Raw genomic sequence first — 243,632 nt, forward strand, 5'->3', positions numbered from 1 at the left:
AATATTCCCTGTGAGCTTCATAACAAAGTATCTGATACAAATGGTCGTTTTATTATTGTCTCTCGGAAATTGTATAATACTATGCTAGTCTTGGCTAACCTGTACAGTCCCAATTCGGATGATGTGGAGTTTTTTGATCATTTTTTCTCTTTATTGCCTGACTTGAGTTTATATTCTCTTACATTGGGCGATTTTTTTTTGTAATTTAATTTTTATTGGATTTCATCATCAAACAAGCATTTCCATAAGATGTATTTCAGATACTGTACATATATCATATTTGTCACAAATCTCCACATAATATTTGAAGTATATACTTATAGAAAGGAGAGGGAAGAAAGAACAATTGAAAGAAGAAAATTATGTACAGAGTAGGGAGTGATCTTTTTTTACAACATATTCATTGACTTGTGAGAATAAAATCAGGCCCATGAGGTGTTAAGTAGTTAAACCATTTTTCCCAGCATGAATAAAATTGTTCCAACTTATGATTAACAGATGCTGTTATCTTCTCCATTTTGTAAATGTCTGTTGCAATTTCCATCCATACATTTAGAGTTGGGCTCTCCTGTGATCATTTCCTGGTAAGGGTCCCTTTACCAGCCACCAGCAGTACATTCATTAAATATTTATCTCTTTTCAACCATTCTTGAGGTATATACCCAAAGTATATGGTCTTATTCTCTAAGGATATTTCACATTTAAAGATGTCTTGTAGTGCATTATGTATCCCACTCCAATAGTCTTTGATAATGGGGCATTCCCAGAAAATATGATAATGGTTTGCATTTTGATTTCCACAATTTCTCCAGCAAATGGGGGTTGTTATCCTAATGGAATTTCTGAGAGGGTGTAATAAAATACCTTATCAAGTTTTTCCACCTGAACTCCCTCCATTTTTGTGAACCGGTACACTTCCATTGATACCTCCATATTATTGTCCAGTCTTCCTCAGATATTATTATCCCTCCTTCCTTCTACTTTGTTTTAATGTATGAAGTTGAATGTGTTTTAAGATTTGACAAACCCTTATACACACTTGAAATGATCTTACTATCGTTGTCTGTATTATATGCTTTTCTAAACAGCTCTATCAGACATGCACTAGCCTTGGTTACATTTTTAACCGTCCTATTAACATACTGTCGCATCTGTAAGTACCGATAAAAGTCTTGTTTTTCTAACAAGTGTTTCTCTTTGAGCATTTCAAAACTGAACAGTGTTCCTTCTTTCATTATATTGCAAATAGCTGTTATTCCTTTAGCTGTCCAGTCCTTAAGTCTAGCATCCAGTTTATTCGGCATAAAATCCGAGTCATATGCACACCATTTAAGAATTGCAATGTCTCTCTCCAGTTTATATTCTTTTATAATAGTTTTCCATATCTTAAGAGTCCATTTCACCCACGGGTTGTCAATATTATTTATGTAACTTTTTAAGTTATCAGCCAAAATTACCTGTATGGGGATGGAAAGGATCCTCTCCTCACATAAAAGTTGCTGGTGAACGCAGCAGGCCAGGCAGCATCTCTAAGAAGAGGTACAGTCGACGTTTCGGGCCGAGACCCTTTGTCAGGATGAAGGGTCTCGGCCCGAAACGTCGACTGTACCTCTTCCTAGAGATGCTGCCTGTCCTGCTGCATTCACCAGCAACTTTTGAGTGTTACTTGAAACTCCAGCATCTGCAGATTTCCTCGTGTTTGAGTATCCTCTCCTCAATGTTTTTCCATTGATGGGCAGTGATTTTAACTGTTAGATCCAGTTTTGGATCAATCGTCTTCTGTTCCTAGGCTACCAAGTAAATCTGCTTTATCATTTCAGTCCTTCCTTTCTAATTATGGTATCTCTGATGTATGTTGTTTTTTCCATCCAAGTGAGAGAGATTATTCTTCTACATGTCCATCATACTTTTACTAGAATTGATAATTTTTTAATCGATAACCTGCTGATTCCATCTGTTCATTCTTGTTATTATCAGAGTATATTGATTTCAGATCATGCCCCAGTTACCCTGTCTATAATTCTTTCTGGTTTCCCCCATATGAATAAATATTGGTGTTTTAATCCGACCCTGTTGTCGGATAATGATTTTGTAAAATTTATGAAGGCCCAGATAACTTTTTTAAATACTAACATGTCATCTGAAATCTCAACTCAGGTTATCTGGGATGCCATGAAAGCATATCTGAGGGGTCAAATAATTTCACATACTGCGAATTTGAAAAGAAAGACCTATACCGAGCGATTAGATTTGGTTAGTCAAATTAAAGCAACAGACCAATTATATGCCCAGACCAAAAATCCGGAACTGTACAAGACGTGAGTGGAACTTCAAACTAAGTTTGACATTATTTCCACTCACCCAATTGAACGTCAACTTCTCGAAAGTAAGAGCCGGTTTTATATTCATGGTGATAAATCCGGTAAACTTTTAGTCAACCAACTAAGATGCTCTAAAGCTAAACAGCAAATTCCAAAAATTCAAATGGGAAATGGAAACATATCCTTGAATCATTCTGATATTAATGATACATTTAAGAATTATTATTCTCAACTCCACACCTCTGAATCTTTAAATGATAGCATTTCTGTCGAGCATTTCTTAAATAGTTTAAATATTCCTTCGCTTTCTCCTGGTCTCAAAGTAAAACTTAATGAGCCACTATCACTAGAGGAAATATCCTTAGCCATTTTTGCACTGCAGTCTGGTAAATCTGGACCTGATGGGTTCTCTGCGGAATTTTATAAATCATATTCCTCACTGGTCTTGCCTCAGTTAATCTTAGTTTTATCCGATTCATTTAAACATGGTAAATTACCAGCATCATTTAATGAGGCAAGTATTATTCTTTTAGCAAAAAATGGTAAAGACCCAACAGAGTGTTCTTCGTATAGGCCGACTTCTTTGTTAAATGTTGATGTCAAAATTTTGGCTAAAGTTTTGGCTCGTAGATTGGAGAACATTGTACTCTCAATTATCTCTGGTTTTATTAAAAATCGCCTCCCTTTTTTTAATATACTGAATCTATTTAATATCTTATGTTCACCTTCATCTGGGACTCCTGAATGTGTCATCTCTCTTGACGTGGAGAAAGCGTTTGATCATGTGGAGTGGACCTATCTTTTTGCGGTTTTAGAAAAATTTGATTTTGGACAAAATTTTATTACATGGATTAAATTGTTATATTCATGCCACATTGCTTCTGTTTTGACCAACTCTCAGCAATCCCAACCCGTTAACCTTAAATGTGGCACCCGACAAGGGTGCCCTTTAAGTTCCTTACTTTCTGATCTGGCCATAGAGCCATTGGCGATTGTGTTTCGTAGCTGTGCTGAATTGACGGGGATTGGGGGGGTGTTGAGCATAGAGTTTCTCTTTATGCTGATGATCCTTTACTTTTTATATCAAATCAACCTACCTCCTTACCCCCAATATTTTCACTTCTTAATAAATTTAACCAGCTTTCCAGATACAAACTTAAATTACATAAGAGCAAACTTCTCCCAATTAACAGAAGCACAAATATTATAATTTCATAACCTCCCTTTTAAAGTAGTAAATAATTAATCTACTTACCTTGTTATTACAGTAACAAGGAACTTTAAGCGTCTTTTTTGAGAAAATTTCACTAATCTTTTAAATCATACAAAACAGAGTTTGACACAGTGGTCACCCCATCCATGTCTCTGGTAGGTTGATTTAATGTTGTTAAAATGTATATCCTTCCTAAATTTTTACACTTAATTCAATCTACCAATTTCTATTTCTAAAGCATTTTTTGATTCGTTAGATTCTACTATTTCGTCCTATCTATAGAAGGGCAAACGTTCTAGACTTGATAAAGTTCACCTTCAAAAACCTAAAAAGGAAGGTGGTATGGCCTTGCCTAATTTTCGTTTATATTACTGGGCAGCCAATATACGCTGTCTCACTTTTTGGTCTTCCTTTTATAATCAGTCTGACTGCCCAAAATGTGTGGCAATGGAGTTGAACTTTAATAAGGATTTCTCCATTTCCGCATTTCTTGGATCTGCATTTCCTTGTCATTTGCCTAAACTAATTGTTAATCCTCTCATTAGATAATCTGAGAATATGGGCTCTGTTCAGAAAATATATTGGTCTTCACGGTTTCTCTCTCTCTAGTCCTATTTTACATAACCATCTTTTCCGACCTTCTATGCAAGACTTAACATTTCATGTCTGGTACATAAAGGGCATTAGGCACTTTGAAGATCTTTTCATAGATAATCGTTTTGCAACTTTTGAACAACTGTCTGCAAAGTTTAGCCTACCTAATACTCATTTTTTAGATATCTTCAAATTAGACATTTTATTAACCCTTTAATACCAAACTTTCCTGAGATGCCGAAAGAAAACGTTGTGGGCTTGTTTCTTTGTATAAATCCTATGGGTAAAGCTTTAACATCTACTATTCGCGATAAGTTAGCAACCTTGAGTCATGCCCCCTTTGATAAAATTAGAACTGCCTGGGAATATGATTTAAATATTTCTGTCCAATGAGGTTTGGGATTCAATTCTTAAGTCAGTTAACTCAACCTCTTTATGTGCTCACCATTGTCTTTTGCAGTTCAAGGTTGTACATAGGGCTCATATGTCTAAAACTAAATTATCGCGGTTCTATCCTGATATTAGTCCCTGTTGTGACAAGTGTATAGTGGGCAAGGCTTCTTTTATCCATATGTATTGGGCTTGTCCTAGTTTGGAGAAATTTTGGAGAGAAGTCTTTTTAACTTTATCCCATATTATTAATTGCCACGTAGAACCTAACCTTTTGATTGCTCTTTTTGGCACCTCGGGTGAAGGTGACATGCATTTGAGTCCGACTAAATGTCAAACATTATCTTTTGCCCCTCTTTTGGCTAGACGTTTAGTTCTTAGGTAGAGAGGTGTTGCCCCACCCACTCAAGCTCAATGGCTTAGAGACATTATGTCTTGCTTAAACCATGAAAAGATTCATTATTCACTTCTTAATTCGGACATAAAGTTCCATAAGGTCTGGGGACCTTTTCTTGAGTATTTTCATAATTCCTCTTTAGATTCAAGGTTTATCTTTTTTTTTTGTATTTTATTCCCTTACTTTCAGCTTTTTTGTCTGGTTAAGTTTTACAGTTTTTTCATGTGGAAGTATATTACAGTTTAGGTAGTAGGCAATATTAAGTGGAGGGGAGGAGAAGATGGCAGCGTGACACAGTGCACGCGGCCACACCGAAGTGATATCGTATTTGTAAGTAGGTACCGTGCACAATCCTGATTTGATGGAGACAGACGTAAGAAGCCCGGAGGAACATCTGGAGAAACTGCTGAAATGCCTGCTTCACTGCTGCTGCTACTGTGCAATCAAGAATCTTTGGCAGGGAAGGCCCCAAATCCTTGGCTTTGCCTACTGCCTGTTGCTGGGGCTGGGGTTGAAGCGCTCGGCAGGGATGGTGCTTGGTGCTCAGTGTCGAAGGGGTGGTCGGAGGCTCGAAGTTTTCGGGTGTACTCAAGAGTCGGCTGTGGTCAGGTGCTTCCAGGATGCTGCATCGGCAAGTTTGCGGTGCTGGAAGCTCATGGCAGGGAGAGTTTCTCCCTTCTACCGTCTGCATAAGATGATGGAACTTTTGAGAGACTTTGATACTTTTTTTTTTTACCATGCCCATGGTCTGTTCTTTATCAAATTACTGTATTGCTTTGCATTGTTGTAACTATATGTTATAGTTATGTGGTTTTTGTCAGTTTTTTTAGTCTTGGTTTGTCTTGTGTTCATCCTGGAGGAACATTGTATCATTTCTTAATGCATGCATTACTAAATGACAATAAAAGAGGACTGCGTGTCCTCATAATCTAATCTAATATACTTTTATATTTACAGCTCTGGTGACAAAAGCTTTATTTGATTTTACATCAAAATGGTTGGCTTGGAATTGCATAGTGGGAGAGTGGGGAGGATACTAACTTTATATGATTTTATTTTGGGTGCTTTTTCTTTCCTGTTATGAATTGTATATTAGACATGTTTGTTTTGCACTGTATAGATCTCTTTTTTGCTGGTGGGTTTTTTTCTCTGTTGTATTGTAGAAACTCATTTTAAAAAAAAAAAAAAAAATCAACTAAAACATTTTTTTTAAAAACATCCACCATTGTCCCTGTAGCTAAAAAGACTGGCATCCTGTCACACTCACCTCAATAATGAGTAAATGCTTTGAAAGGGTGATCAAGGATTACATCTGCAGCTTGCTACCAGCCAAACTGGACCCCTGCAGTTCACTGACCGACACAACTGATCAACCCACGACGCAATAGTCACTGCTCTACACACCGTCCTTACACATCTGGAGAAGAAGGATGCTTATGTGAGAATGCTGTTCTTGGAAGACAGATCAGCATTCAACCCCATAATTCCCTCAAGGATTGACAAGAAACTCAGAGACCTCGACCTTCACCCTGTCTTGTGCAGCTGGACCCTGGACTTCCTGTCAGATCACTGGCAGGTGGTAAGAGTGGGCTCCCTCACCTCTACCCCTCTGACCCTCAACACAGGAGCTGGTTATGGATGACAGGAGGAATAGAAACAGGTTAACCCCTATTCACGTCAATGGATCTGGGGTTGAGAGGGTGAACAGCTTTAAGTTCCTCAGCCTACACATCACTGAGGGTTTCATATGGTCTGTACGTACTCGCTGTGTGGTGAAAAAAGCACAACAGCGCCTCTTTCACCTCAGACAGTTGAAGAAGTTTGGTATGGGTCCTCAAATCTTAAGGACTTTCTACAGGGGCACAATTGAGAGCATCCTGATTGGCTGCATCACTGCCTAGTATGGGAACTGTACTTCCCTCAATCGCAGGACACTATAGAGAGTGGTGTGGACAGCCCAGCGCATCTGTAGATGTGAACTTCCCACTATTCAGGACATTTACAGTGACAAGTGCGTAAAAGAGGCCCAAAGGATCATTGGGGACCCAAGTCACCCCAACAGCAAACTGTTCTGGCTGCTACCAGCTGGGAAACAGTACCATAGCATTAAAGCCAGTACCAACAGACTCTAGGACAGCTTCTTCCACCAAGCCATCAGACTGATTAACTCATGCTGATACAATTGTATTTCTAAGCTATATTGTCTGTTCTCTTGTATATCTTACTGTACACACTATTTATTTCACATTACTATAATTTGTGCATTGCACATTTAGATGGAGATTTTTAGATGGCAAGCATATAATTGGCTCTTGCTAATTGATTCCCAAACACTGGTCGGTTGCTGGTCAAAGCTCGTTTTCATTGCCACAATCCACTGCTGCCTTTTATCCTCCAGCAGTGGACCTGATTGAAATTCCCTCCTCTCCAAGTTTCCAATGATTGGGTGCTGGTCAAAGTTCTAAACTATCCACAACGCAACAACTTTGATGTGACATGAAAACTTACTAACCCACCCTTCTACTTTCTCATCCAAGTCATTTATAAAAATCACAAAGATTAGGAATCCCAGAGCAGATCTCTGCAGAACACCGCTGGTCACCAACTGCCAGGCAGGATACATTCCATCTACCTTCACCCTCTGCCTTCTGTGGGCAAGCCAGTTCTCAGTCCATGTAGCCAAGTTTCTCTGGATCCTATCTCTCTTGACTTTCTGAATGAGCCACCATGGGGAACGATAAGACCATAGCCAAATGCCTTACTAAAATCCATATTCACCACATCCATTGCTCTACCTACATCAATTTGTTTTGTCACTTCCTCAAGGAATTCAATCAGTCTCACGAGACATGACCTGCCCCTAACAAAGCCATTCTGACTATTCCCTAATCACACAATGCTTCTCCAAATGCTCATAAATCCTGTCTCTAGGAATTCTCTCCAATAGTTACTCACCACAGACATAAGACTCATTGGTCATTAATTCCCAGCATTACCCCTTTTATATTACTTGAACAAAGGGATGACATCTGACGCCCTCTAGTCTTCTGGTACTCTTCCTGTGGCCAGTGAGGACGCCAAAATCATTTCAAAAGGTGCAGCAATCTTTTTCCTCACTTCCCATGGTAACTTGGATTATACTCCATTCAGCTCCAGGGACTTTTCTATCCTAATGTTTTTACATTTCCAGCACACCCACTTTCTTAATTTTGACATATTCTAGCATATCAGTTTATTTTATGCTGTCCTCACAAACATCAAGGTCCTTCTCACTGGCGAATACTGAAGCAAAGTATTCATTCAGAACCTCCCTTATCTCTTCTGACTCCAGGCACGTGTTTCCTCTTTTATCCCTAATGGATCCTAGCCTCACTGTTGTCATCTTTCTGTTCTTCACGTATGTGTGGAACTTTTTTTTTAATTTTATTTTTATTTGGATAAAGAATTCACAAATATCATGTACTTTTTTCACACATATAACCTTTTCCATTTTTTTATATGTATAAAACTACAATTATTTATACATTCTTAAGTACACATTGAGATGATATAAAAGGAAAATAAACATTTAAGTAGATAATTATGTACTGGGGTAAATCTAACCTATTAGGCTAAGTAATGGAATTAGTTGTTAAGAAAAATAGTAATAATAGTTTCCATATAACCCTTCTGGACCACTTCCACTGGTCCAAAATGTTGTATATAAGCCTATGTATCAACACCTTGTGGAACTTCTTATAGCCTTCCTTAATCCTATTCTCCATGGCCTTCTTATTTCCTCTTCTAGCTCTTGTAAATCATTCTTAATCTCCTTTCTGACTATCTCAAATTTCTTTAGAGCCCTATCCTTGCTCCCTAAACTCCTTGCCTCTCTCTTCTTTTTGACTAGATGATCCACATTTCTTGCAAGCCATGGTTCCTCCACCCTATTCCTGCCTCAGTGGGACAAACCTACCCAGAGCTCCATATAACTGCTTCCTAAACAACTTCTACACTTCTGTTGTGCTTCCTCCCCCCCCCCCGAGAACATCCATTCCCAATTTATACTCCCAAGTTCCTGTCTAATAGCATCATAATTCACCCTCGCCCAATTAAATACTTTCCCATACAGTCTGCTCCTACCCCTCTCCAAGGCTATGGTAAAGGTCAGAGTTGTGGTCACTGTCTCCAAAATGTTCACCTACTGAGAGACCTGCCACTGAACCAGGTTCGTTACCTAACACCAGATCCAGTATGGCCTCTCCTCTAGTCGGTCTGTCTACATATTATGTCAGGAATCCTATTGTGTTAGGACACACCTAACAAATTCTGCCCCACCTAAGCCTTTTACCCTAAGGAGGTGCCAATCAATATTGTGAAGTTAAAGTCATCTATGATAACAATTCTGTGAATTTTGCACCTTTCCAAAATCTTCCCTTCCTGTTTTTGACATCCACCCGTACTGACTCAATGGTCAATCCCTCCAGATGTCCTCCCTTTCTGCAGCTGTGATTCTATCCCAGTTAGAAATCCCACTCCCTCACATCTTTACCATTTTTCCTGTCCCTTTTGAAACAAACAAATCTCAGAACATCCAGCAGCCACTCCTGCCACTGCTATAGCCAAATCTCTGTAATGGTCACAACGTCATAGTTCCATGTACTGACCCATGCTTTAAGTTCACAGCTTTGTTCCTGAATACTCCTTGCATTAAAATTGAGACACTTTAACCTATTCAACAGACTGCATTTATGCCCTGTCAAGTACCTGTCCTTCCTTACTGTCACTCTACACATTACAGCTACCTGTACACCAATTGCCTATCCTCTGACCCATGATCCTCTGACTCCAGTTCCATCCCACTGCTAAATGAGTTTAAGGCCTCCCCAACAGCTCTAGCAAATCTACCTGCAAGGATATTGGTCCCTTTCAAGTTCTGGATTATCCCATCCCTTTTTATACGGGTCATACTTTCCCCAGAAGAGATCCCAATGACCCACAAATCTGCAAGAGTGCCTCCTGCACCATTTCTTCAGCCATGCATCCAACTACCATATCATCCTATTCTTACCCTTCCCAGATGGTGGCACAGGAAGAAGTCAAGAGATTACTACCCTTGATATGCTGCATTTCAGCTTCCTACCTAGTTCTCTATACTTTCTCCTCAATCTTTCTATGTCACTTGTGACTTCTGACTGCTCACCCTCCCCTTAAGAATGCTACAGACCTGATCTGAGATGTCCCTGACCCTGACACCAGGGAGACAACATACCACCTGACAGTCTCTGTTATGTCCACAGAATCTCCTGCTTGCTCCTCTAATTATTGAATCCCCTGTCACCACTGCTCTCCTCATCTCCCCCTGCCCTTCTGTGTCACTGATTTAAACTCACAAACTTGAGCAACTAAATTTATTTCTAAAATAATGAAATATGTGGAAAACACCCTTCACACAGGAGCTTATAAAGTTTTATTATTCAACTGGAAATGCCTCTTGTAATGACACTGTGCCCGCACATGTTAATAAATAATCTTTACAACATGAACAACCATAAAGAACATTGTGCATTGAAACAGACTTGAACCCAACATATTTCAAAAGTGTTAAAAGCATAGAGACTTGCACTTAAGCATAGCCAGCCTTGCTTCTTCGTTGGTTTTTCCTTGAGGTACTTGTCCTGCTTCATTGATCAAGGTAATATCTTCAGTTTGTTATGATGTATACTGAAATTGCTTCAAATTTCAAAGGGGAAATTAAGCTGCATGCTTATTAAAGCAAATGGAATTAGTATTTGGTGGCCAGACAAAATCTATTGAATTGGAAATGAAACGATGAGTATATTAGGGGATGCTTGTTTACTGATCTACAAAGTTGTAGAATTTCAATGGTTTCTGTTGGTCATTCCAGGTAAGTAATGGGCAAAACCACCAGACAGGATTCAATCAAAAATGCACTTTATGTCAGGAAGCAATTGCAGCTTTACTTGGTGTTTAAATCATTTGAAGCACCTCTACAAATTTGGAAAGTTGTCCCAATTCTAACACTGTGTTATGAGCATAGAAGTAAATAATTATGCTGGCTTTGTGTACATTGCGGAACAATGGTTGGGTTAGCTAATAAACTGACAAACGCAAGGAAAACAATAGAAATGTTAACATACGGAGAGCAATTTCACAAATTACCGGCTTCAAAAATTTCTTGGGAGTTCATGTCTGTTCATAGGTTGCTACATCTGGGATAGGCACATCCCACTGTTTGGAGTGAGATGTATCATAGCACATAAAATTTACATTGTGAAGGCAGAATAATTGAGCTGTTTTTCTTCTGGTAAGGGTGGCTTATTCCACAGAAGGATCCGAAAGATGCTGTCTTAATTGAATTTCAAATGCAGCATTAAAATTGTGTAATGATTGACCTCAAACACTTATACTGGACATTCCACAAAATTGACTGCAGAACTTTCCAACAACCTATGAAGTCCCATTAATGGAGGGCAGTAAGTCTGGGACAATGAAGGCTGAAAGTCTGACACCTGGTACGTTGCCTATTTTGCCTTTTGCAAGGAAGTTTCCAGCCATCTGTTTTAAGTCTCCTGCAGCCTCAGTGGTCTGTCCTGAGCTGTCTTTGTTATTACAGGCCAGCAGCCTGGACTCAACCCCAATGAACCCCTTCAACACAGATGATGAATAATTTGACCAAATGTAGTGCTGGGAGTTCTGTTTGCTCTGAATTTGCATTTCAATGCTAATCCTGGGAACTCCATCATCCAACTCTCCCCAACTTCCCTGATCCCTGTTAACTGTTCATCCATCTCCTGGTAGGATATATTTCCAGCCTTGCCTAATTGTTTAATCTTCTCCCTTCCTCCATCCTGAAAACTCTGACCTCTCCCCTGGATATGACTCCATTTCTTCTGCAAGACCTCTCCTTCTAACCAATCTCTCTTCCTTGGACCTCTCTTCTACCCTATCAAAATGTCCAAGCTCCCATCAATTCTGGTTTTCGTATTTAATCTCTCTCCCCAATTCCTTCCTGGTTCTGAGAGAATCAGAATGGGATTTATTATCTAAAACATGACATGGCATTTGTTGTTTTGCAGCAGCAGTACAGTGCAGGGACACAAAAATCTATAAATTATAAAAGTAAATGAATAATACAAAGAAGGAATAATGAGGAATACTTAAAGATAAAGGAATACTGGGAGGAAAATGTGGAAGTCCTAGTCCACATATTGACTCGTTCTCCCACACTGTGAAAGGGTTAGGTGGCATGGAGTTTGTCAAATGTGTTCAGGAAAGTTTTCTAAATCAATATATAGAGAGACCAATGAGAGAGGATGCAATACTTGATCTCCTATTAGGGAACCAGACAGGTCAGGTGACGGAAGTATGTATAGGTGAACATTTTGGGTCCAGTGACAATAATGTCATTAGTTTCAAGTTAATTATGGATAAGGATAGGTCTGGTCCTCGAGTTAAGGTTCTAAATTGGAGAAAGGCCAAAGTTCAGGAAATGAGAAAGGATCTAGGAGGAGTGTATTGGGATAAGTTGTTTTCTAGCAAAGATGTGTTCAGTATGTGGAAGGCATTCAAAGGAGAAATTTTGAGAGCGCAGAGTTTGCATGTTCTTGCCAGGATTAAAGGCAAAGTTAACAGGCATAGAGAACCTTGGCTTTCAAGGGATATTGGCCATCTGGTTAAGAAAAAGAGAGAGGTGTATAGCAACAAGGAAAAAAATGAGGTACTTGAAGAGTATAGGAAATGTAAGAAAATACTAAAGAAAGAAATCAGGAGGGCAAAAAGACGACATGAGGTTGCTTTGGCAGGTAATGTGAAGGTAAACCCGAAGGGTTTCTGCAAGTATATTAAGAGTAAAAGGGTAGTAAGGGAGAAAATTCGTCCCCTAGAAGATCAAAGTGGTCGTCTATGTGTGGAGCCTCACAAGATGGGAGAGATTTTAAACAATTTTCTTGCATCAGTATTTACTCAGGAAACTAGCATAGCATATATGGAAGGAAGGGAAACAAGCAGCAGTGTCATGGAACATATAGAGATTAAAGAAGGGGAGGTGCTTGCTGCCTTACGGCGAATAAAGGTAGATAAATCCCCTGGTCCTGACATGACATTTCCTTGGACCTTGAGAGAGACTAGTGTAGAAATTGCAGGGGCCCTGGCAGAAATACTTAAAATGTCCTTAGCCATGGGTATGGTGCCGGAGGATTGGAGGGTACCTCATGTCGTTCCGTTGTTTAAAAAAAGGCTCCAAAAGTAAACCAAGTAAATACAGGCCGGTGAGCCTGACATCAGTAGTAGGTAAATTATTGGAAGGTGTTCTGAGAGATCGGATATACAAGTATTTGCACAGCCAAGGGCTGATTAAGCATGGCTTTGTGCGTGGTAGATCGTGTTTAACGAATCTTATAGAGTTTTTTGAGGAGGTTACCAAGAAAGTAGACGAAGGAAAGGCTGTGGATGTTGTCTACATGGCCTTTAGTAAGGCCTTTGACAAGGTCCCACATGGGAGGTTAGTTCAGAAGGTTCAGACACTAGGAGAGGTTGTAAACTGGATTCGAAATTGGCTGTGTGGGAGAAGACAGAGTGGTAGTGGATGATTGCTTATCAGACTGCAGGCCTGTGACTAGTGGTGTGCCTCAAGGATCTGTGCTGGGACCATTGTCGTTTGTTGTCTATATCAATGATCTAGATAATAATGTGGTAAATTGGATTAGCAAGTTTGCTGATGACACTAAGATTGGAGGCGTTGAGGACAGTGAGGAAGGCTTTCAAAGCTTGCAGAGGGATCTGGACCAACTGGAAAAATGGGCCAGAAAATGGCAGATGGAATTTAAAGCAGACAAGTATGAGGTGCTGCATTTTGGAAGGACAAATCAAGGTAGGACATACACAGTAAATGGGAGGGCACTGAGGAGTGCGGAGGAACAAAGAGATCTGGGAGTTCAGATACAAAATTCCCTGAAAGTAGCGTCACAGGTAGACAGGGTTGTAAAGAAGGCTGTTGGCATCCTGCCATTCATAAATCAAAGTATTGAGTATAGGAGTTGGGATGTTATGGGGAGGTTGTATTAGACATTGGTGAGGCCAAATTTAGAGTATTGTGTACAGTTCTGGTCACCTAACTATAGGAAGGATATCAATAAGATTGAAAGAATGCAGAGAAGATTTTCTAGGATGTTGCTGGTTCTTCAGGAGCTGAGTTACAGGGAAAGATTGAACAGGTTAGGACTTTATTCCTTGGAGCATAGAAGAATGAGGGGAGATTTGATAGAGGTTTACAAAATTATGAGGGGCATAGACAGAATAAATGTGAACAGGCTCTTTCCACTTAGATTAGGGGAGATAAATACGAGAGGACATGGCTTTAGGGTGAAAGGGGAAAGGTTTAGGGGGAACTTCTTCACTCAGAGAGTTGTGGGAGTGCGGAACGAACTGCCATCTGACGTGGTAAATGCAGGCTCACTCTTATGTTTTAAGAACAAATTGGATAGGTACATGGATGAGAGAGGTCTGGAGGGTTATGGACTGGATGATGGTCAATGGGACTAGTGGAATACTGTTTTGGCACAGACTGGAAGGGCCGAATGGCCTGTTTTCTGTGCTGTAGTGTTCTATGATTTTATGGTTCTAACACTGACATCTACCTTGGTGGCAACTCTCAAACATCCCTCATACCTATCCCTCTAGGAGAACTCCACTCCACACTATCAGAAAACTGTGGTGAACACCATCACTGACCTTATCCCATATCCAGTTCCCTTACCCAGCACTGCTCGCTTCTACCTCCTGCCCAAGATCCACAAACTGCACTGTCTGGGTAGAAACATAGAAAACCTACAGCACAATACAGGCCCTTCAGCCCACGATGCTGTGCCGAACATGTACTTACTTCAGAAATTACCTAGGGTTATCCATAGCCCTCTATTTTTCTAAGCTCCATGTACCTATCCAGGGGTCTCTTAAAAGACCCTATCGTATCTGTCTCCACCACCGTCACTGGCAGCCCATTCCACGCGGTCACCACTTTCTGCGTAAAAAACTTACCCCTGACATCTCCTCTGTATGTGCTTCCAAGCACCTTAAAACTATGCCCTCTCATGTTAGCCATTTCAGCCCTGGGAAAAAGACTCTGAGTATCCACACAAGCAATTTGCCTCTCATCATCTTATACACCTCTATCAGGTCACCTCTCATCCTCCGTCGCTCCAAGGAGAAAAGGCCGAGTTCACTCAACCTATTCTCATAAGGCATGCACCCCAATCCAGGTAACATCTCCTCTGCACCTCTCTATAGTTTCCACATCCTTCCTGTAGTGAGGCGACCAGAACTGAGCACAGTACTCCAAGTAGGGTATGACCAGGGTTCTATATAGCTGCAACATTACCTCTCGGCTCATGAACTCAATCCCATGATTGATGAAGACCAATACACCGTCTGCCATCTTAACCACAGAGTCAACCTGCGCAGCTACTTAGAGCGTCCTATGGACTCAGACCCCAAAATCCCTCTGATCCTCCACTCTGCCAAGAGTTTTACCATTAATACACAGCCAATTGTCTCTGCCTGCTCCTGTCCTACTGAACTCGTGTCTTCACATCTCAATTCCACTCTATCCCCCTTGGTTCAGTCCCTTCCCACCCACATCTCACTTCTCATGCCCTTGATCTCCTCAGTGACTTTCAATTCCCCGGCCCTGACTGCCTCATCTTCACCACAAATGTTCAGTCCCTATACACTTCTATCTCCTATCAAGAGGGCCTCAAAGCTCTCCGATTCTTTCTTGACAAAGATCCAACCAATCCCCCTCCATAACCAACTCCTCCATCTGGCAGAATTGGTCCTCACCCTGAACAATTTTTCCTTCAGCTCCTTCCAATCTCTCCAAACCCAAGGGATAGCCATGGGCATTCACTTGGCCCCCAGCTCTGTCATTTGTAGAACAGTCTATGTCCAAAGCCTTCCCCGTTTATACTCCCTAACTCTTCCTCTGCTATGCTACCAACTGCTTTAGCGCTGCTTCATGCACCCTCTCTAAGGTTGTCAATTTTATCAATTTCCACCCCACCCTTCAATTCACTTCGTCTATCTCCGTCACCTCCTTGCCCTTACTCAATCACTCTTTCTCCATCTCTGGAGACAAACTGTCAACCGACATCTTTTATAAACCCTCATCAACAAATGCTTGCGTCAGATGTTGGGGCTAACATGGACAGATTATGTGTGTAGCCCCCCCCCCGGCCACCCTCAGGGTCGCTGGGCTCGCTGTCGTCTAGGGAAACAGCCTCAGCCCCGCCAAACTGGATAATTCGTTTGTGTGGATGCTGTGTGAGGTACCCCACCCCGCCCAAATAACAGACAATACACCAGATGCAATTAAATGATTTACAGTTTATAGATATTACTGGAACTATATAATTAAAAGAGAATAAAATATGAAAGGAAAATAAAAGGCACCACACTTATCAAAGTTCAATCTCTTCGTACACAAAAACCGTTGGAGCTCAAGGACCTTCTTCTTCACCCTGCGACCCCCTCGGACCACTTCGACCGGCCGCCTGGGACCAACAACGGTGGTCGACCAGATGCTCCACACGAGTCCGTCTCCGTCTCCTCGCCAAACGTCCCGCTCGGGGTCCGACCCTGTTAGCGGACTCACAGCACCTCGTCCATCCTCTGTCTCGCTCTCCCGCCTTCTCCCCCAAAACCCCGCGCATACAGTATCTTCAAATACACCAAAACCATAACAACTATCCCAATTGGTTAATAGCACTCTCTTATCACACACTAAAGCAAAAACAAACTGTTAGCGCAAACTTTCTCAGCGTTTAACACAACAAAGCCGCACTCCCCAGATTAACATAACAAAGACGCCATTTTAATTAGCCTCCGCAGTAACATAAAAGTCGAAACCCCCTTACATGTGAACAATACAGAATTATGGCAAAGGGCCAACCAGACACCAATTGAGGCAGAGATCAAGAGAAGGGAGTGGTGCTGGATAGGACACACGTTGAGGAAGCTCCCGAATAGTGTCACCAGACAAGCTCTCACATGGAATCCTCAAGGCAAGCGAAATTGAGGTAGGCCCAAGTCCACATGGAGGAGGGAAGTGCTAACCGACGCGGAGAGTGGGAATGACATGGTCACAGCTGGAGAGATATGCACAAGACAGGTTGATCTGGAAAGAGGTTGTTGGTGGCCTATGCTCACTAGTGAGTTGAAAGGCAGAAGAAGAAGAAGAATTTCCATGGTTATCTTGACAATGCCCTTCCCACTTGTAAAAATGCTATTCCCTTTTCTCAGTTTCTTTGCCTCCATCACATCTGTTTCCAGAACATGGCTTTCTGTTCCAGGACATAAGAGATGTCCTCTTTCTTTAAAGGACAGGGTATCCCTCCCTCTACTATTGATGCTGCCCTCACCTTCATCTGTTCCATTTCCCAGATAACTGAACTCACCCCACCTTCCTGCCACCTTAATAGTGATACAGTCCCTCTTGTCCTCACCTACCATCCCATCAGCCTCTACAACACATTATCCTCCGCAACTACTGCCATCTCCAAAGGGATCCTACCATGAAATATATCTTTACCTCTTGTCCCCCCCCCAGCTTACTGCAGGAATTACTCCTTCTGCGATCCCCTTATCCATTCATCCCTCCCCACTAATCTCACACCAGGTACGTATCCCTGCAAACTGCCCAAGTACTATACCTGCCCATACATCTCCTCCCTCACCTCCATTTGAGGCCTCAAACAGTCCTTCCAGGTGAAGCAACACTGCAAATCTGCTGGAGTCATCTATTGTGACTGGTACTCCTGATGCAGCCCCCTCTACATTAGTGACACCGTCATAAGTTCATGGACCACGTCATCGAACTCCTCCACATCATCCACCACAACTGGGACTTCCTGATGGCCAAACATTTTCATTCCTTTTCCCATTCCCATTCCGCCGTGTCAACCTGTGGCCTCCTCTTGTGCTAAGACAAGGCCTCAGGGAAGGGGAGTAACACTTTCCACTGGGTATCCTCCAACCTGATGGCATGAATATTGATTTCTCCTTCCAATAAACAAATTCCACCACACCCCACCCCTTCCTCTATTCCCCACTCTGACCTTTTACTTCTTTGCACCTACTTCCCCCTGGGTCCCCTCCTCCTTCCCTTTTTCTTATGGTCCACCCTCCTCTCCTATCAAATTATTTCTTCTCCAGCCCTTGAGTTTTCCCACCCACATGGCTTCAGTTATTACCTTCTAGCTGGCCTCTTTCCCCTCCCATGCCTTTTTATTCTGGCATCTTCCCCCTTCCTTCTCAGTCCGAAGAAGGGTCTTGGCCCAAAAGGTCAACTGTTCATTCTTTTTTTGTGTGTGTTCCCAAGGAATAATGAGATAGTGTTCATGGGTTCATGGATCATTCAGAAATCCAATGATGGAGGGGAAGAAAATGTTCTTGAATTATTCACTCTGGGGCTTCAAGCTCCTTTACCTTCGTCCTGATGGTAGTAGTGAGGAGAGTTCATGTCCCAAATGGTGAGGCACTCGAATACCTGATATCCCCCCAGGCCTAGGAGTGGCAGAAGCTGTGTTTCAGTCTGATTACTTGAGACTTCAAGATTAACAAGGGTTGTGGCAGAGGCCCAGAGCTAGGTATCGATTGCATGAAAGAGGCTTCCTCACAGTACTGCCTGAGACAGGGTTAACCAAAATTCTGTGGCTGTTTAGGAAGCTGTGGGATTCATGCATGCAGTTTCTCTGCTTCAAACGTTCATCCACTTACCTAGTAGAAATGCACGTATCTGCTCAGTCACCACATGAACACAGTAAATGGAACTCCAACAAGTCCCAAAGTAAAACAATTTCTGAAAATGTGTCATTTCAATTCCAAATTATTCTTTTATGTGTCCATTTCATACTCACCTTTTACTCTAATCTTTTTCTTTTACACACTATCTCAAGTTTTTGCAATAAAATATTTCCATGTCAATGAACCACAGATGAAACACGTTATCATTTGGTACATGGGAGACAAACTTCCAACATGTCAGTCAAGTTACTGAATACTATCTTTCATATATGATTGCCTGTCCAGGTCCTGATTCATTTCCCAGAGATAACAAGTTAAGGAACAAGTCAATTATCTTACCTCCATGTTTCCCAAAGAGCTTGACATTGAGAATAATCAATTAGTGGGAGCTTCACTAGAGCAGTTAAAAATAATCAAAATGGATGGACAACAACAGGAACTTTAGGGTCTTCCTGGATGGATCAATTAAAATGGTTTTAAGGTAGAATATTCTGGCTTCAATAAAGAAAAAAGAAAATTGAACACAAGAGAAAATGCAGATGCTGGATATTTGGAGCAACATACAAATGCACCAGAAGAAAGTGCTAGATGTTTAGGGAGCATCTATGGAGGGAAATGGACAGTCGACGTTTCAAGTTGAGACCATTATCTGGACTGTAAGGAAGTAAGGAGACATCCCATGCGGGAAAGTGAAGCAAGGAGGGTGGGGCAGTACGTAGGTAGGTAAGAAGTGGTTTCAGCTGAGGAGGGTGATAGGTCGATGAGATAGGGAGAGAGCTGGAAGGTGACAGGTGGATGTGACAAAGGGCTGAAGAAGATGGAATCTGATAGAAGAGGACAGTGGAGCATGGAATAAAGGGAAGGAGATGGGGAGGGAACCAGTGTGTATGGGTGATGGCAGTTGGAAAGGGTGGAGGAGAGGAAAGAGATAGAGTGACCGGGGCAATTGGACCAGGAGGAAAGAGAAAAGGAAAATACCAAAACAAAGAATGAAGGGCAGCAGTTGTCAGGAATTCAAGAATTTGATGTTCATGCCATCAGGTGGGAAAATCAGACATTTTGATGGCTAACCTAATCCTTCCAGCTTTATGTTTCTGTTCCCTTTAAACCTGTGCTGTCATTTTGGGTATACATTGTTGACTGTGCTAGCAATCCAGGTTCAATTCCCATGGCTGTCGGTAAAGAGTTTGTACGTTCTCCCTGTGACAATGTTGATTTCCTCTGGGTGCTCTAGTTCCCTCCTACATTACAAAGACATACAGTTAGGATTAGTGAGTTGTGGGCATACTGTTTTGGCACTGGAAACATATTGATACTTGCAGGCTAATCTCAGTACATCTTTGGACTTTATTGGTTGTTGACACAAAAATGACACATTTCATTGTATGCTTTGATGCTTCAATGTACATGTGACAAATAGAGCTAAACGTTCTTTGTAAGGGAATATCGTCAGTTTATATTATGGATTTGAATGTTACAGATGCATTTAAAAAGTGCTGGCACAACTTCTCCACCAGAGGAAGATATTCAGACAATGAGCCCATGCATTTCTATCTTCTAAATTACAAGGATACTCACAGTGTAAATATTTTTTAAAAGTGGATAATTGGTGAGAACTGATTCCCCAACATTATGGAGGAAGGTAAGTATAAAAAGTTTTTTGCATTAAACTAAAATAGTCATAGTCATACTTTATTGATCCCGGGGGAAATTGGTTAACCTAAGTTAAAAACTTAAGTTAAAGCAGAGAAGCAAGAGTTTGCAACAACATACATCTATGAGATGTAGTCCTTGCAACAACTTGTATGAAATCAGACTTTTTTGTTCTAATGGTTTTCTTTCTTTTAAATATTGTGTATAACTTATGCTTATGTTGTGAATGCTGCTCATTCTCTCAACGGCTACTTTATCAAGTTCACCTGTACACCTAGCCATTAACGCAATTATCTAATCAGCCAATAGTGTGGCAGCAACTCAATGTTTAAAAGCATGCAGGCATGATCAAGATGTACAGTTGTTGTTCAGACCAAACATCAGAACAGGGAAGAAATGTGATCCAAGTGACTTTGACCGTGAAATGATTGTTGGTGCCAGACAGTTTCCTACCTCTGAAACCGCTGATCTCCTGCGATTTTCATGCATAACAGTCTCTAACAGTTTACAGAGAATGATCCAAAAAAACAGAAAAATATCCAGCGAGTGACAGCTCTGTGGGTGATAAAGCTTTGTTAGTAAGAGAGGTTAGAGAAGAATGGCCAGACTGGTTTAAGCTGACAGGAAGGCGGCAGTAACTGAAATAACCAGTGGCGTGCAGAAGAGCAATTCTGAATACAGAACATGTCAAATCTTGAAATGAATATTACAGTAGCAGCAGAAGACCCTGAACATTCACTCAATGACTACTTTATTAGGTACCTCCAAAGTTCAAAATAAATTCATTAGCAAAGTACATATATGTCACCATATAAGACCCTGAGATTCATTTTCCTGTGGGCAATCACAGTAAATACAAGAAACACAATAGAATCGACGAAAGACTGCATCCAACAGAAACAGACAACAACCAATGGGCAAAAAAAAACTGTGCAAATACAAAAAGAAAGAGAAAAAAAGAAAAAATATATAATAAATAAATAAATATTGAGAAAATGAGATGAAGAGTGTTTGAAATCTTCAACCCTCCCCAATATCAAGGACATCTCAGTGTCTCAAGGAGCAGTATTCATCACTAAGGACCCTCACCTTGGGGGTCATGCCCTCTAATCATTACCACCATTGGGACTGAGGGACAGGAGCCTGCAGATCTACACTCAATGATCCAGGAGCAGCTTCTTCCCTTCAACCATCAAATTTAGCTACAAATCCAACTTCATATAAGACAGTGCCAATAAACCTCATTCTTATTCTGACATCCCAGCTTCTCTCTCTCTCTCCCAATATCATCTGCCTGCTGAGTGCTTCTAGCAAATTCTGTTTTCGTTTCAGCTATTTTCATCTGCAATATTCTACTTTGGCTTTAATTGATTGCTATGATTACTTGGACAGTTTCTTTAAACACACGATGTTTAGTTTAATCGTTAGGCTATGAAGTTCAGTGTTTCATGGTATTTATTAAAGAAGATCAATGTGCTTTAGCAATTTCTTCTGAAGATTCAGTGAATGACTTTCCAGGTAGTCACTTGGATTTGAATGACAATGTGACATCTAGGGGTAAGAATAGCATGTCATGAATGGATATCATATTCCTGACAATTGTTCTTAAGGGAGAGAGGAAATTATAATGATGACAATGCCATTGATCAGTACTTGAATTCTCAAGTACAGAAAGCCAAAGATACCACATCTGAAGTTGCCTATCTCAGTCAAAGAACCTATAACAAATCATAGCTAATAACCATGACCTTCATTAAATTTCCTGTTCTCTTTATGGTGCAACTTGGTGTGTTTATTTTCAGCTGCTTTTTTTTATTTTCAGCTGCTTTAAAAATGCAAATGAAGTCTCACTTCAGGAACCACCAGCCATTGTAGCTGATTTTTCTTTTAGATAATTGATCAGCGGTATTTCAAAACATTTTTACAGGGCTAAGTTATATTTATGCTTCTTCCAAAATAGAATTTCCTCTGCTGTAAAGTATAGCTTGGATGAATCGCTGGAAATAGGTTTAAAGTTGTATAGTTAGCATTCACTTTGAGGGGACTGGAATATAAAGGCAAGGTTGTAATTGAACGTAGAAATCTTCAGCACATTACAGGCTCTTCTGCCCAAAATGTTGTGCTGACCATGTAACCTACTCTGGAAATTGCCAAGAATTTCCCTACCACATAACCCTCTATTGCTCTAAGCTCTAAGAGTCCCTTGAAAGACTCTATTATATCCGCCTCTACCACCATCGCTGGCAGTGCATTCCACTCACCCACCACTCAGTGTAGAAAAACTTACCTCTGACATCCCCCTTGTACCTACTTCCAAGCACCTTAAAACTATGCCCCTTCGTGCTAGCCATTTCAGCCCTGGGAAAAAGCCTCTGGCTCTCCATGCAATCAATGCCTCTCATCATTTTATACTCCTCTGTCAAGTCACCTCTCGCCCTCCATTGCTCCAAGGAGGAAAGGTGCAGAATCTTTATGGGTTGAGCTAAGAAATTGCAGGGGTAAAAGGACCCTGATGGCAGTTATATACAGGCCTCTTAACAGCTGCAGTGATGTGGACTACAAATTACAACAGGAAATAGAAAAGGCTTGTCAGAAGGGCAGTGTTATGATAATTGTGGGGGATTTTAACATGCGAGTGGATTGGGAAAATTAGGTCAGCACTGGATCTCAAGAGAGAGAATTTGTAGAATGTCTGCGAGATGGCTTTTTAGAACAGCTTGTTGTTGAGCCCACCAGGGGATCGGCTGTACTAGATTGGGTATTGTGTAATGAACAGGAGGTGATTAGAGAGATTGAGGTGAAGGAACCCTTAGGAGGCAGTGATCATAACATGATTGAGTTCACTGTGACATTTGAGAAAGAGAAGACGAAATCTGATGTGTCGGTATTTCAGTGGAGTAAAGGAAATTACAGTGGCGTGAGAGAGGAACTGGCCAAAGTTGACTGGAAAGGGACACTTGTGGGAAGGACAGCAGAGCAGCAGTGGCTGGAGTTTATGCAAGAAGTGAGGAAGGTGCAAGATAGATATATTCCAAAAAAGAAGAAATTTTCGAATGGAAAAAGGATGCCACCGTGACTGACAAGAGAAGTCAAAGTCAAAGTTAAAACAAAGAAGAGGGCATACAAGGAAGCAAAAATTAATGGGAAGACAGAGGATTGGGAAGCTTTTAAAAGCTTACAAAAGGAAACTAAGAAGGTCATTAAGAGGGAATAGATGAACTATGAAAGGAAGCTAGCAAATAATATCAAAGAGGATACTATAAGCTTTTTCAAGTATATAAAGAGTAAAAGACAGATGAGAGTAGATATACGACTGATAGAAAATGATGCTGGAGAAATTGTAATGGGAGATAAGGAGATGACAGAGGAACCGTATGAGTATTTTGCTTCAGTCTTCACTGAGGAAGACATCAGCAGTATACTGGACACTCAAGGATGTCAGGGAAGAGAAGTGAGCGCAGTCACAATTATGACAGAGAAAGTACTCAGGAAGCTGAATAGTCTAAAGGTAGATAAATCTCCCGGACCAAATGGAATGCACCGTCATGTTCTGAAGGAAGTAGCTGTGGAGATTGCGGAGGCATTAGCAATGATCTTTCAAAAGTCGATAGATTCTGGCATGGTTCTGGAGAACTGGAAGATAGCAAATGTCACTCCACTATTTAAGAAGGAGGCAAGGAAGCAAAAAGGAAATTATAGACCTGTTAGCTTGAAATCAGTGGTTGGGAAGTTGTTGGAGTCAATTGTCAAGGATGAGGTTACAGCGTACCTGGAGGCATATGACAAGATAGGCAGAACTCAGCATGGTTTCCTTAAAGGAAAATCCTGCCTAACAAACCTATTACAATTTTTTGAGGAAATTACAAGTAGGCTAGACAAGGGAGATGCAGTGGATGTTGTATATTTGGATTTTCAAAAGGCCTTTGACAAGGTGCCACACATGAGGCTGCTTAGCGAGATAAGAGCCCATGGAATTATGGGAAAGTTACATACATGGATAGAGCATTGGCTGATTGGCAGGAAACACAGGGTGGGAATAAAGGGATCCTATTCTGGTTGGCTGCCGGTTGCCAGTGGTTTTCCACAGGGGTCCGTGTTGGGGCTGCTTCTTTTTATGTTGTACATCAACGATTTGGATTATGGAATAGATGGCTTTGTGGCTAAGTTTGCTGATGATACAAAGATAGGTGGAGGGGCCAGTAGTGCTGAGGAAACAGAGAGTCTGCAGAGAGACTTGGATAGATTGGGAGAATGGGCAAAGAAGTGGCAAATGAAATACAATGTTGGAAAGTGTATGATTATGCACTTTGGCAGAAGAAATAAACAGGCAGACTATTATTTAAATGGAGAGAATTCAAAGTTCTGAGATGCAATGGAACTTGGGAGTCCTCGTGCAGGATACCCTTAAGGTTAACCTCCAGGCTGAGTCGGTGGTGAAGAAGGCAAATGCAATGTTGGCATTCATTTCTAGAGGAATAGAGTATAGGAGCAGGGATGTGATGTTGAGGCTCTATAAGGCACTGGTAAGACCTCCCTTGGAGTACTGTGGGCAGTTTTGGTCTCCTTATTTAAGAAAGGATGTGCTGACGTTGGCAAGGGTTCAGAGAAGATTCACTGGAATGATTCCAGGAATGAGAGGGTTAACATATGAGGAACGTTTGTCCACTCTTGGACTGTATTCCTTGGAGTTTAGAAGAATGAGGGGAGACCTTATAGAAACATTTCGAATGTTGAAAGGCATGGACTGAGTGGATGTGGCAAAATTGTTTCCCATGGTGGGGGAATCTAATATGAAAGGGCATGACTTAAGGATTGAAAGGCGCCCATTCAGAACAGAGATGCAAAGAAATTTTTTTAGCCAGAGGGTGGTGAATCTATGGAACTTGTTGCCATGGGCAGCAGTGGAGGCCAAGTCATTGGATGTATTTAAGGCAGAGATTGATAGGTATCTGAGTAACCAGGGCATCAAAGGTTATGGTGAGAAGGCGGGGGAGTTTGACTAAATAGGAGAATGGATCAGCTCATGATAAAATGGCGGAGCAGACTCGATGGGCCGAATGGCCGACTTCTGCTCCTTTGTCTTATGGTCTTATGGAAAGTCCAAGTTAACTCAACCTATTCTCATAAGGCATGTTCTTCAATCCAGTCAATATCCTTGTAAGTCTCCTCTGCACCCTCTCTATAGTATAATATAAAGGCATTATAAGGCCTTGGCAGACTGCACTGGGAACATGGTGCAACACACACAAAAGGCTAAAGGAACAGCATCTATGGAAAAGAGTAAGCGGTTGAATTTTCGCAGTGAGGCCCCTCATTAGGGTTGATCAGGACATGACTCTCCATCGACCCAAAACATCGACTGTACTCTTTTCTGTAGATGCTGCCTGACCTGATGAGCTCCTCCAGCATTTTGTGTGTGTTGCTCGGATTTCCAGTATCTGCAGATTCTTTTGTCTCTAGGAATATGGTGAGCAGTTTTGGGTCCTTTATCTATAAAAGGGTATCCTGAGGAGGTTCACAAGAATAATCCTTTGTATGTATGAGGAGTGTTTGATAGCTCTGGTCCTGTTTTCGCTGGAGTTTAGAAGAATGGGTGGGGGGGGGGAGATCTCATTTAAACCTATCAAATATTGAAAGGCCTAACTAGCGTGGATGGAGTGGATGTGGAGAGGATGTTTCCTATAGTAGGAGAGTCTAGGACCAGAGGGCACAGCCTCAGGATACACGGTAGTCTCTTTAGAACACAGATGAGGAGGAATTTCTTCAGCCAGAAGGTGGTGAATGTGTGGAATTCCTTGCCATGGATGATGGTGGACGCTACTATATTCAACCACCAACTTTGCAAATTTGCATTTCTTTTTGTTCAGAGTGATTCTGGCCTGTTTCAGTTTCTTCAAGTTGTACCTGAATTCCGCCTGTTGCTGATGAACATTCTCATTTTGCCTGACCATAGTAATAGCTTTCTCTGATGTGAGATTTGCCTGCAACCATTTGGTGTCCAGTAGCCCAGCAACAATTTTATCTCTAAAGAGCTCAGCTCTCAGATTTCCATATGCACAGTTGTCTGACTGGCCATACAATGCTGAGATGAAGTCATTTACAATTTCCTCTGGCTCCTGTTTTCTGGATTTGAATGTTACCATTTCATATATCACATTTCACCTTCCTATGAAATATTCTTTGAATTTGTCCTGCGCTGTTTTATGCTCCTTTTTCTGACCACCTGTCAATTCTAGTCCACCTGTGATGTCATCTGCTTTGTCACCCATGCCGTATACCAGTGTGCTTACTTGATGCTCTTCTGAAGCCTGAATGCCCTGATTTAGAGAAATCAAATGTCTTGGGAGGTTTTTCAAGGCAAGTAGATATAGGTACTGCAGGTATCTGTGTCATTTTCCTGTTTGTTTGTTTATTTATTATTTTATTTATTTGGACTACAAAAGGCTTCTTTTCTCTCCCTGAGAGTTTGACTGACTTTTCTGCTGTGTCTGTGTCTCTGTGCACTTTCACGGGCTAGTTGCCCACAGATTATTACAATGAATCCACTTTTGGGTGTAGCTTGAAGGTGTTGCCTAGCAACCCTGGCCAGTTCTCAGCTCATGCAGTGTATACAATTATCAAATTGGCATAGGCAGATTAGGTTGATAAGTCTTTGGAATATTTTTCATAGCTATATATAAACAAAACAGTCTTACTGTAAATTCTTTCTTGTTGGGGAGATCGGCTGGTTTGTAGCATCAATTCATTAACAATCAACCACTGTAGACACCATAAAAATGCTGGAGGATCTCAGCAGGCCAGGCAGTTCTTCATTAGTTATGTTTGATATTGAGGGATAGTGCAGAACACACCAAGATGCCAGCATGCAGGATGTTCAACTGAACTTTATTGACAACACTGCTTGTACAATATGTGAACTCCGCCCAAGTGGGAGTGGCTTAGTGAGTGACGTCGGAATAACACAATTAGCTACCACAACAGAGGCAAAGTCATTGGGTGTAGTCAAGGTAGAGATTGATAGGTTTTTGATTAGTAATGGTGTCAAAGGTTATGGGAAGAAGGCAGGAGAATGGGTTGGGGGGGTGGTTAACACATTAGTCATGAGGGAATGGTAGAGCAGACTCGTTGGGCTGAATTGTATAATTCTGCTCCTACATTTTATGGTCTTAAGATCAATTTCATCTGGCTGATTATTGTAGTACTTTTTAAAATTTTGTTTAAGATAAATGGATACTAAAATTTCAAACTTCAATCACTTAGGGATGCATATATCACAGTGAATATTCACCTGGAATTATTTTCTTCTGCTCCTTCTTTTCATTTTAGAAGATGTTCTTCTGCATCTCAAAACAACTCACATCAAGGTTTTGAAGGAAATGTGTGTGTGCATAAGAGGAGAGTCTGCGTGCAACAAGTTTACAGATCTATGGGTCACTGAAAGCAGTGCACAGTCTCGGCAGCACGAAGGCCCGGAGCACCAATGTATGGATCAGAAGATCAGACCCGACCGCTTCCTTAGATATGCAGAGATTTTAAAACCAGAACCTGAAGGGCATAAGCCTCACAGAACCACCCTTACAAAAGGAATAGCTGGAATTGGCAAAACCGCATGTGTAGAAAAGTTAATTCATGACTGGGCTGCCGGATCTATACTCCCAGAATTTGATTTCATATTCATGTTCCCATTCCGTACACTCAATACGCTGCCACAAATGACACTAAGCCTGATGCAACTTATAGAGTTTTGCTACCCACATATGCAGGATTGCAAAGAGATTTTTTCAAACACATCAATCAAGTGCTTGTATATATTTGATGGACTAGATGAAAGTAGGCAAACTCTAAATTTTGAAAACCAGTTAGCTTGCTATGATGAATGTGAATCAAGGCCACTTGAATCCTTGCTCTCAAACCTTATCAGAGGTAACATTCATCCTTCCTCTTCAGTTTGGATCACCACCCGGCCAGCGGCTATGGGACAGGTACCTCTAAGTTATATTGACAGGCTGACTGCAATACGAGGTCTCAGTGAACATCAGAAGAGGGAGTACTTTCTCAAGAAGTATGAAAATAGGCACCTGGCAGAGAAAATGATTTCAGTTATGAAGAAAGAAAAGAGCCTATCCTTTCTATGTTACCTGCCCATTTTTTGTTCTGTTTTGTCAACCTTTTTGGAAGATGCATTAAAATCATTTCAATGCCAAGGGCTCGGTGATTACGTGCCCATTGCAATCACACCTGTCTTCAACAATTTTTTAGTTCAAATCCTCTCTAATCAACAGCAACGACAGGCAGATTTAGGAAGCGCAGGGGAAACTATTGCTGAATTCATGAAGTCAAAGCAAAGAGACATCATTAATTTGGCAAACTTGGCTTTTGATTTGCTGAGAAGTCAAACATTTATATTCAACAAGAATCGTTTAAGAATGTACAATGCTGACGTCTCCCTGATGGAGAGTGGAATATGTAAGGAACTTACAAAGGGAAATCCCAACAACTTAAAGAACATCTCCTTTGTTCATGGAGCACTGCAAGAATACATGGCTGCTTTGTATGTTTTTCTTTCATTTCACTGCACCAAATCAAATCCTTTAATGACATTGACCAAACCAAAGATGCAACAGCAACATGAAAAACTCAGCTATTTCCACATCCTTAAACAGGCCTGCAAAGAAACCATCAAAAGTCCCAGTGGTCACTCAGATTTATTTCTCAGATTCCTTTGTGGACTAGGGACAACAAGTCACCAAAGTTTGAAAGGGCTGATGACGAGTTGTGAAATTGATCATGATGATATAACAAAGATCACTCAATTTTTGAAGCAAAAATTACAGGAAGATATTCCTCCAGAAAAATGCCTCACTCTAATACAATGTTTAATTGAATTAGGTGATAATTCATTTGTGGTGCAGCTTAACAATAACCTGCCTACTGAGGCTGCCACATATCGGACTCTGTCACCTATGGATTACTCTGCAATGGCCCTGGTTTCGAAAATGTCAGAGGAAAACTGTGAGATGTTCAGTCTATCGGAACACAAAATATCTTCCATCGGTCTTCGGAGATTGGCTCCAGTTCTGTTCACTTTTACAAGTTTAAAGTAAGGATGCTGCTTCCCGTCGAAAATATTTTATCAATAACATTCAATAAGTCATTGCAGATTATGTGAAGCTGACAATAGAAACATTTTCCACCATTCTGTGATCAGTGGGTGATGTTCCCCACTTAATGATCACAAGAGCAAAAATTAGAAAATAAACAGCAGAGAACTCAATTAGAATTTATCTTTCTGCCACATACAATGAACTAACTTTCATTTTCTTTCTACTGAGAATGTGATATTTTGATCTAGGTAAAATTATGCAATCCACAATAAGACATCTGAGAACTTTACGTACATTATTTTTACTTCCATGCTGCCGTCAAAAGCCAACCATTCACTCATTATTCCTGCTCTCATTTTAACTTTTCTACCAATAATTTGGTGGCTACTTATATTCTTACTTGATGTACTTTATACAAAGATAAGCATATATACAGAGTTCTAATAAAATATCAGACACTTGATACATTAACTCTGTTTCTCTCACTATAGATACTGCCCAGCCAGATAGTATTTTCAGCACTTCCTGTTTTTACTGAACACATACAATCATGTTTTTTTTTTTGTGGTGATACCTAAGATCAACATTCGAAATTAGTATGTGTTACTTCAAGTTCCATATAGTTGTAAAATATGATTAGAGTGCATAGTAAGGAAAATTACATCAAAATTATACCATATTTGTGATGTTTACCAGAACTGATGCTGTGTACATACATCTATTGATGCTTCTGGACACATCTTCAGTGATGTTCCTGGAATCATCGGGTGTTTCGGGTCTTTCAACATCATACAACCTCCTCCAGGTGACCCAGCCAGGGCTGATCAGACCCCAGCTTGTGTCCAGATATCTAGCTACTTATGACTCCATGGCTCCCCTCTTTTGAGCCATGCCCAAAATGCTGAAGGCTCTAACTAAAGAACGGGCTACGAATCCCCTACAACCAACCTCCACTGGGAGACACCTCACTCTCCATCCAGCCTGCTGACAGTTGCTGACCAGTCCTGCATACTTGGAGAGCTTCCTTTCAAAGGCCTCTTCCAAGCTATCTTCCCATGGGACTGTCAGCTCCAGCAGCACCACTTGCTTAGTCGACTCAGACACTAGGACAATGTCTGGTCGCAGGGTGGTGGCTACGATATGGTTGGGGAACTTCAGTTGCCCTTTGAGGTCCACCAACAGTTGCCAGTCCCTTGCAGAGGTCAGAATGCCTGCAGATGTTCCTTTGGCAGGTATTGGCTGTTCCCCGGCTCTGACAAAGGCAATGGTCTGCTTGGAGGGTCGGGACCGCCTCGCCCACTCAACTCCTGCGCTGACAGCTTCAGCGATGGTCTTCAGGACCTGATCATGCCTCCACCTGTACCGTCCCTCACCAAGTGCCCTTGCACAGCCACTGAGGATGTGCTCCAGGGTTCAACTATTCAATTCTTAATTTTATATCACCGAATAATTAGCTGTGAATTCTATACCCTGTAGATCCCCAACACATCTTTTTAAGGAAAAATCAAAATTAAATTCTTGATTCTGTGAGAAAATAATAAATTTACAATGAGTACATAAAAAGTAATATTTGCTTTATTTTAATTGAGGAACTAACAGTACCTGGGACTTCCTTCTCAAATGAATGTTGCAGTTTGATGGTAAATTTATTTGTAAATTGTTTCCACTTAGGATGAACGGATCAAATTTAGGAGATTCTGGAGTCAAAATATTAGCTCAAGTGATCAAAAGTCAAGAAGGAAACTTGCAAAATTTAGAGTAAGTTGTGAAAAACCTTAATGCTTCATCCAATTTGTTCCTTATAGAACGTAGTGGTACATCGAATCAGTCTCGTACTCTGAGTTGAAGTTACTTTCTGGGCATTGACTCAAAGTATTTGAGTTATGAAATAAAAAGTACAAATTATTTGAAAATATTTATATTTTCAGGTCGGTAGATTAAAGATATTAGATGATCAGATCCTGTATAATGTTGAAATTTTTTTAATGTCCAAACTGTTTTTGAACTTTCTAGAATCTCTAACAAAGGGAAATATCAATTAATTGTTTTCTTATGTTCATTCATCAAGTAATTAAAGCCTAATCAATATTACTTACATATCAATATCCTATCGACGTATCTGTCCAAATGTTTTAAATGTTGTGACTGCACCTCCTCCCCTAGCAGCTCATTCCATATATATACCGCTCTCATTGTGAAATGTTGCTGCTTAGTACCCTTTTAAAACTTTCCCTGTTCACTTTAAATCTATGCTGCCTAGTTTTGGGCAATACACACAAAATACTGGATGAACTTAGCAGAGCAGGCAGAATCAATGGGAAGGAAATGAGCAGGTGAACTTTCATGCCAGGACCCTTTCAGTCAACTCAAAATGTCAACTGTTCATTTGCCTCCATTGATGGTGCCTGACTTTCTGAGTTCCTCCAGCATTTGGTGTGTGTGTTGCTCAAGATTTCCGGCATCTGTACCACCTCTTGGGCCGCTCTCTAGTTTTGGACTCCCCTACTTGGGAGAGGACACAATGGCGAATCCTTATCTATGCCTCTCATGATATTATAAACCTCAGCCTCCTATGCTTCAAGGAAAAAGTCCCAGACAAAACAGCTTCTCCTTAAAACTTGGTCTCTCTGGTCTTGGGAATATTTTTGCATACTTTCCCACTTATTGATAACCTTTCTATGACAAGGTAAGCAGAACTGTGCACGGTACTCCAAATGCGACTTCACCAATATTTTCTATGGCTATTTATAGTGGTGGCAAAAAACAAGTACATTGGAAATTGCAAACAAGAGAAGATTTAAAGATGTAAAGGTGTTTAAAGTTTAGCCTTATTTGTCACATGTACATCCAAACATCGAAACATAGAGTGAAATGCACCCTTTTTGCATCCACGACAAACACAGTCCAAGGATTGTTCTGGGGGCAGCCCGCAGGTGTTGCCATGCTTCCATCACCAACATGAGATGCCCACGATTCAGTAACCTTAACCATATGTCTTCAAAGTGTGAGAGGAAACCCACATGGTCATGGGGAGAACCCTCAGAGACAGATTCCTTACAAACTCCTTAGAGGGAATGGCATGAATCGAACCCCAGTCAGTGATCACTGGCATTGTAAAGCAATTGCACTAACCACTGTGTTACTATGCCGCCGCCCACCCCCATGTTTCAATAGCCTAAACTTCTCAATATTGCATCAAATGTCATAGAATTTGGAATGAATGTCAATATGCTCAATTTAATGCATATTTATCTTTTTTTTTTCTCTTTTGCACAGGTTGGAAAGAAATGATCTCACACATAAATGTTGTGAAGCCTTAGCCTTCATTCTAAGCAATAACCGCATGCTGAGGAACGTGAACCTGTGTGAGAACCATCTCGGAGATAAAGGAATATGTTTACTGTCTACGGTTCTGAAGCAGCCTCAGTGCAGAATACAGAAACTAAAGTATGTGAAATACTTTGCATGTATCATTTCAAACTCAAATGTTCAATTAGTATTGAGTTTTGGATATAACTAACCTTCTGTTCAAACCTCTAGCAGTTCTTCTTTATATTTTACTTGGACATTCTGCTTTGGGTGACCATTTACAACTTAATTAAATCCATTTAAAGCCCAGCCAGCATCTGGCGACCACTAGACCACCTTTCTGGCCTACACACACAAAATGGTGGGGGAGCTCAGCAGGCCAGGCAGCATTCAGAGAAAAGCATAGATCACTGAGGGGGAGCAGTGAGAGAGGGTTTCACTGAGCTCCCATCGAAGGGAAGATTTAAACTTCTTCAGCATAGGCATCCCTGGAAGAGACTTCACAGTGTAGTAGTCCAATCACAAACAAGAGAAAATCTGAAGGTGCTGGAAATGCAAGCAACATACACAAAAGGCTGGAGGAATTCGGCAGGCCAGGCAGCATCCTTGGAATAGAATAGATTACAGAGGGGAGCAGCGAGAGAGGGTTTCACTGAACTCGCATCGAAGGGAAAATTTCCCTTCTTTCTTTTAAGCTCTCCAATTAGGCCTCCTGAGTCCCAGAACATTGTTGGTATTAGTCAAAATAACCAGTGGTTTTCCTTTGATTGTAACAGTGATTACTTCACTGGTCATTCCACTCTCCTCCATTCCCCATCTCCATCTACAGTTCTACCTAGCCCCACTTTAAATTTGTGCACTGTAACTTCACCATTCACCTGCTCCCCAACATGGCTTGTGGCAATTATTTGCCAACGGTTTAATGCAGAAGGCAGAACCTTCCCACAAACTGACTCTAATCTATACTCTTATCTTTATATGGCTTGTTCTAGTAATAACAATTTCAAATAATAAAGTAATGATTCCAGTCTAACAGATGTCCAGAAAATGGTTATATACGTATGTTTATTGTCTAGGAAAACAAATGGCTACAATTATGTAGTTAAGAACAAAAGTAAAACTTGGCACTGCCTATGAATAGAAAAAAAATCAGATAGCAGACTGTAGTGTTGCCACAAAGGCATTTACACTTTTAAAAGCCTTGCTATCCCATTAATTTTCTGAGAGACAATGAAGCACACACAGTGGGGTAGAGGCTAGGCATGCACCCATACACACACCAGATAAAAATAGTTCTTATCCATTCAAATTTACATGTCTCTTTAAGAGTACTGTTAATCACATTCAAGCATTACAACCCTTCAGATCTACTGCTTTCCTGGTGTATACGACGAATAAACTCTTCTCAGGCTTCCAGTCAGATACAGGTATTGATTATAACCGATATTTTGAAGACAAACTCTGTGACCTTCATCAGGAATGATCATCCCTGAAAATGGCAGAGTTTGTCAACGAAACATCGGTTACAATCGATACCTGTACCCAGCTGAAAGCCTGAGAAGAGTTTATTCATTACAATACTTACTTCATTAGCTCTAAAAATTAATTTTTATGGGAATCGCATTCCTTTAAAATTTTAATCATGGGTAGTGATTTTACAAAACGTATAGGTATGTAGACGCTTACTTTGTGCCACTTCTATGTCTAATAATCCCAGAGTCAATGTCGAATACTATTTACCATTGACTACAAAATCCAAAGGAGAATCTGATATTTATTCAATTTAAGAGCCATGTTTAATATTTAAAATGTTATAAACATGATTTGATTTGCCAAATACTAGATAAATAGTTTAACTTCAGCTTCAAACATGCTAACTGTTATTAATCTCTTCAGTCTGAGCAATAATAATCTCTCAACTGGAAGCTGGGAGGCGTTGGTCTCTGTACTTCTGATAAACCAAACACTGCAGGAACTGAATCTGAGCAACAATAGAGTGGGTGAAGCAGGACTGAAGATATTGTCTGCAGCACTGAAGGATTCACACTGCAAGTTACAAAAGTTGGGGTATGTCCTTATTGTGCATGATCATCACAAACATTCAAATATTACTCTCTGGCAACATTAATTTATGAATTAATTTTGCATGGGAGAGAAAAAATGGGCAAGACAACCTAACGGCAAAATCCATTGCAACACATACAAAATTCGTTGGTCGTAATTCAGTTAGTTGATGGCTGACCTGACAAGTGCATGAATATCAGGGATTCTTGATATTACTTACTTTAATCACCACTCTTGAAGGGACTTACCTCAGTGACTTGGCTACTCTACACTCATTCCCTTTACTCTGAAACCTCAGCTTCAAACTCTGTGCCATACGTAGCTGCTGCTCACTGTTAATTGTCTGTGGTTGTTTGGGGAAAAATAAAATTCCAAACACTGGAAATCTTTTTTAAAAGAAGCACTCAGCTGGTCAGGCAGCATCTGAGAAAAGAGGAACAGAGTTGATATTTTAAGTCAAAGACACTTGGTTAAAACATTTTGAAGGACGAACTTTAGATTATGAGAACACTCAGTCCTCTTTTATTGTCATTTAGAAATGCATACATACATTAAGAAATGATACAATGTTTCTCAGGAGTGATATCACAGAAAACAAGACAGACCAAAGACTAACACTGACAAAACCACATCATTATAACATATAGTTACAACAGTGCAAAGCAATACCATAATTTGATGAAGAACAGTCCATAGGCACAATAAAAAAAAATAGTCTCAAAGTCCCGAGTTGATCAACTCCTGAGTCCCCGATAGCAGGCAGCAAAAGGGAGAAACTCCCTGCCATAAACCTCCAGGCACTGTCAACTTGCCGATACAGGTGTCCCCTGCTTTTCGAACGTTCGCTTTACGAAACCTCACTGTTATGAAAGACCTACATTAGTTACCTGTTTTCGCTAACAGAAGGTATTTTCACTGTTACAAAAAAAGGCAGCGCACGGGAAAAGCAGCAACGATAAAAGGCAGCGCGCACCCCAAATAGCTGCTCTCCCCCGGATTCGGAATGGCATTCTCGCCGGCATTGCTTAAACACGTGCCTGTGAGCAGCCGTTTGCAAGATGAGTTCTAAGGTATCGGAAAAGCCTAAAAGAGCTCATAAGGGTGTTACACTTAGAGTAAAACTAGACATAATTAAGCATTTCGATCATGGTGAACGAAGTAAGGACAAAGTGAGTTTGGCTTGTGGAAGTTGACGAAGATGATGTTGAAGAGGTTTTGGCATCCCATGACCAAGAACTCATAGATGGAGAGCTGATGCAATTGGAAGAGAAAAGGATAACAATCGAAACCGAATGATAATGATAAAGTATGACTTTAATTTTGAAAGGGTACGTCGGTTTAGGGCTTATTTGCAAGATGGTTTGAGCCCTTACAAAGAACTGTATGATAGAAAAATGCGCGAGGCTCAGCAGTCAAGCATACTCTACTGTCGTATTTCAAGCCTTCCACATCAGATGATGAATCTCGACCTTCGACTTCGAGGCGGGCAGTCATAGATGACACCCCCGTGTCCCACCACCCCAACCCCCAGGCCGCGGACAGATACCGATTCGCGGAAAATGCAGCAGTAACCGGGAGGCACTCAGCACATCTTTAAGAAAAAAGCCAAAATAAACATGTTAATTAATTAGGTGCCGCCCAGCACGTAATTGTCTGCCCAGATCAGAGGCGATGCAATCAGCAGTCGCCTCTGATCTGAGCCAACATTTACGTGCCGGGCGGCACCTAATTAATTAGCTTGTTTATTTTGGCTTTTTTCTTAAAGATGTGCTGTGCGCATCCCGGCTTCCGCTGTACCCCTGCATTCTTCGTGGATTGGTATTGGTTCGCGGCCTGGAGGGTGAGGACCACTGCACCACCCCAACCTACGACGACTCAGCCTAACACACCATCATCAGTGTGCTCTGCACTGTCTTCCGGATTCCGTAAATGATACTACACTGTACATACATTATTTCTACTTTATATCGGCTGTGTATCTTTACGTGTTATTTGGTATGATTTGGCAGCTTCATAGCTTAAAGGTTACTGGAGAGCGCTTGCGCCGTGTTTCTGCAGAGAGTGTTTGCATGAGATTTTCGCTACGGAGAACAGTTCAGGCAATGATTGTGGAAAAGTATTTCTACTTTATATAGGTCGTGTATTTATCATATCATTCCTGCTTTTACTATATGTTACTGTTATTTTAGGTTTTATGTGTTATTTGGTATGATTTGGTAGGTTATTTTTGGGTCTGTGAACGCTCACAAAATTTTCCCATATAAATAAATGGTAATAGCTTCTTCACTTTACGACATTCCGGCTTACGAACCGTTTCATAGGAACGCTCTACCTTCAGATGGCGGGGGAAACCTGCACCTTGGAAGCAGCCGACCACAGCCGACCCTGAGTCCATCCGTCCGAAAACTCCGAGCTTCCGAGCAGCCTCTCCGATACAGCCTCCCGAGCGCCTTCGACCTCTCCCCAGCCGCTGAAACACGCAAAGCCGAGGATTTCAGGGCCTTCAGCTCCAGAGATTCTGGTTACCACACAGTAGCAGTGGTAGCAAAGCAGACATTTCAGAAGTTTTCCAGATGTTCCGCTGTACTCTCACATCTGTCTCCATCAAATCAGGACTGTGCACGGTCCCCTACTTGACAAATAACAGATATTCATCACCGAAGTGGCCACGCGCATTGTCGTCGTGCCGCCATCTTCTCCCCCCTCCCGAGAGGATCTTCAACCTGGAATTTTAACCCATCCCTGCCTAGCCTGTCTTTCTCTTTCCTTTCTGAGACAAGTAAATGTAACCATCTAGAGAACAAGGAGCTGAGAGTAGGTAAATCTTGAAAGCACAAGTATTATCATATGATCTTGCACCAAAAATACAATCTTAGTGTACCACAATCTTAGTGATCTGTGCAGATCAACCTGGGTGACGTGGCACTGAAGTGCAGGAATAGTTGAATTTCAAGGGAATATTAGCCAGCTTGGTAGAGATACAGTTAATATCCTAGCCATGTTTCAGTTGGCCCAGATGAAAGATGATACAGTTGTCATCTGAAATAAGTCTGTGCTGTGGAAGTATCTTAGTTGCCAATACAGCTGTTGACAATACTATGTGTACCTTCATAACCATCTGAAACATCGCACTTGTTAAAAGTGCAATCATATTTGTCTGTGAGCTGCCTAGCTCATACCTCTGGTCATTAGCAGGATGGTGATCAGGCCTGAACCAGTAGCAGGTATCCCTGGAATTCATCAGCCAAGTGATGTTCCCATATTTCACACTCCAAAAAATTGGGCTGATTTGAATTTCAAGCTATCGTTTGCTTTGCATAATTGTAATTCTCTGCTTTGTATTCACAGAAAACATTAATTAAGTAAAATAATACAAAAAACAGTAATTAATATCTGCTCCATATTAACTTACTGTACTCAGGCTGAATAGTACTTCTACATTTGATTTTGGAATGATGGGCTCTTATCAAGAGGAGACTGGAGTGGAAGTACTCTGCAATGTGCTAAGAGATCCCAGATGCACTTTGAAAAGTTTGGAGTAAGTTGCAAATATTCATCATTTGTTGACAACTTAATCTTATTTATTCCCACCAAGTAGTTTCAAAAGGAGACTTGTGGCTTAGCTATCATTGTAACCCATTAATATTATTCTGCACATATTTATAACTTCTATCCATTGACATCATATCCATGATGGGGATATCAACACATTAGGAAGAGTTGAATAGCATTTTCAATCAATAACACTTGATCAGATGCACATGCACTAGAAAATATTGTGAATTAAGATAATTTTCTGGAATTCAATTACCAGGAATATTTCAATCATTGTCAATTTACAGTCTGCACTTTAATGTTGTTTGCTGATTTATAACACGATTTCCTTTTCTGATTTACAGGTTGGCCAGCAATTCTTTGTCACAGAAAAACTATAAAGAACTTGCTTCTGCCATCAGAATGAATCACACACTGACCCATCTGGATCTCAGTTCCAACGTTATTCAAGATACAGGCATAAATGCATTATCTGTGGCACTGATGGACCCAAGCTGCTCAATACAATCATTGCAGTAAGTAACAATACAGAAGGCATTAATTTCCATTGTTATAATCATTACAAGCATTAATTACCAATGCTATAGTTAAGACACTAGTCAGGTCGCACTTAGAATATTGTCAACAGTTTTGGGCCCCCTATCTCAGAAAGGATGTGTTATCATTGGAGAGAGTCCAGAGAAGGTACACGAGGACGATTCCAGGAATGAAGGGGTTAACATATAAGGAGTGTTTGGCAGCTTTGGGCCTGTACTCACTGGAATTTAGAAGAACGTCGGGGCATCTCATTGAAACCTACTGAATGTTGAAAGTACGAAATAGGGTGGATGTGGAGAGAATGTTTCCTATGGTGGGGGTATCCAGAACTGAAGGGCACAGCCTCAAAATAGAGGGGCGACCTTTGAGAACAGAGGTAAGGAGGAACTTTTTTTAGCCAGATAGTAGTAAATCTGTGGAATGCTCTGCCACAGACTGTGGTGGAGGCCAAGTCCGTGCGTATATTTAAGGCGGAAATTGATTGTTTCCTGATCGGCCAGGGCATTGAAGGATATGGCGAGAAAGCAGGCATATGGGGTTGAGTGTATGAGGATCAGCCATGATGGAATAGCAGAGCAGACTCAATGGGCTGAATGGCCTAATTCTCCCCTTTTGTCTTATGGTCTCGTGGTTATTTATCACAAATCCTCCCCAGGCTATGGCAGGGCTCTGTTGCTGTGAACTGTTCATAACTGGACAGTTCACAAGTCGGAAATGCAGCAGTGACCCAAGCTCCCTGGTGGCAGATAAATCCTGCAGCCCAACAACAAATGGAAAAATCCATCCTCCTGCTGCCTGAACACTCATTTGTACGTGCAGGCCGTATGCAATTCAGCCCTGCGTAACAGAGGTAGGAGTTGCACTTCACAGGGATTGCAGTGACATCGATGCAGTATGTGCAGCAGCAGAGTCCTAAACAGTATTTTGATGCATTAGCATGGCACTTTGTTGATAATGGACCCAGTGAGGGATGGTTACGTGATAAAGAGCATACAAGAAAAACAGAAGCAGCAATTTTCCATTTTTAATGGTTCTAATATGTCTCACAATAGGGGTTAATGTCAAAGTAAAGTTTATTATCAAAGTATATATCACAAAACACTACTTTGAGATCCATTTTTTGTTGGCATTTACAGGAGAATAACAAAATACAATGGAATTAATTAAAAGCTATATGTAAACCAACAACCAATGAGTGAAAGGAGAACAATGGTGCAAGTAGATGGGTGATAGATAGATTATACTGAGAAGGAGTTGCAGAGTCCTTGAAAGTGAGTTTGTAGGTTGTGGAATCAGTTCAGATATAAGGTGAGTGAGTGATGTACCATAGCTGGGGAGATTGAGCACCCATAATTCTAAAGGAATGTGAAAAGCTTTTTAAAAGAGGAATAAGAAATACTAGTGACCTGAGAAGAAAATCAATTTTTAGAGGCTTGACAATGAGGCAGCTGTAAGGAATATAGCACTGCTATGATAAAGCGATTAAAGACCAGCCTTGCTTGTCACCTGTATAATGAGATCACAATCAAAAGATCAAAACTCAGATCAAACATTGCAACTGGGAAATGGTGTCACACATTGAGTGGATTGGGAAACTTCTCAAAGAAATGTTTTTTTATCGGGTACTTCCTTACTTGATTAATGCCAAAGAGAAATTAGTGCTACCCAGCACACCCAAAAGAAGATGAAAGTTGTATCTCCCTCAGGCAAATTCTTAACTTAAGGATGGAAAAAGTTTCAAATGTAATGTGATGGAAGTTAATGGGAATTCGATAAGAGGGGTTGTAAGTTATTAAGCTGTAAGACAAGTAGGTGTTGGGAATGATCAATAGTTGATGTAGGTTGGTATACGGGTGTGTGCATTATGAACAATTTGAAGATAATGCATAGAAAGGCAAGCATGAATACATAGAGAATAATTGAGTATAGTGACAATAAAATTGTGGATGTGGTTTCAGCAGCAAACTCGGATGAAGGATAAGTAACATTGCACATCTAGTTCATGGCGATGAATAGGGAGTAATGACAGGTGAACAGCAGCAATAGAGCATACAATTATGGATAGGGCGTGTGGCAATGGACAGCGTACTGTTTTGAAGTTGATAGTAAGATAATGGATAGGATTTAGAAGCAGGATATAGAGCAGTGTAACACTCATGCAATGATGGTTATGATGGAGGAATGGATGTACAGCAAAGAAAAAAAACCTGCATTGATGGATGGAGGGTTAAGACAGCATGCATATCAACATATGGGTCAGTGTTGGATTTATGGGAGTAGATGGATAATACTGAATTGGACATGCAATTGTGTGTAGACTGCATGAGTAAGGTACCTACTGTAGCAATGGACAGGGTGTGCAAGACATAGTGCATTGGGATCGGTGTACAATTGGTAGGTTAAGTGTAGGGGTAGGCTGTCTGGTGAAAGATATAATTTAGGATGGTGATGGTTACCAGATTAAGGTGCACATCTGTGAGTTTATTATTCATAGGATATGGGCAGACTGTAAGTCAATAGGAACATATAAGAAGTAGAGATAAGATGTGATGGTAGACATAAGGATTGGATGTACAGAAATAGATGTGTAGGCTATTAAGATGGAGTGGGGTATAAGATTAGCATGTATGACATTAGATAGGGTATTACCATCGAGTGTCTGGTGATGGGCTCAGGGTTTGATACTTGTTCTGAAATTTGTTTCTCCATTCTCTATGGTCAGGTTCTGAATAAATGAATCCCAAACAAAAAAGAGAGAAGAGAGTAGAATTAATAGACCAGTCAACAGAGATGCCTTTTGTTCATCAAATAAATATTAATTATCCATTGCTGATACTACATGTATAAAGCTTGTGTGAATTTGGTATAGACTTCTGCCATTTTTTTCTTGCAGGATTACTAATACAAAACTGACATCTACTTGTTGTGAGAAACTTGCCACGGTGTTAGTCACAAACCAGATGCTCCGAGAACTAGATCTAGGCATGAATAAACTGGGTGATTCAGGTGCTCATGCACTGTCTGCTGCACTGAAGAACCCGCACTGCAAACTGGAAAATCTGGGGTATGTACCTCTCTGTCATTTCAAGCAACTTTTATTTCTATGGATAAAAACATCATTAGAAGCCAATGCATAATTTTGTAAAAGTGCCCTGGAGATGGTTTAGCAGGCAACTGCAAGGTTAGGAAATAACAAGGTTGGTTTTAACTGATCCTTCGCACATCTCAGTTATCTCCACTCTACCCAGTTATGGTTCAGATGGGCAGATAAACTTAAAGCCCTCTTCCGCATCTATAATTGACCTTAAGTCAGAATTAAGCCTATTTGCAAAAGCAAGTTTAACCATGTCATCTTGTTTTGTCTACTGGCCTGCTAATCGCTGTGAAATCTGCCAATCAGCCAATATAGTACATGGATCACTGGGAAGCCACCTTATCTGATATGGTTGGTAAGTTACTTTGCAGCATACATGAGGTTTAGGAAGCAAATATTGACACACGCAGACCATTATTGTTGATGTCATCTAGAAATAGTTGCCTCAAAACTGCACCCCCTAAAAGGTACATAAAAATTACTTTGCACACACCATGTCTGGTGGAGGTTCTTCATATTTTTCATTCACAGAAAAGCACAGATCTAATGCTGCTCCAAATCATCAGCAGGAAGTGTGCTTGATGTTTGGTTCCCTCATTTTGTCTATCAGTAGACTGGCTGTGGAAGCTGAATTACTGCAGTAGGCTTTTGCGGCAGAGATTGCCTCTGAGCTTTGCTTGTATTATGAGGGCATGCCTCGCAGTGACTCAAAGCTGCTTAAAGATGGGAAGGGAGGCCAGTGAAGAATGTGGGTAGTGAAGGATATGTAACCCTTCCTCCACCATATTCTCCCTTCTTTCTCCAGTAGCCTTTTGTATATCTACAGTGACTGCCATGGAGAGAGACTTGAAAGCTAAAACCCATTTCCCGTGATCTCCAGAAGTGAAGATGCATATTGCCCTTTTGTGGGGAACCATACTAACGACTTTATAGAGATAAATTTAAGCAATATAGAGCTCTTATAGAGCTTCCAGGCCGTTTATTATGACTAAACACAACATATATTTAGTCCATCAAAGTGGGTGAAATCTTACCCCATGTTATCCATTTGTTAAAGAGTTTTCAAAGATAACTTGTATTTTCAAATGAGTGTTGGCCAGGACTCAAAGATGGATTTCATTGAGGGATACATATTTTTCTTTCTACTCAGCCTAACAGCCTCAAAGTAACTTGCTTCTTCTAGGCCAGGTGCAGCTGAGCTTAATATAACTGTTAGAAACTTTGGTTTTAAGACCACATAACATAGAAGCAGAATTTAGCTATTTGGCCCATCAAATCTGCTCCGCCATTCAATCATGGTTGACTTATTTTCCCTCTCAACGTCATTCTCTTGACTTTACCCATCAACCATCAACCTGGGCTTTACATATCCAAAGACCTGGCCTCCACAGCCATCTGTGGCAATGAATTCCACAGATACATCATCATCTGGATAAAGAAATTCCTCCTCGTCCCTGGTCTAAAGGGACATCCTCCTATTCTGAGGATGTGCCCTCTAGACCTAGACTCTCCCACGATAGGAAACATACTCTCCACATCCACTCTATCTACGCATTAGATCCCCCCTCCCTCATTCTTATTGCCTCAAATATTATCGATCTGCCCTATTGAAAATGACCTCGACTTTATAAAGTTTAGAACATAAGGCCATATGACGATAAGACATAACAGCAGAATTAGGCCATTCGGCCAACTGAGTCTGCACCACTATTCCATCACAGTTTAGAAAATACTTCTGAAATTTTAAACCAAATAAATTGCTGGAATCAGTTAGTTCACAATACAATTTTACGTAATTAAAAATTATAACTTTTTCTTATAAATATTAAGATATGGTTGGTTGTGATCGTAATCTACTGTAAATCCAAAACAATCACACAATCAGAAAGCTTGTTCATAAAATTTTCTGCTTAGAGTTCTTAAAATGAATTTGACAATAGCAGAGCCGAAGTATAACTCAGTCGATGTGTGTCAACTAAGCTGAACACGCTTTCAGCCCTAACCAGTGATTGAAGGGTATAAACTTGTTACTGATTGATATCTCTTGGATCTGCTTCAGTTCATCAAGCACTTGCACTCCTGGTTTAGCTGAAAAATATAGGAGGCTGAAGGATTTTGGCTTTGAAGTTTCTGCATTTACCAGTTGTTCACAGGCCCAAGTGCATGAGAAGGCACTCCTTTTCAGTTTCCTTTTGCAGTTCTTCCTGGGAGAATAAGAAGGGGGCCTCCAAAGGGGGGCAAACGGGACGAGGAAAGGAGAAGAGCTCTCTACAGAGGGCCATACCATCCAAGTTTATTGAAGAGCATTTCTCCCCACACAAATTTTAGCAAGGAATTAAACATGAGGTGAATGTGCACTGACATATGTTCACAGCTCCGACCAGTTTCAGAGAAAACAAGGGCTACCATACAATTGCATTTTAATAGTCAAGCATTCTCCAGTAGTTCTAGCTTCCCATTTAGAAAGCACCTCTTTAGTTGGATGACTCAAATTTGCCTACATTAAAACCTGTTTGGAAAATTTTTGTCTACTTGTTTAACCTATTCATTTTCTCCATAATTAACTGCTTTAGGACTCACTGCATATAATGATGTTTATCTTTCTTTACTGTCACACTTAGGAACATGGCTTTCTATCTTATTCTCCAAACAACTCATAAGTATGGTGAATGCTTAAGTCCCCACACAACTGGCCACATCTTACCCACTCTTCTCCATTGTTCTTACTCTGTCTCCTGTCATTTGCCCAACTTTCTGGTCAAGTCATGACACCTGCGTGCAGTTCCACGATTCACGAAAGCATAGAGGCAAAGGAGGTTTATAAAACAGGAGAAGGCTGAGTCAAAGAACAAGCTACCCAACCTAAACCCAACCTCCAGCACAAGCAATGTATCCCTGCACATCATGCACGTTCTAGTACAGAGCTTTGCCTCCTGATTTTTCATTCCCCACCAAGGAAATTCCCCATTTATCCTTCATAATATTATGCACCTCAATTAAGATTCCTCTCAGCCTCCTCTGTTTTAAAGAAAGCAGCCCTAGCTTTTTTAGTTTTATCCTCGTAAATGCAACCTTTCAATTCTGGCAACATCCTTGTGAATCTTTTCTGTGTTCTCACCAGTGCAAAGACTTGCTTCCTTTAATGCATTGAACTACACTATCAGGGCCAGACTTTAGGCAGGGCTAGGCTGGGCTGCAGCCCAGGGGCCAGAGCTGCAGAAGGGCCCAAAAATAGGTAGCTATCATCATGGCGGACAAAAAAAAATAAGAGAGTGGAGCACAGAAAAGAAAAAAGAAACAAGACAAAGAGGACCGTGAGAAAGAAGCATTAAAAAAGACATTGAAATTGACAGCAACACACACAAAATGCTGGTGAACGCAGCAGGCCAGGCAGCATCTACAGGAAGAGGTACAGTCGACATTTCGGGCTGAGACCCTTCGTCAGGACTAACTGAAAGAAGAGATAGTAAGAGATTTGAGAGGGGGAGGGGGAGATCCGAAATGATAGGAGAAGACAGGAGGGGAGGGATGGAGCTAAGAGCTGGACAGTTGATTGGCAAAAGAGTTACAAGGCTGGAGAAGGGAGAGGATCATGGGACGGGAGGCCTAGGGAGAAAGAAAGGGGGAGGGGAACCCAGAGGAAGATGGAGCAGGTAAGGAGTTATAGTGAGAGGGACAGAGGAAGAAAAAAGAGAGAGAAAAAAAGGGGAAAAAATTTAAAAAACAATAAATTAATAAATAAGGGATGAGGTACGAAGGGGAGGAGGGGCATTAGCGGAAAAGTTTGAGAAGTCAATGTTCATGCCATCAGGTTGGAGGCTACCCAGACGGAATATAAGGTGTTGTTCCTCCAACCTGAGTGTGGCTTCATCTTTACAGTACAGGAGGCCGTGTATAGGCATATCAGAATGGGAATGGGATGTGGAATTAAAATGTGTGGCCACTGGGAGATCCTGCTTTCTCTGGCGGACAGAGCGTAGGCGTTCAGTGAAACATGCTCCCAGCCTGCGTCGGGTCTCGCCAATATATAGAAGGCCACATCGGGAGCACCGGACGCAGTATATCACCCCAGTCGACTCACAGGTGAAGTGTTGCCTCACCTGGGAGGACTGTCTGGGGCCCTGAATGGTGGTGAGGGAGCAAGTGTAAGGGCATGTGTAGCACTTGTTCTGCTTACAAGGATAAGTGCCGGGAGGGAAATCAGTGGGAAGGGATGGGGGGGAACAAATGGACAAGAGAGTCGCGTAGGGAGCGATCCCTGCAGAATGCAGAAAGGGGGGGGGGAGGGTAAGATGTGATTGGTGGTGGGATCCCGTTAGAGGTGGCGGAAGTTACGGAGAATTATATGTTGGACCCAGAGGCTGGTGGGGTGGTAGTATATGTTGGATCCACAAACCTGCCTGTCCAGGTAGACCCATTGTCTCAGTTTGCTCCTGCCCCACCAAACTCATTTCTGCATACCTCGACACTGTTTTATCCCCCCTTGTTCAATCCCTTTCCACCTATGTTCGTGACACTTCTCATGCTCTGAAATTTTTCAATGATTTTAAGTTCCCTGGCCCCCACCGCTTTATTTTCACCATGGATGTCCAGTCCCTATAAACCTCCATCCCCCATCAGGAAGGTCTCAAAGCTCTCTGCTTCTTTTTGGATTCCAGACCTAACCAGTTTCCCTCTACCACAACTCTCCTCTGTCTAGCAGAATTAGTTCTTACTCTTAATAATTTCTCCTTTGGCTCCTCCCACTTCCTCCAAACTAAAGGTGTAGCCGTGGGCACCTGTATGGGTCCCAGCTATGCCTGCCTTTTTGTTGGCTTTGTGGAACAATCCATATTCCAAGCCTATACTGGTATCTGTCCCCCACTTTTCCTTCACTACATCAGTGACTGCATTGGCGCTGCTTCCTGCATGCATGCTGAGCTCGTTGACTTCATTAACTTTGCCTCCAACTTTCACCCTGCCCTCAAGTTTACCTGGACCATTTCTGACACCTCCCTCCCCTTTCTTGATCTTTCTGTGTCTATCTCTGGAGACAGCTTATCTACTGATGTCTACGATAAGACTACGGACTCTCACAGCTACCTGGACTATTCCTCTTCTCACCCTGTCTCTTGCAAAAATGCCATCCCCTTCTCGCAATTCCTCCGTCTCCGCTGCATCTGCTCTCAGGATAAGGGTTTTCATTTCAGGACAAAGAAGATGTCTTCTTTTTTTTTAAGAAAGGGGCTTTTGAGACCCAAGCTAAACTATGTCTCCAACAGTCTCACAAGTGTACAAAGAAGACACCCAATGACAAAGAAAACGTAAAGCCTTTCTGGGGGAATCCACAACACCTGATGTTGGTTTGTCAGCCAGAGAAAAATTCTCAGCTACTGTTTTTTTGGTCATGATGGATCAATTACTTGCAGAAATTGATTGCAGATTTGCATCATACAATGACCTTAACAACACATTTGGCATCCTAAACAATATCCCTTCTCTCTCTGTACAAGATCTGCACAAGAGAGCATCTGATCTCCAAAGCAGATATTCAGCTGACCTGGAGTTAGACTTTGTGGAGGAGATTGTCTATTTCAGAGAATTTGTAAGTGGCAAAGATATTTCATCCACAACAGAGCTTTTATGCTTCCTCAGAGAAAAAAACTTGCAGGTTATCTTCCCAAATATAAGCATTGCTTTGAGGCTTTACCTGACTCTCCCTGTCACAAGTGCAAGTGGTGAGCGATCTTTCTCCAAGCTCAAGCTAGTGAAGAATAGGCTCAGATCCACAGTGGGACAGGACAAGCTGAATCATCTTACTCTGATGTCACTTGAAAGTGATCTTGTTCGGAAATTGGATCTTAGTGATCTGATCAAGGACTTTGCTGCGAAGAAATCCAGAAGAACTAGGCTTTAATTTTGAAAAACAAGCACCTGACTTTGTAAATATCTAGGCTTGTGTGTCAGTGCTGTTCCTGTTTTTGTGGCAATAGGTTAATAGTCGACTGTTTACAAACCTAGTAAGTAATAAGTGGTCTTTACTCTGCAAGCCACACAGCACAGTAATAGGTTAGTGTGTGCTAGAACTCATTTTTCAAAAAGATTGTTGGAGTATTGTCAAGTTTCCTAGTTTGCCATCGTGCCATCTCTCTTGGCCTTTTTGTCTCCCATTTCCATTTTACTTTCTCAGAACACATGGTTGAGAAAAATACGTAGATAAAAATGCTTCGGCATCGTTTGAGAAATAAGGTCTATGCTATGTGCAGCAATAGCTAAATAAAGATTTAAGACTGGGTACATCATACTTCGTCCCCCTCATAACTTTACTAAGCCAACTAAGCCTAGGTCAATTTTTGAGTGCTTTAGATGCTGTCCTTCAAACTAAGAATCTGCAATACTTTCTGTCCTCCCTCTTAAGGCCTGTAAGTTTATAGCCTACGTGTTGTACTAAACCAAAGTCTTGGTCCACAGCTTTGATATTTAGACCAGTACGACCTTTGCTCTTGTTCTTGCCCTTTTTTTGCTTGGTACAGCAGCGTTTTTACTGTGTCGGCAGGGGCCCATCAGGGCCTCCAGCCCAGGGGCCCTGGCCCCACTAAATCCGGCCCTGCACACTATAATAAAGCTAACTCCTATAACATTTCAACATTACCTACTGCTGTTACATTCTTTGGCATGGGCAATAAAGGAATGGTTTCTATGTTATTTTAATCAAGTTATTGACAGTTTATGAAGCAGTAAACATCTATAGTTATACTGGCAACCTGTAAGAAAATCAGACGATAGTGCTAGACATGTTCTAATAAGTTTTACAGTTTATTTAAACTTCGATGAACTTCGAAATGATGTAATAGTGTGAAATGACCTTTAAATGAAAGAAGCTATTAAATTTTAAATAAGTAAATGAGCTATTTAGCTTATAATAATTAAAAATAAATGAATTAATGTTTTAATGAAATAGTAGATAAAGTAATGTCAAAATTATAATGTGCTCTAGACATTCTTTCAGAATAATGACTGGTCTCTAGTTTCTGTAGGCTGTATAGCTTATATTCAAGAGCAGAGGTATTCAGTTGCTAATTATATAGTAGGGTAACCCAGGGCAGTAACAATTGAAAGCTCTTTATGAACTAGATAGTGAGATGCTGATCTCCCTGCCCTATTTCTCAGTGTGAATAGAAGTGTTGTAGAATCAAAGGAGTACTCAAGGATCATAATTTTCCAGTCAGCCCTAATTTAGGTATCAGCCCAAGTGGGCAGACAGAATTCAAATTAAAAAACATTAGAACCTGGCACATTTTTTGTCAGATTGAGCACTGCTTTCTTAACTTTATAAATCCACCTATAAATCACACCGGGAACATTACAGAAATTTATCACTTACAACTATATTCAAAGAAACACGCACCTGCTCACTTCAAATTGCCAGAAAGTTTAGAAGACAACTTGCTCATATTTCATGGTCATGTTTTGACAAAGAATCTGTGATTTTTCCTGTAATAAACATAAGACAAGACCATAACACATAGGAGCAGAGTGAGGTCATTCGGCCCTTCGAATCTGCTCTGCAATTCCATCATGGCTGATTCATTATCCCTCTGAACTCCATTCTCCTGCCTTCTCCTCTAACCTTTGACACTGCTGACTAATCAAGAACCTATCAACCTCGGCTTTAAATATGCCCAAAGACCTGGCCTCCACAGTCATCTGTGAAATAAATTCCACAGATTCACCAGCTTCTGGCTAAAGAAAGTCCTCTGTTCTAGAGGGACATCCTTCTATTCTGAGGGTGTGCCCTCTGGTCTTGGACTCCCCCACCATAGAAAAATCCTCTCCGTGTCCACTCTATCTAGGCCTTTCAATATTCAATAGGTTTCAATGAGATATCCCTCCCCACCCTCTCATTCTTCTAAACTTCATTCTTCTTAGTTGGAGAATCTTCTAGTAGCCATGTCTTGATGCACTGTTGTATTCTGGAAAAGCTTGGCAGTTCTTGTCAATCCAGTGAGAGAAAGAGCTTTCACTGGTGGGAGGTAACATCAGCAGAAACGGGAGGACCCCAATGTACAGAACCTCAGTTGCAGCAGCTATATAATGTAGCAAAGTGCATGAAATTGGCTGAACAATTTTGAAGCTGACTGCTTGTGAGAAATTTATCCTTTCTGCAAAACAATCAATTGTATTTAGTTGCAAAGCATCACGGCCCTCGGAAAGATGCAAGGAAAGTTTATTAAAACATCTTGAAAATGTGAGAATATGTAAGATGAGACTGTTCTTATCTGGGATCATTCTTAATGGAATATAGTTTGGACAGTTGTTTAATAAAGGTGTTCAGAAATATGTCAGGAGAAACAGTTACCACCGACAGGAGGATCAACAACAAAAGTATAGGCATTTAAGAAAATTAGGAGATAAACTAGAGAAGTAAAAGGAAGCCCATGTAATAATTGTTTTTTTTGGCAAGCACTCCTCAAAAGATGTTTCAGAGGGAAAATGGGTGCAAGCGAAGAGGAAGATTTTACAAGGCAAAGTGAAGGAGTGCAGGAATGGAACTTAATGGATCACACTCTCAGAAAGATGTCAGGCCACAATAAACTAAATAACTTCACTTGGTGCTTCATGGTCTGAGCTTGCAGCCCCCATGAGCAGCACTAAATCCAATAAACAGTGGCATGAGACTGTTGTACACTTGTACAGCAACAGGAAAACAGATTATTATCTGAATGGTGGCCGATTAGGAAAAGGGGAGGTGCAACGAGACCTGGGTGTCATTGTACACCAGTCATTGAAAGTGGGCATGCAGGTACAGCAGGCGGTGAAAAAGGCGAATGGTATGCTGGCATTTATAGCAAGAGGATTCGAGTACAGGAGCAGGGAGGTTCTACTGCAGTTGTACAAGGCCTTGGTGAGACCACACCTGGAGTATTATGTGCGGTTTTTGTCCCCTAATCTGAGGAAAGACATTCTTACCATAGAGGGAGTACAAAGAAGGTTCACCAGATTGATTCCTGGGATGGCAGGACTTTCATATGATGAAAGATTGGATCGACTAGGATTATACTCTCTGGAATTTAGAAGATTGAGGGGGGATCTGATTGAAGTGCATAAAATTCTAAAGGGATTGGACAGGCTAGATGCAAGAAGATTGTTCCCGATGTTGGGGAAATCCAGAACGAGGGGTCACAGTTTGAGGATAAAGGGGAAGCCTTTTAGGACCGAGATGAGGAAAAACTACTTCACACAGAGAGTGGTGAATCTGTGGAATCCTCTGCCACAGGAAACAGTTGAGGCCAGTTCATTGGCTATATTTAAGAGGGAGTTAGATATGGCCCTTGTGGCTAAAGGGATCAGGGGTATGGAGAGAAGGCAGGTACAGGGTTCTGAGTTGGATGATCAGCCATGATCGTACTGAATGGTGGTGCAGGCTCGAAGGGCTGAATGGCCTACTCCTGCACCTATTTTCTATGTTTCTATGTATCTGAAATTCAGTACTAGTGAATTTGATAGAATTAATTTCTGAGGGAGAGTTGAACCTATTATCGCTACTTAGCAAGTTTAGGTCTGCAAAGGAATTTTGTAGTTTTTTTTTGATTCTATGAAGCCTTCATGTCAACTTTAGGCTGATTGGAATTTTCTCCCCTTCCACTAGCAGTGGGTGACATGGTGGAACAGCAGTTATTATGAACACAGTTCACAGCTGTATTAACCCAAGTTCAATCCTGACTTCAGGTGTTGCCTTGGTACAGTCAGCAACTTCTCCCCACGACAATGTGGACTTTTACCAAGAGCTCCAGTTTTATCCCAAATTCCAAAGCTGAAATGGCTCCTTAAATTATCCCTTAGTATAGGAGTGTGGCAGAAGAATCAAAGGGGAGCAAGTGGGCACGTGAAGGAAATTGAGTTGCAGGGAAATAAGTTGGGGGGGGTGGTGTTGGACTGGGGGGAGCTGCTCTTTCAGGAGCCAATAGTGAGCTAAATGGAATCTTTCCAAGCCATAGATCTGGGCACTCTACATGTGTCATTTCTAGTTCACGTGGTTTTTATGGCAGTGGTTTTTACAGAGCTCGTAAATCTGTAGATGTGAGAACTATTTTGCAGTACTGAACAGGGGCATTAACTATGACTGGTACAGCAACAGAATCTGACAGGAATCCCAATCTAATCTCAGAGTGTGATTCACTTGCACAGTTGTATGGGGTGAGGAAATTGAGAAGTGAAGTAGACCAGAGAAAGAAACCACCAACTCCATTATAGTCACCCTTAATAACTTAAATCGGGAAAATAGCCTTGTGCTTCGGCATTTATCCGAACATAAGCTTCAATTCGGTTTTCTTTTGGTTTTTGATCTCTAGGTTAAAGCGAACACTCCTCACTGATGGATGCAGCTACGGGCTAATGGCAGCACTCAGTACAACCCAAAAAATAACTCATCTTGATTTAAGTGAAAACTCATTTACTGATTGTTCCCTAAGCAATATCAGCAGCTTGATTCTGACTTGTAGCAACCTGATGGTCATAAGGTGAGTTTGAAATCTATTTACTACTTCTACTTAATAATTGAAATCAGTTTAAATTTTTAAGATGCTAGACAAAGGAACTTATGCCAATGCACTCAGTTATATTTTTGCATAGTGGAATTTTACTTTTAAAAACTGAAAGTAAATTGATATAAGGCCAGAATTTCTAACACAAAAGGCCGTATCTCGTTGGACACTCTCATCACCAGGGACCACCATCTGTAAGGGACACGCACCAGCATTTATTTGGTTTGGATATGAACAACTTAGTATTCAAACTCCTCAACTTCTTCATCCCCAGTTGACATCTTGATCACAGAAGAAGTCTGTCCCAAATCTCTCTTGAAATAAGGTGAAACAAGGGGTTTAGGCTCGATGTCTGCCATTACTGAATCAGACAGTTTTTGTATACATTCAGTGGCCTCTCAGAGTACTCCTGCACACCTGTTCATTAATGCAATTATCTAAACAGCCAATCATGCGGCAGCAACTCAACGCATAAAAGCATGCAGACAGGGTCAATAGACTAATTTTTTCTTCAGACCAAACATCAGAATGGGAAAGAAATGTGATCTAAGTGACTTTGACCATGGAATGATACTTGGTGCCAGGTGGGGTGGTTTGAGTACAGTATCACAGAAACTGCTGATCTCCTGGGATTTTCACATACAACTGTCTCTAGAGTTTGCAGAAAATGATGCAAAAAAAACCAGAAAACATCTAGTGAGTGGCATTTCTGTGGGCAAAAAAAAAAATGTTCGTTTAATGAGCGAGGTCAGGGTAGAATGGCCAGACTAGTTCAAGCTGACAGGAAGGCAGGAAGAAAGACGAGGAGGGGGGGGACCCAGAGGATGGGCAAGAGGTACATTCAGAGGGACAGAGGGAGAAAAAGGAGAGTGAGAGAAAGAAAGAACGGCCTCCTCTACTGTAAAGATGAAGCCACACTCAGGTTGGAGGAACAACACCTTATATTCCGTCTGGGTAGCCTCCAACCTGATGGCATTAACATCGACTTCTCTAACTTCCGCTAATGCCCCACCTCCCCCTCGTACCCCATCTGTTACTTATTTTATGCACACATTCTTTCTCTCACTCTCCTTTTTCTCCCTCTGTCCCTCTGAATGTACCTCTTGCCCATCCTCTGGGTCCCCCCCCCCGTCTTTCTTCCCGAACCTCCTGTCCCATGATCCTCTCGTATCCCCTTTTGCCTATCACCTGCCCAGCTCTTGGCTCTATCCCTCCCCCTCCTGTCTTCTCCTATCATTTTGGATCTCCCCCTCCCCCTCCAACTTTCAAATCCCTTACTCACTCTTCCTTCAGTTAGTCCTGACGAAGGGTCTCGGCCTGAAACGTTGACTGCACCGCTTCCTACAGATGCTGCCTGGCCTGCTGCGTTCACCAGCAACTTTGATGTGTGTTACTCCATATATGTGTGGTCTGACCATATAACCATATAACAATAACAGCACGGAAATAGGCTATTTCCACCCTTCTAGTCCGTGCAGAACTCTTGCTCTCACCTAGTCCCAATGACCTGCACTCATCCCATAACCCTCCATTCCTTTCCTGTCCATACAGCTATCCAATTTAACTTTAAATGACAACATTGAACCTGCCTCAACCACTCCTGCTGGAAGCTCGTTCCACACAGCTACCACTCTCTGAGTAAAGAAGTTCCCCCTTATGTTACCCCTAAACTTTTGCCCTTTAACTCTCAACTCATGTCCTCTTGTTTGAATCTCCCTCATTCTCAATGGAAAAAGCCTATCCACGTCAACTCTATCTATCCCCCTCATAATTTTAAATACCTCTATCAAGTCCCCCCTCAACTTTCTACGCTCCAAAGAATAAAGACCCAACTTGTTCAACCTTTCTCTGTAACTTAGGTGATGAAACCCAGGTAACATTCTAGTAAATCTTCTCTGTACTCTCTCTATTTTGTTGGCATCTTTCCTATAATTTGGTGACCAGAACTGTACACAATACTCCAAATTTGGGCTTACCAATGCCTTGTGCAATTTCAACATTACATCCCAACTCCTATACTCAATGCTCTGATTTATAAAGGCCAGCATACCAAAAGCTTTCTTCACCACCCTATCCACATGAGATTCCACCTTCAGGGAACTATGCACCATTATTCCTAGATCCCTCTGTTCTACTGCATTCTTCAATGTCCTACCATTTACCATGTATGTCCTATTTTGATTAGTCCTACCAAAATGTAGCACCTCACATTTATCGGCATTAAACTCCATCTGCCATCTTTCAGCCCACCCTTCTAACTGGCCTAAATCTCTCTGCAAGCTTTGAAAACCTACTTCATTATCCACAACTCCACCTATCTTAGTATCATCTGCATACTTACAAATCCAATTTACCACCCCATCATCTAAATCATTAATATATATGACAAACAACATTGGTCCCAGTACAGATCCCTGAGGCACACCACTAGTCACCGGCCTCCAATCTGACAAACAGTTATCCACCACTACTCTCTGGCATCTCCCATCCAGCCACTGTTGAATCCATTTTACTACGTCAATATTAATACCTAATGATTGAACCTTCCTAACTAACCTTCCGTATTGAACCTTGTCAAAGGCCTTACTGAAGTCCATATAGACAACATCCACCGCCTTACCCTTGTCAACTTTCCTAGTAACCTCTTCAAAAAATTCAATAAGATTTGTCAAACATGACTTTTCATGCACAAATCCATGTTGACTGTTCCTAATCAGATCCTGTCTATCCAGATAATTATATATACCATCTCTAAGAATACTTTCCAACAATTTACCCTCTGCTGACATTCAAACTCACAGGCCGATAATTGCTAGGTTTACTCTTAGAACCCTTTTTAAACAATGGAACAACATGAGCAATACCAATGCCTTATAAAGCCTCAGCATGACATCCTTGCTCAAATATTCAAAACGAATACTAACATTGCATTTCTCTTCCTTACCACTGACTCCACCTACAAGTTAACCTTTTGGGAATCCTGCACAAGGACTCCCAAGACCCTTTGCACCTCTGATTTTTTTAATTGTCTCTCTATTTAGAAATTAGCCTACATGTTTTGTCCTTCTACCAAAGTACGTGACAATATATTTCCCTACACTATATTATACATGCCACTTCTTTGCCCATTCCTCCAAACTGTAGGGTGATCTACATCTTATTATGATCACTGCCTCCTTAAGTTCTTTTACCTTAAGCTCCCTAATCATACCCGTTTCGTTACACAGCACCCAATTCAGAATTTCCTTTCCCCTAGTTGACTCAACCACAAACCATCTTGTAGGCAAGTACAAATTCCCTCTCTTGGGATCCAGAACCAACATGATTTTCCCAAGCTTCCTGCATATTGAAATCCCTGATGACTATTGTAATATTGCCATTTTTACATGCCTTTTCTAGATCCTGTTGCAATTTGTATCTCACATCCAGGCTATTGTTCAGGGGCCTGTGTGTAACTCTATTCGGGGTCTTTTTACCATTGCAGCTTCTTAACTCTACCCACAAGAATTCTATATCTCCCAATCCTATATCACCCCTTTCTAAGGATTTGATTTCATTTTTTACTAACAGAGCCACCTCCTCCCTTCTGCCTACCTGCCTGTCCTTTTGAGACAAGGAGTATTCTTGGATGTTAAGTTCCCAACTATGATCATCTTTCAGCCACGTCTCAGTGATGCCCACTACGTTGTACCATCCCATCTCTAACTGTGCCACACAATCATCTATCTTATTCTGTATACTGCATGCATTCAAATATAACATTTTCAGTCCTGCTTTCATCACCATTTTTGATTTTGCCCTCATGATACCCTTCATCTCATCCCACTGACTGCATTTGCCCTATCATCCGGCTGTCCTTCCTCACAATCTCACTACACCCTGCATCTACTTGTATACCCACTGCCCCATCCTCAGCCCTATCACACAGTTTCCCATACCCCTGCCAAATTAGTTTAAACCCTCCCCAACAGCTCCAGCAAATCTGCCAACATGGCCCCTCTCATCTTCAAGTGTAACTTGCCCTTTTTGAGTAAGTCATACCTTCCCCATAAGAGATCCCAATGACCCTGAATTCTGAAACCCTGTATCAAGTCCTCAGCCATGCATTCATTTGTCAGATCATTTTATTCTTACCCTCACTGACGCATGGTACAGGTAGCAACCCAGAGATTACTACCCTGAGGAGAACAATGGGGTACAGTTATAAAGCTGTGTGACCATAATCGTAATGTTGTCCTATTTCTGGGCGTTTTAGTACCCTTGGAGAAAATTGACCTGGGTTTCTGATCAAGCACGAGAGAATCTGCAGATGCGCCAAATCAATGCAACACACACAAAATGCTGGAGGAACTCAGAAGGCCAGGCAGCATTCAAGGAAAAGAGTAAACGGTTGAAGTCTTGGGTCAAGACCCCTCATCAGGGCTCAAAAAAAGAGATGAGAAGTCAGATAAAGGGTCTCCACCCAAAACTTCAACTGTTTACTCTTTTTCAGAGATGGTGCCTGGCCTGCTGAGTTCCACCAGCATTTTGTGTGTGTTGCCAAGTTTTTGTTGATAATTTTGTTTATCCTTCTTACCTTTGCCATTGGCATTTATAATATTGACAATAGTGTAGCAACAATTATTAAAAACAGTGCAACAATGATATTGATAGTAATGCGACAATGATATTTACAATAGTGTAACAATGATTTTAAAATAGTGTAGCAATGATATCGACATTAGTGCAAAAATTATATTGGCATTAGTGCAACAATTATGTTGACAATATTGTAACAATGATATTGACAATAGTGTAACAATGATAGTGACAATACTGTAACAATGATATTGACAATACTGTGACAATGATACTGACAATACTGCAACAATGATATTGACAATTGATAACAGTACGACAATGATCTTAACAATAGTGCAACAAGCAACATTTGTTTTCAGTCACATTGAACCAAAATTTGGTAATCCCTCTTTACACAGAACTCTAAGTTATTTTCAAATTCCCATATTCATTCCGACATGTCTGTCCATGGCCTCCTCTACTGCTGTGATAAGGCCACCCTCAGGTTGGAGGAGCAACACCTTCTATTCTGACTGGGTAGCCTCCAACCTGATGGCATGAACATCAATTCATCATTTCCCATTTCCATTTCCTTCTCTTACCTTATCTCCTTACCTGTCCATCACTCCCCTCTGGTGCTCCTCCCCCTTCCTTCTACCCTCTCCTATCAGATTTCCCCTTCTCCAGTCCTTTATCTCTTTCACCAATCACCTTCCCAGCTCTTTACTTCAACCTTCCCCCTCTCCCGGTTTCACCTATCACCTACTATCTTACACGTCTTCCTCCCCTCCCCCCACCTTCTTACTCTGACTTCTCAACTCTTTTTTTTGAGTCCTGATGAAGGGTCTTGGCCCAAAACGTTAGCTGTTTACTGTTTTCCATAGTTCCTGCCTGGGCTGCTGAATTCCTTCCGCACTTTGCGTGTATTATTTTGATTTCGGCATCTGCAGATTTTCTCTTGTTTGTTCTTCCAGCTCAATTCTCCTGAAGCTGTGAAACTTAAAGGACTAACACAAACTTTGACCTCCTGTGTATCAAACATTGATTCACACATATGCATGAACTGGAAGTCAAAGTCTTGTTTACACTTAACTTCCAGCATCAGTGTATTCCTGGCAGCAGCTGCTATCTCTCCATCATCTCACAGTTTTCTTCATGCAGGTGCACTGCAAGGTTAACCACTCGTTACTCACACAGAGTATGACACAGCCACCTTTCATCCAGTGGTGAGAACAAGTAGAGAAGACATGGGGATATGTGCCCATTGCAACGTGCATGAACTTGCTGGCATGGAAAGTCTGCTCTCCTGTAGTATTAATCTATTTAGAGTCCTCACTAGCATCATGTCCAGATTATCTTCATGTCTCTCCTGCAGGCACTGTTCTTCATCAGTTTCCCTGACCTCTGGGAACAATCTCTTATCCACCTCCTATCATGCAGCACTTATTTGTAAAGTAGCAACTCTCCACTGTAGCTGGAAGAGTGCTACTTGTATTTTAGAACGACACTTAAGAGCTGGCTACAAATGTCACTCAAGAGATAAGAAGCTGAAGACTTGAAAACTGTGCCATTTAGAAATTGACCTGGTGGAGAAACACAGCAATGCTCCTCTGTAACTTTATAATTGAAACTCATGATCTTTATTGAACTTTCACAAACAGCTTTAAGGTCATCCATAATAACATTAAAAGCTAATGAATTCAACTTAATGTTTGTAGATTTAGAGTGGAGTGTAGAATGTAGTCACAAAGAGTAGATGTAATTGTGCTATTTTCTTCCAAAATATACGGCTCATCGGTTTTCTTGCAACATTTCTCTTTGGTGTAGGCTGGAGGAAAACCAGTTCACTACAAATGGACAGCTGGCCATAAAGAAACTGAATCTGAAGAAACCAGATATTGAGATTGTTGTAGGCGGAAATGTAAAACATTTTGGAACATTTCTTTAAGTTATGATATTTTTATATCCTTAGTAATTATTTCAATAATTCCTTTACGTCTGAAAACATCTTAGATATATTTCATGTTACTGACTAGTGCTGAAATATTTGAATGGGACCCATTCCACAGACTGACATGTCTATACAAATTTGATACCAACAATCTCATCGATTTAGAACAGATTTTCGAGTGCCTTGTATATCATCAGCTGAAATAGCAGAGCTGACATTTCAGCATCATTGTGCTATGCTACGTACTTGTGCCACCTCATTTTATGATTAACAATATTTGCTGTTTGCTAGATTTTATGTAAATCATTAACAGATTATATACTGGATATGTATATTTATCATATAAATATCTCATGATTTTAATGAAAGAAAATGAACTTAGAAATTCATTCACACTGGCAATCAGGAGAGGCAAAAGAGCATGAATTGCACTTGTTAATTCACACGTGGAAAATAGAAAAAGTTTAATCTCTCTCTCTCCGTCTTGTTTTACGGCGTTGGCACCCAGCTTAATGGTGCATTACTGCCACCTTCTGTTCCAGAGTGTGCAATAGACTTACATTCTAAATCCCTTCACCCAATCACACACCTACACATCCCCTAACCTACACTTTATCCTCCCATCCTTGGCCATCCTAGTACCCTATTCCTGTTTATCCATCATATCCTATAAAAAGCCCCTGTACCCCTTAAGAAAGCTAAAAATACCCTGACCTGTGCTCTCTCACCCATGCCCAGCAACCCTTTCAATGTGAATTCCTGCACCCCCAATTCCCTTAGATTAATTCTCATCATCTCTCTGTATCCCATACTTCCTGCAACTCAGAACTACATGTTCTACTGACTCCTCTTCCTGACATTCCTCACACAATCCTGTCTGGTGTTTCCCTATCATTTTCAATGTTTTGTTTAATGCACAGTGCCCCAGCCTTAAGCTAGTCCACACAGTTTCCTCTCTTCTGTTTCCACTACCTACCCTAGTACTTGCAACACTTTTTTGTATTTGATATAAATGCCTCCCTTTCCCCTCCCTGTCCCATCTTTCTTGCCACATTTGGTTGATTTTTTCCCAGATTACACACTTAACCTCTACTTTACTGATACTAATGTGCATTTCTATATTTTCTTTCTTTAACACCCTCTTTGCCAACTCATCCACCCTCTCATTCCCCTTCACCCCTACATGTGCTGGAACCCGTAGAAATTTCACCTGACCTCCCAGATTTGCAATTCTTGTGACTAACTGAAAGACTTCATAAAGTACATCTTCCCAACTGTTTGAGTGAAAAGACCTTAAACTTGCTAGAACTGAGGCTGAATCTGAGCATATCAACACTTTGACTTGTCTAGCTTTCTCCTCCCATTGCAACGCAACCAACACTGCCATTAACTTATTAGATGTTCTTCTGCTGGTTCCAATTTCTTTTGCTGGTATAGCCACCCCAAATCCTATCACTCCTGTTTCAGGTTCCATAGTACCATCCGTATAAATCTGAGTATAATCACTATACCTTTCCATCACATGACAGTTAAATGCACTTACCAAATCAGTTTTATATTTTCCTTTCCTTTTTACCTCTAACAAATGCCAGTCTATGTCAGGCCATACAAGCTTCCATGGAGCTACAACCGGATAAACTACTGAAGAACTTATCCTAAGATCAAACACTCCACATTCTTTAGCAATATCATTCCCTACCCGACTAAAGTTATCCCTCTGAAACCTCCCATTTTCCCAGCACTCCTGCAACACTCCTTTAGCAGGGTGAGAATCATTGTGCCCCTGCAAGTTAGCCCAGTAGTTTGCCATCAATTGCATCCTTCCTTCTTAGTTCCAAAGGCATTATTCCCATTTCTACCTCTCGGGCTGACTGGTGATGTTTTAAAAGCCCCACTGCACACTCTCAAAGCCTGAGCCTGAATCACATCCAGTTTCCTTGTAAGAGACCTAGCTGCTGATCCATATGCTATATTTCCATAGTCCAACACAGATCTCACTAAAGCCACATACATTCTCTTCAACGCTGAACAACTTGCTTCCCATTCCCTACCAGTCAAACATCTCATCACATTTATTACGTTTTTACATTTCTCCTCAACTTTCCTGATATGGTCTGCCCATGTTAATCTTGAATCAAATATAACTCCCAGAAATTTAAATGATCCAACCCTTTCTAATTCAATCCCATACATCCTTAACTTCTTCCCTACCTCAATTATTTTCCTGGTGAAAAATACAGTTTGAGCTTTTTCTACTGAAAATCTACATCCCCAGTCATAACCCCACTCCACCACTTCATCAATTGCTCCTTGTAGTTTCCAGATTAAATGCTCCATGTTCCTGCCTCTTTTCCACAAGGCCCCATCATCTGCAAACAGTGATCTACCTATATCCACTGGTACCTTTGTGAAGACATCATTGATCATAATGATGAAAAGTAACGGGCTAATCACACCGCCTCAAGGTGTGCCATTTTCCACTATGTACTGTTTTGATAATTATGATCCAATCCGAACTTGAATTTTTCTACCAAACAAAAAATCTTTAATTCAATTAAAAACTCTCCCAACAACCCCCACCTTGTGCAGTTTAATTAATAATCCTTCCTTCCACAGCATATCATAGGCTTTTTCAATGTCAAAAAAACACTGCAACCACTGGTTCTTTATTTGCCTGGGCCTTTCTTATTTCAGTCTCGAATCTTATCACTGAGTACATGGAATTCCTTCCCTTCCTAAAACCACTCTGATAACTTGCCAGCATTCCCCCCTTCTCAAGCTCATACGATAACCTTTCTGTTATCATCCTTTCTATTATCTTACATATATTTGATGTTAATGCTATTGGTCTGTAGCTAGTGGGTTTCGACGGATCCTTGAAATTACTACTGCTTCTTTCCATGCACTTGGTAATCTTCCCTCCTCCCACACTCTGTTATAAAAATGCAGCAATTTCAAGAGCGCTCCTTCTCCTAGATTTTTTAGCATAATACAGCATATCAGATCTTTCCTTGGGGAGGTTGGACTCGATCTCTTTATTGCTCTCACCATTTCTGCCAACGTAAATGGATCATCAATTATATCATCTATTTCTTCCCTCCTGTTTAACACACCTGGGTGTTGACTCATTGTTCTTAATCTTAAGAGGTCTTATAACACAAGGAAGCAACCACTACTGTCCATAATGTTGTTGGGGAATGGCTTATTCTGATAAGCAATCGCTTTTAACTCGATGGCTCAATAAGAGTAGAAATGGCACGGAAGAAAAGATCATCTTGGCTGAAATCAGGCACCGGGTCTATGTCATTCACTGTGCCTGAGGTCACAAATGAGCAGTACTTATGGGTTTGAAATCTTTTTTCTATATTTGATTAAGATATCACTTGCTGATGGGGACCACAAGGAGTCGTGAATGCTTCCTGCCATCCTTCATAACATTGGCCAGCCTATGTAGGTGAAAACCCATCTCCTCCCCACCCTGCTCACTATGTTCTGCACACCATCTTTGTCTCCTATCAGATTCTATCATCTGCAGACTTTTGTCATCTCTACCTGTCACCTTCTTTTCACGCATCTGCCTAGCACCCCTCCTCACTAGCTCTTCGGCCACCCCCTCTCTTTACCTTTTTATACCCACTATTGCCTTTCAATCTTTCAGTCTCGAAAGGTCAGCTGCCCATTTCCCACCATAGATGCTGCCAGGCCCACTGAGTTCCTCCATCGTGTTTTTTTAAATTCAGGTTCTAGTATCTTCAGGCCCTTCTGCTGTCAGTCATCTTTTGTTCTGCTATATTTGATTCAATGGGTATCTTCTCTGGAGAAGTTCAGTCATCACTCTGATGCACCAGTGAAGCACAAGGTGTCATTATTGTTACCTTCTGTATAGATCCTATGACAGAGACTTAAGGCCAGTGAGATTTCCAAGCAACGTAGCCTCTGTTTGTAAGTATAGGTGTCAAACGTATTTCTTTGGAATCAAGTCGAAGCACAAAAGGTGTTGATGACCCTCTGTGGGTATAATATCCACTTCTTTCTCCTTCTTGTTTTAATTTCCTTTAATGCTCTCCCTCCACTGCTACTTCCAAAATCATGGTAATGATTTAACTGATGATTTTGACCTATTGATTTCTAAAAATGTAGATGCAGATTCTTCAGTTTGTAAATGATTCTTTAAGGTGAACCAGTGTCACAGCATTGTACCCAGTCATTGTATTTTCAGTTATAATAACCATGAAACTTATCATAGATGCAAGGTTTCTGTTGGTTAACAACATTTCACTTTTATTATAATGTAGCTAATAATGACAATCATCTGATTTCAGATTAACTTTATTAAATTTGTGAATTCTCTGTTGATATTTCACTGATTCTTGAGAATTTGAATAAAACAGGTTTTAATTTTGAAAAGAAAAATTTTTAAATGTTAAGAAATCTAAACTTATATTTTTATAGAACAAGGTCTCGGCAATCAAGCAATATTTTGGTGATTTTGTAATTTTTTCATAAAATATGTGTTTTTCCTGTCATTGCTTAGTTTTTGTCAATGCAGTCAGACACAATAAAAAGCTAATTATTCCAATTTATTTTGTCTTATATAGATATAGAGCTTTTAAATCACTGTGTCTACACCATAGGTATACATATATGCTGTTAAATGTTGAATATTCACTTTTGTTCATTTTTATACTATTTCATGTGTACTCCTTTAAAAATCTTTACATTATGCAACTTTTATCATTAGCATTAAATATACAAAATAACAATTTTGGACATAAAAAACATTTTTAATTTTAAAGAGACTATTACTTTAATAAATCAACTGCTTTGGAGGAACAGATTGTAAGCACATTAATCTAAAACAAAGAAAGTTCTATTTGATGGTGGTGGCAGTGGCCTAATTACAACAAACAACTCCAACCTTTTCACCACTCAAGTCAATTCTTCCTTGCTTAACAACTTTATTTAACAATTTGGTACAACAAATAACAATTTGTCATGTACATTTTATCCTCTGTAAATATTAACAACTACGGTAAACAGCAAGATAAAAACTACAGTACAACTGCAATGTTTAAGCATAAACATCAGAAAACACACCAGGAACTAAAAAAAAAACTCCATCCATTTCTGGGCTTGAAAATCTTCGAAAACATTCAGTCAGCTTTATCAGGAAGTAGACGATTAATATGCTCCTCCTCTGTGAAGTCCATGACTTCGGCAGACAGGTGGTAGATCTCCCTTGTCCTGCTTGCACGACCCGGTGATGGCCAGAATATTTTCACCTGGTGCGAAGCACATGTCCTTTCCACCTGGTTTTGGATGGAAGCGCGTGTTGGCCCCATGAGGGTGGAAAGGCTCCACTTGAACATCTTGATGATGAACATCCACAGTGACAGCCTTTGCTAACCACCAATTTTGGTCATAAGTGACTGCTAGCCAATCTCCACAATTAGTGACACGAGCAGATATATCTGTCATAGTCCCGTCAGGACCACTCTGGGGTTCCTGCTCCAGTTCCTCCATCAGCATTGCCAAAGGCTCTCTGTTGTTTTCTATTGTGGTAGGGTCATCATTCTCCTCAGCCTGTACCCTGGCACGTGTATTTTCAGTCAACTGAAATGTTGTTGGGCTGAAACACTGGCACATCTGTGGCTCACTGCAGAAATATGGCAATGATCTGCAATGGATGCTGTTTCCGTAAAGTATGACCTGATGGATTTTGCTCGTTGCTGGTATAGGTTTTAGCGGTTGAGAAAGGAGTGCATCATATGCCTGCATGTCACCTTCAGCAATATGATAGAGCCGAGTACTGCAAAGTCTTCTCCCAACCATCTCATGGAAGATTTTGCTTCCCTGTAGCATCTGCTCTGTTTTTTCCCTTTTTTTTTGTAATTTATTTTTCATTGAAGTTCATCATCAAACAAACATTTCCATAAGATGTATTTCAGATATTGTACATATATATCATATAATCATATTTGCCACGAATCTCCACGTAATATTTATCTGAGGTATACACATTTACAAAAGAGGAGAAAGAAAGAACAAGCAAAAGGTGAAAACTATGTACAAGTAGGGAGTGATCTTTTTTTAACAACATATTCATTGATTTGTGAGAATAAAATCAGGCCTATGAGGTGTTATGTAGTTAAACTACTTTTCCCAGCATGAATAAAATTGTTCCAACTTATGATTAACAGATGCTGTTATCTTCTCCAATTTGTAAATGTCCATTGTAATTTCCATCCATGCATTTAAAGTTGGACTCTCCTGTGATAACCATTTCCTGGTAAGGGTCTTTTTACCAGCCACCAGCAGTATATTCAATATTTATCTCTTTTCAACCATTCTTGAGGTATATACTCAAAATATATTGTCTTACTTTCTAAGGGTATTTCACATTTAAAAATGTCTTGTAGGGCATTGTGTATCCCACTCCAATAGTCTTTGATAATGGGGCAATCCCAGAAAATATGATAATGGTTTGCATTTTGATTTCTACAATTTCTCCAGCAAACAGGGAGGTTACTATCATAATGGGGTTTCTGAGAGGGTGTAATAAAATACCTTATCAAGTTTTTCCATCCAAACTCTCTCCATTTCTGTGAACTGGTACACTTACATTGATACCTCCATATTATTGTCCATTCTTCCTCAGATATAATTATCCCTCCTTCCTTCTCCTATTTTGTTTTAGTGTATGACGTCGAATGTGTTTTAAGATTTGACAAACCCTTATACATGCTCGAAATGATTCTACTTCTGTTATCTGAATTATATGCTGTTCTAAATAGCTCTATCATACTGTCGCATCTGTAGATACCAATAAAAGTCTTGTTTTTCTAGTAAGTGTTTCTCTTTAAGCATTTCAAAACTGAACAGTGTTCCTTCTTGCATTATATTGCAAAGAACTGTTATTCTTTTAGCTGTCCAGTCCTTAAATCGAGCATCCAGTTTATTTGGCGTAAAATCCAAGTCACCATTTAAGAGTTGCAATATCTCCCTCTAGTTTATATTCTTTTATACTGTAATAGTTTTCCATATCTTAAGAGTCCATTTCACCCATGGAGTATCAATAGTATTTATGTACCTTTGTAGGTTGTTATCATCCAAAATTGTCTGTATGGGAATATGAAGTATCCCCTCCTCAATGTTTTTCCATTGAGCGTCATATGATGGGTTGCACCAACATATCACGGCTCTCAACTGTGCTGCAAAATAATAATCTCTAAGAGAAGGTAGGCCCCATCCCCCCTTTTCCTTGGCTAATTGCAAAGTTTTGAAATGAACTCTAGTCCTTTTACCTTGCCATATATATCTTGATAACATTTTGTTCCATTCATTGAATTGATTCTGATTAATCTCTATTGGTAGGATCTGAAAGAGATATAATAGTCTGGGCAATATATTCATTTTAATAGATTCAATCCTTGAACTGAGACTAAAAAAAGAAATTAGGTTCCATCTTGTTATATCTTCCTTAATTTTTTATATATAGGCTGATAATTGCATTCTGATAATTTTGACAAATCTTTTAGCATAATGATGACCAAATATTTGAAAGACTCTGTTTGCCATGCCCAGGGATATCTACTTTCAATTTCACTTGGTGGGCTATAGTTATATGAAAGTAATTGGGTTTTATCTGTGTTGATCTTGTAGCCTGATAATTGACCATATTGTTCAAAGGATTGCATCAATTTAAGTAAAGAGTATGTTGGTTGCTCTACATAGATCAAAATGTCATCCACGTAACAGGCCAATTTATGCTCTGTCCCTTTAATAGTAATTCCCCTGATATCTTCATTTTGTCTGATGTATTGAGCTAATGGTTCCAGATATAATGTGAAGAGTAGCGGTGACCATGCACAACCCTGTCTCGTGCCCCTTTCTAGGGTAAAACTATTAGATAAATATCCATTGATTTTAATCCTAGCAGTAGAATTGTTGTATAGTGCCTGTATAGTTTTAATAATTGTGTCACGGAAACCAAATCTATGTAAAACTCTGTAAAGAAAATTCCAATTAACCGAATCAAATGCCTTTTCAGCGTCCATGCTTATCACTATTGCATTGATTTTATTTTTTGGTATCTGATGCATATTCTGAAGTGTCCTTCGTATGGCATTGTTGTATAAAACCTGTCTGATCCTGATGTATTAGTATGGATAGAAACTCTTCTACTAAAAAGGAGACTAGTGTTGAAATTACAGGGGCCCTGGCAGAAATATTTAAAATGTCGCTGTCTACAGGTGAGGTGCCGGAGGATTGGTGAGAGGCTCATGTTGTTCCGTTGTTTAAAAAAGGATCGAAAAGTAATCCGGGAAATTATAGGCCAGTAAATTTAACGTCAGTAGTAGGTAAGTTATTGGAGGGAGTACTAAGAGACAGAATCTACAAGCATTTGGATAGACAGGGACTTATTAGGGAGAGTCAACATGGCTTTGTGTGTGGCAGGTCATGTTTGACCAATCTATTGGAGTTTTTCGAGGTTATCAGGAAAGTGGATGAAGGGAAGGCAGTGGATATTGTCTACATGGACTTCAGTAAGGCCTTTGACAAGGTCCCGCATGGGAGGTTAGTTAGGAAAATTCAGTCACTAGGTATACATGGAGAGGTGGTAAATTGGATTAGACATTGGCTCAATGGAAGAAGCCAAATAGTGGTAGTAGAGAATTGCTTCTCCGAGTGGAGGCCTGTGACTAGTGGTGTGCCACAGGGATCAGTGCTGGGTCCATTGTTATTTGTCATCTATATCAATGATCTGGATGATAATGTGGTAAATTGGATCAGCAAATTTGCTGATGATACAAAGATTGGAGGTGTAGTAGACAGTGAGGAAGGTTTTCAGAGCCTGCAGAGGGACTTGGACCAGCTGGAAAAATGGACTGAAAAATGGCAGATGGAGTTTAATACAGACAAGTGTGAGGTATTGCACGTTGGAAGGACAAACCAAGGTAGAACATACAGGGTTAATGGTAAGGCACTGAGGAGTGCAGTAGAACAGAGGGATCTGGGAATACAGATACAAAATTTCCTAAAGGTGGTGTCACAGGTAGATAGGGTCGTAAAGAGAGTTTTTGGTACATTGGCCTTTATTAATCAAAGTATTGAGTATAAGAGCTGGAATGTTATGATGAGGTTGTATAAGGCATTGGTGAGGCCAAATCTGGAGTATTGTGTTCAATTTTAGTCATCAAATTACAGGAAGGATATAAATAAGGTTGAAAGAGTGCAGAGAAGGTTTACAAGGATGTTGCCGGGACTTGAGAAACTCAGTTACAGAGAAAGGTTGAATAGGTTAGGACTTTATTCCCTGGAGCGTAGAAGAATGAGGGGAGATTTGATAGAGGTATATAAAATTATGATGGGTATAGATAGAGTGAATGCAAGCAGGCTTTTTCCACTGAGTCAAGGGGAGAAAAAAAACAGAGGACATGGGTTAAGGGTGAGGGGGGAAAAGTTTAAAGGGAACATTGGGGAGGGGGCTTCTTCACACAGAGAGTGGTGGGAGTATGGAATGAGCTGCCAGACGAGGTGGTAAATACGGGTTCTTTTTTAACATTTAAGAATAAATTGGACAGATACATAGATGGGAGGTGTATGGAGGGATATGGTCTGTGTGCAGGTCAGTGGGACTAGGCAGAAAATGGTTCGGCACAGCCAAGAAGGGCCAAAAGGCCTGTTTCTGTGCTGTAGTTTTTCTATGGTTTCTAATCATTTGGCCATAATGGAGGTAAATAATCTATAATCTACATTAGGAACAGATATTGGTCTAAATGACCCACATTCCATTTTATCCTTGCCTTCTTTCAGTATAACTGAGATTATCGCTTCCTTCCAGCTGGGTGGTATTTGTGCCTTTTTTAGAGCCCAGTTCAGTGTGGGGAGTAAGACAGGAATTAACTCATTTTTAAATTCTTTGTACTACTCTGCCGTATACCCATCTGAACCTGGTGACTTGCTTAATTTAAGCCTTCAAATTGCAGCTTTTAGTTTAACTTCAGTTATGTCAGCAGTCATCGTTCTATTTTGTTCTTCACTTAAAGAGGGTAACTCTAGAGAATTCAGGAAAGTGTCAATTTGGGTTATGCTTCCCTGGAACTTTGGAATATAGAGTTTTGTAAAACATTTCAAAAGCTTCTTGAATTTCATTTAGCTTATTTTTTAAATCATTTTTGTTCTTGGATCCCTAATTCTATGAATTGTATTTTTTGCTATCTTTTTCTTCAGTCTCCATGCCAGTATTTTCATAGATGTAGATCCACTTTCATAATGTCTCTGTTTCAGTAACATTAAATTTTTCCTGATTTCTTGCGTAGCTGAACTATTAATTTCATTCCTAATTTTTTAAATTTCCTCTAATGTATTCTGTGCCAAATTCAATTTGTTTTTTTTTCTAGTTCCTTCAGCCTATTTTGTAATTCCTCTAATGTTTTATTCCTTTTTTTTTTCTTATATGAAGATATCACTATAATTTTCCCTCTTAAATCAGCCTTCAGAGTATCCCATAGAATGACAGGTGAAACCTCTCCATTATCATTGAATTCTAAGTAAAGACCAATTTCTTTTTTAATTTGTTCCTTAAAGTAGGGATCATTGAGTAGACTTGAATTTAGTTTCCAAATAGTGTTCTTCGGTTGTAGGTCAAAATCAACTGATAAATATATAGGTGCATGGTCACTTACATCTATTGTCCCAATTCCACAGGTGCTTATTTTTTCTTTGTCTTTTCCAAATGTTATGAAATAGTCTATTCTTGTATATACAGAATGGGGGGCAGAATAATGAGTGTAATCCCTTCTGTCGGGGAAAAGGTCCCTCCATATATCAATTAAACCAACATCCTCAAAAAGTGTATTAACTCTTTTATGTAAGGATTTTGTTTCACGGGTTTTTCTATTGGAAGAGTCTAACTTTGGGTGTAATCGTAAATTTAAGTCTCCCCCACATATCAGGAGACATTTTGTTTCCATTACCATAATATTAGTAATTTTCTGAAAAAAACTAATATCACTTCCTTGGGTGCGTATATATTCAATAGAGTAACTGAATTTCCATCTATATTCCCCTACCAGAATATATCTGCCCTCCTTATCTCCCATTTCGAATACTTTTTCAAAATTTAGCTTGCTTGAAATGACAATAGCAACTCCTCTCCTATGTCCTGATTTATATGAGGAGAAAAACAAATTAGTGAAACCTATTCTCTTTAACTTTCCATGCTCATTATCACTTAAGTGAGTTTCCTGTAAATATACTACATGGGCTTGTTCTTTTTTCATTTTGGATAGAATTTTATTGCATTTGATTAAAAGAAACAAATTTTACTTTGTCCTTAGCCATGTGTATTTATCTGTCAATATATCATTGAAATTAGCAGAATAAAACTTAATCGATTTACTCCCTGAACAAATAAGAACCAAGAAACGCGAATAATAAAAAAAAAGGCAATGAAGGTGTGATTCCAAGGCTGAGGTCTCAAGTAGATGACCCTGGGTTGAGCTGGAGGAAACGTCTAGCCGTGGGGGATAGCCCCTCCTGCCTGTGAGTTGAGGGCCCCCATTGCAGTACCCATAAAAGTAAGTGAACAAATCTATGTCCATTACACAGAAAAGATTTCCCTGTGTATTCCTTCCATGTATATATATTCTTATTTAGGTGGGGAAAAAGGAGTGAACGAATGAATTTTAAAAATTGAGTAATATAAAATCCACATTATAATAAGCATTTATTGAGATAGGTATAGCACCGTCTACTTTTGCTTCCATTTAGCTTATCAACACTTTTAAAGAGTCAAACCTTATGGCCCTTCTGGAGGAGGTGAGGACTCTCCTCGGAAAACTCAGTCTCTTCCTGATATTCTTCTCTTGCCCTCCTCCCGTTCCCCTTTCTCGGTTCTCTTACTATTTCCCAAGCAGATCGAGATAACTGCTCAGCCAGGCTTTCCTTTGGTTTGACCACGCTAATGGGCAATCCTCTGTTCTTCATGTCTGTAGTCGCCTCTTCCACTGTCTGATACATTTGCGTCCCATCTTCATAAAACACTCACAGTTTGGCAGGATACAGAGTTTGGAATCTAATCTTTCCTTGCTTTAATATTCGCTTTACTTCAGAGTATTCCTTACATTTCTGCAGGACCGCCAGGGGGTAATCTTAATTGAAGTATATTAATTTCCCGTTCAAAAAAACCCTCTTCTTACCCCAGGCCCTTCGTAGAATCTCTGCCTTGGTATTGTATCGAAGGAATCTGATTACTATTGAGCGTGGTTTATCTCCTCTGTCTCCAGTAGGCCTCGGGACGAGTACAGGATGCGCCCTCTCAATTTCAAGCTCCATAGTGGAGGGAATCTCTCGTGCGTCCCACAGCAACTTTCCTACAAACTCCATCATAGACAAACTCTCCGCTCCTTCGGGAACATTGTATATCCTGATGTTTTCCGTTGTGATCTTCCCTCCTGGTCAAGCAGTTTACCCTCCTGTTGATTTAATATTTTTATCGTCTTACTTAGTATCCGTTCCATGTTTTGCACGCGATCTTCCACCTTCTCAATTCCAGTCTCTGCCACTGCTATTTTCTGATTGACATTGGCGAGCTCTGACTTGGTATCATTGAGTTGCTGTTTTATATCCTTTTGGAATCGAAGTATCCCTTGCAGAATTTTTATCATATTTGCCGCTTCGCCTGAACGAGGCCCATCGTCAGCCCCGCTAGCACGCGTTCAGGTAGGATAACCACACATTGCACCTCTCTCGTCCATAGGCTCCACAGTGGTGCTTTTTTTATCTCCATTCTTTTTCCCCGTTCTTGCCCACCTTATCAATTCAGATATTTTCGAAAGGTCTTATATTTGATGGATTAACGGGGCAATATATGTGTTTTTCCGGAGAAGTTATTGACTTAAGCTGCTATTCTGGACGATGACTTCACCGGAACCACTCTGGTTTTTTTCTTGGTGATTCTTGTGTCTTTTTATTTCTAGTTTGCTCTCGTCACCAACACTTTTTCAGTTTGTTCCTATCTTTTATTATCTCTTGAAGTTTATTTTTCAAAGCTTTCATCTCTGTCAAGTATCTTGCTCTTGTTTTCTTTCTTTCCCTTCCCCCTGCTATAGACTGCCTACTGCGAGCTGGCTCCTGTATATTCTGATCCAATGGACTATCTGGGGGAGTTTCTGGGCATTCTGGGCCCTTTCTTTTACGCTGTCTTGACTCTTGCTGTCTACGTTTCCACGCCTTTCTCTTATTCCTCTTTTCCCTTTCATTCAAATCACTGATAGTTTATTTCTTCCCATCCTCTACTCTCCTCTTCCATCTTTGCTTTGTCTTTCTCAGGTATTCCTCCATTTACTCTGGTTCACTATATATTTTCTCTCTCAGTTTTTTTGGTATTCCCTGTTTCCTCTCCTTTGGTCCTCCGCTGCCTAGCCATAACTTCCTAAAATACATAAAAGGAAGGTCAGAATTTAATGGAATTACTATGAAATTGTGCAAAATTACTATGAATTTAATTATGTTTAATTTGGTGAAATTTTATAAAAATGATTATGAAATGGCGCAACTAAATTCATTTATGGTTTTAGTCATTGCGGATACATATAGTAAGGAAATATTGTAGGCCTGTGTGTGGAAGCAATAAAGGGGAAATTTGTATATTATAAATAAAGAGGTTAATGAAACATTACAAGCCATATTACTATTTATTGTGATCATAAATTATATTCAAGCCTCCATTGAGAATGATTTGGATGTTTTGTCAACACCGTCAAACTATGTGTCACCACCATCAGACAAAAAACCTGACGGCATTGATGTCTGACGGTGGTGACGAAAACAAACTTTTTTACATGACATGCATGAGTTGTAAAGAGGAGCCAACTTGCTTTCCCTCTGTTGCTAGCTGCCTCTGGCCTCTACTTAAAATGCATAAATTTATGTCATAATTTAAAATAATTCTTTCTACACAAAAGAGACAGCGTTGACACGTCATGGCTGTGACAGTAGCAACATCAACAAATATGTAAAAATTATTGAAAAAAATATCAAACTTACAGGAGCTTGTTTGTCCTTGTTGCAATTAGCAGATGTGGAGTGTGGAAAGGGGGTCCTCAGGAATATAGTTGAACATGTAGTTGCCTGGTTTTATTGCTTTTTTATAAATATCTGACGGTGCTGACAAAACTTTGGGACACATTTTGAGCAACCACAAAATAAGAGTAAATATTGTTGAAAATTCACTGCTTTTAGTTTTAAAGAGGTTTTTCACTCTACTCTTTCATCTGGCATATATATTATACATTTTAAATGATTTTTTCACACTTTTTATCAAATTGAAATGATAATCTCTTGTCTGAGGACAACCGATTTTGTGGGTACTGGGCTATCATATAATCATATAATTTACAAAATTAAAAACAAACATATGAAAAAATGTTGCATTTGTGCAAAAGACCCTCAGATGATCAACCTTGATTATTTTAAATAAGAAAGTGTTATTCATTTTCAACGGAATTGGCACTTCTCTCGGTGGGAGATGTTTTTGCCGAAGTCTCAAGAATCAGTGATTTCTTGTTGGTATAGTAGATAATTGTGCTCTAACTGCAGAGTAAGGGTGTAGGTAAAGATGGGGTACCTTGATATTTGATTGGTTTTGATTGTTTGCACCAGTCACTTAGAAAAGCATCCCAGTTTGTAGCACTAACCATGGTATATAGAAGTGGCAGTACATTTTACTTTGTTTCTGAAATTTGGTAACCTTCTCCTGTGTTATAACCATGCCAATAATTCTTCAACAAAAATGTCTGCAAATCAACCAGATCACGTATGGGAGATATACAAAGATATTCAAATTCCTCTCGGATCATATGATAAGATGAAATAAAACCTCAAGAGTAGCTTCTATATGTGGCATGATATTGGGGTACTAATGAGTAACTGTAAATGTGAATTTTTTTAAAATGTGAAAGGTATGTGGGATTCAACTTACATAAAGACTTGGTGTCGGACATGTACAGTCACCTGACAACATTTGAGAGAGTACTTAAAGAGATGCTGTTTTAAAGAATTAAATGATTAAAGTCCAGTTGCAACCTCTGTTCCCACAAAGATTACTTTACAGTTATGGTACATTTACAATACAGGAGATATCTCAGTGGGTTTGGCATTTGTCCTAATGCATTCTTCATTTGATTATTGTTCTGATTATAATGTACTTTTGGCATCCATTCTTCCACAATGCAAAAACCTGCGTGCAGAACACTTGAATCTATTTTAATCTCCCTAACAAGGAGAGGATATTTAATACAAAACTAAACACAAGGAAAATACTTGAAGTAGACCTAGTGGAAAAGCAACACGCACAACACGCTGGAGGAATTCAGCAGGTCGGGCAGCATCAGTGGGAACGAACAGTCGACGTTTCAGGCCGAGACCCTTTGTCAGAACTGAAGAGGGATGGGGCAGAGGCCCTATAAAGAAGGTGTGGGGAGGGTGGGAAGGAGAAGGCTGGTAGGTGCCAGGTGCAAAACTGATAAGGGGAAAGATTAAGGGGTGGGGGAGGGGAAGCAGGGAGGTGATAGGCAGGAAAAGTGAAGAAGAAATAGGGGAAAGCACAATGGGTAATAGAAGGAGGCAGAAACATAAGGGAGGTGATAGGCAGCTGGAGGAGGGGGCAGAGTGTAACTGGGGATGGGGGAAGGAAGGGAGGGGGTGGGAATTACCAGAAGTTGGAGAATTCAATGTTCATGCCAAGGGGCAGGAGACTACCCAGACGGTATATGAGGGGTCATGCCAAGGGGCTGGAGACTACCCAGAGGGTATATGAGGTGTATGCCAAGGGACTGGAGACTACCCAGAGGGTATATGAGGTGTATGCCAAGGGGCTGGAGACTACCCAGAGGGTATATGAGGTGTATGCCAAGGGGCTGGAGACTACCCAGAGGGTATATGAGGTGTCATGCCAAGGGGCTGGAGACTACCCAGAGGGTATATGAGGTGTATGCCAAGGGGCTGGAGACTACCCAGAGGGTATATGAGGTGTATGCCAAGGGGCTGGAGACTACCCAGAGGGTATATGAGGTGTATGCCAAGGGGCTAGAGACTACCCAGAGGGTATATGTGTATGCCAAGGGGCTGGAGACTACCCAGAGGGTATATGAGGTGTATGCCAAGGGGCTGGAAATATTGCTGCTAACATTGAATTCTCCAACTTCCAGTAATTCCCTCCCCTTCCCTTCCTTCCCCCATCCCAGTTTCACTCTGCCCCCTCCTCCAGCTGCCTATCACCTCCCTCATGGTTCCACCTCCTTCTACTACCCATTGTGCTTTCCCCTATTCTTTCTTCACCTTTCCTGCCTATCCCCTCCCTGCTTCCCCTCTCCCATCCCTTTATCTTTCCCCTTACTGGTTTTTCACCTGGCACCTACCAGCCTTCTCCTTCCCACCCTCCCCCCACCTTCTTTATAGGGCCTCTGCCCCTTCCCTCTACAGTCCTGACGAAGGGTCTTAGCCTGAAACATTGACTGTTCGTTTCCACAGATGCTGCACGACCTGCTGAATACCTCCAGAGTGTTCTGCGTGTTGCTTTGACCCCAGCATCTGCAGAGTATTTGTACTTACGAACCCGGTGGAAAGAGTTTTCCTTATTTTGGAGTTCAATTCAGAGTCAAGAAACAAATGACACCAACAATCAATTGTCGAAGATTTTGGAATTACAGTGTGCTTCTGGCCAGTAAAGTAATCACATACTCGGGATGTTTGACTGAACCCATCTACAGAAATATAATCTATATCCATGGAAACAAAAGAGAAGATATAAAAGGAAATGAATTAGTTGCAGGGATAGACAAGAAAAAAGTCATTAATTGCCTTTTCTTTCCCAATATGCATTGCCTTCTTCTTTCTCGATAGCCCATCAGGATCAAGACAAACTTGTTTTCAGTTCACTTTTGGGGTGTGGACAATGCCTTTCACACACAAACCCAGTTAATTGATTTGGAAGAATACTGTGCTGCATGTAATACAACTTCTCTCCCTCTTCCTTAGCTCCCTTCCTATCCACTAAGCCAATCCCATTCCCTTCCTTTCTTTTGTTAAAACTCTAATACCTTTTCCCCGAGTTCACCTTTAGTTCCCCTTCTCTTTCACTCACCTCCTTCGCTCCCACCTCCTTCTCTCTTCTGTTTCCTCACAATTCTGCTCTCTCCCTTCTCCCAACCTCAGCTGTTTCCCCTGCCCTGCCCTAACTATTTTAAACTGTTGGTTGCTTGCCCTCTCCTAAAGTGAAGCTGCTAATGCCAATCCTTCGTAATGAGTGCCAACTGATAGTGTAAATAGATAGGTGATATATTTTAGGATGAAGAACGATCCTCTACATTTTCCGACATATTACTTAACTCCACATTCTTAGAAAGGTACTCTATGTTCCTATGTCTACAAATGACCCTTGTGATTTCTAAGTATAAGGGTCCCTAGCAAACTCAAGTGCTGGAATCACAGAGACTTTGGCAAGTCAAACAAAACAAAGATTTACTACAGAAATTAACCAGCAAAACCAACAAGAGCTCATGCAAACTCTGCAGAATGGTGAAGAACTGAAATCACTCACGATACTCAGAAGAACTCGGTCTGCGTTTCACCAGACAAGGATCCACAACAACCGAGCAAAGAGGAGCTGGAGTGCCTCCGCCCTGCAGCACACAGGAATTCAGGACCAATCAGGCAACGTAGGTGTCTGGGTGAAGCAATAATCCCCAAAGTCAACAACTACAATGCAAGACAGTGCTAATTAAATTATCCCAAATTGAATAACCATATAACCATATAACAATTACAGCATGGAAACAGGCCATCTCGGCCCTTCTAGTCCGTGCCAAACACTTACTCTTACCTAGTCCCACCAACCTGCTCTCAGCCCATAACCCTCCATTCCTTTCCTGTCCATATAGCTGTCCAATTTAACTTTAAACAACAACATCGAACCTGCCTCAACCACTCCTGCTGGAAGCTTGTTCCACACAGCTACCACCCTCTGAGTAAAGAAGTTCCCCCTCATGTTACCCCTAAACTTTTGCCCTTTAACTCTCAACTCATGTCCTCCTGTTTGAATCTCCCCTACTCTCAATGGAAAAAGCCTATCCACGTCAACTCTATCTATCCCCTTCATAATTTTAAAAACCTTTATCAAGTTCCCCCTCAACCTTCTACATTCCAAAGAGTAAAGACCCAACTTGTTCAACCTTTCTCTGTAACTTAGGTGATGAAACCCAGGTAACATTCTAGTAAATCTTCTCTGTACTCTCTCTATTTTGTTGATATCTTTCCTATAATTCGGTGACCAGAACTGTACACAATACTCCATATTTGGCCTTACCAATGCCTTGTACAATTTCAACATTACATCCCAACTCCTATACTCAATGCTCTGATTTATAAAGGCCAGCATACCAAAAGCTTTCTTCACCACCCTATCCACATGAGATTCCACCTTCAGGGAAATATGCACCATTATTCCTAGATCCCTCTGTTCTACTGCATTCCTCAATGCCCTACCATTTACCATGTATGTCCTATTTTGATTAGTCCTACCAAAATGTAGCACCTCACATTTATCAGCATTAAACTCCATCTGCCATCTTTCAGCCCACTCTTCGAACCAGCCTAAATCTCTCTGCAAGCTTTGAAAACCTACTTCATTATCCACAACTCCACCTATCTCAGTATCATCTGCATACTTACTAATCCAATTTACCACCCCATCATTCAGATCATTAATGTATATGACAAATAACATTGAACCCAGTACAGATCCCTGAGGCACACCACTAGTCACTGGCCTCCAATCTGACAAACAGTTATCCACCACCACTCTCTGGCGTCTCCCATCCAGCCACTGCTGAATCCATTTTACTACTTCAATATTAATACCTAACGATTGAACCTTCCTAACCAACCTTCCATGTGGGACCTTGTCAAAGGCCTTACTGAAGTCCATGTAGACAACACCCACCGCTTTACCCTTGTCAACTTTCCTAGTAACCTCTTCAAAAAATTCAATAACATTTGTCAAACATGACCTTCCACGCACAAATCCACGTTGACTGTTCCTAATCAGACCCTGTCTATCCAGATAAGTATATATACCATCCCTAAGAATGCTTACCATCAATTTACCCACCACTGACGTCAAACCCACAGGCCGATAATTGCTAGGATTACTCTTAGAACCCCTTTTAAACAATGGAACAACATGAGCAATACGTCAATCCTCTGGCACCATCCCCGTTTCTTATGACATTTGAAATATTTCTGTCAGAGACCCTGCTATTTCCACACTAACTTCCCTCAAGTTCCTAGGGAATATCCTGTCTGGACCCGGAGACTTATCCACTTTTATATTCCTTAAAGGCTCCAGTACTTCCTCTTCTTTAATCATCATAGTTTCCATAACTTCCCTACCTGTTTCCCTTATCTTATCCAATTCAATATCCTTCTCCATAGTGAATACCGAAGAAAAGAAATTGTTCAGAATCTCTCCCATCTCTTTTGACTCCACACATAGCTGTCCACTCTGATTCTCTAAGGGACTAATTTTATCCCTCACTATCTTTTTGCTATTAATATAATGGTAGAAACCCTTGGGATTTATTTTCACCTTACTTGCCAAAGCAACCTCATATCTTCGTTTAGTTTTTCTAATTTCTTTCTTAAGATTCTTTTTACCTGCAAGAATATTTGTCCACCTCCAGTTCAGATGTAGACTGTCCCACCGGAACAGGTCCCACCTTCCCTGGAAAACTGCCCAATTATCTATAAATCCGAAACCCTTCCTCCTGCACCATATCTTCAGCCACATGTTGATCTGCACTATCTTAAACCCGCCCTAAACCCGCCTGCACGAAGCACTGGTAGCACTGGTAGCAATCCTGAGATTGCTATCCTGGAGGTCCTGTCCTTTAACTTGGCGCCCAACTCCCTAAACTCACCTTTCAGGACCTCCTCACTCTTCCTACCCACGTCATTGGTCCCTACATGGACCATAACATCCGGCTGCTCACCCTCCCTCTTGAGAATACTGAGAACTCGATCCGAGATAGCACGGACCTTGGCACCAGGGAGCAACAGACCATTCGGGATTCTCGATCTCTTCCACAGAACCTCTTATCTGTCCCCCTAACTATCGAATCCCCTATCACTACTGCTCTCCTCTTTTCCCTCTTTCCCTTCTGAGCTGAGGGTCCCGTCTCGGTGCCAGAGACGCAACCACTGCAACTTGTCCCTGGTAGGTCGTCCCCATCAACAGTATCCAAAACGATGTACTTATTATTGGTGGGAATGGCCACAGCGGCGCTCTGCTCATTCCGTCTATTCCCCTTCCCTCTCCTGACAGTCACCCAGCTACCTGTCTCCTGACCCTTAGGGGTGACTATCTCCCTGTAACTCCTCTCTATTTCTGCCTCTGCCTCCCGAATGATCCAAAGTTCATCCAGCTCCAGTTCCCTAACTCGGTTTGTCAGGAGCTGCAGCTGGATGCACCTTTCGGAGGTGTAGTCATCTGGGACAATTGTGCTCGCCCTGACTTCCCACATACTGCAAACGGAGCACTCAACTGCCCTAACTGCTGCCTCCATTACCTACTCCTAAGGTAATTAGATTTATTAAAGGAACTTACCCAGCCTTACCACACTTGAAGTGAAGCTCTTCCTCAGCCTCTGCTCGCCGAAGCCTCAGGAGCCAAATTCTTCCTACTCTGTCTCCCACTACTCCGTCGCCCGCTCTGTTAATCTGCTCTCTTTTAAATACTCGCGCTGCCTCATGGTCCGACTTACACACGGTGATAAATACTAAGAGAGTTTAACAATCCCCCGAAGCCAAATAAGACAGCTGCAAAACAAAGTAAAAAACCAGAGCGAGTCCAAAGACAAGTAATTGGATATAAAACGTAAATCATCCAAAGAACACTGTACACCCATGAGGTTACACTGAGCAAATACAATCCACATACTAACTAATTTGAGTCGGTGGACTGGGCCTTGTTCAAGCACTCATCTGTGGATCTGAATGACTACACCAAGGTTGCAACAGACCATATTAAAACAGCTGTAGATGAGTGTATCCCCACAAGATTTTTCAGGGTTTTCCCCAATCAGAAGCCCTGGATGAACTATGAAATCTGAAATTAGCTGAGGGCTAGATCAGAGGCATTCCAGTCCGGAGACCAAATGCTACACGAGGTGCGGGTATGATCTCCAGATGGCAGATCGTGAACTCAACAGTCCATTTTATTGTACAAAACCTCTATTCAGTAGTTTTGTAACTGTGATAGAAGCTGTCATTGAGGCTGTGTTATGTGCTTTCAGGTTTTTGTATTTTTCTCTGATGGGAGAAGGGAGAATAAAAAAATCCTATGTACAAATTCATCAATAAAATCATTATCCAGCTGTTAACATGTTGCTACGTGTCAGATCTTCACCAGCCTAGTGTTGCAGTTGTTCCTACTTAATACTGGCTTATTTTCCAGACTCATCCACAAGTTGTAGTGTACTTGAGGACATGGAATGGATTACAGAGAAGCCCAGCGTTTAACCACTGAGTAACACCCAGTTGGATGATTACTTTCCAAGACTGCAGAGCCCCAAACCAGGGTAACTGAGTCCTTCACCAGCGGCTGGGGGAGGGGGTGAGATGAATCATGGGTGTTGTAGGTACATCATCTCAGATAAAACTACAATTCCCTAAAGTCAAGGCGATCGGGCACGTGATGCGATATTGTCGCATCTTCCTTCTCCCTTGTCGGCAAAACTGTACCGCCTACGGAGGTGCTGGAAATCTGCCCGCGGCTATAACCTTTTCTGAGGAAAGCTTCACACCAGCCCTTCATCCATCGGTAACAACTGTCTGAAGATTTATAAATAGGATCGATGTGCGCACCTGCGGTGTGGTAGACAAACATTTTCCCCCCGATTCCCTCCACCCTGGGTCTGTTCTCTGAAAACGTTAGGTTATAGTTGCATCGAAAAGCCTGAGATAAGGAATTCGCGCGGCCTGGTTTTAAATCAAACATTTTTTGACAAACAGGCATCGTAGCGGAGGCCTAGCTGGCGTCCGAGGGTTGTGACGTCACGGCGGCGGGTGCGTCTATAAATAGCTCGGCGCGGCGCGGAGTGGCGGTCGGAGAGATTAGTGGCGGGGTTGTGCGTGGTGGCTCCGGACGGTGAGGATACCGGTAACTTCCCGCGGCAGGTGCATGCTCGCTTGTTACTCAGTCCGTGGAGGAAAGGGTTTCCTTCCCCCACCATCCCCGTAGCCACGGCAGCGAGTGGGCTGGCGATGTTTACCTACCCTCGGACCGCCATCATGCACTCTCTGCCTCACCCGTCCGCGGGGGCTGCTTTCCAGTCGTTAAAGCTGTCGCTCCCTGATGCCTGTTGTTGTAGCTTCTGGCTCTGTCAGTGGTTGGGAGCTGCATACGAAATTCACCCAACGGCATCTGCACGCCCACCCCCCTTTACCTACTTGTTTTCGTTATGTGGTGGGGTTGGATGGGAGCTACATTCTTTTTGATCTGTAGTTTACTTTGGGTAGTTATTTTTTGTCTCCAAGCGTAGCTCATTGAGAGCTTAACTGATGAGGATTCGGAGAAAGCATTTTATTTGAAAATGTAATGTAGGTTCAGAATCAGGTTTATCATCACTAACGTCATGAAATTTGTTGCTTTGTGGCGGCAGTACATGAAAATTACTTTAAGCTACAATAAAAATATAACGTAAATAGGGCAAAAAGTGAGGTAGCGTTTATATTCCGTTCAAAAATCTGAAGGGGGAGGGGAAGAAGCTGTTCCTAAAACGTGTGTGTGTCTCTTCGGGCTCAAGTACCTTTGTATTGATGGTAGCAGTGAGAAGAGGGCATGTCCTGAATGGTGAATATTGAAGATGTCCTTCATAGTGGGGGGGCTGGTGCCTATAAGGGAGCTGACTGAGTTTACAATCCTTTCAGCTTTTCTGATGCTGTGCAGTCGCCCCTCCATATTAGATGGTGATGCAATCAGTCAAAATGCTCTCCCTGTCATCTGTAGAAATTTGCTGGAGTCCTTGGTGACATACCAATCCCCTAACTCGGAAGAACTATACCTGCTGAGGTGCTTTCTTTCTAATTACATCAGTATACAGTATTGGGCCCAGGATAGCCCTTCATAAATGTTGCCACCCAGGAATTTGAAGCTGATGTTATGGATGATCCATTTGTTGCAGGTGTAAAGGTGTGCATTTCTTCATCTCTGTCTGGATGCTTTTTATTTACTCTTTGCCTCCTTTGTAAACATCCATGTAAATCCTATCAGGTCATTTGAAGATGTAAGATTACATCTGGGAGTGGTGTAGAGATAAAAATAAGTGCCTGAGAACCAGTGAGATTGGATCCTGAAGCTATGGCTTAATGATCTGAAGTCTTGACATTTGGTTGATCAGGGGTTTGAAGTGAAATGCTAATTGAAGCTTGGGATAGCAAATCTCTGAATAGAAAGATGAATGGTAATGGATAATATGTCTGCTGCCAGGGTGATAAGAATATAGTGCTTGGAACTTTGTGTGGGCAATCTGAGATCATGATGTAAAGTTTCAGTTGTTACTACTTTCCTTCTCTTTCCTTTAGAGAATGCCAGCCATTAAGCTGCAGAGTTCAGATGGAGAGATATTCGAGGTTGATGTAGAAATAGCAAAACAATCCATCACTATAAAGACTATGTTGGAAGGTATGTCTAAACAAGGGCTCTGAGATAACTGGTATCTTAAAATCCTCTGCAGACAGTTAATGTATTGTCATGGCAAAATTTGGTTGAAGTCTTGGCTGTTTAAACATTGCTCCTTTCATGCAGTACATATTGAGAGGTGATTGCAAAATTCACCTTTTTTCTCATTTTAATCTGGGATTTGAATCAATGTTTGTCCTTTCATTAATGGAAACATTCAGGGCTGCGATTGAACTTTGGAATAACAGATTCTTCTAGAGACCGTCACAATGACTTTAAGATGCATATGAGTCAGCAAATCTCACACAGCCTAGTTTTTTGTCTGAAGTCAATCCACTCTCCCTCTTTGGGTGCTTTTCCCACACATGCCCCCCTCGTCAGATCTATAGTAACTAGTTTTCCTGGACTTTGTTCATAAACAGAGTACCAGAAAGTGTTGAATTTAGTTTATTTTCTGGTTTAATCTGCAAACAACCAGTGTTTTAATAATAATTCTGATTTTAAACATTTATATGTAAAAGCACAGGTTTCACTGGTTGAATTCATTTCTGTTTGCACTATTTGTGTTGCCCAATGTTAAATTTTCTGCACAGTTGACAGAATGTACTTGCTGCTGCTCTGAAACAATGGTGAATGCAGCAGGGGATAAACTGGCTGCAATGCCAATGCGGGATACTATTGATAGACGTGGCAGTGATCCAGTGATGCTATCGTGACTCTGCAGTAAATCAGCTGGCAGCAACTTGACTGTAATAGGCGTCTTTGTTTTTTTTTAAATAGTAGGGAGTGGTTGCTATCATAAAACTGTAACTTTTTTTGAACTCTTGAGAGAATTGATAGAAAATCTAACCTGAAGAAAGATTATTTTAATGTGGACAATTCACAAGTTGTAAAAATCTGGAAAGGCATAGGAGTGGATGCTGATATTAGACAGTAGGTCTAATAGCATCAGAGCCATTCTAGTGAAAGACCTGTTGCCTGAATCACAAATCTCTTCATTCTGGTGATAATGATTTTTTTCTTTCATTATGAAATTCTGCCTGGTTAGAACTATATTACTATAGTGAGTTTAATGTTTGCTTTACTCCAAATCCCAGATCTGGGAATGGATGATGAAGGTGATGATGATCCAGTTCCTCTACCAAATGTGAATGCTGCAATTCTGAAAAAGGTAAGATGCCAAAATATACTCAGTGGTTATCTGTCATGGGGGCAATGACTCTGTTGTAGAGTTCCTGCTTTACTTCATCAAACCACTCAAAATCAAATAGGTTTGTGTCAGTCTCAGCTCGATTGTGCATTCAAACCCCACTCCAGAGATTTTAATGCCCAATTTAGGCTGTTTCTTCAGACTAATTTTGTGAGCTTGCTGCACTGTTGGAGATGCGCAACAGGTAAACAGAAAGCCCGGGGCACTTCTCCCCCAAAGGAGTTGTTATTTCTTTTACCTACTTTAAATGGCACCTACATCAGTGATGTCTATTAAATCAGTGTATCCGGTACCTAGCTGTGTGCAATAGGTTTCCTTCATTAGAAAAGTGACTAAATTTTAAAAAGTAATTAACTATAATGACTTTCTAAGATGGTGAAAATTGCTGAAAAAATGCAAATCTTGTAAATCTTTGTAAATCTTGGGTTTTTTTTGTAGTGAATTTTGAATGGTTAAAACAGGTTTTAAAAATTGTCCTTATTTTCTAGGGCTCTTGAATAAACAGTTATCTTGTTGGCTACTCTGTTCTGTGGGCTATGTTCCGCAGTGTTGACCTGTGGGTTACGTGCCCTGATAAACATGCAAATGACTAGTTGTTTATACACCCAGGTGATCCAGTGGTGTACACATCACCGGGATGATCCTCCACCACCAGAAGATGATGAAAACAAAGAGAAGAGAACTGATGACATACCTGTGTGGGATCAAGAGTTTCTGAAAGTTGACCAGGGTACTCTCTTTGAATTAATTCTGGTTAGTATATATTACATCTTTGTGGTTTTAAACAACTGCTGGAAACTTTGCTGTGTGAGTGTAATGTGTGATAACTGAATGTCCAATGGTTTTGCTCTTGGTGTTTGATATGATGCTTTATATGTAGGCCTCTAAGTAATTTGGACATGGTGCTGTTTCCATGCACCTATGGCCATCATTGCAGCAGGATGTTATTAATGGCAAGATAGTACATAGCGTCTTGCATTTCATGCAGTCATACCAAAGGAAGTGAATGGTGGGTGTGGTGCTAGTCTTTGTTTTTGGGTGGTATTAAATTGTTTGCAAGTCTCTAGAATTGCCCTTGAACATTATTTCATCACAGTCCTATTTCTTTTGGTCACAGCCTATGTGTGGCTAGTTCACTGAAGTTTTGACCGCAAACCAAATGGGTCAAATGGCTTTTGAGTAGTGTTGTAATCAACTCTTTTCTATTTAAATTGCTCTTAAAACTGGGGTAGTTTTCCTTGTCCTGTCATAGCTGATCGTTTGTAAATGTGGCGATTTGTATTTTCTGTAGTTGCCTGCTGATAGAACAGTTTTGTTAGATGTGTATTTGAGCAATTTGATTTTTCACATTGAATGTGATCAAATACTGAGTAGGTTGGAAATAATGTTTAGAAGTGTTGTTTTATAGGAACTACTACTATTACTATGTCGACTCAGGCACGGGAGCCGGCATCGGGCACAATGATGGACTCTCTACTTCTCCCTCTCCCTCATCAGTGTGCTCAGTTCATCTACATTAGCCGCGCCTCTGTCTTCTAGGAGCGTGTTGACCATAGTCTTGGGAGGGCGCCCTGGGTTCATCCTCCCATGCTTGGGCTCCCATATGACTAGGCTGGCAGGTAGCTTAGGGTGGCGTAGACAGTGCCCTGCTAGTTGCAGTCTTCTCGCCTCGATTTTAGTGGTGAGCATCAGTAGGTCGTCATAGAGCTCGACGTTGGTCATGTGCTGTTGCCAACTCACATCAGGAGCCATCCAGAGCATTCGTGTATAGCAACCATCTAGAGACTTCCGCATAGTCTTGGTGAGTGTCCATGTCTCGCATCCGTACATGAGAATGGACTCTATGACTGCTATGAAGATCCTCTTTTTAAGCCTTCTGGTCAGGTTTGACATTCAGATTTCCTTCATGTCATTCATAGCCCTCCACTCCAGCGCCTTCCGTATCTTTACGTCCTTCTCTGAACTAATCGTTAGTAATCCGAGGTACTTGAAGTCAAAGACTTTCTTAATGGTATCATTCTTTACGGTCTTGAGAGTACCTTGTCGCAGTTAAACGTCATGACTCTGTCTTTTTAGTGTTTAGGTGAAGTCCAACTTTACTGCACCCAATTTCCACTTTAGTCAGTAGCTGCTGTGCTTCCTCCATCTGGTCGGAGAGGAGGACTATGTCATCTGCAAAATCGAGATCTGTGAGCATAACTGGTCTGACCCTTTTGGTTCATCCTGGTTTTATGGTAAAACTAAGCTTGTCATGATCTTTGGTAGCTTGACATAGAGCGTAATCAACGACGATTATAAAGGTGTAGGGTGCCAGAGTGTCTCCTTGCAGCACACCAGCTAGGAGCTCGAACACTGCTGTTTCTCTGTCTGCTGATACAACTTTCGCCATGGTTTTGGTGTAGCTGGACTCTTGCTCTCAGTAGACAGTCTGGCACTCCGTAAGCTTTCAGGAGCAGCATTTTACCTCGGTGAATGGAGTCAAAAGCTTTGCAAAAATCGATGTAAGCACGCACGGCTGGTAGGTTGTTCTTCTTGACTTCCTTGATGATTCTATGAAGAGCAAGTATTTGCATTACTGTTGTGCGCTTCTGCCGAAAACCATTCTGATTGAATCTTAGCTTAGGGTCAATGGCAGTGCGAATCCTGTTCAAGATCATCTGATTGTATAACTTTGCTAAGATGCAGGGCAAGCTGATACCGCGGTAGTTACCTGTCTTCGTGAGGGATCCAGACCTGGGGACTGGGATAATGTTTGAGAGTGACCACTGTTCTGGTTTGTCGCCTTTCATCAGTGCCGTATTACGTATGTCCAGTAAGATGTCGTCCAGGTCACAGTTCTTCAGGACATCTGGTGGTGTCCCATCTGGTCGACATCAATGATAGCCCATTCGCCATTGAGGAACTGAAGAAGGCCAAATATGCACTCAAACAGGGCAGGAGCACTGAACCAGATTTTATAGGAAGTTGGATATTATTTGTGGAATAAATGGCTACTGTCATATAACTGGTTGGAGACATCACGTACATCAGATTTGTAAAGCAGCCACTTGCTCCTATTATTAATCTAAGCTGGTATATTAGTCCTCCGTAGGATGTGACAGTTGCTTTGGTTGCCTCTGCCTGGTACCATTTCGGAGGACAGCTAAGAGTTGCGTCTGGACCCAACCAGATAAAAATGGCAGATTCCAAAGGTCGTTAATTAGATTTTAAGGAGAGATCTGTTGGTTTTATTTTCCATTCTTGGCCAGCATTATTTCTAGTCCTTATTCTCCTTCAGAGCGTAGTAGTGAACTGCTGTGTTGTACCCCATAGTCTTTCAGATGAGGGTACTCCCACAATGTATGGGAGGGAGTTGCAGGATTTTCATCCACCGATGAAGGAATTGAAATTTCCAAAGTGGTTTGATGAGACTTGGGCAACTTGCATGTGGTGTGGTCATACCTGAAACCCTTGTTCTAGCTTGCTAAGTTGTAGATTTGGGACACTATCCCTTGCACCAGTGCCTGAAATGTTTGTGGTGGTTGTCGGATCAGTCTACCAGACATTGTTTTCGTGCTACTTGAGTATTTTAGAGCTGCACTTCATCCACGCAAATATTGACCATTCTGTCAGTTATTCCTTGTAGGTGATGGAAAGGCATTGGTGTCAGGAGGTACAGTTGCAAGAAAGAGTTTGTGCACCCTTTACAATTACCTAGTTTTAGAAACATAGAAAGCCTGCAGCACAATACAGGCCCTTCGGCCCACAAAGCTGTGCCAAACATGTACTTGCTTTAGAAGTTACCTAGGGTTACACATAGCCCTCTATTTTTCTAAGCTCCACGTACCTATCCAGGAGTCTCTTAAAAGACCCTATTGTATCAGCCTCCACCACCATCGCTGGCAGCCCATTCCACGCATTCACTGCTCTCTGCTTTTTTTTTAAACTTACCCCTGACTTCTCTGTACCTACTTCCAAGCACCTTAAAACTGTGTCCTCTCGTGTTAGTCGTTTCAGCCCTGGGAAAAAGCCGCTGACTATCCACATGATCAGTGCCTCTCATCATCTTACACACCTCTATCAGGTCACCTCAAGGAGAAAAGGCCAAGTTCATTCAACCTATTCTCATGAGGCATGCTCGCCAATCCAGACAACATCCTTGTAAATCTCCTCTGCACCCTTTCTATAGTTTCCACATACTTCCTGTAGTGAGGCGACCAGAACTGAGCACAGTGCTCCAAGTGGGGTCTGACCAGGGTCCTATATAGTTGCAACATTACCTCTTGGCTCTTGAACTCAATCCCACGGTTGATGAAGGCCAATACACCGTATGCCATCTTAACCACACAGTCAACCTGCGCAGCAGCTCTGAGTGTCCTCTGGACTCGGACCCCAAGGTCCCTCTGACCCTCCACACTGCCAAGAGTCTTACCATTAATACTATATTTTGCCATCATATTTGACCTACCAAAATGAACCACCTCACACTTATCTGGGTGGAACTCCATCTGCCACTTCTTAGCCGAGTTTTGCACCCTATTGATCTCCCGCTGTAACCTCTGACAGCCCTCCACACTATCCATAACACCTCCAACCTTTGTGTCATCAGCAAATTTACTAACCCATCCCTCCAGTTCTTCATCCAGGTCATTTATAAAAATCACAAAGAGTAGGGATCCCAGAACAGATCCCTGAGGCATACCACTGGTCACCGGCCATGTAGAATATGACCAGTCTACAATCACTCTTTGCCTTCTGTGGGCAAGCCAGTTCTGGATCCACAAAGCAATATCCCCTTGGATCCCATGCCGCCTTACTTTCTCAATAAACCTTGCATGGGGTACCTTATCAAATGCCTTGCTGAAATCCATATACACTACATCTACTGCTCTACCTTCATCAATGTGTTTAGTCACATCCTCAAAAATTTAAATCAGCCTTTTAAGGCACGACCTGCCTTTGACAAAACCATTCTGACTATTCCTAATCATATTATGCCTCTCCAAATGTTCATAAATCCTGCCTCTCAGGATCTTCTCTATCAGCTTACCAACCACTGAAGTAAGACTCACTGGTCTATAATTTCCTGGGCTATCTCTACTCCCTTTCTTGAATAAGGGAACAACATCTGCAACCTTCCAATCCTCCGGAACCTCGCCATCCCCATTGATGATGCAAAGATCATTGCCAGAGGCTCAGCGACCTCCTCCCTCTTTTCCCACAGTAGCCTGGGGTACATCTCGTCCCATCCCGGTGACTTATCCAACTTGATGCTTTACAAAGGCTCCAGACATTCTCTTTCTTGATGTCTATATGCTCAAGTTTTACAGTTCACTGTAGGTCATCCCTACACTCGCCAAGGTCCTTTCCTGTAGTGAATACTGAAGCAAAGTATTCATTAAGTACCTCCGCTACCATCTCCCATTCCATACGGTTCTCCACTGTCACACTTGATTGATCCTATTCTCTCACATCTTATCCTCTTGCTCTTCCCATACTTGTAGAATGCCTTGGGGTTTTCCTTAATCTGCTCACCAAGGCCTTCTCATGGCCCCTTCTGGCTCTCCTAATTTCATTCTTAAGCTCCTTCCTGCTAGCCTTAAAATTTTCTAGATCTCTATCATTACCTAGTTTTTTCGAACCTTTCGTAAGCGTTTCTTGACTAGATTTTCAACAGCCTTTGTACGCCATGGTCCCTGTACCCTACCATCCTTTCCCTGCCTCATTGGAACGTACCTGTGCAGAATGCCACGTAAATATCCCCTGAAAATTTGCTGCATTTCTGGTGTACATTTCCCTGAGAACATCTGTTCCCAATTTGTGCTTCCAAGTTTCTACCTGATGCTTCATACTTCCCCTTACTCCAATTAAATACTTTCCTAACTTGTCTGCTCCTATCCCTCTCCAACACTGTAGTAAAGGAGAGGGAATTGTGATCATTATCTCCAAAATGCTCTCCCACTGAGAGACCTGATACCTGACCAGGTTCATTTCCCAATACCATGTCAAGGACAGCCTCTCCTTTTGTAGGCTTATCTACATACCGTGTCAGGAAACCTCCATCCCATCTAAATCCCTTGCTCTTGGGAGATGCCAAACAATATTGGGGAAATTAAAATCCCCCATCACGACAACCCTGTTATTACTGCACCATTCCAGAATCTGTCTCCCTATCTGCTCCTCGATGTCCCTGATACTATTGGGTGATCTATTTTCTAAAAAAAAAACACACCCGGTAGAGTTATTGACCCCTTCCTGTTTCTAACTTCTACCCACAAAGACTCAGTAGACAATCCCTCATAAAATGTAGTCTGATCTTCATCTCAGTCACAATAATAGACCAGCACTATTCTGTCTAAACTAATAACACACAAACAATTGTACTTTCATGTCTCTGTTGAACATATTGTTTAATCATTCACAATCCAGGCGGGAGAAAGAGTGTTAACCCTTGTATTTAATAACTGGTAGAACCTCCACCAAACGTTTCCTGTAGCTGCTGATCAGACTTGCACAGTAGTGAGGAGGAATTTTAGACAATTCCTCCATACAAAACAGTTTCAGTTCATCAATATTTCTGGGATACCTTGCACGAACAGCCCTCTTCAGGTCATGCCACAGCATCTCAATTGGGTTAAGGTCTGAACATTGAGTTTGCCATTCCTAAACATGAATTTTCTTTTTAAATGATTCTTTTGTTGATTTACTCTTGTCTTTCAGATCATTGTCTTGTTGTGTCATCCAACTTCTAACAAGCTTTAGGTGATGGACCGTTACCCTGACATTCTCCTGTAAAATGTCTTGATACAATTTTGAATTAATTGTTCCCTCAACGATTGCTAGCTGTCCAGGCCCTGAGGCACAAAGCACCCTAAACCATGATGCTCCTTCCACCATGTTTCACAGTTGGGTTGAAGTTTTGGTGTTGGTGTGCAGTGCCCTTTTATCTCCAAACATAGCAGTGTGCATTTCTGCCAGAAAGTTGGAATTTTGTCTCATTTATCCACAGAACATCGTCCCAGAAGTGTTGTGGAGGTGTGATGGTCTTTTGCAAACTTGAGATGCGCAGCAATGTTGTTTGTTTATTTTTTTTTGGAGAGTAATGGTTTCCTCTCTGGTGTCCTTCCAGGAACACCATTCTTGTTCAGTGTTTTTCTTGTATTGGACACATGAAGAGAGTTGAAGTTCTAGAGATTTCTGCAGGTCTTTTGCTGTTATCCTTGGGTTCTTTTTCACCTCCTTCAGCATTGCATGTTGGCATTTATCTTTGCAGGATGCCCACTCCTAGGGAGAGTAGCAACAGTACTGAGTTCTCTCCATTTGTAGATAATTTCTCGGACTGTGGATTGATGAACACTTTAGGGTTTTAGAAATGCTTTTGTAGTCTTTTCAGCTTCATGCATCTCTACAATTCTTCTAAGGTCCTCTGAAAGTTGTTTTGATAGAGGCACAAGTAGATCTTTCTTGAGAAGAGCAGGCTCTCAGTAACCTGACTGTCTTTTTTTTTTATAGGGCAGGACACCTCTACAACCCACGCCTCCACACTTATCTCATTGATTGGAGGACTGACTTGAAATAGCTTTTGAGAAGGCATTCCCCTAGAGGCTCACGTACTTTTTGAACCTAGACTCTGTTTAAATGTGTACTCAGTATTGACAAGAAGTGTAATTGTTGGTGTGTTATTGGTTTAGGCAGGTTGTGTTTGTCTATTATTGTATCTTAGATGAAGATCAGACCACGTTTTATGAGTAATGCAGAAAACCAGTTAATTGCAAAGGGTCTCAAACTTTTTCTTGCAACTGTATGCTATTTGTCTCAGCTCTTCTTTAAGTGCCATTGAGTTTCTAATGAATCGTGACCACCTAGACGTTAATGGTCAGGGACGTGGCCTTGCTAATGACATTAAACCTCAAAATTTGGATGTTAGACCTTCTTGTCTATACCTGCATGCTGCCTGGATTTTGCTTGCAGCTGCAGTCTGCTTCACTTTTTTAGGAGTTGGGTATTTTTTTTTAGGAATTAAATATGTGAATTCAACAGTTTGTCGTCTTTTCTGAATTTAGTCCAGTGAAACAATCACTGCTGTGCCCTGCAAATCTGGGGAATGACCCTTCATGAAGTGCATGGCTAGAATTTTTTTTGTTCCACTGTGGAAAAACTTGTTTTAAACAACATTTTTTGTTTCAATAGGCAGCAAACTACCTTGATATCAAGGGACTACTAGATGTAACTTGCAAAACTGTGGCCAACATGATAAAAGGAAAAACACCTGAAGAAATTCGCAAAACTTTCAATATCAAGAATGATTTTACCGAGGAAGAAGAAGCACAGGTATTGTCAGTTCAGCTTGAAGGATTGTTCTTGAATTATTTTTTTGTCGTGGCTGGTTTAGGGTGGCTTGAAGGAAGTATCCCTTTCTCTTCCTCTCTAAGCATTGTCTGAGACGCATACTAGGGGCTATGCGGCTATACTGAGCAACTCCTGGCTGTGGTTTGAACCCAGGCTGGACAAGTCCAAAGCAACATAAAGTTGTGAGTTAGACAGCACAGAAACATGCTGATGACTCGATACTTCCCTAACTACCAAGTTGCCTCCCTGAGCTAGTCCCATCTCCTCATGTTTAGCTCATATCAAAGTAACTATTTAAATATTATAGTTGTACTCCCTTTACCACTTCCTCTGGCAGCTTGTTACCTACTACCCTCTGGGCTCCTCACTTCCTTAAACCTGTGCCTTCAGTTATAGACTTCCCTATCTGTTGGGGTGGTGGTGTGGGGAAGAATAATTATTCATGCTACATATGCCCCTCATAACTTTGTATTCCTCCAAGGTTGCCCCTCAGCTTTGTGATCCAGGGGCAACGGCCCCAGCCTATCCTGTATCTCCTCGTAACTCAAGTGTCCCAGTTCTGCTGGTAGAGTGGAGTCCATGGAGCAAAGCTGATTGATTAACTTATTTCAAGCTGCTGATGGGGTGGTTTTCTCTGTGCTGGAGTGTTAGAAAGCATATGAGACTTGGTGTAACTTGCTCCTACAACTTATTTAGATATTCTGGGGCAACTTTTATTTGTAGGTATTTTTGACATTGTGTAGAGGGAGGTGTTCATCTTATGGCTGCACTGCATTTATTTCAATTAACTAGCAATTAATATTTGCCATTTTGTAGACCTTTGAGTTTCTACTAAGTTACTACTGTATGTACACTTGTCTTTAAAAATGCTCGCTAATATCCAAAATTGTAATAAACAGATGAAGCAAATCAGAATCAGATTATCATTTAATAGTATGTGAATTTTTTATATCAGCTGTACATAATTACTAATAAATTCCAAAAATAATATAAAAAAAACAGACATGGACCATTCAGAAATCTGAATGTAAAGGGTTAGAAGCTATTTCTAAAGTATTGAATGAGTCTTTGTTCTACTCTAGCTCCTCCCTAACAAGAGCGAATGTCCTGGGTGATAAGAGTCCTTGATGATGGATGCTGTCTTTTCGAGGCACTGCCTCTTTTTGTAAACACAAGATTCTGCAGGTGCTGGAAATGCAGAGTATCCCACATAATGCTGGAGAAACTCAGCAGGTCAGCATCCCATAGAAAGCAACAAACAAGTCAATGTTTCATCAGAGCCTGCCTCTTGCTATCATTGATGGTGGGGAGGGTTGTGCCTATGAAGGAACTGACTGAGCTTGTAAGCCTCTGCAGCCTGTTGTGATCCTGTGTGTTGGAGCTTCTGTACCATGGTATGGAGAAAAGTATGGGAGACGGCCTTGGAAGGTGGCATGGTTAGCATAACATTTTACAGTGCCAATGGCCGGGTTTCAATTCCTGCTCCTGTCTGTAAGGAGTTTGTATGTTCTCTGTGTGACCACATTAATAAGTTGTGGGTATGTTATTTTGGTACCAGAAGCCTGATGACATTAGCTGCCCTCGGCTCATCCTTGGACTGTGGTAATGTAAATGACACATTTCTCTCTATGTACATGTTCTTCAAAAGTGATGGAAGGATGAAGGATGTCCTAATTGTACTTCTCTTTTTCAGGTACGGAAGGAGAACCAGTGGTGTGAAGAGAAGTGAGCCGTAGTAGGAATCGTGCAACTCAGTGAAAAAGCTTTGCTTGCACCATGTATTATATCATTAGCAGCCGGTGATTCCTTTAAATATAGTGATGAGATAACCTTGCGTAATATTTGTAACTAGTAATAATTTGAGCTTGCAGTGTGCTCCATGCAACCTATTAGCGAGTAGCACAGTGACTATTTATTACTCCGCTCTGACCTCATTGATCAGTGGAATGTAAGTTGTATAAAACTGGCAGCATGACAGCAATTACTATGTTAATTTGTATTTAAAATTTACTCTTTCAATGACTTTTTTCACGGCTACCTTTTACAAAAAATACCCAAATGATTTTTGAATCAATTTATGGTTGCTGGTTATGAACTTTTGCCCGTGTTTATCACAGTGCATGAAGTGCGTCCTCAGGATTCATGTCACACCAGTGAACTCTTGATGTATTCCATTTGTATCAAAGATGATTTAGGTTCCATTCTTTTCCACACTTATACATAACCCACAGTTGGCAGAGAAATGGAGAGGTGTGGTAGAACTGGTTTAAAAATCAGTGTTGAAAGAATTAATGGGATGTAAAGTTCTTACTGTGATCTGTGAGCATTTTTGGCCAACAAAACTCCAGAAATTAGGGAAATTTTACTGCTTCACTGTTTGAATTTCTGAATATTAGTGTTGAACTGGCTTGTTCTTCTTGTGCTATGGAGTAAATTTGCTTTGTTTCTTTTGTTTTCAAGAAGAAACCTCATGAAATAATGTAGTTTATGTTTGAAAGGAGAGGAGTGCTTAAAATGTCTTGTTGCCCAAATGACTCTGGTATTGCTCTTTTCTCCCAGGAAAACGCTTTTGTGATTATGGGAGTAACAGCTATGAATTTCCAGAATATTTTTTCAGGGGGAGGTGTCACAGCAAACAAAGACAATGGTCATACTAGATTTATTGATGTAATCAATCCAGGTTCATCTGTTGATACAGTAATATCTTGAAGAATGTTCACATTACTTTTGCACGTGCTGTATATAAATATTGAGCACATGTATATAGATAGAGTGCCTAAGACTTGCACAGTACTGTATTTGTCAACATGGAGCAGAGATCAAATTTGTAAATCTGATGGGACCAAAGGATGTTGGGAATAGCAAATGTGGAGTGCCACAGGAGGGATGTAGCAGAGGAGTGCCAGGGGTGAAGGGTGGTGTGAATGCAGACCTACCCAGCCCTGAGATACAGACGAGGTCATTTGATTCCAAACAATTAGTTTATTGATCATTGCAGAATGCCTCTCTGCTGCTTCCTGCTCCCTCCACTCACCCTTCCCCTTTTCCCAGCCATGATTCCCCTCTCCCTGCCCTCTTTCCACTCTCAGACCACAATAGAGACCCATATCAGAATAGGGTTTGCGGTAGCAGTATAGAGCAATTCATAAAATTCTGCAATACTGTGCAAAAGTCTTGGGAACCGTAGCTATATATGCCTAAAATTTTGCACAGTTCTGCCTAACTAAAGAATGCCAAACTAGCATTGTTCAATTCTTTTATTGCAAAGAATGGAAGAATTACAATTCAGAATGCAATTCAGAATCAGCATGTGACCAATGAAGAATAAATATCATATCAACTGAACTTGAAGCCTTCAGAAACATAAGATTTTTAAAAAGGTAATGGTGTGGAGTTGGGGTCCCTTTGAGGTGATGTGTCTGATATACAGATTTTACATTGCAAACTTAAAATAATTGAAGTGCTAGATTGGAAGACTCCTTCAAATGCAATCACTTTCTTGGTCATTATTTAAGGGTGTTCTTTCAGTTTTCAGATTTGATAATCATCAATTTATCTTTAACTTTTAGCAGTTGTAGGCCTAAATGCAATGTGGGTCTTTATTAAGTATCTCTTGCTTGAAGCAGAGTTTGGTTTGTGTTATCAACTTGAATTGACAAATTAGTGGCTAATTTTCTAGCTGTCTTGTGTTGAAGCAATGCTATTGCTGGTGGCCACCATTGTGTAAATATTGACCGTATGAATGCTTAAGATTCTTGCACCTTTTCATTAAAGTTAATTCCACAATACTAGATGCATTGACTGGTTGAGATTTTTGTGTAACATGCCTTGCATACATTGATTACCTCATTATTTCCATGGAAATAATCCCTGAAATTGGGGCTAAAGAATACACTACTAAGAAAACAGGTGCAAAACCTTTCTGATAGTTAATGCAGAGTAATGGTACAATGTTATAAAAGCAGGAAAACACTTCTGTGGTTAAGGTAGTGCAAAAGGCACTTGAAATTGGAGGTCCATGAGCGAGTCCTCATCGGGGATCAGGGGTGGAGAGGGTCAGCAACTTCAGTGTCCTCACTTCAGAGGATCTGCTCTGGGCCCAACACGCAAATGCAATTATGAAGAAAGTATGGCAGTGCCTCTACTTTGAAGTTTATGAAGATTCAGCATGAATCTAAAAGCTGACAAGCCTCAATAGATATGTGGTGGAAAGTATACTGACTGGCTGCATCTCAGCCTGGTATGGAAACATCAATGCCCTTGAATGGACAATCTTACAAATGGTACAAAAAAGCCCAGTCCATAATGGGAAAGCCCTCCCCACCATTGAGTACATCTATTTGGAGTGCTGTTGTAGGAAGGCAGCATCCATCATTGTGGACAACAGGAATTCTGTAGATGCTGGAAATTCAAGCAACACACATCAAAGTTGCTAGTGAACGCAGCAGGCCAGGCAGCATCTCTAGGAAGAGGTACAGTCGACGTTTCAGGCCGAGACCCTTTGTCAGGACTAACTGAAGGAAGAGCTAGTAAGAGATTTGAAAGGGGGAGGGGGAGATCCAAAATGATAGGAGAAGACAGGAGGGGGAGGGATGGAGCCAAGAGCTGGACAGGTGATAGGCAAAAGGGATACGAGAGGATCATGGGACAGGAGGTCCGGGAAGAAAGACAAGTGGGGGGGAGAACCCAGAGGATGGGCAAGAGGTATATTCAGAGGGACAGAGGGAGAAAAAGGAGAGTGAGAGAAAGAATGTGTGTATAAAAATAAGTAACAGATGGGGTACGAGGGGGAGGTGGGGCATTAGCGGAAGTTAGAGAAGTCGATGTTCATGCCATCAGGTTGGAGGCTACCCAGAGGGAATATAAGGTGTTGTTCCTCCAACCTGAGTGTGGCTTCATCTTTACAGTAGAGGAGGCTGTGGATAGACATGTCAGAATGGGAATGGGATGTGGAATTAAAATGCGTGGCCACTGGGAGATCCTGCTTTCTCTGGCGGACAGAGCGTAGGTGTTCAGCAAATCGGTCTCCCAGTCTGCGTCGGGTCTCGCCAATATATAGAAGGCCACATCGGGAGCACCGGACACAGTATATCACCCCAGCCGACTCACAGGTGAAGTGTTGCCTCACCTGGAAGGACTGTTTGGGGCCCTGACTGGTGGTAAGGGAGGAAGTGTAAGGGCATGTGTAGCACTTGTTCCGCTTACACGGATAAGTGCCAGGAGGGAGATCAGTGGGGAGGGATGGGGGGACAAATGGACAAGGGAGTTGCGTAGGGAGCGATCCCTGCGGAAAGCAGAGGGGGGGAGGGAAAGATGTGCTTAGTGGTGGGATCCCGTTGGAGGTGGCGCAAGTTACGGAGAATAATATGTTGGACCCGGAGGCTGGTGGGGTGGTAGGTGAGGACCAGGGGAACCCTATTCCTAGTGGGGTGGCGGGAGGATGGAGTGAGAGCAGATGTACGTGAAATGGGGGAGATGCCTTTAAGAGCAGAGTTGATAGTGGAGGAAGGGAAGCCCCTTTCTTTAAAAAAGGAGGACATCTCCCTCGTCCTAGAATGAAAAGCCTCATCCTGAGAGCAGATGCGGCGGAGACGGAGGAATTGCGAGAAGGGGATGGCGTTTTTGCAAGAGACCGGGTGAGAAGAGGAATAGTCCAGATAGCTGTGAGAGTCAGTAGGCTTACAGTAGACATCAGTGGATAAGCTGTCTCCAGAGACAGAGACAGAAAGATCTAGAAAGGGGAGGGAGATGCCGGAAATGGACCAGGTAAACTTGAGGGCAGGGTGAAAGTTGGAGGCAAAGTTAATAAAGTCAACGAACTCTGCATGCGTGAAGGAAGCAGCGCCAATGCAGTCGTCAATGTAGCGAAGGAAAAGTGGGGGACAGATACCAGAATAGGCACTTAACATAGATTGTTCCAAAAAGCCAACAAAAAGGCAGGCATAGCTAGGGCCCATACGGGTGCCCATAGCTACCCCTTTAGTTTGGAGGAAGTGGGAGGAGCCAAAGGAGAAATTATTAAGAGTAAGGACTAATTCCGCTAGACGGAGCAGAGTGGTGGTAGAGGGGAACTGATTAGGTCTGGAATCCAAAAGAAGCGTAGAGCTTTGAGACCTTCCTGATGGGGGATGAAAGTATATAGGGACTGGACATCCATGGTGAAAATGAAGCGGTGGGGGCCAGGGAACTTAAAATCATCGAAAAGTTTAAGAGCGTGAGAAGTGTCACGAACATAGGTAGGAAGGAATTGAACAAGGGGGGATAAAACCGTGTCGAGGTATGCAGAAACGAGTTCGGTGGGGCAGGAGCAAGCTGAGACAATAGGTCTGCCAGGACAGGCAGGTTTGTGGATCTTGGGTAGGAGGTAGAAACAGGAAGTGCGAGGTTTGGGAACTATAAGGTTGGTAGCAGTGGATGGGAGATCCCCTGAGCGGATAAAGTCGGTGATGGTGTGGGAGACAATGGCCTGGTGCTCCTTAGTGGGGTCACGATCGAGGGGTAAATAAGAGGAGGTATCCGCGAGTTGTCACTGTGCCTCGGCAAGGTAGAGGTCAGTACGCCAGACTACAACAGCACCCCCCCCCCCCTTATCGGCGGGTTTAATAATAAGGTTAGGACTCACCGACTTTATCCCCCCCCCCTTCGTTGTCTTTCTTCCCGGACCTCCTGTCCCATGATCCTCTCGTATCCCTTTTGCCAATCACCTGCCCAGCTCTTGGCTCCATTCTTCCCCCTCCTGTCTTCTCCTATCATTTTGGATCTCCCACTCCCCCTCCATCTTTCAAATCTCTTACTCACTCTTCCTTCAGTTAGTCCTGACGAAGGGTCTCGGCCTAAAACGTCGACTGCACCTCTTCCTAGAGATGCTGCCTGGCCTGCTGCGTTCACCAGCAACTTTGATGTGTGTTCCATCATTGTGGGGTGTGGCATCACCCAGAGCATGCTCTCTGCCATCACCAAGAAGGTACAGGAGTCTCAAGCTCACTCTTTTCGGTTGTCCATCAAAATCCGATAACAACATCCATTCCTTTAATGGTGAAATCTTTGATGACTATACAGTCCTTTCCTGGACCCACAAGTTCCATTGCAGATGGGACATGTATATGTAGTAGTGGTGGCAACCATGGCTGTATTTCTCCTGGCTCTCTTCTGCTGTCGTCTGGTTGTTCCTTCCATCTCCAGAATACGAACCCCGTCCCTACACAGCTGTCGCCAAGTGGCACAGTCAGCAGCAACATCCTCCAGGTCCTCTGGTCTGATCTTGTACTTCCCGAAAGCATTCTTCATCTGATCCTTATAGTGCTACTTCAGCCCTCCAGCTGAGCGTCGACCATGATGTAGCTGGCCGTATAACACTCTGCGGGGTAGCCGACATGGGGGCATCCTTATCACGTGCCCCAGCCACTGCAGCTGGCGCTGGGTGATCATGGCCTCAATACTCCTGCAGTTGGTCTTTACTAGTATTTCAGTGTGAGGCACCTCCTTATGCCAGGTAATTCCCAGGATGCGCTGGAGGCATGTGGAAGTGCTCCAAGGACTTGATGTGACGGCTGTAGGTTACCCAAGCTTCACAGCTATAAAGGAGGGTGGTGACACAGACCGCTTGGTACACGGCGACCTTTGTGGAGGGACGAAGGCTCCTGTTCTGAAAGACTCTACGCCGAAGTCTCCCAAAGGCAGCTGACGCCTGTTTAATGCGACTGGATGTCGTCGTCAATGCCGCTATCCTCAGAGAGAATGCTCCCCAGATAACTGAAAGATGGCACTACTGACAGCTTTTCATCACCAACAGTGAAGGGAGGTAGAGTGGGTGGAACACTGGTACTCCACTGGCAAACCACTTCTGTACTGGTGGTATTGCCAGTCAGCCCCATCCTGCTGTAGGCTCTCACTGCCACAGCAAGGGCAGTCTGAAGATCCTTCAGAGTATGGGCCACAAGAGCACAGTCATCTGCATACTGCAGCTCCAGGACCCGCTCTCTACAGAGTTTGGTGGTTGCATGGAGCCTCCTGATGTCAAAGAGGTTGCCATCTAATCTGATGTCCACTGCCACACTGCTGCTGTCTTCAAACTTGTTGTGGAGAAGCATGGTAACACGAGAGGAAGATGTTAAAGAGCACTGGCGCTAGCACACACCCCTGTGCGTACAAGGAAGGGCTGAGGCTCTTGGCATCCTATGGTCACCCGAGCAATCATCCCATCATGGAACTGGCGGAGGATGTTAACAAATTTATTGGGACAGCCAAACCTGAGGAGGACATCCCATAAGAGCTCTCTTTGCACAGTGTCGAATGCTTTGGAGAGGTCGACAAAGGCTATAAACAGGTCCTGATGTTGCTCCCAGCACTTTTCCTGAAGCTGCCAGGTTGTGAAGATCATGTCGATCGTGCTTCTGTTCTTCCTAAATCCACACTGCGATTCAGGCAGCATTGACTCGGTGATGTTGCTAATGAGTCTCTGAAGCATCACCTTAGCCAGGGCCTTTCCAGCAACAGAAAGGAGTGATATGCCCCCACTATTGACACAGATGGCCTTGTCACCCTTGTTCTTATAAATGACAATGATGTTTGCATTTCTGCATTGCTGTGGGATGTTCTCATCAGTCTAGGCCTTTGTGATGTACTGGTAGAGGGTACGCACACAGATGTACCCTCCGTTCTTCAGTAACTCAGCAGGAATATTATCAGTGCCAGGGGAGTTGTTGTTCTTAAGGGAATAGACAGCTGATAGAACCTCCTGGAAGGTTGGTGGCAGACTGAGGTCGTGGATAAGAGGAATTTCAGGCAGTTTGTCCAGGATGGTGGGGTCTACGTCAGAGTCCTGATAAAGCAGGGTGTTAAAATGCTCAGCCCACCTCAGAAGAATGGTATTCTGATTCTTGAGAAGTGTTAAACCATCTGCTGTTTTCAGGGGAGTAACGCATCGATTTATTGGGCTGTAGATGGTTTTGACAGCATTGTAAAAATTATGCATGTCATTATTATCGGCAAAGGACTGGATTTCATGCGCCTATTCAGTCCACCAATCATTTTGTAAGGCCCATAAACAACAGGAATTCTGCAGATGCTGGAAATTCAAGCAACACACATCAAAGTTGCTGGTGAACGCAGCAGGCCAGGCAGAATCTCTAGGAAGAGGTACAGTCGACGTTTCAGGCCGAGACCCTTCGTTAGGACTAACTGAAGGAAGAGGTATTGCCTTTTGCACTTTCCTCCGAGCTGCCTGCCAATGCTGCCTGATGCTGGTGGACGAAGGGTTGTCTAAAGTTGCCCGGTGTGCTTTGTGCATGTCCTTAAGCAAGTTGTGGATGGTGTATAAGTTATCATCAAACCAGTCTTGGTGGTTCCTGCACTTATGGCCAATGGATTGGGCTGCTGCCTCAGAGCGCAGAGCTGATATAGGTCCACCATTGTTCCATGGTATTTTCTGTGCTCTGACAAGGTTCCAACTCCCTTAGTTTCTCAGCTAGGATGCGTTGAAACTCACTTCTTGCTTCTGTGTTTCTCAGGCGGTTACAATTTAGCCACCTTTTATTGGGTTTTTGCAGCTGCAAGGGGAGAACGCACTTTCATATGGAGCTTAGCCACAACCATACGGTGGTCAGTCCAGCACTCTGCACCTCTCATGGCACGGGTGATGAGAACATCCTTGATGTCACTACATCTCACAATGATGATGTCGATCTTTACCAATGTTTAGAGCAAGGGTGCATCCATGAGGTCTTATATTTTGCCTTCTGCTGGAAGATGGTGTTGGTTATGGTAAGGTTATGCTCAGGGCAAGGAGTAAGTAGCCTCATGCCATTTGCATTCACCTTGCCAATACCATGCCTACCTAGCTCTCCACTCCATATCCTGTTGTTCTGTCCCACCCTAGCATTGAAGTCTCCAAGCAAAAGGATCTTATCATTCTTAGGGATCCGGCAAAGAGCTTCATCCAATGTCTGATAAAAGCATTCCTTGGCCTCATTCTCAGATGGCAAAGTTGGTGCATAGGCACTGAGAAGTGTGGCATAACGTTTCTTTGCCGGGGGATACGGAGGGTCATTAGTCTTTCACTAATGCCAACGGGTGTTTCTGTGAGACTTGGTAAAAAGGTGTTCTTAATGGACAATCCTACTCCATGGAGATGTTGTCCACCTGGGGGGAAACCTTTCCAGAAGAAGGTGTAACCCATCCCTTCCTCTGTTAAAGAGCCTTCATCCAGGAGCCTGGTCTCACTCAGAGCAGCAATGTCAATGTTGTAGTGCCTCAGCCAGGGGCGTATCTACGGAAAATAGCGCCTATGGCAAGCACTGAAATTGCTCCCCTGTACAAACATCTGACACCCATCTTTTAGATAACTTTACCAGAATATCAGCTCAAAACTATGTCAAGCTCGTTAATCTTTTAATTAACAAATTATGGCACTACATGAAAATTATAACTGCACCTTCCTTGCTTTCACTGATGCAAATTGGTCTATGATGTGATCAAAGTCAGTTTTTTGTTTCTTCTCTTTCTACACTCACAGAGTCTGCCTTGACCCATGGAGGCTGTCAAATATGAAAGTATTAGTTTTAACTTGCTGAATGATCTCTCACAGCTGGCGATGGAAACTGCGATGGTTAGCATTATCTGAATAGCAATGCGAAGATTGGGGAAGACACTCTCATCTCCATACTGAACAATAAATTCAAGCAGCTCTTCAGGTCTTGATATTTTCACGTTGACCCGCCTTGATAGCAACATTCTGCAATCCAAAATTTCTTCGTATAGCTGCTGTACATCAACATCAGAGCTCTACAATTCACCCAAGTTTTCGCACTTCTTCTTTAGGTCGTTACTGTTGGCGCTGTAACACAGTCCCTTGACATCGAGAAGGAACCCAAACTTGGCGTCAGTATTGTGCAAACTAGCAAGCCTTTTGTCCATTTCTCTGTGAAGACGGTCGAGTGTTCCCTTCATGACTCCATTTCCTCCTTAGCTGTTAACCCAGAGTCTCTTGAGTTCTCATCAGCCAGTCATTTCTTTCGTCTCTAACGTCTTTCAACTTCAATATTCCACTCTTGACAGAGACCGACTCCTTCTTCGAGTGACTCACTGACCAACACTTCTCTTTCATCATAAAAGTGATCTCGGAGGGCTTTGGAATCCAGGGCAGTATAGTGGAAGTTCATACTAGAATCCTGCAGCCTCTTTTGAATATGGTCAATGCAAATGAGTACTTTGTTCCAAAATCCTAGCAAAATCAGAAAATCGAAACTCAACATGCAGTTGTACAGCTGCCTTGCGTCACTTCTTGTTTCACTGGTCTCATTTTCATTATCTATCATGTCCTGGAGAAGTATCTCCTCAAGGTACTTGTTGACGGGCTTCACTGCTTCTGTCCTTGCACTGCACCTAGTTTCGGACTCCGACTTAACAACCACAGGCACGGCTTTTTTGAGTTTTTCCCAGCACTGTGTTGAACGAGAGAAAAACACGTAGAGAGCTTCGATGGTTCCAAAAAACGTGACCATCATTGTATCCTACTTGGCTACATGTACACCTACCAAGTTGACTGAGTGATTGTCACAATTCACAAACACTGCCAGGTTGTTTTTCTCACTTATTCTTTGATGAACACCACTTCTGTGTCCAGCCATCACAGCAGCGTTGTCATAGCTCTGTGATCGACAATCCTGTAGCTCCATTTCGTCCTTCTCCAGCTGTTTCAAGATGTCTTCAACCAAGTTCTCAGCATCCTTCTGGCTTATCTGGATAAAACCAAGGAAGGACTCTCTAACACGGACTGTTTTCCTCTCAAAATCAACTTCCACATACAGGTTTCCACCGCCATCCAAAGGTACAGCGTTCCTATGAAATGGTTCGTAAGCCGGAATGTCGTAAAGCGAAGAAGCAGTTACCATTTATTTATATAGGAAAAATTTGTGAGCATTCACAGATCTAAAACTAACCTACCAAATCATGCCAAATAACACATAAAACCTAAAATAACGGTAACATACAGTAAAATCAGGAATGATATGATGAATACACAGCCTATATAAAGTAGAAATACTTTTCCACAATAATTGCCTGCACTGTTCTCCATAGTGAAAGCGCTTTCCAGTAACCTTTAAGCTATAAAGCTGCCAAATCATACCAAATAACACGTAAAAATACACAACCGATATAATGTATGTACAGACGGCAATCGTCTCTGATTTGGGCCGACATTTATGTGCTGGGCAGCACCTAATTAATTAGCTTGTTTATTTCGGCTTTTTCCTTAAAGATGTGCTGGGTGCCTCCTGGCTACCGCTGCATTCTTCATGGATCGGTATCTGTCTGCAGCCCGGGGTTTGGGGTGGTGGTACACTGGGATGTCATCTCGTCATCTGTTTCCATGAGGGCAGGCAGCTCATCTTCTCTTATGTCTGCCTGCCTCAGTGTCGAAGGTCGAGGTTCGTTGTCTGATGTGGAAGGCTTGAAAAACGACAGTATGCTTGATTGCTTAGCCTCGCGCATTTTTAGATCATACAGTTCTTTGTAAGCACTCAAACCATCCTTCAAATATGCCCTAAACTGATGTACCCTTTCAAAATTAAAGTCATACTTTATCATTGCAGCGAAAATCTCACATAGTTGCCTCACGTTCAGTTCCTGGATAACTTCACTTTCGGTCCGTTCGCTACTGCATTCGGTTTTGATTGTTATCCTTTCCTCTTGCAATTGCATCAGCTCTTCATCTATCAGTTCTTGGTCATGAGATGCCAAAACCTCTTCAACATCATCTTCGTCAGCTTCCACAAGCCAAACTCACTTTGTCCTTACTTCGTTCACCATGATCGAAATGCTTAATTATGTCTAGTTTTACGCTAAGTGTAACACCCTTACGAGCTCTTTCAGGCTTTTCCAATACCTTGGAACTCATCTTGCAAACGGCTGCTCACAGGCACGTGTTTAAGCAATGCTGGGGCTGCTTTTTTTCGTAACAGTGAAAATACCTTCTGTTAGCGAAAACAGGGAACTAATGTAGGTCTTTCATAACAGTGAGGTTTCATAAAGCAAACATTCAAAAAGCAGGGGACACCCGTACCTCACTACTTCTGCCATCTGCTCACGGTTTGCGATCAGGAGTCGAGTCGAGTCGAACATGAGACCATAGTACTTGGCTTTATGAATGCTTCTCAGTAAACCCTGGTGAACAGTGGATGCCATCATGTGGATGAATTCGTTCTGGACACCCGGTGAAAGATAAGATGTGGATCCAGGATGACTTTCCAAATGAGTGAGGTGTTCTTTTATGACAGGGTCAAAAGTGGCCAGTAGTTTCAGTAAGCCAAGGAAATTTCCCACATTGGAATCATCGTCTAGCTGAAGTGACTCCCTGTGTCCTTGCAAAGCCAGGTTCTGAGTTGCAAGGAAATTTATTCAGTGAAGGATTCTCGTCAAGATATCACACCACCTCTACTTTTCCTTTCTAATCTGTGACTGAAATACTGCATCAATAACTCCACTCTTTCCAGCTAAATTTCTTTCCACTATGTGAAGCGTTCCTGATGATTCTTGGCATTCACATGAACACTAATCCTTTCAGGTGCTTTCCACTGGTTGAATCCACTTTCCTGCTCCAATGAGGATTGATGGTCTGACCAGGAATAGAGAAGACAACAGATACAAAATGCAGACTTTTTAGAAGGGGAATAGACCAACCATGAGCAAGTCACTTTTTCATCGTGACCATTTCCCAATTTCCTCTTGAACCAAGTTTTGTTCACTGAGTGGTTATTTGTTGGTAGGAAAGGCCCCTCACTGTTCTGGAAATACTTCGAACCCAGCTTTATTATTTCTGTTCTCAATGCGTCAGACAGAATTGCTTTTCCAGTATCCTTGTTGAACTTCAGAAGTCCAATGTCATGCTGTTCAATCACTTCTGGTATGACAGTTCGAGGCTCTTTGACACCATCCAGTTCACTAGGTTCAGTGTCGTCAGGTTCAATCTCATCAGGTAAAATCTCATCAATAAACTCAACATCACCACCACCATCATCTTCCTCTCCTGTTATGTCCACGTTCTCTGTGGCAGCCTCACTCTTAATCTCATCATACTCGGATTTATCTGACTTGACTTCCTCCTCGGCTTGTGAGCATTTGTACTTGATCCACCCTCGGATTCTAACAAACTTGTAGCAGGTGCAGGCGGCTCCATGGAACGTGTCGAACTACTTGTTCCGGGCTTCTCAAAGAAGGGCATGAAGAACTTGTCCGACTCCTTGGCTTCCTCCACCTCCAACTTTCGTCTCTTCCATCCTTCAGCTCCACTTTCCTCCTTATTTGTGAAGAAAGGTTTCATTGTCTTCTTACACAATGTTCTGAAATAAGGCCATCCTAGTGCTTCTCACCCATGATAATCAAAGACAGATCATACATCTGAAGAAAATTCTTTTTTCACTATCCAAGGATAGTTTGTCTGACTTTAATAGAAACTGCTCAGTGGTGCCCCCTTGCCATACCTGCCATACCTGTCATACCTTAGATATGCCACTGCTCCAGAAAGCCATCTCAAAGGCGATATATCCCATGCCCTCCACCTCTTCAATAACTTCCAGTTCCCCGGTCCCAACCGCTTCATTTTCACTATGGATGTCCAATCCTTATACACCTCCATTCCCCATCAAGAAGGCCTCAAAGCCCTCCGCTACTTCCTGGATAATAGACCTCACCAGTTCCCCACCACCACTACCCTCCTCCGGTTGGCGGAACTGGTTCTCACACTTAATAACTTCTCTTTTGGCTCTTCCCACTTTCTTCAGACTAAGGGTGTAGCTATGGGAACTCGCATGGGACCCAGCTACACCTGCCTCTTCGATGGTTATGTGGAACAGTCTGTGCTCCAAACCTATTCTGGTACTGCTCCCCAACTTTTCCTTCAGTACATTGACGACTAGATTGGTGCTGCTTCCTGCAACCATGCTGAGCTCGTCAATTTCATCGGCTTTACTTCAAACTTCCACCCAGCCCTCAAACTCACTTGGTCTATCTCTGACACTTCCCTCCCCTTTCTCGATGTCTCGGTCTCCATCTCTGGAGACAAACTGTCCACTGACATCTTCTACAAGCCCACTGACTCTCATAACTACCTCGACTATACCTCTTCCCACCCCGCCACATGCAAAAATGCCATTCCCTATTCCCAGTTCCTCTGTCTCTGCCGCATCTGCTCCCAGGATGAGGCTTTCCGTTCCAGGACATCTCAAATGTCCTCTTTCTTTAAGGATCGTGGTTTCCCTTCTGCTATCATCAGTGATGCCCTCACCCGCATCTCCTCCATTTCCCGCACTTCGGCCCTCACCCCATCTTCCCACCACCACAACAGGGACAGAGTTCCCCTTGTCCTCACCTACCACCCCACCAGCCTCCGGATCTAGCACATTATCCTCCGCAACTTCCACCACCTTCAACAGGACCCCACCACTAAGCACATCTTTCCCTCTCCAGCCCTCTCCGTTTTCCGCAGGGATCGACTCCTCCGCGACTCCCTGGTCCACACGTCCCTCCCCACGGATCTCCCACCCGGCACTTATCCCTGTAAGCGTAAGTGCTACACCTGTCCCTACACCTCCTCTCTTGCCACCATTCAGGGCCCCAAACAGTCCTTCCAGTTGAGGCAACACTTCACTTGCGAATCTGTTGGGGTCATCTATTGCATCCGGTGCTCCCGGTGCGGCCTCCTCTACATCGGTGAAACCCGAAGCAGATTGGGGGACCGCTTCATCGAGCACCTCCACTCCGTCCGCCACAACAGACAGGATCTCCCGGTAGCCACCCACTTCAACTCTGCTTCCCATTCCCATTCAGATATGTCCATACATGGCCTCCTCTACTGCCGTGATGAGGCTAAACTCAAATTGGAGCAGCAACACCTCATATACTGTCTAAGTAGTCTCCAGCCCCTTGGCATGAACATAGAATTCTCCAACTTCCGGTAATTCCCTCCCCCCACCACCTCCCTCTATCCCTATTTCACATCACCTCCCTCATAGTTCTGCCTCCTTCTACTACTGCACATTGTTCTCCTGCCAATCACCTCCCTGCTTCCCCTCCCCCACCCCTTTGTCTTTCAAATTACTGTTTTTTTCAACTACCAGCATTCTTCAAACCCTCCCCAGAGTTCTTCCTTCAGTCCTGACGAAGGGTTTCGGCCCGAAACATGGACTAATCTTTTCAACAGATGCTGACTGACCTGCTGAGTTCCTCCAGCGCATTGTGAGTGTTCCTTTGACAACAGCATTTGCAGATTATTTTGTGTTAGCCATCTCAAAGGTTCAAATGTTCATTTTATTGTCAATAAAACTCTGATATTTGACTTCTCCGGATAGCCATGAAATACAGAAAAACCATGGAAGTTGTTGAAATAAAAGATTCCCTCCCTCCCGGCATGAAAAAGGAAAGGAAACAAACCCCCCACACCCTTCCTCACAAAAAAAATTTACAGATTGCCCACATGGTAAACGGTAGCTAGAACATCAAAAACCCCAAACCACTAACGCTCTCCCTTGCAAAACACCAAAAACTGAAGAAGACCAATATAAAGTACAGTCCAATAATCACATAGATCTCAAAATATTGAAAGCATCTTCCCATCAGCATTCAAGGAGACCAGTCACATGAACCCAGACTTTCTGTGAAAACGGACTGCCATGCTGGTCTGGAGTTGATCTTCAGCCCTCACCCTGTCTCTGGTCTTGTGCTTGAAGCAGCTCATGCTCTCAGTCATCTTCGAACACTGCAGAGCACTACGTCATTCCATCGAATTCCAAACTGCACTTCACAGGTTCCGGCAGCTTCTGTAACACCATCAAGACAGAAAGAATAAACAGCTCCAATACCATATGGAAGTTCATTGACGACACCACTGTTGTGGGCCAAGTCAAAGATGGTGGCATATAGGAGGCAGACTGAAAAATTGGGTGAGTGGTGTAAAGAAGCATAAAGGGGTCAAGCCAGTGAGAGACGTGACCAGGAGAGGGAGGGGATGGAGAAGACCCTGGGGAGGAGAATTGGAATCTTTGGAATGGGAACAAGCATCACAGGCTTGGACAAAGGACTTGACATCCCTATTCATACCAGGCCATCTTTTTATGAATTCTCAGGTGCATGAAATTCCAGGGTGGGTTATTATCTTAGATACGTGTCCCCATTTGAGAGGACCTCTGACCTAAGTTCAGGTGGCACAAAAAGGCGACTTAGGAGAACATTACTGGGAACTAGATTACTCCCCTCAAGTTCTTGCCTGACTTGGGAATTAATATCCCAAGTGATAGGATCCAAAAGGTTATTCTCCCGAAGTATCAATATCAACTAAGGCCTATCTATCAAATCAGGGGAGGGGGGGCATCTAGTTGCCTAGATAGGGTGTCAGGCTTTAGATGCTTGGAACCTGTTCAATAAGTAATGACAAAGTTAAAACAGTTAAAGAATAATGCCCAATGGGCTTGTTGTGAGTTAAGTCCCTTGGCATTCTGGATATAAGCTAAATTTGTATGATCCGTCCAAACTATAAAAAAATGCTCCACCCCTTCCAACCAGTGCCGTCACTCTTCTAAGGCCAGTTGAACAGCCAACTCCTGGTTACCAATATCATAACTGGATTCAGCTGGTGACAACTGTTTCGAAAAATAAGCACAGAGATGCCAATTTTTTTATCGGTGGTGGAATGCTTAGACAAGACTACCCCTACTCCAACGTTGGAAGCATCAATTGTTTTGCCACTGCCCCCATATTGCACCCACCCAACCCTGGAGGGCAGATCAGGGTTGGGTGGTTGCAATATGGGTGCAGTGACAAAACAATTCCCAAGGTCATTAAAGGCTGACTCCGCCACTGCCGTCCACAGAAACAATGCAACTTTTTCTTGGTAAGATTAATCGCAGGAGCAGCCATGGAGCTTAATAAATCTCCTGTAAAAGTTAGCAAACCCCAAGAATCTCTGAATCTGCTTGACAGAAGTGGGAATGGGCCAGTCCCGAACGGGGTCCATTAAAAGGTCCCCTTGGGAAATAAATTCAAAAGAGGAGACTTCAGGAACAGGAAATTCACACTTCTCTAGCTTGACAAATAATTTATTATCTAATAAACACTGAAGGTCCTGACGAACATGGGAGATACGTGCCTCATAAGAAATTGGATAAAATCAAAATATTGCCTAGGTACACCAAGACAAACCTGTTCAATATCTCCCTCAAGACATCTTTGATGAATCCCTGTGAAATTGCTGGGGCAGTAGCAAGCCCATAGGGCATAACTAAGTACTGTATTCATAATGCCTGGGAAGCATACTGAATGGCATCTTCCATTCATCACCCTGATGAATCCAAATTCAACTGTAGGCATGCCTGAGATCCAAAGGAGTGAAAATTTTGGCCCCTTGCAGTAAACCAAAGGCTGAGTTCATTAATGGTAAGGGGTAACTAGTTTTAATGGTAATTCTGTTAAGATCCCTGTTAATTCTGTTAAAAATGGGCTGAAAAATGGCAGATGGAGTTTAATACAGACAAGTGTGAGGTATTGCACGTTGGAAGGACAAACCAAGGTAGAACATACAGGGTTAATGGTAAAGCACTGAGGAGTGCAGTGGAACAGAGGGATCTGGGAATACAGATACAAAATTCCCTAAAAGTGGCGTCACAGGTAGATAGGGTCATAAAGAGAGCTTTTGGTACATTGGCCTTTATTAATCGAAGTATTGAGTATAAGAGCTGGAATGTTATGATGAGGTTGTATAAGGCATTGGTGAGGCCAACTCTGGAGTATTGTGTTCAGTTTTGGTCACCAAATTACAGGGAGGATATAAATAAGGTTGAAAGAGTGCAGAGAAGGTTTACAAGGATGTTGCCGGGACTTGAGAAACTCAGTTACAGAGAAAAGTTGAATAGGTTAGGACTTTATTCCCTGGAGCATAGAAGAATGAGGGGAGATTTGATAGAGGTATATAAAATTATGATGGGTATAGATAGAGTGAATGTAAGCAGGCTTTTTCCACTGAGGCAAGGGGAGAAAAAAACCAGAGGACATGGGTTAAGGGTGAGGGGGGAAAAGTTTAAAGGGAACATTAGGGGGGGCTTCTTCACACAGAGAGTGGTGAGAGTATGGAATGAGCTGCCAGACGAGGTGGTAAATGCGGGTTCTTTTTTAACATTTAAGAATAAATTGGACAGATACATGGATGGGAGATGTATGGAGGGATATGGTCCGTGTGCAGATCAGTGGGACTAGGCAGAAAATGGTTCAGCACAGCCAAGAAGGGCCAAAGGGCTGTTTCTGTGCTGTAGTTTCTATGGTTCTATGGTTCTATTCTATCCCGATAATCAATACAGGGTCTTAGGCTACCATCCTTCTTTGTGACAAAGAAAACTCCACCTTTGCAGTGGGAGTTGAGGATCTGATGAACCCAGCTATTGATGCCTCTTTAAGGTAACTGTCTACAGTCTGTCTCTCAGGACCAGATAGGGAGAACAGCCTCCCTCAGAAAGGGCAGGAACCAGGCAATAACTCAATAGTGCAATCATAATAACGATGGGGTGGCAGCGAGGTAGCTTTTTTCTTGCTAAAAACGTTTAGGAGGTCTGAGTATTCAGGAGGGACTTTCTTAATCTCATTAATAACTTCTAACTCAGGAAGTGTGGACACAAGTTCAGGGATTTTCATTTTGATCTCGGGCACTTAGGACACATACTCATGATTCTTGGAAACCGATGAAAAGCAAATATTTTGGCAGTTAGAGGACCAACCAGTAATACCCCTCAGCACCAGTTAATCACAGCGACTTGCCAAGACAACCATGGATACCCAAGAATAAAAGGGATCTCTGTCAAATTAATCAGGTGGAACTTTAATGTTTCGCAGTGATTCTCAAACTGAAAGCCTAATAGTCTGGAATGTAACAACCCTTTGTCATTCAAGAGGCCTACCATCCAGTACAATGGCAGTAAGGAGAAAGGGACCCCCATTTGTTGTGCCACCCCTAAATCTAAAAAGTTACCCACTGAACCAAGAGTCAACAAATGCGTGAATGGGAAACTCCTTTCGATTGCATATCAAACAAGAGGGTAGGTGTAACCACGTGTATGTACCTGTGGGAGAGGCCAAGGGACCATCACAGATCTCCCCTCGCTGGGCAGCCCTTGGGAGTTTCCCAACCTCTAGGGGCACGTGGCCAGATAATGCCCCAGTTCCCCTCAGTACAGAGAATGTCTCTCTGTAAATTTTGTGTTGTGTTCAATCAGCAACCGAAAGAAGTGCCCTGCCCAATGGCTTGGGTTCCATGGTATCCAGTGAAGGATCTATTAGGAGGAAATGAGTGGGTGAATGTCGGTAGGATAGAAGTTGGAGAGCTGCTGGCATTGCTCTCACCGCCGTTCTGACAGACGGATGTCCAGACAAGTGGTTAAATCGATTAAGGTCTGGTTCAGGACCGCGAGCTGCCAGTTCATCTTTAAGATTGTTCTTTCAAACATGGCCATCAGAGCTTTACCTCTCTCCACTCTCTAGCACCAAAGCGCTGAGCTCAGTTGGGTAGTCCACCATGTCTCACAGCCGCCTGCTGCCCACTAGGGCACTGATAAATGAATTGATAATGGAGCATTCAGGATCATCTCTCTCCAACTTAGGTGTTGCCCATTCCAGCACTTTACCAGAGAGGAAGGTAATAATGCAAGCCATTTTACTTCATTCAGTAGGAAACCTGTGCATCATCAGTTTGAACACTAGAGAATATTGGGTAATAAACCCACAGCATGGCTCAGGACTCCTGTTAAAGAGCCCCAGAGTAGGCAGATTTAGGCAGCTATCGGCATTTTCCCCTGAGTACGTGGCATTCCTGATTCCTAAGCTTTTACATTTTCCTGGATGGCAGAGAGAGACGCGGTCAATTCCTGCAGCTGCTGCTCATGCCTGCTGATGGCGGCGCTCTGCTTTGCCAGAACCGGTTGGACACCGAATCCTGCTGAGTTCACCTTTCTCAACCGGTCGAGCTGAAGGGTCACTAGCAAACTCAAGTGCAGGAATCGCAGAGACATCGGCAAGTCAAGCAAAATAAGAGATTTAATACGGAAATTAACCAGCCAAACTAACGAGAGCTCAGACAAACTATACTGAATCTTGAAGAGCTGAAATCACTCACATTACACTGAAGAACTCGGCCTGAGCTTCAGCAGACGAGTATCCACAACAACTGAGCAAAGAGGAGTTGGCGTGCCGAGCCGCGCCCCCTCAAAATACACCCTGGAGCACGTAGAAATTCAGGACCGATCAGACATCATACGTGCCCAGATGAAGCAATGATCCCTATGCGACATTGAAATATCGTGCTAATTAAAATTACCCCAAACTGAATAAAAGTGATAAATAGAAAGAGTTAACAACCCCCTTGACAGGCAATGAGACATCTGCAGAGCTTCAAATCCAGAGCCAGTCCAAAGACAAACGATTAGGCATAAAGGATAGAACAATCCAAGGAACATTGCGTGCCCACAGGGTGACACTGAGAAAATACAGTCCACATACTAACTGAAAAAAATTACCCCTGGTTGTGACACCAAGCCTAAGATGAAAAGGCTTTTCTCCAAATGAAGAACTTCATGGAGTAAAGAAGTACATCTGAACTGTGAATGTTCAGGATTAAAATAGAAAATGCTACAAATATTCAACAGTGCAAGTCTACTTTTATTTCAGAATTCCAGCATTTCCAATTTTATTGAATTTCAATGAATTTCCATGTCTTCCCTACCATGTCTGTCAACTTTGTAAAGGTTCTAGTCCTCATTCTGAAAGAATTTCTGTTTATCTTTTGTACCTTACCCAAGCTGCAGAGTCCAACATCTCTTTTACTCTTTCTCAGATTTCCAGCATTTTGTTTTTTTTTATTATTTTTAGTTACATACCTCCAGAACTTTACTGTCCAAACGTGGGTTTTGTGTGTTTCAGCACTGTGTCCTTTGCCCCTTTCAAACTGTAGTCTGTCTGGTTGAGACTGAAACCCTGGTTTGTGTTGGTTGTCATCGTGTCCGACGATGACAGAAATTTCTGTTGGGAAAGTTTTTAAAATGGAAAAGCTGTTGCACAGGGGGCATTTCCACTCTCTCGATCTCGGATGTCCAGGTCCAGAGACATGAATAATCATCAAAACTGAGGCCTTCCTTGGTTGCAGAGGATGACCATGCTTTCAGTGCCTTGTCGTACCCTTCGCTCTCCACAAAGTATTGCTGCTTCACTTTCATGGCCGTTCGATCTCAATGTTGATCTCGTCTGCCCGGTCCACTGGATCTGACCTTGCTTCCGAGGACAGGCATGTCCCTATCTCACCAGGGGTATCAGGCCCACTGGCTACTCTCACCTCGTTTAGCCCACCATCTGAAGCAGTATACCAGGGTTTGCAGGCAAATAGCTATTTGGAGCCACAGGTGAGAGCTGAGTGTCTGATGCGGATGAGCCCCAAAATGGACACAACAAGCTCCTTCTCCAGAGCTGCTACCCCTCCCCGGACATCCTATACATCCCACTGGTTTGTGATATCGGTCTAAACCCCAGTAGCAATTTGGTTGGAATTGCTTAAATTCAATGAAGTTCCTTCCAAATGCTGGAGAGAGTGCACAGTGTGATAGAATAGTGCTTAATGTAACACTATTACTGCACCAGTGACCTGGTTCCATCCCCCCACCCTCTAACTGTTCTCCCCGTGACCATGTCCTCCAACTTCTTACAACATCCCAAAGACATGTGCTTAGGAGGTTAATCGGGTGTAATTGGGAGGTACGGACTCCATAGGCCAGATGAGCCTGTTATCATGCTGTATCTTGAAATAGTAACAAAAGGTGAGTGACAGCTCTGTCACATGTGACTGGATTAGATTAAATCCTGGGGTTTAATAAAAAACAATCTATTAATTGACTATCCTTGCCTATATGCTGTTCCCATTGAAAGGCCGGATAGTGAATTCCCTCAGACATTTGTTTCTGTCTAACAATATCCAGAATACTTGCACGCAACTTTATGGTCAGCACTAGAGCAGAGGATTCCTCTGGTTGCAAATCCTGTCAATCACAGCAAGCAGAGCAGGCCTTGCCCACACAATTGCTGCTTAAGGTAGCTTCAGATATGCAGTCCTGATGCAGCTTTTCTGAAACGGTGATGATTCACTTCCTCCCACAGATGCTGCTCAGCCCACTAAGGTCTTCCAGCAGATTATTTGATTGCATCACTTTCTATTATCTTCCAGATCTTGTTGTCTGATTGCTCTTTAGTGCCCTTGGAAACCTCTGCTGCTGTTAGTCAATCTCACATTTCAGTGATAAATTTGAATTTGACCATAAGACGTAGGAGCAGAATTAGATCATCTGGCCCATCAAGTCTGCTCCGTCATTCAATCATGGCTGATCATTTGTTCCCCTCCTCAGCCCCACTCCCCAGACTTCTCCCCATTACCTTTGATCCCATGTCCAATCAAGAACCTATGGAACTCTGTCTTAAATACACCCAATGGTTTGGCCTCCACAGCTGCCTATGGTAACAAATTCCACAAATTCACCACCCTCTGGCTGAAGAAATTTTAATGCATCTCTATTTTAACTGAACGCCCCTATATCCTGAGGCTGTGCCATCTTGTCCTAGACTCTGACACCATTGGACACATCCTTTCGACATCTACTCTATCTAGGCCTTTCAACATTCGAAAGGTTTCAACAAGTTCCCCCCCCCTCCATCCTTCTAAACTCCAGTGAGTACAGACCCAGAGCTATCAAACTTTCCTCGTAAGATAACCCTTTCATTCCCAGAATCATTCCTGTGAACCTCCTCTGAACTTGCTCCAAAGTCAGCACATCTTTTCTCAGATGAGCAGCACAAAACTGTTCATAATACTCAAGGTGAGGCCTGGCCAGTGCCTTAAAAAGCCTCAGCATCACATTCCTGCACTTGTATTCTGGACCTCTTGAAACAAATACAAACATTGCATTTGCCTCCCTCACCACTGACTCTACCTGCAAGGTAAACTTCAGGGTGTTAGAACATAGAACATAGAAATTCACAGCACGTTACAGGCCCTTCGGCCCACAATGTTGTGCCGACCATGTAACCTATTCTAGAGACTGTCTAGGATTTCCCTAGCACATAGCCCTCCATTTTTCTAAGTTCCATGTACCTATCTAAGAGGCTCTTAAAAGACCCTATAGTATCCGCTTCCACCACTGCCACCTGCAGTGCATTCCACGCATCCACCACTCTCTGTGTGAAAAACTTACCCCTGACATCCCCTCAGTACCCATTTCCAAGCACCTTAAAACTATGCCCCCTCATGTTAGCCATTTCAGCCCTGGGAAAAAGCCTCTGTCTATCCACACGATCAATGCCCCAGTGTTCTGCACAAGGACTCCCAAGTTCCTCTGCATTCTCAGATCTTTAGATTTTCTCCCCGTTTAGAAAATTGTCTGCACATTTCTTTCTACTACCAAGGTGCATGACCATGCAGTTGCCCACATTGTATTTATATCAATATATTTGTCAGCTACCAGTGTCGGAGTTACTTTGCTTTGAGATTTGTTGGTTTTCTAAGCAGACAGAAGTTAGGCCAAATTGATATCTTCAATGTCTGAAAGATTACACTTCTTGTAATATTACATCATAGATTAACAGACCACTGAAATGCAAGATTAATTAACCCGGAAAGTAGCACAGAAAAATTCCAAAGGTGGGTGGAACACTAAAAGGCAATCTGGGCTGAAAGCGGTTAGAAATTAAGTCTTTTAAGACAGCCTCCTCAGACTGTAAGCTTGTTTTGTATGAAGGAACAACGAAGCAGATAATAACATGGCAGCTGCAGCATTATGGATTTACACTTTTGTGCTTTTAAGTGACTTAATCGATGGACAGATGACAACAGGTAAGTAACTTTGCTACCATTATTAGTATAATCATTAGGGTGATAAAATGCAAGAAACTGGATTACTCATAAAGCAGTAATATCCAGCAAACAGTTTTCCTGGGCGTTAAATGTCGATAAATCAGAAGTGCATTCTGTATTATTTCTGGTAAACTGTGTGACTGCATGTAATCCTCTCACCATAGGCTTGCAATCAGTTAGCTATTACTGTGAATACAAGCTAACCACAACATAACTCGACAATACATGGTGAAAAGGCCAGTTCCAATTCATAAACACATCTAGTGTGAAAATGACTCGGGTAAACACAAACATAAAAGTTTGAATGTCCCTTTAAGATAAAGTAGGACTGTTACTTGTATGAACACTGACACACTCTTGCAAATTTTCCGTTTGCCAGGAAGCAATAATTTACTTCACACCTGTGTAAACTTAGATAGAAATTGTATTAACAAAATATTTTAAATGATAACAAACACAATAATACTATATATGTAACCGGGTGACCATCGGATCTTATTCAGTTTTGTTAAAAGTGTACTTAGGCATCCATCCGGGTAATGCTAGAATAGTTGTCTGTGCCTTTAAGGGGAGACAGTGATGTCATTACACATGCACGGGATAGTGGAGCAACCACTTTGCTTTCTGCTGAAGACGTGGTAGGGCGTTGGAATCGGATTCTTCCCAGAGTGTGCTGGGCATGGTGAGGAAAGATTTCCACAAGTGAAGAAATCACCGCTGGGTAGCGTGGCTTATACAAGGTTCCTCACCACCCAAGTAGGATTGCCACTACTGTATTAGTACCGTATTGGTTCTGGTATTTTTTATACTGCAAACGCAATTCTGTCCATCCACAAGGGTGTGAATCAAAAGTTAAACTGAGATTGTAACAGCAAGAACTGGTTGTAAATTCGTTCGTTTTGTTTCGCGACCCTCTTCTGGCACTTAAACATCTAAAACAAATAAAGGAATTAAAACCCGATAGAGTCTTTGTTGTCCTGAGCGTGTACTTTCTCCCCAGGTTACATATAATACAAAATAAAAAGGGTATATAGTATGTATAAAAATATCGGTTTATAATGTACATGTAATTATTGGAGCTCATTGTTGTGTAATCAACTCAGTTTGCTTCATTTTGTTTACTCACGGTACTGAAATGATTTTGTGCTGAAGAACCAGTCACAGAAAAAAATATATTGATGCAACATCCAACGATAAGGTGTTGAATTTTTTCCAAAGAAGCTATTACTTAAAAGTTATCTGTACATTCTCCTTGAGACCATTGCCTGCATGAGGCTTTTCCAACAGCAGTACCTGTCCTAACAAATGGGTTCCGTGAGCATTTCACCATGTTCTTCTGCTGTCCTTTCATTGTCTGTTTCCATTTTCCTTCTTTTTACTTCTTCAATCCTGCGCTATTTCCAGAGAATGGCTTCCCGTTCTTTTTCCATGCCCTCTCTAGAATGTCCTCAAGGCAAATCCTCATGAATAATTAAGCAAGCATAACTTTCAGTCAAGTGAATTATTATTTTAAACAGCAAAAATGAAATAATCCATGTATCATGTAAGAAAAGGAACACTTAGTCATAGAATCATAGAATCATAGAGAAATACGGCACAGAAACATGTCCTTTGGCACATCTAGTCCATGCCAAAACCACTTAAACTGCCTACTCCCATCGACCTGCACCAGGACCATAGCCCTCCATACCCCTACCATCCATGTACTGATCCAAACTTCTTTTAAGTGTTGAAATCGGGTTTGTATGCACCACTCGTGCAGGCAGCTCATTCCACACTCACAGGACCCTCTGAGTGAAGAAGTTTCCCTTCATGTTCCACTTAAACTCCTCATCTTTCACCCTGAACCAATGAACTCTGGTTGTAGTCACACCCAACCTCAGTGGAAAAAGCCTGCTGGCATTTACTCCTCATAATTTTGTATACCTCTATAAAATTTCCTCTCAGTCTTCTACATTCTAACCTGTTCAATATTTCCTTATAACTCAGGTTCTCCAGAATGGTCAACACCCTTGTAAATTTTCTCTGTACTCTTTCAACCTTATTTACATCTTTCCTCTAAGTGGGTGACCAAAACTGCAATATCTCAACAACATCTTATATGTCTTCAACATATCATCCCATCTCCTACACTTGCTAAACTCTCGACAAGTCTCTGCTTCTTTATATTGTCTGAGCACTACGATTCATTGAGTAAACAAGATGTCTGCTCAGCACCAGCCTCTTACTTTTTCTCTCCATTTGATGGGGCTTCACTCCAGAGAACCAAGTAATGATAGGAATCTAGAAGATTATAAAACAAGCAGGAAGGAGCTTAAGAATGAAATTAGGAGAGCCAGAAGGAGCCATGAGAAGGCATTGGCGGACAGGATTAAGGAAAACCCCAAGGCATTCTACAAGTATGTGAAGAGCAAGAGGATAAGATGTGAGAGAATAGGATCAATCAAGTGTGACAGTGGAAAAGTGTGTATGGAACCTTTAGTCCTTGCCTATGACCATTTGCATTTGTACTTATCCCATTCCATTCTTCCAACATTCCCATCAATTCCATTCAAATCTACCAATGACCTAGGAGCAACTTACAATGGTGAACCAACCAACCTGTGTGTCTTTGAGATGTGGGAGGAAACTACAGCACTCTGGGAAAACTCATACAATCATAAGGAGAGCATGCAAACTCCGTACAGCTGGCATCAGGGTTTAGCATTGAACCGGGGTCATTGAAGATGAGAGGCAGCAACTCTATTAGCAGTGCCATTGTCTTGCCTCACTCTACCAGATTGCACGTTTAATCCCTTCACAAAAAAAATCCATTATTTCTAAACAATACACCATTTTACAGTGAAAACAAAACACATATTCAATTTGTTTTTTTTCTAAAACTGTCTCTCGTTCTTTTCTCCTGACTATTAAAGAAAGAATTTTAATCTGAAGTAGTAAGTCTATGGGGTGGGTTTGGCGATGATGGCAAAAGAGCCTTAGGACTCACTCCACCAGGTTCAGGGACAGTTATTACCCCTCAATCATCAGACTCTTAAATCAGTGGGGCTATCTTCATTCAACTTGACTTGCTCCATCATTGAAACGGTCCCGCAACCTATGGACTTACTTTCAAGGGCTCCTCAACTTCTGTTTTCAATATTTATTGTTTATTTATTTTTATTATTATTATTTCTTTTTTTCTTTTATTTTTGCACTTCGTTGTCTTTTGTATCTTGGTTGTACACAGCCCTGTTGGGCGCAGTCATCCATTGATTCTATAATGGTTCTTGGAGTTATTGAGTATGCCCACAAGAAAATGAATGTCGGGGTTGTATATGGTGACATAAATGTACTTTGATAATAATCTTACTTTGAAATTTTAACTTGAACCTTTTATTTTGCCGATCCCTTGGTATCCTGGTATCCCATTTCATTCCTGTAGTTTCTCAGGTGGCTGATGAAGCTAATATGGGAACTGTAAACTGTCTAGATAGTGTGGGATTTCTTCAGCGAGGGTGGGAAAATCAGGACGTATATTCTCCTCTGCTGCCTATGCTAGCTTCTGTGGCTGTTCTTGACAAACACGGGCTCTTAATCCCAGCCCAAACTCTTCTCCATTCTGAGTGTTCACAGGTCAAGGATTCTTACAAGACTGTGTAGATGTCACACAATTTAAAGAAGGCTTCGGAGACACTTTTGCATCTCTCCTTCTGATAACCTCCTGCCAGGACAGAGCTCACTGTAGAATGCCTGTATTGGGAGTGTGGTTGCATGCATATGAATGTTGTGATCCAGCAGAACTGAGAAGACTGCAAGGAGAATCTCAGTGCAACAGTTAATGGGCAGCACTGGGAGTATCATTGTTGAGTTTTGTGCAGGGCTTGAGATCCAGATCTTTAACCATTCTTTTCCTTAGTTGAGCAAAGGTTGTGCTTGCATACTGAAGGTTATAATGCGTTTCATCTTTGTTGCCTGCTGTTACTTACAGGTGGCTCCCAAAATATATGCCATAAACACCAAGAATTGCTTCAGGGCTGTGAAGGTGGCAGTAAAATGGTGAGGGCAGCAGACTGTTGAGGGTAGTAGAAGTGAGTGCAGAAACAGAGTGGACACATGGAAGGTTCCAGTCACATTACAGAGGCTGAATTTCCTTCACCTATGTTTGAGGAGGATCTACACAGTAACAGACATCTGTAGTCTGTTAGAATATCAATTACTTGCTGGAAATGTATTGATACGTTTGTAATTTCTGGTAAAGTCACTCACTGTGTCTTACATTGTTGGAAAATCCAGAGTTGGGATTTTGCAGCTGATGGATCAAAAATACAAATGGCAATTGACCAATACACTGTTTACCAAAGCTGTCCTTCTGTCTTATGTAGTGTTAATCTAAGTGTGCTCGAGTATGCATAGTGTTTTCTAAAATTTCTCATTTCAGTTCTTATATTCCTTTGTAAATTTTCCAGATCGGTTTCAGACCAAGATATTATGCAAAAAAAACACAATGCATTAATATGGGTATAGCAAAAGTGTTTATTATTATTTTTACAATTGACCTCTGTTTGGCAGATTTTCTTAAATCTTCAATTAAATTCTGTCAAAAGTTTTCCCTTTATTGCACTGTGATCTATTTTCTTTGCTTGTTGATATCCCAGATACTGATGTTTTGTGTTCATCCAGTGATTGTACTGTATCCTGCTGCTCTGATTTATATTCTACGAGCTCTAGCGCACTGTTCCTTATGTTTAATGGTCTGCGTTAGTCCAAAATTCATCTTTATATCTTTAGAAAATAGTTCTACTACTTGAATTAATTGCTTTAGACTTACTAATGAAGTAGCATATAATTTCAAATCAACCATGTATGAAAGGTGTATCAAGATAAATTCATTTGGTTGTCTCTGATTTGATATCCTATTTTTATCTAATTCAGTGAAGTAGAGAGTGGGTTTAAAGCTAGACAAATCCATAGTGGGCTTAGAGAGTTGCCCTGGAAAATGCCTTTGTTTATTTTCATAACAGTGATTGTTCATTTTTTTAATTGTTAATAGATAGTGTGATTCAAGTACAACAATACATCATCAGAATTTCTATTAACCATGAATGTGGGACAAAGTCTAATGCTTTTTGGTTGTCAATATAACAACATGAAAGATTTCTGCTTTTCTGCTGGGTCTGACTCAGAATTACAGAACCTATTATCAGTTGTTCTTTAGATCATTTTATACTCTTATGGCATCCTTTCTGCTTTTCTGTAAGTATACCTAAGTAAGTGATGGTTCGTTGCGAGATACATGATGTTACAATTTTATATATTGTTTGTAAACAAGTAGTAGGGCAATATTTTGATGGGTCATTTGTGATTTCTCTATTAGGTAAGAGATATGATTTTATTATTTTTTTTTGTTTTTTGGGTTTGTGGAGTTTGTCTTTTGCATATTGGTTGCTTTTCAGTCTTTGGGTGTAGTTTTTCATTGTTTCTATTGTATTTCTTTGTTCTACTATGAGTGCCTGCAAGAAAATGAATCTCGGGGTAGCATGTGGTTACATTTACATAGTTTGATTAAAAAAAACTTTGAACTTGGAAGTTTGAAAACTCCCAAGCATGTTTAGATAGGCTAGGAAAAATAAGGGGGGTATCCATTTCCGACCTGGCTGATAACACCCACTGAAAATCAATCAACAATGCTACAATACGTATGATGAGATCATTAGCTTCTTGAAAAGGTGTTTCATGTTTCTGGACACATGTGGAGCTGCCTTCCAGTATGCACCAGCAAGCAACTCCAGAACATGTTTGGTTTACTGTGATATGCAGTGCAAAATACAGCAATATTGAGAGAGATATAGAAAAGTGATGGGCAAAGATGTAGACTTGCTTGATACTTGTCTTCACCGTGGTTGCTTGTTACTGAAGAAAGTATGAAGGTCACATCAGAGAGGCATCAATGTTGGAATTTATTGCAATGAACATAATCATATTTCTTCAAAGTGCAAAGATAATAGCAGATGCTGGAACATTGAAAAAACAGCAAACACTAGAAGAGCCCAAAGCAACATACACAAAATGCAGGTCAAGCAGTATCTATGGAAAAGAGTAAACAGTTGACATTTTGAGCCAAGACCCTTCATCAGGTGTCCATAGGTACTGCCTGAACTGTTGAGTCCATATATATAACCATATAACAACCATATAACAATTACAGCACGGAAACAGGCCATCTCGACACTCCTAGTCCATGCCGAGCTCTTACACTCACCTAGTCCCACCGACCTGCACTCAGCCCATAACCCTCCATTCCTTTCCTGTCCATATAACTTTAAATGACAACATCGAACCTGCCTCAACCACTTCTGCTGGAAGCTCGTTCCACACAGCTACCACGCTCTGAGTAAAGAAGTTCCCCCTCATGTTACCCCTAAACTTTTGCCCTTTAACTCTCAATTCATGTCCTCTTGTTTGAATCTCCCCTACTCTCAATGGAAAAAGCCTATCCACGTCAACTCTATCTATTCCCCTCATAATTTTAAATACCTCTATCAAGTCCCCCCTCAACCTTCTACGCTCCAAAGAATAAAGACCTAACTTGTTCAACCTTTCTCTGTAACCTAGGAGATGAAACCCAGGCAACATTTTAGTATATCTCCTCTGTACTCTCTCAATTTTATTGACATCTTTCCTATAATTCGGTGACCAGAACTGTACACAATACTCCAAATTTGGCCTCACCAATGCCTTGTATAATTTCAACATTACATCCCAACTCCTATACTCAATGCTCTGATTTATAAAGGCCAGCATACCAAAAGCTTTCTTCACCACCCTATCCACATGAGATTCCACCTTCAGGGAACTATGCACCATTATTCCTAGGTCCCTCTGTTCTATTGTATTCTTCAATGCCCTACCATTTACCATGTATGTCCTATTTTGATTAGTCCTACCAAAATGTAGCACCTCACATTCATCAGCATTAATCTCCATCTGCCATCTTTTAGCCCACTCTTCTAACTGGCCTAAATCTCTCTGCGAGCTTTGGAAACCTACTTCATTATCCACAACTCCACCAATCTTAGTATCATCTGCATACTTACTCATCCAATTTACCACCCCATCATCCAGATCATTAATATATATGACAAACAACATTGGACCCAGTACAGATCCCTGAGGCACATCGCTACACACCATCCTCCAATCTGACACACTGTTATCCACCACTACTCTCTGGCGTCTCCCATCCAGCTACTGCTGAATCCATTTTTCTACTTCGATATTAATGCCTAATAATTGAACCTTCCTAACTAACCTTCCATGTGGAACCTTGTCAAAAGCCTTACTGAAGTCCATATAGACAACATCCACTGCTTTACCCTCATCAACTTTCCTAGTAACCTCATCAAAAAATTCAATAAGATTTGTCAAACATGACCTTCCATGCACAAATCCATGTTGACTGTTCCTAATCAGACCTTGTCTATCCAGATAATTGTATATACCATCTCTAAGAATACTTTCCATCAATTTACCCACCACTGACATCAAACTCACAGGCCGATAATTGCTAGGTTTAATCTTAGAACCCTTTTTAAACAATGGAACAACATGAGCAATACGTCACTCCTCCGGCACCATCCCCGTTTCTAATGACGTTTGAAATATTTCTGTCAGAGCCCCTGCTATTTCCACACTAACTTCCCCCAAGGTCCTAGGGAATATCCTGTCCAGACCCAGAGACTTGTCCACTTTTATATTCCTTAAAAACGCCAGTACTTCCTCTTCTTTAATCATTATACTGTAATCTATTATTTGTCAGTGAAGATATCTATTGAGAATTTCTTCTGATCCCCTTCTTCTCCTTCCTGTTTTGTTCAGCCTTCCACAAAACAATAGACCAGCATTGATCATAATGGTATGTGGTTATCAGTTGAAGAGATTGTACCAGCTGATTAACAGGAATTGAACCATGAGCAAATGGGGAGTGGCTGCACCCATGTGTGCAAGGAAGAACAGGTGAAAAAAACGATGGAAGCATACTTAGATTACATGGGTTGCAGGCGAAGTGCAATGGGGTAGTTTTGTTTTATAAAGAGAAGCGGATTTTGTTAACAGAAAAAAAGCCTGAGTTCTTTAAAGTAACATTATTGTCAGAGATCATTAAACTCACACCAGGAAATTACCTAAGACCCATCTGCAAACTTCAGCTGGATTTATACAAAAAGTAATGCAATCACAGGTTAACAACACGTTGAAACTGATACTCCAGATCTGCTTCTTTGTTATAATGGAACATATTAAGTCACGGAGTCGTAGAGTCCTAGAGTGCAGAAACAGCCCCTTTGGCCCAACTCGTCCGTGCTGACAGTGTTGCTCAGTGAGCTGGTGCCTTCTGCTTGCATTTGGCCCTCTCCTATCCATGTGCTTACCTAGCTGGCTTCTAAATATCGCTAATGTATCAGACTCAATTGCTATTTCTGACAGCGCATTCTAAACACACACTTCATTTTGTGTGAAGAAGCTGACCCTGATAGGCCTTTTAAATCTCTTGACTCTGATTTTAAACCTATGTCCTCTTTGGTTGCGCACCCCCTCCCTGAGAAAAAGATGGTGCTTTCACCCTGTCCATGCCCCCCATGATCATATATACCTCTATTAAGTCACTCCTCAGTCTCCTATGCTCCAGGGAATAAGGTCCTACTCCACACAGCTTCTTGTAACTTGGGCCCCCAAGTCTAGGCAACATCCTGGAAAAACTTCTCTGCACTCATTCTAGTTTATTAACATATATCCTATAAAAGAGTGACCAATGACATGTGGACATGTGGTCAATGTTTAGAGATCTCTTGCAGGATGTTAGGGATAAATTTGTCCCGGTGAGGAAGATAAAGAATAGTAGGGCGAAGGAACCATGGGTGACAAGTGAGGTGGAAAATCTAGTCAGGTGGAAGAAGGCAGCATACATGAGGTTTAGGAACCAAAGATCGGATGGATCTATTGACGAATATAGGGAAGCAAGAAAGGAGCTTAAGAAGGGGCTGAGGAGAGCAAGAAAGGGGCATGAGAAGGCCTTGGCGAGTAGGGTAAAGGAAAACCCCAAGGCATTCTTCAATTATATGAAGAACAAAAGGATGACAAGAGTGAAGGTAGGACTGATTAGAGTTAAAGGTGGGAAGATGTGCCTGGAGGCTGTGGAAGTGAGCAAGGTCCTCAATGAATACTTCTCTTCGGTATTCACCAATGAGAGGGAACTTGATGACGGTGAGGACAACATGAGTGAGGTTGATGTTCTGGAGCATGTTGATATTAAGGGAGAGGAGGTGTTGGGAGTTATTAAAATACATTAGGACGGATAAGTCCCCGGGACCTGACGGAATATTCCCCAGGCTGCTCCACGAGACGAGGGAAGAGATTGCTGAGCCTCTGGCTAGGATCTTTATGTCCTCATTGTCTACGGGAATGGTACCGGAGGATTGGAGGGAGGCAAATGTTGTCCCCTTGTTCAAAAAAGGTAGTAGGGGTAGTCCGGGTAATTATAGACCAGTGAGTATTACGTCTGTGGTGGGAAAGCTGTTGGAAAAGATTCTTAGAGATAGGATCTATGGGCATTTAGAGAATCATGGTCTGATCAGGGACAGTCAGCATGGCTTTGTGAAGGGCAGATCATGTCTAACAAGCCTGATATTGTTCTTTGAGCAGGTGACCAGGCATATAGATGAGGGTAGTGCAGTGGATGTGATCTATATGGATTTTAGTAAGGCATTTGACAAGGTACCTCACGGTAGGCTTATTCAGAAAGTCAGAAGGCATGGGATCCAGGGAAGTTTGGCCAGGTGGAATCAGAGTTGGCTTGCCTGCAGAAGGCAGAGGGTCATGGTGGAAGGAGTACATTCAGATTGGAGGGTTGTGAGTAGTGGTGTCCCACAAGGATCGGTTCTGGGACCTCTACTTTTCGTGATTTTTATTAAAGACCTGGATGTGGGGGTAGAAAGGTGGGTTGGCAAGTTTGCAGACGACACAAAGGTTAGTGGTGTTGTAGATAGTGTAGAGGATTGTCGAAGATTGCAGAGAGACATTGATAGGTTGCAGAAGTGGGCTGAGAAGTGGCAGATGGAGTTCAACCCAGAGAAGTGTGAGGTGGTACACTTTGGAAGGACAAACTCCAAGGCAGAGTACAAAGTAAATGGCAGGATACTCAGTAATGTGGAGGAGCAGAGGGATCTGGGGGTACACAGATCCCTTAAAGTTGCCGCACAGGTAGATAGGGTAGTTAAGAAAGCTTATGGGGTGTTAGCTTTCATAAGTCAAGGGATAGAGTTTAAGAGTCGCGATGTAATGATGCAGCTCTATAAAACTCTGGTTAGGCCACACTTGGAGTACTGTGTCCAGTTCTGGTCGCCTCACTATAGGAAGGATGTGGAAGCATTGGAAAGGGTACAGAGGAGATTTACCAGGATGCTGTCTGGTTTAGAGAGCATGGATTATGATCAGAGATTAAGGAAGCTAGGGCTTTACTCTTTGTAGAGAAGGAGGATGACAGGAGACATGATAGAGGTGTACAAGATATTAAGAGGAATAGATAGAGTGGATAGCCAGCACTTGAATGCTTGCAAGGATAAGTGCCAGGAGAGAGATCAGTGGGGAGGGACGAATGGACGAATGGACAAGGGAGTACAACACCTTATATTCTATTTGGGTAGCCTGCAATGTGATGGCATGAACATTTGACTTCTCTAACTTCCGTTAATGCCCACCTCCCCCTCGTACCCCATCTGTTATTGCCCATCCTCTGGGCTTCCTCCCTCCCCCTTTCTTTCTCTCTAGGCCTCCCGTCCCATGATCTTCTCATATCCCTTTTGCCAATCAACTGTCCAGCTCTTGGCTCCATCCCTCCCCCTCCTGTCTTCTCCTATCATTTTGGATCTCCCCCTCCCCTTCCCACTTTCAAATCTCTTACTAGCTCTTCTTTCAGTTAGTCCTGATGAAGGGTCTCGGCCCGAAACATCGACTGTACCTCTTCCTATAGATGCTGCCTGGCCTGCTGCATTCACCAGAACTTTTATGTGCGTTGTTGAAATTCCAGCATCTGCAGATTTCCTCGTGTTTGCTTTCTCATCTGCAGGAAGCAGAGGTGTCTCTAGCAGTCTCACTTCAAAGGTCTAGCTTGAGTAAAATTATCTCAGGCTATCCTTGTCTTACTGCAACTGTCACACTCCCTCCTCTTTGTCCTGTAGAGAACAGTATACTGTAAATCTTACTGAATTTCAGTAATGCAGAGTCTCTGAAACTCCATGACAGTTTCATCAGGGACAGTTGGCTGTGGATATCAGGGACTTACATGCAACATTCCTGACTAATAATGATCCCCAACCCAAGGAATAAATATGTACTCATAATAAAAATTATCAACAGTTACGGCATCATTTCATTGAGTTGGATAAGCTTTTACCCATGGAGTTAACAAACAAAATAAGTGTAGAATTGCAACCCATACATTTGGGTAACTGCATAAAGTCCATTTGGAGATGTAAAATGAATTCCGGAAGAGGGCCCAACAGCGGCAGGTACTGCCAGTGTCTTTCAGGATTATGTCTCTGGCAAATCATACAGTTGCTGCTACTTTTCCTATAGTCGAGAATCTCTCATTTTCAATTATAACCACCATCCTTTAAAGTCTTGCACATAACGTGCTTTAGTTCACAAAGTCTCTTCAGCCTCTAATGCATCATGGTGTAATTGTACTAGTCCCATCAAAAGAATTGTCAGCCTGATCACAGTGGGGTATGACATGGCCTTAAAGATCTGCTGCTCCTGCCTTAGCGAAGGAGTCAACTTGTTGGTTCCCTCTAGTTATTTCACCATTCCTGTCAGTATGAGCCACATGGTTTATTACAATTGTAGTAAGTAATTGAAAAGCAGGAAAAAGGTTCATAAAGAGTTCACCCTGTTTTATTGGTGTTCAAAAGAGGTGAGAAACCCACATAATTTCCTTAATTGTCCTTTGCTTTCTGCTTCTAAAGCATGAGATTCATTGTAATTATTTAGAAGGCGGTAGGCTTTTGTTAAGGTGAGAGGGTTCAGCAGCTTGAACGGACCAGGAGGGAAGGTAGCTATGTCACCTCCACTGCCATATGACGTGCACACATGCATATCCACTAAAATACTCCACTAATATTTTTCAGTATCAAATCTAGAGGGAAAAAGTCAAAGAAAAATTACACGTAGACTTATGTACATTAGGTGGCATTTTACAATGGGGAGAATTAAATTGTACAGATTCTTAAGTACAGTTTGGGAAGTATGTATGCTATTGTGCTGATGATGGTGGTGGAGGCAGAAACTGTTATCAAAGTTGTCTTGGCTTGAGGGCATTTTCGATCCCATTTGCCAGGCTGTCCACAAACAAAAATATACCCCCCACGTACATCCCCACGTTTTACCCCTACCATATCTACCACCCCATTTCCATGTTTGTTAGATCAAAGAACTGTTAAACCCATAGATTTGGAACAATTACACTGATCAAAATAAAAATTACTAGCCTCAAGTGGGCCATGTGAGCCATATGTGTATAAAGCAGATAATGTTAAAACCCGAGATAGACAGTGAAATTTAAAGCAGGCGTTAGTCTGGTGAGGATTAGCTAAAATTTGGTCACTGTCAGTTTGATTATATATAAAACAAAGTTGCAAGTTAAAATAATACTCATAAAATAATTATTTGGGACAGCTATCACAATACCTTTAAGGCAGTGTATCAGGCAAGAATTCTCCTTTAAAAACCCTTGCTGACTTTGGCCTATTTTATCGTGTGCCTCCAAGAATCCTGAAACCTCATCCTTAATAGACTTAAACATCCTTACAACCACTGAAATCAGGCTAACCAGCCTAAAATTTCCATTCTTCTGCCTCCCTCCCTTCTTAGAATGGAGTGACAATTTTCTAGTCTCCTCCGGAACCATTCCAGAATCTAGTGATTCTTGAAAGATCATTTACTAATGCCGTCACAATCTCTCCAGCTACCTCTTTCAGAACCCTGGGGTGTAGACCATCTGGTCCAGGTGAGTTACCTACCTTCAGACTTTTCAATTTCTCAAGCACCTTCTGCCTGGCAATGGCAACTTCTCTCACTTCTGCCCCCTGACAGTCTCGAACTTCTGGAATACTACTTGTGTTTTCCACAGTGAAGATTGATACAAAACACTTACTTACTTAGCTCCTCTGCCATTTCATTGCCCCTCCCCCAGCAAAGAAGGATCAAAATGCAGTAGTGCCTTTGATCTATGGGAGTCCACCCTCTCTGATCACTTCACTTCTCAGGGAAATCTTACTTATTACTTGTCTGGAACAAATGATTGACATGTTCCTATTTCCCAAACCATTCCTTTCTTCCAATGGCCCCAGTGCTTCAAGTCAATATGCACAGGTACAAGAAAACTGTCTATGATGGATGCTTATGGACGCCAAACCCCTGAAGATATCACCTCAGAGCATTCCAGTAATCAGAGCAAGAAAAGCTTCAGTTGTTGCAAGTAAGAGTTTTTTAAAAAAGAGTGAAAAACTTGTATATGCTCTAAAACACAAAAATGGTTGCTTTAGAAAGTCCATTTCTGTTAACCTTCATTTCATATTTACTATTTGCATCTGGCATAGAAGGAGGCCATTCAGCCCATTGACTCCACACCATCTCTCAGAACAATCCCATCATTCCCTTGCCTAGTTTCCTGTAACCTATTTTCTCAAATATACCCATAAAACTCCCAAATTGTACATCTAATTATATGCATCCATACGCCAGAACTATATACAAAAATTAGGTTCACTTGAAAATTACTTCCTGGACTGCATACTTTTAGCTAGTGATTTCTAAGTAAGGGTTATAGAATGTAAGTTAAAGCCTATCATCAGACAGGTTTGTCCTGCGACAAATCAGGTTTGACACCTAAATGTCCAGTGGTGATAGTCAGGACCCTGGTGAACCTCACAATTGAGAGATTTCAGAACCAGTCAGACAACTACTGTATGTTTGCTGCTGCATTAGTATCAATATTGACATTGACTTCTTCATTCCTCACAATTCATAAAACAATTCTATGTATTTTGTCTTGTAGCTCATTGTATATTATCACACACTATGAGATAATGGGAAATCTGTACTGCAGGGAATATCAGATTTCTTAAAGACACATTATGTTCTGCTTGACTTTAATTCTCCTTTGGTTTTGATGCTCCTTATCGACATTCTTTTCAGGCATTTGGGATACAAATAGTCCCACACATCCTATGATGCTTGTGGTCAGTAAGCTTCTTTAAGGGAATTTCAGTGCAGTTCCCAAATTTGTGAATGGATGGAGAAGTTGTTTAAATAATTTCATCAACAACCACTTTCTGTAGTACATATTTAGCAAAGCATTTAACCAGGAGTCTAGCCATTCTTGCAATGAAAAGTATCAGTCTCCTGATCCTTGTACAACCCAAAAATTTAAATGTTAGGAACCATTAGGATGTTGAACTTCTGAAATCCATTCAGCTCTTATTCTGTCAGAAAACTGACTCCTTCATATAAAACATGAAAATGCTGAAAATATTTACCCTTCTTCTCTTTCTACCTACCTGTAGAGTATTTCCAGATTTTTTTGTTTTTCTTTCAGAATTAGATGTCTAAAAGATCAGATGTGGTTTTCTTATTGAAGTACTAACCACATACTACATTCTTAAAACCAGTTCCAGTCATAGTGTTTATTTGTTTTTCCTCAAGTTTCTTTCCATTGTTGACAATACCACAGGACCTGATGCTTATCAATCCTGATACAGGCACTCCTTGCACTACCAAAATGATGACACTGAATGAAGTGAGATTGGAATCCCCTACATTGTAATTTAAGACCATAAGACCATAAGGCATAGGAGCAGAATTAGGCCATTTGGCACATCGAGTCTGTGCCGCCATTCAAACATGGCTGACCCTTTTTCCTTCACCTTCTCAACCCCAGTTCCTGGCCTTCTCCCCTAAACCTTTGATGCCATGTTCAGTCAAGAACCTATCAATCTCTCCTTATATACACCAAACCACCAGGCCTCCACAGCTGCCTGTGGTAAGAAATTCAACAATCCCTCTGGCTAAAGAAATTTCTACACATCTGTTTTAAATGGATGCCCTTCTATCCTGAGGTGGTGCCCTCTTGTCCTAGACTCTCCCACCATGGGAAACGTCTTTTCCACATCTACTGTGTCTAGGCCTTTCAACATTCGAAAGGCTTCAATGAGATCCCCCCTCATCCTGCTAAATTCTAGCGAGCAGACTCAGAGCCATCAAATGTTCCTCATACAATAACCCTTTCATTCCTGGAATCATCCTTGTGAACCTCCTCTGAACCCTCTCCAATGCCAGCACATAGATGAGAAGCCCAAAACATTCACAATACTCAAGGTGAGGCCTCACCAGTACCTTATAAAGCCTCAGCAACACATCCTTGCTCTTGTATTCTAGATCTCTTAAAATGAACGCTAACGTTGCATTTGCCTTCCTCACTATCGACTCAACCTGCAAGTTAACCTTCAGAATGTTCTACACAAGGACTCCCAAGTCCCTTTGCATCTCAGATTTTTGGATTCTCTCCCCATTTAGAAAATAATCTGCATATTTATTTCTACTACCAAAGTGCATGACCATGCATTTTCCAATATTATATTTCATTTGCCATTCTCTTGCCCATTCTCCTAATCTGTATGTTCTGCTGCAGCCTACCTTTTTCCTCAACACTACTTGCCCCTCTACCAATCTTCATATCACCTGCAAACTTGGCAAAAAAAAGGCATCCATTCCATCATCTAAGTCATTATATATACAGCATAAAAGGAAACATTCCCAACAACAACCCTGCAGAACACCACTAATCACTGGCAACTAACCAGAAAGGATTCTTTTATTCCCACTCACTGCCTCCTACCAAACAGCTAATGCTCTAACCATTCCAGCAATTTTCCTGTGATACCATGGGTTCTCAACTTGGTAAGCAGCCTTATGTGTGACACCTTGTCAAAGGCTTTCTGAAAATCTAAATATACAACATCCACTACATCCCCTTTATCTATCCTACTTGTAATCTCCTCAAAGAACTCTAACAGGTTCCTTGGGGAAGATTTTCCATTAAGAAAACCAAGCTGGCTTTGTCCAATCTTGTCCTGTGTCACTAAGTACTCCATAACCTCATCCTTAACAATTGACTCGAACATCTTCCCAACCACTGTGTTCAAGCTAACTGCTCTATAATTTCCTTTCTGCTGCCTTCTTCCTTTCTTAAACAGTGGAGTGACATTTGCAATTTTATAGTCCTCTAGCACCATGCCAGAATCCAATAATTTTTGAAAGATCATTACTAATGCCCCCACAATCTCTACCACTACCTCTTTCAGAACCCTAGGGTGCAGTTCATCTGGCCAAGTGACTTATGTACCATTAGGTCTTTCAGTTTTTTGAGCATCTCCCTTGTAATAGTAACTGCACTCAATTCTCTTCCCTCACACCCATCAACATCTGACATACTGCTAGTGTCTTCCACAGTGAAAACTGATGCAAAATACTCATTTAATTCATCTGCTATCTCCTTATCCCCTGTTATTATTTCTGTGGCCTCATTTTCTAGTGGTCCTATATCCACTCTCATCTCTTTTATTCATTACAAACTTGGAAAAACTTTTACTATATATTTTGATATTGTTTGCTAGTTTGCTTTCATATTTCATCTTTTCCTTCCTAATGATTCTTTTAGTTGCTCTCTGTAGGTTTTTAAAATCTTCCCAATCCCCTACCTTCCTGCTAATTTTTGCTTTGTTGTATGCCCTCACCTTTGTTTTTACATTAGCTTTGACTTCCCTTGTCAGCCCTGGTTGTACTATTTTGCCATTTGAGTATTTCTTCATTTTTGGAATACATCTATTCTGCACCTTCCTCAGTTTTCCCAGAAATTGTCACCTCTGCCAGCAGTTCTTTCCAATTTACTTTGACTAACTTCTCTCTGATACCACTGTAATTTCCTTTATTTCACAGAAATATTGCTATGTCAGACATTATTTTCTCCCTATCAAGTTTCAAGTTGAACTCAATCATATTATGATCACTGCCTCCTAAGGGTTCTTTTACCTTAAGCTCCCTAATCACCTCCGGTTCATTACATAATACCCAATCCAGTATAGCTGATTGCTAGTAGGCTCATCAACAAACTGCCCTAAAAAGCCATCCTGTAGACATTCAACAAACTCACTCTCTTGAGATCCATTACCAATCTGATTTTCCCAAACAACCTGCATGTTGAAATCTCCCATGACTATCATAACATTGCCCCTTTGATACATCTTTTCTATTTTCCATTGTAATCTGTGGTTCACATCCCAGCTACTGTTGTAAGGCCTGTATATAACTGCCATCAGGGTCATTTTACCCTTGAAGTTTCTTAACTCAACCCACAAGGATTCAATCTTCCAATCCTATGTCATATTTCTACTGATTTGATGCCATTCTTTACCAGCAGTACCACGTCACCTCCTCTGCCTACCTTCCTATCCCTCTAATACAACATGTGACCTTGGACAATCAGCCATGATTCAGTGATGGCCTCGTCATACCTGACAATCTGTAATAGTGCAACAAGATCATCCACCTTATATCTTATGCTACCCTTTTTGACTCAGCATCCCTAAGACACTGATACTCACCCTGCTGGCTGCAAATCTCCCTGCCCTTCCTGACGGTCTGACTGCCCACTATCTTTGCATTTTTACCATCTGTCCTATCCTGAGCGCCTTCACTCCGGTTCCCACCCCCCTGCCAAGTTTGTTTAACCCTCCCTAACAGCTCTAACAAACCTGCCCATGAGAATATTGGTCCCAATCGGGTTCAGGAGCAATATGTCCCTTTTGTACAGGCCATACCTCCCCCAGATAAGATCCCAATGATTCAAGAACCTGAAGCCCTGCTCTCTGCACCAGCTTCTCAGCCATGCTTTTATCTGCCAAATCATCCTGTTTCTACCCTCACTGGTGCGTGACACAGGTCTCTTCAGGACCCCGTTGCCTTTCCTTCCTATGTCATTGGCACCAATATGTACCAAGACATCTGGCTGCTCTCCCCGCCCCCCAAAATGCTGTGGACATGATCTGAGATGTCCCTTGCCCTGACACCTGGGAGGTAACATACCAGCTGGGTGTCCTGTTCACATCCACTGAATCTCTTTTCTGTTCCTCTGACTATTGTGTCCCCTATCACTATCGCTCCTCTCTTCTCCCTCTTTCCCTTCTGCACCATGCACCTATGCTCAGTGCCAGTAACCTGGTCTCCTTGGCACTACCCTGGGAGGTTATCCCCCACAACAGTATCCAAAGCAGTATACTAATTATTGTGGGGAATGGCCACAGGGGTTAATTGTCTATTTACATTTCCATTTCTCCTGACAGCTACCCAGCTACTCGCCTCCTGCAACTTAGGGGTGACTACTTCAAAGGTTGAATTTAATGTCAGAGAAATGTATACAATATACATCCCGAAATGTTTTTTCTTCTCAAACATCCACAGAAAACGGAGAAGTGCCCCAAAGAGTGAACGACAGTTAAATTAATCATTACTGAAAGCATGCAAATGCAGAAATTCAACCATATGGAAAATTATTTTCAACAAGATGCAATTGAAATCTAACATTAGCCAAAGTAAATGTAATAATGGCCATTGCTGGGTTGTGTTGTGTCGGATTGGCATTGCTCATGCAACTTCTATGAAAATTTCATACATGGTGCTATTCCATTCAACAGGTTTGGAACATTACAGAAAAGTATGGACTACATTGTCCCAAGTGTGCTCAGTATTAAACACTTTTGTCAGATATGTTTTATTAAAGTAGCACTGGATTGGGACACCTGCAAGCAAATCCTTCACCAACACCATCATATGACACTGACCTCTCCTCACCCCAAAACTTCACAATCCTTGACATCTACAGTCATTCAAGGCTCGTCCCCTCTAAAAATCTAAACTTTCAGGCTGCCATAATGCCATGACTTTTGATTTCCTGTAGCCTTAATCCTGTACACTATCTAAATCCCTGATTAGCTCATGTCTCTCAACCAGTAATCCCGACGCCCTCATGGAGACCTCTATTCCTCGAGCTAGCCTCAGTGTCTACCTCAGTGAACCATTCCTTATCCTCTTACCTCTGGCTGGCCTTCCCTCCCTCCCAACTCCAGATTTGGCCTAGCTACTGGATGGTACATTTTACGTTATAAAAATGTACATCTGAGATTTTCAGCAGGTGTTCTACTGCAATGACCAGTCTCAAGTCATTGGCGTTTCTCTCCCGTAGTCTGTGCATGGTTGTTAATTCATAAATTTATAAAGTTTGTCATTGCTTCAAACACTTTTACCAATAAGCTGAAAAATGTGCAGCTATGGAATTCTGGGTACGTGGATCTTGAATGAGGAGCAGTGCAGTACACCAGAGTGGGTGATTTTATTCTTCTGAAGGTGCTGTCTTTACTTGTTTATCACTGATGGCAGACAAACGAGACATTGGATTAGCACAAAATAAGCCAAATTCGGACTCGAGGTTTACCTGAATAAGATCAGCCCTCGTCATTTTTCATGAATCCCTTGCTGCCCTTATGAAAATGTAGGACTCAATAACCCTTTTCTAACCAAGACCTTTACTGACTAGTAATGTTAAATTAGAACTGACAGGGAGAGGTGTCGCCATCCTCCTGCCAGGACCAATCTCAATGTCAGTGATGAGGCAAACAGGAGTGAAATAGGTCAGCTTGTCGAAAAATGTTCCAACAACAACCTTGCATTCAACATCAGCAAGAACTAGTAATTGATTGTAGACTTCAGTAAGAGGAAGTCAGGAGAACACACAGCAATCCTCTTTGAAGGGCCAGCGGTGGAAAGGGAGAGCAGTTTCAAGTTCTTAGGCATTAACATATCAGAGAATCTATTTTGGGCCACCATAATGTTGCAGACAATAGTTAGGAGGTTGAGGAGATTTGCTATGTCACCAAAGACTCCAACAAATTTCTACAGATATACCATGGAGAGCATTCTGACCGGTTGCATCACCATCTGGTAAGGAGGTGCCAATGCACTGACTCATAAGAGGCTTCAGATGGTTGAGAACTCAGCCAGGTCTATCACAGGCACAAGCCTCCACTCCAACAAGGACATCTTCCAAAGGTGGTGACTCAAGAAAGTGGCATCCATCATGAAGGAACCTCACCTTCTGGGACATACTCACTCCTCATTACTACCATCAGGGAGGAGGTACAGGAGCCTGAAGGCCCAGACTCATTGTCTTAGGAATGGCTTTGTCCCCTCTGCCTTCAGATTTCTGAATGGTTCATGAACACATCAACACCACCTCACTATTGCTCGTCTGCAATGTTTATTTTCATTTTTGTATCTTACGGTAATTTGGTATACTTGCACTGCACTGCTACCACAAAGGAACAAATGTCACCACTTGTGTCAGTGATAATAAATTACATTCTGATATGAAGCCACTCGGCACCACAGTATTCCCACAGAACACCCTCATTGTATTGGTATTTATTCTCTCTTTTTTTCTGGGATTGTACTTCAGACCATCATTTACAAGACAAATGACTCAAAACTTGGTGAAATAGCCAGTCTCCCTGTGGAAGGCTGATGGATATTGACAGCATTATAGTTACCTTACTAGATTTCTATTGCGGAGGCCTGTTTTAATAGTCTGGAGATGAGCGTTCAAATACTACAATGGCAGATATCAGTTTTAACTTCGGTTAACTCGATAAATTTGGAAAAAAGGCTATCATCAGCAGACTAAAGCTATAAAAATGTAACATCAGCAGAAGGTTTGTATTCTACCACATGTTGCAATCTGAAAATATACATATCGCTAACTGAATCAGAATCATTACTACCTCTGTCGTCACTGATATACTCATTTACAAGACAAATGACTCAAAATTGGTGAAATAGCCAGTCTCCCTGTGGAAGGCTAATGGATGTTGAGGAGAAGAAGATAGCGGTGCGACACAGCGCGCGCGGCCTCTCCAGTGAAATGATATCGTATTTGTTAAATAGGGTCCGTGCACAATCCTGATTTGATGGAGACGGATGTGAGAAGCACGGAGGAACATCTAGAGAAACTTCTGAAATGCCCAGTTCGCTGCTGCTGCTACTGTGCGATTGAGAATCTCCGGAGGGAAGGCCCCAAATCCTTGGCTTTGCCTGTTGCTGGTGGCTGGGGATGGGGTCGAAGCGCTTGGCAGAGATGGTGCTCAGTGCTCGGTGTCGGAGGGCTGGTCGAAGGCTCGAAGTTTTCGGACTGACTGAGAGTCGGACTGTGGTCAGGTGCTTCCAGGATGCTGCATCAACAAGTTTACGGTGCTGGAAGCTCATGGCAGGGAGAGTTTTCTTCCTTCTACCATCTGCGTGAGATGTTGGGACTTTCGAGAGACTTTGAGACTTTTTTTTACCGTGCCCATGGTCTGTTCTTTATCAAATTATGGTATTGCTTGCACTGTTGTAACTATGTGTTATAATTATGTGGTTTTTGTCAGTTTTTCAGTCTTGGTCTGTCTTGTGTTTCTGTGATATCACACTGGAGGAACATTGTATCACTTATTAATTCATGCATTACTAAATGACAATAAAAGAGGACTGCGTGTCCTCATAATCTAATCTACTTTCTTAGAAGTTTTCAAAGATTCAGCATGTCATCTAAAGCTTCGACAAAACTTCTACAGATATGTGCTGGAGAGTATATTGACTGGTTACATCATGGCCTGCAATGGAATTACCAGTGCCCTTGAGCAGAAAAGCCTACTAAAAGTAGTGAATATCACTCAGCCAGTCATGAGTAAAGCCCTCCCCACCATTAAACATTTCTACTCAGAGCGCTGTTGCAGGAAAGCAGCATCCATCGTCAAGGACCCCTACCTTCTAGGGCCATGCTCTTCTCTCATTGCAGCCATCAAGAAGGTGGTACAGGAGTCTCAGGACCCATACCACCAGGTTCAGGAACAGTTATTACCCCTGAATCATCAAGCTCCTGAACCAGATGGGATAACTTCACTTGCCCCAGCACTGAACTGTTCCCACAACCTATGAACTCACTTTCAAGTACTTTTCGTCTCATATTCTCAATAGCTATTGCTTATTTATTTTTTTTTCTTTCCGTATTTGCATGGCTTGTTGTCTTTTGCACATTGGTTGTTTGTCTATCCCCTTGAATGCAGTCTTTCATTAATTCTGTTGTATTTTCTAGGAATTCCTGCAAGTAAATGAATCTCTGGGTTGTATATGGTGAATTATATGTATTTTGGTAATAAATTTACTCTGACGTTTGAACTTTGATCATCCGTGGATATCAGGCTGTCCCAGATGAGTGGGTCTCAGGATCAGATACCTGTGTGAGCTGGAGCTGGAGACTGGAAGCATGGAGGTCTGTCCTGGAGCTGGAGAACTGTTCGTGTCTGTGGGTGGGTGAGAGGAAGGATAGGGGCTTGTCTTGTTTTTGCTGTTTTGTAGCTTGTTGTGTTCTGTATTGTTCTGCTGAGCGTTGTGGGCATGCTATCGTGGCGCTAGAATGTGTGGCGACACTTGCGGGCTGACCCAGCCCATCCTCAGCTGTGTTGGTTATTAACGCAAATGCCACATTTCACCGTACGTGTGAGAAATAAATCAAAATACGAATCCGAATCGGATTCTGCTGCCTGAAAAACCTTTGCAGTGCTTATCAAAACGGCCATCAGCAGGTGTTTTGGTCCGCTGTGTGCTGGACGTCCTTGCCATTATGTAACTCCAGCTTGATGACCAACAGGAAGAGGAGCAAAAGCAGAAAAAGGATGAAGACAAGAATGCAGAAAAGGTGGAAAGGGAGAGCTGGAGAAAGAAGAAGAGAAGAGACAAAGCAGGTGAATTTTTTTCTGCCTGTTGCCATCTCATTCATCTGTATTACTTATGAACACAACCTAATTTATATCACTCTTCCCTCCTCTGCTAACTATTATAAGTATTTATTTTAGTCTTTCGCAAGCCACCATCATGTTCATGCAACCAGCAACCCACATCCCCATGGAATGCGGATGCCTGAGAGTGCACTGTAATTAAAGGCACAGAGAGAGAGAGACTGAACCATGTGTATTATTCATGGATGCACCAGTCTTTACTGCTTCCTAACTCCCCCTGCTGGAAATTGCAGGTAAAACAGCTCTGTGGCAGCCCAGAGCAGAGCAACACAACAAAATGTTCAGTTCAATACACCACACTACCCCTGAGATTAGAGTTTAGAGTTCCACTTGACAAGTGTTTACAGCTTATAACCATGCTTCAACACACAAAGGACGGGTTGAGTAGATTCCAGATCAAATTGAAGGAATTGTTCAAAAACAAATTAATTGCCAATCAACAAAAAACAGTAGAAAAGACAAAAGAGATTGCAGATGCTGGAATCGGGAGCAAAAAAAATCAAAACACCAGAAGAACTCAGAGTTCAGCAGCATCTGTGGAGGCAAAAGGTGTATGTCGACATTTTGGGTCTGGACCCTGCGTCGGAATTAAGAGGGAGAGGAAAGACTGTGAGGGAGGGATATGATGAGGGCTGACTGGGGGGGTCATTGAGGGAGATATTGAGGAATGATGTGAATGAGGGAAAAGGGCACCGTACCCACTCTTCGTGTGACTCCCAGGTCTGCTCATCCCTTCTCACCAACCCCTCTCAACTCAGTATTACTTTCCTTGGCAACAGAAGGAGATGCCACACCTGTCTCTTTAACCCCTCCCTTGCCACTATCCAGTCCAAAGCAGACCTACCAAGTGAAGTAGAGATGCAGCTGTGCCTCTTCCAACCTGGGTGACTGTCATAGAAAACCTACAGCACAATACAGGCCCTTTGGCCCACAAAGTTGTGCCGAACATGTCTCTACCTTAGAAATTACTTGGCTTACACATAGCCCTCTACTTTTCTAAGCTCCATGTACGTATCTGTCTCCACCACCGTTGCCGGCAACCCATTCCACACACTCACTACTCCCTGCATAAAAAAATTACCCCTGGCATCTCCTCTGTACCTACTCCCCAGCACCCTAAACCTGAGTCCTCTTGTGGCAACCTTTTCAGCCCTGGGAAAAACGCCTCTGACTATCCACACGATTGTTATCTCAAGTTTCCAGTTGCACCTCATTTTAACTCTCCTTTCCACAGCCACAGCCACCACTGCTACAGAGAGGATGGGCCCAAACTAGAAAACAGCATCTCACATTCTGCTTGATTAACTTGTAGTTCATGAAGGTATGAACATAGAATTTTCCAGTTTCAGGTAACCCACATCCCAGTATTCTTCTCCCACACACACTCAGACATCTACCTAGATTTCTTCTCCCATAATACTCATCCACTCCACCATCCCTGCTCCTCCATATGGTTTCATCTCCCCATCTTCCAGCACCCCAGATCTGATTTCCCCAACCAGACTGTATCTTGCTCCTTCCTCCCTTTGCTATATACTGGCAATCGTTCCTCTTCCCTCCCAGTCGTAATGCAGAGCTCTCAACATAAAATAACATACTGTGTTGCTCGGACCACTGAGTTCTTCCAGAGCTGTGTGTGTGTTTTTTTAAAATACAATCAGATATGTTCAGTTTGGCACCTTCTATTGCTGCCTAGTGTATCTTTACCTGGGAATAACAGAATCCAGTGAAGCTACAATGTCATTAGCATGTGGAATAGGTTCTGCTACAGTCCCATAAGTGGACCAAAAGCTTCTAGATCGCTGTCTTCTTCTTCTTCTTCTTCTTCTGAGCCTTCAAGTTGTGATCAGCCCAGTTGTTGTCATTTTATGACCATGGAGTTTTGTTTCAATTTTGGGGCTTTAATGGCAATATGAAGTGTTGTTGCTGACTCATGAATTCCAAAATAACGTACAGTAGATTTGCATTACTCAGTCCATTATCCCCTCTGTGGTAACCTGTGTTCTAACAATGTCGAGAAATCAGAGCCATGGGCTGTCCATTGCTTTGATACTCCAGAGGCTGATTATTCTCACTGGAGGGGACAGCACACAATCCGACAACAGAATGAGTTGACTGCACATAAATAATCTTGATCAGTGTCTCACCACATGATGATCATGAAGCCAAGTTCTAAATTGTGTACAGGTCACCCGGGCTCTCGTGCTCTTGCAAGGTTTCACAGATGGATGCAGTAAATATGCCTGTCTGGGGAGTGGAGCCTAGAACCAGGGGTCAGAGCCTTTTTAGATTTTAGATGCCAAATTTCTAGATTTTAACTGTGTCAAGAGATAGACACAGCTTGTGCTGGAGGATGGTCTGAGGTTAAAACAATCAGGCAAGACTGATGAACGGGGGAACAGCCTCAAAGGGCACGTAGCTTGCTTCTATCTCGTATATTATGTTCTGGTGTCCTTATATGAACCGTAAAGCACTCGATCCTTTTTTAATATCAACCCTGTTTGACAATTTACAGTTCTTGGCTATTTGTATAAGAACACAAGGGTAAGTTTGTACAGGACAGAAACAGGTCCTTCAGCCACCCTGCCTTTGTTGGCCACAGTATTTATCCCCACTGACCCTATTTACCCTCATTTGGTTCATAGCCACCCTTGCCTTAGCAATTTGTATTTGTCTAGATGCTTCGTACATAATATGAGAAAACCTGCCTCCACCACCACCCTCGCAGTCAGTGTGTTCCCGATTCCAGCCATTTTCTGTGTAAGACTAAAATCCCTCTCAGGTCCCCTCTGAACCCCCAACATCAACTTTATTACTATTGTCACTTGCTTTAGACTCTCCTCCCAAGGTTAAAAAGATTCTCAAGGACAGGGAAAATGAGAGGTGTCTTCTTTTACATATGTAGCAGAAAATATTGTGAGATGAGAGAGAAGCAGAATGTGAGAAGTAAGGACGGGCATGACAAACACACCAAATGCTGGAGAAACTCAGCAGGCCAGGCAGCAGAGATCCTCCAGCATTTTGTGTGTGTTGCTCGGATTTCCAGCATCTGCAGATTTTCTCTTGGTGAGGATAGGCATGAGGATGCTCTCACCTTCAAATGGCGTCAACTCTTTTGTGAGTTGTTGTCTCAGTAATGCTGTCACCTTGCCTGTCCCCTGCTGGTTAGTTTTTTGCCCTGAAATTGTACATCACATCCTTCTGCAAAAAATAAGCACAAACAACTTAAGGAGTGTTGGAGTATTCGAGGTTACCGAACTTCAACAAATGGCAGTACACACATACTGTGAGATGTGGCTGAGGCTTGCAGCTGTCTTTCAGAGTAAGGGTTTGGGAGATGTTGAATCCTGATGTTTTTGTGATCTGTGGGTTCTTCGAAAGTCAAGAATGAGGCATAAAACTTGTTGCTTATGGGCGTTTTATTAAGTGTTACAAGAGCAGAAAACAAACGAGAGAGATGAGAGAACATAGAAAAGACAAAGGAAAAAGCAGTGTGGTCGTCTCATACTCAGACTAGAGATAACTTCAGTTCCAGTGATAACAGTGAGACTATAAAATAACCAGATACAATTAGCATGACACCTGCTACTGAAAATAGAAAAATACAGAAGCTGCCATACCATAATTACTGAAAATTCAACTGTTTATAGGTGATTATATACAAATACAAGCAAACATAGGAAATTTATGGTGGGGGGTAAACTACAATAAAAATAACAGTTCTATATCCTAATCCAACACATGGATGACCTCACCTGGTCCCTGAATAAGAAGGCACAGCAGCATCTCCACTTTCTAAGAACATTCCAAGGCTCCCACCCCACTATCTTAACTGCATTTTACAGGAGAACCATTGAGAACATCCTGACAAGCTGCATCTCCATCTGGTATGGGAGCAGTCGTGCATCGGACCGGAAGTCCCTACATAGGACTGTGAGGACAACTGAGAGGATCATAGGGGCCTCCCTACCATCCATCAGGGAAATTTATCAGGAGTGCTGCATACACAGGGCCCTTAGTATTGTTAAGGATCTCACCCATCCATCCAGCATCCTCTTTGACTTTCTACCATCAGGCAGGAGACTTCGATGCACAAAAACAAGATCGGTCAGGATGGGAAACAGTTTCTTTCACCAGGCCATTAGGCTTCTGAACTCCCAGCCACGTCATATTTGAAATGTTACTGGTTAATTTGTTCCGTACCTTATGATATTTAATATTAATGCACCTTAGTTTGTTATTTATGTGTGATTCATCTGTAGTTTTAATCCTTACCTTCATAAGATATTATGTATTATGAGTGTTGTGTGTACTACTATGCTTTACACCCTGGTTTGGAGAAACATGTCTCATTTCTATATACATTATATGGATAAATACATTATATACATGACAATACGTTAAATTACAATAAACTTCACTTGACTTGACTCACTTGAATAGCTGTGATACATCCAGATAGAACGTCTTCGAAAGAGCATGTGTAAGTATTGGAGAGTCAGCAGGGACAGGCTGAGCTTCCTTAACATTGTGAGGAAGGAGAGGTGCTGCTATGCTTTTAAGCAACTGCTCATGAGTCAGGACAAATTAGCAACAAAGAAAACCTACAGCACAATACAGGTCCTTTGGCCCACAAAACTGTGCCAGACATGCCCTTACCTTAGAACTACCTATGGTTACCCATAACCCTCTATTTTTCTAAGCTCCATATAACTATCCAGTCGTCTCTAAAAAGACCCTATCATATCCGCCTCCACCACCACCGCCGGCAGCCTATTCCACACACGCACCACTCTCTGTGTAAGAAACTTATCCCTAACATCCTCTACCAAGCACCTTAAAACTGTGCCCTCTCATGCTAGCCATTTCAGCCCTGGGTTGGTGATAGTTACGCTGAAGATCTTGATGTTCTCAGCTAACTCTAACTCAACGGCACTGGTGTAGACGGGGAATACACTGCACCCTACGGCCTCTCGAAGCACTTGATAATGGTGGGTGTTAGAGCCACCGAGTGATAACACTGAGGCACGTTGCCTTATTTATCTCTGGCAGCAGAATGATAGTCATCTTCTCACAGCAGGCAGGAACCTCATATTGGAGTAAGGGGAGGTTAAATGCGCCTGCAAGTACTCCCACCAGCTGATCCACACAGGTTCTGAGGACATAGCTGAGGACTCCATCCAGTAGTCGTGTTCTGCAGATTCACTCCCGGGAATGTTAATCTAACATCTGCAGTGGTGACCACTGGTACAGGCGCATCAGAGACCATTGGGGTGGATGTTGTTTCATCTATCTCCTATTCGAAATATGCCATGAGCTCATCGGGGTGGGATGTGTTGTTGCCTGCAATGCTGCCTGACATCATTCGGTAACCCCTTATAGCATGCAAGCCTTGTCACAACTGACAGCTGTACAGAGACTTTGGCTCGGTCTGATATTGTCTCTTGGTATCCCTGGTGGCGTTACGATTTCTTGTGTAGGCCAGGGTCACCCGATTTGAATGCCCCGGATGCAAACTTCAGTAAAGAGTGGATCTCTCGGTTCATCCATGTATTCTATTTGTGCAATGATTTGATGCCTGAGGCCAATGCACCAAAAGCAGGCAGATGGGACGAGCTCATTGGGCTACACAATTGGCAGGGACAAGTTGGGCCAAAGGGCTGTGTGTCTCTATGATTTCATGACTTCATTGGGACACTGTCCTCTGTACATTTGCTGATGAAGTCTGTGATGGCAGTGGCATACACATGGTGTGGCTGGACGCACACCTCTCACATTCTGTTTGTGAGGAGGGTCTGAAGGTGCCCGACACCCTGGTGAGACAGGAGAAATACTGACAGTATTCTGGTCACACGATCAAGAAGATGGCCCAGTTGACATCCCCAGCTGCATGTATCCGCACGCAGGCGCCACAGTAACGTTAGCGCAACACAATTACAGCTCGTTCAATTCTGACAGTCCCAGTAAGAGGGTTTGTATGATCTTCCAGTGTATGTGCGGGTTTCTTCCAGATGCTTTAGGTTCCTCCGACAGTTCAAAGATGTACTGGTTAGAAGGTGAATTCGTCATGGTAAATTGTCCTAATGATTAGCCCAGTGAAACAGGCCTTTGACAATAGACAATAGGTGCAGGAGTAGGCCATTCGGCCCTTCAAGCCAGCACTGCCATTCACTGTGATCATCCACAATCAGTACCCCAGTACTTTGGAATGGAGACCATGCTGTATCTCTAAATTAATTATCTATACTTCATATTTTCTACAAGATCTCACCTCATTCTCTTCCAGTCCAGAGAATAAAGTTCTAACCTAGTCAATTTTTTCTTAGAACTCATGTTCTCAAGTCATGGCAATGTCTTTCTAAATTTTCTCTGACTCTTTCTAGCTTATTGCTATTTTTCCTGTGGACATATGACAGCAACTGCAATAATACTCCATATTCGGCCTCACCAATGTCTTATACAACTTCAACATAACATCCCAACTCCTGTACTCAATGCCCTAGTACTCAATCCCTATAAACAATTTTTTTTTTTGCTTAGTTTCTAATGACATTGGAGAATGTCGCAGTCATTAATGCAAAAATCATAATATCACTCCTTTATATTTCTATTTTTATCAAATATCCTGTGATATGGCAGACATCCTCTTGCCCTACCAGCAACTGGAAAGGATTGAACTGGATGCTTAGCATTATCTGTGCCTTATAATCACATCTGACCCCACACTTGATCTGTTGGTATAGAAAGACATGTTGGTTCGAAATGTGTGCTTTACTTCTCATTGTAACACTCTGAGTAAGTAGATTATTTCCCACGTTACATTCTAAGACTGAATATCCTTTTTGTTTCTTTCACTTTACACCTCAAATCTAGGATCTCTAGCTTTTGTCTCACCTAGCCTCAGGGGAGAAAGCCTGCATGCATTCACCCATAAATACCACGGTAGCACAGCAGATAGCTTGACGTTATTACAACCCAGGGCATCAAAATTCAGAGTTCATTTCTGGTCTCTTCTGTAAGAAGTATTGTACAATCATCCCATATGTACGTGAGTTTCCTCCAGGTGCTCCTGTTTCCTCCCACAGTCCAAAGACGTACTGGTTAAATTGTCCTCATGATTAGGCTAGCATTAAATATGTGGGTCCCAGGCAGCAACTGGCCTGTTCAACGCTGTATCCCAAAACAAAAATCATTAAATAAATGTTTAAAATTGTGTAACTGTCTATAAGGGGTTTCTACAGTCTGTCCAAGACGAGGAAGTTTTCTCCATGGGCTTCGGTTTCCTCCCACATTCTGAAGACGTAGGGCTTACTAGGCTATTGATCACATGTGTCTATCTGGGCAGCACGGGCTCTTTAACAAAGAGACTGTTATCGTGCTGTATCTTTAAGCACATGATTTCCCCACTGCATTCCAAAATTGAAATTCCCTTTCATGTCTGCAGAAGTGACAACAGCTGCTGGAAAAAATCCAGAAAATGAGACATCTACGACACCTCTAAAATCAACAACTATATCATCAATCATCACAGCTACTTCAGAAATAACAAACACTGTGACACAAACAGCTACTGACACATCCACTCAAACTTTAACAGGTAAATTCACAACATCACCAACGGCTGTCAATTCCACAACAACAGAAACCGGTGAGTATCAAATAATGATTTCAACAGCCATTTTGCACTGGTTACACTATTTTCTTAGTGATGCCAGAATGTAGGGTACACTAAAGCAGCTCATCCTGTGTGGTCATGATAAACTCTGTCACAGAGACAATATGACTGAGCATTAATACTCACAAATATTATACTAAGTAGCAACTAGAACCTCAGCAATTCCTTCTCATCTCCTTCTGATGTCACATTGTCTATGCCTGTATAATTAGTGTCTACCGCCCCTGTCTTTACAACAATGTCAGGAACAAGCAGTACAGCAGAGTCAACGTCTAACATAAGCACCGATCCAACATCAACAAATGAACCTACAGGTTCAGGCAGAACATCAGCAGTCACCTCGATATCATCAGCAGTCACCTCGATACCATCTGCAAGCAGTAAGCAGTCATCTGCTGACATCCCATAGGAAAACATCGCCTGTGGGTGATCAGCAATATCGCTTATGCTGAACTTACTAATGGAATAAGACAGAATCAGGGAGCACGAAAGCACAGAAACAGGTCCCTTGGTCAATCTCTTACATACCAATCTGGTTTTCTGCCTAGTCTTATCTACCTCTACAGAAGCTACAGAATATTGTACCTTCGCATCCAGATACCCATCCAAACTTCTCTTCACTGGTATAATTGGAGCCACATCGAACAATTATATGGCCACCTCATTCCACTCTCGCACCACCCTCCAATTGAAGTAGTTCCCATCAATCCCCTTAAACATTTCACCTTTCACTTTGTACCTGTGATCTCTAGTTCTCGTCTCCCCAACCTGAGGGGAAAATGCCTGCACTCATTCACCCATAGGTGATACGCTGGCAGACAGTTAGCGTAATGTTACTGCACCTCAACACATCAGAGGTCAGAGTTCATTTCTGCTGTGCTCTGTGAGAAGATTTATACGATCTTCCCGTGTGCACATGAGTTTCTTCCAGCTGCTGCTGTTTCCTCCCACAGTCTCAAGACGTACTGGTTCAATTGTCCTGATGATTAGGCCAGTGTTAAATATGTGTGTGCAGATCAACACGGCACATTGGCCAGATGGATCTATTCCATGCTGTACCCCTAAGTAGAGGAGGAAATGAAGTTTAACAATTGTGACACTTTCTGTCAGGAGTTTGTGCAATTGGCTCAAGATCGTGGAGTTTCCTCCGGATGTTCCGGTTTCATCGTCCCTCATTCTAAAGACGCATGGTTTGCTAGGTTATTGACCACATGTATTTGGGCAGCACGGGCACTTTGGGACAAAAGAACCTTGTTACTGTGCCAAATCCCTACATCAAATTCTAAATTAAATCAGTATACCCCATAATTTTGTATTCATCTGTAAGATCTCACCTCATTCTCTTCTGCCCCAGGGAATAAAGTTCTAACTTGGGCAATTTTTCCTTAGAACTCAGGTTTTCAAGTCATGGCAACATTTGTCTAAATTTTCTCTGCACTCTTTCTACCTTATTCATATCTATCTTGTAGATAGGGGACAACAACTGCAATAATTCTCCATATTCTGCCTCACCAATATATCTTATACAACTTCAACATAAAACATGATCTCCTGTACTAATTTCCCTTGTACCAAACCCCGGTGAACAATTCCATTTTAATTGCTCAGTTTCCAATGACATTGGACAATGTCATTGTCAATAATGATAAAAATTATGATATCGCTCCATGTTTCCTCAGTATTGGTGTTTATTTCTCATTGTCACACACTGAACAACTAGATTATTTCCAAGGTTATATTCCAAGATCGAATATGCCTGTTGTTTATACAGCTGAAACAACAGCTCCTGGAATAAATTCTAACAATGAGACATCTACATCTCCTCTACAATCAACAACTACATCACCAATCATCACAGCTATTTTGCGAGTAACAAACACAGTGATTCCAACATCTACTGGCACGTCCACTCCAGCTTTAAAAGCTGAATCCACAGCATCTACAACAGCTGTCAGTTCCACCAAAACAGAACCTGTTGAGTATCAGACAAGGGCTTCAAAGGCCATTTTGCACTGGTTATGCTGTTATGTTAGTGATGCCAGAGCTTAGGATACATTAAAGCTGCTCATCCTTTATGGTCACGATAAACTCTATCAAAGAGACAATACGAATGAGCATTAGTGATCATAAATGTTATATTAGGTAGCCATAGCAACCCCAACAGTTCCGTCTACATATTCTACTGACACCACATTGTCTATGCCTGTAGAATTAGTGTCTACTGCCCCTGTCATTACATCGACATCTGGAACAATCAGTACAGCAGAGGCAACGTCTACAGGAAGCACCGATAAGACATCAACAACTGAATCTACAACTACAGCCGAAACATCAACAATTACCTCAACGTCATCGGTAAACAGTAAGTAAATTTTCTTCAGGGATCATCTGCTGACTATTCCTGGGAAAAACATTGACTAGGTGATAGACAGCAGCAGCCTGAAATAAATACTTATTGCTTCTTGGTCATTATGTTGTGTGCAATGTCAGCAATATTGCTTTCTAACAATATCTGTGTTGACTTCTCCTGTGGAAGTTCTTCCCATTGCTATGCTTCCTCTGACAGGGCATGTTGTCATTAATTCATCAATTATAATATCACTGCATTAATTTTCTAATTTGATCAAGTAGCTGTATAAACACAGATTCAGCAACAGAGCAAACACGAGGAAATCTGCAGATGCTGGAAATTCAAGCAACACACATAAAAAATGCTGCTGAAAGCAGCAGGCCAGGCAGCAGCTATAAGAAGAGGTACAGTCAACGTTTCGGGCCAAGACCCTTCGTCGTGAAAGAAGAGATAGTAAGAGATTTGAAAGTGGGGGGGGCAGGGGGAGATCCGAAATGATAGGAGAAGACAGGAGGGGGACGGATGCAGCTAAGAGCTGGAAAGTTGTTTGGCAAAAGGGATACAAGGCTGGAGAAGGGAGAGGATCATGGGACAGGACGCCTAGGGAGAAAGAAAGGGGTAGGAGAGCCCAGAGGATGGGCAAGGAGTCATAGTCAGAGGGACATAAGGAGTAAAAAGAGAGAGAAAATAAATAAATAAATAAATAAATGAATGAATGAATGAATGAATAAATAGGTAGATAGATAGTTACATAGAAAGATAGATAAGGGATAGGGTATGAAGGGGAGCTGGGGCATTAACAGAAGTTAGAGAATTCAATCTTCGTGCCATCAGGTTTGAGTCTACCCAGACAGAATATAAGGTGTTGTTCCTCCAACCTGAGTGCGGCTTCATCTTAACAGTAGAGGAGGCTGTGTATAGACATATCAGAATGGGAATGGGACGTGGAATTAAAATGTGTGGCCACTGGGAGATCCTGCTTTCTCTGGCGGACAGAGCGTAGGTGTTCAGCGAAACGATCTCCCAGTCTGCGTCGGGTCATGCCAATATATAGAAGGCCACATTGTGAGCACCGGGCGCAGTAGATCTCCCCAGCCGACTCACAGGTGAAGTGTTGCCTCACCTGGAAGGACTGCCTTCAAACTGCTGAAGAAAAAAAAATCACTCCAATAATTTTCTATTTTGATCAAGTAGCTGTATAAAGACAGATTCAACAACAGAGACGCTCTCTTGCTCCACCAATGACTTGAATGGATTGAACTGGATGCTTAGCTTCTGAGATAAGGCAATATATTAGCTCTGCCTTATAATCAGAACTGACCCACACTGGAACTGCTGGTATCGAATGACATGGTCTTGAGAAATTTGTATTTCTTTTGTTGCTATTATACAGCATTTGACAAACTGTATAAGTAGATTATTCCACCAGTTAGAACCTAAGACTCAATATACTTCTCATTTCTGCAGTTCCGTCAATTGCTTATGGAAAAATTCACAATACTGGGACATCTACAACACCTTCACAATCGTCTGCTACCACACCAGTCTTCACAACAAGCACAGCAAACACAGCAGTTACGGACATCTCCATTCAATCTTTGTTACAGAAAATCTTTCCTACCAAATACAATAAGCAAATGCAACAGTTCATCTCTAGGCGACAGAAAACACATATCATATCACTGTAGACTCTGTTTTAATAATTCGTACATTATTATTGCACATTGGTACTTTATTATTGTGTATATTATTATTCTGAACTTTATTATTATTTAATATTTTGGTAAATTTATTATTATTTATTGTTATTGCTACATGTGTTTTAAAAGTTGCTGCTGTAACTAAATAATTTCCACTCAGGATCAATAAAGCACTTACTATTATTATCAACAGGTGATCCAACAACATCTACAACTCCAGCTGTCAGTTCCACAACAATACCACTTTGTGAGTATCAGATCATATCTTCAATAGCTATTTTGCAATGCTAGCTCTGCAACGTTCATGTCAGTGATGAGGAACTTAAAACATACCCATGAATTTCATTATGTATGAACAGAATAAACTCTGCTGAAGTGGCAATATGAACTAACAATAGTACTCACAGATGTTATATCAGGTAGTCGCAGCAGACTCAGAGTTGCTACCACACCTTTACTGATATCATGTTGTCCATGCCTGTAAATTAGTGCCTACAGCGCCTGCCTTGAAATCAACGACAGGAACAATCAGTACAGCAGAGGCAACGTCTACAGGAAGCACCGATAAGACATCAACAACTGAATCTACAACTACAGCCGAAACATCAACAATTACCTCAACGTCATCGGTAAACAGTAAGTAAATTTTCTTCAGTCATCATCTGCTGACTGTTCCTGGGAAAAACATTGACTAGGTGATAGACAGCAGCAGCCTGAAATAAATACTTATTACTTCTTGGTCATTATGTTGTGTGCAATGTCAGCAATACTGCTTTCTAACAATATCTGTGTTGACTTCTCCTGTGGAAGTTCTTCCCATTGCTATGCTTCCTCTGACAGGGCATGTTGTCATTAATTCATAAATTATAATATCACTGCATTAATTTGCTGATTTGATCAAGTAGCTGCATAAACACAGATTCAGCAACAGAGCAAACATGAGGAAACCTGCAGATGCTGGAAATTCAAGCAACACACATAAAAAATGCTGCTGAAAGCAGCAAGCTAGGCAGCAGCTATAAGAAGAGGTACAGTCAACATTTCGGGCCAAGACCCTTCGTCGTGAAAGAAGAGATAGTAAGAGATTTGAAAGTGGGGGGGGGGGCAGGGGGAGATCCGAAATGATAGGAGAAGACAGGAGGGGGAGGGATGGAGCTAAGAGCTGGAAAGTTGTTTGGCAAAAGGGATACAAGGCTGGAGAAGGGAGAGGATCATGGGACAGGACGCCTAGGGAGAAAGAAAGGGGTAGGAGAGCCCAGAGGATGGGCAAGGAGTCATAGTCAGAGGGACATAAGGAGTAAAAAGAGAGAGAAAATAAATAAATAAATAAATAAATGAATGAATGAATGAATGAATAAATAGGTAGATAGATAGTTACATAGAAAGATAGATAAGGGATAGGGTATGAAGGGGAGCTGGGGCATTAACAGAAGTTAGAGAATTCAATCTTCGTGCCATCAGGTTTGAGTCTACCCAGACAGAATATAAGGTGTTGTTCCTCCAACCTGAGTGCGGCTTCATCTTAACAGTAGAGGAGGCTGTGTATAGACATATCAGAATGGGAATGGGACGTGGAATTAAAATGTGTGGCCACTGGGAGATCCTGCTTTCTCTGGCGGACAGAGCGTAGGTGTTCAGCGAAACGATCTCCCAGTCTGCGTCGGGTCATGCCAATATATAGAAGGCCACATTGTGAGCACCGGGCGCAGTAGATCTCCCCAGCCGACTCACAGGTGAAGTGTTGCCTCACCTGGAAGGACTGCCTTCAAACTGCTGAAGAAAAAAAAATCACTCCAATAATTTTCTATTTTGATCAAGTAGCTGTATAAAGACAGATTCAACAACAGAGACGCTCTCTTGCTCCACCAATGACTTGAATGGATTGAACTGGATGCTTAGCTTCTGAGATAAGGCAATATATTAGCTCTGCCTTATAATCAGAACTGACCCACACTGGAACTGCTGGTATCGAATGACATGGTCTTGAGAAATTTGTATTTCTTTTGTTGCTATTATACAGCATTTGACAAACTGTATAAGTAGATTATTCCACCAGTTAGAACCTAAGACTCAATATACTTCTCATTTCTGCAGTTCCGTCAATTGCTTATGGAAAAATTCACAATACTGGGACATCTACAACACCTTCACAATCGTCTGCTACCACACCAGTCTTCACAACAAGCACAGCAAACACAGCAGTTACGGACATCTCCATTCAATCTTTGTTACAGAAAATCTTTCCTACCAAATACAATAAGCAAATGCAACAGTTCATCTCTAGGCGACAGAAAACACATATCATATCACTGTAGACTCTGTTTTAATAATTCGTACATTATTATTGCACATTGGTACTTTATTATTGTGTATATTATTATTCTGAACTTTATTATTATTTAATATTTTGGTAAATTTATTATTATTTATTGTTATTGCTACATGTGTTTTAAAAGTTGCTGCTGTAACTAAATAATTTCCACTCAGGATCAATAAAGCACTTACTATTATTATCAACAGGTGATCCAACAACATCTACAACTCCAGCTGTCAGTTCCACAACAATACCACTTTGTGAGTATCAGATCATATCTTCAATAGCTATTTTGCAATGCTAGCTCTGCAACGTTCATGTCAGTGATGAGGAACTTAAAACATACCCATGAATTTCATTATGTATGAACAGAATAAACTCTGCTGAAGTGGCAATATGAACTAACAATAGTACTCACAGATGTTATATCAGGTAGTCGCAGCAGACTCAGAGTTGCTACCACACCTTTACTGATATCATGTTGTCCATGCCTGTAAATTAGTGCCTACAGCGCCTGCCTTGAAATCAACGACAGGAACAATCAGTACAGCAGAGGCAACGTCTACAGGAAGCACCGATAAGACATCAACAACTGAATCTACAACTACAGCCGAAACATCAACAATTACCTCAACGTCATCGGTAAACAGTAAGTAAATTTTCTTCAGTCATCATCTGCTGACTGTTCCTGGGAAAAACATTGACTAGGTGATAGACAGCAGCAGCCTGAAATAAATACTTATTACTTCTTGGTCATTATGTTGTGTGCAATGTCAGCAATACTGCTTTCTAACAATATCTGTGTTGACTTCTCCTGTGGAAGTTCTTCCCATTGCTATGCTTCCTCTGACAGGGCATGTTGTCATTAATTCATAAATTATAATATCACTGCATTAATTTGCTGATTTGATCAAGTAGCTGCATAAACACAGAATCAGCAACAGAGCAAACATGAGGAAACCTGCAGATGCTGGAAATTCAAGCAACACACATAAAAAATGCTGGTGAATGCAGCAGGCCAGGCAGCAGCTATAAGAAGAGGTACAGTCAACGTTTCAGGCCGAGACCCTTCGACAGGACAAATTGAAAGAAGAGATAGTTAGATGTTTGAAAGTGGGAGTGGGAGGGGGAGATCCGAAATGATAGGGGAAGACAGGAGCGGGAGGGATGGAGCCAAGAGCTGGACAGGTGATTGGCAAAAGGGATACAAGGCTGGAGAAGGAGAGGATCAGGAGACGGGAGGCCGAGGAAGAAAGAAAGGGAGAGGGGAGCCCAGAGGTTGGGCAAGGAATTATAGTCAGAGGGACATAGGGAGAAAAAAAGAGAGAGAAAATAAATAAATAAAGATAGATAAGGGATGGGATACGAAGGGGAGGTGGGGCATTAACAGAAGTTAGAGAAGTCAATGTTCATGCCAGCAGGTTGGAGGCTACCCAGACAGAATATAAGGTGTTGTTCCTCCAACCTGAGTGTGGCTTCATCTGGACAGTAGAGGAGGCCGTGTATAGACATATCAGAATGGGAATGGGATGTGGAATTAAAATGTGTGGCCACTGGGAGATCCTGCTTTCTCTGGTGGACAGAGCATAGGTGTTCAGCGAAACTGTCTCTCAGCCTGTCTCAGCCTCAACTGTCTCTCACTTGGAAGGACTGTCTTCAAACTGCCGAAGAAAAAAAATCACTCCAATAATTTTCTATTTTGATCAAGTAGCTGTATAAACACAGATTCAGCAACAGAGACGCTCTCTTGCTCCACCAATGACTTGAATGGATTGAACTGGATGCTTAGCTTCTGAGATAAGGCAATAGATTAGCTCTGCCTTATAATCAGAACTGACCCACACTGGAACTGCTGGTATCGAATGACATGTTCTTGAGAAATTTGTATTTCTTTTCTTGTTATTATACAGCATTTGACAAACTGTATAGATAGATTATTTCAACAGTTAGAACCTAAGACTAAATATACTTCTCATTTTTGCAGTTCCGTCAAATGCTTATTGAAAAAAATCACAATACTGGGACATCTACAACACCTTCACAATCGTCTGCTACCACACCAGTCTTCACAATAAGCACAGCAAACACAGCAGTTACTGACATCTCCACTCAACCTTTGTTACAGAAGATCTTTCCTATAAAATGCAATAAGCAAATGCAACAGTTCATCTCGATGCGACAGGAAAACACATATCATAGTACAATAGTCTCTGTTTTATTATTTCGTACATTATTATTACACATTGGTACTTTATTATTGTGTATATTATTATTCTGTAGAAACACAGAAACATAGAAAATAGGTGCAGGAGTAGGCCATTCAGCCCTTTGAGCCTGCACTGCCATTCAGTATGATCATGGCCGATCATCCAACTCAGAACCCTGTACCTGCCTTCTCTCCATACCCCCTGACCCATTTAACCACAAAGGCCATATCTAATTCCCTCTCAAATATAGCCAATGAACTGGCCTCAACTGTTTCCTGTGGCAGAGAATTCCACAGATTCACAACTCTCTGTGTGAAGAAGTTTTTCCTCATCTCGGTCCTAAAAGGCTTCCCCTTTATCCTTAGACTCTGACCCCTCATTCTGGACTTCCCCAACATCGGGAACTATCTTCCTACATCTAGTCTGTCCAATCCCTTTCCAATTTGATAGGTTTCAATAAGATCCCCATAAATCTTCTAAAATCCAGAGAGTATAAGCCTAGTTGATCCAGTCTTTCATCATATGAAAGTCCTGCATCCCAGGAATCAATCTGGTTGACCTTCTTTGTACTCCCTCTGTACTTTATTATTAGTTAATATTCTGGTATATTTATTATTATTTATTGTTATTGCTACATGTGTTTTAAATGTTGCTGCTGTAACTAAATAATTTCCACTCAGGATCAATAAAGCACTTACTATTATTATTAACAGGTTATCCAACAACATCTACAACTCCAGCTGTCAACTCCACAACAATACCACTTTGTGAGTATCAGATCATGTCTTCAATAGCTTTTTGCAACGGTTACACTGCAACGTTCATGTCAGTGATGAGGAACTTGAAACATACCCATGAAGCTCATTATGTATGAACAGAATAAACTCTGCTGAAGTGGCAACATGAACTAACAATAGTACTCACAGATGTTATATCAGGTAGTCGCAGCAGACTCAGAGTTGCTACCACACCTTTACTGATATCATGTTGTCCATGCCTGTAAATTAGTGCCTACAGCGCCTGCCTTGAAATCAACGACAGGAACAATCAGTACAGCAGAGGCAACGTCTACAGGAAGCACCGATAAGACATCAACAACTGAATCTACAACTACAGCCGAAACATCAACAATTACCTCAACGTCATCGGTAAACAGTAAGTAAATTTTCTTCAGGGATCATCTGCTGACTGTTCCTGGGAAAAACATTGACTAGGTGATAGACAGCAGCAGCCTGAAATAAATACTTATTGCTTCTTGGTCATTATGTTGTGTGTAATGTCAGCAATATTGCTTTCTAACAATATCTGTGTTGACTTCCCCTGTGGAAGTTCTTTCCATTGATATTGCTTCCTCTGAAAGTGCATGTTGTCATTAATTCATAAATTATAATATCACTGCAATAATTTTCTAATTTGATCAAGTAGCTGTATAAACACAGATTCAGCAACAGAGACGCTCTCTTGCTCCACCAATGACTTGAATGGATTGAACTGGATGCTTAGCTTCTGAGATAAGGCAATATATTAGCTCTGCCTTATAATCAGAACTGACGCACACTGGAACTGCTGAGATCGAATGACATGTTCTTGAGAAATTTGTATTTCTTTTCTACCTATTATACAGCATTTGACAAACTGTATAAGTAGATTATTTCACGAGTTAGAACCTTAGACTAAGTATACTTCTCATATTTGCTGTTCCGTCAGTTGCTTCTGGAAAAAAATCACAATACTGGGACATCTACAACACCTTCACAATCGTCTGCTACCATACCAGTCTTCACAATAAGCGCAGCAAACACAGCAGTTACTGACATCTCCACTCAACCTTTGTTACAGAAGATCTTTCCTATAAAATGCAATAAGCAAATGCAACAGTTCATCTCGATGCGACAGGAAAACACATATCATAGTACAATAGTCTCTGTTTTATTATTTCGTACATTATTATTACACATTGGTACTTTATTATTGTGTATATTATTATTCTGTAGAAATATAGAAACATAGAAAATAGGTGCAGGAGTAGGCCATTCGGCCCTTTGAGCCTGCACTGCCATTCAGTATGATCATGGCTGATCATCCAACTCAGAACCCTGTACCTGCCTTCTCTCCATACCCACTGACCCCTTTAACCACAAGGGCCATATCTAATTCCCTCTCAAATATAGCCAATGAACTGGCCTCAACTGTTTCCTGTGGCAGAGAATTCCACAGATTCACAACTCTCTGTGTGAAGAAGTCTTTCCTCATCTTGGTCCTAAAAGGCTTCCCCTTTATCCTTAGACTCTGACCCCTCATTCTGAACTTCCCCAACATCGGGAACTATCTTCCTACATCTAGTCTGTCCAATCCTTTTCCAATTTGATAGGTTTCAATAAGATCCCCATAAATCTTCTAAAATCCAGAGAGTATAAGCCTAGTCGATCCAGTCTTTCATCATATGGAAGTCCTGCCATCCCAGGAATCAATCTGGTTAACCTTCTTTGTACTCCCTCTGTACTTTATTATTAGTTAATATTTTGGTATATTTATTATTATTTATTGTTATTGCTACATGTGTTTTAAAAGTTGCTGCTGTAACTAAATAATTTCCACTCAGGATCAATAAAGCACTTACTATTATTATTAACAGGTGATCCAACAACATCTACAACTCCAGCTGTCAGTTCCACAACAATACCACTTTGTGAGTATCAGATCATGTCTTCAATAGCTTTTTGCAATGGTTACACGGTAACGTTCATGTCAGTGATGAGGAACTTAAAACATACTCATGAAGCTCATTAAGTATGAACAGAATAAACTCTGCTGAAGTGGCAACATGAACTAACAATAGTACTCACAGATGTTACATCAGGTAGTCGCAGCAGACTCAGAGTTGCTATTACACCTTTACTGATACCATGTTGTCCATGCCTGTAAATTAGTGCCTACAGCACCTGCCTTGAAATCAACGACAAGAACAATCAGTACAGCAGAGGCAACGTCTACAGGAAGCACCGATAAGACATCAACAACTGAATCTACAACTACAGCCGAAACATCAACAATTACCTCAACGTCATCGGTAAACAGTAAGTAAATTTTCTTCAGGGATCATCTGCTGACTGTTCCTGGGAGAAACATTGACTAGGTGATAGACAGCAGCAGCCTGAAATAAATACTTATTACTTCTTGGTCATTATGTTGTGTGCAATGTCAGCAATATTGCTTTCTAACAATATCTGTGTTGACTTCTCCTGTGGAAGTTCTTCCCATTGCTATGCTTCCTCTGACAGGGCATGTTGTCATTAATTCATCAATTATAATATCACTGCAATAATTTTCTAATTTGATCAAGCAGCTGTATAAACACAGATTCAGCAACAGAGCAAACATGAGGAAATCTGCAGATGCTGGAAATTCAAACAACACACATAAAAAATGCTGGTGAACGCAGCAGACCAGACAGCATCTATAGGAGGAGGTACATTCGATGTTTCGGGCTCAGACCCTTCGTCAGGACAAACTGAAAGAAGGGATAGTTAGATGTTTGAAAGTGGGAGTGGGAGGGTGAGATCGGAAATGATAGGAGAAGACAGGAGGGGGAGGGATAGAGCTAAGATCTGGAAAGTTGACTGGCAAAAGGGATACGAGGCTGGAGAAGGGGGTGGATCATAGGATGGAAGGCCTAGGGAGAAAGAAAGGGGGAGGGGAGCCCAGAGGATGGGCAAGGAGTTATAGTCAGAGGGACATAAGGAGTAAAAAGAGTGAGAAAATAAATAAATAAATAGATAAGGGATAGGGTACGAAGGGGAGGTGGGGCATTAACAGAAGTTAGAGAAGTCGATGTTCATGCCATCAGGTTGGAGACTACTCAGACAGAATATAAGGTGTTGATCCTCCAACCTGAGTGTGGCTTCATCTTGACAGTAGAGGAGGCCATGTATAGACATATCAGAATGGGAATGGGACGTGGAATTAAAATGTGTGGCTACTGGGAGATCCTGCTTTCTCCGGCGGACAGAGCATAAGTGTTCAGCAAAGCGGTCTCCCAGTCTGCATCGGGTCTCGCCAATATATAGAAGGCCACATCGGGAGCACCGGACGCAGTAGATCTCCCCAGCCGACTCACAGGTGAAGTGTTGCCTCATCTGGAAAGACTGTCTTCAAACTGCTGAAGAATAATAAGAATCACTGCAATAATTTTCTATTTTGATCAAGTAGCTGTATAAACGCAGATTCAGCAACAGAGACGCTCTCTTGCTCCACCAATGACTTGAATGGATTGAACTGGATGCTTAACTTCTGAGATAAGGCAATATATTAGCTCTGCTTTATAATCAGAACTGACCCACACTGGAACTGCTGGTATCGAATGACATGTTCTTGAGAAATTTGTATTTCTTTTCTTGCTATTATACAGCATTTGACAAACTGTATAGATAGATTATTTTACCAGTTAGGACCTAAGACTAAATATACTCATTTTTGCAGTTCCGTCAATTGCTTATGGAAAAAGTCACAATACTGGGACATCTACAACACCTTCACAATCGTCTGCTACCACACCAGTTTTCACAATAAGCACCGCAAACACAGCAGTTACTGACATCTCTATTCAACCTTTGTACAGAAAATCTTTCCTACCAAATGCAATAAGCAAATGCCACAGTTCATCTCTGTGCGACAGGAAAACACATATCATATTACTGCTGACTCTGTTTTAATATTTCATACATTATTATTGCACATTGGTACTTTATTATTGTGTATATTATTATTCTGAACTTTATTATTAGTTAATATTTTGGTATATTTATTATTATTTATTGTTATTGCTACATGTGTTTTAAATGTTGCTGCTGTAACTAAATAATTTCCACTCAGGATCAATAAAGCACTTACTATTATTATTAACAGGTGATCCAACAACATCTACAACTCCAGCTGTCATTTCCACAACAATACCACTTTGTGAGTATCAGATCATGTCTTCAATAGCTATTTTGCAATGGTAGCACTGCAACGTTCATGTCAGTAATGAGGAACTTAAAACATACCCATGAAGCTCATTATGTATGAACAGAATAAACTCTGCTGAAGTGGCAACATGAACTAACAATAGTACTCACAGATGTTATATCAGGTAGTCGCAGCAGACGCAGAGTTGCTACCACACCTTTACTAATACCATGTTGTTCATGCCTGTAAATTAGTGCCTACAGCGCCTGCCTTGAAATCAACGACAGGAACAATCAGTACAGCAGAGACAACGTCTACAGGAAGCACCGATAAGACATCAACAACTGAATCTACAACTACAGCCGAAACATCAACAATTACCTCAACGTCATCGGTAAACAGTAAGTAAATTTTCTTCAGGGATCATCTGCTGACTGCTCCTGGGAAAGACATTGACTAGGTGATAGACAGCAGCAGCCTGAAATAAATACTTGTTGCTTCTTGGTCATTATGTAGTGTGCAATGTCAGCAATATTGCTTTCTAACAATATCTGTGTTGACTTCTCCTGTGGAAGTTCTTTCCATTGCTATGCTTCCTCTGAGAGTGCATGTTGGCATTAATTCATAAATTATAATATTACTGCAATAATTTTCTAATTTAATCAAGTAGCTGTATAAGCACAGATTCCGCAACAGAGCAAACATGAGGAAATCTGCAGATGCTGGAAATTCAAGCAACACACATAAAAAATGCTGGTGAACGCATAGGAGGAGGTATAGTCAACGTTTCAGGCCGACACCCTTCGTCAGGACAAACTGAAAGAAGAGGTAGTAAGAGATTTGAAAGTGGGAGTGGGAGGGAGAGATCCAAAATGATAGGGGATGACAGGAGGGGGAGGGATGGAACTAAGAGCGGGAAAGTTGATTGACAAAAGGGACACGAGGCTGGGGAAGGGAGTGGATCATGGGACGGGAGGCCTCGGGAGAAAGAAAGAGGGAGGGGAGCCCAGAGGATGGGCAAGGAGTTATACTCGGAGGGACGTAGGGAGTAAAAAGAGAGAGAAAATAAATAAATAAATAAATAAATAAATAGATAGATATATAGATAGATAGATAAGGGATGGGGTACGAAGGGGAGGTGGGGCATTAACAGAAGTTAGAGAAGTCAATCTTCATGCCATCAGGTTGGAGGCTACCCAGATAGAATATAAGTTGTTCCTCCAACCTGAGTGTGGCTTCATCTTTACAGTAGAGGAGGCCGTGGATAGACATATCAGAATGGGAATGGGACGTGGAATTCAAATGTGTGGCCACTAGGAGGTCCTGCTTTCTCTGGCGGACAGAGCATAGGTGTTCAGCGAAACGGTCTCACAGCCTGCGTCGGGTCACGCCAATATATAGAAGGCTGCATCGGGAGCACCGGACACAGTATATCACCCCAGCCGCATCACAGGAGAAGTGTTGTTTCAGCTTCAGCAACATAGACGCTCTCTTGCTCCACTAATGACATGAATGGATTGAACTGGATGCTTAGCTTCTGATATAAGGCAATGCCTTATGATCAGAACTGACCCACACTGGAACTGCTGGTATCAAATGACATGTTCTTGAGAAATTTGTATTTCTTTTTTAGCTATCATACAGCATTTGAAAAACTGTATAAGTAGATTATTTCACCAGTTAGAACCTCAGGCTAAATATACTTCTCATTCTTGCAGTTCCGTCAATTGCTTATTGAAAAAATCACAGTACTGCGACATCTACAACACCTTCACAATCGTCAGCTACCACACCAGTCTTCACAGCAAACACAGCAGTTACTGACATCTCCACTCAACCTTTGTTACAGAAAATCTTTCCTACCAAATGCAATAAGCAAATGCAACAGTTCATCTCTGTGCGACAGGAAAACACATATCATATTACTATAGACTCTGTTTTAATATTTCATACATTATTATTGCACATTGGTACTTTATTATTGTGTATATTATTATTCTGTACTTTATTATTAGTTAATATTTTGGTATATTTATTACTATTTATTGTTATTGCTACATGTGTTTTAAAAGTTGCTGCTGTAACTAAATAATTTCCACTCAGGATCAATAAAGCACTTACTATTATTATTAACAGGTGCTCCAACAACATCTACAACTCCAGCTGTCAGTTCCACAACAATACCACTTTGTGAGTATCAGATCATGTCTTCAATAGCTATTTTGCAATGCTAGCTCTGCAACGTTCATGTCAGTGATGAGGAACTTAAAACATACCCATGAACTTCATTAAGTATGAACAGAATAAACTCTGCTGAAGTGGCAACATGAACTAACAATAGTACTCACAGATGTTATATCAGGTAGTCGCAGCAGACTCAGAGTTGCTACCACACCTTTACTGATACCATGTTGTCCATGCCTGTAAATTAGTGCCTACAGCGCCTGCCTTGAAATCAACGACAGGAACAATCAGTACAGCAGAGGCAACGCCTACAGGAAGCACCGATAAGACATCAACAACTGAATCTGCAACTACAGCCGAAACATCAACAATTACCTCAACGTCATCGGTAAACAGTAAGTAAATTTTCTTCAGGGATCATCTGCTGACTGTTCCTGGGAAAAACAGTGACTAGGTGATAGACAGCAGCAGCCTGAAATAAATACTTCTTGCTTCTTGGTCATTATGTTGTGTGCAATGTCAGCAATATTGCTTTCTAACAATATCTGTGTTGATTTCTCCTGTGGAATTCTTCCCATTGCTATGCTTCCTCTGACAGGGCATATTGTCATTCGTTCATGAATCATAATATCACTGCATTAATTTGCTAATTTGATCAAGTAGCTGTATAAACACAGATTCAGCAACAGAGCAAACATGAGGAAATCTGCAGGTGCTGCATATTCAAGCAGCACACATAAAAAATGCTGGTGAACGCACCAGGCCAGGCAGCATCTATAGGAAGAGATACAGTCAACGTTTTGGGCCGAGACCCTTTGTTAGGACTAAGTGAAAGACGAGATAGTCAGGGATTTTAAAGTGGGAGTGGGAGGGGGAGATCCGAAATGATAGGAGAAGACAGGAGGGGTAGTGATAGTGCCAAGAGCTGGAAAGTTGATTGGCAAAAGGGATACAAGGCTGGAGAATGGAGTCAATCGTGGGACGGGAGGCTGAGGGAGCCCAGAGGATGGGCAAGGAGTTATAGTCAGAGGGACATAGGGAGTAAAAAGAAAGAGAAGATAAATAAATAGATAGATAGATAAGGGATAGGGTACGAAGGGGAGGTGGGGCATTAACAGAAGTTAGAGAAGTCAATCTTCATGCCATCAGGTTGGAGGCTACCCAGACAGAATATAAGGTGTTGTTCCTCCAACCTGAGTGTGGCTTCATCTTGACAGTAGAGGAGGCCATGTATAGACATATCAGAATGGGAATGGGACGTGGAATTAAAATGTGTGGCCTCTGGGAGATCCTGCTTTCTCTGGTGGACGGAGCATAGGTGTTCAGCGAAACGGTCTCTCAGCCTGCGTCGGGTCACGCCTATGTATTGAAGGCCGCATCGGGAGCACCAGACGCAGTATATCTCCCCAGCCGACTCACAGGTGAAGTGTTGCCTCACCGGAAAGGACTGTCTTCAAACTGCTGAACAAAAAAAATCACTCCAATAATTTTCTATTTTGATCAAGTAGCTGTATAAACACAGATTCAGCAACAGAGACGCTCTCTTGCTCCACCAATGACTTGAATGGATTGAACTAGATGCTTAGCTTCTGAGATAAGGCAATAGATTAGCTCTGCCTTATAATCAGAACTGACCCACACTGAAACTGCTGGTATCGAATGACATGTTCTTGAGAAATTTGTATTTCTTTTCTTGTTATTATACAGCATTTGACAAACTGTATAGGTAGATTATTTCAACAGTTAGAACCTAAGACTAAATATACTTCTCATTTTTGCAGTTCCGTCAATTGCTTATGCAAAAAAATCACAGTACTGGGACATCTACAACACCTTCATAATCGTCTGCTACCACACCAGTTTTCACAATAAGCACTGCAAACACAGCAGTTACTGTCATCTCCATCCAACCTTTGTAAAGAAAATATTTCCTACCATACGCAATAAGCAAATGCAACAGTTCATCTCTATGCGACAGGAAAACACATATCATATTACTGTAGACTCTGTTTTAATATTTCATACATTATTATTGCACATTCATACTTTATTAGTCTGTCTATTAATATTCTGTTCTTTATTATTAGTTAATATTCTGGTATATTTATTATTATTTATTGTTATGCTACATGTGTTTTAAATGTTGCTGCTGTAACTAAATAATTTCCACTCAGGATCAATGAAGCACTTACTATTATTATTCACAGATGATCCAACAACATCTACAACTCCAGCTGTCAGTTCCACAACAATACCACTTTGTGAGTATCAGATCATGTCTTCAATAGCTATTTTGCAATGGTTACACTGCAACGTTCATGTCAGTGATGAGGTACTTAAAACATACCCATGAACTTCATTAAGTATGAACAGAATAAACTCTGCTGAAGTGGCAACATGAACTAACAATAGTACTCACAGATGTTATATCAGATAGTTGCAGCAGACTCAGAGTTGCTACCACACCTTTACTGATATCATGTTGTCCATGCTGTAAATTAGTGCCTACAGCGCCTGCCTTGAAATCAACGACAGGAACAATCAGTACAGCAGAGGCAACGTCTACAGGAAGCACCGATAAGACATCAACAACTGAATCTACAACTACAGCCGAAACATCAACAATTACCTCAACGTCATCGGTAAACAGTAAGTAAATTTTCTTCAGGGATCATCTGCTGACTGTTCCTGGGAAAGACATTGACTAGGTGATAGACAGCAGCAGCCTGAAATAAATACTTGTTGCTTCTTGGTCATTATGTTGTGTGCAATGTCAGCAATATTGCTTTCTTACAATATCTGTGTTGACTTCTGTGGAAGTTCTTCCCATTGCTATGCTTCTTCTGAAAGTGCATGTTGTCATTAATTCATAAATTATAATATCACTGCAATAATTTTCTAATTTGATCAAGTAGCTGTATAAACACAGATTCAGCACAGAGCAAACACGAGGAAATCTGCAGATGCTGGAAATTCAAGCAGCACACATAAAAGTTGCTGGTGAATGCAGCAGGCCAGGCAGCATCTATAGGAAGAGATACAGTCGACGTTTCAGGCCGAGACCCTTCGTCAGGACTAACTGAAAGAAGAGCTAGTAAGAGATTTGAAAGTGGGAGGGGGAGGGGGAGATCCGAAATGATAGGAGAAGACAGGAGGGGCAGGGATGGAGCTCAGAGCTGGAACGTTGATTGGCAAAAGGGATACTCCATACTTCATACTTTATTGCCACCAAATAATTGATACTAGAACATACAACCATCACAGCGATATTTGATTCTGCACTTCACACTCCCTGGATTACAAATATTAAATATTAAAGATATTAAAAATAGTTAAAATTAGTAAATATTAAAAATTTTAAATTATAAATCATAAATAGAAAATACAAAAATGGGAAGTAAGATAGTGCAAAAAAAACGAGAGGCAAGTCCGGATATTTGGAGGGTAAGGCCCAGATCTGGGTCAGGATCCGTTCAGCTGTCTTATCACAGTTGGAAAGAAGCTGTTCTCAAATCTGGCCGTACGAGTCTTCAAGCTCCTGAACCTTCTCCCGGAGGGAAGAGGGAAAAAAGTCTGTTGGCTGGGTGGGTCGTGTCCTTGATTATCCTGGCAGCACTGCTCTGACCGTGTGCGGTGTAGAAGACAGGAGGGGGAGGGATGGAGCTTAGAGCTGGAAAGTTGATTGGCAAAAGGGATACAAGGATGGAGAAGGGAGAGGATCATGGGACGGGACGCCTAGGGAGAAAGAAAGGGGTAGGAGAGCACAGAGGATGGGCAAGGAGTTATAGTCAGAGGGACATAGGGACTAAAAAGGGAGAGAAAATAAATAAATAAATAAATAAATCAATAACTGGATAGATAGATAAGGGATAGGGTACAAAGGGGAGGTGGGGCAATAACAGAAGATAGAGAAGTCAATCTTCATGCCATCAGGTTGGAGGCTACCCAGACAGAATATAAGGTGTTGTTCCTCCAACCTGAGTGTGGCTTCATCTTGACAGTAGAGGAGGCCGTGTATAGACATATCAGAATGGGAATGGGACGAGGAAGTAAAATGTGTGGCCTCTGGGAGATCCTGCTTTCTCTGGCGGACAGAGGTGTTCAGCGAAATGGTCTCTCAGCCTGCGTCGGGTCACGCCTATATATAGAAGGCTGCATCGGGAGCACCGGCCGCAGTAGATCTCCCCAGCCGACTCACAGGTGAAGTGTTGCCTCACCGGAAAGGACGGTCTTCAAACTGCCGAACAAAAAAAATCACTCCAATAATTTTCTATTTTGATCAAGTAGCTGTATAAACACAGATTCAGCAACAGAGATGCTCTCTTGCTCCACCAATGACTTGAATGGATTGAACTAGATGCTTAGCTTCTGAGATAAGGCAATAGATTAGCTCTGCCTTATAATCAGAACTGACCCACAATGAAACTGCTGGTATCGAATGACGTGTTCTTGAGAAATTTGTATTTCTTTTCTTGTTATTATACAGCATTTGACAAACTGTATAGATAGATTATTTCAACAGTTAGAACCTAAGACTAAATATACTTCTCATTTTTGCAGTTCCGTCATTTGCTTATGCAAAAAAATCACAATACTGGGACATCTGCAACACCTTCACAAACGTCTGCTACCACACCAGTCTTCACAATAAGCACTGCAAACACAGCAGTTACTGACATCTCCACTCAACCTTTGTTACAGAAGATCTTTCCTATAAAATGCAACAGTTCATCTCTATGCGACAGGAAAACACATATCATTGTATAATAGTCTCTGTTTTATTATTTCGTAGATTATTATTCCACATTGGTACTTTATTATTGTGTATATTATTATTCTGTAGAAACACAGAAACATAGAAAATAGGTGCAGGAGTAGGCCATTCGGCCCTTCGAGCCTGCACTGCCATTCAGTATGATCATGGCCGATCATCCAACTCAGAACCCTGTACCTGCCTTCTCTCCATACCCGCTGACCCCTTTAACCACGAGGGCCATATCTAACTCCCTCTTAAATATAGCCAATGAACTAGCCTCAACTGTTTCCTGTGACAGAGAATTCCACAGATTCACCATCCCTCTGTGTGAAGAAGTTTTCCTCATTTCGGTCTTAAAATGCTTCCTCTTTATCCTTAAACTGTGACCCCTCATTCTGGACTTCCCAAACATCGGGAACAATCTTCCTACATCTAGCCGGTCCAACCCCTTTAGAATTTGATACGTTTCAATAAGATCCCCCCTCAATCTTCCAAAATCCAGAGAGTATAAGCCTAGTCGATCCAGTGTTTCATCATATGAAAGTCCTGCCATTCCAGGAATAAATCTGGTGAACATTCTTTGTACTCCCTCTGTACTTTATTATTATTAGTTAATATTTTGGTATATTTATTATTATTTATTGTTATTGCTACATCTGTTTTAAATGTTGCTGCTGTAACTAAATAATTTCCACTCAGGATCAATAAAGCACTTACTATTATTATTCACAGGTGATCCAACAACATCTACAACTCCAGCTGTCAACTCCACAACAATACCACTTTGTGAGTATCAGATCATGTCTTCAATAGCTTTTTGCAACGGTTACACTGCAACGTTCATGTCAGTGATGAGGAAATTAAAACATACTCATGAAGCTCATTATGAACAGAATAAACTCTGCTGAAGTGGCAACATGAACTAACAATAGTACTCACAGATGTTATATCAGGTAGTCGCAGCAGACTCAGAGTTGCTACCACACCTTTACTGATACCATGTTGTCCATGCCTGTAAATTAGTGCCTACAGCACCTGCCTTGAAATCAACGACAGGAACAATCAGTACAGCAGAGGCAACGTCTACAGGAAGCACCGATAAGACATCAACAACTGAATCTACAACTACAGCCGAAACATCAACAATTACCTCAACGTCATCGGTAAACAGTAAGTAAATTTTCTTCAGGGATCATCTGCTGACTGTTCCTGGGAAAAACATTGACTAGGTGATAGACAGCAGCAGCCTGAAATAAATACTTATTGCTTCTTGGTCATTATGTTGTGTGCAATGTCAGCAACATTGATTTCTAACAATATCTGTGTTGACTTCTCCTGTGGAAGTTCTTCCCATTGCTATGCTTCCTCTGAAAGTGCATGTTGTCATTAATTCATAAATTATAATATCACTGCAATAATTTTCTAATTTGATCAAGTAGTTGTATAAACACAGATTCAGCAACAGAGCAAACACGAGGAAATCTGCAGATGCTGGAAATTCAAGCAGCACACATAAAAAATGCTGGTAAACACAGCAGGCCAGGCAGCATCTGTAGGAAGAGGTACAGTCGACGTTTCAGGCCGAGACCCTTCGTCAGGACTAACTGAAAGAAGAGATAGTAAGAGATTTGAAAGTGGGGGGGGGGGGGTAGATCCGAAATGATAGGAGAAGACAGGAGGGGGAGGGATGGAGCTCAGAGCTGGGAAGTTGATTGGTAAAAGGGATACTTTATACTTTATACTTTATTGTCACCAAATAATTGATACTAGAACATACAACCATTACAGCAATATTTGATTCTGCACTTCACACTCCCTGGATTACAAATATTAAATATATAAGATATTAAAAATAGTTAAAATTAGTATATATTAAAAATTTAAATTATAAATCATAAATAGAAAATAGAAAAATGGGAAGTAAGGTAGTGCAAAAAAAACGAGAGGCAGGTCCGGATATTTGGAAGGTACGGCCCAGATCTGGGTCAGGATCAGTTCAGCTGTCTTATCACAGTTGGAAAGAAGCTGTTCCCAAATCTGGCCATACGTGTCTTCAAGCTTCTGAACCTTCTTCCGGAGGGAAGAGGGACGAAAAGTCTGTTGGCTGGGTGGGTCGTGTCCTTGATTATCCTGGCAGCACTGCTCCGACAGTGTGCGGGGTAAAGTGAGTCCACAGACAGAAGATTGGTTTGTGTGATGTGCTGCGCCGTGTTCACGATCTTCTGCAGCTTCTTTTGGTCTTGGACAGGACAACTTCCATACCAGGTTTTGATGCACCCTAGAAGAATGCTTTCTATGGTGCATCTATAAAAATTAGTGAGGATTTTAGGGGATAGGCCAAATTTCTTTAGTTTTCTCAGTAAGTAAAGGCGCTGGTGGGCTTTCTTGGTAGTGAACTCTGCTTCGTTGGACAAAGTCAGGTCATTTGTGATACTGACCCCGAAGAATTTAAAGCTTTTGACCTGTTTCAGTTGCGTACTACCGATGTAAATTGGACCGTGCTGTCCGCTACTCCCTCTGAAGTCAACAACCAATTCCTTCGTCTTGCTGACGTTGAGGGATAGGTTATTGTCTTCGCACCACGCCACCAGGTTCTTAATTTCCTCTCTGTACTCAAACTCATCATTACCCGAGATACGCCCTACAATTGTTGTGTTATCAGCAAACTTGTATATTGAGTTTGATGGAAACTTGGCTACACAATCATGGGTGTACAGTGAGTACAGCAGGGGACTGAGTACACAGCCTTGTGGGGCACCAGTGCTCAGAGTGATTGTAGAGGAGAGCGTGTCTACGAGGCTGGAGAAGGGAGAGTATCATGGGACGGGAAGCCTAGAGAGAAATAAAGGGGGAGGGGAGCCCAGAAGATGGGCAAGGAGTTATAGTGAGAGGCACAGAGGGAGAAAAAAAGAGAGAAAAATAATGGATGAATGAATGAATGAATGAATGAATGAATGAATGAATGAATAACTAAATAAATAAATAAATAAGGGATGGGGTACGAAGGAGAGGTGAGGCATTAACAGAAGTTAGGGAAGTCAATGTTCATGCCATCAGGTTGGAGGCTACCTAGACAAAATATAAGGCGTTGTTCCTCTAACCTGAGTGTGGCTTCATCTTGACAGCAGAAGAGGCCATGGATAGACATGGCAGAATGGGAATGGGATTTGGAATTAAAATGTGTGGCCACTGGCTTTCTCTAGTGGACAGAGCGTAGGTGTTCAGCAATATGATCTCCCATTCTGCATTGGGTCTCGCCAATATATAGAAGGCCGCATCGGGAGCACCGGGCGCAGTATATCACCCCAGCCGACTCACAGGTGAAGTGTCGCCTCACCTGGAAGGACTGTCTTCAAACTGCTGAAGAATAATAAGAATCACTGCAATAATTTTCTATTTTGATCAAGTAGCTGTATAAACACAGATTCAGCAACAGAGACGCTCTCTTGCTCCACCAATGACTTGAAAGGATTGAACTGGATGCTTAGCTTCTGAGATAAGGCAATATATTAGCTCTGCCTTATAATCAGAACTGACCCACACTGAAACTGCTGGTATCGAATGACATGTTAAGAAATTTGTATTTCTTTTCTCGTTACTATACAGCATTTGTCAAACTGTATAAGTAGATTATTTCACGAATTAGAACCTGAGACTAAATATACTTCTTATTTTTGCAGTTCCATCAATTGCTTATGGAAAAAAATTACAATACTGGGACATCTACAACGCTTTCACAATCGTCTGCTACCACACTAGTCTTCACAACAAGCACTGCAAACACAGCAGTTACTGACATCTCCATTCAACCTTTGTTACAGAAAATCTTTCCTACCAAATGCAATAAGCAAATGCAACAGTTCATATCGATGCGACAGGAAAACACATATCATAGTACTGTAGACTCTGTTTTAATATTTCGTACATTATTATTGCACATTCATACTTTATTATTGTGTATATTATTATTCAGTAGAAACACAGAAACATAGAAAATAGGTGCAGGAGTAGGCCATTCAGCCCTTCGAGCCTGCACCACCATTCAGTATGATCATGGCTGATCATCCAACTCAGAACCCTGTACCTGCCTTCTCTCCATACCCCCTGACCCCTTTAACCACAAGGGCCATATCTAATTCCCTCTTAAATATAGCCAATGAACTGGCCTCAACAGTTTCCTGTGGCAGAGAATTCCACAGATTCACCACTCTCTGTGGGAAGAAGGTTTTCCTCATCTCGGCCCTAAAAGGCTTCCCCTTTATCCTTAAACTGTGACCACTCATTCTGGACTTCCCAAACATTGGGAACAATCTTCCTACATCTAGCCTGTCCAACCCCTTTAGAATTTGATACGTTTCAATAAGATCCCCCCTCAATCTTCCAAAATCCAGAGAGTATAAGCCTAGTCGATCCAGTGTTTCATCATATGAAAGTCCTGCCATCCCAGGAATCAATCTGGTGAACCTTCTTTGTACTCCCTCTGTACTTCATTATTAGTTAATATTTTGGTGTATTTATTATTACTTATTGTTATTGCTACATCTGTTTTAAAAGTTGCTGCTGTAACTAAATAATTTCCACTCAGGATCAATAAAGCACTTACTATTATTATTAACAGGTGATCCAACAACTCCAGCTGTCAGTTCCGCGACAATACCACTTTGTGAGTATCAGATCATGTCTTCAATAGCTAATTTGCAATAGTTACACTGCAACGTTCATGTCAGTGATGAGGAACTTAAAACATACCCATGAACTTCATTAAGTATGAACAGAATAAACTCTGCTGAAGTGGCAACATGAACTAACAATAGTACTCACAGATGTTATATCAGGTAGTTGCAGCAGACGCAGAGTTGCTACTACACCTTTACTAATATCATGTTGTCCATGCCTGTAAATTAGTGCCTACAGCGCCTGCCTTGAAATCAACAACAGGAACAATCAGTACAGCAGAGGCAACGTCTACAGGAAGCACCAATAAGACATCAACAACTGAATCTACAACTACAGCCGAAACATCAACAATTACCTCAACGTCATCGGTAAACAGTAAGTAAATTTTCTTCAGGGATCATCTGCTGACTGTTCCTGGGAAAAACATTGACTAGGTGATAGACAGCAGCAGCCTGAAATAAATACCTGTTGCTTCTTGGTCATTATGTTGTGTGCAATGTCAGCAATATTGCTTTCTAACAATATCTGCATTGACTTCTCCTGTGGAAGTTCTTCCCATTGCTATGCTTCCTCTGACAGGGCATGTTGTCATTCGTTCATAAATCATACTATCACTGCAATAATTTTCTAATTTGATCAAGTAGCTGTATAAACACAGATTCAGCAACAGAGCAAACATGAGGAAATCTGCAGATGCTGGAAATTCAAACAACACACATAAAAAATGCTGGTGAACGCACCAGGCCAGGCAGCATCCATACGAAGAGGTACAGTCAACGTTTTGGGCCGAGACCCTTCGTCAGGACTAAGTGAAAGAAGAGATAGTAAGAGATTTGAAAGTGGGAGTGGGAGTGGGAGATCCAAAATGAAAGGAAAAGACAGGAGGGGCAGGGATAGTGCAAAGAGCTGGACAGTTGATTGGCAAAAGGGATACAAGGCTGGAGAATGGAGTCGATCGTGGGACGGGAGGCCGAGGGAGCCCAGAGGATAGGCAAGGAGTTAAAGGGACATAGGGAGTAAAAAGAGAGAGAAGATAAATAAATAGATAGATAGATAAGGGATAGGGTACGAAGGGGAGGTGGGGCATTAACAGAAGTTAGAGAAGTCAATCTTCATGCCATCAGGTTGGAGGCTACCCAGACGGAATATAAGGTGCTGTTCCTCCAACCTGAGTGTGCCTTCATCTTGACAGTAGAGGAGGCCGTGTATAGACATATCAGAATGGGAATGGGACGTGGAAATAAAATGTGTGGCCACGGGGAGATCCTGGTTTCTCTGGCGGACAGAGCGCAGGTGTTCAGCAAAACTGTCTCTCAGCCCGTGTCGGGTCACGCCTATATATTGAAGGCCGCATTGGGAGCACCAGACGCAGTATATCTCCCCAGCCGACTCACAGGTGAAGTGTTGCCTCACCGGAAAGGACTGTCTTCAAACTGCCGAACAAAAAAAATCACTCCAATAATTTTCTATTTTGATCAAGTAGCTGTATAAACACAGATTCAGCAACAGAGATGCTCTCTTGCTCCACCAATGACTTGAATGGATTGAACTAGATGCTTAGCTTCTGAGATAAGGCAATAGATTAGCTCTGCCTTATAATCAGAACTGACCCACAATGAAACTGCTGGTATCGAATGACATGTTCTTGACAAATTTGTATTTCTTTTCTTGCTATTATACAGCATTTGACAAACTGTATAGGTAGATTATTTCACCAGTTAGAACCTAAGACTAAATATACTTCTCATTTTTGCAGTTCCGTCAATTGCTTATGCAAAAAAATCACAGTACTGGGACATCTACAACACCTTCATAATCGTCTGCTACCACACCAGTTTTCACAATAAGCACCGCAAACACAGCAGTTTCTGACATCTCCATTCAACCTTTGTACAGAAAATCTTTCCCACCAAATGCAATAAGCAAATGCAACAGTTCATCTCTATGCGACAGGAAAACACATATCATATTACTGCTGACTCTGTTTTAATATTTCATACATTATTATTGCACATTCATACTTTATTATTCTGTCTATTAATATTCAGTTCTTTATTATTAGTTAATATTTTGGTATATTTATTATTATTTATTGTTATTGCTACATGTGTTTTAAATGTTGCTGCTGTAACTAAATAATTTCCACTCGGGATCAATAAAGCACTTACTATTATTATTAACAGGTGACCCAACAACATCTACAACTCCAGCTGTCAGTTCCACGACAATACCACTTTGTGAGTATCAGATCATGTCTTCAATAGCTATTTTGCAATGGTAGCACTGCAACGTTCATGTCAGTGATGAGGAACTTAAAACATACCCATGAAGCTCATTATGTATGAACAGAATAAACTCTGCTGAAGTGGCAACATGAACTAACAATAGTACTCACAGATGTTATATTAGGTAGTCGCAGCAGACGCAGAGTTGCTACTACACCTTTACTGATATCATGTTGTCCATGCCTGTAAATTAGTGCCTACAGCGCCTGCCTTGAAATCAACAACAGGAACAATCAGTACAGCAGAGGCAACGTCTACAGGAAGCACCGATAAGACATCAACAACTGAATCTACAACTACAGCCGAAACATCAACAATTACCTCAACATCATCGGTAAACAGTAAGTAAATTTTCTTCAGGGATCATCTGCTGACTGTTCCTGGGAGAAACATTGACTAGGTGATAGACAGCAGCAGCCTGAAATAAATACTTATTGCTTCTTGGTCATTATGTTGTGTGCAATGTCAGCAACATTACTTTCTAACAATATCTGTGTTGACTTCTCTTGTGGAAGTTCTTCCCATTGCTATGCTTCCTCTGACAGGGCAAGTTGGCATTAATTCATAAGTTATAATATCACTGCAATAATTTTCTAATTTGATCAAGCAGCTGTATAAACACAGATTCAGCAATAGAGCAAACATGAAGAAATCTCCAGATGCTGGAAATTCAAGCAACACACATAAAAAATGCTGGTGAACGCAGCAGGCCAGGCAGCATTGATAGGATGCGGTACATTTGACATTTCAGGTTGAGACCCTTCGTCAGGACAAACTGAATGAAGAGATAGTAAGAGGTTTGAAAGTGGGAGTGGGAGGGGGAGATCCGAAATGACAGGGGAAGACAGAAGTGGGAGGGATGGAGCTAAGAGCAGGTAAGTTGATTGGCAAAAGTGATACGAGGCTGGAGAAGGGAGTGGATCAGCCTAGTGAGAGAGAAAAGGGGAGGGGAGCCCACAGGATGAGCAAGGAGTTATAGTGAGGGGGAGATAGGGAGTAAAAAGAGAGAGAGAAAATAAATAAATAAATAAATAAATAAATAGATAGATAAAGGGATAGGGTACGAAGGGGAGGTGGGGCATTAACAGAAGTTAGAGAACTCAATCTTCATGCCATAAGGTTGGAGGCTACCCAGACAAAATATAAGGTGTTGTTCCTCCAACCTGAGTGTGGCTTCATCTGGGCAGTAGAGGAGGCTGTGTATAGACATACCAGAATGCGAATGGGACGTGGAATTAAAATGTGTGGCCACTGGGAGATCCTGCTTTCTCTGGTGGACGGAGCATAGGTGTTCAGCGAAACAGTCTCTCAGCCTGCCTCGTGTCACGCCTATATATAGAAGGCTGCATTGGGAGCACCGTTCGCAGTATACCTCCCCAGCCAACTCACAGGTGAAGTGTTGCCTCACCGGAAAGGACTGTCTTCAAACTGCCGAACAAAAAAAATCACTCCAATAATTTTCTATTTTGATCAAGTAGCTGTATAAACACAGATTCAGCAACAGAGATGCTCTCTTGCTCCACCAATGACTTGAATGGATTGAACTAGATGCTTAGCTTCTGAGATAAGGCAATAGATTAGCTCTGCCTTATAATCAGAACTGACCCACACTGAAACTGCTGGTATCGAATGACATGTTCTTGAGAAATTTGTATTTCTTTTCTTGCTATTATACAGCATTTGACAAACTGTATAGATAGATTATTTCAACAGTTAGAACCTAAGACTAAATATACTTCTCATATTTGCAGTTCCGTCAATTGCTTATGCAAAAAAATCACAGTACTGGGACATCTACAACACCTTCATAATTGTCTGCTACCACACCAGTTTTCACAATAAGCACTGCAAACACAGCAGTTACTGACATCTCCATTCAACCTTTGTACAGAAAATCTTTCCCACCAAATGCAATAAGCAAATGCAACAGTTCATCTCTATACGACAGGAAAACACATATCATATTACTGTTGACTCTGTTTTAATATTTCATACATTATTGTTGCACATTCATACTTTATTATTCTGTCTATTAATATTCTGTTCTTTATTATTAGTTAATATTTTGGTATATTTATTATTATTTATTGTTATTGCTACATGTGTTTTAAAAGTTGCTGCTGTAACTAAATAATTTCCACTCAGGATCAATAAAGCACTTACTATTATTATTATCAGGTGATCCAATAACATCTACAACTCCAGCTGTCAGTTCCACAACAATACCACTTTGTGAGTATCAGATCATGTCTTCAATAGCTATTTTGCAATAGTTACACTGCAACGTTCATGTCAGTGATGAGGAACTTAAAACATACCCATGAACTTCATTAAGTATGAACAGAATAAACTCTGCTGAAGTGGCAACATGAACTAACAATAGTACTCACAGATGTTATATCAGATAGTCGTAGCAGACTCAGAGTTGCTAATACACCTTTACTAATATCATGTTGTCCATGCCTGTAAATTAGTGCCTACAGCGCCTGCCTTGAAATCAACGACTGGAACAATCAGTACAGCAGAGGCAACGTCTACAGGAAGCACCGATAAGACATCAACAACTGAATCTACAACTACAGCCGAAACATCAACAATTACCTCAACGTCATCGGTGAACAGTAAGTAAATTTTCTTCAGGGATCATCTGCTGACTGTTCCTGGGAAAAACATTGACTAGGTGATAGACAGCAGCAGCCTGAAGTAAATACTTATTGCTTCTTGGTCATTATGTTGTGTGCAATGTCAGCAACATTGCTTTCTAACAATATCTGTGTTGACTTCTCCTGTGGAAGTTCTTCCCATTGCTATGCTTCCTCTGACAGGGCATGTTGTCATTAATTCATAAATTATAATATCACTGCATTAATTTGCTGATTTGATCAAGTAGCTGCATAAACACAGATTCAGCAACAGAGACGCTCTCTTGCTCCACCAATGACTTGAATGGATTGAACTGGATGCTTAGCTTCTGAGATAAGGCAATATATTAGCTCTGCCTTATAATCAGAACTGACGCACACTGGAACAGCTGGGATCGAATGACGTGTTCTTGAGAAATTTGTATTTCTTTTCTACCTATTATACAGCATTTGACAAACTGTATAAGTAGATTATTTCACGAGTTAGAACCTTGGACTAAGTATACTTGTCATATTTGCAGTTCCGTCAGTTGCTTCTGGAAAAAAATCACAATACTGGGACATCTACAACACCTTCACAATCGTCTGCTACCACACCAGTCTTCACAATAAGCACAGCAAACACAGCAGTTACTGACATCTCCACTCAACCTTTGTTACAGAAGACCTTTCCTATAAAATGCAATAAGCAAATGCAACAGTTCATCTCGATGCGACAGGAAAACACATATCATAGTACAATAGTCTCTGTTTTATTATTTCGTACATTATTATTACACATTGGTACTTTATTATTGTGTATATTATTATTCTGTAGAAACACAGAAACATAGAAAATAGGTGCAGGAGTAGGCCATTCGGCACTTCGAGCCTGAACCGCCATTCAGTATGATCATGGCTGATCATCCAACTCAGAACCCTGTACCTGCCTTCTCTCCATACCCCCTGACCCCTTTAACCACAAGGGTCATATCTAATTCCCTCTCAAATATAGCCAATGAATTGGCCTCAACTGTTTCCTGTGGCAGAGAATTCCACAGATTCACAACTCTCTGTGTGAAGAAGTTTTTCCTCATCTCGGTCCTAAAAGGCTTCCCCTTTATCCTTAGACTCTGACCCCTCATTCTGGACTTCCCCAACATCGGGAACTATCTTCCTACATCTAGTCTGTCCAATTCCTTTCCAATTTGATAGGTTTCAATAAGATCCCCCATAAATCTTCAAAAATCCAGAGAGTATAGGCCTAGTCATTCCAGTCTTTCATTATATGAAAGTCCTGCCATCCCAGGAATCAATCTGGTTAACCTTCTTTGTACTCCCTCTGTACTTTATTATTAGTTAATATTCTGGTATATTTATTATTATTTATTGTTATTGCTACATGTGTTTTAAATGTTGCTGCTGTAACTAAATAATTTCCACTCAGGATCAATAAAGCACTTACTATTATTATTAACAGGTTATCCAACAACATCTACAACTCCAGCTGTCAGTTCCACAACAATACCACTTTGTGAGTATCAGATCATGTCTTCAATAGCTATTTTGCAATGGTAGCACTGCAACGTTCATGTCAGTGATGAGGAAATTAAAACATACTCATGAAGCTCATTAAGTATGAACAGAATAAACTCTGCTGAAGTGGCAACATGAACTAACAATAGTACTCACAGATGTTACATCAGGTAGTCGCAGCAGACTCAGAGTTGCTATTACACCTTTACTGATATCATGTTGTCCATGCCTGTAAATTTGTGCCTACAGCACCTGCCTTGAAATCAACGACAGGAACAATCAGTACAGCAGAGGCAACGTCTACAGGAAGCACCGATAAGACATCAACAACTGAATCTACAACTATAGCCGAAACATCAACAATTACCTCAACGTCATCGGTAAACAGTAAGTAAATTTTCTTCAGGGATCATCTGCTGACTGTTCCTGGGAAAAATATTGACTAGGTGATAGACAGCAGCAGCCTGAAATAAATACTTGTTGCTTCTTGGTCATTATGTTGGGTGCAATGTCAGCAATATTGCTTTCTAACAATATCTGTGTTGACTTCTCCTGTGGAAGTTCTTCCTATTGTTGTGCTTCCTCTGACAGGGCATGTTGTCATTAATTCATAAATTATAATATAGAAACATAGAAAACATACAGCACAATACAGGCCCTTCGGCCCACAAAGCTTTGCTGAACATGTTCCTACCTTAGAACTACCTAGGCTTTAGCCATAGCCCTCTATTCCTCTAATCTCCATGTACCTATCCAGGAGTGTCCTCAAAGACCCTATCGTTTCAGCCTCCACCGTTGCTGCCGGCAGCCCACTCCACGCACTCAGCCCTCTCTGCATAAAAAACTTAGCCCTGATATCTCCTCTGTACCTACTCCCAACCACCTTAAAACTATGTCCTCTTGTGCTAACTATTTCAGCCCGGGGAAAAGCTTCTGACTATCCACAACATCAATGCCTCTCATTATCTTGTACAGCTCTATCAGGTCACCTCTCATCCTCCGTCACTCCAAGGAGAAAAGGCTGAGTTCACTCAACCTATTCTCATAAGACATGCTCCCCAATCCAGGCAACATCCTTTATTATTGTTGTTACATGTGTTTTAAATGGTGCTGCTGTAACTAAATAATTTCTACTCGGGATCAATAAAGTACCTATTATTATTATTGTTATTATTGCCAGCACAACTGATGCATGTGAACTTGATTTCAATGTTTAAAAGAAATTGAAATGTTACATGGATATGGAGGACAATGGTCTCCTGCAAGTCAATGGAAGTAGGCAGTTTAAATGGTTTTGCATGGACTAAATGGGCCAAATGGCCTGATTCTATGCTGTACTTCTCAATGACTCTATGATTCCATGATCCCGCTACCATTGTGCAAAAGAAGCCAAACTATGGAAATACATATATACATACAAACCAACAAATAAATAATACAAAGAACCTGAGTGGTAGAATCCTTGAAAGTGAGTCCATTGGTTGTGTTCAGTGATCAGTTCAGTGTGGTGGAGAGTGAAGATATCCACACTGGTTCAGGAGCCTGATGGGTGAAGGTTAATAACTGTTCCTGAACCTGCTGACGTGGGGGTTTAAGGCTCCTGTACCTCCCTCCTGAAGGCAGCAGCAAGAAGAGAGCATGACCTTGATGAGGGATGCTCCTTTCCTGAGGCAGTGCTCCTTGTAGATGGTGGGACAGCTTTTCCTGTGGTGGTCTGGGCTGTATCCCTCACTTTTTGTAGGCTTTTCCATTTTGGACATTGGTGTGTTTCCACTAACTTCTGTAAAAGGAACTGTGGAAGAAACATCAGCCAAACCATGGACACATTGTTGTAGAGGGACACAACATAGCCCCTTGAACCATTATGTCCATGACAACCATCAACCACCTGTTTACACTAGTCCTATTCTAATCCCATTAATTTTTGTCCCCACTTTCTCATCAACTCCCTCTAGATCCTACTCATCTACACAATAGAGGCAATATTCAATGGCCAATTAACCAACCAACCCACACATCGTATGGCTGTGGGATGAGTCTGGAACACCTGGAAAAACCCACAATAAGAATGTGCAAAGTCCACATAGACAGCACTGAAGGTCAGGACCAATGCGCACACATCTCATGCTGCTAGTGCACAAAGGAATTTCAACTGTGCACAAAAGGTTGTTACCCTCTACCTCATTGGCATGTTGAGTATATTTTGTGACCGTACACAATCACATTTCCTTTTCTGGTTTCTGAGGCAGACGGTGGTGACAACACGAAGTTTGTGATGATTTGTCTGCAGATTTTAGAACTGGCTTATTTACAGTTGAAGTCAGATGTTTACATACACCTTTAGCCAAAAACATTTAAACTCAGTTTTTCACAATACCTGACATTTAATCCTAGAAAACATTCCCTGTTTTAGGTCAGTTAGGATCACTATTTTAAGAATATGAAATGTCAGGATAATAGTAGAGAGAATGACTTATTTCAGCTTTTATTTCTTTCATCACTTTCCCAGTGGGTCAGAAGTTTACATACACTATGTTAGTATTTGGTAGCATTGCCTTTAAATTGTTTAACTTGGGTCAAACATTTTGGGTAGCCTTCCACAAGCTTCTCACACTAAGTTGCTGGAATCTTGTTCCATTCCTCCAGACAGAACAGGTGTAACTGAGTCAGGTTTGTAGGCCTCCTTGCTCGCACACGCTTTTTCAGTTCTGCCCACAAATTTTCTATCAGATTGAGGTCAGAAAATAATGTCAAGTCTGGTTCATCCTTGGGAGCAATTTCCAAATGCCTGAAGGTACCACGTTCATCTGTACGAACAATAGTACGCAAGTATAAACACCATGGGACCACGCAGCCGTCGTATCGCTCAGGAAGGAGACGCATTCTGTCTACTAGAGACCAACGTACTGTCTGGAGGAATGGAACAAAATTCCAGCGACTTACTGTGAGAAGCTTGTTGAAGGCTACCCGAAACATTTGACTCAAGTTAAACAATTTAAAGGCAATGCTACCAAATACTAACGAAGTGTATGTAAACTTCTGACCCAGTGGGAAAGTGATGAAAGAAATAAAAGCTGAAATAAATCATTCTCTCTACTATTATTCTGACATTTCACATTCTTAAAATAGTGATCCTAACTGACCTAAGACAGGGAATGTTTTCTAGGATTAAATGTTAGGAATTGTGAAAAACAGAGTTTAAATGTATTTGGCTAAGGTGTATGTAAACTTCTGACTTCAACTGTATACTGTTTTTAATGAAGAAATTATTCAGGGTGCACATGTTGTCACTGGACAAAAAAATTGCACAGCACAAGATTTTTGGGTACACTGGTCATTACAAATTAGAGGGAACATTGGTCAGGACTAAATTTGGATTTCTGGCACTGTGAGGCAGCTGCCCTCCGTGCACACAGATGTTCACATATGAAGACATACACACAATCAATGTTACAACAATACAAACAAGGCTATTTCTCCAACTTCCAAGTTGTCTGCAATATCAAGCCACCATATCCAAGTTTCCATTTCACTAAAAGGGAAGGGAAATAACAGCGAATGCATGATGAATGTACTCATCAATCTGCAGGTTTTAAACTTCTCTTTACATAAATAATGCCTATACTTCTGTTGTGTAATTGGATCCCAGCTTAATATTTTGGAAAGAAACAAAGCTTCCGATATAACTTGTGAAAGTATATAAAACTCTGGTGGTGAATCATGCATCAGATAGTGTGTCTCGGTTTCTAGGCAAATACTCATCCAGTGGTTCTCACTGGCCTGTACAATCTGTGACAGGGTTTAGTCTGATTAATGTTTATGAAAACATTCATAGTTATATTTTGAGGCCTTCAAGTAGTGATGGTTCCACTGCAGACCTCATGAAGATCATTGTGGTATATCAATGTAAGAAAGTTTATTTGGATTGTGTTTTGCAAGTCCCAACTGGCAGTTTCTCAATGGTCCTGTTTTTCATAATAAATGAAGGAGAAAATATTATAACCTGTTATAACTAAAAACTTTTAGCTCATGCTACCCATTTACTTAGCCATGGTCTATAACATCAAGTTAGTATTTTGAATGTGGACAACAATGGAATTGGAATTTGACACATCGTGGCAGCGGACAAAGTGTTATATCACACAAAAGAATAATTGTTTTTTTTTCTCTCTAGAGATCGATGAATGTGCAAACAATACACATTCATGTGAGCAAATCTGTATCAACACAAATGGAAGCTACATCTGCAACTGTAGAAATGGTTTCACTGTCAACCAAGCCAACAACACCCTTTGTGATGGTAGGAAATCTTCAAGCATGTAAATCCTCCTGTAGCATAAGCAGATCAGTGGGAAATGGTTTACTAATGAAATTTTGTTTCCTTTGGCCAGAATAATCCATATTAATTGGTTTTACCAAATGTGTTCCCACAACATAGGACACAGAGCAGAGAACATCTCAGCACAGTACAGACCCTTCAGCCCACAGTGTTGTGCTGAACTTTAAACCTACTCTAAAATCAATTTAACCCTTCCCTCCTACATAGCCCTCTATTCCTCTATCACCTAAGTGCCTTTGTAAGAGTTTCTTAAATGCCCCTAATGTATCTGCCTTGACCACAACCCCTCGAAGAATGTTCCATGCACCCACCATTCTCTGTGTAAATAACTTACCTCTGACATCCTCCCCTATATTTTCTTCCAATCACCTTAACACCCACACCCCCCCCGTATTAGCTATTTCCACCTGGGGAAAAAGCCTCTAGCTTTCCATTTGATCTAAGCCTCGTACATCTTGTACACTTCTATCAAGTCACCTCTTATATGCCTTCACTCCAAAGAGAAAAGTCACTAGACTGAGGAATCATTCAACTACTTACAGACACACTTAGTGGCCACTTTATTAGGTACACCTGTACACCTGCTTATTAATGCAAATATCCCATCAGCCAATTACGTGAAAGCAACTCAATGCAGAAAAGCATACAAACATGGTCAAGAGGTTCAGTTGTTTTTGAGAGCAAAGAAATAAATGGGGAGGGCATGTGATCTAAGTGACTTTGACCGTGGAATGAATTATTGGTGCCAGACAGGGTGGTCTGAGTATCTCAGAAACTGCTGATATGGTGTTTTCACCCACAACATTCTCTAAAGTTTATAGAGAATGGTGCAAAAAGCGAAAAATAATATGTGAGTGTGTGGCAGTTCTGTGGGCAAAAATACCTTGTTAATGAAAGAGGTCAGAGGAGAATGGCCAGACTGGTTCAATCTGACAGGAAGTGGATGGGCTACAGCAGCGGAAGACCATGGCCTTTTAGTCACTTAATTAGGCATAGGAAGTATAGAGTGTGCTGAGTGTATATTACATTTTCTGCGAGTGAGGAAAATCTGAAATATGTATTGGATACCCATTCCTCAGAACTCCTCACGACCCCTCCTCCACCCTGACAGATTCCTTCCCACCAAAGCCAATAGATACTGCTGTATAATTGGCAACCAATCTGCTTTCACCTGTTGCAAGTTTCAAATCTTCCTCTTCAAAATACAGTACCACAATCAGATGATGCGATGATTACAACAAAGAGTTTACTGTTATAATAAAAAACATTATGTCAATTTTATGGCAATTTATGTAATGTAACAGTAATATATTAAAGATGTCGAAATCTGATGTACAAGGTTAAGTTAAATAATTTTTTTACAAGATGCAATAAATGGGAGCTACTTATGTTGTCACTATGCCCTGTAACTTCTACAAAAAGAACATTTATCTACTACACAGTTTATCTACTTGCAGATTCTATTTTTTTACATAAATAATACCTATAATGTGATGTGTAATTTGATTGCACTCTCATATCTTGAAGACAAACAAAATTTATTTTATTACTTTTCAAGTACATAACAATCTGCTAATGAGTCATGCATCAAGATCTGTTGCAGGCACATTGTTTAATTGGATGTAATATGCCAACATAAAAGAGAATGATATCAATTATAGAATATGTTGGTTTCTAGGTAAATACTCCATCCAGCTGTACTCACCGGCCTGTAAAATTTGTGAGGTTTTGTTCACCAAGGGAGACACAGGCGAATGCAGATATTGGAATCAGGAGCAACAAAGAAGAAGGTGGAGGAACTCAGCATTTGTGAAGTTAATGGACTGTTGATGTTTCAAGTTGAGACCCCTCATCAGTCCACTGACCCACTCTGAGTTTCTCCAGCTTCTCGTTTGTTCATTCAACAATATTTGGTCAAAATAATGAATTTCAGAAGATTTATTATCATCTTCTGTGGCCTTTCAAAGTAGGGATCGTTTCACTGTCTACTGCAAGAAACTTGAAATAAGTTTTATCAGCACAAGTTTCTGCAGATGCTGGAAATCCAGAGCAACACACACAAAATATTTTCTGAACTATGTTTTGTAATTGCTAACTAGCAAGTTCCCAGTGCTTCTGTTCTTAATAGATTACAGTAGGTGGAACTATTATAGTTTGATGTGATAAGTATCAACATTATAACTCATACTCCCTGTTGAAGTAACTGCTGTCGCCAATAATAAAATAAACTAAGAGAACTGGCGCCAGAACACATGCACTTTCATGACTCAAGCATTCTTCCTATTTTACTTGTGCATAAGGAGGGCTTGTCCTAGTGCAGGTCAATGGGAGTAGGCAGTTTAAATGGTTTGGCACAGAGTAGATGGGCCAAAAGGCCCGTTTCTGTGATGTACTTTATTACTCTAAGAAGAATAGCATGGGTCCCTGTCATCCACACTGCTCTGAAGTCTGAACAGGAAAGTATTATTTTTACACAGAATGGGCTTATCGGTTACAGATATGATTATTGTAAATTGTATATGTAAATTGTACATCAGTAAAAATGCTTTTTTCTGTGGTAAATTATATTAAGTTATCACTGCAAACAGAGAAGGGGTGAGTGTGGGTGAGTGTTGGTGAGGCCACTTCAGAGGATGAGACAAGATGGTTTGTTGCAGAATCATTGCAGTTGAAGTTGCAATACTTACAGAAAAGAATTCATCACCCTGACACAGTGGTGTCAAGAAAACAACCTCTCCCTCAATGTCGCAAAAACAAAGGAGCTGGTTGTGGACTACAGGAGGAATCGAGACAGCCTAACCCCCTGTTGAAATCAATGGATCTGGGGCTGAGAGGGTGGACAGCTGTAAGTTCCCCAGCATACACATCACTGAGGATCTCATGAGGTCTGTACACACCAGCTGTGTCGTGAAAAAAGCACAGCAGTGCCATTTTTACCTCAGATGGTTGAAGAAGTTTGGCATGTGTCCCCAAGTCCTAAGGATTTTCTACAGGGGCACAACTGAGAGCATTCTGACTGGCTGCGTCACTGCCTGGTATGGGAACTGTACTTCCCTCAATCGCAGGATTCTGCAGAGAGTGGTGTGGACAGCCCAGCGCATCTGTAGATGTGAACTTCCCACTATTCAGGACATTTACAGAGACAGGTGCATAAAAAGGGCCCGAAGGATCTTTGAGGACCTGAGCCACCCCAACCGCAAACTGTTCCAGCTGCTACCATCCGGGAAACAGTACTGCAACATTAAAGCCAGGACCAACAGGCTCTGGGGCAGCTTCTTTCACCAGGCTATCAGATGGATTAATTCACACTGATACAATTGTATTTCTATGTGATAGCGGCTGTCCTGTTGTACATACTACATATTACAAATTACTATAAATTTCACATTGCATATTTAGATAGAGACATAACATAAAGATCTTACTCATGTATGTGAAGGATGTAAGAAATAAAATCAATGCAATTCAATTCAGATTCCCATACAGCTGGCCCAGGAGGAAAGCTGGATCACTACGGGCACTGAAAGAAGATGGCGCCCAGGCAGAGAAGTTCCGGGTGTGAGGTTTGTTCACTCTGGGTACCAAACTGATCTGAAAAGCTTGAGAATCGCTTCAGGCTGGGCGACAGAATCTAGGTCTGGAGCAAGTTGCTGGGTGATGTGGTCTAGGCCCAGTGCCCAGATCCCAGTGTGAGATACCTTACGCTGTTCAGACAACTTAAATGCTGGCCTAGATCAGAGGCAAGTGCCAATTTCACTCACTCTCCGCGATCTTCACTCCTCTTTCCATGGTGCTGAAGCCTTTCGCTGTTCTATTGTTAGATCCACTCAAACGCTGGCTCAGATGGACTGAAAAATCGGTGCGTCAGGACGAGAGCTGATTTCACTCAATCACCATGATGGTCATATCCTTGGCACTGGGTCTATGAAGACTGCCCGGCTGCTGTGCTCTGTGCTGCTAATATGATGAACTGATAAGTGAGCCTTTGGGCCTACTGTGGGTTTCTCCAGGGTTTGAATCTGAGGATTCAATTTTGATTCGGAATGCTGTAGTTCACTTCAATTGATTGTGTGACTTGTGTTTTTTTTCTTTCTCTTGTGCATCAAATGTTGGTCTCACTTCAAAGGTCTCACTTGACCAAAGCTTCCCCAGGCTATCGTCTTTACTGCAGCTTCCACATCCCATTCACTTAGTCAAGCTCTGTAATGTTGTTGGTATTTTGAAGGTGGACAACAAAGAAATTCGTAGTCACCATAGAGAAGAACTTGATTCACTGAGGTGGATGATGGTGTGTTTAAAGCATGATGAAATTTGACAATGTATGACCAAATGACTAAATGATTGGTTGTTTCTTTCCAGACATTGATGAATGTGCAAGAAGCACACATAATTGTCAACAACTCTGCATCAACACAGTTGGAAGCTACGTGTGCAGATGTTTTCCTGGCTTCACAGTAGTCAACCACTATTGTACTGGTAGGATGTGGATCCTCTGTAACTGATAAATTCAAAACTGTTGAATAGAATCTCGTCTGCATGATGCTGTTTTCACCATTGGAAGTGAAACACAATGTCATTTGAGCCACTGGGAATTTTCCTGTGTTTTTTCTGTACACAAGTTGCCTTGCAGCCTAGTTACTGTTGTTGGGTCAGTTCAGTGGGTATTTAACAATCCTTTTAGAGCACTACAGGGAAATTTAGACAAATTTGGTCCAGATGCAAACAACCAATTTTTAATGACAGGCCCCATATGAGTCAACTATTTATCATGGATCTTACGGTTATCGTTTGCTTTGCTTCAACCACACAATCCCAATGCCCTTTGATCTTGCTCCTGTTCCCACAACAGTCTTTTACCCTGTCGTGATTCCGATGCACCACCAAACCTGATAATAACCCAGGCCTGGCTCTGACCATCTGACTTGCCCTGATACTTCCCTTACTCTCTCCTCAGCTATCCACAGGACTGCCCGCTAGACTCCTATTTCCCATCCCACATCTCGCTGCTGGCCTTTGATCACACCCGGCACTTTCCAGTCTGCTGGTGTTAGATCACTGACCACACCAGCCCCTCATTTCCCTGAGCTCCAATTTCAGTCTCATTCTGTGCCATCAGAAAGTCTCCAATTCAACCTCAATTCTAACCTTACTAAGTGGCAGTCTCTTATCACCTCCCCCACACCTCTGAACACTATCCAATCTGTCTCCAAACCACTTTCTTCCTTCTCAGCATTCAATCTTATACCCTTTCCTGACTTTAATAGTATCCAGTTTTCCATTCCCTAATTCCATAGCTAAGACAATACAATCTAACGGTCTCCATTTCTCTTCTTCCCCAGCCAAGAAGGCAGTCTCTGATTTCCACCCTCCATCATACAATCTGCTCCCTGTATGATCCCATCCCTTCTCCAACTAGTCCGTGTGTTTATTCCCCCTTACCCTCCATTCCCCAACCTGTAGCTGTCTGGTTTCAAACCACCCCTCTTTTCTTTCATTCAAAATCACTTCCTGCCCACTTTTCCCTGCCACAGCCTAGGTAAAAATTGGACGTGTGGCTGCAGAACATCCCAAAACCAACCTCTCACATTAGAGTACTGCAGGCACATTTTACTGTGGAAAATACATAATACCATGTTGGTAGCATCTGAACCTAGTGACTGGAATAGTAGTTAGACTTGTTGTTGTCTCTATTTAATGCATCGATGAGGACGCATCAGAATATCTGGCAAATATCCTACCTAGTGATTTTATTTGGCCTACATAATCTACAGGTCTTCATTTGGCATTATAATATTCTTGAGTTTGTATAGTAAGGATGACACTACAGACTTTACTAATACTATTGTGGTAAATCAATTCTAGGAAGAAACATCAAGCATATACTTCAAATTTTATAAAAGCAAGTTAGTATATTTCAGGAAGAGAACATCAAAAAATCTGTTGTTAGAGAAAGCAACTTAACAGACTACATGATGATGTATTAAATGTGATGAAATTTGGCACTGTCCAGCTTTATGAAATAATGGACATTTTCTCCCAGATGTCAATGAATGTGCAACAAACACATCAAACTGTGATCAAGCCTGCATCAACACATACGGAAGCTTCATGTGCTCATGTAATCCTGGCTTCAGCAATGACTTGACCAATTCTTCACTTTGTGATGGTAGGAAATTTTCAAACATGTAGATTCTCTGAAATTAATGATTTGGAAATGATTTTTTGATAGAATTTCTGATTGGGCTGTGTGATCCCATCAAAGCAAGCTATTGTCCTCTTCAATAATCAAAAAATTACTCCAACCTTCTGATGTAACAGGGATATTTTCATTTGGGAGTTGAATAAAGTGTTTGTCTATGTCATCAATTATTAGTCAGTAGTTAATGCTAGTCTTACTGAGTAGGCAGTAGAGACTGATAGAACATGGAAGGTAGTGATAGAATCATTTCCAATGATCACTGTTTAAGAAATGCTCAAAAAATAAACCAGAAAATTACAGGCCGATGTGCTTGACATAAGTAGTGTGAAAGTTTGTTTCTCAACTCTTGCCAATGGTCAATACTCCTGCCCACCTAATTGACCTAATCTGTCTTAATTTATCTACTACGGCTTTTTGCTTGACACCTCACTCATCGCGCGCAACTCTGCCTTGAATACGGTAAACCCTTCACTCTTCTCCCAGTTCTGCAGAAGGATCCTTAAGCCAAAATTTAAACTGGTTTCTCTTTCCACAGGTGCCATTTGACTGGCTGAGTTCTCCAATGCGTTTTGTATTTGTTTCAGTAAAGTGTAATTTGATCTTCTTCTTCAGATATTGATGCATATGTGACCAACATGGCAAACTGTGAACGAATCTGCATCAATATATGTGGAAGTTTTTACTGCAGCTGTCAGAACATCTTCAGCATGGATATGTACAATTCATCTTCTGCTGTTACTGTCACTATTTACTTGCATGTTTTCAATCGACGCACAAGGTTGCCCCAGCAGACAAGATTTAAGGAGAATCGAAGGGATTCTACAGATACGTTCAGAGCAAAAGAATTGCAAGGGACAAAATTGGTCCTCTAGAAGATCAAAATGGTAATCCATGCACAGAGACAAAAGAGATGGGGTATATTGACTTCATGGACCCTATACAGATTACAAAGGAGGAGGTGTTTGCTGTCCTGAGGCAAATTACGGTGGAAAAATCCCCAGGGATCTTGTGGGAGGCAAGTGCATAAATTGTAGGAGCCCTAGGAGAGATATGTGAATCACCCTTAGTGACAGGTAAGGCAGCAGAGGATTGGAGGATAGCTAATATTGTTCTACTGTTTAAGAAATACTCAAAAAATAAACCAGGAACTTATAGGCCGATGAGCTTGACATCAGCAGTGTGAAAATTATTGGAAGGTATTCTAAAGGACTAGATATATAAGTATTTGTATAGACATGAACTGATTAGGGATAGTCTGCATGGCTTTATGCATGGTAGGTTATGTTGAACCAATCTTTATAGAGTTTTTCAATGAAGTTACCAGGAAAGTTAATGAAGGCAAGGCAGTGGATGTTTTCTACATGGACTTTAGCAAGGCATTTGACAAGGTTCCGCATGGGAGGTTGGTCAAGAAGGTTCAGTCACTCAGCATTCAAGATGAGGTAGTAAATAGGATTAGACACTGGCTTTGTGGGAGAAGTCAGAGACTGAAAGTAGATGGTTGCCTCTCTGATTGGAGGTCTGCAGGGATCAGTGCCTCAAGGATCAGTGCTGGGTCCATTGTTTTTTGTCATTTATATCAATGATCTGATTAATAGTGTGCTTAACTGGATCAGCAAATTTGCGGATGACACCAAGATTGGGAGTGTAGTGGACAGCAAGAAAGACTATCAAAGCTTGCAATGGGATCTGGAGCAGCTGGAAAGATGGCAGATAGAATTTATTACAGACAAGTGCAAGGTGTCGGACCAACCAGGGAAGGTTTTACACAGTGAACAGTAGAGCAATGAGGAGTGTGGTAGAACAAAGGGATCTGGTAATACAGGTCCGTAATTGATTGAAAGTGGTGTCACACGTAGATGGGGTTGTAATGAAAGCTTTTGGCACATTGGCCTTCATAAATCTGAGTACTGAGTACAGGAAACACACACAATACGCTGAAGGAGATCAACAGGCCGGGCAGCATCTATGGAAAAGAGTGAACAATTGACATTTTCAGCCAGGACCCTTCATCAGGACTGGAAAAAAAGATGAGAAGTTTGAGCAAGAGGGTTGGGGGAGGGGAGGATGAAGTACAAGGTGGTAGGCGATAAGTGAATCTGGGAGAGGGAGGGGGTGAATTAAAGAGCTGGGAAGCTGATAGTTGAAAGAGATAAAGGGCTAGAGAAGGGGAGAATCTGATAGGACAGTGTAGAAGACCATAGAAGAAAGGCAAGGGAGGAGGAGCACCAGTGGAAGGTGAAGACCAGGTAAGGAGATGAGGTGAGAGAGGGAAGTGAGATTGGGAATGTTGAAAGTGGGGAAGGGACAATTACCAGAAGTTCGAGAAATTAATGTTCATGCCATCAAGTTGGAGGCTACACAGATGGAATATAAAGTGTTGCTTTTCTAAACTGAATGTGGTCTCATCGCAGCAGCAGAGGAGGCCATAGACTGACATGTCAGAATGGTAATGGGAATTAGAATTGAAGTGGGGAGTCACCAAGAGATCCTGCTTTTCCTGGAAGACTGAGCACGGGTGCTCGGCAAAATAGTCTCTCAATCTACGTCAGGACTCTCCAATATTCAGGAAGTCACACCAGGAGCACTGAATACAGTAGATGACCCCAACGAACCTACAAGGGAAGTGTCACCTCACCTGGAAGGACCGTTTGGGGCCCTGAGTGGTAGTGAGGGAGGAGGTGCAGGGAAAGGTGTAGCATTTGTTCCGCTTGCAAGGATAAGTGCCGGGGGGAGATCTGTGGAGAGGGACAAATGGACAAGGGAGCCAGATAGGGAGCAATCCTTGCAGAAAGTGGAAAGTCGAGGGGAGGGAAAGATGTGCTTGGTGTTGGGGTCTGGTTGGAGACAGTAGAAGTTATAGAGAACTTGATGTGAAAGCTAATGGGGTGAGAGCAAGGGGAACCCTATCCCTGTTAGGGTGAGGATGGGGTGAGGGCAGACATGCACGAAATGGAAGAGATGCAGTTGAGGGCAACCTTAATAGTGGAGGAAAGAAAGCCCCTTTCTTTGAAAAGGGAGGACATCCCATTAGCTCTGGAATAAAAACCCTCATCCTGAGAGCAGATATGGTGAAAACCAAGGAACTGAGAGAAGGGGATGGCATTTTTTACAAATGACGAGGTGGGAAGAGACATAGTCTAGATAGCTGTGAGATTCAGTGGGTTTATAAAAGATTTTGGAGAGGCAACACCTTATATTCCATCTGGGTAGCCTCCAAACTGATGGAACAAACATCGATTTCTCGAACTTCCAGTAATTGCCCCTCCCTCTTCACCATTTCCATTCCTGTTTCTCTCTCTCACCTTATCTCCTTAAATGCCCATCAGCTCCCTCTGGTGCTCCTCCCCCCTTTCCTTTCTTCAATAGTCTTCCACCCTCTCCAATCAGATTCCCCCTTCTCCAGCCCTTTCACCCACCATCAGATTCCCCCTTCTCCATCTCTTTCACCCACCATCTTCCCAGCTCTTTACTTCACCCCTCCCCCCACCACCTCCTGGTTTCACCTACCACAGTGGGGTACTTCTTCCTACCCTCCCCCACCTTCTTGCGCTCACCTCATCTTTTTCTCCAGTCCAGATGAAGGGTCTCGGCCTGAAACATCAACTGTTTACTCTTTTCCAGAGAAGCTGCTTGGCCTGCTGAGTTCCTCCAGTACTTTGTTTTTGTTCCTTGGATTTCCAGCATCAGCAGATTTTCTTGTCTATTGAGTACAGGAGTTAGGATGTTATGTTGAAGTTATATAAGACATTGGTGAGGCCTAATTTGGACTATTGTGTATGGTTCTGGTCACCTGCCTGCAGGAAGGATGTAAATAAGGCCATAAATTATAAGGGCAGAATTAGGCCATTTGGCCCAAAAGACCATAAGACCATAAGACATAGGAGCAGAATTAGGCCATTCAGCCCATTGAGTTTGCACCACCATTTCATCATGGCTGATCCCAGATCCCTCTCAATTTTGAGGCTGTGCCCTCTAGTTCTGGATACCTCCACCATAGGAAACATCCTCTCTACATCCACCTTATCTAGTTCTTTCAACATTTGGTAGGTTTCAATGAGATTCCCTGCATTCTTCTAAATTCTAGTGAGTACAGGCCCAAAACTGCCAAACCCTCCTCATATGTTAACCCTTTCATTCCTGGAATCATCCTCATGAACCTCCCCTGGACTCTCCCCAATGACAACACATCGTTTCTGAGATATGGGGCCCAAACCTGCTGCAAACTCCAAGTGCAGCCTGACTAGTGTCTTAAAAGCTTCAGCATTATCTCCATATTTTTATATTCCATTCCCCTTGAAATAAATGCAACATTGCATTTGTTTTCTTTGCCACAAACTCAACCTGTGAATTAACCTTCTGGGAGTATTGCATGAGAACTCCTAAGTCCCTTAGCAACTCTGATGTTTGAATTTTCTTCCCATTTAGATAATAGTCCGCACTGTTGTTCCTTTAACAAAACACATTATCATACATTTCCCAACACTGTATTATATCAGCCACTTTTTTGACCATTCTTCCAATCTAAGTCCTGCTGCAATTGCATTGTTTCCTTAGCACTACCTACCCCTCCAGCTATCTTCTTATCATCCACAAACTTTGCCACAAAAACATCAATTCCGTTATCTAAATCACTGACAAACAATGTGAAAAGTAGTGGTCCCAGTACTGACCCCAGAGAAACACCACTAGTCACTGACAGCTAACTGGAGGAGGCCCCCTTTATTCTCAGTCACTGCTTCCCGCCTGTCATGCCAGTCTATTTCCTGTAACACCATAGGATTTTATCTTGTTAAGCAGCCTCATGTGTGGCACCTTGTCAAAGGCCTTCTGAAAATCCAAGTACACAACATCAGCTGATTCTCCTTTATCTATCCTGCTTGTTACTACTTGTTACATCTTGCCAACCACCAAGGTCAGACTAACTGGCCTATAAGTTCCTTTCTTCTGCTTCTTGAAGAGTGGAATGACATCTGCAGTTTTCCAGTCTTCAGGAACCATTCCAGCATCTAGCGATTCTTGAAAGCTCTTCAGCCATCTCTTTCAGAACTTTGGGATATACACCATTTGCTCCATATGACTTATCTACTTTCAGTCCTTTCATTTTCCCAAGAACCTTCTCTCTACCTTTGGTATCTTCACACACTTTATGACCCCTGACACCTGGAATTTCCACCATACTGCTTGTGTTTTCCACCATGAAGAATGATGCAAAATAATTCTTCAATTCATCTGCCATTTCCTTGCCCCATTACTACCTCTCCAGTATCATTACCCACTCTCACCTCTCTTTTACACTCTATGTATCTGGAGAAACTTTTGGTACCCTCTTTAATATCATTGGCTAGCTTACTTTCGTATTCCATCTTTACCTTCTTAATGACTTTTTAGTTGCCTTAAAAGCTTTCCAATCCTCTAACTTTCCACTAACTTTTTCTCTTCTCTCCTGCGCCTTCCCTCTTCACCTCCTCTCAAACAAAAGCCCCAAGCCCAACCTTAATGTCCTTCACCAGAGAAACTTCCGCTAAATTTGATCATCCTAATTGGATGGTACACATTTCTCCTCATCTCTTATCTTCAACAATAACCCAAACAAGCTGAAAACAAGCTGCTCGTACAGAACTGCCAAAATGAAATACACACAGCATTACAGTAAAAATATGAACCAGGGCATTACACCAGTCTTCCGGAACAATTCCAGAATCTAATGATTCTTGAAAGATCATTACTATTGCTCAACAATCTCTTCAGCCACCTCTTTCAGAACCATGTGGTGTACACCTTCCGGTTGAAAGAGTACAGAAAAAATTTACAAGGACATTGCCGGGACTGAAAGACTTGAGTTATAAGGACAGATTGAATAGGTTAGGACTTTTTTTCCTTGGAATATAGAAGATTTGGGGGAGAATTGTTAGAGGTATACAAAATTATGAGGGGTATAGATAGGGCAAATGTAAGTAGGCCTTTTTCACTGAGGTTGGGTGGGACTACAACTAAAAGTCATGCATTAAGGGTGAAAGGTGAAAAGTTTAAGTGGAACACAAGGGGAAACTTCTTCACTCAGAGTGTCCTGTGAGTGTGGAATGAGCTGCCAGCACAAGTGATGCATGTGAGCTTGATTTCAATGTTTAAAAGAAGTTGGAAAGTTACATGAATAGTAGGGATATGGAGGGCTATGATCGCGGTGCAGGTCGATGGGAGTAGGCAGTTTAAGTGTCTTTTGCGTCGAGTAGATAGACTGAAGAGCCTGTTTCTCTGTTGTATTTTTCTATGGCTCTATGAAATACTTAATTTTATAAAGTTTATCCATAATATAATTAGCATGGTTGGATGACCTTAATACTTAATTTTAGATGTTCTGAATATGGTTGTTTGATTTTCTTCTTTATTTCATTTAAGACAAGAATAAGACAACATTGTTAAATGATTTAAAGACAAACCAAATACCATTTCACCTGACCCTATTAGGATTTTTACTTTAATCTCCATACGGAGTACTCAACCTGCTCATTTTTATTTATTAACCAAATTGGATATTTTTGTGGTTAAATTATTATTCCTTTTGTAATGAAAACAGTAACCTAGAATTTATGGTTGTGATTATGGCAAAACTGTAAACATGAAGCTAATTGCTGACAGGAACCACTGGAACTAGCACAGCATTAAAGGCAGAAGACCAGAAGCTGGTGTTTACCCCTTAGTCTATGCAAATTAAATCAATGGAGTGTCAGTTCCTGGATGCAAAATTTTACCTTTACCCTCTATGTTTGCAAAAATTGTTAATTTAGCTGCTACTTGAAGATTGTATATGGGACCTCCTTTTACTTTTTAATTGCCTTTTGTCAACCACTACATTAGGAAGGATATTCACCCGTCTTTAAACTTAGCCATGCTAAAGGCATTCAGAAAATTCATACCATATTATCAATGTGCAAGGCTGATTTGATTTCCTCACTGCTAAATTAAAGCTAATGCCACTTGTTCAATTCTGTGTGGAAAATTCGCCATTCAGCAGCAGAAAAGTGGAATCACCATTCTCCATTTCACTGTAATCTTCATTTTAACTACTCCATGTGAAATCTTCCTTTGGGTGATAGTTATGAAAGCCGTGTTTATTGCAGCATACATTCACTCTGCTGGTATCCATGCAATCTTCCATATTCAAGCAACTGGAGCATTTTAAGAATACTCTAACCACGACTAACTTTAGCCATTAATCACATTTTTACACTATTTGCAGTACAACGTAAAATTATCCTACGGGTAACTGTCACAAGTGAGCATCTGGATTTGGCTGATGAACAAATCAGGAAGAAGGTTTTCCTAGATCTCCAAGAACAGGCTGTGTTGTTTGCTAATTATCTTCGCAGGTATGCTATGGAAAATTATCATTAATTGTTCATTCTGAGTTATAACCTGAGCCTTCCTCAATTGAATATAGTGAAGTGTTATAGAAATCAGGTGCTTAATTCCAGGAGCAATTGAGATCACATACAATCTGCAAGCTGGCACCATCTGGTTCAATAAATGCCCTTTCCCCTTATACTGAATTCCTTTAAAGAAATGTTGAATAGCACTTTCCAAGTGAAGAATTCCAAATGATACACATGAGACACTACCAGTCCAAATCACTTTAATTTCAGTTATTATATATCAAAGTTCAAAGTAAATTTATTACCAAAGTTCATATATGTCACCATATACAACCCTGAGATTAAGTTTCTTGCAGGCATGCTCAATAAAACCATAATAGAATAATAACCATAATAGAATTGATAAAAGACTGCACCAGCTTGGGCATTCAACCAGCGTGCAAAAGACAATAAACTGTGCAAATATAAAAAATAAATAATAATAATAATAAATAAGCAATAAGAATTGAGAACATAAGATGAAGAGTTCTTGAAAGTGAATCCATTGGTTGTGGGAACATTTCGTTGATGGGGCAAGTGAAGTCGAGTTATCCCCTTTGGTTCAAGAGTCTGATGGTTCAGGGATATTAACTGTCCCTGAATCTGGCAGTGTGAGCCTTAAGCCTCCTGTACCTTCTTCCTGATGACAGTGCGAGAAGACAACATCTCCTGGATGATGTGGGTCCCTGATGATGGATGTTGCTTTCCTGCAACAACGCTTTATGTAGATGCGCTCAGCGATGGGGAGGGCTTTATCCGCGATGGACTGGGCCATATCCACTATTTTTTTGTAAGATTTTCCATTCAAGGGCATTGGTGGCTCCACATCAGGCTGTGATGCCTTTCTGAAGATTGTTAAAATGTAGCTTTCTGTATATTTTCCTGTAAACTACTAAAGCATGACCAGTTACTGAATTATTAATGTATATTTCAGTTAATATTTTCAACAATAATTTTAGCCAGAGATTTAAGTGCTGTAAAGGTTCAAAGCCTCAGAAGTACCTGATAAGGTGTTGAACTCCATTGGAGATAAAAGTTTGAAGACCAGGATCAGGCCAGAGGGATAAACCTGACATTAGATCAGTGACTGATCTGATCAGGACCTATACTGGGTTTTCAGTCAGTTGTGGTAGAAGCAAAGTTGGTCAGCATTCATTTATACAATCTGAATCAGGTATAAAGGTTGGGGTTTGTGGATCAGGAAAAAAGGTGAGACACTGGCTTCAAGTAAAGGAGCTGGGAAGCTGGGAGAATAACATTCAGGTAAGAAGCCAAGGAGATGTAAAGAGGTGGGTGGAGTTCATTACAGATTAGTTGGTGTATGGTAAAGTTAGGCTTCCAGGGATTTGGAAAGGGTTGGAAGAGATCTTTGGGGTGGCAATGATCTGGGTCATGGGATATTGTGTGGTAAGCGGGAGGTTTCCAACCCAGTGTTCCTCAATAAATAGCTCATTTTCTTCAAAACTTTGGTCACTCCTTGGACAACTTAATCTTTTTCTGCCAAGTGCTCCAGAAAAGTTGAAAAGACTAATATTGCAGATTCTGGAAATCTGACTAAAGCAGAAAATGGTGGAACTAGCTAGCAGGTCAAGCAGTGTTCATCAAAAAAGAAAGAAACAATAATATTTCTGTTACAGTAGGCACACCACCATGCCTGCTTCCATGGTGTAGGTACTCTGATTCTCCAGAGTATGGACAGCTGGCACAGCCCCTTTAAAGATTCATGCCCACCCCACTAATTGGCAGCCATGTTTTGGCACCTGGATTTTAAATTGTGTCTTGAGTCTAGTCTCAGATGCTCCCGTACCTAGGTCCTTACCATCCTCACCTGGACATTTTATCACAGTACCTCAGACCCAGCAGGGTATTGGAGCCTCTCGTCAGCTAGCCACAGTGAGAAAATTTCAAGCCAGAACCTAGAAAATTTCAAGTTAGAGCCATGCGCTAACTGTCGTAAGGAGGAAGCCAGAGTCACTCGGGCAAGGCTGTCAGTCGCATTGCAGAGCCAGTCCACCTTCTGACCCTGGAGAGATTCAGCAGTGACCCAGGTTCCTGCCACGGCTTCCTTACACCATGCTCATTGGTGTTTGAACGTCAGCCGTCCCGGTTTCCCACTCAGTGTGGAAAAGTGGCCTTCATGATTTCTCTCCTGACCAGGAGACCTCTGGTCTAGGCCATCGTGCATTGGGAGCAGAGGTCAGAGATTTGTTCTGATTCGGAAGAATTCATGAATGATATGAAGAGGATGCTCCATCATCCCACCAGAGCTAACCGATCCTCGGACCATCTGGTGAAGGTACGTCAAGGTAGTTGGTCAGCGGCCATCTACACAATTGAGTTTCAGACTTTGGCCAAGGAGTGTGGCTGGAACCAGGGAGACCTTGGCCACCCTGTACCACCAAGGACTCCGAGGTGAATTAAAGGATGCCCTTGCCTTGGGAGAGCCGGTAGAGGACTTAGAGGCTCTGTCTGATCAGTCTGTCAATCTCGATAATCGCCTGGCTATGTGGGACTGTCTCAAGAAGCTCGAAGAGGGCTCGCCCAAGCCCAGCATCATAGTTCCACTTCGCAACCTCAGATAATGACCAGCCAACACAAGAGTCCCAACCAATGAGAGGACCCAGCTTCAGAATCAAGGTTGTTCCTACAACTGCAGGGAAGCAGGTCACCTCCCTGCAGCCCTCAGGAAAACTGCTAAGATCCTCCGGTGTTGGGAGGACTGTGATGGTGGCACCCATTACTCCCAAGCCTACAGATCCTGGTGTCTTGCTAAAGACGGAGAACTCCTGGGGAAAGAACTGATGAAAGGTGAATGCATTTGTGGACTCTGGGGCAGCTGGTAATTTCCTGGATTTAGGGACGGCCCATTGGCTCAACATACCACTGCAGGAGCTGAGCCAGCACACAACCGCGACTGCCCTGGACAGCCGTCCTCTTGGGTCCAGGCAGATCCTGCAGCAGACATCAGTTTTGCAAATGAGGATAGAGGAACATACAGAGGACATTTGTTTTCATATCATAGATTCTCCTCACATGCCCCTGATCCTTGGGCACCATTGGCTATCCAGACATAATCTTTCCATGAACTGGGAAGAAGGGAGAATCATCCTGTAGTCAAGTCTTTGCAAGAAAGAATGTTTTCAATTTGATATTCCAACCTCCAGACTCTCCTGAGGCCAGCGGCCGATAAGGAGGCAGACTTTTGCTTGGAGTAACCTAAAGCCTTCAGCGGACCTAGTCCTGCCTCCAAGGCCTCAGTCAATGGAACTGAGTGAGTCCACTAGTTCAGGAGCAAGCCTGGAAGCCCACCAAGGAGGTACTCAAGCAGCCAAGCCCAAGGGAACGCGTCGCCAGGCCCTGTCTAAGGGTCCTAAATGTAAATCCTCGAAGCCTAGTCACAGGAGGACAAAGAAAATTCTAACAATTTCATCATTTCTAATGGCAATCTCAATTCACATATTCTGAGGATATGGATGAAGATTTGGAATCTGATTTGGCGGAGTCTCTGGAGTCAAATAAGGGCTCCGATTGAGACTCCATTTCAACAGGGGACTCAAGTGAACCTATGGAGGAGAGTCCGAGGTCTGACAAATTACCCCCGCCTCCTAAGGAGCCTCAGGAGTCATCATTGGAGGGATGTTGGGGGTAGTTGCAACACCCAAGCCAAGCTGAAATCCCCTCCATCTACAAAGATTTAGAAGAGGACTTCAGCAAGCAATAGGCCTCGACCCTTGCACTGCACTGACCCTACGACTGTGTAATAGATCTACTGCCTGGTACTTGTCCTCCATGGGGTCGATTGTACGCACTCTCAGACCTGGAGAGATGCACTATAGAGGAGTAGAGAAAAAAGGCTCTTGCAATGCGATTCACTTGGCCTTCCTCCTCACCTACCAGCACAGGCTTCTTCTTCAGCCTGCAGCCATGCATTGATTATAGAGGGCTGAACTGCATAATGGCCAAGAATTGTTACCCGCTTCCTCTCATGAACACTGCGTTCAAGATTCTCCAAGGGACAAGAGTATTCTCAAAGCTAGAGTTGCGGAGTGTGTAAATCTGATCCACCTAAAGGAGGGTGACGAGTGGAACACTGCATTCAACACACCAACAAGGCACCATGAGTACCTGGATATGCTCTTCGGCCTTGCTAATGCCAGCAGTTATCCATGTCTGGTGGTGTAGTGGCATCAGCACCGGACTTCGAGATGAGTGGTCCTGGGTTCGAATCCAGGCGGCTCTTTGCACACTTTCCTTCCGTGCTGGGCTGAGCATCAAGCTAACAAATTGGCCTCATAAAAAACAAACAAAGCATTAAAGAAATGGCAAGGTTGCCACAAATTGCAGAGAAATAACAATAAACGATGTGCTCCAGGGTGCTGTTCATAGGTATGCCTTCGTATACTTGGGCAACATCCTAATTTGGATTCTCATCTAGCATCTTGTCAAGAACCCTGTGCTTGACACAATTTTAAAATCGTGTCTCAAGTCTAGTCTTGGGTACTCCAGCACCTGGGTCCTTACCTCTCTTCACAATTTCACTTCATTAGAACTGAGAAAACTTACAAATTTCATGTGTTTTAAGTTGTAGGAAAGTGGAGGGGTGGAGAGTACAGCCAGAATAATTGAGCACGGGTGAAAACCAAGAAAGGATAAAATGAGGAAGCAGGTTTTGGTCAACAAGTGTTTGTGTTGGACAAAGGTGTTATGCACAGACTGGTCAAGAGATATAGATCGTAAGGTATAGACTCTAGCAATAATAAGTAGACACAGATTTGATATCTTAATTTAAAAGTTATCCAATTTTTCTTTCAGTATATACCAAAACCAAACATTTCTGGAACTGAACTGATGGCAAAGAGAAGTTGTGCCCAGGAGATCTAAGTATACAGACGGAAACAGAACAAACAGAATATGTTGAATGGCATAACTGTGTAATGTGTACATAATTCTATGATAGTAATAGCATGCAAGAGGAAAAATTCAACCTTCCTTGCTAGCAGGGAACAACTGGATGGACTTTGGCTGTTGGTTGTACTTCCCTCCACACAATGAAGTCAACAGAAACTCATGCAGTCATGGGGAAAATATTCAAACTTCTTACAGACAGCAACGGAATTGAACCCCAGTAAAGCATTAGGATAACCGCTACATTCCCATGTCACCTGAATACAAGAGCTGACTGCATCCTGTTGGAATCACCAAAGAGTAATTTCTCCAATGTATATTCTGCCTGATAATGCTTGGGAATGAGAATATAAATGTCATTCTCTGCTTCATCTTGTTATTTTATAATTACTGCTGTTTATCATTTACATTTTCTATAATATTATATTTGAAGCAAAATTGTATTTACTGTATATTCTCAGCATAAGAATATATCGTGATTTTAGCAAAAATAATGGGCCTAGAAATATAGTTCTGTCAGAATTTGGAGTGAATTTGAGTCACATGCACTGATTGATATCTTCGTTTGCAATGCGACCAGTACTAATGGCAAATAAACTCTTCTCAGGCTTCCAGCCGGGTACAAGTATCGATTATAACCGACATTTTGATGACAAACTCTGCCATCTTCATCAGGGAAGATGCCACAGCATGTCTAGTCCAGTGGTATTTATACACCCATAGTATAACAGACTATACGTGCCCTCGCATCATCCCTTATGAAGATAGTAGAGTTTGTCATCGAAACGTCGATTACAATCGATACCTGTACCCGGCTGAGAACCCAAGAAGAGTTTAATTGTCATATACCCCTGGAAAGCACTAGATCCTTTTGCAGTACCAATGCGATCAATTGGCAATGTTAGTGATAAGATGACTAGTAAAAAATTCTTAGGTATGGCATTTTAGGTTTTGATTCCAAGCATGGTTAAGACAGACATTCCTTCCCGAGGAACATCAGGTGGTTTCACTAACCCCACTGTCAGTAAGAGTAAGTGGGCATTTGGAAGACTTCAGCATTATTTGGATACCAGGTGCATTGTTTTGGTACTCAGTCAGTGTAGAGCCAGCACGTCATATTCACACTTGCCATCTGGCTGATTGGGATGATCAGAGTGTACAGAACATTTGTGTATATCATGCACGGTACCAGGAAGCAGGATCACTGTGCAGTAGGAAGTTGAGAGCAGGTGATCAGTTATTTCTGTATTACAGTTGATTGTGTTTGGCAAGAGGTGGCTGTTGAAACAAGATTGTACTGTGGCTTTGAGAGGTTGAATTATGTTAATAACACTGTTGCTTCAAGACAAATGTCAATGGCAGAACTAAAAATTAACAATGCATATTACACTTTCCAATATTTACATTAATTACTTGTGATTTGGAATAAGATTATTTTTGTCAAAAATATACTTTGTTGATAAACTATACAATAACAGAATTGGAACATGTCATTATCTTCATTCACGGTACCATATAATTCAATACATTCATTCTCAATCTGTCAATGTCACTAATCTTTCATCCTCAAACCTTGTGTCAGTGAATTATTGAGAGGCTATGAAGAGGGTCCTACCTAACCCTCAGCAAACAGAAGGAGCCTATGCCCATAGTGTCTTCATGGTGGCTGCATTGTGCTTCAGTGCATCCTTCAGCACATACATCTGCACTTTGGAATGTGCCAACTGATAGCATTTGCTCAGGTATGTTGCCTTGCACAGGAAGACCACCAAGTTTCAGGCAGACCAAAATGTGTCTTTCACTGAGTTGATGATCTCCTAGCAGCCGTCAAAATTTACCTCAGTGAACGTTCCTGGGAACAAACCATGGAGTATAGAATCTTGGTTTACACAACTGCTTGGGATGAACTGCAACAAAAACCATGCATACCTTTCTAACCAGATGCTGGAACCTGGAGCAATCAACAAACTGCTGGAGGAACTCAAAGGGTCAGGCAGCATCTATAGAGGGAAATGGGCAGATGGCATTTTCAGTCAAGACTTCATATGTCTTCCATCCCTTTCTGGAACTACTTGACAAACACTCCATCATAGTCCACAATTAGTGTAGTGTTAGTTACTATGTGCCTAATTTAAAAATTTGTTAAGTAAATTTCTGCCTTTTGACTTAAAAATTCTGGGAGAAAGGCCAGGTATTACATATTTGGAGGAGACATGGGCTTCATGGAAGTAATGGTTTTAGGATGGAACATTCAAGCTTGCTGGGGATTGAACTCCAAATTATTTGCAAATCTGTCCCAGTCCTCAATTGTCTTTCTTTTTCAATGTTCAAACCACAGGTAAATAAGTAAATTGAGCAGTTATTTTGATGGGCATTTTATTGGAATTAAACCATAAGACCATAAGATAAAGGAGCAGAAAAATCCATCAGGCCCATCGAGTCTGCCATCACGGCTGATCTAATTTTCCTCTCAACCCCAGTCTACTGCCTTCTCCCCATATCTCTTCATGCCCTGACCAATCAAGAATCTATTGACCTCCACATTAAATATACCCAATGACTTGGCCTCCAAAGCACCTGTAGCAATCAATTCCACAGATTCACCAATCTCTAGCTAAAGAAATTACTCCTCATCTCCATTCTAAAAGTATGCCCCTCTATTCTGAGGCTGTGTCCTCTGGTCTTAGACTCTCCCACCACAAGAAACATCCTCTCCACATCTGCTCTATCGAGGCCTTTCAACATTTGATAGGTTTCAATGAGGTCCAGTGAATACAGGCCCAGAGTCAAAGGTTTCAAAGGTACAATTTAATGTCAGAGAAATGTATACAATATACATCCTGAAATGCTTTTTCTTCGCAACCATCCACAAAAGCAGAGGAGTGCCCCAAAGAATGAATGACAGTCAAATGTTAGAACCCCAAAGTTTCCTCCCCAGCTCCCCCTCCCACGTGTAAGCAGCAGCAAGCAACAATCTCCCCTCCTCCCACAGGCAAAAAAAACATCGGCACCCGCCACCTTTGCGCTCAAGCGTGGGCAAAGCAACAGCAAAGACACAGACCTGCAGTTACCCCAAAGACTTCATGTTTCACCCAGTATACGACATACCCTAATAAGGGAGAAAGAGATGTCTCTGTTTTCCCAGTAAGCGGGGAGACATAACAAACAACTCGTTGGTTTACAATGTTAAAAGTCCACCATGTTGCTTTTTTTGAGCTCTATGCCCAAAAATCTGGGCACACGTCCGCAGATATTCTGACTCCCACAACGACACACGGGTCTCCTGTCGTGACACTGACCCTTGATCTGCCCATCTCCAGAGCCCCGAAATCCGAGGCTTCCAAATCCAAGCTGGACTTTTAAACCGAGTCCTTGGCATGCCGAACAACAACAGCCAGTTATAAAACCCTGAGAGCAGGTCCCATTCCCGCAAAGAACCATAGTCAGCGTGTAACTCCAGGTCAGGGTCTTCAAAAGAACCCTGAAAGGGAAAAATAAAGATAATAAAGATGGAATTAGAGCTGTTTCCGAAGAGGCAAGCAAAGGAATAGCCGTTTAGCGCCGTCATTACTCCGCTCCGCCTTCTTCAAGGTCATCATACGCTCTTCAAATGATAAGCCTTTCAATCCCAGTCATTTTCGTGAACCTCCTTTGAATCCTCTCCAATGTCAGCACATCCTTTCTTAGAAAAAGGGCCCAAAAGTTGCTCACAATATTCCAAGTGAAGCCTCACCATACCTTACGAAGTCTCATAATTACATCCTTGCTTTTATATTCCAGTCGTCTTGAATTGAATGCTAAAATCACATTTGCCTTCCTCACCTCTGACTCAACCTGCAAATTAACCATTTAGCAATCCTGCATGAGGACTCCCAAATCCCTTTGTTCATCAGATTTTTGAATTTTCTCTCTATTTAGAAAATAGTCAACCATTTCACTACCAAAGTGCATGACCATACACCTCCTGACGCTTGATTCCATCTGCCACTTCTTTGCCCATTCACGTAATCTGGCTGAGTCCTTCTACAGATTCTCTGCTTCCTCAAAACCACCTGCCCCTCCACAAATCCTTGTATTGTCTCCAAGCTTTGCCACAAAGCCATCAATTCCATCATCCGAAGTTCAAAGTTCGAAGTAAAATTTATTATCAGAGTACATACATGGTGCCATATACAACTCTGAGATTCTTTGTTCTGCGGGCATACTTAACAAACCTATAGGACAGTAACTGTAAACAGGATCTGTAAAAACTGTAAACATCAGGAACTGTAATCTGTAAACAAACTGCAAATCCAGATAATAAATAGTAATAAATAATGAGCATGAAATAACAAGATAAATGAGTCCTTAAAAGAATGTAGTTATTCCCTTTTGTTCAAGAGCCTGATGGTTGAGGAGTAGTAACTGCTCTTGAACCTGGCGGTGTGAGTCCTGAGGCACCTGTACCTTCTACCTGATGGAAGCAACAAATGAAGAGCATGACCTGGGTGGTGAGGTGTCATTGTCTAATTCACTGACATATAACACAGAAAGAAGTGGTCCCAATACTGAGCGCTGTGAAACACCACTAGTCACCGGCAGCCAATCAGAAAAGGCTTCCTTTATTCCCACTCTTTGTCTCCTGCCAAGCTGCCACTGTTTTTCCCATGATAGTATCTTTCCTGTAATCCCATGGGCTGTTCGCTTGTGAAAATCCAAGGACACAGCATTCACCAACTCTACTTTGTCTATCCTGCTTGCTATTTCGTCAAAGAATTCCAACAGATGTGTCAGACAAGATATTATCTTGAGGAAACCATGCTGACTATGGCCTACTGAATCATGTGCCTCTGAGTACGCTGAAACCACATCCTTAACAATCAACTTCAATACCTTCCCAACCACTGAGGTCTGACTAACTAGCCTATAATTTCCAGTCTTTTGCCTCTCTCCCTACTTGATATGTGGAGTAACATTTGCAATTTTCTGTTCTTCTCGAACCAGGCCAGAGTCAATTGATTCTTGAAAGATCTTTACTAATGTCCACACAATCTCTTCAGCCACCTCTTTCAGACCACTGGGGTGTAGACCATATGGTCCAGGTGACTTATCTACTTTCAGACCTTTTAGTTTTCCAAGAACCTTCTCCCTAGTAATGGCAACTTTACACACTTCTACCCCCGACACTCACAACCTTCTGGTACATTGCTAGTGTCTTCCACAATGAAGACTGATGCAAAATATTTCTTCAATTCATCTGCTATTTCTTTGTTCCCCATTACTACCTCTCCAGCTTCATTCTCCAGTGGTTCAATATCCACTCTCACCTCTCTTTTACACTTTATGTATCCTCTTTAATATTATTGGCTAGCTTACCTTTTCCTTGTTAATGACTTTTTAATTGCCTTCTGTTGGCTTTTAAATTTTGAATCTCTCATTTTAATTTGTAGACCACATCCATACTACTATATAGGGGTCTGTATATAACTCCCATCAGATTCTTTTTACCCTTGCAGTTCCTTAACCCTACCCACAATGATTCAACCCTATGTCATTTTTCTGTAATGATTTTATTTCACTTTTTACGAACAGGACAATGCCACCTCCTCTGCCTTCTTGCCTGTCCTTTCGATACAATGTGCACCCTTGGATGTTAAGCTCCCAACTATAATCTTCTTTTAGCCACGACTCAGTGATGCCCGCAACATCATACAAGCCAGTCTGTAACTGTGCTACAAGTTCATCTACCTTACTCCGTATCCTGTGCACATTCAAATATAACACCTTCAGTCCTGTATTCACCCTTCTTGATTTTTCCACCTTTTACATTGCAACCCATGCTGTTGACTAAAACATTGCTCTACCATCAGCCTCTCCTTGCTAGCAGTATCACTACACAGTGTCTCTGTGAACCAACTACCTCATACTCTGCACTATCACTCCAGTTCCCATCTCCCTGCCAAATTAGTTTAAACCCTCCCCTAGCAACTCCAGCAAACCTGCCCACAAGGAAAATCGGCCCCCTTGGGTTCAAATGTAACCCATCCTTTTTGTGCAGGTCAAACCTTCCCCAGAAGAGATCCCAATGATCCCTGCACCAGTTCCTCAGCCACGCACTCACCTGCCAAATCATCCTATTCCTACCCTCATTGGTGCATGGCATGGGCAGCAATCCATAGATTACTACCCTAGAGATCCTGTGTTTCAGTTTTCTACTAGCTCCCGAAAATCTCTCTTCAGGACCTCCTCGCCTTTTCTACTTACCTCATTGGTGCCAATATGTAGCAAAAATTCTGGCTGCTCACCCTCCCCGTTGAGAATGCCATGGACCTGATCCAAGATATCCCTGACGCTGGCACCTGGGAGGTAACATACCATCCAGGTTTCTCTAGGATCTGCCCATAGAATCTTCATTCTGTTCCTCTGACTCTGTCACCACTGCAGTCCTCTTCACCTCTCTTCTCTTCTGAGCCACAGTGCCAGACTCAGTGCCAGAACTGCTGCCTTTCAATGGCTGTTTCCTGAACGGAAGTGTGGCAGAAACCCTGGTGCACACTCCAGTGGAACAGAGAGCCAGAGGCCGTGCTGCTGTGTGCACATGTCAAACACAAATGAACAGATCCAACAGGCGAGAGGTGGCTCTCCCAGTCGCTCCCTTTTATATAATTGGCCTTGAGAACTTACCACGGGCCGACTCAATGATGAATTATTTAAACCTTGAGTCTCCTTACATCAAAATGGCAGAAGCCAGGAAACTGCTATCTCCGAACAGCTGTTTCAGTTTTGAAGTTCAGTAGCAATTAGGACAGAAGACTATTTGACTTGCGCGTCATCCGCTTGCTTAAACGTCCACTTTTACCTCCACCAGTGCAGTATGTTCACTGTGTGCATCACAGACCAGACTTACAACTTGCCAAGACTGTCTTACAGCACATCCCAAATCTTTGATCTCTCCCACCCAGAAGAATTGCACCACTAGCCACAACTCCTTGTGTGAGCAGAGTTAAGATGGCGCCAGTGGCTGCCTCTTCAAGCTCATCTGTGGAAACAGCTTAAATTACTCTCTTTAATGTCTCTTTTTTTCCTTTTCAAAGTGGTTGGGGTCCGATCAAGGTCCCGATCTGCAAGTGGCACTCAAACTGCATTTTTCTTTACAACAACGAGTTTCTGTTCCTGGAGCTCACCAGCCAACCATTTTCCGGCATTCTCCAGGCACGGCTTGGAAAACCTATTCCAGGCCAGTGTTGCTAAATAAGGCGTCACAGGAGATGGAACTTCAGGAATTCGCTGCGGCAGATGTATGGACAGTGGTCTCTGCAGTCTCTCTCAATGGTGGAGAGAGTTTGTTGCCAATTCTCGAGTTGGAGAATCTCAGAATAGAAAACGGTATGGCAGACAGTAATAGAAACATAGAAAACCTACAGCACAATACAGGCCCTGCGGCCCACAAAGTTGTGCTGACCATGTCCTTACCTTAGAAATTACTAGGCTCTATTTACTATTGCTCTATTTTTCTAAGCTCCATGTACCTATCCAAAAGTCTCTTAAAAGACCCTATCGTATCCGCCTCCACCACCATTGCCAGCAGCCCATTCCGCGCACTCACCACTCTCAGAGTAAAAAACTTACCCCTGACATCTCCTCTGTACCTACTCCCCAGCACTTTAATCCTGTATCTTCTTGTGGCAACTATTTCAGCCCTGGGAGAAAGCCTCTGACTATCCACACGATCAATGCCTCTCATCATCTTATACACCTCTATCAGGTCACCTCTCATCCTCTGTTGCTCCAAGGAGAAAAGGCCGAGTTCACTCAACCTATTCTCATAAGGCATGCTCCCCAATCCAGGCAACATCCTTGTAAATCTCCTCTGCACCCTTTCTATGGCTTCCACATCCTTCCTATAGTGAGGCGACCAGAAATGAGCACAGTACTCCAAGTGGGGTTGCAACAGTGACTGTCAGTCTCGCCTATCGCTGTGAAAATGGATGATATCTCTCCCATTCAAACGGGTCACACCTCTCTCTCATATGGGAGAGAGAGCCTGTGGCATTTTGAATTGTCGGGTAAACAGTAGTTTTTGTTAACTGCAGATCATGGTCTCTCTCTGGCTGCTTTGCTGTTGCTTGGTGGGTGGTAGGCACTGATACTTTTTGCACAGGCAGGCGGGAGGAGGGGGTGTTGATGCAATGATGCTTGCTGCTGCTTACGCGGGGAGGGGGAAGAGGGGGCTTTGGGGTTCAAATGCTTTTCTGTCATTCATTCTTTTGGCGATCTTCTGTTTTCTGTGGATGTCTGCAAAAACAAGTATTTCAGGTTGTACACTGTACGCTTTTGCTGATAATAAATGGAACCATCACGAATTTCCTTCTAACTGATGACGTCTTTCCAGTTTTCAAATCTATTGATATTCTTCCATCAAACGACCAAACTTTTGGAACTTCCTGCCGAACAACAGTGTTGGTGAAACTTCTCTACTCGAAATGAAGCACTTCAAGATAACAGCTCACCAGCACCTTTACTGAGATAATTGGATACAGGTAATAAATACATCACTCTCGTGTTGTCCATCAACAAAACAAAAGCTGAAACAAAAGAGGAAGCAATGCTTTTAAACATTAGGGATTAAGGCCTTGCTGCCATTTCCTGAGGATACAGATGAGGATTCAGATTCTGACTGGCCACTGTTTCTATAAATTAACTTTGTGAACATAGGGAGAGGACTCTGAGGTCAGTTGATTCACCCCTGCCACCGAAGAGGCCTCAGCGGTTGACCTCAAACAAAGGTCCGGAGGAGATAGCAACACCCAGACCAGTTGAAATCCCTTCCATCTACAAGGACTTGGAAGAGGTCTTCAGAAAGGGAAAAGCCTCGACTCTTCCACCACACTGACCCTGCAACTGTGCAATAGACCTGCTGCCTGGTACCTGTCCCCCGCTGAGTCGATTGTACGTACTCTCAGGCCCAGAGAGAAGCAGAATGACGAGTATATGAAGGAAGATCTTGACATGGGCTTCATTCGGCTCTCCATCTCACCTGCTGGTGCAGGATTCTTTGTACAAAAGAAAGATGGGAGCCTGAGGTCGTGCATTGATTATAGAGGATTAAACCACATAACGGCTAAGAATCACAACCCCCTGCCACTCATGAATACGGCTTTCGAGATGCTCCAAGGGACAAGGGTATTCACAAAACCAGACCCATGGAGTGCATACAATCTAGTCCATATTAGGGAAGGTGATGAATGGAAGACTGCATTCAATACCCCAACAGAGCACTACGAGTAACTGGCAATGGCCTTCAGCCTAGTGAATGCTCCAGCCATTTTCCAAGCCTTTATAAAGGATGTGCTCTGGGATATTCTCTGTAAGTATGCCTTTGTCTTCATGGAAGATATTCTAATCTTCTCAAAGTCCATTGAGGAGCACATTGCTCACGTCAGGGACATTTCAAAGAGGCTTCTAGACCATGATGTCAAGTTGGAGAAGTCAGAGTTTCACGTGATGACTTTCATTTCTGGGTTCCGTCATCTCCAGTGGCAATCTCAAGATGAACCCTACCAAGATCCAGGCAGTCAGAGACTGGCCACCACCATCCAGTATCAAACAAGTCCAGAAATACCTGGGATTTGCTAACTTTTACTGGAACTTCATTGGTGGCAGCTCCACAGACGGTGACAACTAAGAAATCCACAGGCCCTTGTGTCTGGATGTTTGAAGCAGAGGCTGCATTTGCAGAGCTTAAACAGCAGTTCACATCAGCTCCCATCTTGGTTTCTCCTAACCTGGATCTTCCCTTTATTGTGGAGGCGGATGCCTCAGATATCGGAGTTGGTGCCATCTTGTCCCAATGACCACCTGTGGACAGTAAACAGCACCTGTATGCATTCTTCTCCAGGTGGCTATCCCGGCAGAGAGGAATTATGAGATTGGGAACCGAGAGCTTCCTGTGGTTAAGTTAGCTTTGGAGGAATAGCATCACTGGCTAGAGGGGGCCAAGAACCATTTTATCATTTGGACTGACCACAAGAACCTGGTTTATAGTCAGGAGGCCAAGAGGCTGAATTCCAGGCAGGCCAGGTAGGCTTTGTTCTTTAACTGCTTTCAATTCATCCTGACCTAATGACCAGGGTTGAAAAAACAGAAGCCAGATGCCCCATCCCATCAGCTTGATGTACTGGATTGAGAGGAGCAGCCTACCACCATTTTGCTCCTACCAGGGTGGTAGTGCCAATTTATTGGGGTATTGACACTCTTGTTCACAAGGCCCAAGCGCAAGGAGGAATTCCTAGGAATGGTCCTCTGGGTCGGCTATTCGTCCCAAGTTCAACTGGTCCCAGGTACTCTAATTGGGACATTTCATGCACTCAGGGATTGCCAGGACCCTTGAGTTTATCGAGAGAAGGTATTGGTGGCCCAGAATGACAAAAGAGGTTCGGCAGTATGTACAGGCATATGAAGTGTGTGCCCGGAACATGAAGCCCCATACCCAACCTCAAGAGTTCCTCCACCCATTACCTGTTCCTGAAAGGTCTTGGGCACACATCTCCATGGATTTTTACAGGTCTCCCACCATCCAAGGGGAGGACAGTCCTCATGGTAATTGTCGATTGGTTTTCAAAAGCCTACGAGTTCATTGCCTTGGAGAAGCTGCCGTCTGCAGCAGAAATGGCTCAGATTGTATGGGCCAGATCTTCAGGATCCATGGATTCCCAGTGGACATTATCTCGGATCATGATTCACAACTCACATCATATTTCTGTAGGGTGTTCTGCAAACTGATAGGGGCAAGAACAAGCCTTTCCTCTGGGTTTCACCCACAGTTCAATGGCCAGAGGGAGAGGACCAACCAGGATTTAGAACGTACCCTAAGATGCCTGACCTCAGAAAGATCTGATGAGTAGTGTGACCATTTGATGTGGACAAAGGTCACCCACAACACCCTACAGGATTCAGTGCATGGGATGTCATAGTTCAAGTACCAGTTTGGTTATCCTCTCTCTCTATTTCTGGATCAAGAGGACGAGGTTGGGGCCCCTGTGGCTGAAGATCTCGTCCAATGCTGCAAGCAAAGATGGATTAGGGCAAAAGAGATTTTGCTGAACTCTACCCAGAAAAGGGAGACCAAGATGAACCACAAAAGAGGTCAGGGAGCTACTTTACAGCCTGGGCAACAGGTCTGGCTGTCCACTCATGATTTGTGCCTTCGAGTGGAATCTAGAATGTTGGCGCCCAAGTTCAATGGACCCTTTGAAACCCTGACAAAGGTAAGCCTGGTGGCTTACACCTTGAAGCTCCCCAAGATCCTAAAGATCAACCCCACTTTCCACATTTCTAAATTAAAACCTGCCTGCACCAGCTCCTTAGCCCCAACACCATCAACCCCGCCGCCACCAAGGTTTATCGAGGGGAACAAGTCTTCACAGTGAAAAGACTTTTGGACTCGCATACTGTCAAAGGGGTTTGACAAAACCTCATGTACTGGGGAGGATTTGGACCCGAGCAGAGGTACTGGTGCCGAAAAGAGACATCTTGGATCCCTCTCTCCTCCATAATTACCATGGTTGCCTCTCTCAGCAGCCAGGTCCGTCAGGAGTTGGCCACAGGGGAAAGGGCCTGTTACAAGACACCCTCAACCGCACCAGCTTCCGGGATTTAGACACTCCAACTCCCTGGAGTACGGATATCTGACGCAGCCCTTTTAAGGGTCCAGGACGGTCCCGCTAATTGGTAGTCATGTTCCGAGCACCAAGAATTAAGTATTTAAGAAACACCGAACTGTGGTTTGGTGCTGAATCATATGCCTACTCATGATATAGTCCAGTGTTTGTTTAGTACTCAGATCGAGTTTGATACCATGCCTCGAACCTTGCTTCAGATATCCCAGCATTTGGGTTAAGGACTTGCATCACAGAAACTGCAGATGCTGGAAATACTAAATAAATCAGGTCATTCATTTGAAATGTTAATTCTTTCTTTGTAGATACTGCCTGACCTACTGAGTATATTTAGCAATTCCTGCTTTTCTTAAGTAACTGTTACTTCAACGGTTCAATATCAGAGAATGTATACAATATACAACCTTAAACTCTTTTTCTTCACAGGCATCCACGAATGACAGAAAATGTTTGAACCCCAAAGCACCCCTCCCCCTCCCATGCACAAGCAGCAGCGAAGGCATCAACCCCACCGTCCACCATGCAAGCTATAGCAAAGCCCCAGAGGGAGCATGATCTAGAGTCTATGGCTTGTCCAAGCTCCCCAACTTGAGGACTGACAGACTGTCACTCACCACTGACAGAGAGACAGACAGACAGAGAGATCGCTCGAGTGCAGGGGCCTTCCAACAGCAGGGCACACCGCCTGCTATCCTGATGTTTCAATCTCCCGCGATGCTTCAGAGAGCAACGTTCTCGAGGAACCAGGTAGTCCACAGGGCAGCACACCGAAGGCACGCCTCCCCCAGCCCACACTTAGAGATACCGAAACGTCAGGCTGCACGGCGAGTCTGAAAACAGGAACTCACCGCCCATGGAGGACCGCAGTTTGAGCTGCAACTGTAGATCACGGACTCCAACAGGACCCTAGCCACCTTGAAAAGACACGGGAGACATAAAAAAAGAGGAAGAATAAACAGTTTCGCGGATGAACTGGAAGAAGTCACCTGGCTCTGCAAAAGCCTCTGGCGCCATCTTTAGCTCCTCCCACAAAAAAATAACAAACTAGGCAAGCAAATTGATTAATAAACCAAACTAACTAATTAATACATTAAAAGTATCAATAATTAAACCCATAATTAATTCTACACATGAAACAGGATTTAAATGGGATGACAGGTCAATGGTGCATTATAACTTCATCCCAGGGATTTGGTGGTGATCCCTGCGAACCTAGGCACTCCAGTAAAGTGGTGGAGCAGTGACTGAAATATCATCCTGGTCATCAAGAAGCCTGAGCTAATACTCCACACACCTGAATTCAAATTCTATCTTTGTAGCTATGGAACTTAAAATGTTGATGCACTGGAACCTTTTGAAAAAATAATAAGGATTCTCACACATTTATTGGGTTACCATTACCAGGTCGAACTGTAAATATAATTTCTTTAAAAGTTTTGCATGTCTTTTGGGGATGGACAGTAAGTGCTGGTCTTGTCAGTAACTTGTGGATCCCAAGGAATGAAATGAATTTTAAAAATACTTGGATCTGGAGTTGGAGACATGAACGAGAGTCTGAATGCAGGAAGCCGGCGAGTTAGCCGGGCAGTTTGAAACAGTTACTTTATTTGGGCAGATAACGGCTGACATTGCGGTAGAGATCAGGAATATGGATGGGTGACAGACAGTCCAGCAAAATGAGAACAGAATTCACCCTCTCCTCTTGCCCAATAGATATTGCCTGTATGGATATGAGTGAAAATTGCAGGAAATTTTCACTCATCACTGCATCAAGATCAAGGGTGGTGGTGGGGGGGGTGAGGACAATCAAATTAAGAGGGTTAAACAAAAGATAATAGTAACAGGAAAATGCAGCTGAATCGCAAGGCAGTTGACAATATGTGTTCAAGACTGTGGAAGAAGTTACTGACATCTGCAGTGGATCACCATAATTAGAACTAAGAATGGAATTCGACTAAGAGGTATGGTTCAATTAATAAGTAGAATGACAGAGGAGAGAGAAAACTAGTTAGTGTTTTCAGGATGATGATCCTGAACCGGAACCAACCAGCTCTGATACAAATATGTGAAACTATTGAATTATGTAGTGTACAGATCTACTTCTTTTAGTGCATTGACTCTTCTTAGCACTAACTATTGACTAATAGCTTCCCCATGCGCATTGATTTGTTGCTCTGTCAGCAAAGTGAATCTACAAGTTAACTTCACCTCTAACGCATGCCTTTATTTATTTGATATGTAGTTGTACAGATACAACAAATTGGCGATGAGTACAAACCTGAATGTCAGTGACTATAACAAGCAGTTGCATGATGAGAAAACTCGGAGGAAGGGAGAAAGACAGTGATTAGAAAAAGTGAGCCCATATACCGAAAGAAGGCAAGGATAAAATGGAATGTGGGTCATTTAGACCAATATCAGTTCTCAATGTGGATTATAGACTATTTACCTCCATCATTTCTAAAAGATTAGAACAGTTTCTACCCACACTGATACATAATGATCAGACAGGTTTTATACAACAACACCAAACACAAGACGATATACGAAGGACACTTCACATTATGGATCATATACAAAAAAATAAAATCGAAGCAATAGTGATAAGCGTGGATGCTGAAAAGGCATTTGATTTGGTTAATTGGAATTTTCTTTATAGAGTTTTACATAGATTTGGTTTCCCTGACACAATTATTAAAACTATACAGGCACTATGACAACCCTACTGCTAGGATTAAAATCAATGGATATTTATCAAATAGTTTTACCCAAGAAAGGGGCACGAAACAGGTTTGTGCCTGGTCACCACTACTCTTCACATTATATCTGGAACCATTAGCTCAATACATCAGACAAAATGAAGATATCAGGGGAATTACTATTAAAGGGACAGAACATAAATTAGCCTGTTACGTGGATGACATTTTGATCTATCTAGGGCAACCAACATACTCTTTACCTAAATTGATGCAATCCTTTGAACAATATGGTCAATTATCAGGATGCAAGATCAATGTAGATAAAACCCAATTACTTTCATATAACTATAGCCCACCAAGAGAAATTGAAAGTAGATATCCCTGGGCATGGCAAACAGAGTCCGTCAAATATTTGGGCATCATTATGCCAAAAGATTTGGCAAAATTATCAGAATGCAATTATCAGCCTATACATAAAAAAATTAAGGAAGATATAACAAGGTGGAACCTAATTCCTTTTTAAGTCTCAGTTCAAAGATTGAATCTATTAAGTTGAATATATTGCCCAGACTACCATATCTCTTTCAGACCCTACCAATAGAGATTAACCAAAATCAATTCAATGAATGGAACAAAATGTTATCAAGATATATATAGCAAGGTAAAAGGCCTAGAGTTCGTCTCAAAACTTTGTAATTAGCCAGAGAAGAGGGGGGATGGGGCCTACCTTCTCTTAGAGATCATTATTTTGCAGCACAGTTGAGAGCTGTGATATGCTGGTGAACCCATCATATGACGCTCAATGGAAAAACATTGAAGAGAGGATACTTTCCATCCCCATACGGGCAATTTTGGCTAATAACAACCTACAAAGTTATATAAATACTATTGATAACCCATGGGTGAAATGGACTCTTAAAATATGGAAAACTATTATAAAAGAATATAAACTAGAGGGAGATATTGCAATTCTTAAATGGTGTGCATGTGACTGGGATTTTACACTGAATAAACTGGATGCTAGATTTAAGGACTGGACAGCTAAAGGAATAACAGCTATTTGCAATATAATGAAAGAAGGAACACTGTTCAGTTTGAAATGCTTAAAGAGAGACACTTATTAGAAAAACAAGACTTTTACCGGTATTTACAGTTCCAACAGTATGTTAATATGACGGTTAAAAATATAACCAAGGCAAGTACATGTCTGATAGAGCTACTTAGAAAAGCATATAATTCAGATAACGGAAGTAGAATCATTTCAAGCATGTATAAGGGTTTGTCAAATCTTAAAACACATTCGACTTCATACATTAAAACAAAATGGGAGAAGGAAGGAGGGATAATTATATCTGAGGAAGAATGGGCAATAATATGGAGGTATCATTGGAAGTGTACCAGTTCACAGAAATGGAGGGAGTTTGGATGGAAAAACTTGATATTTTATTACACCCTCTCAGAAATCTCATTATGATAGTTCCTCGCCACCCAGAAATGAATGGGTTAGCTGGAAGGTTTATCCAAACCTTCAAGAAGTCCATCAAAGTGATGGACAAGGAGGGAATTTCTTTTCTGCATAAGGTGGACAACTTCCTTTTCATATATCAGAACTCTGTTCATGCAATGACAAATCAAACACCTGCAATGCTATTCATGAGCAGGAATCTGAGATCTCACATTGACCTCCTGAAACCAAACCTCAGGAGGATGTACAGAATAAACAGATCAGCCAGTTGCCAAGTAGATCAGCAAGGAGCTTTGAGGTTAGACAGGAAGTCCTAGCACATGATATTAGAGAAGACAAGTGGACACCTGGTAGGATAGCTACAAGAACTGGGCCAGTGATGTACAGGGTGGATGTGGGAGATCAAACATGGAGATGTGATTAGGACCAGATACTGGATGCTCAACCAAATCTGAGCTAACTGCATCCAACAAGACAGACACATTACAGTCACTGGACTTACCTCTCAGTGATGATCATGTCACTAAAAGCAACGCGACACCTGCAACAGAGAAAGCTGTCTTTGACAAGACTTCTGCCAAACCTGATGACACTCCACAGGTCCAGAGGCCCTATCCTGAAAGAAACAGAGTGCTACGCAAAAGGCTGGATCTTTAGTATAGTGAAGTTAGTTATGGGCTGTTATCTCAAAAAAAGAAAATAAAATCAGGCAAACACTACTTATGTTTATTTGAAGATGATCTGTTAACGGGAAATTGAACGTTTTGTTATACGGTTTTATGTAATAGTAATCTAAAGAGGGAGGAAGTGCAGTGTATGGATCAATTTCTTTTAGCACAGTGGCTCCCCTTAACAGTAATTATTGACTGATAACTTACCCATGCGCATTGATTTGTTGCTCTCTCTGCAAAGTGAGTCTACAAGTTAACTTCACCTCCGACTGCAGGAATTTGTTTGATATGCTGTTGTGCAGACGCAAGAAATTCCACGGTAAATACTGAGGTCTGTATGGATTATGTTCATATGAAATGTTCTTCCTGGAGTTTGTGAGGCGCCGGTGGAACTGTTGTGTATGTAATATTTCTCTATATTTGTTTGAATGTGTGTACTCCTGATCGTTTAAATAATTAATTGCGAGTTATACGTAAAAGTACGTGAATGTTACACGTCATCGCGCCAAACGTTATACATGCACGTCGCGCTAAAAGAATAAGCACGTCCCGGTTCTGTTTTTTCATTCAATTAGTTCTCTGTTTTGGAGTTACAAAACATAGCAGGAATAACTATAGGAGGCTAGCGTGTGAGTGCGGTGGAGAATTAAAGTGCGTTCCGAATGAAATGAACTGTCATACTTTACTGTAGTGACAGATCTGGACCAGGGTTGGGCACGGTTCCGGTTACCGATTTACACAGACATTGCCCATCTGCTCAGCAATGGTGGCAGGAGACAGTTAACCCAGGCCGGGACTCCGTGCGACCGGCGGGAATCTGCTCGGCCCGCCTTCGGTGCAGAGAGGCGAGAGACTGTGAGGCTGGAATCCGGAACAAGGCTCTGTCTGCTAGTGGAACTCAGCATCATCTGCGGGGCGAGAGGTCGACAATTCAATACGTCCCATAAATGGTGCTTCACCCCCTCGGTCATCCCCAGCAGTTAGATTGTTGGTTGTTTCCGCCTTCAGTGTGGGCGCGCCGAAATACCCAGAGGAGGCTGAGAGTTGCTGTCACTAACAGGGATTCCAGTTGTCAAAAAAACCGCCTCAATGTTCACGGCGCAGGGCTGAGAATGAATTAAAGTGGTTGAATTGCCTGTGATGATGGCCTGAGCGTGATATTTTGGCCTCTCAAAATATTTGCCTTCTGTTAGGCGTAATATGTTTATCAAACATAAGACCATTACTACATTTAAAGGTGGAAATATATGCATTATAGATCAAAGTTGCTCAGAAAAAAACGCGACCGCCCCCCCCCCGGAAGGACGCGACTGGGCGTGTTCATTACCCTTACATAACACTTTAGAAAGTTACACAACGTTTCGGTGCTTATATAAGTGCAGCTGGCAAGTCTGATCAAAATCGGCGCTCGTGGTAAGAAGCCAGCCGTCTGAAGCCTTCGAGTGCGTGAAACTGAGCAGTCCAGAATCAAGGTATTGTACGGGCTGTGCTCCGATGAAGGGTTATCGGCCTGAACTGTTTCCTTTTCATTGATATTGCCTAAATCTGAGAAATTACCGCACATTGCGTAAACTGCTTTTTATGCATTCGCTCAGGATCGAGGATAACCTGCTTCCAACCCAGTTCTGAGAATCCTGCGGTACCCATAACTGACATTTAACTGCAGCAGCAGAGAGAGAATGCACAGGTAAACGCAAGAGTAGGGTTTCTAATACTGTATTGTCTTGGGTGGGCCCTTAAGTGAATGATTGCAGGACATTATCTTCGAGTTTCAGATAAAGTGCGTCCCCACTATTCCTTTTCTCCCTCCGTCCTGATCGATCTAGTTCTTCCAATACCCACAGCACCATACTTCTTTCCCTTCATCCGCACACTCCTCCCACTGGGGTCCCCTCCCCCCCCCCATTATTTCCATTTGATCACCCCCACCTCCCTTCTTGATTCCATGTTCCACCTTCCTTTCCTACCAAATTCCATCATCTGAAACCCTGTGTTCTCTCCACTTGTCATCTGCCAACCTTTGTTAGTATTTCCACTTTGCCATCTCCACCTGCCTTTTGCCTCTCTCCCCTTGGATCTACCTCTAACACTTGCCAGTTCTTGGCCCACCACTTCCCCCTCTTTATATTGGCTATGTTTCCTCTATCATTCAGTCTCGATGTTGGGTCTTGACCGGATATATTGACCGTCTGTTTCTCTCCATGGATGCTTCCTGACCTGCTGAGTTTCACCAGCTTCTCCATCCTGTTGCAGACTGTGCCTCCTGCAGTCTCCTGCGTCTCCAGGACATTATCTGTTCTGAGGTGACTGAACAGCCAGCTCTTTGAGGTTTTTAGAACTGTGCCAGGACTAAATTGAGAACCTTCCTAACAAACCGGTGATTGGATAATGGAGGCACAAGAGACTGCAGATGCTGGAGTCTGGATCCGAAAGCAAACTGCTGGAGGAAGTCGGTGCATCAAGCCGCTTCGTGTCTGTGGAGGCAAAGGAATTATCAATATTTTGGATCCTGACCTTGCATCGGGAGAGTAGAGGGGAGGTAGCCAGTGTGAAGTGAGAGGGAGTCAACGATACAGGGACTGGTAGGTGATGTGGGAACAGATAAGGAAGGGATGATGGGCAGATGGAATCAGGTGGGCTAGAGAAGAAGAAACACGTGTGTGGATGATGGGCTGATACAGATAGGAAAGGGAAAGAGAACCTGGGTGAACTGGTTTTGGGGGTGGTGGGAAGGAATACACAGGAGTAGGTTGAAATCGGAAAATCTAATGTTCATACCTGGGTTGTAGACCAGATGTGGAAAATGAGGAAGTCTAGTTTGCACTTGGCCTCACTGTGACAGCGGAGAAGGCCAAGGACAGACACATCAGTGTGGGAATGAGAAGCGGAGATGAGGTGACTGCGACAGGAAACTGAAGAAGGCCAATGCAGACACAACACAAACACTCCAAGAAATGGTCACCTAGTCTATGCTTGGTCTGTTCAGCGTAGAGGAGACCACGTCGTGAGCCCTAAATGCAATAAACAGTGCACGTAGACTCCTGCCTCACCTGGAAGGGCTGTTTAGGTCCCTGGATGGTGGTGAGGGAGGTGATATGGAGATAAATGCAGCACCTCGTATAGTTTCTGGAAAAAAGTATCAGGAGACAGGAAGGGCTGGATGCTGAGGGATAAACAGATCGAGAAGTAATGGAGAGAGTGGTGCCTGCTGAAAGCAGAAAATGGGAGAGGAGGAAGATGTGACTGGTAGTGGGATAACTTTATGCTTTACATTGAATTACTCTATAACCTTACGGATGAAGTAAAAGATTTCTAAGATGAACAACTGTGTGTGTATTATCCTCCAGAGAGACAAGTCAGAAATCTGACCCACCAAAATTGTCAAAATAAACACCTCACTTCTACAGTCTTCAGAATCAGGTTTGATATCTCCCACATATGTTGAGAAATTTGTTAACTTAGCTGCAGCGATACAATGCAATACATGATAAATATAGAAAAAGTAAATGAATTACCATAAGAGTGTGTGTATATATATAATGGTTAAATTAAAAATAGTAGTGCAAAAACAGAAATAATAAAGAAGTGAGTTAGTGTTCATGGGTTCAATGTCCATTTAGAAATCTGATGGCAGAGGGGAAGAAGCTGTTCCTGAATCACTGAGTGTGTGCCTTCAGGCTTCTGTACCTCCTTCCTTGCAGAATTATCAACCACTCATAAAAAGCTCCAGAACTATGAAATAATGTGAATAGTCTCGAGTTCAAGTTCAGTTTACTGACATTCAGCCGTACACATGTATACTGCCAAACAAAACAATGTTCCTGCAGACCAAAGTGCACAACAGTACATATAACTCACGTATGTAATACATAAAGTAATATTACCACTAATAAATTAATAATAAGTTGCATATACAATATAAGTTAAAAAGTAAATGATGACAGTACTGGTGCTTCATACACAATGAGACCTATGTTGTGGCAGGGAGTGCAGTGGTCTCACAGGCTGGGGGAAGAAGCTATTTCCCATCATAAATGTTCTTCTCCTAATGCTAGGTACCTCCTGCCTGGTGGTAAGGGGTCAAAGAGATTGTTGGATGGATGTGAGGAATCATTGACAATGCTTTCACAGTGCTCCTGATGAATATCTCTGTTGGGTGGAAGAGAGAGCCTGATGATCACCTCAGCAGTTGTCACAATCCTTTATAGGGACTTGTGGTCTGACGCCTTGATGGTGCTCCTGTAAAAATTGGTTAAAATGGGAGAGAGGAGCCTTGCTCACTCAGTCTCCTCAGGAAATGGAGCTGTTGCTGTGCCTTCTTGACCAAAGAAGAGGTGCTGAGGGAGTAGGTGAGATTGTCCATTATGTGCTGCCAGCTCTCTCCAAAGAGAGTCATGTATGTTCAATGACGAGTGGTCGGTCTGCACCTTCCTATAGTCCATTGTTAAGTTTTGTAATTCAAAACACTGAACTAATTCAAAAGAAAACAAGAGAGTCCGAAAATGTGGGTCTAACTACGTGTTTAAGTGAGGTGTGTACATATCACATGGTAGGGTGATGATGTATTTGTACATATAGCCCATAATGAATTATTTAAACAAAACTATAGCTGTACCATGGAGAACATTCTGATAGGCTGCATCACTGTCTGGTATGGAGGGGCTACTGCACAGGACTGAAAGAAGCTGCAGAAGGTTGTAAATCTAGTCAGCTCCATCTTGGGCACTAGCCTACAAAGTACCCGGGACATCTTTAGGGAGCGGTGTCTCAGAAAGGTAGCGTCCGTTATTAAGGATCCCCAGCACCCAGGACATGCCCTTTTCTCACTGTTACCATCAGGTAGGAGGTACAGAAGCCTGAAGGCACACACTCAGCGATTCAGGATCAGCTTATTCCCCTCTACCATCCGATTCCTAAATGGACATTGAATCTTTGGACACTACCTCACTTTTTTCATATACAGTATTTCTGTTTTTTCACATTTTTTAATAATCTATTCAATATACGTAATTGATTTACTTGTTTATTTATTATTATGTTTTATTTTATTTATTATTTTTTTCTCCCTCTGCTAGATCATGTATTGCATTGAACTGCTGCTGCTAAGTTAACAAATTTCACATCATATGCCGGTGATAATAAACTGGATTGTGATTCAAACAAGAATGTTTCATCAAACAAAATATATAAACAAGATTATTCAAAAATATTACTGGAATATTAAATATACGACACTCCTCCCTGCTTAGCTATAAACTCCAACTCAACAGAGAATGCATTTCAACTATATATACAGTATGCTATATAATGCAGATACCATACAGACATCAACAGCATAGTAAATTTTTAAATTGTCCCATTCAAGCCTGAAGATTTAATCACTGTAGAGGCTTGCTTACTCTTGTAGGATAATATCTTTCCTGACAAGGGCAGTTACACTGCTTGGCGGGTGGGACTTGTGGCTGTGAAACAATCTCAAGTTCTGGGGCCTCCTCTTTGGTGGTTGTAGGAGTTGACTCTGAGACTGCAGGAAGTGGTTCTGGTAGTGGTACCCACGTTCCTTCTTCTTCCTTTGTCTTCTTCACATTTGTGGATCTTGATCTTGAGAAGGTGCATTTAGTTCACTGGAGTATTTTCTTATTAATCCTTCTATTGCTCCTTTTACGATCTGATCTCCCCTCTTGGTTCATCATCTGACGAATCCTCTGTTTTCATGTCTCCATTGACTCCTTTCTTTTTGTCCTTCCGTTCATCCAGCTGGGCTTTGGTCTTTGCATCTACTTTTACAAGCAGCTCTTTGTCTCCCACTGTCAGTTCATGCAATAACTATAATGCACACAGAGTAGATTCTGGTTCTTTATACTCACAAAATCCAAGTGTTTACAACTTTACAGAAGCAGCTTGAACTCACTCCCAGTTTAGCATCAAGCCGCATTTCACAAGTAACTGCTGGATTAACAAATCAGAAGCTTTCTCGGATACATTGCAAAAGCTTGTAGTCAGACCATTGCTTTCATCACTTTCACGCTTCCTCTGAGCAGCATGGTCCTTCCTTGGTCCAATATGTTTTCCAACTGGAGCACAGAGGTTAGCACCAACACCTGTTTGTCTTCTGTTGGGCAATGGTTCATGGTGTTTGGCCTAGAGACAGTTGTGGCATCATCCAGTACCTCTCTTAATTCGCTTTCGGTTTGCTTCATTGCAGGGATTAAGGTTTGCAAATGATGGATGGCTCTCCAATCAAGTTGTAGTTGTCAGCCAGTCATGTGCCAACAATGCTGATCCTCCTGTCTTTACCACATATAAGTTCAATGTGGCTCATTGGTTGTTGTATTTCATTGTTATGAATGTCAGTCCCACAGGAATTATCTTTTCTCCAATGTAAGATCTTCGTTGGATATCTGCAGGCTTCAGTTTAGTATCTTTGAAATGCCCTTCAAACTCATTTTGTGGAATGACTGAAACAGTTGAACTAGCGTCTAATCCCATTTCAATTAATTTGCCGTTCACTTCTGGCCCTAAGCCATAGTGCTTGTCTGTTGTTAATTTTCACACTAAATTTCAAGGCTAGCCAGCCAGTGGTGTAGTGGTATCTGCCCAGACTTCAAGGCAAGTGGTGCGGGATTCAAATCTAGCCAGTCCCTTGCACGCTTTCCATCCGCGCTGGGTTAAGCTAGCAACCCAGCTTCGTTTAAAAATAAACACAGACAAATGCTAAAAAAAAAAGGTAAGATTCCCACCTGACGTGCCACAAGGCACAGAACAACAACCACCTATCTCGAGGCTACACAGTCCTGTGTCACTCCCATCATTATCAAATTTTTCATCAACAGCGTGTAGATTAATACTCTCTTTGAAACAGCAACTTGACATTTTCTCTTCCCTGAACAGTATATTTATTTCTGTCTGCCCAACTTGCTCTTTGTATTTGTCCTACTTTGTTGCATTTTCTACAAGTTTCACCTTTAAATCTGTGTTTGTTTTATGTGGGCCTCTGCCACAACAGTATCACAATTTATTCAGTCAGGCTGGTTTCTGTTTAGACACTGCAATTTTGTTCACACTCACTTTTATTCTTGACTGTAACTCAATTGAGTCTCTATCTGCAGTTTCCATTGAAATAGCAATTTCAACTGCTCTTTTAAATGTGAGCCTGTGCTTCAGTTAGGAGCCATTTTTGAACACTTTCTTTTAAGATTCCACAAACTCAACGGTCTTTCAGTGCATCATTAAGACCATTACCAAACTGACAATGCTCAGACAATTTCTTTAATTTAGTCACGTATGGTGAAATGGACTCCCCTTCCTTTTGATTCCGCTTATGAAACCTAAAGTGTTCGGCAGTCAACAATGGCTTCGGTTCTAAATGTTCCTGCATTTAACATAGCAAAGCTCATTCCTGCTGGTAGTCAATGAGGAGTCAAACTTTGAAGCAAACTGTATTCTGCAAGATTGCTCTCAGCAAAATGGGTACTCGCTTTTCATTGGCTATTTCATTTGCTTCAAAGTACTGTTCCAATAGCTCTATATACATGAGCCAATTACCTGTTGTGTAATCAAACTTGTTAATCTTTATGATGTAGCCAGTCAATTATGATTTTTAAGTGATTATTATCACTCGGTACTCACTTTGTATGAACCAGTGAATTCTTCCATTTTCTGACATTTTTCAAAAATGAACTCAATCACGTCTTCCCTCCCAAAGAACGTGCTGCACTTTTTTTTTAACTCAACCATCTCTGCATGTGCTGTGCTGCGTTTTTACGTGACCGTCTCTGCATGTACACTGCTGTGTTTTTTAAATCGACCGTCTCTGCGTGAGGTGTGCTGCGTGTTTTACTCACCATTTGTGTCTCTGCAATTTTATGAAACCCCTTCTTACCAGGCATATCTCGAAATGCAGTTCATTAACCCCTTGCTAACAGCCACCAGACTCAGCGGTGAGAAGACCACCTTTCTCAGATTCCATATGTCTAGGATCAATATGACTTGGGTTCCACCAAAACCTGGAAGTTGGAATGTCTCACCCATCCAAACCCCAATCTGTGTGAATACTGTGTAAATACTGGCCCCAAGCAAGTGCTCGTTGGCAAGAAATAACAGATTGTACACTACATACAATTATAAAGAAAGTATATTTATAAATGTTAACTTAACCAAACCATTATTAAAGAAGAAAGAAAAAAAGAAAAGAAAATGAAAGGGCCCATCATAACTAAAATAGTCAAAAGTGCACAGGTTGGAGCTCAAGTCTTCCAAAAAACTGATGTGTCCGATGTACTCACGGCAGCAACTCCTGTTGACTGATCACCGGTAGGATTTCTCCCTTGGACTCCATCGAGTCATGCATTACTGGTGGATCAAATCCTACAGCCAGTTCTCCCTAGCTTCTTCTCTCTCCATTTCCTGCCAAAAAAGATCTCAACCCACCTCAATGTCCATCACAAAACCTCTCCACCCAGCATTTTCTAGAATCTTCTCCCATTTCCACCTTCGTGATTGGATGACACGACATTCCTAAGCATGAACATCACAACCGCTTGTCTTTAGTGGTAGCCCAAACACTACCAGCAGAACACGCTGCTTCTACAGAAGGCCATTAAATGCAATACCGACAACATTAGCAGTAAAGTCTTAACCAGGGAGTTACATTTAGTTCATATGTCTCACTGCACTTCCAGCAGGTCAGTAGCCGTCTTGGGTTTGTTTCAGAAAAATACCTCGACACCAGTGTTATGTTTAGTAACTTCAAAACAGGAAACCAGTTCAAAGGAAGATATTGGAGTCCGAAAATGAGGGTCTAACTTTGTGTTATCTGAGCGAGGCACACACATATCACATGGTAACATGATGACGAATGCAATTCACATATTCATATATATAACCCACAATGAGTGCCAGATTGGTGAAAATGCCGAATTACAGAAGGATCAAATTAAGTATAATCAGTACCAGATTATCGAAGGAGCCAGATTACAGGTAGTCGGATTAGTGAAGGTCGACCTGTGTGTACGTATATCTGATTCGGTTTGAACTGGATCCAGCAGTGTAGTCATGCGACAGCAGCACGAACAACAATGGGCTGAGCACACAGCTTTGGGAAGTGCTGGTGCTCAGCGTGATGGAGCTAGAGATGTTTCTGGCAACACAGCCTTTCTGTCAAGAAGTCCACGATCCAATTACAGAGAGAGTGTTGAGACCCAGTGAGGACAGTTTACCCCACCAGCTTCTGAGGGATGATCATATTAAATGCTGACTCCTACCCTTTATTCATATTAATCTTTTCTTTTCTAAAAGTTGATACTGGAGCTTCCTAAGTTTCAAATATATTCTCTTGAAAGAAGTACAAGTTAGCCATAAACTCTGTCCGACATGCAACATTCTTAAACTTTCATTTATGTCCATAACTGATGAAATTTGCAACTATTTTCAGGCAAATTTAAAATAAGTGGATTTTATCCACTTTTAGCTTTTAAACTGTTGGACTCAAGCATCAGACATAATAGCTCAGTTGATATTTTTTGGCTGCAGATAAAATGCATGTTTGAATCTGTCAAAAAATATATTGTAAGGCTCACCAAATGTGGGAATCCCATGGTATTGTTAAATATAAATGGACATAAACCTCCTTCAAAACTTATTTCCTGCTTTTTTTTTCTGTTTGCAGGTGGTTTGGTAAAGCTTGCAAGTCGTTGCGCTGTGGCCATTCTATAACTCATTTCTCCAGACCTTTGTTTTTTCCTTTGTCGCTGAGCATCAAACATTGAACCGAAATGTCTTCAAAAAGCAAAAGGCCGTCCAAGAAGTCTGTAGATGAAATGAAAGGTTTTGACCATGAGCAGAAGAATGAAGAATCAAATGAAAAAGCAATAGAATTTCCTACCTCTTCCAAGACCCTGATGGAACCCAATCACGATGATTTAAGTCAGAAAGAGAAACTAAATGACCCTGCTAGGAGAAAGAGAATAGCGAAAAATTGTGAGCCAGGACAAATTCAGAAAGAATTGTCCTACCCTTACAAAAATAAAAGTAGAAAAGTTGAAGATCAAGTATCTCCCCCAGCAAGGGAAAACATGTTAGAAAGCATTGAAAAGTCACGTTTGTCCACTGCAATATCGGTTGAAGAATTTAGTTATAACAAAAATCGTGTCCGTCTTCTTTCCAAAGCCAACAGGATCCAGGATAACTGTCAAGGAATTTCCTACTGGATGTCACGAGACCAGCGAGTGCAAGGTAAGTCTGTATATGTCAAAGGAGGCAACAAGTTCAAGTTCAGTTTATAGTCATTCAGCCGTACACATGTATATGGCCAAATGAGACAACATTCTTACAGACTAAGGTACTCAACACAATACATATAACTCACACACATAACACATAAAGTAATATTATCACAACTAAATTAACAAATACTAAGGTGCATATACGATACAAGTTAAAAAGTAAACAGTATAATGCTACTGGCGCTTCATACATGATGAACCTGGGTGCTGGTAGGGAGTTCAGTAGTCTTACAGCTTGGGAGATACATATACAAGTGTATATATTCCATAATGCTATATTGTAACTTCACCATGTAGAGTGTTTTTAAGAAACAGTCAAATACAAGTTTATTGTCATATGCACAATTACACATATGCCTGAGAAACTTACAGGCAGCAACAACACAAGAAATGCAACATTCACTAGAAAACTTTCACATACGATGAAGAGCAAGTTTAGTATTTCTATTTAATGTGAAAGCCTGTGAGAGAACAAGCTTGTCTCCTTCTGCATAAAGTGGTGTTGAAATTAATTTAACCTGCCGTTCAGTTGCAGCTATATTGAGGTACCAAAATATGGAAAGGGTATTTCTATGTCAAATTGTTATATTTCTTTTCTATTATATTGTATCAACAGCAATACTTTGGCATTATTGTGCAATCTGATCATCTATCTGCTATATCTTGTTGACAAATTATGATGAATTTCATTCTCACAGATAACTGGGCTTTCCTGTATGCACAGTTGCTTGCTCTTGAGCATAAACACCCAATTCATGTCGTCTTCTGCTTGGTCCCCAAGTGCCCAGATGCCACCATCCGCCAATTTGGTTTCATGCTGAAAGGACTTCAGGAAGTTGCTGAGGTAAATAGTTTAGAGTTTTCCATGTTCAGGAAGTTGCCGAGGTAAATACTTAAGAGTTTTCCATGTTCAATAAAGTATTGTACTGCATCTCTCAGATCTCAAGAAATTTCGAGACTAAAAGGGCTACAGGATACAAATAATGATTTCAAGCAGATTGTGCTCCTACCTTGGGTTTATGCAGTGAGTCTTAAAGAATGAGAGTGGCAAGGATGTGGAGTTTTCTCCAATGGAATGCACCAGCAAGATGATAGGCATGTTTTTCAGGGGAAAATAAAGAAGAAATGGATAAAGGTTACGCAAAGCAGAAATAGAAAACTGATAGGAGGCTTGATTGCTTAGGGTAACTGTTTATGCTGAATAGCCAGATTCTGTTGTGTGTACTTTCTGCAATTCATTCTATTTATTCCCCTTGCCAGTAATAAAAGCGCTAGTTAAAGGTGTTGGTTTGCGTTTTATGAGACTTAGCAGAGAAATGCTCAACACCTTCTTATTAAGAAGTACCTCACCGTAAAAGATGATTTGCTTCCCCTCCCATTCTATGGCTTCTGAAGTGGGATGTTAAGGATACAGTGGGAGCTTCGACATATGCCACAGCAGGGAAAGGAAGTGTTTGATAAGTCAGATGATGTGCTCCTTCCATCATTTTCACCACAGTGTTCCGTGCCTTTCCACTTATTACTCCGCTCTGAGTGTTCACAGGCCCGGGATTCCCACGTTCGTTACACTTTTTCAAAGAGGCTTTGACAATATTCTGTATGCATTCTCTGTGCTCCTGAAAAGTATGCGTTGATGAAGCTCAGAGTAAAATGCATATTTGACAATCTAGCATCAGGCATACAGAGCATATGATCTGCTTGTTGGAAGTTGTTGAGTGTTGTTAGAGCCCTGATGGTGGGTATATTGGCCTGGTTTGCTTACACTGTCAGTAATCAGTTACCCAAGCCTTGCATTAATCTTCTAGACATTCTCATCAGGGTGGTCTCTCATCAAGCGGAGAGTCCCTTCATTGGTGTCAATTGCAGCAGATGTCAGGGCAGTCTGGATATCAAATGTCCAAGTCAAAGTTCAAAGTAAATTTATTATTAAAGCATGTATCACCATAAATAAGTAAATAAATAATGCTGAGAACATGAATTGTAGAGTCCTTGAAAGTGAGTTCATAGGTTGTGGGATCGGTTCAGATATTGTGGATATTCTGCGGTTCCTTTTGGATGGGACCCATCAGGTTGTCTGTGAGATCCTACTTGCGAAGAGCTTTCTTTGCTGAGTCGTTAAGACCTTCATATTTATTGCAGCAACATTTCTATTGCCTTACTGGACAGGTCCATGGAGAGGAGAGAAACGCTATAGTTATTTAACATTTATAGATAACCACAAGCAATTGTTCAGCTTCTTTATTGCAATTTGATTTTGATGTTCTCAAGAACTAGTAAGAGACAGCTGTTTAGTGTTGGACTCTAGCTTCACATTAGCATGGGGTGTGGAGACAAATTTTCTTCCTTCAAACATTATCATAGAGCTTAGAAAAATAGAGGGCTAGGTGGTAGGGAAACTCTAGGTAGTCTCTAGAGTAAGTTACATGGTCAGCACAACATTGTGGGCTAAAGGGCCTGTATTGTGCTGTAGATTTCTATGTACAATATTCTATTATCAACCACTTGTTGTTTGGCAACATAGTAGCTTTCTGAACCATTTCTGTTTTCCAGTGAGGATTTTTTGGAATTGAAGATGTAAGCAATGGGAGTAACTTCTTCCTATCATTATATTTTAAAATGAAAACAGAGAACAGCCTGAGAGCAGAAAGAGGAGACAAATAGATGTCACCAGCTACCATCAACAATCTGATGGAATTGAACAGGCAGAGTGTGAACTGGTGGTTTTTTTTAACTGAATATGTATTGAATATTACCTTGCAGGAGTGTCGAATGCTGAATATCGCTTTCCATCTGCTGACTGGTTTTCCCGAAGATGTGCTGCCGGTGTTTGTTAAAGAACACAACATCGGTGCAGTGGTTGTAGACTTCTCACCATTACGCCTCCCTCTGCAGTGGATCGAGGAAGTGAAAAATAAATTACCAAAAGATCTGCTATTTGTCCAGGTACGTGTTCAATGTGTTGGGGTTCAACCCAGAAGAGTGTGCTGTAATGTTTTAGTATTACCTGCCTTTCATTTGAGTGTTTATCATGTTCTGAAAAATGCCCTAAAATGAAAGTTATGTTCTCTTGTATAATCCTCCAGTCATTTTTCTACAACATTTCTGCTGCCTTCTTGAGCATTTTACTCCAGCTGTTCACCAACATGTGCTTAAATAGTTAAACTGACCTTTTTGTGTAGCACACACAAAGTTCTGGAGGAACTCGGCAAGTCGGGATAAGAAGGTGGGAGGAGGGGGAAGAGTACAAGCCGGCAGGTGATAAGTGTAACCAGATGAGGGGGAAGGTGGGGAGGGACGATGACGTGACAAGTTGGTAAGGGAAGTGGAAAAGGTAAAGGGCTGAAGAAGAAGGAATCTAATATGAGATGGCAGAGGATCATGAAAGAAAGGGGAAGGAGGAAGGGAACCAGAGGGAAGTGATGGGCATGTGAGGAGAGGAGAAGGGGTCAGGGGGTAACCAAAATGGGGAAAGAGAAAAGAGAGAAGGAAGGAAGGGGGAGAAATTACCGGAAGTTGGAATAATCAATGTTCATGCCATCAGGTTGGAGGAGTTCTATTTTCTTTCTTCATCACCCCCCCTTCCCCCACCTTCCTTCCCCCCTCACCTGGTACCTGGTCTCACCTATCATCTGCCAGCTTGTGTTCCTTCCCCTTCTCCCACCTTCTTATTCTGGCATCTTCCCTCTTCCTTTCCAGGCCTGATGAAGGGTCTCAGCTCGAAAAGTCAGCTGTTTATTTCCCTCCATAGATGCTGTCTGACTTCCTGAGTCCCTCCAACATTTTGTGTGTGTTGGTAAGGTTTCCAGCAACTGCACTCATCTTCCTTTTGATACAGGACTGCTCGCAACCCCTGATTGCAGCCATCAATGTGGAGAATAAATGGTTGTGCGATGTCTGGGAATCCCAGCAGAGATGGATGTACTCAGCAGTCAGGCAACTTCTCCAAAGTTTCTTGATGTGTCTCTGTCCAAGTGATTGGTTTGCAAGAGGGCACACAGTTCCTCTTCTTACTTGTCTTTCTGATACTACCTCTACTGGTCACTGTCATCTCTGCTTTTTAACATGTCACAGAGGGGCATCACAATTTGAGAGAGATCTTTAGCGTACTGCCAACAGTAACTCAATAGACCCATAATCTTTCTCAGTTCTCTCACTGTGCCTGGCCTCTTCTCTTTTAGTGCTGTTACTGTTACCGTGTACACAGGATCCATCCAATTTCCTCCAAGCCAATGTCCAGGACTGACCAACAGTTACCAGAAACGTTTGGTTGAAGTTATTGCTGTACAAGGGGGTCACACCAGTTACTGTGAGCAAAGGTTCACCTACTTTTTCCAACAAATACATGTAATATTGAGTCATTTTTCTCAAAAAAAATAACAAGTACAAATTTTTTTGTGTTATTTATTTAATTGTGTTTTCTTTATCTAATTTTAGGACTTACATGATCACATTTAGGTCATATTTATGCAGAAATAGAGAAAATTCTACAGGGTTCACAAACTTTCTAGCACCGCTGTACTAAGCCAAATCCCTTATGTTTTGTAGGATTTTCTACTCACAGGCCGTAATGCAGCCGGTCAGCACACTTTCCAGCACACATCTATAGAAGCTTGTCAAGGTTTCTGATGACATGCCAAACCTCCACAGACTCCTAAGGAAGTAGAGGCACTGTCGTGCTTTCTTTGCATCTACACTTATATGAATCTAATCCTGATTCTGATTTATTATTTGAACTGGATTTTTAACTACCTTGTATCTTTTCCTCATAGTTTAGGTGCTTTAATTTAAGCATCAGATTGTATGTTCTTCACTGCAGCACTTCCAATACCTGGATAATCCTTACTGGAGCAGGCAGCTGTAGTGATCACTGTGCTCCATCCAGCTCTGGTAATATAGCTGCCTGATTTGTGATACATATCCCAAGAGTCAGTTGACTTTATGCAGCATTGCAGTACATTTCCTTCTATTATTCTTATTCGTAGATTCAATTTATAAATATTGTTGAATAACAAAGTCTGTACTGCTCTAAAGATTTTGATTCTAGAGAGCCGAGGATCTATTTTCACTTTATTTCACGATGAAAAGTGATTAAATTATACCTAGGAACATTTCACAATTAAGATGGTTAATGCAGAAATGCTTTGCTTACCCTGACTGTAATATCCGGATGTTTTATTTGCAATGTTTAGGTGGATGCTCACAATATTGTACCTTGCTGGGTAGCTTCAAATAAACAAGAGTACAGTGCCAGAACAATCAGAGGGAAAATTCATGACAAGCTCCCACAGTTCCTGACCGATTTTCCTCCAGTTATCCGACATCCTTATAACTCTCCTCAGAAGCTCCAGGTTAGTATCATAGAATGATTCATCCAGAACCTTATCGACTTAGTTTAACATTACAAAGTATACGCTAATGGCTTAATTCTTCAAAAGGAATGGTGTTCATATGAGGAAGCTTTGTACAGGTTTATACCTACTGTTGTCAGAGGGACCAGTACTGAGTTTCTGCATAGATATCAGTAAATTGGTCTTCACTGAAAACTAATAAACAATTGCTTCCTTTTTGTTAAAGATTTAAAATTGCTGACTGATTATTTCTTGTAATGGCCATCTGCAAATCCTTCAACCTTGATCAAACTACATTTGGATTTCTACAATTTTTCCTTGGGCTAAGAGCACAGTTGTTCATTGACAACATAAAACTCATTTTGAGAATGGAATTCTTTTTCATGCCAATGACTATCAGGCAAGAATTGTAGCACTTCTGATCAGATGTTGCTATAAGATCATTGAAATTTTTCCTTTATCAACTGACCAAAAATTAGTTTTCTGATTCTAATGCAAGTTTAAGTCTAGATTTATAATCTTCATGAAAGAAACAATGATTTGTTATCTACTCATTTGCATCTGATTTCCTGTTGTTTAACAAGGATTATAGAATTACAATATCTGTCATTTGTGTAGTAGGTTTATTTGATCTCTCTTACTTGAGTCATCTGATTATCATTCTAGATCATTGACTGGGATGCAGTCTGCACAAGCCTTCTAGTGGATCGCACAGTTCAGCAAGTTGACTGGGCAAAAGCAGGAACTACAGCAGGTCTAACAAGGCTAGAGTCATTCATTAAGGGAAACCTGAAGCACTTCGGTTCAGACAGAAACAACCCAAACAAGGCCGCCTTAAGTAACATGTCACCATGGTTTCACTTTGGTGAGTGTCTATGAAGCATTTAAGATCAGGAATTCAGGGCCACGCAAATGTTTCTGGAAATACTGTAATACTGTATGGAGCTCAGAAGATACACAGACATTGCAATGGAAGAGAACTTAAGGCGTTATTGTGAAATTTTGTCATTAAGTAAATCCTACAAAATTGACACAATTAGAGATATTCATATTTAAACTGTATTTGAAATATGAACCACTTTTATTTTCATAGTGAGTATATTCATAATATTTGATCAATAAAAAGAATAATAGTAAAATATCACAGTAATGTATCATACATGGCATGATTTGTAAGACTGTTGGAGCCAAAACCCCAAGGAGGCACATCTTGATGAGACATATATTGAAAGAGGTGTTGCATTAATGGAACACAGTGACTGGTCCGCAGATGGAATTTACGGTTAGTTAGGATTAGAGCCATGAGAGGGATGTAATGTGGATTTTTATAGCTTATGCCAAGACTGAGAAGCTGTTACGAATTATGACTTTATTTAAAAGGGAGTTGAATAAAACTATAGGAGGAATAGACACAGGAAAAAGGGAAAGAATTCTGATGCTTTATACCATCAAATTTATTTGCACTGATAGAGATTAACTGCATAGAATAGTCTTCGGTGATTCTGTCAAAGTTTTGCCTTTAGCCTAATTTACAATTAGGTAGTTCTGAACTTGTGTCTCCATTGAATCCCGTTCTCCTTTTACAGGTCAAGTTTCAGTTCAGCGGGCAGTCCTTGAGATAAAGAAGTTCCGCAACAAGTTTAAAGAGAGTGTAGACAGCTACATTGAAGAAGCTGTGGTGCGGCGGGAGCTGGCAGACAACTTCTGCTTTTATAATAAAATGTATGACCAGTGTGAAGGTGAGGCTGATGTTGCTACATTTCAGCTTGGGTTGAGCATCAAAAAATTAAGTGCTTGCATTACCCTGGCAGTTTTTGACATTTAAATCTTAAATTAAAACTGTTAATTGAATTCAGTTTTAGTTGAACATCTGTATTCTGCCAATCTGTGGAATCATTTTTATTTTGATTTTCTTGTCAGCATTATATGCTGTTGACAAAATGAGTAAGTATTAAGCTCCCAGTCCACCCCATGTAGTAACTTGATTGCATCTCTCCAAATTAATCACACTATGTTTTATGCCAGTAAATGTACTTTAAAATGCATCTCTTTTGCTCTATTTAATCTCTTCGACTTTGGAACTATTAAAAGTTTGGGAAAGCAATCATTTTTCATCTCTGATAAATGATTTTCCAAACATAAAGGACCACAAAACTGAAAATGAACTTTGGAACAGCAGTTTTTATCTTGACCACGCCCAACCTTAATTTTTTACTTGAATTATTTGCTTCTCAGGTGCCTCAGAGTGGGCACAGAAAACTCTGAAATTGCACAGTAGTGACAAGCGGCCGTACCTTTACACCCTAAAACAGCTGGAGGATGGGGAAACACACGATACCTTGTGGAATGCTGCACAGGTAAAAAGATACACTTTGTTCCACAGCTTTACGTTTTGGGCACGGATGCACGTCAGTGAGTTCTGAGAATCCGAAATAGCCATAAACGTACATTTTCCGATGTTTTACTAAAGTCAGATTTTTGAGGATGCTCACAATGTGAAAAGCCATTTGGCTCATCCTGATTAATTCATACAGAATGAATACATGCTCCTTTTTTCCTGTACTTGCCACCATCTTGCTGGGATTTGTTTCCCCGTGGATTTTAGCTGCAACATCTGTTTTCTGTAGCTTCAGATGGTCTACGAAGGGAAAATGCACGGTTTTTTACGAATGTATTGGGCTAAGAAGATCTTGGAGTGGACCTCTTCACCTGAGGAAGCACTGACGTTCGCCATCTATCTGAACGATCGTTACCAACTTGATGGATCAGATCCAAACGGATATGTGGGTGAGCTCAAAACTGGCATGCATTATCTAATAAGTGATACCTAGAACCTCCGTGTACAAAGTCTGCAGTGTATGAGTGGATGATTTTGTAGCTCTTTCCTTGCCATTTGCTAGAAGCAAATAAAATCAAGACCGAGTGATATAGTAATGCAGCACAGATACCTGTCTGTCAGCCCATCGAGTACATGCTGACCACCATGCCCGTGCAGTGGTTTCCTGCATTTGGCACATATCCATCTGAACCCACCTCTCCAACTGCTTCTTAAATGATTATTAAATGATACGCTAGCAGCTCATTCCATCTGCTCATACCTTCTTTATGAACCAATTGCCTTCAGATCCCTTTTAAATCTTTCTCCTCTCACCTTGCCCCTAGCTTTGGACTCACTGCCCCAGAGAAAAAACTACTACAGTGCTTATTATCCATGCCTCTTATAACTTTAAACATGTTTCTAACACTGTCCCTGATTGTCCTACCTTCCAAGTGATAAGGACCAAACCTTGTCACTCCTTATAACTAACTCAATGCCTCCTTCCAGTCAACATCCTTGAAATCTTGTCTGTGCTCTTTCCAGTTTAACCATGTCTTCCCTATAACAGGGTGACAAAAGCTGTACACAGCAATCCAAATGTAGCCTCGCTGACAACTTATCCAATGGCAACAGAATATCCCAGTGCTCTGACTGATGAGGGCCAGCCTGCTTAATACCTCTTTCACCACCCTGTCTACCTCTGATGTCACTTCCAACAAACTATGCATTTGTACTCCTAAGGACCCCTGTTCGACTACACACCCTAGTGTCCAACCATTCTTAGTATAGGTCCTCTACTGGATTCACTTTTCAATATCGCAGCTATCTGTATTGAAATCCATTTTTCCACACCTCCGCTCACTTCCCTAACCAATTAAAATCAAGATCCCACTGTAATCTATGCTAACTTTTTTCACTACTAACACCACCTGCTAATTTTGTGTCATCCATAATTCTACTAATCAAGCCTTGTGCAAATTGCATTCTAATCACTTGTCAGTCAGTCAGTGGGTGCCATCCCGAATCTGGGGTTGGCGGCTATGCACCTCCATCTTCTTCGATCCTGCAACAGCACCGAGTACAGCCTCTCCTCCAGTTTGTTCTCGCTGGCCGCTTTGGCACCGCCCGCTGCCGCCCCCGCCAAACTCGAGCCCGAGGCCGTGTCGGCCTCCAGCCATGGCCACTTCTTCGAGCTCGGCTCTTCCTTAGGCGGAGGCCTTGGGCAGGTCCAGGCACACTGTGCAGCGCCCAAGTTCACCATGTCTCTTCTATCTAGGTGCATAGCGTACGATTTGTAGATACGTGGTGAGGCTTTAATCTCTTCCATGGAAGATGGCCGTTGGCTCACAAGGAGCTCATCTGCCCTTTGTCAAGTCTTGTTTATTTTTAGCCCCGCTGGGTGGCCTCACTCCCTCCTCACCAGACTGAGTCCGGTGGGGGAGCCGGCCCAAGTCGCCGACCATTCGACCACGGCCCCCTCATTATTAATAACAAGGATCCCAACACCAACCCCTGTGGCACACCCACCAGTCACCAGTCAACCTCCATTCCAGAGTATCTCATCTTTGGAAAGATTTGCTGCCAGATGTCCAGAAACGGACAGTGAAAAGACAGAAAAAAACAAAGGCAGTGGCTTTTAACAGTTTTTCAATTTTATCTCATTTTTAAAAGCACCGATGTTTTTACTGTACAGAATTGGCATGAGGAGGACACAGAGTGGTCTCAAAATATTAGCAGGATCAAGGGAATGGGAGAGAAGGTGTATACCATCCCCATACTTGTGCTAACATTGCAGCCAACTTGAGTTAAAATTCGTTGGTACATCATTTTGTCATAGCAAGGAAACCATCTCTTCACTGCAACCCTCCACACTGACCAAGCTGCCCCCTGACCATTTTTACCTTTTGTGGAAAAGAGGAACTAAGGAATTCAAGTCTTGTTCTTTTATTGGAACTATGAAGGACTGCACAAATAACCAGGAAGTGCCACTTTGGAATGATCTATGTTGCCCCTGCAGATCCCTCAAAGCAAAAGACTCAATTTTAATCTAGTCCTGAACAAGGGTCTCAGCCCAAACTTCAACTGTTTGTTCATTCTGTAGATGCTGTCTGACCTGCCAAGTTCCTCCAGCATTTTGTGTATTTTATTTTGGATTTCCAGCATCTGCAAAATGTCTTGTGTTCTCAATTTGAATTTATTCATTTATTGAATGTAGTCAGCCTTGATGGCCCGACATTTACTAGCAAATCCAAGAAATGACCAAAATGCGATACCTTCATCCACTATTTCATTTTCACATATGGTAACAGCAGGAGAAGCTGTTGTAAAATGATCCTGAAAGTTAGTGTCAACACATTACACTTCTATTATGCTATCAGACATTAGAAGAATATGTTACCTGGGCACAATTACAATCATTTTCCAAAAGGACAGCTAGACTTCATGAGGTTAATTTTACAAGGAGCACTTATTCAAACATTCCATTTAAGGTTTGGGCTGACTGAAATTTAAAGATACCTTGAAACTTTCAATGGTGAAATTAGGAAACACTTCTCTATTCAAATGTTAATATAAAAAATATATGGCTTTCAAAGTGACTTGTGTTGTTGTTTTCCTTCAGCAGCACTTAATGCGTTAAATCTATGTTTCCTATATCTAATTACCATACTTAACACTTTGCTCCACAGGCTGTATGTGGTCAATCTGTGGAATCCATGACCAAGGCTGGGCAGAGCGACCAATCTTTGGCAAAATTCGTTACATGAATTTTAATGGATGCAAGAGAAAATTTGATGTTGTCCAATATCAGCAGAAATACAACCGCAAGAAGTTCACAAAAACGATTTAAGATCAATGTTTGCTTTTATAATTGTGTAACCTGATTTTAAGTGCCTTATCACTTATTGCATTCCACCTCTGCCATAGTCCTAAGCTCCACTTTCCTCCTGAAATGTCACCACCTCCCTTTCCTCTTTAACAGAGGCCTTTTATGTGGCCTTTTGTCATCTGCTCTGGCATTCCATACTCCCATGAAGAGCCTTAGTATGTTTTACTAGATATGATCTACAGCATAATTACAAGTTGCTGAGTCTCAGGAAGATTTATTTTCTTTAGTTGAATGAAATTGAGGCATAAGAATGGTCAGCAGAATAATATTAGACAGTGTGTAATAAGATTTAGAGAGATGGAATGTGAAGCTCCAGGAAGGCCTGTTGAACAGATCATCAAAGCTGGTGCTTTTTTGAAAAGTTGTTTTTATTTCTCTTTTTTTTACAAATGGTAACATCTCTGAAGATTTCTGGGTCTTGGCTGTGAGCTGTGGGCAGTGATTGATGATTGCCTGATTTTAAGAGTGCTCCGATCCATTGAGAATTTGAAATGCGGAAAGCAGAAGAGAGAATCAACCGTACGATGATCACTGTTTAAAAGTTCATACATCTTCACAAGTCTCTTTAATACAACCTACAAAAAGAACCATAAGACGTAGGAGCAGAATTCGGCCATTTGGCTCACCAAGTCTGCTCCACCAGTTGGTTATGGCTGAATCATTTTCCCTCTCAATCCCATTGTCCTGTCTTTTCCCTGCAACCTTTGACACCTCAGTAATCAGGAACCTATCCACCTCTGCATTAAATATGCCCAATGACAGCCTCCACAGCCATCTGTGGCAATGAATTCCACAAATTCACCACCTTCTGGCTAAAGAAATCCCTCCTTATCTCTGTTCTAAAGGGACATCCTTCTATGCTAAGGCTGTACTCTCTGGTCCTAGACTCTCCCACTATTGGAAACATCCTCTCTACATCACCTTCAGTATCTAGGTTTTTCAATATTCAGTAGGTTTCAGTGAGGTGCCCCCTCATTATTCTAAACCTCAGAGAGTACAGGCACAGATCCATCCAATGCTACTCGTACTGTACGTTAATCCTTTTGTATTCAGAATCATTCTCGTAAACCTCCTCTGGGCTCCCTCCAATGCCAGCACATCCTCTCTTAGACATGGGGTCAAATACTGCTCACAATTCTCCAAATATGGTTCAACCAATTCCATATAAATGCTCAGCAGTACATCTTTGTTTTTTATATTCTAGTCCTCTCACAATGAATACTAACATTGTATTTGCCTTCCTTACTACCGACGCAACCTGCAAGTTAGCCTTTAAAGATTCACGAGGACTCACAAGTTCCCTTGCACCTCTGATCTCTGAATTTACTGACCATTAAGAAAGTAGTCTATGCACTTGTTCCTGCTACCAAAATGCGTGACCATACACTTCCCTACACTATCCATCCAGGTCCTTCTGCAGACTCCCTCCTTCCTCAACACTACCTGCTCCTCCACCTATCCTTATATTACCCACAGACCACAAAATCATCAATTCCATCATCCAATTCGTTAATATTTAACATGAAGAATAGTGAACCCAAGACAAAACCCAGCAAAGCACCACTAGTCACTGGCAGCCAACCAGAAAGGACACCCTATATTCCCACTTATTGCCTTCTGCCAATCAACCATCCTTCTGTCCATGCTCATATTTTTCCTTTAATACCATGGGCTCTTATCATGTTTAGCACCCTCATGTCTTCTGAAAATCCAAGGAAACAGCATCCACTGACTCCATTGGAAGGGGGTTTCTTCCCCTTCCTGTCCAGTCCTGCTGAAGGGTCTCTGCCTGAAACATCGACTCTTTATTAATTTCCATAGATGCTGCCTGGCCTGCAGAATTCTGTGTGTGCTGCTCTAGATTTCCAGCATCTCTTGTGTTATTGATCCACTGAGTCTCTTGTCTATCCTGCCTTTTATTTCTTTAAAGAATCCCAACAGATTTGTCAGGCAGGGTTTCCCCTTAAGGAAACAATGCTGACATCAGCCTATTTAATTGTGTGCCCCCTAGTACCACAAAACCTTATCCTTAAGAATGGACTCTACCATCTTGCCAACCACCGAAGTCAGGATAACAGGCTTTTTGCCTCCTTCCCTTAAAGAGTGGAGTGACATTGACAATTCTCCTGTCCTTCAGAACCATTCCAGAATTTAGTGGTTCTTGAAGACCACTACAAATGCCTCCATAATTTCTTCAGCCACCTCTTTTGGAACCCTGGGGTGTACACCAAATGGTCCAGGTGACTTATCAACTTTCAGACCTTTTAACTACAAGCACATTCTCATTAGTAATAGTGACTACACTCACTTCTGCCCCCTGACCTCTCCGATTTCTGGCATGCCACTGGTGTCTCCAGAGTGTAGGTTCATGTATCGGTTCTCTATCTGCTTTGTATTCTGTGTTGTGCCTTTATTGTATCTATTCACATGAGTGGGGATGGCATGGTAAAAGTAAAGGGAATAAATTACGTATTTTTGCTTATTTCATTGAGCTTGGGACCAGTGGAGGCCATATAATTTGATGACCACTCAGATATCGCAGACATAATGCTCAGTAATGGTTAACTGTATGCTTGCTAATTGCTAATAAAGGATCAAATAAAAGGTTCAGCTTTTGGAGGAATCATTGGAGCTGTGGACATGTCACGCAAGTATAATGGTCCCTACAGTTGCAGGCAAGTGGAAGTTGATTTGTTTTGGTTTTGGATTAAATTTGCTGCTAATTTCTGTCAGCAAAAGTTTTCAACAGTGATAGCAAATGAACATTAGCATTCAAGTGTGTCCCTGCAATTAGGAGCACCACAGCCTGGAGCAGCTTGTGACAAGTAATGATCTTTTGTTGAATCATGCTGTGTGCATGGGTTTGAAACACAGTTTTCAATGGCCATCATTGCCATGTCCAACTGGATTGATCTGGAAAGCTGTGTGTTTGGCTGCAGAATTCAACCCTTGGTTCTGTTGAAAAGCTGAAGAATTGAATTGCTTCCATTGTTGAAAAGCTGAATTGAAACTGCCGTTGTTTTGTTGGTTTGCACACTTGGAAGACAAAATGAGTTTAGCTGGAAGCAATAACTTGAAATCAAGACCAAGCAAGAAAATAAACAAACAAGCAATGTTGAAGGTTAGTTTGTTAGAGGAAATGAAAGTTTTTACAAAGCCAAAGAACAGGCTGTGGCTACATAAAAAGCTGAAGACAGTGGGTCTAAGGTAAGTGCAGCACGTTCTGTTCCTAGCAGAATGACCCGTGTGTCTGGTACCACATCAGTATGCATTAAAATGGAGGCTGATTTAGCTGAGTTATTCGTAAGACCACGGATATTGAGGGATAAGCACACCTTGAGGAAAAGGTGGAACAGCTTCAGAGAAAAATGAAACATTTTAGAAGAACATGAGCAATTTCGAAGAAAAATGGAGCAGCTTGAATTGCAGCCATGATGGCCAGAGTTAAAGTTCTAA

The 243,632-nt window shown here is 41.7% G+C and overlaps 4 protein-coding genes and 1 long non-coding RNA gene across 9 annotated transcripts; 4 read left to right on the plus strand and 1 right to left on the minus strand.

The window, feature by feature from the left end:
* The first annotated feature begins 10,726 nt into the window (after positions 1 to 10,726).
* Positions 10,727 to 59,062, plus strand: LOC140197014 (NACHT, LRR and PYD domains-containing protein 3-like). The gene is made up of 9 exons (XM_072256947.1): positions 10,727 to 10,802; positions 27,695 to 29,468; positions 31,144 to 31,230; positions 32,749 to 32,919; positions 34,678 to 34,848; positions 38,745 to 38,915; positions 41,831 to 42,001; positions 52,363 to 52,530; positions 58,942 to 59,062. The coding sequence occupies exons 1-9, from the start codon at positions 10,727 to 10,729 to the stop codon at positions 59,060 to 59,062; spliced, it is 2,910 nt and encodes a 969-aa protein (XP_072113048.1).
* A 21,757-nt stretch (positions 59,063 to 80,819) lies between these two features.
* LOC140196263 (S-phase kinase-associated protein 1-like) lies at positions 80,820 to 96,137 on the plus strand. Of its 4 annotated transcripts, none has more exons than XM_072255162.1 (6): positions 80,820 to 80,948; positions 82,712 to 82,811; positions 83,906 to 83,979; positions 84,628 to 84,771; positions 92,188 to 92,328; positions 94,040 to 96,137. In XM_072255162.1, the coding sequence occupies exons 1-6, from the start codon at positions 80,823 to 80,825 to the stop codon at positions 94,073 to 94,075; spliced, it is 621 nt and encodes a 206-aa protein (XP_072111263.1). In that variant the 5' UTR covers positions 80,820 to 80,822; the 3' UTR covers positions 94,076 to 96,137. The 4 variants fall into 4 exon arrangements, with proteins under 4 accessions (XP_072111263.1, XP_072111265.1, XP_072111266.1 ...); XM_072255164.1 differs by lacking the exon at positions 80,820 to 80,948 and adding an exon at positions 81,176 to 81,275; XM_072255165.1 differs by lacking the exon at positions 80,820 to 80,948 and adding an exon at positions 81,196 to 81,287.
* A 21,019-nt stretch (positions 96,138 to 117,156) lies between these two features.
* On the plus strand, positions 117,157 to 202,973 carry LOC140196264 (uncharacterized). Its single transcript, XM_072255166.1, has 31 exons — positions 117,157 to 117,247; positions 150,126 to 150,278; positions 152,160 to 152,213; positions 152,456 to 152,602; positions 154,487 to 154,540; positions 154,783 to 154,929; positions 157,201 to 157,254; positions 157,496 to 157,642; positions 159,123 to 159,176; positions 159,418 to 159,564; positions 161,393 to 161,446; positions 161,689 to 161,835; positions 163,571 to 163,624; positions 163,867 to 164,013; positions 165,826 to 165,879; positions 166,121 to 166,267; positions 169,107 to 169,160; positions 169,398 to 169,544; positions 172,993 to 173,037; positions 173,280 to 173,426; positions 175,235 to 175,288; positions 175,531 to 175,677; positions 177,515 to 177,568; positions 177,811 to 177,957; positions 179,438 to 179,491; positions 179,743 to 179,880; positions 183,668 to 183,793; positions 188,192 to 188,308; positions 189,873 to 189,998; positions 197,272 to 197,401; positions 202,256 to 202,973. The coding sequence occupies exons 1-31, from the start codon at positions 117,175 to 117,177 to the stop codon at positions 202,290 to 202,292; spliced, it is 3,156 nt and encodes a 1,051-aa protein (XP_072111267.1). The 5' UTR covers positions 117,157 to 117,174; the 3' UTR covers positions 202,293 to 202,973.
* Positions 202,974 to 205,281: 2,308 nt separating this feature from the next.
* Positions 205,282 to 219,800, minus strand: LOC140196267 (uncharacterized). The gene is made up of 3 exons (XR_011885657.1): positions 219,048 to 219,800; positions 214,854 to 214,919; positions 205,282 to 205,829 (listed from the first exon to the last, which is right to left on the minus strand). It is a non-coding gene; the product is annotated as an uncharacterized lncRNA (long non-coding RNA).
* Positions 219,801 to 220,157: 357 nt separating this feature from the next.
* cpdp (CPD photolyase) lies at positions 220,158 to 242,646 on the plus strand. 2 transcript variants are annotated; one of them, XM_072255167.1, is made up of 11 exons: positions 220,158 to 220,312; positions 220,436 to 220,527; positions 228,508 to 229,073; positions 229,822 to 229,967; positions 231,884 to 232,066; positions 234,313 to 234,471; positions 235,138 to 235,336; positions 236,058 to 236,210; positions 236,707 to 236,828; positions 237,099 to 237,258; positions 239,977 to 242,646. In XM_072255167.1, the coding sequence occupies exons 3-11, from the start codon at positions 228,614 to 228,616 to the stop codon at positions 240,135 to 240,137; spliced, it is 1,743 nt and encodes a 580-aa protein (XP_072111268.1). In that variant the 5' UTR covers positions 220,158 to 220,312; positions 220,436 to 220,527; positions 228,508 to 228,613; the 3' UTR covers positions 240,138 to 242,646. The 2 variants fall into 2 exon arrangements, with proteins under 2 accessions (XP_072111268.1, XP_072111269.1); XM_072255168.1 differs by lacking the exon at positions 220,436 to 220,527.
* The last annotated feature ends 986 nt before the right edge of the window (positions 242,647 to 243,632 follow it).

The sequence above is a fragment of the Mobula birostris genome, chromosome 4, assembly GCF_030028105.1.
Source record: "Mobula birostris isolate sMobBir1 chromosome 4, sMobBir1.hap1, whole genome shotgun sequence".
NCBI classification, from domain to species: domain Eukaryota; kingdom Metazoa; phylum Chordata; class Chondrichthyes; order Myliobatiformes; family Myliobatidae; genus Mobula; species Mobula birostris.

Bases quoted from the DNA above. Each gene is read 5' to 3' on its own strand.
- LOC140196263 (XM_072255162.1), top strand. From the start codon at position 80,823: ATGCGATATTGTCGCATCTTCCTTCTCCCTTGTCGGCAAAACTGTACC. The intron at 84,772-92,187 runs GTTAGTATATAT...TTGTTTCAATAG, and splicing joins CTCTCTTTGAATTAATTCTG to GCAGCAAACTACCTTGATAT. The intron at 92,329-94,039 runs GTATTGTCAGTT...TCTCTTTTTCAG, and splicing joins CCGAGGAAGAAGAAGCACAG to GTACGGAAGGAGAACCAGTG.
- LOC140196264 (XM_072255166.1), top strand. From the start codon at position 117,175: ATGGCAGCTGCAGCATTATGGATTTACACTTTTGTGCTTTTAAGTGAC. The intron at 154,541-154,782 runs GTGAGTATCAGA...CCTGTAAATTAG, and splicing joins TTCCACAACAATACCACTTT to TGCCTACAGCGCCTGCCTTG. The intron at 189,999-197,271 runs GTAGGAAATTTT...CACTATTTGCAG, and splicing joins CAATTCTTCACTTTGTGATG to TACAACGTAAAATTATCCTA.
- LOC140197014 (XM_072256947.1), top strand. From the start codon at position 10,727: ATGAGTATATTAGGGGATGCTTGTTTACTGATCTACAAAGTTGTAGAA. The intron at 32,920-34,677 runs GTATGTGAAATA...TAATCTCTTCAG, and splicing joins TGCAGAATACAGAAACTAAA to TCTGAGCAATAATAATCTCT. The intron at 42,002-52,362 runs GTATGTACCTCT...TTTGATCTCTAG, and splicing joins TGCAAACTGGAAAATCTGGG to GTTAAAGCGAACACTCCTCA.
- cpdp (XM_072255167.1), top strand. From the start codon at position 228,614: ATGTCTTCAAAAAGCAAAAGGCCGTCCAAGAAGTCTGTAGATGAAATG. The intron at 229,074-229,821 runs GTAAGTCTGTAT...TCATTCTCACAG, and splicing joins ACGAGACCAGCGAGTGCAAG to ATAACTGGGCTTTCCTGTAT. The intron at 237,259-239,976 runs GTGAGCTCAAAA...TTTGCTCCACAG, and splicing joins AGATCCAAACGGATATGTGG to GCTGTATGTGGTCAATCTGT.